Here is a 288,358-nt window from a genome sequence, read left to right as displayed (position 1 = left end):
TCTGTGGCTGTGATTAAGATGAGGGAAGACACTGCTGCCTACCTGTATCCTTCCACCTGGCCCCTTCGTTACTCATCGAACTTGACAATCATGCTCCCACCTTGGGCTTTGCATGGCCTGTGCCCTCTGCCCGGGGGGTTCTTCCCTGAGAGACCTGCATGGCCTGCTAGCTCCCTACTTAGTCACCTTCTCAGCAGGGTCCTCCCTGCCCACCCTACATAAAATAGCAGCTTTTCCTCCACACAGACCCTCAGCACTGACCTTAATCTACACGTCCATTGCATTGTAATCCGTCTGACCTACTGTAAGAGTTCCGGCACATTTGTTTGTCCTCCTGCCTCCCTTGTGTGGGGAGGGATGTTTTATTGTTCACCTCTAAGGCCCCAGCACAAGGACAGGACCTGAATCAGAGTGAAGAACACCCGCCAGAGGCCTGTGGCAGGACTAAGGCCCCTGGGCTCCAACTATTGTGAGGGTGACTTAAGGGTAGGAACAAACAATGGAAGGTGAATCAAAACAAAGGGACTCGTTCATGTTTCTACTGCGGCGGTTAGGCGGTGTTCCAGATAGCACTCTACACGGGGCTCCCACAAATTCAGGGAAGTGGGCGTTATCGTATCTGAAGGAAAGATGACAATATTAAGTGACGGAACAGACAGATGGTGACAGGGCAGGACTGGGTCTCGGGCCGGCGTGACTCCGAGGTCAAAGGAATCTTAGATAAGAAGGAGGCAGAACTTGAGCCATTAAGCATGTTTTTGTATCATTGTTCTTTCCCTCGAACTCAAAAGAATAAAGAAAAAAAGTTAAGGGTGTTTAAAAACCAATACAGATAAATAGAAACTAAAGGGAAACAGGGGGAAGAGGGAGAAGAGATTGATTAACACATTTAATATGTTTTAGGACACAGAGTGATGTTAGACTTGGTATATCTGTAAAAGTTGATTTCTAAGAGCCTATAGAGAAGGAAGCCAATAAAAGAAAAAAAGTCAGTTCGCACCTCAGAAACCAAGGAAGTCTCAGGTATTAGAGGCGTCAGCTACCACAGAGTGAGAGTTAAGCAGAAAAGCAAATGAATTAGTGGAAAGTCTACAGGAGAACCCACACACCGCCCCCCACCCGCCCTGAGCAGCACGTCCTTCCCCATTACTGCCCTCCCCACCAGCCCAGCAGGAAAACCAGTTATTTCGTGGAGACACCAAACTCGACAGGGGCTTCACACAGAGACAAAACAGCGAGGGGATAAAGGCCATACCGAAAGGGGGCAGTGAAAGGGAGCCCCCCAGGCCCTTGCCGCACCTGGCCGCCAGAGATGGCAGCCGCTGAGGGCCGTCCCCCGAAAAGTCCTGCGGAGTCAGACAAAAAGCCAGAAAAGCCACCAGTCAACATGACTCACCCACATCCAGACGGCTTCACATCGGGTGTTTCCTAGCTCAGTCTCACTATTTATAAATAGACAATTCAGGCCACCAAACGAGTAAGCAGATCTTGTAACATCAGATACCAAAACAAATCAACATGAAAACAAAACTAAATGAAAACAGATAGAATGCGAGACACGGAAGAAATATTTTTTAAATTTATAATAATGAACATACCTGGAAAGATGAACTATTTCACCCATAAAACATGAAAAATATCATCTATAAAAGAAACTCAAAAACACTCTTAGAAATTCATAACCTTAGAAATAAAATATATACTGAAAGGGGTAGAAAAAAACGTCAAGAAAGTAGCACTAGATGTACGGGGGAAAAGCAAAAAATGGAAAATAGAGAAAATTATAAAACAATGGGAACCTTAAAACACAGACTCAACATCTAAATTAGATACCCAAGTTGTAATGCCTAAATAATAGAACAGAGGATATAGAGAAGAAGAAATTATCAAATAAACTATAAAATACAATTTCCTGATTGAAAGGGCATGGCAAGGGCCAATCCAATGAAGGAGAAAAGACACCCCCACTCATTACTATGAAGATCCAGAAAGCCAAGGATGAGGATCCTATAAGTTTCTGGAAAGGTAGGGAAAAGACTGCAATCAAAAAATAGAAATTAAATGGAACCTAGAGGAAAATGGAGCAATGGACCTAAAATTCTAAATGAAAATGATTTTCAATCCAGAATTATATAGCCAGATAACTCATAAACTAAGAGTCAAATCATTAAAAAAAGATGTTTTCCCCCAAAATACATATATATACCTCCCAGATCTTTATCTTCTATGATAGGAAGACAACAAATAATATCTAAAATGGATAAATGAGGAAACGGCAGGCATATACATTTTATTTAGAAACAGAAATACATTCCAGGGGGAATAAAGCACTATTGATTTAGAAATAGTTCACTCTTTGGGGTGAAACTCAGGGGTAAGAAAGGTGGGGTAGGGGACAGCTGTTCATCACTAAATCTCCAGTACTATACTTGTCATCTTTGTACTCACATTACATCAACAAACATTGTTAATTTAAAAAGAGAATGACCGACAGACAAATTTGTTGTGTTATCACCCAACATGTGTTTTACAATAATTTCACCAAATTTCTGATAAAACCAAGTTTTTTAGTATTGGACCATCCAGAAACAGTTGACATATATAGACCTGACTTCTCTGCCAGAGTTCCGAGCATTTGTGCTACAGAAATTCCTCCCTACTGAGAACTAAAGCAGGGGCTTTCCTGCCACTCTAAATGTCACCCCCAGATCCTGATAGAGATGGGCCTTGCCTCATCTTTATTTTGACCCATGGCGACCCATGCTCTGCCTGGCACAGCATGACAATAGCAGAAATATCAACTCTGTTTTTAAATCATCCTGTGTGAAAGTCCCCTCGTAACCACTGAGGGCTCACAGAGATATCCTCTACCCAGTAAAATAGATGAGCTCTCTGTAACCCCTGACAAGTTGGAGTACAGACTACACTTAGTTCTGCACCCAACACAGGTGCAATCTCGGAATACGTGCCTACTCCTTTCTCATAGAAAAAGCACATCAGTTCACAAGTTGTAAGAACCCAATGTGAACTATCCTTCTGAATGAACAGTTTCCCTTTATTTGGGTCACCGTAGTTCTGGGGCCACGTTAGGAGGTGGGATCAGGGAGGAGAAGGTTTGGTTACTAGAGTCTCTTTGGCATCTAATTATAGCTCTGTTGGAGGTCTGTTCTTGTGTCATCCATTTATTGTCACCCCAATTGCCAGCAGAGGAAGAGGTGACAGTGTCTCAGAGCTTGCTAGAACAGAATTTCTCTTCCCTTGCTCTTAAGAATCCTCAGAAAGCTTACAGCTCCCATGAATAGTAAAAATAGGCACTGTTTTGTCAGATGCTCTAACAAGAGATGAGCAATGTTCCTCGCCTCCAACGCGTTTGAGAAGAAGGGCAGGAAATCCTGCAGCTCCCATTGCCGGCTGTCAGAACCAAAGCGGGAATATGGCGCACAACTTGTCTGCCATTGTTGAAGACGGAAAAGAGGCTATGGAGACGGGGGAAGAAACCCTCTCCTCAGAATAAAGTTGAGACGTTTCAACATGCTTTTTACTATGAATTGCTTGCTCTTCCTAGGAGGTTGTAATCAAATCAAAACTATTATTTTATAAAATAATTTAAAATTAAGCGAGAAGGTTAGGAAGAAGATGTCACTGCTCAAACTCCTACGAAGACTAAAACACTTCGCCATCATCATTGCTTTTATTCCGTACAAAGACAGTGTCGCCATCACTAATTTAGAGATAAGGCAACAGGATCGTGAGGTCAAATGAATCGATGTAGGCGGCACCGTCTGAGGGTGACCAGGGCGTGGAGCAGACTCGCCCGTGATGCATTCGGAATGTAACTTTATTTTAGTCTCCTGCTGTCCCCTGAAAATGTATTCAGTTGGATGAAAAGTCAGGCAGGCTTAAGACTTTGTTGGTCACTCTGAAGAAATTAAAGTCTTATATAGAGCCAGTTCACAGCCACAATATGGTAAATCACATCTATTCACTTCCTCAAGCGGGCAGCACAGAAAGAGTACCACAGTCTTATCCTTCCCTCCCACCTTCTCCCTGACCTGTCTTCCCAGACGGGGTTGCCTAGGTTTCCTCTCGATCAAGAAAAGAAGGAAGGGGCGGGTTATGGGGCAGGGAGAAGGGCACAGAGACTTCTTACATGCTGGTCCAGTCCTACGCTGATTGCCCGCTAAGGTCCTGACACATGAGAAAGCTAACTCCATCTCCGGTGGGCACCTTCATGGACCATCTAACCACCGAGCCCCAGCAGATGCACAGTTTTCCTCTGGTGTCCTTGGCCCTCCACCCTGGGTTTCTCTGTTTCACTCCATAGGTATGCTCTCTCGACTGGTGTCCCGTTACCTTCCGAGAAGGTCCTCTTAGGAAAAATGTAAAATGACCCCAGTTCAGTGCTTTTGCACATGGCCCACAGGAAAGAGACATGCAGGACCCAAGATGGTCCCTATTCCACCAAGGCAGCCCTCAGAAAACTTTGCCAACCGCATTCTCTGGAGCTAGAGATTTCTCGAGCAAGAAATATTCTCAGACCACTGTGTCCAGCGTCAGAAGACCTTCATGCTACTTGAGTCGTCTTGTTAAAGCCCCAAATGACCCCATAATGGCTTGTGGAGGAGGGATGAGACTCACAGAATTCCAAGAACTCTCTCAAAATGTATCCTTCTCACCAATCTTCTCTTCCCATTCTTTATGATACTTTTTTATGTCCTTCTTACAACTGACAAATTTGGGGATTTGTGAAACTGGTTCCCATATAGTTCCTATAAAATATTCCTTTCCATCTAAAAACTCCCTTTGGAATTTTTTTAATCTAGGATCTCTTGATGCCTCACTTAACGGTTACAATGAATTTCTTGCGACATGGACAAAAGACTGAAACCAGAATTCAAACCCAGGCCTGGGGACTCCAAACTTGTCCTCTTTTCTACAGGACTATAGTTATTCCAGGCACACTTCTGCCATTGATGGGACCACAGCACTCCTTGTAACTAGTACAAATTTGGCAGCACAGCCTCTACAGAGATGGGCAAATGTTCGAGGTATTTTAGATACAAAGGCCAAAATAAGGTTGACATTTTAAGAAACAGGAGCTGCTGGTAGACATAGGAGGTTGATCATCTACAAGGAACCCTCTCGTGATCATTAAGTCATCAAGACGACCAACATTCTTGACAGTAAATATATTAAACACAGCCTCCTCTAATAAAATGATCATCAGTTGGTTCACCTACAGAAGCTTGGCAATTCTGGTTGTGTCATTTCATGAATGATCAGAATTGGAATATCTATTAGAGACCATCTATCCAGACCTTCATCTCACAGAGGCAACACTAAGGCCCAGAGAAGCGGAGGATAAGTCCAGCTAGCCAATGACAGGACCAGAACTAGCATTCAGGACTGAGAATACTTATTCCATGCCTTCGTCCCTTTCACTTGACATTTGGCATGGTTTCACAGACATTTGAAAACAATAAATAAATTCACCTACAGTAGATATATTACTGGAAATTACATTTGCAGTGTTGAGGCTCGATGTCATCCTAAAATATCACCTATATTTCCATTGAGCTTTGCATTATTAATAATACTACACTCTTTTCTTAAAGTCGGGGTACCAAAAATGACCAGAGGTACCACTTGTTAGATTTTATTCGTATGTCATCTCTTCATTTTTATGCAACAGCATCCCAAATTACGCATTTTTCTGTAAAGATAATTTCCCTAGGTTACTGAAAAAATGAGGCTGAATGATCCAAAGTATCATTTATGCTCAGCGTGGCACACCAATATTGCACCATGCTTAGTTACAGAAGAGTGCTTTATTGCAAATTTTATTTTTTAAGCCTCATTTACACATTTCTTTCCAGTTTTTGAAATATTTGCCTAGTTAACAATGACATTTTCTGATGAGACAAATTATTTTGAGAGCTAGACTAGAACACACAGGTGGGTCAATATTTGTGTGTTTTAAACGACGGGAAGCAAGGAGGGCAGTGATCTCTCCATCAGGTCCTGAGGTTCCACAGGTGCTCAGAGAAAACATGACCTCCTCTTCAGAGGGGCATCCTTGGAGGAGAGCCAATTCTCAGTTAGGAGGAAAAAGACAAAGGAAACATTCAAGAAAAAGGCTGTGCAAGAGATCACAGTAAAAGAGTTTGGGAATGTGAGGAGGGGTGAAATAGGACTGGATTAAGGGGTATGCAGAGTAGTTAGGGAAAGGATTTTTGCAGTGAAAGACGGTGTAGAAGGCGTGAACTTATAATAATGACTGGATGCTTAGGGATATGAGGCATGATGGCTAAAACATAAGAACGTTTTTCTCCCTAGTAATTTTTGTACATTCCATATAATTCTGGGCAAATTAACAGAAGCAGGATAACCTCCCCCACTTTCCCCTATACCCTTCCACTTACTGGGACACTTAATTTCCTTTTCCTGGCCCACATTAACCTAGAATAACTGAAGGTAGTCTTCGATGAGAGAAAGAAATGAGACGGACATTCTTTAGCACATTCATCCCCTAGTTTTGTGCTAAGAGGTGGTAAATATTTGTAAAGGAAGAATCAGTTTTGTATATAATCTTCCTAAGGTTGAACAAGGTGGGGCTAATTTTTTCATTTCCTCTCCCTGCGCACAGAAACTCAGAAGGCCACACTTCTACCTCACTCTACACTTAAATCCAGATGGAGATGGATAGCCAGAGCCAGAGAATGAGAGAGAGAGAGAAAGAGAGAGAGAGAAAGAGAGAGAGGGAGAGGGAGAGGGAGAGGGAGAGGGAGAGGGAGAGAGAGAGAGAGAGAGAGAGAGAGAGAGAGAGAGAACGAACCAATGAACAAGGGAAAGGAGTTTTGTACAATGCCAAGAGGGCCATGGGAAAAGGACAGGAGAAATGGGAGAGAAAGACGAGCAAGTAATAGAGGAGGGATACCCAGACACCCATCCCAAGTCAACGTGTCGTGAACCAAAGGATTCAAGGAATAAAGTGAAGGACTCTTTTGATCATCAACTGGACTTTGTGTGATGCTATATTATGTAATAGTAAGGTTTGATTTCTACTAGCAGATTGCTTATCCATGCAATAAATATTTACGGGTGTTTATTCAATAATAGTTCTTATTACTTATTATTTACTAATGCCTGTTAATGTTAATTGCCTGAAATACAAAGATAAATGGGACGAGGTCCAGAGCTGACTTTAAAATGCTCTCAGGTTGGTGGGGGAGGTAAAACAAGGAAAGATAACGCCTTGAGAATAAGGGTTGGAAAAAAAAAAAAGCCCAAGGAAAGAGTTATTAGCAAACCTGAGTGACATCAGAGCCAACTAACCTCAAATGCTGGTGCTTTACCAATTTCAAGGTCAGTTTTCCAAAAGGAGAAATGAAGTAATGTGTTTGTTAGGCAGAGTTAGGAAGACTGGAGAAGAAATCAAGTCCAGAAGGCAGAAGTCTGATTTATCTAGAAACGTGGTGAGCACATGGGTGGAAGGAGGAGATGTTAGGATAGGTCCAGAAGGTATGTAGAGACCAGATCACAGATTGCTGAAGCTTCAGATACCTGAAGTTTCTTGGAAATTCAGAAAAATGTACATCTGGGGAATGAAGCCGATAGCACCATGAGTTTCCATCTTAGAGAAAAGTAACTTGGCAAGAAAATGAGATGAACTGGAGAGGACAGATAGAAGGAAAAAAAAAATTAGGAGGCCTTTGCAATAGCTAATTAAAAGAAATGAGACGGAAATATGAAAATCCAGCTGTGATAGAAACAATCAAAACACTCAAAAAAGACGTAAGGTGATGCGAGCCAGGATTTACAGTCATTTCCTAAGAATTAAGTGTCAGGCTTTCCACGGGGACCATCACCCTTTATTTCCCATCATTTCTATGGATGCATTAATTTAACTTACATCATTTTAAATTATAGCGTTCGTATCAGGAATTAACTGCTTGGAGCATGAGAACAATCTTAATCAATTATCTGTCTCATGAAAACTGGAGAGCCTCACACACACCTTGGCCTCTCCACCAACAAGAGTACAAGAGCTTACAACCCCGGGCTCTCACTGAAATAATTACACACTTAAGGATTTACTTCAGGGAAAAGAGACGTGAAACTAAGTTTACAATGACTGTTAAATATTTAAGTATATTTAATTAGCTACTGATTATTTTAATAAAAAGTAAGTTTACACTTTAACAAGGTGAAACAATTTAAAATTGGCAAACAGAAAAGTTTAGAATAAATCCAAATATATATCAATAATTACAGGAAATCACGATTTTTAAACTCACCCATTAAATCAGAGTTTCTTAGGAAACACCATGGAGCATTTCAAATGACAAAAGTAGATCTCAATGTGTTTACATGGATAGATCTCAATAATATCATGTAGTATGAAAATCACAAGTTGCAGACAAAATGGTAACATTTATGTAAAGGTTAAAACCACATAAAATAATAGTATACATAGTCCATGAAAAAATGTAGATAGTGAAAAATTAAAAAATCATAGCTAGGAAGGATATATACAGCTTTAAAGAAAGTGATTCTTTCTGCGGAGAGAGGATTGTAAAATGATACAGGACAGTCTAACTGTATTTGCAAGGTTTTATTTTTTTTTTAAATAAATCAGAAACAAAAAGCAAGTACTACAGTAAGAATTCAACTATTTTAAGGTTATTTCAGAATTAAACAAAACAAGCCAGAGCAAACCTGACCCATATTAATTAACCTACATTAACCTCATCACCCTGCTATTTATCTCACTAAATTATGTGAATTACGAATTTTAGAAGTTTTTAACTTTCATGACACAAAAGGCCGTCAATTATGAACACATGATTAAGTACAACTAAAGCCATCCATCAACTTTTGAACATAAAGTTCAATTAACTCATGACCTGGTCAAATAAGGCAACACATGACAAAGAGCCTCTTAGAGAACAGTCTCTTCCACAGGGATGAAACTGAGAATAGAGTTAAATGGTTGAGAGTTTCCATAGAAGTACAGCCGAATCTTTTCCTTCATTCCCAGGGAGCAGGAAAACCCTGTAATTAGTAGCTGTGTCTCTCCTCAGTATGTTTTAAGCCCAGCTTTATTTCAAAAAGGAAAAGATGGGTGGGGGGTGCAGGGGAAGACTGCCACAAGGCCCTGGCTTTCATCATCAGGAGTTTGGGGGGGAACATGTCTTGGGACAAGTCTCTGTGCATTGGTCCACCTACGACGTTACAGACTCCTGCATCACCCACCAGATTGTTGCCTGGCCTGGGCAGCAGACCCCTGTCATCGGCAGGTACTACGTGCAGCCCCAGTGGGTGTTTGACTCTGTGAACACCTGGCTCCTCCCCCCTGTGGCAGACTACTCCCCCGGGGCGCAGCTGTCCCCACACCTCTCACCCTTTGTGTGGGAGAAGGAAGGCGATTACGTCCCTCCTGAGAAGATGGAGCTGCTGGCCCTGCAGCGGGGACAGCATCCAGGGGATTCGAATGAATCTGAAGAGGAGTAGGAGGAGGAGGGAGAAGAAGATAATAATGGTGATGATGAAGGGGAAAATTAAGAAGAGGAAGAAGATGATGTGGAGGCTGGTTTGGAAAAGGAGGAAGAAGCCAGGCTGACGGCCCTGGAGGGGCAGAGGATGGAGGAGAGGAAACCCGGGGTGATGGCAGGCACCGTGAGGAGGAGGACGGAGAAACAGAGGGAAAAAGAGCAGGGAGGGAGAAGTAAAGAGAGGAGAGAGGAAGGGAAGGAGGGAAGAAAAAAGAGAAGGGAAAAGATGGAAATCGAGATGGAGGAGGAAAAAAGAGAAGAGGGAAGGGAAAGGCTAAGGTTAGTAAGGGCAGGACGTGTGACGGGAGGGGAGCTAAGGGACGAGAGGAAAGGGAAGAGAAGCAAAGGGAAGGAAGTGAGACGTGGACTCTGGGGTGGCGTTCTCCCTGCCAGAGAAAGGATGCTACAAAGGCACTAGATCTTTGATCCAAAGAGGTTCGCAGTGGTTAATAAAGCTAGGATTCTCTACTAATATAAGAGTTAAAGATGGGTTGGTAATACCTGGAGGAAACAAAAATTTAAACGAGCTCCACAGGAAGCATTTAATTTGGTCAAAAAGGGTTGAACAAAATTAAAGTAGGACAAGAGAGTAGCTTAAAATGATGCTTTATAGAAAATGTATATGCCCTGATGACTTTTTCATACATTAATAAATTTTGAAGGTATCGTAGGGAAGTTCTGCGATGCTTCATGTCACTTTCAGGACATTATTTTCTGCTCTAACCATTTTTTATTCCTTTCCCATGACATTGCATCAGAAAGAGCTTAATTTTTAAAAAAATTATAATTAGCCACATGAAAAGATGGACAAATAGTATAAACAAACACTTCAGAAAAAGAAACACAAACTAGTGATGAATAACAATTTTCCTCCAATTTGCACAATCGAAAAAATTATACAAACTTTGCTAAATACAACAGACATAACTGACAAAAAATTGTATCTTTTATATTAAACTTTCTAACTACTTTTAGTTTGTAATTTAGCATTACTTTCTCATTAAAAAACAGTGATTCACATTACAAACTTTTCAGATTAACAAGGAGAAAATAAAGAACACCCATAATTCTAACCATTCAGAGACTTCCATTACTTACACTCTGAAGTATCTTAGCATCTCAATAATTATTTCTAAAAAAAAAACAAAACAAAACAAAACAAAACAAAACAAAACAAAACAAAAACAGATCACCGGGGGCCCTAACCACTTATATTCAGTGAATGCAACAGTTTGACTCATTAACAAATTACAAACTGTTTTCCGACTTCCTCTTCAAACTATAATCCCATGTTGTTCCTGGAAGTACCAGCTGGTTCTGATTCCTGTCCAGGGAGCCTGGTTTCCCCATATGTAGAGCTGGCACTGATTTAAGTAGCCCCCCTCTGGGCAGTGCCAGCTCATGAATCAGCTCTAGGTTGTTGCTACTGAGCTTTAGCTCTAGGAAATGTTCAACTTCCACTTAATTAGTTATTCACTGGAGTTTTTAGTAGCAAAGACTCTTTGGAGAGGAAAAGGAAACCTCAAGATTTGTTTTTGTACTAGAGATGAACAGAAGGCATTCTACCATGGATCCAAGAACCAAAAAAAAAAGTGAAAAATGCAGATGTGAGAAACTGACCATGGAGTCAAGAATAGCAGCAAAGTAAAAGTTAATATGGATCAACTGGAAATTACCCAATAATAGCCAAACTGTGCTTCAAATACAGTTTTCTGAAGGAATACTCTAATAATCCCCCAAAGACCCTAAATACCCAAAGGGGAAAAGAAAACTAGGAAAACTTAATGAATAGCAAAAAGAAATACTAAAGTTTGCCTCTGAAACACGTGTGCATTTGTAGGACTAGAGGAAGAAATTGACCTAAATAAGGGCTTCCAACATTTAAGAATCTAGATAAGCTTTAGAACTCATCATGTCAACATAAAAATAATAATTTTTTACTGAAATTCATTTATTCACTCATTATAACTTGTATTTTATCAAGTACATAACTATCTCATGAGATAGTTCTGAGAGAACTTATCCTCCAATCAAGATTGTGGTTTCCATCAGGATGGCAGAGAGGGTAAATGCTGTGCTTGCCTCCTCCCATGAGTACATTAAAATTAAAACGAAATTATACAGCAATCAACCTGGAGAACCATCTGAAGACTAACCGAACAGAACTCCTATAACTAAGGATATAGAGCAGCCACATCGAGACTGGTAGGAGGGATGGAAATGCAAAGCAACTGGCCCTGCACCCACCTGGTGGTTGAGCATCAGGAGGCATATCTCAGCTGCAGAGTTCCCTGGGAGAAATGAGGGGCCCCAGCCCCACACTAGGGCTCCCTAGCTCAGGGTTCCAGTACCTGAAAGAGAAGTCCCCACAAAATAGGGCTGTGAAAATCAGCAGGGGATTCCTACCTGAGAGAAGCCTGCTAGAAACCCAAACATCCCCTTAAAGGCCCGCGCACAGATTCGCTCTCTCGGAGGCTCTCACCCTGGGCTCCAGTGGAGGGAGAGCAGCTCAGGAGGCATCAGAGACATACAGGGGAAGACTGAGTTGTACGGCTTTGGGGCAAGGACTGGAGGAACAGTCACCTTTATCCCTGTGTTGAGCTCTCCTTCTGTGCAGCCTACAGATCAGCACCATCTTGCTTGTATTGAGCCCTCCCCCAACACGGCCAAATCTGAATGTGCATTGGCTACATGAGCTCTACTAGCTCCACCCCAATGAATCTCTGAGACCTCACCCCACCTAAATCTTGCATTGCCTGAGGCATATTTGTGGCTAAGCAATCAACCCCACTCCTGCTCTCAGCAGGAAGCTCCTTCAGCAACAATCAACAAGCCTGGGCTCACATGCCTCCAGAGACACTTTTGGTGGCAAGCAACCAGCCCTGGCCCAAGCTGCAATATTTCTTAAACAAATCCCGGGGGTCAGAGGCAGGCCTGAGGCAGTCCACGACTGGCCTCAGTGTGATCTGAGACTTTTGCCAGTGGCCACAGGCTCAGCACTGGTGCCAGATCTGAAGCTGTACTAACCTGCTGAACACCATTCGCCCCACCCTGGTGGCTTCCTGGAATCCTGCCTCACTCAACAACTATACCACTGGAGGCTCTTTAAGCTACTGAGCCTTACAGGCAGCCAGCAGTCTCAGGTCTCAGGGTGGCCTGGGTCTTTTGCTGAGTTATCCCAGGCCCATTACCGGTGACAGACAGTCTCAGTTTGCAGTGTGGCCTCTCACACATGCCTCCAGGTCCAGCGCAAGCAGCGACCAATTACAGATCACTCTGTAGCTCCTACCAGGTAGCCCCAGGACCATCACAAGCAGTAGCTGACCTTGGCCTTCACAGGAGCCCCAACGTACCCAGAGGGTGATGTCAGACCACGGCAGAGTACCACCCAATGAGCCCCGTAAGCAGTGCATACAAAGGGCGGCATCAACAGGCATAGGATTCTGCTGTGGTGAATCCCACTCCATGGGGTCAGCTCACACACAGCAGCTCATGCACTGTGGGGGTGGCCAATTTTCACAGCCAGTCAGCCTGAGAGTCGATCCCACTCATTACTCTGCCAACAGCAATGAAGGCATTACTACAACGGGAGGGCACACACAACCCACACAAGGAACACTCCACAAACACCCAGCACAGGTAATCAGGGAAACTGTGCCACTGGGCCACACAGGGCACCTACTACATAAGGCCACCCAGCCAAGACTGTGAGACATCACAGATTTACCTAATATATAGAAATGAACACGGAGAGGCAGCCAAAATGAGAAAACAAAACAATGTCCCAAATGAAAGGACAAAAGAAAACTCTAGGAAAAGAACTAATTGAAATGGAGGTAAGTAACCTAACAGATACAGAGTTCAAAACAGCGATTATAAGGATGTTCAATGAACTTAGGGGAAGAATAGATGATCTCAGTGAGAACTTCAACAAAGAGATAGTAAGCATAAAAAAGGACATAGAAACCATGAAAAAGAACCAGTCAGAAATTAAGAATACAATATCTGAAATGAAGAATCCACTAGAAGGAATCAATAGTAGGTTAGATAAAGCAGATGATGGAATCAGTGATTTGGAAGACAAGGTAACAAAAAACACCCAATCAAAACAGGAAAAAGAAAAATCGCCCCCTAAAAAAAAAAAACAAACAAACAAAAACAAGGATAATAGGGGTACCAGAAGAAGAGAAGAGAGAACAATTGAGAACTTATTTAAAGAAATAATGACATACAAGTCCAAGAAGTACAAAAAGTCCCAAACAAGATGAACCCAAAGAGATCCACACCAAGATATGTCATAATTAAAATGCCAAAGCTGAGCGACAAAGAGAGAATCCTAAAAGCAGCAAGAGAAAGGCAGCTAGTTACTTAGAAAGGAGCTCCCATAAGACTGTCAAGCTGATTTCTCATCAGAAATTTGTAGGCCAGAAGGGATTGGCATGAAATAGTCAAAGTGATGAAAAGTAAGAACCTACATCCAAGACCACTCGGCAAGGCGATCATTTAGAATAAAAGATGAGACAAAGAGCTTCCCAGGTTACAGCTCTCCTTGCTGGGAACCCACTCCTCCTTTGGGGCATACTGGGCCTTATCTCTTCTCCCAAATTCCATAGGGCTGCAACCTTCCCTAGTATGGCCCGTCTGTCTCCTTTTAAAATGTACTTTCAATAAAGCTTAACTTTTCAAACAAACAAAAAAAAAGAGCTTCCCAGACAGGAAAAAAAATAAAGGAATTCATCTCCACCCAACCAGTTTTACAAGATAGCAAAGAAGAACTTTAAGAAGAAGGGGGTGGAAGGGGGGGTGGGAGAACATAAATATGAGTAATAATATGATAATAACTATGTACCTATCGATAATCATTGAAATGTAAATAGATTAAATGTTCCAATCAAAAGACACAGGGCAGCCGAATGGATAAGAAAACAAGACCCATACATATGCTGTCTACGAGAGACCCACTTCAGATCTGAAGGCACACACAGACTAAAAGTAAAGGGATAGAAAAAGATATTTCATGCGAATGGAAATTTTTTAAAAAGCTGGAGTAACAATACTTACATCAGACAAAACAGACTTTAAAACAAGGGCTGCAATAAGAGACAGAGAAGGACCTTATATAATGATAAAGGGATCAATCCAACATGAGGATATAACCCTAGCAAACATTTATACACCCACCATAGGAGAGCCTAAATACATAAAGCAAATATTAACTGACATAAGGGAGAGATCGATAGTAATACAGTTATAGCGGGGGGCTTTAAAACCTCGCTGACACCAATGAACAGATTTTCCAGGCAGAAAATCAATAAGGGAGCAGCAGCCTTAAATGACGCACTCGACCAGATTGATTGAATTGGTATGCTCAGAGCATTTTACCCCAAAGCAGCAGAATATACATTCTTCTCAAGTGCACATAGGACATTATTTATGGTGGACCATAAAACGAGTCTCAATAAATTTAGAAGATTGAAATTATATTAAGCATTGTCTCCGACCACAATGGTATGAAACTAGAAATCAATTATAAGAAAAAAACTGAAAAACACACAAACACATGAAGGCTCAATAGCATGCTGCTAAACAATGAATGACTTAACAATGAGATCAAGGAAGAAATTAAAAGATACCTTGAAACAAATGAGAATGAAAATACAAGACCCAAAATTTATGGGACACAGTGAAAGCAGCCCTAAGAGGGAAATTCGTAGCAATACAAGCCTACCTTGAGGAACAAGAAAAATCTCAAGTAAACGATCTAACCTTATACTTAAACTAGAAAGAGAACAGTGAAGCCCAAAGTGAGAAGGAAGAAAATAGTGAAGATCAAGGCAGAAACAAGATGTGAAGAGATGCTCAATGTAACTAATCAGAGAAATGTAAATTAAAACCATGGTGCGATATGACTTCACACCTGTCAGAATGACCACCGCCAATAAAGCAAAAAACAAGTGTTGGCAAGGATGTGGAGAAAAGGGACACACGGACTAAAAGTAAAGGGATAGGAAAAGATATTTCATGCAAATGGAAATTTTAAACCCTCATGCACTGTTGGTGGGATTGCAAATTGGTACAGCTGCTATTGGAAAACAGTTTGGAAAGTCCTCAAAAAATTAAAAATAGAATTACCTTATGACCCAGAAATTCCACTTCTAGAATTTTTCTTTCTGGAATATTTATTTTAAAAAAACCAAAACACTAATTCCAAAAGTTCTATGCAACCCTATGCTCACTGTAGTGATATTTATAATAGCCAAGATATAGAAGCAACATAAATGCCCATCGATAAATGATTAAAGAAGTGGTACATATATACAATGGAATATTACTCAGCCATAACAAAATGAAATCCTACCATTTGCAATGACATGGATAAAACTAGAGGGTATTATGCTAAGTGAAATAAGTTAGGCAGAGAAAGAGAAATACCATATGATCTCAATTACACATGGAATCTAAAGAACAAAATAAATGAACGAACAAAAGAAAAGGACTCATAGATACAGAGAACAAACTAGTGATTGCCATAGGGGAGAGGGGTTGGAGGGTGGGGTCAAAAAGGTGAAGAAATTAAGAAACACAAATTGGTATTGCAAAGCAGTCACATGGTTGTAAAGTAGAGCACAGGGAATGTAGTCAATTATATGATAATAACTATGTATGGTGTCAGGTGGGTACTAGACTAATCGGAGGGATCACTTCGTAAATTATATAAATATCTAATCACTATGCTGTGCACCTAAAACTAATATAGAATAACATTGAATGTCAACTCTGATTGAAAAACAAAAAATTTTTAAAAGACAGAGGCTTAGTCTTTCCCAGTATGACTTTAGTCAAGAGAGTGAAAAGCACTGGAGAATCCTTCTAGATCTAAAGTAGGGCAATGCATGATTCCGCAATACTGCTTCTGCATATACACCCAAAAGAAACAAAAACAGGATCTCAAATAGATATCTGCACCCCCGTGCTCACTGCAGCATTATTCACAATATCAAAGCTACAACAACAGTCTAAATGTCTGTCGACGGACAAATGGATGAAGATGGCATGATTCATATATACAAAGGAATATTATTCTGCCATGAGAAAGAAGGAATCCTGCCATTTGAAAAAAAAAAAACGTGAATGGACTTTAGGGCATTATATTAAGTAAAATAAGAAAGACAGAGGGAAAAAATACTATATATCACTTATATGTGGAATCTTAAAAAAGCAAACTCGTGGAAACACAGAGTAGAATCGTGGTTACCTAGGCCTGGGGGGTGGGGGAAATGAGATGGGAGATGTTGGTCAAAAGGCGCAAACTTCCCGTTATAAGGTGAATAAATTCTGGGGGCTTAATGCACAGTACGGTGATTATAGTTCATGATGTGTTATATATTAAAAGTTGCTAAGAGAGTAGATCTTCAGTGCTCTCTCTGCAAAAAAAGAAATGGTAATAATGCGATATGATGAAGTTGGTAGATAATGCTATGGTGGTCATCATTTCCCAATATATAAGTGTATCGAATCAACACATTGTATACTTTAAACTTATACAATGTAATACGTCAATTATATCTCAATAAATCTGAAGGGAAATAAGTTAATAAATACATTAAGGCAATGCCATGTCCATTCATGACAGCTACAGTGTACGAGCCTGATAAAATAATGGCACAAGTCATCTTTATATCTTCCACATTTTCTCTGCCACATAAAATATAACCCCTGCAAGGCAGATAACAAACCCTCATTTCCCCCACAATACTTAGCAAAGCACAGGCCAAAAATTAGTCTAATGTTAGAGGAAAATCCAATAAAACCAAACTACTTACTCTTTCACCCAGACTGAGTACAGCACAATTTTCAGCTATTCACTGCAAAAGTAACTGAAATCTGCATGATAAAACCATGAACTAACCTAAATTGAAACATCCTAATGAATGTTAAATTATAGAAGCCATTCTATTTTTATTTTTATTTTAAGACAGAGCTTGCAAAGCTCTTACAGAACTGAATAGACTTTTATTTATTTGCTTTTTCACACTGCTGGGTGAAAGGAATTTCTAGTGGGAGTTTTCATTGATTTCTGTCAAGCTGGACAACAATTTGTAGAGTTAGTTTATCTTTTCGGGAAGAAAGGTAAGAAAGCTACTGTATCAAACCTTCTCCTTTGTCAGCAAGATATTGAGAAAGTATTACTCTGCATTGACTTTTAAAAATGATAAGATGAACATCTCAGAATTCAAGCCATATGGCTTAGGCCACTAGTAATACAGCTTGTACAAATCAGAAGAATAAAAAAAAACGCTCACTTATTGACTATTTCTGAGTAGTTCGGGATGCCATAAGAAGTCTTTCAACCAGCTCCGGGCAACTACATTTCACAAATGGTCATCTGGGATTCCAGATGGGACATTCCCAAAGGCAATTGCTGAAAGACAGTAACAGGGTAGGAACTGGCAAGGAGCGGCCACCTGAGGGACATAAGCCACCCAGCAAATAGAGGACACCCAGCCCTGTTTCAGACTCTGGTCTAGATACCACTTCTTTCAGTCAAAGAATAGGAGAAGCACAATTTGAAGAGGAAAATTTGAAGAAAATAAACTATTAGAAGATGCTTACAAAGCTTTGGGGATTGAATGAATCAAGTTAAGAAGGAGATATGCCCCTTGGCATGATAAAAAAAAAAAAAATCTCAAACATAGGTTTAGGGAGTCCAGGACTAGCCTCAGCTTCATAGTGCCAATCCCCTGGCTCAGGCTTAGTCAGGCCTGGGCTCAGGGCCCAAAGCCCAAGCGTGGAGAACTGAGCTGGGTGAGCGGTCCTAGCCAGAGCCTTTGTGACTTGTTTCCGAAGGTGCTGACTGAACCAGCTGACTCCGTGTGCCGTGTGAAGAATTATACACAGTCTGGCTGTTCCTAATATGTCCGGTAAGAACAAAGCATCCTCTTGGCTCTGTTTCCCAACCAAAGCCAAATAGAAAATCTGAAATGCAGTCTGGGCCAGGACATACATTTCTCTGAAAATAATGCTTCAAGCTCAGCAAAGTCACAGAGTCAGAAGTTCTCAAAATAATGTTCCTCCCTACGTGACTTATCACTAGAAAACTGTGGATCGCTCATTTTTTCAGTTTTCTATATTTATTATAGCAGAAGCCAGTGGCAAGATACCTACATTCTCTTAAAACATCTTGGAAAAAAGGAAAACAGAGTAGAAAGTCCCATCAGAAGAGTCACGGAGGGTGTTTCATGGAGTCACCCCCACCGAACGGCAACCCGGACTTCTCTTCTGCAAGTAATACCCAGAGTTTAAACAAACGACAACAACAAAAAGGATTGTGAGGACATTTTAGCTTTCGATGCTTTTTCCAGGTCAAAATATCTGTGCTGATGGTGAATACAGGTAATAGATTGTATTGTATACTTGCAAGTTGCTGAGAGAGTAGATCTTAGCAGTTCTCATCACAAGGAAAAAAAATGTAAGTATGTGTGGCGATGGATGTAATTAGGCATTGTGGTGATCATTTCACAATACACACGTATATCCAATCATTACGTTGCACACGTGAAACTGATATGTTTTCTGTCAACTATAGCTTAATAAAACGGCCTCTGTGATGACTTAGTCATGGCGACTTGTTCGTGACTGATACAACTTCTGTGCAGAAACAATCTGATCCCCTTCTCTCTCTTTGAACTTAGAAACTTAGAGAATTTTGAGTCAGCACCTCGATTAAATACTAATTTTATATATTTCCTCATGTTCCACGTGTATTTCTTGCCTGCTGGACCCTCCTTGGGGCCGACCAGTCCTTTGCCGTTAGCTACCACCAACAGCCTCGCCCACCAGTCTTAGGTGAGTGTGTGTGGCTCCTGCCTCTGCTACTAGAATTTAAATGACATGGCCTAGGTTAAGCCATTGGGGATTATAGCTTGTACAAAACAAGGAAATGAATAGAACGCCACCCCCACAAATTTTGACATCCTTACTGGCCACAGGCAGAGCTGAATGATGTAGCCTTAAAGTATAAGGGGGTAACTCTCCGAGGAGTGTAGTTTGAGCAGCAGTCAACAGGCGTCAGGAGGGAGTCAAACAGGAAACACCCCACCACAGATGTCTCTGTCCGTTGAAGCTTTTTTGTCCTCACGGTGCTGAGCAGATAGACGCGTCTGTGAGTCCCCATTGTGTCTTTTTACAGCTCTGTGCTGCGGCAGCTGGTCTGGTAACGCAGCCTTGCACATCTGTGTTTACCTTTGACCTCGCTCTCATTGCCTGAGGGTTGTGTCCTCCAAGTAATACGTTAGGACTTTAAATCTCTGCCTCAGATTCCATTTTCTAAGAAACCAAGGCTATGACTGAATCTACGAAATCTCACCTGAACTCGATTTCGCCCAAATTCCGAACTTAAAATATAATTGAGTATGTTCAAATTAAATGTGACAGGTCTTTGTGAAATAACGAGATACATGTAAACTCATAAATTTTAAAATAATAAAATATCCTTGGACATTTTTAGAATTAAATATCCTCTTTCGAGCACTAACAAATATTAGCAAAATGTTACTAAAAAAAAAAACAGAGATGGCTAAAATCAAAGGTCTATGAAACTCTAGAATATACAACCAAAAACTTGTCAAAGATTATTACTTATCTTCTTTGTCCATCTTATAAAAATAAATCTAGTATAGGCGACAAGTAAAATTCCCATCACGATGAACTTCATGGTCCAGACAAATTGATTTCTGTGGCTCAGAACACGCACGTTTCCCAAGTGGCTGGAACTCACATCCTCAGGCATCTGGAGATAAAATAGCTATCTCCGAACTCTCTAAAACGAATTAGCAAATAGAAACGACTACTCTAAACACATTTAAGAAAACAAAAGATAGCCGGAATTCTCCAAACACATGTAACTCTTCATACAAATTACATAATTCTCTTTTGGAGGGTGATCAGGATATTTGAGAATCGGCTGTGCAGTGAACTGAGCCCTGGAGATTCAGAGATACAGTTCCTGTTCCCAAGGAACTCACAGTCTAGTAGAAGAGACAAATGCTAACTCCCTGCCAATGGTGTCAGGGGAGCCGTGTAGTTCGTGTTACGGAAGCGCAGATGAAAGTTGCTAATGTGACCCGGAGGAGGTCAAATACACTAGTAGATGTTTCAGTTAACACGCTACTGTTAACTGAGATATGAGTTGGTTGAGGAGAGAAAATCAACTGGTTTGGGACATGCTGAATTAGAAGCAAAACATCCACGGGGAGATGGTCTGCAGACAACTGGAAAAGTCATGCCGGAAGCGCGGGAGATGCTTCCACACCATAAAAGGAGACCTGAGTGCCAGGACAGTGCAGCGTACAGGTGAGCGCGCAGCATGAGGGGGCTCAGGGAGCACGTGCTGGGAAGAGGAGGGTGGACCGACGAGAGACAAGAAGCTCGAGCTCGGGATTGCTGGGAACACCGGTACTTAGAATGTAAAGGGAATTAGAGAAAGAAAACAAGAAAGAACAGTCAAAAGTTAGAAGGGGAAAAAAATGTGTATTGTGAATGAAACATGGAAAGTTTCAAAAAGGAAGAATGGGCTCGGCGGCGTTCAATGCTACTAAGTAGACAAGGGAAGTAACTGAGAGAGTTGGCCCTGGACTGAGCAGTGGGCGGGTTGTGTCGCGAGGACTTTCTCAGAGAGGGGATGGACCAGGAGCAAACCGGAGTGGGCCGAGGACAGGAAGTCAGACAAGGAAGGAGAAATGGAGATGAGGCACTTGCGTGGAACAAGCATGGACACGGCATCGCCCCACTGCGTCGGAAGAAGTAACTGCATCAGACGCAGCTGCTGCTGTGTGTAGTAGCTCGTCCCAGCTCTTTCTGGGGCCGGCATCATCTACACGTATCTGGTCCCGTCTGCAGCGGGACGCTTTTTGGCGCCACTTGTGGGTTCCAGTGCAAGCATCTTGAGGGCCCCATTCTGGTTTCTGTGGTTAGCTGGGGCTCCCACACGTAGCTCTCATTTCACAGGGGAGAAGCAGGGAGAGGGCATTGGAGACCACCACACCAGACCCGCCTCCTGCCCCCAGCTGCCCAAGGGAGTAGTCTGCTCTTCCCTGGTTTGGCCTCGAATCTCCTACAGGGGTCCCATCCGGAAGTTAAAAACCATGGCTGCCGCACACTTCCCCTCCCATGGTCCTCACCCCATTCACCTTGCTGCAGGATGACGAGAGGGTCACTGACAAGAGTGACAGCTGGAAGAGGGAGAGGGGGGCACGGATCTTTGTTAGGCAGGACAAAGAAGGAGTAATAACTTCTAGATAGATTTTTATTCTTTGGTTTCAAATCAGCTACTTTTCACTTTTATTATTCTCTTAGTCTCTCATTTACCAGATCATGGTATATAATCAGGTACCTTGATATGGAGAGTAACTATCATTTGGATAGAGAAGAGAGACTTCAAACGTTAACATGAGGTTATTCTTGTACAGAGACTGTGCCAGTCACGTGACTTCTGCTTTCGAATCTGTTCTCCCCTCATCCTCTGAGGAGTTTCCTTTCCAAGGCTCTCTCGTCACCTGGATCCCACAGGGGTTCAACCGGTGGGAGGCATTGGCAAGAGACCGGCAGGCGGCGGGAGAGAAGAAGGTGTTGGGGACGAGCCCAGGCCCTGCTCCCTCTCTTGCTGTGCTGCACGCAGCACACACAGCAGTCGCTGTCTCTCCCCTGCCACCCCAGATGCCACCACGTCCCTGAAGGTGACCCTGGGTTCTAATAACACTCCCGCCTCGCATCGTCTGTCCAGCCACGTGGGTAAGCACAGTTGTCCACGGTTACTAATCTTTTATTGTATCAACCACCCCAGCTGGCTTCTCAGATCTTCCATTACCCAAGGACGAATTCCGTGAATTCAGCTCCCTCTGTCGAAAAGTCTACAGTGGTCGCTGTCTTCCGACGGACCAGACCATGACAGAGAGACAGTCATAACCAGATCTTGAAAGCATAGTTATAGGAGGATGAGGGCGTCAGACAGGGAGAGATTTATCCACATCGACCTTCAGCATCACACCCCCTACCAGACCCTTGACAGGAAGTGATAGTTAATGTCCTTCCTAATCAGAAAATTAAAATATATTTAAAAGCAGGAAAACATGGACTCAAGGAAAAGCGATGTCCTGAAAAGCAGAAATGCTGTGATCAGAGCTGTCAGACCGTGAGGGCTGATGGTCCAAGAGGGAAATCAATTGAAAATTATTGGCAGTACGAGCTATTAGAAAAGGCGGGATGGTCCAAACGAGATGCTTAAACAAATGTGCTGGACGAAATCTGAACTGGGTGATCAGTCTGCTTAGTAAAGTTCAAATGTCTGAGAGTGCAGAGTGAGGGGAGGCTCCAGGGGAAGCGGGGAGAAAGGGCAAGTCCTGCTCTGGAAAAAGAGCAGGGAGAGATGTTTCTAATCCAAGAGAAACACCCATTGTACTAAATAGTTTAAGTCTCTATGGACACGATCGGATGAATAAAACCTACGCGTCTCCAGCTCCTCTCAGGAGCTAGGACGGTAGGGCCGTGTTTTCCATAGCAGGCTCGGCCGGGTGGATCCGTCTGAAACACGTGGAGCCTGACGGACAGAATAAGCTAGAAACGAAAATGCTGGACCATCACAAAACCATGCAGCATCTAGAAGCAGACTGTCTAAGGGGCGAGGTTTTCCAATCTGGTTTTTGAAAGAGTTCCCCACTCAAAATGAGACAGCCACAGGGAGACCTCGCAGGGAGGACAGACTCTGGCGGAGGTGACCAATCTCGCGGTCCGTGCCCAGGAATGGCATGACACTTCTTTAGGCAAAGTAGGGGAGTTCAACTGATAGCTGGGATCCCAAAGCTTAGAAGAAACATTTCCCACGAAACATTTTTGGATGCTTTGGACAGTAACAATGGGAAGGGGTTGCAGACAGACCCCGGCAGGCCTCCTATCTGAGGATCCAGTCTCATCTGAGGCCAGAAGGAGACTTTTATTTCTACGCATGTTTTCTTGTCCAGTATGTAAATGGACCTCTCCCACCCCCTTTTCTTTTTCCTCATTTGTGGTTTGGAGTAATTTTACCCAGCTTTACTCACTAGTGCAGTTTCTTTTTTATTCACATTGCAAAGGTTCTGGGACATTAAACCAAAGCAAACCAAACAAAAAAACAAAAAAGATTCTTTTAAAAATATTGTTTTATAGAGCTATTTGCTTTTCTTATTTTTCACACAGCGTGATGATTGCTACTTTGAGCTTCTTTTTTTCCTTTTTGTTTAGAGATAACTAGATAAGCAATTTTTAGGACATAGTCATAGACACCCATTACTAAGTACCTATCACATTTGGGGAAGATTTAAGAACATTTGTAACACCACTGAAGACATTTTCAATAACTGGCACATTTTGAAATGGAAATTGCTCATCATCTTAAATTTTAAAAGCAATTTTGTTTGGAAATATTTGCGCAATCTATAAAGACACATCAAATCATACAGCTAAGGGGACTAACAGCCTTTAAAACTTTAGCATTAGACTATAGAATTTTCATTTTTTTCTTCCTTCCTTCTTTAGTTTCAATATATACATTTGACAAAATAGTGAACAAAACATTTTTTTTCTGTCCTCATGGAGCTGTTGTCCAATGAAACAATCAGATATGAAGCAAGTAATGAGACAAGAAAGTAAAACTTAAAGGTAAATATAAATATGATAAATATGAGAGCACTTGTCAAGTAATTTCTTAGTCAGGGGGTCAATTTAGGGGTTTCGGTGTCATTCAGACATCCAAGGAGAAAGGTTAGGTAGGTGGTTGGTTAGATGGTTAACATCAAAAGATTGGTTGTGGTTAATAGATTGATCACGGGCTAAACCCACCCTGATTAACAGTGGTTTCCTTTCTACTGTCATTTGAGATGGCCTGGAAGAAATTTATTTTACCAGTAATGATTCCTAAGCTTGTGGCAAAATGGTCGTATGTATGTGTGTGGTCTTCACTGACCTGGGCTTCCAGCTAACTGACGGGGCGAGACGGTTATGCTTGGAAGGGGTAAGTAGAAAGCCCTACGTAGTTCAAAGTCAAAATGAGCACTGAGGTAGGGGCTGGCGTAAGAGTCTGAGGGAGAAGAACAGGTGCTCCTTGCACATGGGTGGGCAAGGAGAAGGAGGAAGCGGGGAGAAAAAGCCTTCTGGTAGGAAAGAGCACCGCCAAAGCGAATGTCGGCAGGAAAAGAAGAAAGACGCACGCACAGGGGCACTTGCAACAGAGAAGTGGCCAAGTTACCAGGCTAGAGAGACACTGGAGATATTTACTGGAGCCCGGAAGAGAGGGTGGGTCTGCACAGGTACGCAGACAGACCCTCGCTTACGATCTTTTGACTTCACGGTGATGCGAAAGTGATATGCATTCAGTAGAAGCCATAATTCAGATGTTGAATTTTGATCTCTACCCATGCTAGACGTATGCAGTACAATGGTCTCATGATGCTAAGCAGGGGCAACAAGATAATTTGGCCCAACTTTTGGCTAATGTAAGTGTTCTGAGAATATTTTCACATTGCAGAGGGGGCGAGGTCTCTTTTATAAGGGCACTAATCCTATTCATGAGGGCTCTACCCTCATAATCACCAACTGAAACCTCAGCCTCCTAACACCATCACACTGGGGTTAGGATTTCAACATACACATTTTGAGGGGACACAAACATTTGGTCCCAAACACTCAGTGTTATATACCTGAATTGAAATGTTTTCAAAAGATGCATGTGGGTATTTGAGGACCAACATCAACTAGTAGCCACCACATAAAGAATAAAATTAAATGCCCTTTATTTAATGTGTATTAAATACCCTTGTCATTGAAGGAATAATCCATTGTTTGGGAAAGCCTTTTGGTGTCATAAATAGAAAATAAAAATGTTTTTTCTTTTTTGCTAGCCTATTTAAATATTAGCTCCTTTGTAATTTTGTGCCCCTTGAGGGTATAACAATCCAAATTATTCCAGACATAAACAAGGGAGAAAGCCTTCTGAAAAAAAAGTGATTCTTGAAAATGACTTAAACTTCAGCACAGTTCTTTAATTTTTAGTGTTCTTTGTTGCACTAATCAGCCCCTTTCTCTGTTTCGCAATGAAACGCTAACTTTCCGAGCAGGAATAGAAGCAAGCACTTTGAAAACACAGCTCTGTCTCTTCGGGTGTGGGCTCCTGAGGGCGGATGTTGCGGCCTAGTGCCTGCTCCGGTGGGGCGCGGGGCTCCAGCCGACTCAGACACCTCCCCTCACTCAACCCTGGCCGCTGTGATGAGACCATCTTCCTGTTACAGGTGAGCACACAGATAGGATTGCCTGCCCACAGTCACCTGGGACAAAGCTAAAGTTCAGGCGCAGGGCCTTTGGCACTAGCATCTGTGCCTCTGGCTACCATGATATACTGTCCTTTATAAACATGCCAAGCCTGGCATTTTTATTTAAGTGAGGGATCCCAGGATGAAACGAAATATATGAGACTATTACGGATGACATATTACTGCAAGATTGTCACTGAAAAGGCACCTGACTTGAGATTTCAAATAAACGGGAGGGGGGAAAAGAAAGACTTTGCATATTTCATAGTACTATAAGATATCATTATTGACATTATGTCTCAGCACCAGTAAAGCAAATCTTGATAGTATTTGATACCTTATAGCTTTGGTGTTCCGGTTAAATCACACGTGAAAACTATAACTTATTTTGTGAGTATGGTTCAATTGGCTCAGGCTATAAAATTTTTACTTAAACAAACTTCATATTTTAGTTTAGATACAAGTCACATTTAAGGTATTACCTGTCACTCTCTGAGAAATTTTGAAATCGTTTTATTTATAACTCATTTGAAAACGATGGTGCTACAATGATCAGAACTAGTTGTTCAACCTTGAATCTAGCTTTATTCTATCAGTAGAGAGACACAGCAACTCAGATTTACACTTTCGTTATTATTCCTTTTAATTTCAGTACTTTAGAAGGCATTTCTCCTTGTTTTTCATCATTTACTTATAAATGTGGCAGAGATGAACCACTACCACACAAAATACCGTGGGATAACATTCATAAAAATGAAAATGTACAATACATATTTCAATAGTTACAAGGATATTATGAAAATCAGGACAAAATGTTAATAATATTTTATATCAGTATCAAGCATCATAATTTTCATTATAATTGTTTTCAAACTTGTAAATGTTTGCAATTTGTGAAACAGCCTTTTGTGGATTTCAGAACCTTTTTATTTTATTTAATTGCACCTGTGTCATATTTTAGAGCAATATTTTATTTTCTTGCTTAAATCTGCTTAACATCATCAAAGTAACTTGAACTCTGTTGATTAGTTTGACACGCAAGAACTCTGACATTGGCCAATCAAAAGGGCAAACAAAGCACAGTGACAACTGAAAAGACTCATAATGGTGCATAATCCTAGTCCTGTCCAGGGAGGCTCTTGCCTAAGTGATGTTCTTCTACCTGCAGTTGACACTCAGGTGACCAGAAACATCTGAGAAGCTGAATAGCCTGGACTCGAGCACACACTGATTATTTGAAGGGATATAGTGGGTTATAATTGTTTCAAGAGCTAAAAAGTTCTCTAATATTTATTGTGCTTAAGGATAAAGTAATAATTATAAAAAAAATTGACTAAGTGACATCTATGCTTCAGGCACTGCACTAAGGGCTTTCTGCACAATATAGTTAAAAAGAAAGAGAACGTATTCAGTTAAACAGGCAAAGGATGTATGTGGATGGAGTCAGGAAATGAGATGGGTCCTTAGGAATCCGGGTTCAATTTGGCAGCATTTGATATCTTATTCAAACTAAGATTACTCTTCTTATTTGATTTTTCGGGGGAGGCTAATGACAAGCACTAGGAAAAGTAAAAGTGAAAACTAAATTAAGAGTGCTCCATGCCTAATACCCTCCCAGAGCAAAATTCCTGGTGAAGCCGGACCAGAAGTCAAACAAAGCCTCGATTTTTCCCAGTTGTTGCCTGGATTGCTGAGGAGGCCACAAGGTGAAGCACAGGTGTGAGAAGAGGAGAGAGAAAAAATATTTACGGCCTCCAAGGGAACCTCTGCTCACTTGCTAATATCACAGAATAGTGGCCGGAGCAACAGTGGGGAACCATGCCCACATCAAACACCATCGGATAATGTTCGTAAAAATAGTAAAAACAAAAAACAAAAAAATTATAAAGTCTTGACATGTTGCTCTCAATATGCGGAAGATAGAACAGCCAGAAAACATTTCACAAGAGGTTCTTAGTCAAAGGAGCGTGATGGTTCATTCTACGCATCACCTTGGCTCGGCCGCGGCGCCTCGGTGTTCAGTCGAGCACTGGTCTGGATGTCGCTGTGGAGGGAACTCCTTGCAGTGATTTACATTCACGATCAGTCGACTGTAAGTAAGGCAGGCAGCCTCGTCCAATCGATCAAAGCCCTTAAGTGCAAAAACTGAGGAAGAGGGATTCCCAAGAAGAAGGAATTCTGACTCAGAACTATAACAGAAATCCTGCTTGAGTTCCCAACCTCCTAGCCTGCCCTGCAGATTTTGGACTAAAGAATGCAACATAACTCCTATCTGAATTTCAGACTTGCCAATTCTGCAATCATGTAAGCCAATCCCTTAAATAAATATCTATGAATGAATGAATGAATGCATGAATAATTAAAATCTCTCTCTCTCAAGAAAAGAAAGAGAGAGAGAGAGAAAGCTGAACTCTGAATTATATGGAATGATTAAATTGTTAAGGTAAAGATGGGGCATTTGAGAAATATTATTCAAATGCTTCGAATATATAACAATATATTTCATAACCTATCGAAGAAATATTTGTTTTCATCTGGCTAAAAAATACTTACTTAAAATGACAGTATTTGTGATTGTAAAGAAATTCACAATAATTCCCACTTGCAGAACTTTTTCTAGCTCACAATGCATTATCAGTAATTTAAAAACAAAAGCACATGAAAATTCAAAAGATAATAAAAATATAAAAAAGTGAAATAATACAAACAAAAGTCTCCTACGCTATTCCCATATCAAAGGAGTAATTTAAGTTTCTACTTACAGAGACCTTTAAGGATGAGATATGCACCAAATAGATATATTTAACTTCCTCACTGAATGTGTCCCCCAGAATTCATACGTGAGGCCCTCATCCCCAGGTGGTAGTGTTTGGAGGTAGGGTCTTTGGGAGGTGATTGGATTGGGATGAGATCAGGAGATGGGGCGGGATAAGACTGGTACCCTTTTAAAGACAAAGAGACCAGAGCTCTCTCAGCCTTGTGAGAAGAGGCACTGCCTACGAGCCAGGAAGAAGGCCCTTGCCAGAGCTTGACCACGCCAGAGCCTGACCACGCCAGAACACTGACCTCACACGCCCAGCCTCTCAAAATGTGAGAAATAAACATTTGCCGTTTAAAACCTCCAGTTCATGGCATTTTGTTATGGCAGCCCAGGCTAAGACATTCACCCTCCTCCTGATTTTTCCCTCAAACAAGCCAACCAAAAAAAAAAAAAAAATACTTAGGAAAATTGTGCACCACTGTGGGGAACTCAAGAGGCCCTTTAGCTGCATGCTGCAAATGTCAAGGAATCGTAACTTTTGAATAATGTGATTAAAAATGAGATTTTGAGGAAGGGGGAGTGTCTGCCTCTGGCACCACCTGCCGCGTTAGAAGAGACACACAGAAGACAGACGCGCCGGATTGTTATTACAGAGAAAAATAACCTGGTCAAAAGATAATTTTCAAAAAGAAAGAGAAGACGACAAAATGACGACTCTCGCGCGGATATAAAAATAAACACGTGCTAGAGGTTTTATTTAACTCCTCAATGAGGAAACTGGTGAGGCGGCCTACCGGCTCAAGGGGTTAATGTTAGGAAAGGACGGAGTTCTTAATGAGAAGGATCGGTGGCAGGTGCTTCTCTCTAGTTACCTCGGCCTGGATTGCTAGGCATTTTTACGCCTGCAACAAATCTCTTTAAATTGGAAGAGAGAGATACGGATGCACGGAACGGGGCTCACAAGGGTCAAGACTCCTTGGTTATTTGTAGCTATTCTTCATTATATGTGGATAGTGGGACTATTGCTATTTTTATTTTCAAATTTTTGTTTTATTTGCTTCCTAATTATTTTTACGATGAAGCTATAGTAGTTTAAATTGTGAATCAATATTTTTTTAGCTGAGTTTTTTTTAAAGGCCATCACACAATTTATATGTGGAAAGCCTTAGACGAGACATTTCATTGATGCTCATAAAAGAATTGTACGGCTTATAATTTGAATCATTATTGTACCCCGTTTGTGTTAAGGGTATACAAGTCTCACTCATTCTACCTCGGGAAAACAGTGGGTGAATTCATTATGCATTCTCACTGACTTCTTGTAGTTATAGAATCAATTAGTCACCACCACCACCACCATCGTCGTCACAGCTAATTGTGTTTTATATGCTAGACTCCATTCTAGGAAAGGTAGTACACGTATCTCATCCATCCTCCGAACAGTCCCGTGTGCTGGCATCGACCCCGTTTCACAGATGAGAAGAACACTGGAGAGCAGTTAAGAACCTTGCTCTTCTAGATCCCATGACTAGACAGCACTGGCCCAGGATTCGATCTCAGACGACAGACACCAGAACCCAAACTCCCAACTTCCTACGTCTCTGTTTTGCTGTTGCCTGGATTACGTGAACGGAAAGGAGAGATGTGATGAGAAGAACCAGTGTGGAGGCCACGCCCTTCGACCCTGGTGGACAGGGCAGCATCCCTGCCCTGGCCACACACCAGCATTCACACTGCTGAGCCGCGTGTCTCCCCTGGCATGAGCACCTGGGAGTGTGCGCCCCAAACCTGGCCCTGGGAGCGTTCCGTTGGATCATATTTACATCCGGCCCCACAGCTCGGGGGTTAAGGAATGCTTTGAGTCCTTGAACATAACCTTTATACATGACAGAGGCGGAAGTGAAATGACAAGCCCGACTCTACTTTCAGTTGAGGAGGGAGGTGGAGTCCACGCCCCAAGAACACACAGGCTTTTAGGGCACATCCTGCCTTCACGGGCCAGGTACCATCCTCCTCCTTCTAGCTCCGCTGGCCTCGGATGCCCCTTCGGTCATGTCTACGGCCTGTCCCACCGTGCCCACCTCGGCTTTCTGCCACACCCACCTTACCGTTTCCCAGCCCTGGGCAAAGCTCACCAGCTGTTCTCTTCCCATCTCCACTTCTGAACTGCTAGCAATTATCAGAAGAGAAATAAAGCCCCGGCAGTCGGCCTGGCCATAAATTATCATTATCTACCTCATTTTAGGTTTTCAGTAACATTCAGAGCGATTTTCATTTAGTTCTGCATTCTTTTCCTTTCCGGCCATAGCTGATATTGCCAAACGTACCACCCTCCCTCTCTCTTTCCATCTTTCCTCCTTTTCTCGCACTCTGCAGACTGCCCACATTCTATTAAAGCTTTTATTTTCCTGTTTCCAAAGGAAATTTATTTTATAAAACTCTTCCAGATCCTGTAAGGTGGTTTTTCAGCAACAAGGCGGTACAACCTCTCAGTGCAGGGGAAGTTTTCTCTCTGTCTTCGGGAGACAGTAACCCAGAGTCATTCTCTGTGGGCACTAAACGAACATTAATTAATGATGAATGGAGGATGCTTGGCCATCTGTTCAGCACTGGTTGAAACTAGAGTGTTGTTACTTAATTGGATTGTTTTTAGTCTTGTAGTTTCAGTTGGGTGAACACTAGTGGCTGGAACTGTGAGATGCCATCGCAAACCAAAAAAAAAATAAAAAAAATAAAAAAATTATTAAACGAGAAGCACATCCAAACAGCAACGAAAGAAGGTCTTTTCTAACATTTAGTTTTCTTAAAATTATAAGACATTCTCTCGTCAGTAAAATAATTCAAGTCCTGGATAACAAATGAAAGCCGGGAGCACTAGGATCTAATGGAAGAAAGACAAGGAATGTATTTTTTTATATATATATATAAAAGGAAAACATAACAAATGGTATGTACATCTATGGCAAATAGTACGACATTGCCTTGTTTGTCTTTAAACCCCCAGCACTTCCCAGCACATATCGGAGTTATCACGCTGTGCTTCCCTCAAGAGGTACATACCCAGGGACACGAGGGGTTGTATTACTCAGGTATGCAAGACATACCTTGTGTGTGGTTTAATTTCGGTGTAGTCTTTTGAACTCATGGATTGCATGTTAGAACAATTGACTGATAGCGTGAAATGCTTTATGTGCCCCAGTGAAGGACCTTATTAAAGGTGCCGTTTTCCCTAACCTGCCTGCTTCAACACGACAAAACCATTTCAGAGGTTTAATGACATCGAGTTTAAAGACAGTCGACACCATGCTCCTGAGAAGCATGCTTAGGTCAGCAGAGTGTATTGAGAAGCCAACTGCCGGCATTGAGAGCTCAGTTCCACCACATCCCAGATACGGGACCTTAACCTCTGGAAGTCTGCTTGCCCTCAAAAGAAAAACAACATAAAACCTACACCACAAGGTTGTTTTGAGTATTACATTAAATAATGCACATAAATTGTCTTATACAGCACCTGTCAACGCCCTATATTTTCTAAAGTATGTATTGTACAGAAATTGCCAAGCACCCTGCGAACAGCCGAACTGCTGCCTCACACCCAGGCCCCTTCTAAAGGGTCCGCTGCACGGGGATCCATTGATTAACCCAAAGTCAACTTATGTTAGGGACTTTATCCCTTTAATTTTATGACATACTATAGTCGCAGGAATTATATCCCATCAACTGCACCATATTCTACAGCATAAAAGCAGATCATAGGTCTCACTCGTACTCAAGGAAGGAGGTTACACAGGTATGCAATCATAGGGGCCACCCTAGGGCACGTCGCCCAGACAGCGTAAGAGAGAAAGAGCAAGTTTGCTTTCAGACACATCGTATTTGGTATGTCCAGTTGACACCCTGTGGAAATACCAAAGCAGCACGTGACATGAGTAGACGGCATGATGGTCCAGGCAGAAACCAGCACGTGGGCCTGCCTGGGTGCGTCACCCACATGGCAGCTTCCTTGCCTTCCATCTTGACAGTTCTGAAATGCGATCAGGTCAAGGCTTCACAACCGATCGAACTGGCTCTACTCACTCATAAGAGACTGAAGTACTAACAAAACCGCATTCGTCCCCCGTAGTAAATGCCACTGTAAAGCAGGCTGGATACTTAAATGAATACGGTAAGTACTTTCCCTGGTCTCAGGTGGACGCCGCTAACCTTTGATCTAACGACTTCGACTTTTCTATAAGTCCATGACTGACCACATCCCCTACCAATGGACACATTCTTTCCTTAACTCAGAAACGCTCACTCCCACTACTGCCACGTAATTCTGCAACGTGTCCTAACAGGGACTACTCCCTCTTTTGTGTATCGTTTGGATGCTGCTCTGAAATGTTATGTATTTATTTCATAACTCTCCAAGAACAATTTTATCACCATTTTCTTGAGGTTCACCTAATTGTAGCCACATGCTGCCCATATCTAATAAGGTATACATAATTTCTGATTTTACAGATTAAAATTGAAGCCCAAAGAAGTTAATGACTTCCTTAAGTCCCATATCTAGAAAGAATCAGAGAAAATTATCTTCAAGTCTAAAGAATTCTAAAGTTCACATTCTTTCTTAATATCTACATTTTAAAAACTGTTCCGTGGAGGCTAGGGGGTGGGGAATAGAGTAAGCTTTAAACACTGAAAAACTCTTCCTACCTGTGCAGAGCATTAGGACTTAGCTGAAGGGCCCTAGAGAACAACTGTCTATCATTCTTCCGGCACAGTTTCAATAAGGGGAATAAGCAGGTTAAAACATCTCCCAAACACCCATTTCCTCCTGAAATCGCCATTGTTCCCTCCAACATCTAAGTTCAAATGACTCTTCAGTAAACCCCTCAGGCAAAAGTAAGAGCACTCTGAGGTGTTCAAAACATCCCCCTTTCCGAGTGCCTTCACCACCACTCTGCAGGAGCATGACGAAGGTGAATGTTATGCCTCAGTCAGCCTCATCTCTTCAGCACCTAGGACAGTTCACTGGAGCCCAAAGGATATTCAGGAAGTAATTGTTGAATGAATGAATGAATGAACAAATGAATAAGCATATGAACAAATGAACATTTTATGACCTATCTCTCTCGCTGTTATCACAATAATATAATGTCAAGGACAGAACTCTCGGATTTGCTTAAATCAAACAGGAAACAGGTTAAAATGTTCATTCTAATGTACATCCTGAAACATGTATAACTTTAAATAATAAAGATAAATATTTCTTATTTGTGCTGTGTATGCCCACTCTGTGCCAAACACTGTATGTTGCCCTTTACCCTACTTCTTGAATTTTAATCCTGACAAAAGTATGAAGAAATGTGCATTTCTATCCCCTTTTCCATATGCAGTAACTGATACTTAGACTATCCTGCAAAAATCACACCTTTAGAAAGTTACTCAGCCAGAATTCCAGCTCAGCCTGTCCGATTCTCAATATCATGCTCTTCACCACCAGTTATTATATACCCTTAAAAATGTCACTAAATAAATCAAGGTCTGTGTTATTTCAACGCGAAAGGAAAAAAAATAAAACATCCAAAAGTTTATTATTTTGCTTTAGTTTCTATGACCACTTGTTTAGTGCTTCAGGGTTTTTATACCTGGAAGAGCTTTCTATTAGGGGACTTTTAGGGTGGCTCTGGAGAATCTCTTTTATCACTGCGGAGTCTCAGTTTGGCGCTGGTTCCAGTGGGTCTGATGAAGCTGTTTTATCTGAGATGTCTTTGCGTTTGATGTGCCTGTGTGTTTTACACTGTGTCCAATCATTCTGGTAGCAGCATATGGTTAGTTTTCTTAATTGGGCTTTTTGTTATGCTGTGTCTGCAAAGCTTCTTTTAATTTATATTCAAATGTTTGTCATCCTCTGGCAGTCTGTTATGTGATGTCTGTGTTTGTTTTGTGACCCATGACTATGCCATGTTTTTTCGAGCTGTGTTCTGGCATATTATTTGAAGATGCCCACCATGTGTTGGCTTTGTGCTACGACATAATTTCTGTTCTGTTTTCTTAACTAGCCAGCAGAGTTAGCCTTGGGAGAGGGTAGGAGAAGGGGAGGGTCATGGTTTCAGCCCATTCTAGTCAACTACACTGTTAGGAATGATATAGATGAGATGAAAGTTGGCTCGTTTATCAAAGATAGGATGTTAGATGATTCGTGTAGCATCAAACATTCATAAAAGCCTGTTCTTTGCCAGGCACTGTGTATGGGCCAAGACTAGGAGATCTGTAAAAGATGAAGTAGAGAAGCCTGCAATAGGCTGATGTGCATTGTGACCATCCAAAAAGAAAGAGAACGTGCAGTGTCCAAGCTTGTTAAATACGGGACCCTCATCAACATATGGGGTTTACCTGAAGGAACTTACCTAGTCCAATGATCTCATCTTAAGGGACTAGTTGCCATAGAAAAATCTTTGGGAAGTTCTGATCTGGGTAGAGGTTGTAGATAGTCACAACCAGCAATGAGAGGGAAGTTAAAGTGAAGGTTATTGTCCTTGTTTCTAAGTGTTTAAGATTGGACTCTTGGCAATTTAAGTAAAATTTTAATTATGCAACTATGTCATACCATAAACATGTGGAGAAAGAGAGACAGAGAAAGAGAGAGACAGAGAGACAGAGACAGACAGAAAGACAGAGAGAGAGAGAGAGAGAGAGAGAGAGAGAGAGAGAGAGAATGAGCGTGTGAGCATGAGCAAGCGAGCTAAAGAGAAGAACTCATCCACAAAGCAATCCTTGGTGTTGCCATCTGAGACCAGATTCTGACATTTTTGGTATCTCATCCTTTCTGCAATGACATTTCTCAGAGGAGAAGCCCAAGATCCTCCAAATCCCCCTAATGTAAGAAATATAAAATGTATATGGAACTTCATTGTTGCTCATGTGAAATCATAAAGACAGAGAATACTGTCTCCAATTTTGCTTCTGGCAGAGAATGTAAAATATGTTTCGATTTGCTCATTTGTCCTATCATTTGTGTTTTATAACATGCTTCTTTAATTGTGGGAGAGTTGGGGAGAAAGACAGTGGGTAAAGAGAAAACCTAAAGGAATGTAATGACAGTAGCCAGAAAGTAATAATGTCTGGCAGACATCACCATATAGAAACATTTCCTCTCAGCCAAACTCTTATGTTTGGCTTTTTTCGAGTTGGTATGGGAATATTCAACCAGTTTTAATATACACACAATTTTTACACATTCTTTCTACACTATTCTAGATAGTAGGGGGAGAAATGGAGAACCTGAAACAACAGTCCCGTTCTGTCCTCACGGGTAACCACGTAATTGCAATGCTTAGTCTGAGCCGAGTAGTGGAGGAGCTGTGTAACATGGGGAAGAGCCACGTAAGCAGGCTAAGGAAAAGGAAGGGGAATTCTTCCAGAGGAGGCAGGGGCTGCACTGGGAACTGAGGGGTGAATAAAAACGAGCAAGACGGTGGTGTGTGGGAGAAAGAGTCGTGGAAAACCTGCAGGCAAGGGAAGAGCAAGGCTGGGAAGGAGAAATCAGTTCACTACGACTGCAGTGCAGAGTGAAAAGGAGCAGGAGGATGAGAGGCGAAATGGAGAGTGAGCCCAGAGTCGATGACCAATGACTTCGCAAGTCGGGTTAAAGGCCTTGCAATTTCTCCTGAGGATCACAGGGGGCCATCGAAGTGCTCTAAACAGAGCAGGAACAGGATCCATTTGCCCTTTAGAAAGGTAATTCCAACTGCAAACTGGAGAAAAATCGGTTTGGTTGGGGACAATCCTGGTGGTCAGAAGACCATTTAGGATACTTTGTTAAAAAAAAAAAAAAAGGCAAGAAATGGTGGTGATGTGAGAAATTCGGGAGGTAAAATCCGTGATTGATTTCATGGGTGAGAGGAAGAAAAGACTAACTTAAGCATGATTCACAATGTCTTAGATGTACGTCGCATTCTGGAGACAGGGAAGCAAATGAAGGGTGAAGATAGTTCACTTAACTTCAAATACGTGGATTCGCACAACTGCATGGAAACGACCAACGGGCAGTTGGATGTGGATCTGGGCCTCAGCTGTGAGTCATCCATGCTGGGGATGCACTTGAGCGGTGTCATCATAGAGCGAGGTGACGCCTTGGGAGCGTGTACTGAGGGAGAAGACTTTCTAGGGCAATGTGCCAAGGGACGAGCAGGAGACAGAGAAACCTCCAGGGAGACTGAGAAGTCACGGGAAGAACCAGAGAAGGAAGAGGAAAGGCGTGTCCAAGCGTGCCTTGTGAGGCTACGAATGAGAAAGGTCAGGCCTGAGAGACAGCCTTCGAATGCGGCACTGCTACCACTGCTTCAGCAGACTGGGGGCGCCGAAGACTGAGCAACGGCGAGGAAGCGAGGAGGGGGACGCGATGGGGCGGTACGGGGACACCAGGGCATGGAGAGAGGTTTTCTCTCGGTACCGTCTTCATTTAAAGCAAGGAAAGACTTAGATGTTTAAATATGGATGAGAAGAAAACAGTAGATAAAAAAAAAATTTTTTTTTTGAAATAGTAGATCAAGGCCTCTAATGAGAAAAGAGAGATAGGCTACTAAGCTCAATATTCCTTTTTCTATTTGTGCCCCCAAAAATAGATAGATAGATAGATAACAGATATACACCTATTCTATCACCTTTCCGTGGACCTTGTAAGCCTTCTTTGTAATAATTGTCTATACCGAGCCCCACGCAGATGGGAAGTATACCTATCTATCTATCTCACTCATCACTGTATCCACCATGCCCACAGATGCACGGTAAACATGTATTTAGATACAGCTGGTGGTTTTTAGTATTTCTATAATGCAGGTTTTAGGAAAGAGGAGTTGGCATAAGAACTGAAGGTCATACCATGTTATTTCAAGGCAGAAATGTATCCTAAACTTAGCAGTAGCTCAACAATATCTTTTTCTAACTCAAGCATGAAGACTCTATCCAGAGATAGCATGGTTTAGTGCACATTCGGTCTGTGGCCTTTGGACCCAGCAGGGTTTGAGACCCATACTCTGTCAATGACGAGGAGGAGGAGACCTCACACAAATTGCTCTGCGTCCCTTAACCTCAGTTTCCTGATCAGTTTCCAGATCCAGAAACAGCCCCAGAAGACAGTGGAACTACTCAAGAGTTGTCAGGAAGCGAATATTCAGAAACAAGGACTGTGTATCTTAGCATCCAAAGGTTTTCAGAATTAAGTTTAAAAAAAAAAAAAATCTGACAGAGCCCTGCCAAACAGATATTTTAAGGAACTTGTCTTGTTCATAACTAAGAATGATTTTCTAATTAGTACTAAAATTGTACATAAAACTGTTTAAAACATTTGTTCTCTTATGTTCCTCTCCAGTAAACCAAGGGTCTCAGTCCAGCTGAATATCACATAGCTAGCAAGTAACAAAGCTAGGATTCAAATCCATATCTACATAAAAACTAGATCTCAAATCCCTCTTACAAATCATTAGGGAAAGATAGACAACCCATAAAAAGATGGGCAAGAGACTGAAAAAGTGTGTCACACATATACAAAAAATACCCAATAAGTAATGAATATATACAATGGGCTTGATATATTGATTATCAAGAAAATGCAAAGCAAGTTCACAGAGATACCACCACACCTTGAAAGAACAGCTAAAACTTAGAAGTTGTTGGAATAGCCAGGCATCTTATCTTTAGAACACAGTACTCCCTTTCGAGTTAATGTTGGATCAGTTTACCTGTGGTCTTTTCTTGGAACACACAGAATGGGCTTGAATCAAAGAGCTTGAATTTAGTCTATTACAGGTCTCATAGTCTGGTTTGGTATGGTTTGGTTTAATTTATCTGTTTTTGCAAGTTGTAGCACAACCCCTTTTGATAGTTAATTTTTCTGTTTCAGTTCTCAATTCCCGCTTAAAAGTCTAGCTGTCAGAAGGGCAAATATTACCTTTATCGCTATGTATGTACATACTACCTATTAATATATTTATTTATATATATATATATTCTTTGAGTCCACATTAATATTTATATATACATATATGTTCGTTCGATATATACTTTTATATATTCATTCAGTTCTATACTTACATGTGCACTTTCTTAGTCTGCATTACATTTACATCATAATCTCTAAAAATAAAAAGAAATGAAGTTTCCAGCTCCCACTCAGCTCTGTTCCCCCTGATAAGTGGGCCACCTCCCCACTGCACTGCTGTCTCTTTCTAGCCCGGTGACTTGTTGGACCCCCAAGTCCCCGCTCCAGAATACGGCCGCCCTCTGAGTCTACCCATCTCCCCTGAGAACCCAGCTCCCTTTCTCTCTCCTAGACCCACCCTCACGCTTGGAATCCTTCTGGTTATGCTGGGACTTCCCCCAACCCCTCCCATGGTCTCCTTCAAGGTAGGAGTGGGGAAGAAACACACACTTCACCGTAGGTTAGCTTTCTACATATTGGGTCTATTTTCCTCTCGCATCCTATGTATCTCAAAATGATGTGTACATGGGGCTGTGCTGTTTATTTCAGAAAGTTTCCAGGTAAAATTTTACCACCTGGGCCTCTTCGACAGTGAAAGATAGAGATGTACAAGACCACACGTCCCTTAAAATCTTCGAATGACGTCATGATGTCTCCTTTTCGTGCTACCATTTTATTGTGGTCTCTGAACCATGAGGCTGTGTTGGTTTTCTGTATGATATTTCAAAATGGACTTTTTATTACATGAGATAAAAAAAGGGGGGGTGGGTAGAGAGCAGCTTTTTGTGAATCAGGATGGGTTTTTTTTTTTCTGTCTTCCCTTCTTTCTTTTTAAATTATAGATACAGTGAAGTAAAATCTTGCTCTGTAGAAAGAAAACTTCTTATAATGCACCTAGAAGTGGTTATGAAGCTAATATGAGAAGCCTCCATGGTTATTTTTAAGGTTAATTTGCTGACATCTACTGGATAGGATTTTTGCACAAATACACCACACAAGGCAATAAAGATTCTCTATTCTAATTGTGACGTATGAATTTTTTTTTTAAGGAATACAGTAGATGGGATTAACTAATTAATTTTTAATTTCCTTGTATATTCCAAATTAATTTTACTATTATTTTTTCTATTTTTTGTGGCCAGGGAATATATAAACATAAAACATTTCAGATTTTTCAGCTTGGAAAGAAAAGGCACCATTTTTATTTCATATGGCAATGGACTGAGAAACTCTATTTATACTTAATACATTGTATCTAAATTTTCATATTCCTGCTGGTAGATTCCCCAGCTTAAGAAAACAGATGAGATGAAAACATAAATTCATCAACTGGTTTCCAATGAGAAATCAATATGCTCTATTCAGTCATCAAATACGGGCCCTACTAATCCCAACCAACCATTTACGAGCACCAGGAATTCCAAAATAAACAAGAGGTGGATTTAATAGTTAACCAGAGGTATTCAAACTATAACTCTTAGAGCTATAATTCTAAAACCCTTAATACATTTATAGCTATAATGGAGCTTAAAATATATTTAGGTTAAACATTGAAATTTTAAATTGTACAGAAAAGGGGGGAACTCTCCAAGGATTACTATGACAAAAAATGCCAGCATTGCCCTAGAACCCAGAACCTGAGTCCCAGGCTGGCACTCCAGACAGTTTCTACTGTGTCGTTGGCCCTTAAATGTTGGTGTAGTATTTATTTCTTAAGAGCAGCTATTAGTTACGTCGAGTTTCTGTAGTTAGTATTTGTAGCTTCCGTGGGTCAAGAGTCCAAGCATGGCTTAGCTGGGGTGTCTGTCTCAGGGTCTCCCAAGGCTGAACCCAAGATGTTGGCTGGGGCTGTGGTCTCATCAGCAGCTCAGCTGGGAAGGGACCTGCCTCGAAGCTCTCTCTGTTATAGGATTCATTTTCTGGTGACTGCAGGACCAAGGACCTCGTCTTCTTGCAGTTTATAGGGCAGAGACTGTCCCCAACTCCTAATTATGATTCCCTGACACCCGGGCTTCCCCAACGTGGCTGCCCCTTCTTCAAAGCCAAAGAAAGAGACAGGGCTACACTTTCGGTAACATCCCCACAGCATCATGGACATGTAATCACAAAGACCCTGTCACTTCTGCTACAGTCTATTGGTTAGAATCAAGTCACAAGTCCTGCCCAGACTCAAGAGAATGCCAGGAGGCAAGGAGCCCGAGAGCCACGACTGAGTCTGTCTCCCACAAAAGAGATCTAAAAATACCAACCTCGCATTCATATCCAAGCAGCATTTAAAAATATAGAAGTTCCCATGCGTGTAATTTTGCCTTGAAAATGTTAACATGTGTATGTTTAATTCAACCCCCTAACTGCTGCTGAAACAGCTTCAATGCAGGGCCCTAGAGTAAGGCCACCTCTGACCAGTCAACATCAGAAACTGCAGGAATATTGTTGTCATTCAAATGAGGTCGTAAATGCTCTTCAGGGAGAGAGGACAGTTGTGGCAGAAGAAAGCTTGTCTCAAAACAGCTACAAACTAGATTAATGGAAATAAACCCATTTGTGTGAACCCTACAGATACATAACTCTGTTAAGTTTTCAAGTGAATTCTCCATTGGGTGTATAGCCAAGATATTTATTGCTGACCACACGTCACATTTTTCAACACCTGCTTCAATCGTCTTGATTACGTTTTAAAACAGCCAACATTTGAATAGCTGCTACCAGGAGCCAGGCAGCAACACTTTTGTCAACTTATTCGTCTCCCATTAATTCCTGGAATTCATGGACTTGGATTTGAGCGGCACCATAGATAGTGCTAAGAACAGATGTAAGGGACGTTTTATTAAGATGGATCAGCGATACTAGGTTATTTCCTACATCGAGAGAGTTTGGCTACGGCGACATGTGAGGGTAATTTTGCGGCTTTAAAGATGAGTTACAACTAATTAAGCATAGACTCAGCAATGTTAGCATGCTGCCAGATTGATAATGGATATTTAATAAGTCCCATTTAATCTTCAAAATAACCTTGCAAGTCACAGTATTACTCTTACTTTATATATGCTGAAACCAATGCTTAGAAGTGCAGCACCCAGGCCAAGGTCAAGCAGGTGAGTGAGAACGTTCTGATTCCAGATCCAGTGCTGGTTACATCCTAGAATCGCTACCTAGTATTCTTATTTCAAACTCATTTAATTTATTATGTCTTAAAATGCCTAAAAGAAGAATCTGTGTTCCTAACTGGTAATATTTGCTGGAGATGGCCTAAAATCTTATGCATGTGTCTACTTTAAGTTGATTCGAAGAGTGTTAGTGTGTGCTTCACAATTGAAAAAAAAAAAAAAAGTATTTAAAAAAAAAAACAAAATCAGTGTCTAAAACACAAAACATCTTGGTCATTCAAATGCTGCCATGGCAGTGGACTGCAGAAAGGGACAATCCGAAGCTGAGCTCTTAGCTACTGGGGTACACAGATCCCTTGAGGACTGTGAAAGCCAACCCAGGGCCACTGCCCCCCCCCCCGCCCCCCAGAACGTGGAGCTTTCGTGACACAAAGTGCATTGTTACAAACTGTGGAGCAATCACTTCTCTGTTTAATCTGTGTGTATACATGGCAGTTTGGACTTCAAAAAAAAAAAAAGAGGTCTATTAAAATCAGTTGAGAAACAGTGAATTGCGCAATAAACACTTTTAAAAAATTGTCCATTTAAAAAAAAAAAAAAAAGCTTTGTAAGATATCTCTACTTCATACCAAAAACAAATGCTTATCACCTTGAATATAATTGTAAAACCATTTTTTTAAAAAAACATTATACACTTGTATGAGGAAAGGGCTTTCTTAGTTAATCACCTAGATAAACATACACACGTGCGCGCGCGCGCGCACACACACACACACACAGGGCAACTGTAGAGATAGCTTATTGTCCTTTCTTGCCGGCATCCATTTCCTTTTTTCAGTAAGGTCATGCTCCCGATGCTTTCAGGAACCAATTTCCTGATGTGCACCCCTTATGACTCACCATCCCCACTCTCTATTTCTGCATCAAAGCCAAGCCCTGTTTTGTCACAGCCACACCCTTCAGGCCATGTGACATGCATGGGCATTGATGAGCCAAGCCAGCACACAGGCTCTGCCAGAGGTCTCAGGAAAAAAGACTCTCTCTTCAGGGTCTACGGAACTAAGGATCCAGTAAGGATGAATGGAATGAGTTTGTTGAAGGAGTGAAGAAGGGGGAGGGGAACATCGGGGGAAAATAAGGAAGGAAATGAAAGATGAGGAAGAAAAAGGAAAAGAAGACAATGATCAAGAACCCTCCCTGTACAACATATCTTTGAAATAAATTATTTTAGCCTTAGGATGGTATTTCAGCCCAAAAAATTACTTTCAATTATGAAATGGAAGGGAGTGACCAATTTTCAAGGGTTGAATTTCTTTAAATCACTATATTAAATCTTGCTGTTTGGGGAAGTCCCTTAGAATTAAGGCAGAAAAAAATGGTCTACTGATGGGAGTGAAAAATACTTTCATTAAGAAAGGAGGCTGTGAGTGTCTGTCTGCCTTTTCGATTCTGTTGTATCTTATTCAGAAGTCTAGATAAGAACACTTTTTATTTCTCTTCATTATTCTCTATTGAAATTGATGACGTTTAAAGGAAATTTAAGGATAATGAGAAAGATGTGATTTATCATTATTCAGAAAGTTTTAATGATCAGAGAAACCAAGAGTTTATGGAAGCATAAAATACTTAATGTCACATTCTGTATTTACCAAAATGGATGCACAATTATGTCAACTAATTTATACTTAATCGATTGCTGAAATAATTTATTTATGAACGTTAACTTGAATAACATTGCAATTAGTGAGAGCGCCGGGATGGGGGAGCATAAATAGCGTAAATAAATAATGAAGCAAAAGAAATAAATGAAAAGGGACTAGAGCTCACGCTTAGAAGCAGCTTAGGGCTGTGCGTTCCTCCCTTGCATGGACGATAAGAACATAACCTGGTGGGCAAATGGCACTGAGATGTGGACCAAGCTGATCTGGGTTTCAGGAAATGACTTCATTTCACCCCAACCAACTACTGTCTTCCAACGTGCTCTGTCCACAATCTTGCCCCCACCATTTGCTAATATCTGTGGAAGATTCCATTGTTCTCTGGCCATTTTTAGTTTTAAGAACAGTTTTATTCAGACATTCTCCATTCTTCATACATCCAAGTGGAGGAACGCCTGTTGGAAAAAGTTCTCACCTATCTCTTCCGCCTCCCTCACTACTGCTTGAATAGCAGTTGTCTAATACTGCCTGTGACTAGATGGGGAAGTTAACTCTGGGATAAAGTTTCTAGCTGGTTTAAAAATTAAAAAAAAAAAAAAGACTAAAAAAGTGTGTATTAGTTTGCTACGGCTTCCATAACAAAGTGCCACAAACTGGGAGGCTTAAATGGCAGAGGCAGCGGGCTCACAGTTCGAGAAGCTAGAAGTCTGAGGTCAATGTTTTGACAGGGCTGGTTCCTCCTGAGGCTCAGGAGGGAGAAATACGCCCCACGCTTCTCTCTAGAGCCTGCTGCTTCGCTGAATCTTTGCCATTCCTGACTTCTGCAGCACTTCAATCTCTGCCTTCATCTTCACACGGCGCTCTCTCCTCCGTCTACGTTCAAACGTCCTCTCTTCATCGGGACACCAGTCATATTAGATTACGGCCCACCCTACTCTGGCATGACCTCATCTTAGTGAATTACTTCTGCAACAACCCTATTTCCAAATAAGATCACACTCCATGGTATGGAAGGTTTAGGTCTTTACGTGATTCAGCCCATAAGATAATGCAAAAGGAGATTTGAGTTGACGGAAAAGAATCAGCAAACTTGGAAACAGATCAATATATAGGTCATGAAATCTGAAAAAAAAAGAATTAGGAAAAATAAACAGAGCCTCAGAGCAATGTGGGCACCATTAAACACATCAATAAATGCATATTAAAGTAAAAGGAGGAGAGAAGATATTCAAAATAATAATAATAATGCCTGAAGTTGATTGGGATTGGAGGGTTGGGTGTAGGGAGCAAGAAAAGAGAAGAGAACCAGTAAAATAGGCGGGGTATAAACATAGCTAGAAATGTCTTATAGCGGGAACGTATGTTCAGTTTTCATTTCTATTACGCGCTGCGCTTTGTTATTCCGCCGCACAGCCCAACCCGTCAGCATCATTCTGCTGCACACGATAAACATATATGATTCGTTTAGGGGAAACTAAGGGAAAGAACCACAGAGATGGAGAAGAAAGCGCTGAACACAAACAGTCAAACGGAAGGAAGATGAAGAAATAAAAGCCAGAGTCGACTGAGCCGTAATGCCCAGGAATCGGCTGATAAACGACAAGAGAAGTTGGGTTTCACGCTGCAGTTCAGATGGTGTTTGAACCAGTTTTAACTCAATCTTCGGAGCTGAGGGAAAACCAGCCAGATTTTTATTGCGCATATACTTATATTACAAATATACTTATAAGTTCAAAAATGGAAAATATGATTACTGTCCAAATGATACTAAATGACGCTAAAAACTTTATGGAAAAATAACTTGGTCTTAGTTGCTTTTTCTTAAGTTACTACTATGGGTTCAAAATATGTCTGAACAGAGCACATGGATTTTACTGCTTCTTTCTTTCCTCACATAAATGTGAGGAAAAGTCCCAGAGTTATCCCAGAGTTTAAGGTTGATCTAATTCACAGCATTTTTTGCATACTTAGAGGACTAGGAACAAGTTGAACATACAACCATGATTTCTACTGTAAGATCATTTTCCCACCGTTCAGCACGAATCTCAGCAGTGGGAAAGGCTTCCAAACGCAGCAGGTGCACTTCGCAATCCAGCAAAACCTCAGACATACCCCCGCAGCAACCTGACGCTGTCACCCTGTCGGATCTTTTGAAAATTGTGTACTCATTTTTTGAAGGTGAATTTTTGTGGAAAAGATAAACACTCTTTGATAAAGTTACTGTAAATCTTAGATCTGAGGAAATCTGCAACCAGTAATCAAATACATGCAAATGAAGAAAAGAGGGAAGTGACCTAAAAGAGAAGTCTTTGTTTGGAGAGAATCTCATGGGTTTTGGGTTTGTTTTTGTTTTTGTTTTTGTTTTTTCATTGAGGCGTAAGTGACATACAGGACGACATCAGGGTTTTTCTACTTTTAGCGTCATGTCCCACTGCAGCTGCCCTCTTTCCCTAACGCGGTAAGAACGGCCTTTTCTCTCAAATTAGAAATACTCGCTATAACCTCGTTCTTTCCTTGGAATACAAAATCGTGTTCTGCGGCATTAACGAGCAGCCTCTGGCTGAGACCGAGCAGAAAGAAAGCACAGTTGAGACACGAGCAGCATAGTCCCCTGACCCTGAGCGACCCCGAAGGTCAAGGGACACCTGGCGGAAGTGTGTGTCTCCCAGCTGAGCTGCAGGGTGAGCTGGTGAAGACTAGTGAAGATTAATGCAGGGACAGTGACCAGAGCCCTGGGCACCTCGAGGGATGGCCACACGCTGCAGCCAGGCGCGCTACACCACTTACGGCTGCGTGGCCTTGATGCTGGCCAAACGAACATTGTTAAGCCTCAGTTTTTCTTATATGTAAAAAGAAGACAGTATGTAAAAAGATCACAGCATTGATCTGGGCCTAAGTGAGACACTATGGGTAAAACACTTATAAACTAAGTTGGCAAATATTGTTTTTTCCCCTACTGTTATCCCCAACTTATAAAATAGGCTTAAAACCAAATCTTTACAAAGAAGATTTATAAATATCTCCTTTAAACAGAGTAGTTTTGTTGTTAATAAACGTAACGTGGAGAATTCATGACCGTAATTAGGATGGAAGGAGGTCTGAGCTGCAATTTCTGAAGCTCGGTAGAATGAAGGGGACAATCGTGTCACCGAGATGCACCACACCTAAGATCGCTTCCTAATAGATTGTTCGTTTAAATCAGTAAACTTAAAGTTATAAAGAGACAGACAGTACCACTGAGTCTTGCGACCTCTTTCGCAGACCGTAAACAGGTCCCCACTCTTCCACTGTGCCGTCTGCCTGTCAGTTTTTCATCTACGCAAATGAACAGGAGGCAGATGGCAGGGGTTAAAATCATCTTCTGGTTCTAACTGGCACTTTTTTTTATCTTCTGCAAAATAAAAGTCATTTCATTAACCAATATTCGAGCAATTGACCAATTGATAGCTTTTAACGAGTCTACATAATTTATCTAGGATGATATTATACAGAAATGCCGTTTTAGGAAGTCCCGTAGGAAGTCTCAGGGCTGAGAGTGAGTAACTGGCTAGCCTGGAACACACTACAAACTCATGGGACGTACAGGGCTGCTGGAACGTAGCTTTCCTTGTGTTACCAAGGAATCGACGTCCGTCGTTTGCTATATGAAGAGGACATCGTAGATGGTTATGGGTGCCTGTCGGGGAAGAACACCCAAACCTGCAGAGAATGTTTATAAAAATGGATGTGAGCCAAACGGAGGTTATACCTGGAAGCAAGGTCTCAACAGACAGAGATAAATACTTGGGAGAATAACAGCTCAAAGCTTCTTTCTGTGCATTTGCGACTCAGGAGGGAACGTGAGGAAGGTGACATGAAGGTGACAGGAAGCAACTCAGGGCTGGATGACAGGACAGTTTAAGACCACGCCTGCTCTTTCAGGGGCAGTCACGTGGAGATCAGGTTGCAGGGTGGTTAAGATCCTATGCTCTGTTGAGGACTCTGGAAGGGTGACCGGGTACCAGAAGGAGGGTTCTGAAAGGACATTTCGAAGGTGTATTAACCCGGATGCACAGAAACAACAGACGGGGCCTGCTTAAGGCAAGGACAGGCCTTTTAGTAAAGAAGTAGCATGCCTGGAGCATTAGCACTGACCACGACCCGCCCGGTTAGGGATTTATGCTCAGGTCACCCTGTGAGGTTACTTTGCATAGAAACCCTTTTATTATTCACACACCTTCTGTAATAAAATATAATGAAAGCTAGCACTTCCTGAATGATGGATGATAGGATCCACTCTCGCTAATTAACTGGCTTTGAGAAAGTTACCTAAACCCTCTAAGCCTTGTGTTCTTCATCAGTAAAATACTAGGTGCTGACAATAACAGCTGCGTTATAGGATATTTATGAGGGTTAATTAAGTGTGGGCTGAGTAGAACTTCACCGAACTTTAATATTCAGGCAAGTCAGTAGGAATCTTGGTAAAATGTAGATTCTGACTGAGGAAGTATATATTTCATTGCTGCTGGTCCTCAGACCATCCTTTCAGTAGCAAGGCTTGAAAGAAGTTATCTCAGGCCAGGCACACCATAAATATTCAGTAAGTACTAGCTTTATTATAATGATTATTATTCATTAAAAACCCCAAATCAAAGAACTCCACATGCCGGCATTCCTTTCAGCTGTGCAATACCTCCTTAATTTTCTACTAACCCACAAGACCAGTGTTTTTCAAGAAAAGTTTGCATACAGAAAAATTGAAATAATATTGGGGTAGGAGGCTGAATAATAGCCACCCAAAGACATCAGGTCCTCTATCCAGACCAGAGGAAAAGATACGGGAACCTGTAAGTGTTATTTTATAAGGATAAAGGGTCTTTGTGAATGTGAGATAAGGAGATCCTGAATTATCCGGGTATCATTATAAGAGAAAGACCGAGGGAGATGAAACGGATGCACAGAGGAGAAGGCGATGTGAAAAGGGCAGGGACTGGACCTAGGGGACCGGAAGCCGAGGAATTCCAGCGGCGGCCAGGAGCTGGAAAAGGGAGGCTTGTCCCCTAGAGCTTCCAGAGAGACTGCGGCTCTGCGGGCACCTTGACTTTGGACTTCTGGCCTCCAGAATTGTGAAAGAATATGTTCCTATTGTTTTAAGTCACCTAGTTTGTGCTAATTGGTTATAGCACTCACAGGAAATGAATATCGTTGGTTTAAGAAAAATATCTATGTGTATGCAAACAAAGTTGCTAATAGCTCGAAAGCTAAGCACGTTACAGAGTAAATTATTTTCTTCTTGCTTAAATAAAGGTTCTAACCTTCAGGAAAAACAGAGAGACTGATGACATTTAACAAGGTGATTTTACTTTAGGAAATTAGAAAAATCTTACATTCCGCTTCCATGTAAAATGTAGAAAGTGTCGAAGAAAGTCGTCCCCATTCTAACAGTGAGAAAAAGCCAGATAAACTATAAAGTTTTAACTTTTTTTTTTAATGCCTACAGCACCTGGTCTTCCTAGGCGGTCTCCCAGCCAAGTACGAACCAGGTCCGACCCTGCTTAGTTTCCGAGATCAGACAGAATCGGGTGTGTTCAGGGTGGTGTGGCCGTAGACTAAAGTATTAACTTTTGCTAGAGACCTGGAATTGAAACCTTCGTTATGCTTCACTGGCCTAGATTATACTTTCAGGTTTCAAGAAACGCTCCCAGAATTTTCACTGCAGCGTTTTTGTAAGGTTTTGCAGGGGTTGACCCAGAGGATGCCTGATGCCCCCCGGAGCCCTGCACGATCTGGAAGAGGCCAGGAGTCGGCTGTGCTCAGCCTTTCACCTGGGAGAGTACTGAGTGTTACCAGAAAGCACCCAGCTGTCTTCCCTGAAGAACCAGAAAAGAGAAATGCGTTATTTGGTCATCACAGGTTGCTTTTCCTATGTAACCATACGTTAAAAAGAGTTTTAAAAAAAGTCTGACAGCCCAGAATTTCATACCCAACAAGATATTTGGGTGAGATAAAAATGTTTCTGGACAACGAAAGCTGGGAAATGTCAGCAGAAATGTTCTTCAAGAAGTGTTCAAAGAAGTTCATCATCAAAAAAGTTTATCATCACCATAAAAGCAGTACGATAGCAGATTTAAACTTAGATCTGCACAAAGAAATGAAGAGTGATGAGGACAGAAAAGGTAAGGTAAAAAAAAAAGGCATTTCTCTTATTTTTAATAACTGTAAAAAAATATAGACTAAGACAAAGTGAGTCGCAATGTGTTATGGGGCTTATAACTTATGTAAAAGTAAAATGTATAATAATGAAAGAGGGGATGAGAGGGAGGGATTGTAAGGCTCTAGTGCATGAAATTATATAATTTGAAAGAAGATTGTGATAAGCAAAAGGTTTTATTGTGAACCCTTGTAAAAGAACAGTTGCACTGAACACTTATCAAAAACAGCATGGAATATTTAATTAAAGCTATTGCAATAAAGGAGAGAGACTGAATTCAACTCTACTGAAGGAAAAGGCAGGAGGATTTTTAAATGCTGGGTTGACCTAATGGAAAAGTCCTGGAGGACATTACAGAGGAGATTTGTCAGTGTTATTAAGCCATCTGTGTCTGCTAATTGTCACTTATCAAAAGTAGGCTCCCACCCTCCCCCAGAGACCAGGAGGAGAGAGGGGCCTATCTTTCTTGATGATTTCGTTTCAAAAAGATGACTCCTTAGGCCTTGAGAAAGAGTGACATCCTAAAGACACAGAGAAAAAATTATAAGTACAAGTTTATTAAAATATATGTGCTAAGAAAAGGCAAGTCATGGGCTTTTATTAAGGAAGGAACCTGTCTAAAGTTGAGTCAAGGCATCTTGGTTACCCTAGAACGTAAATCAAAATGAAGGGGAAATGAATGAGTTATAACTAACAAGCCAATATTGGAGATAAAATAAAATAAGATCATAAACAATACTCAATCCAAAAGCAGACAGAAAAAGAGAAAAAAGGAACATAGATGGAACAAATAGAAAACTAGTAAGATGGTAGATTTCAATGAAAACGTATTCATAACTGCATGAAATATACATGGTCAGAACATCCCAATTAAAAGACAGAGGTTATCTGCTCATATCAAAAAGCAAGAGTGAATTACATAAGAAACTTTCTATAAATATAAAGGCATCATTAGGTTAAAAAAGATAAAAAATAAGAAGGATGAAAATATAGTAAAAAGAAATCTGGAGTGGCTGCATTAATATCAAAAAAGAAACAGAATGAATGTCACCGAAGATAAAGGGAAATACTGCATACTAACAAAGAGGTCAACCCACCATGAAGACATAACGATCTCAAATGTGTCTATATCTAAAAACAGAGCTTCGAAATCCGTGAGGAGACACTGAATAGTGTCTTGTCATCTGGGAGCTTGCTAGACATGCAGAGCCTCGGGCCCTACTGATTATAACCTGCACTGGTAACGAGACCCCCACAGCCTAAGAACACTGGCACAGTGCATTATGCTACATTTCTCCTAAAGAACAAGCACTCAGGTGGGATGGCTTCACAGCAGTTCTTCCCAACAAAAATAATTGATAAAAATAATAACAAAGAAAGTAACGGTGAGGTGACAGATAGGTTAAGTAACTTGATTGTGGTGAGTATTTAACAACGTATATGTATATCGCATCATCAAGTTTTATACCTAAATATTATACAATGTTTGATTGTCTACTATACCTCGACAGGGCTGGAAAAAAGTCAATTAAAATACGTACAGTCCACCATAAACTCCCCAATGTAAATTTAAATAAGATAAAATGATTCAATAAACCTATAATCAACTCAGTCCAAAATTAAAATTATGTTAGCTTTTAAAAAATCTTTCATTTCATGGGTTCATAGATCAATAGAATAATTCAGCAACAATATTTCCTAATAAAGATTTGAAAGTTGGAGACGACGCAAAAGAGACTGTTAATATGACAAATATTCCAGTATCATTTTTAAAAAGGACTTTTTACCACCTCAACTCCCTTTAGTTACATAACTGCCCTAAACTGTTTGAACCACAAACACGTTTCCCAATTATTTTATCGACGAGTGTTTTTAATAGCACCGCTTGTTTGTACGTCAGAGCAGAGGTTCTCCGCTCTTGCTGATTTCCTAGGAGGCCCTGGCCCTGCCCCCAGATATTTTTATTTCATTTAGACGACGGGGAGACCTCTGCATCAATATTTTTTGAAAGCTCCCCAGATGAGAACCATTATTTAAACAAATAAAGATTTTGCTCAAACAAACAAACGTCGCTTTGATTGCATCCCAATATCGGTTGTTTATTTTACACCTCCCTCTTGTTGTCTCGTGTGCATGGTCACTGGTTTGTGAATAAAATGCTCTTCCTTGCTAGTCCGACCTAGCACAAAGGAAAAGCGCTGTCATTTGACAATTTACGGTGTGAGTACTAGCATCAGACTTCAGCATTAAACGGCATAAAAGGACACATACTTAGTGTATTTATGAAACACCACGCAGAGAGAAACTGTAGAGGTTGGAAAGCTTCGCTTTGGAATTGACTGAAAACGCACATCAAAACTATAAAGACGAGAGGAACCCCAAGGAGTCGATTCTCTTAAATCGATAACAGGAGGGGATGGAGTTGGAGGGAAAGCTGGGCTTAATGTCTTCTGAGAAGGAGTCGGAAAACTGCACTGCTGACTGCCAGGGTCGCCTCCTAAAGAAGTGTCCTCCCACCAGGTGGTGGCAGCCATGTCCCTCCCCCTTCCCCGAACTGACCCGTTACAGGGACAACAGGGATGAGGAGAGGACCTCACCTTTGCTGAGCACTCCTTTGTCCCGGGAACTGTCCTATTGTTTGTCTCTATTGTTCTTGCTATACAAGAAAGCTGCTGTTTACCCTCTTTACAGATGAGGAGACAATGCCTCAGAAACGCTCACCAAGTTTCCCAAATTGACCCGGCTAGCAAATGATAGACGCAGGGTTTGAACCAGTCTGTGGACTTCAAATGTCCCTCTCTCTCTGGTTGCCCTCCATCTCCCAGGCATCTCCGTAGTCAAGAAAAGGTGCCCAGGCAGGCAGCTGGGGGTAAGGAGTGTCCCCGAGAGGGGGGAGGAGGCTCTCCAGAGCTAGAGGCACTCACACTCCTATTTCTACAGTGTGCCAGACAACAGCAGCCACTGCCAGGTGATTGAGTCTGGCAAGTAGCCGGTTAAGGTAGGAAAACTAGAACCTTCATCAGAGCAGAGCTGGGAGCTAGGGCTTGACCTGGGCTTGCAGGTGGGGGTGGGAGTCAGCCTCCTAATTTAGAACTCTGACTTCTTCCTGTGGACATTTTGTTACAGAGCAGGCTCCGTACCTATGATTAGTGTCCCAGATACTTGGAAAAATGCTCATGGCTAATAGAGCCCTTAGGGAGCTGGTTGGAGCCTTAAAAAAAAAAAAAATACATGATCAGCTGAGCCAGGAGATTCAGGTTTATGACTATTGTCCTGAGGTATCATTGGGTTTTGGCCTTCACGGACTTTTCATTTTGGAACATAATAGTATTCATTTCTATTGAAACGGGCCAGGATGGGTTTGAACCTGCGGTTTCTATCCTGGTCTCATATATGAGATGCAGAATTTCTTTAACACGGAGTAAAATTTGGAAGACAACCTGTGATATTCATGGGTCAACCACAGCCCACACTATAAAGATGCTTCACTGAAAATTCTGGCTGTGTTTCCTGAAGGGCAAAAGAATAGTCTAGGCCAGTGAAAGCATAATAAACAAAGGTCTCTAAGTCCAGGTTTCTGTCTACATGCAAGCATTGCTCCATGAGGGTGTCTTCTGAAACCATTAGCAGTTCAGTCTGTTGAGAGCCACAGATATGACTGAAGATGGTGACAAGACAGAGAAAAGGGTCTTGATGCAGACACACTCTGAAGGTTTTATGACCCGGAAGAGGTTTCCCGGTCTGCGTGATCCTGTGAACCACCTTGGGATTCATGTTAGTGGCTGCAGATCCTGTAATGCCATGCTCACCATAAAGCGCCCTCCTGTAGCAGGGGCTACGTGCTGCGGATTCTGTGTCAGCAAAAGCATGAGGACCTCATTGCAGCAATACACAGACCCACACCGTAGACAACTGCGTGGTCTGCCTGGTGTCATATTTCTCCCAGATGTATTATAAATTATGAAGAGGCTGGCATGAAATTACATTGCTAAGGTTTATTTAATTCCCACATGATTTCTCATTCCCTTTCACATTCACCTAAAAAACCACTCTTGCTATATGAAAAAGGGATTTAAATTTTCCTAAAATAATCTAGTTATTTTTATTCATAGACAAGACAGATTTTAGAACATTATGTGTTTGTTCTATGTATTGTACATAATACATATTTGTATTAGCAATAGTTTACCTACATCTAAATGCAAACATGTTGGTATCGGCGGGGATCAAAATAACTGATGAACTGCGCAATGATTCTACGCCTGTAACATCAACTTATAAAAATAGTCTCACTAATAACACATTCAGTTCACGTTTATCAGTAAATCCCCCATCCTGACATGGCAACAATAGGGGTTAAATAATCTTTATCTGATTTTTTCCCACTAAACACTATCGGTAGGACTTTCAGCATGGAGAACACGGATTAGGAAAACAAACAACAAACAAATAAAAATACACCAAAATAGGTTAAAGCAACCTAGACATAGCCATTTGCTATAGTCTCCAGTTAATGCTCAAAATTCCGATTTCTAATACAATCAAAATACCTGGAAAAGAATTTTTGTTTTCCAAGAATATGATGAAGCTTACGATGATGATCTTTTTAAAGTCCCTCATTTGTACCACTTATAAACCTTTGTGATCAGCAGTATAATGTATCCGGGGATATAAGATGTAAACAACAGCAGTTTATTACATTCCTGAGACACTAAACAACATTTTCGCCATTTGCTAGAACAGCAAAAAGTTTCATTGGTACATGCAAATGAGGACTTTCCCAATAATAAAACACTGAAATGTTTAATAAACTCTTTTTCTACAGGTCTCCTGGGATTTGCTTTAAGTATTTGCATAAATAAATTATAAGTGGACAGATCACAGAGGACTGTGCTGAGCCAGGTGATGCTCCACAGAGTGACTTTTAAACTGCGCCCAGCAATAAAGAGGCATGTTCGCTGCCGGCTAGAGCACACGTTTCGTTTCATGATGCTTCACGCGTCTCCCCATTCCATGACTTTCCAGACAGTCTCTTCGGTGCCCTTCGTCACAGTTAATCATTCTCCCTTCTCAAGTGCTCATGAACACTCTATGTGGCCTCATTAAAATCGACTCCTGCACAAACTATGAGAGAAAATTTAATTGGCTGTCCAGGCTGGCCCATTGGTGATTGCATTCAATATGAATGCTATGCATATCCGCCTAAGTGAAGAAATAATTGAAGAAAGGTATCCACGGTACTCATACGACACTGCTAGTATCATCTGTCTTGGCTCTACCCACATGACGCACAGCACGGAGCGAGAGCGTATGGCTCAATGAAAAATGGCATTTGGCATGCAAATTAAAGGGAGGGCAAGGCTCCCGGTCTTGGCTCTGCACCCGCCCACCATAAACTCGAACTTGGAAACAATTAAGCTTGCCTATAAATCCAGAGCCTTGGGAAACTAATGGAATCCTAAATCAAGAAGGCACCCAGTAGGCGCAGGAAGAATGCTCATTAGCCAGAACGCACAGTGGTTTTGCGAATGCTCCTCAGAGGGAGGAGCAGATCGGACTCTGACAAAACCACACAGCAAATCCTTTAAGGCGCTGAAGTTGTAATATTAGATCACGACGCTGTCGGCATTTTGTAATGAGAACTTTGAAATCCAGGGGATCAAGAAGCTATGTTTTAAAGGCTCGCTTAAAGAGTTTTGAGGGAATTATTCATTCATCGTCCTGATCTGCCAGCCTAGTTTCTCACGCAGTCATGCACCGCATAACAACACTAGGTCAAGGACGCGCCGCATGCACTCCGGCGATTCCGCAGGTCATAATGCAGCTGAACGTCTCCTGTCGCCTAGTGATGCCGTAGTCGTACTTCCTCATATGTCGGTGGGGATGCTGGCACAGACAAACCTACTGTGTGCCGCTCGCACAAAAGCATAACACTTACAGACAGCACCTGATACTTGATAATGATAATAAACGGCTATGTTACTGGCCTGTGTGTTTACTCTACTTTCTATGGTTGTTTTAGAGTGTACTTTTTCCACTTAATAAGAAAAAGTTGGCTATAAAACTGTGCGCTGTGTTGCTCGGGTGGCCTCACACATCTCACATTCACCTCATCTCTGGATGGCATCGTTTTCTCCCGTGCTTGATTTAACGTCCTGTTGTTTTCCGCAGTGATGCTGTACAGGACTCTAGCCTACGTGCGCAGTGGGCTACACCATCCAGGTCTGCATTAGTGCACTCTACGATGTTCCCATGGTGACAAAAGCACCTAATGACAATTTCACAGGTTTCCCCCGCCCTTAAGCAGTGCATGACCGTAATCAAGTTCTAAACGTCTGGGAAAAAAGAAACCTGATGCTCCTTCTTATTCGCCCTCCCACCCCACTCAGGATACTTCCTGCTACCCTGAAATTTCCTGCCTTCTCACCTCTTTATTTTCATTTCTTTTCATGCAAATGGAAGGAGAGAGTAAGACATGACCTGTAATTACTGCCTCCCTGGCTGCTCAGCTCCGCAGTTGTCCAGGCTGAAGGACAGAGCCAGAAAAGCCCCTCAGGTTGCAGACGGGGCGAGCAATGCATTCTGCTCTTGCATTGGTAAGACTCGTAGTATTTAAAGCGCAGCACAGAATGCTGCTCACCATTATGTCTGTGGCCTCAGTTTCTTAGCTAAATCTCATACCTGATTCTAAAGCTGACCTTGAGTTCTGTCCTATCCTTCATAGGAGGTGTCCGTGGACACAATATGCCTATGTTGGATCCAGCAGGTGTCACTCAATATACCAGAATGCATAAACTTCGAAACTTCTAAAACTAAACACTAGAAACATTACCGGCCCAAACTACTGCATTTCTTCATGTTTTCATAACCTACTGATTTTTTATTGGTTTTCCAATGTATTCATACAATATGTTGCACCATACCGTGAGTATAAGTACACCATTTGTTTACCCTTGACAGTCCTTGTTTTGATGAGACGACAGAGACTACTAATCAACAGTTATCAGTTGCACAACATAATTTTTAAAATCACTAATACTTCCGAGAGAATAGAGTTTACAATTCAAAAACAATTATGCACCTCGTCAGGGCCTGACATGGAGGGGAAAAGGCGCTACAGAATTGGGTAGAGGGGGATACTATGTCTTTAAGAGAAAACTGATGTACATATGTTGCAATATTTTTATCATTTTTTTGTGTTGCCAAAATTTTATAAATCACACTATCGGTGTGTATTAACATGTCTATTTTTTATAATGAATACAACTTTATCATTAATACATCGTTGATGCCGCATATTTTATCTATACTGGAGAAATCCTGCAAGCTATTTAACTATAAAATTTGTAATTTGCTCATGGCACCTCTTAATGTTAAATTCTTTATGAAAATACTTTTTCAATTGCGAATAGCGTTTAACACAAAGCCGTACTTCTTTCTCCAATGACTTACAAACACATGACTTCCATTGGCCACTATTCTGTAGCTGGCAACAGTCATAACGAGGTTTGAAACTGCATTAAGAAAGCAGCCCTAGTCAGCCCTTCCCTCCTCCCTTTAGGGAGCATGAAATGAGTCCTCAGAACTTATGGGTCTGAGATGTTATCCCTTTCTCATTCACACATAAATTTAGGTGTCACCCCCATATTGCTGCCTCTCCTATGGCCTAAATTAAGTCTCTCCAATGAAAAAGTCTCCACGGTAGGTGCTGCCCCAGAAACACCTGGGCTACAGCTCTGCTCTGCCCCCTGAGGTGGACATGGCCTCACAGATGCTAAATTGGTTCAGTGTTGGCCAACATTTTCTTAAGGGAGGCTCACAGAATACGGAGATAAGTGGCTGTGGAACAGTGATGTTGATCCCAAGAACAAAAGGAAAGTTCTTAATGTGGCAAAATTTCACCTGTGTCTCTATTTTGGAAGGACCCTACTTGCACAGAGAGGCTAATCAGTCCGTGAGCTGCATGGGGGGGAGCCAGAGGACCAGCAGAAGCCAAGCAAGGATGCACAGCAACTCCTCCAGCCCAAGGGCAGTCCAAGCTGCTGTTACCTTGTGTCCTTAGTTAAAAATAAATGAGGGACAAACGACAAGACAAACAGAGACTCATGAACACAGAAGATAGCTTAGTGGTTACCAAAGGCAGTGGGAGAGAGGAGAGGTAGAAGGTAAAGGGGGTCAAATACATGATGATGGAAGGAAATTTAACTTTGGGTGGGTAACAAACAATGTAATATACATATGACTTATTATTGAATTCTACCCTTGAAATCTATATGATTTTATTAACTAATGTCACCCCAATAAATTTAATAAAAATAAGTAAGTAAGCAAGCAAGTAAATAAATAAATAAATGGGGGAGAGTGGGAAAATGGTGCCCGACCCCCCCAGACGACGTCACCAAAGCATCTTTCAATCGGCTTCTGGGTATGTATGAAATTAGATGCCTGCCCCTCACATCGACATTTTAAGATAAGCGAATAAGCCTACTTTCTTAGAAAATCTGAGCACTCTTCCATCAGCTGCCTCTGCACTGGGCCCTGGGGCAGGACTCAAATCACACAGAGTTTCCAGTCAAGACGGCAGAGTAGGTCAACACTGTGCTCACCTCCTCCCAAAACCACAGGAAAATTACAACGGAACTACACAACCACCATTGCTTGGAATCGCGGAAATTCCAGCTGAACAGAAGTCCACTAAGGACATACACAAGCCACATGGAGACCGCTAAGAGGGCTGGAGACGCAGACAGGCTGGTAGCACAGCCATGTGGTGGTTAAAAATCAGGAGGGACCTCTGGGCAGTGGAGGTGCCCTCTGAGTAGCCAGCGGTCCCAGCTCCACACCAGGCTCCCCGGCCCAGGGTTCCGGTACCAGGGAGCGAAGTCCCCACAACTCCTGACTGTGAAAACCAGCAGAGATTACGGCTGAGTGAGACGAGGGGCGGCTGGAGTCCATATTAAGGGCCCGCGCGGACTTACCACCGCCGGACTCGCTCGCTCTGAGTTTCCGCGCTGGGGCAGCTGCTTGAAAAACGCCAGGGACACACGAGGAGGAACTGAACCGTCTGGCTTCGGGGCGAGGGCTGGGAGGGCGACTTTCTCCCAGACAGAACTGCTGGCGGAGTCAGCGTTCCTCTGTGGAGCCCTCCCCCGACGCAGTGTGCGGACGTAGGCGGGCGCCATATTGGAGTCTCCATCGCTCTGGCTGACACACTCGCCCCGCCCACGTGATTCCCGGAGGCTCCGCCCACCCAACTTGCGGCCACCCCTGCCGCTTCCAGTGGGTTTGCCATACAAAGCAGCCACAAACTCATAGATGCAGAGAACTTTTTAATATTTGCCAAATGGGAGGGGGATTGAGGTGATGAGTGAAGGTGGGGAAGAAATTAGGAAGTACAAATTAGTAGTTACAAAATAGTCATGGGGATATAAAGTATAGCGTAAGAGAATATAGTCAATGATATTATAACAACTTTGTACGGTGTCAGATGGACACTAGATTTATCAGGGCGACCACTTCTTAAGTTACGTAAGTGTCTAATCACCATGTTGTACACCCGAAACTAAAATATCGTATGTCAACTGTCATTGAAAAATAAAAAATTATTTTAAAAAGTCAAAATATAAGAACTCTGCAGTCTGTCCTCTCAAAATAATTACTTACTTACTTAATTAGTTAATTAATTAATTAATAAGCGGGGATGCTATGGTGTGGCTTCCGCCTGCTGGTCTGCAACACACCCAAAATGCTCCGATGTCCCATTCCTCTCATTCATGGCATCCAGTATTTTCCTTCGTGGCACTTAACGCACGATCTTTATATATTTTTCTATGTACCTCGCACATGTGATGTTATACAAACATAATTGAGATTATATAAAATTACCTATCTGAATAACCGGTCATTTTCTACACCTCCTCCTCTTATGTACATTCCATGAATCAGGGGCTGTGACAGTTTTTTTTTCCCACCGTCCTTCCACCAGTGCATCAGAGTGTCTGACACACAGAAGGTGCAAATTAAATAAATTTTTAACAAGGCACTATTTAGATGAAAAAGATTGTTCTACCACTCTGCAATGGTACCAAGATCTTCGTTGTTGCTTTCTCTACATCCAAAACCATCAGCAACTGTCTCCATCCTCTGGAAGGGTCAACCAATGGTCCTCACCTGCCCTCTGATTCAGTGGAACTCACAGCGGCCTTCCATGGGTGGAAGCTGGGGCTGGGAGGTGGAGGTGAAGCTGAAAGGGGCCTCACTGCTTCACAGACATTCCTTGTTGAACAGTTACTAAAAATTTCTAGCTGTTCTCATGGTGTCCTTTCCTACTTTGGGTCTCCAAAACTCATCCCCATCTATCAATAGGGATATATCCCAAAATTATATGACTTATCCATTTCCAAGTTGTTTGATACAAAATCGAGTTTGAAAGCTTAATCTAGGATACTCGATGGTACTTACCACCTTTCTAATAAATACCAGTCACAATTCAGACATTCGTTAGCAACTTTTTATTGATTAGCATCATTTCTGCATTTTTATTACATGTTCTTCAAAAGAAAATGATTGTCCTACCACAATCCACACAAATCAACTGACATTAATTCAAACCAAAAGCAGTAGCTTAAATAAGAACAGCATCATGCAAGATGGGCAGGAGCCACACGAACCACCCAGGCCTAACTCGAATCACAATTAGCATAAAATGAGACTTGTTACAGAGCAAAGCCTAGTGAGAGGGACCCACACCTGCCTCCTTGTAACTCTCTCTCCCTCCCTAGGAAACCTTTTGTCACCAGGAACAAGTTATGCCGACCTAAAGTTAACCAAACATTTGTAACACAATTCTCATTTAATACTGACCCAATTTTCCAGTCAACAGGTTATAGATGAAACAGGTGATACTTTATAGCTAGAATCTAATAAAAAATATATCAAAATTCCTCAGATAGTATTTTCTTAATTAATGACAGCCCCTGTGAAGTCCCCATGCACCATCTCAGACTTTCATCTTTCCCCTAAATTTTCTTCCAATTGTTACATTTTAAGTCAACTGAAACCTTTACCATGCTGTCACACCTTTTTTGATTCTTCCATCTTATCATCTAATCTTTGTGCACATGCAAATACATTTTATAGTTAGAATCAGTACTCGGTATGTGGTTAACTATATCTTCCAGTTAAGAGTATGTGCTTACTGTTTCCATGTTATAAAACCCTCGATAGTGCCTAGTATTCCCTGATTTCCTAAGTCTCATATTTAGCCTTAGTAATGAACATTGTAGACTTTTCCTTTATCTTTCTGTTACTAAATACATTTATATATTTTTCCAGCTTTTCACATGGTTTCCTTGATATAGATTTGCAGGCTAGAAAATAAAGATCGATGTATGTGAACCTTTTTATGGCTCTAATTTAATTATTGTACAAAAAGGATGGGTGGATTTACATTGCTGTAGGAATCCCGAGTGTATCACATTTACGAGGACCTCACCACAACTTACTTTTAGCTTTAATATTTTTTCCTATAATGGATATCAATTAGTATCTCATTAATAATTATCAGTGGAGTTGAACATTATTCTGTATGTTTATTCCGCAGGATGACATGAATTGTCTATTCGTCCATTCACATTCTTATCCCATTCTTCTATTTCCTTCCGTTTTTTAAAAGGTCTTTTTAATTGGCTGCTTAAGCCATGAACAGAAATCTCTTAACCTGACCTAAATGCAAAAAGGCAATAAAAGCAAAATCAGCACAAACTTGCCATGTTGCCTTAGAGAACTGGGCTGTCACCGGAAGCACATCAACAGAAGAAAAATCCCTTGAAGGGAAATGCCTGCTTAACTTCGTCAGTCGTTAGAGTTGGGAAAAAAAGAAAAAAGAAAATGTATCACTGTGAATTAGAAGACCACGCTTAATTAGGGAGTTATAAATTTTGTACTTTTAAATCACCAAGTAACTTTGCAACAGACACAGTGACTGGTCGTTAAAGATGAAACGGGTAAAGTGTAATCAGGCATCTAACTAAGGAGCAGGGGAAAGCCATGCGCTCATTAAACATGACCGACCTGCTTTACACACAGCTCGGTGCTCACAGAAGAATAAAGGTTATGACCATTTGGCTCCTGCATCTTCCTAAATATCTGGTGGGGGACGCACCCTGTGTTACTTGACGTCGCAGAGAAGGGCAACCCCACGGAGCACCCAGTGTTCGGGTGCCTGGGCCGTCCTGAGGTCCATGGTGGCGATGTAATTTAGGTCCGTTCGGACTGGCTTCTTGTAAATGGGGCAGGAGTAAAACCGAGGATCTCTTAGAGCTAAAAAAAAAAAAAAAAAATTACAGACACACACACACATAAAGAAAAACAAATTGGTGAATTTCTAACTGAAGCAGCCCCAACAGCTCAAGGCCAAGTGTGTGCATTCTGAAAGTCATACCAAAGAGGGGCGGGTTTGGTAAAATGAGGGAAATTCTTCCTGAGGTCAGCCAATGTCTAGATATGAAGCAGACGCTGCTGGAGGTTTCCAGTGGCTATGACAGGACCCCCAGACGTCCTCTGGCTTACCCTGCTGGCCTCTTGTCACATGTCTTTGCCCACATGACATGCCCATGAACCTCTCATTGCTTCCTCCCTCCCTCTCTACCTGTCAATTCGACATCCTCCCTCCACCCTTTCTCCTTTGCTTCCCCGCCGAATCCTGTGCTCTCACACCCTCTCTGTTCTTCCCTTATGATTTGCCTTTGGCACAGGCATCTGTCCCTTTTAACCAGACATCCAGCACCAGTGCGCACTGTTATTTCACTATTATGATTGTTTCAAAATCCTCTCTTCAACCTTCTGTGCCGCAGTCCAAACCACATTTGAAATCACGGGACAGAGGATGTTCCCCGCCCCACTGTGAGTTCCCCACATGTGCAGAGGGATACGAATGGCTGGGAAGCAGACAGTCTTGGCAGAGCTCAGTCTACCTTTTTGGAGCGGATGAAAAGACGGGATATCCAAAGCACACAGGCCATGAAAGACAACCTGTGGGCGCCCACTCTTCAAGGATGCCCATCTCTAATGCGCTCATCTCTAACCAAAGGCTCATTTTCTCTCCAGCCTTGGAAACTCCATGATCAGGGGGTCTTAAACTTATACCATTTGGGGGAGGGGGCTCTTTAAGAAAAACGACACAAATTTACAAATAGAAAAGTAGGCTTTGGAAGGAGCCTCTGCACTGAGCAGCCTTGGCATTCAAGCGTCATTAGCTTCTGGTTAAAATCACTCTGCTGGGAGTAGTTTCTCTGCACATCTTACAATGTCCATCTCAGGAAGCAGCATATTACTTCCCCTCTCTTCCTGATTACAAATTTTTTTTTGGAACAAAAGTTGTCTGCACCCATCCTTGTCCTCCTCTAAAAGGCCAATATTATATACGATCCTCACATAACTATTGAGAGGAAAAACATTTAACTAAGAGGATCACTTTGCTTTGGTGAATTAGTGTTACAAACACGGACATTGAATCATGAAACGGTAACTTGCTAAATGCAATGTTAATATATCAAAGTTAAGATATCAAATAATAGAATTTATTTCCCCAAACTAACTTGCTCAACAATTTAGCTTTTTCTAACACATTACAAAAGCAAAGCACTATCAGAAGTTTAAGTCTCATTTCCTCATTTTTTCAACCCAAGAAAACCTTCAACCTGCTGTGTTTTTATGCCACCGCTATAATTAATTTTATTGGAAAAGTTAAACATTTGAATGGGACAGTATTATAAGTAAGTTTTAATATAAAATAAATATTCTAAAACAGAGATTCTTAACCAGGGGTGATTTTACCCCCAGTGAGGCATTTGCCAACGTCTGGAGACACTTTTGTTTATCACAACTGGGGAGGTGTTACTGGCGTCTTGTGAATAAAGGCAAGGGATTCTGCGAACATCCTATAAGGCTCACGAAAGCCCCTCATGACAGAAAGTTATCTGCACCAAAAATAAGAATGTTACTGGGAAATCACATTCTAAATCACATTCTAAAACAAAGTCACAGATATTTTACAGTACTTTAAAACTATGTGTTTGCTTAATCTCATGAAATTAATCATTAGAACTGATCTAAATTAATGTAGCACCTAATTTTTAAGTCTAGAAATTATTTTAAATTACCAGGGGAATATCATTATTAATAATAATCAGGCAAATATAAGAACATATGTGAATGACAGTAAATTCATAAAATGCAGTCAATACTAGCTCTACCGCCTGATATATTTAAACCCTTTAAATCCTAGGATCTGTAAACACAGAATTAATATATAACTGATGGTTCTTCTGGATGAAAGTTTGTCTACTCATCATTTTATAAATCTTGAAATGAGCCATTGGAGTCTGACATTTGAACAAATGATAATTATAATAATTACACCTTAGTATGCATTTGATGACTTGGATTTTAATCCCAAAAGAAATATAAATTAGGAATAAAAACAGTATTCTTTTCGATAAGCAGGTACAAATTCTCTGAAATACTGACCCAATTTTATTTATTTTTAATTGCCTCAGAGCCAAAGCTAGGCGTGCCAAGACACAGCACGCACTAAACTTCTGCAGAAGGATTAGAAGCCACTGAAAACATAATTTCATAGTGAAAGTGCTGACAGACGCTAAACAACCACATGAACAGATGATTCTGAGCCATTATGCCTGGTTAGACAAATAACTTTGAAGAAAAAAGTAAACAGGCTACGTAGGTGGAACAAATCAGCTCAATATGTTTAAAGCCTTAGGGCTCCAGACGGAGATGCAGAGAGGAGCTGTCGTCTCAACTGGTGATAACAAAGCACCTTGAGGGAATTTCATTTCTAACTAGGTGACTCTCTAGTTTACATTTTCCATCCGAGTGTTAATAGTATATCATTACACCATATACTCCTTCTGATATCCAAAATAACCAAGTTACATACATGTCCCCTAATAAACTTTAAATCTTTCCTTATTTTAACCTCTCCTATGCTAATAACATTTAAGTTATTAAATAGTGCGCTCTTATATATGCTATTACTTTTAATCCTTCAACAAGCATGCGAGATAACGTATAGTAATGATAATGAAATTATTTATTGTATGCTAACTGTGTGCTGGACATTGTCAGTTTAATTCCCTTAACAACCTTCTGAGATGGGTACCATTATTAAATCCACTTGACGGATCAGAAAACTGGAACCTGAGGAGGTGGGTTACTCATCCTGGATTGCAAAGCCATAGGGGATAAGAATCGCGCCTAGCCACAACGGCTCCAGCGTCTGCACTTCTCAGTCTCAGAAACTGCAGGAAGATGTGAAGTTGAACCAAAGATAACTAGATACCTGAATTCAGCTCGTGGCACATGTGAGTCTCCTTCAAAGCCATGTGACTAATTACTAGGGCGATAAAGCCAAGGAAGCAACCCAGATATCCAGAAGCCTGGCCCACTGCCGTTTACCTGAGAACATGTGACCCCCAGAGGGCAGGGGAGGTGACCACCTTTAGCCTGTGGCATGGGAGGAGGGGAGCTACAGGGAGTCACAGTGCTCTTCCGCGCAGGGAACAGGCTTCGGTTGCTGAATCACCTCTCAAAATTCAGGCCTGAGTGTCCAATGTGCAACTAAATCTGAAGGCTGATACACGGGTGCTCAGAGACAGAGAGAGGCTTACTCGATTTGGCCAAAGTGAGAGGACAGGAGAGCACGATTTCTCAAATCCATCCTCCTCGAAAAGCAAAAGCAGGGGCCGTTTATGAGGCTAGGGAATAAGGGAAGGGGTGTTTCAGGGAACCCAGGGGCAAGTCTGTGTTTCTCCAGGCAACATTTTGTGCAATCGGACTTTGGGGCACCAGCAGCAGGTCGTGACTTTCTCAAAGACACGTATTCCTTCTATGAAACACACTCCTAAGTTCTCCCTGTGACCCAGAAGTTATCCTCTCCTGCTTGACAAAGAAACAGGACAGCGGCAACTTAAAATTATAACATGAGGACAAGGAGTGCTGGGTTGAAGAACCACGATTCTGCGAACTAGCTCATAACAGTGTGTCAGTGACATTACCTTTAAAGCAAAGAGCAGAAACGAGACCTCTTGGGACCAGCACCATGGTTTAAAGCTATCGTTTTGTGCTTACCTCGCTATATTTTTCTATTATCTCAAATGAAGTACGCTTTCAAACATTTCTCCTGGAACTCGCTTTACAGGCAGGTCCTCAGAACCCGACTCATATATTTCCTTATCTTTGACTATCAGCTATGTGACAACGGAAGCAATGGAAACATTTAGTTAAAGCCTCTATGATCTGATACCTAAACGTGTTTACTATCCACTGCCGGTCTCACTTTCACTGCGTCTACTTCTCCAATGTACCTGAGAAAAATAAACTCATGGCTTCAAAATGCAGGGGCTAGCCTCACTTTCAATTGAGCCGTGATATTCAAGCTTCATCTGAGACACCACAGAGACTCCTTCAATACATGGTCTTAAATGGGACACTAACCACAGGAATTTCCAGATGTTTGAATTCACCCCACAGCACACAAATGTGATTCTGATACCAGCTTTCACGGCCAGGAATCCTAAGGCAAATTATATAATGTCTTTAAACCTTAATTTCCCCCATCTGCAAATAGCATCATATAACTTATGGAGTTGTTGTAAAGATTTAAAAAGTTAATATATGTGAACATTTGCCATGGTATAATGTCTGCAATGCAGGAAGTGCCTGAGGTATGTTAGATAGATTTCTCCTCTCCTTTCTCTCTCTGTCTCTCTCTGTCTCTGTCTCTCTCTGTCTCTCTGTCTCTCTGTCTCTCTCTCTCTCTCTCTCTCTCAGAAAACATCCTCAACTGCAGAGACCCTGAGATCCTTCTCACTCTACTTCATGACCACGGGTGCGTGTAAGTCTTGCTTAGTTCTGCCACGATGTCCCAGCCACCATTTTCCTATCACATCGGCTACAGCACTGCAATTCATTTTGGAGCATCACTCTGTCTACACAGTAAATCTCCAAGGAGGCATCTTTCCTACGTCTGCCTCTTTGCAACTTCCTTTGAGAAAAGAGGATCTGAATTGGTGTGGATGGCTTCGCCCTCTTGGTGAATTAAGTGTTTACTCTTGGGGTGACTTTCCCATGATGTCCTAACAAGAAATATAAATAAAACAAACATTTGGGGATACACTCAACATTTAGAGTTCAATAAAATACCGAGACATCTTTTTGAAAATGAATAAACCAGTATGTAAAATTCGATGAGTTATGTAAACTGAAAATTGCCCTTCGTATTGACCTAAAAACAATTCATTATAAGAATTTTAATTTTAAAACACCGCACTTCTGGAGTGTTCTTTGGCCATTAACAATACTACAGCTCTTTATCTCAATGGGAGCCCCAGTCACTTACCAAAATTGAATGGAAATTAAGATTTATAGTTTAACAATAAAATGTTAACTTGTCACTAAACAAACACGTCTCCTATGACAAAACTCTTTGGCAGACAAATTTCCACCAACTTCTTCTTTGAAACCAAAAGAAGAAGAAAGAAGAAGGAAGAAGAAGGAAGAAAAGAAGAAGGAAGAAAAGAAGAAGGAAGAAGGAAGAAAAGAAGAAGGAAGAAGGAAGAAGGAAGAAGGAAGAAGGAGAAGGAGGAGGAGGAGGAGGAAGAGGAAGAGGAAGAGGAAGAGGAAGAGGAAGAGGAAGAAGAAGAAGAAGAAGAAGAAGAAGAAGAAGAAGAAGAAGAAGAAGAAGAAGAAGAAGAAGAAGAAGAAGAAAGAACCAAAGTTTCTCTTCTTTTAGTACTTTGAAACTGGACACTTCACTTTCACTTTTTTTTATTTCCTCCCTCACCTGCTTCTAATGCACGTCACCACTGACCAATGCCCAGCAGGTGAGTACAATTCTTCTATTATAATCTGCTCTTAAGTAATAAAGAATTGCCTGTACTATAAAATTATTACTTTGTTACCACCATCCTGAGATGCTCAACGTCACACAGCAATGAATTCTTATAGTTTAGTCACAAGAAATAAAAAAGTAACACCTAACACCACGTGAGAAAGATTTTTCTCACATTTTCTAAAGGTAAGATTTTTACAACAAGTTGACTAGCCGCGATGATAATGATAAAGCAAAATTTCTAAAATGTGATTTTCGGCTAAAAGAACGTCTGGTTATCCTTTCTACAAAACAGTCACTGTCCCAGGACTTCGCACCTCGCTCCGAACCAGTCAACACGAAGCCACAGGCAGACACATGTGTCCTTCGAGGTTCGGCTAAGATAGACCGAGCGACACCACGTGCCCAGAACGGTGCTAAGTGCCTCACGTTTCATTTCTGATGCTCGGCTCTCTCCACCGGCTCCTCTTCCTTCGGACACCTTCTTTCTGTTCCTCAAACACAGCACACCTCTTGCCAACTCGCGCCTTCGTGCCCTTGCCTTGGCTCCTGGACATTACCAGAGCTGCCTCCTGCCACTTGGATCTCCAAGTTCATTCAACGTTCTCTCCTCAGTGAGGCCCTCCCTGAACCCCGAAATCATTTCGCTCCCTAGCGCACCATGTGTATGTTTTCTTTTTAGAAACAAAAACTCTCTGAAATCGGTGTGTTCATTTACAGTCAATTCTTATTACTCATGGGACATACGTGTATAAAGTCACCATGAACCCTGAATCAGGGACTACGGAACCCTCACTCCCAGAGGAAATACGGAGTTAGGTTCCTGCAAGGCTCTGGTCACGTTCCCATCAACCCATCAATACACAATCTTGTTTTATGTGTGTTTCTAATTAAAGACACCTTTTTAATATACATCATTGACCCATGAACATTGAATTCAAGGTCGGTGGTACTATGACTCATGCTTGAATGAAGGAAGCTTACCAAACATGCGTGATTTCTCCATAAGACACACTCCTGCACTTAGGAACACGAGACGGCACTTCAGCACCATGGTTGGGCCATTTTTGTGCAAAAAAGCACAAAAATGTGAAAAACGTAGCACTGAATAGACCATGAGGGCCACTAGTTTACAGCATGAGAGCTGAAACAGGAAGGCAGAGGGCCACCTTAGTCACCCTCAGCTGGGAACGTGAGTGTCAGGCACCTGAAATTTTTCACTGCCTTGTGCATGTCTGCAAATGACCATAAAAGTGCCACAAACATTGATTTGAGGGTCACGAATACATTTTAGAGTAGGTAAACTCACAAACACAGAACCCATGAGTAGCAAGGACCGACCGTATTTGCTTCCTTCTTGGCCGCCCTCCCCCCCTCTGAGACTGAGTTCCATGACAACAGGGATTCCGCCCGGTCTTTCTTCACTGTTGCACCCCCAGCACCAAAGCAGCGTGTAGCAGATGGTCGGCACCAGGTAAGTATTCATGGAATGACCGAGTGAGCTAACGCTATTTCCCTCTGCCAAGAAATGTCTGTCTCCAAACCCCCATCACACTCTCTCTCGTCCGTGAGTACATCTCTGCCGCCTCCCGGCACAGTCGTGTTCTCCTTCCAGGCTCCCTGTGCACCCTCAGTGTCTCTCTACCCCGACGTGTGTCACATGCCATTTTGTCGACTCACCAATTTCCCTTACTAGACTGTGAGTCCCTTGTGGGCCAGACCTTGTTCATAATCACCTTCGTGTCCCTCGCAATCAACCGTCATGGCTGGTATGTGTTAGGCATTCAGCCTATGTTTGCTTGAAAAATAAATGCCCATAGTTTATAAACTCTCTTCCCTTGCCTCATATTTCCAAATGGGAGATTCCCCTAAGGGATGGGGATACTAAAAGCTGTTTTTTGAAGAGCGATTATTTTATCCCTTGTTTAAAGAAAAATCTTTTGTGTGTTTTTCATGAAATCAGTACTTCCTTGGGATCCATTATCATGGCTATCTCTAGAGTTCATGGCTTATAGTAATCATTTCACTAAGTGTGTGTGTGTGTGTGTGTGTGTGTGTGTGTATCATCATGCTGTACACCTTAAACACGGTTTGTATTTTAAAATAAGCTTAAATAAAATAAAATGAACAGGAGAAGTCCCACATGTGCTGAAAGGGGGTTATGAAGATGTTAGCTGAGTGAAATAAAACAACAAAAGCTTCCAGAAAACATCAAGCCAGTGATGGAAAACAGTTTATGTATTTTTAGACTAGCCAAATAGAGCTTTGATGATTTTGTCAAAGTAGAATAACGTGTATGCTTCAAAGAAATATCATTACGTGCATAGGCTGAAATATGAATCCAGCAGTTTATCATTAGCAGCTGGATTAAATCGAATGTCCCTGAATTCAATCTGGATTTCACAACCTGGCTTAAATCTCCCAACTAGTGGAGACACCACCTCCAGGGAGCCCTGGGCAATCCTGCCTAGAAAGCCTTCTTTCCTCCACTTGCCCCACCTCATCATATCCACCCTTCCAAGCTCATCCAGGCCGCAGTGCCCTGACCACCTCCTCCCACTTCACCCGTCCTTTCCCACCTCTTACTAACTATTCCAAACTCTTGTTTCTTAACTCATAAGCTAACCTTCATGAGTGTCCATACATATTTTACCTTCTTTATTTTATAGGCAAGAATCATCTAGAACCATTGCCTCCCAAATAGCCTCAAGAAAGAGCGTAGTGGTCAATAAATACTACTTAAATATGGTGTGAATGTGAATCTAGCTGATAAAATAGTCAAATCCTTATCACGTGATAACGGAAATAATGAGATCCTGTGTTCATGACATCAGTCAATCCAATAATACCAACCATCTTTAAATATGCAAGGAAACTTACTGTTGTTTTCTGCGTAAATCCTTATGACAGGCATCAACTCAAAGAGCACTTTGGGTTTGGACTCAGTGAGTTTCATGTTCCTCTTGTCCCAGCCAGCACCTTCCAGATACAGGCCGTACACGTAGACACCCTCTGCGGGAGGGGCAGAAATGTCGTCCTTCATCCACTTGGTGACTTCGTTGCGAAGCACCATGTTGTCCAGAGCCCAGCCTTTGTTGGCCCGAGTTATCTCCTACTCAGGGCAAGAACAAAAGCCAAGGATGAAATCAGAAATTGGAGGTTTCGTCTTAACATAAACAGCATAACAGTGATGAAAAATTACCCCCAAGTCAAAGGAAGTAGAACAGTATTTAAAGTATTTAAAGTCAAAAAGATTGAAGATTCTCTCAGAACAAATATTCGTGTCTCAAATTAACCACTTGCACTTTCAAAAAAAAAATATATATATATGTGTGTGTGTGTGTATATATATATATATACACACACATACATATATATAAAATCAAATACAAAAATAACAAATAAATATTTTGAAATTCAAGCTAGCAGCCTGAGAAACAAGTTGCTGGGTTTATGTTTAGGACAATGTAACAGCTAGTGCCCCAAAGGGATAATCATTCTCTGTCTTATTGTATTCTTAAACTACAACAAAAGAAGCAAACCTGATAGAGGAAAATTATAATACAAGAGGTTCGAGTCAGAGCTATTACCTGTCGCATTGCAGTTAAAAATCCTTGGGGGTTAAAAAAGCCTGTCATCCAGAAGCAATGGGGTCGGTCATTGAAAACCCAAGAGGTGAACTGGCAGTTTCTCTCTATAAGTTCAGTAAACCAGAAACCCAACGTGCTTGAAACCCACGATGCCTGAAATGCATACATTAAAACAATGAATGCAGGTTTAATTCTATTATGTAACTGGCTACGTTCACAGAAAAAAAAAAATGATAAAATATCAATTCCAGTTTTACAACTTAAAAGTCCCAAAGACATGAATTCCTTTGGCATTCTGAAATTCAGGTTTCCAAATGGTTCTTCCTCCTTAAGATATTATGATAGAATTAGTAACCATCACATGAATACCAGATCGATTCAGAGCTCAGATGCTATCCAAGATGTCTTGTCAATAGAATCACCTTCCACATATGAATACATGCATTACCAATTCTGCTATAAACCAATTAAAACAATTAACTGAATTACATTGAACAGGTTTCAACTATTTTTTCTTAGGTTACTTTTCCAATAGATATACTATAAAACAGGATTTCTATTTACATAAATGTGTTCGTGGTCTAATCAACACTTTAAAATATATTCTTTGGATAATAAGCTGTAAAAGCCTTTTTCCATTTATCATTTTTAATGAGGCAAACAACAGTTATCTTCTGAAGTTTTTGTCCCTTACCAAGCACTTTGAGTTCCTCTGATGAAGAAGCACAAATGGAAATATGGGTCCCTTTACCACCAAGTTAATTGCATTCATCGCCTGTAACATTCTGCCTGAATTCTCATGTGGAGCTTCTATTATTACAATTGGTGTGGGTATGTCATTAATGTTATCAGCAGCCGCACTGGCAGGTATCTCCAAATTATATTTTATAACGTCTTCCTATAATTGCAATATTTTATGTATGAATAAGTGTAATGATCAACCTGGGTAGATATAACTCTTGAATTTCAACTTTCTTAAGAATTAATTTGCCTATTTTTCAAAAGACCTTAGAGTATATTGAGTGAAATAGAAACTTGTATAAAAAGACTATAATTTAAAAATTATTTAACTCATTTTACCCTATCTTTATAGATGTATTAACTAAAAGGGATATGTTAATAGTGCATTTGATCTGAGGGCACAGGTGACCACTGACAGAGGCCTCCTGGGAAGAATCCCTCTTCCAGATCCTCCCAGGTGCCGACCATGCTGGGGGAGCTGGTTTAGCAGGGGAACAAACCTGCATCGGCCAGTGACCAGGTAGGTCCTTTCCCTGTTATGGGCAGTGAAGAAAGGCAACGCAGAGAGAAAACTCTCTGGCTTGGCAATGAGCTTATCGAAGGTGAGAAGGAGGCGGCGTCTGGACAAAGCTGATTCTGTGTTTCTAAACTGTGTGACTAGATGGATGGATGGTGGCGTCATCAAATAAGATGGAAAGAAAGCAAAAGGGGCACTCCCCAGGCACTTCATACTACCTGCAGGACCCACGCCTTGGGATCTGAGGAAGCCCTGGAGCAGGTATCAGAGACTTGGCACTGAGTCTCTTCCGTGAGACCATCAGCTCTAACCTTGTGAGGTCTCACCTTCCCATTTATCTGAGGAATCTCCAAAAGGCCAAGCCTCCAGGAACCCCATGACCCAAACTCATCTCCAGATGCTGCCCTCTCTGTACACCCTCCAATCTGACCCAAACCCCAGCCCTTCTGTCCTCCCAAGTCTTCCCACTGCACCCTCAGCATCCTCAGAACCAGGATCGGCAAACTCCCCTAGATCCTTCGCCTCTTCCCTGAACACCCGCCACCTCCTCTGTAATTGCTTCCCTGACTGTCACCCAGAAAAGACCGCTTCCCTCGTAACCTTCTCAGAATGTAGGCTGCTGTTTACTACACAGCCCGCAGGACCATGAGAAGTGCAGAGACCCTCATTGCCTCCAACAGGTTATAAGTTATCACTTCCCGTGATTCCCTTCCTTTGAGTATCACACCGTTCGGTCGTATCATCCTCAACCCTTCTTGTTTCTACCGCCTACGGGTCGCTCCCTCTTATGTATCGGTTTGGCTCCTGGATTACTCTTCCACTCTGTCCTCATGAGGATGAGGATGAGGATGATGAGGATGGTGATGGAGACAGGACTGGTGGTGGTGATGGTGGTGGTGGTGGGGGTGACGGGGGTGGTGATGACGGCAGCGGTGGCATTAGAGGCGTGGGGTTTTGGTGCTAGTGACAGCGAGCACCTACCACGCCGAGCGGATGCCAGGCTCTGTTCTAAGCGCTTCACATTCATCGACTCCTTTGATCCTCACAGGAACTGTAACCATAGGACATATAATAATAACTCCCACTTCAGAGATGAGAAGACTTAGGTACAGCGAGACAGGTAGCTTATCTGAGCCTGCACGGCTTGGATGTGGCAGAGACGTGATCCGAACCCAGGTATTCTGCCTCCAGAATCCAGTTCCGAACCCACAGACTGTGTTTACTTACTTTCATTACTCGTGTTTGGTGACACCGGGATCCATGGGAACGACTCGTGTAACACCCCACCTTCTTATTTCACGACCTCTGACCTCTAACCAGCCTCGTGTCCTTCTGCGTCACTCCCGTGCCCCACTTTAAGCCTCGGCAAACACCGTCTTCTTGCACGTCACCCCCACAACTGTATTGCCTTCCGAGGAGCGCGCGCTCCAGTCACATAACACTCTAAGCTCCTCCGCCCTCGCCCCCCTCACTTCGAGGAGTGGGGGGAGGTGGGGCGCGACAGAGACAGCTCGCGCTCATCACACGTCCCCTGCAGTTCCCAGTCACCTGTGCACTTAAGTCAGACCCGTGGCTCTGTTCTGATCCGGGAGGATTAGACCCAGAGGACCTTGCTCATCCCCCCCTCCTCCCGTGCTGACTTCGCTCCCGGTGGAGCACAGTGACAGTGATGGTGGCAAGGCCGCCATCGAGTGGGTCCCACTGTGACTGTGTGGGGCCGAAGACCCACCCAACCTGTCGGGGAGAAAGAGAAACAACAGCAAGCTCCTAAAATGCGTGTCGAGGCTCGGCACGGGGGCAGCAGATGCGCAGGGCAGTCCTATCGGCAGTGGGAAAGATGGGGGAACGTGCTCAGAAGCCTGGCCCCATTCCCTCTGCAGGGGACCCTCCCTCCTCTGCTCTGCGTGCTCTGGCTTCGCAGAAAGTCTTTGCAGGGGAGCCCTGAAGACACCCTGCGTTTGGGCTTCCTGCCTCCGGAACTGTGAGACACTAAGTCTCCGTTGTTTAAACCACTCAGTTATGCAGCCCCAGAAAACTAACACGTCCTTCGTGGCACTTGTCTAGTGAAGCCCAACATGGCACGGCCTCAATCACCCAGATTTCCCGGCCTCTCCCAGTCCGCTGAGCGCAGCTGGAGGAAACTGCACTCGGGCACCGACCGGGTTCACCTGGCGCTCATATTTGCAGGCTGCAGGTGGGCGAATCGTTTCTCTACCCACGTCTACCCAGTTCCCTCCTCCCGCTGAACTTTCAGGGAGGGAAGAGCAGAAAGGGGAGCAGGCATGAAAACCCTGAGACATTCGGAGGGAGCAGTGAGATCGAGGATTTGAGGAGCTCCTGCTGTGGGCGCAGAGTCACCCCGGGTGATGGCAGTGTCCAGGCGGAACGGAAGCCATGGCAGATCCAGATTTCTCAGGGACAGGAGTGCCGCAACACCCCCTGCCCTTTTCCACGCATTTCCGCCACCATAATTAATCTTAACAATTCTACTGACATCTCCCCACAAAATGCACTTGCATACAACACACACACACACACACACACACTCTCTCTCTCTCTCTCTCTCTCTCTCTCTCTCTCTCTGTCTCTCTCTGTCTTTCTCTCTCTCTCTCTCTCTTAAATATGGAACAAAGAAATGGATGTCATTTCTTTCCCCTCCCTCAAATACACACGTTTTCCTTCTTTAAAAGATACTCCAGTAGTGCTTTTACTTTTCCATGGAGAAAACTATTTCTTAGAACCACATCTGGCATTTAGCACAATTAACAACAGGTAATCAGCAAGCACGCTTGCTATCTTGAGATACATATATTCGCATATTTACGGACCAAAAAAAAAAAAGGAAAATGCTTCTCTTTGGTGTGACTTCTGATGTGAGTGTATTTCAGAACATTCTATTCTGTGAAACTAGCATCATGGGCTTTGAAGAGCAAGAGCTTGGGTTTAAATTCTGATTCTTGGACTGCTTAGTTGTGTAATTTGGGGAAAGATTTAACCTCTCTCAACCTCAAGTTCCTCATCTGTAAAATGAGGGCAATAAAATGCGAGATTTAAATGAAATAACGCATCTAAATTGCCCAGCAGAGCGCCTAATATGTGGAAGATGCGATATAATTTCCTTCCCTACCTACAGTCTAAAACTACGGGACTATAAGGGGATTAGTCCCTAAGCAAAAGGACACTTTTAAGTAAATTATCCTTAGATGCCTTCCACTTGCCAATGACGGTTATTCGCAACGATAAAGTGATTAGGCAGAGTCAGAGCAGATTTAAACGTACTTTTTTCCACTGAGCAGGAATTCTGGCATCAAACATGCAATTCAGTGCATCGCGGAGATTTTCGCTCATGACGATGGAGCCATCGATAGCGAGCTTTAGCTCGGTCAGGGTGCTTCGGGCCAGGGTGAGCACTCGCTGCATCCTCTCGATCTCCTGCCTGAGGAAAATGTGCATTGGCTGGAACGGCCCCATCTTCTGCAGCCTCTCTCTTACCTGCCATGCAAACATCCAGCGCATGTTAAAAATTAGACGTGTTCATGTAACTGGGGCTTCCAAAAGGTCCCAGATTTTACAACTCCATAAATGTTTCCATCAAAGTATCCACATGTTAAAAATTAGACGTGTTCATGTAACTGGGGCTTCCAAAAGGTCCCAGATTTTGAACTCCATAAATGTTTTCAATCAAAGTATCCACCCACCCAGCCATTTCCATCTCCCAAGTATTTATTAAGAATCTTCTATGGATCGGCTGTTGTGCTGGGCTGAGTCGCTTTGTCCTAAGGCAGCACTGACAAACTCAGCAAAGGGAGGGAGAAGCTTCCAAACACCATCACTTACCATATTTATTTGTTTATGTAATTGCTGTGTTTTTAGATATTTTAATGCTTCATAAATATTTCAACCACCGCTAGACATGAATGACCTTTTTCCTGATACAACTGTAATGAAAGGCGTTTATGAAAGCTGATTGCAATATTGATTTTTCTCTAAGCAAGCGATCAGAGTTTCTTCCCAGGGATATTATTCCCTTGGCGAAAGGTCCTCGAGTTCAATCTACAGTACCGGCAGCCAAGACGGTTTGTTTCGTGGAAAATAAAAGGATGCCAAAGAAACAAAATGTTGTAGGTTGCCTTTTGAAACTAGGTGGAAAAGGGGCAATATACAAAAAACAAACAAACAAACAAACAAACATGGTGGCCCTGTGACAAAAATATCACATGGTTAGTCCAGGTCTTCTCTTATGAGGACATGGAAAGTAAACCAGTTACTTTTGCTTTTCTTAAAGGTTTAAAAGCGTTTTTAGAGTAAGTCTTTTCACGCTATTTGCTAAAATGTCTAAAAAATTAACTTTCATACTCCTAAGTTTGCTTAGAAGTTACTTGCTTATTAAAAAGACAAATCAATTTTTAAAACTCGTGAGATGAAGAAGCTGCAAAGAGTTAATGATGTAGACATACACTCCATGAAATTAAGAAGGCCCAGAGTTCAAGGTCTGCATTATATTACATAACATTTTTTAAAAAACAATCAGCTTTTCTAAGAATACCTTACTTTCTCCTCTGAACAAATAGCAACGTGAGGACCTCAAGAGAAAGTTCTGCAAAAGGAATCCCAACCCATCCATAATTTAATTACGACTATTAACATTCTCATCGTTTCCTTATTATCTACATTTGGAAATGATCATATTTATAGATGCAAAATACTTTTCTGGTTTTCCAAGAAGAGCAATTTTTTAAATAATTTTTTTTTTTAATTTCAGAAAATTATTTTCCCCTCCTTTCTCATTCCTCAGCAGATGCATCCACAGGTGACATTTTGTCAGGATTTCAACTAACTTCAAAAGGGCTGTAGTCTGGGGGTAGCTTTTCCAGCATATCATCAGCCATCCGGGCTACCACGGCCTCCCGGGTCTCGTCCCCTCCGCCAGAGGTGTCCTTGGGTTGGATGCCCAGGATGGTGTCGAGCACGTCCTTGGCCAGCTTGCTCTGGTAGGTGATGTCGGCATTGGGGTGCAGCCCGAAGACCTCAGGGCTGTCGTAGTTGGGTAAGCCCTAAACAGCAAATACCCCAGGTAAACAAAGACTGCTGACATAAGTACCAATTCAATTATACTGTCTTAAGTAATAACAAGTGCTGGAGAGGATGCAGAGAAAAGGGAGCCCGCACACACTGCTGGTGGGACTGAAAAATGGTACGGCCACTATGGAAAACAGTATGGAGTTCCTCAAAAAACTAAGAATCGATCTGCCATATAATCCAGCAATCCCACTTCTGAGTATTTACCCCCAAAGCCCTGAAAAATCATATCCAAAAAGACATTTGCACACCGATGTTCATAGTAGCATTATTCACGGTGGCCAGGACATGGAAGCAACCGAAGTGCCCTACAATAAATGATTGGCTAAAGAAGCTGTGGTACATATATACAAAGGTATATTACTGAGCCATAAGATGAAATGAAATACTGCCATTTGTGACAACATTGGATGGACCTCGAGATAATCATGCTAAGCAAAATAAGCCAGACAGAAAAAAGTTGAAAACCACATGATATCACTTACATGTGGGATAGAAACCTAAAGGCAACAAAGGAATGGGAAAAACAAACAGAGACTCGTGGACATGGACTATAGGCTAGTGGTTATTAGTGAGGTGCAGGAGAAGCGGGGAGGTAGACAAGGTAAAGGGGGTCAGATGTAGGGTTTAGGGGGAGGGTGAAGTAGGTAAACGGGATCAAATATATAGTAGCTGAAGGAAACTGAACTCTGGGAGGTAATCACACAATAGAATACATAGATGTCAAATTATAATGTACATCTTAAAATTATATAATTGTATCAACCAATGTTACCCCAATAAACATACATACATACATACATAAATTATACTGTCTGAGGAAAGAAACGTGTTTTCATTGGAGTAAGTATTTACATGATGCCTTATCTGGGTCATACTAAAATCGTAATCATTTCTACAGAAAAGAAATCTAAAGTTGCCTTGAAAAAAATTAACATTGAAAAACAGAATAGGCTCTAAGTTCTTAAATGCCTGTACCTTAAGCAAAGGTAATCAAAGGAATGCTGTCTTGTTTTATAACATGTAAGATAGAAAGGGAGATTTTTATGAGTAGTTTGTTTTCTGAAGGTCTAATTTAATTCAAACCAGCTGTTTAAACAAATGTTCTATAGCTAATGGTTACTGTGTTTTTAAGATAACAGAAAGTGACAGTTTTAGCAATTAGGGCCCAAAAAAGGAAACTGTACTCTCCCGAGGAAAGACTAGGAGAAGAGAAACACTGAGAGAGCAACTGAGTTACAAGAAAGACAGAGAGCAATAAGTGGAGAGCGAGAGACAGGAGCGGAAAGAGCCGGAGAAAATCTCCCTCGACTCTTTGAAAAGCAGAAAGTTTACCTGCAATTCCATATATATTTCTATGTGTAAACAGCACCCTAGGCTTTATATATTTTTCTTATATTTTCCCTCCCTTCTACTCTCTTATTTTATTCCTTTTTACGCAATGTCTTCTTATGAGCAACCGCGAATTCATTGCAAAATGAGGTACATGTAAGTAAATATCTGCACGGGCATATCTAAATGTCAACCTTCATAGACATTTTCTTATTCAGTGCTAATGATTAGAGACACATTTGTATGATTAAGGAACATATTTGTTGATTTAAATTAATAAAAGCATAGAGGTGGTAATATATGATAAACTCATCACATTTATTTATCATGGACCCTCTAAATATACTAATAGATTTCGTCCTTTGGGGCTGTTGTGCTTTGGTTTGTTCCTAGATAGACGCAAAAGAGGTTGCTAAATAGTGATCTAAAGAATTGAAGGTACAGAGACAGAAAATGTAGTTATCCTGAAACGCAAGTCAAAATTGTCCTCAAATTTCCTGCCAAAATCTATTTTATTCTTTTTTTTAGAGCCATGTTTCTCAATCAGGGTGACTCTGTACCTCCAGGGGACATTGGGCCATCTCTGGAGATGTTACTGGTTGTCACACCTGGGAAGGGGGTGCTGCTGACGTCTAGTGGGCAGAGGCCAGGGTTGCTGCTCAGCACTCCACACAGGACCGCTCCCCCGCATTCTCCACCCACTCCCCAGCTATGAGGAGGTATCCGGCCCTGACTGAGGAGGCTGTTATACAGAACGGGTTCCGGAACATACTCATACGCTGTCCATTAGGCCAGAATGAAGGACAGATGTTATGGGACGATGTACATAGACTGAAAAATAGAAGAGACTGAGTCTAGAGGCTGCCTCTGCCCAATTGTCACAGGAAGCTGAAGTCTCACAGGCAGAGAGCTGCAGGGGGTCTGTGTAGTCCTCAAGTTCTAAATTTGCCCTATCTATCACCTCTCCAAGATTATTCCTCACTGAAGCATTAAAAGACAAGGGAGGAGGGAATTCACGCAACACACACGCTCAGAACAAATATAAACATTTTAATCATTAGGCAAATATAAACATATGAAGAAAAGCCTCTACGGTGGACAGTTCAATACACATGACCGTTAAAAATTATATTAAAGGAAGTATATATAGTGTAAATAAATAACAAAATGCTCAAATACTGTGGGTATTTGCTTTATGTGTAAAATTCTGATGTTGACAAACCTGGATATAATGAAGATAGTTATCCACTGTGCTGCATTTTGGAATATTGTATCCTTGGTAAAAGCAGAAATCTGGTCCAAACATATTTTCGCTGAACCAAACCTTAGCAAATGTGTTCAACAATCTCTTATCATAGTCATCAGTGACTCGGCCTCCATACTGAATCTCGCCTATCATGTAGCGGATGGTGGTCCAGGAGACGCCCTGCGAAATTTATAGAATAATTTTGTAGAAAGAATTGAACTTGTCTTCACCCCTACCAAGTAACACTCATGTATTCATTGTCACCAATGTCATTCATTCATTCACTCATTCATTCATTTATCTAACTATCCATCAGTAATGTGAGTAGTGCAGAAAGAAAATTAAATAGGCGGTATGAGCCATCATTCTAAACTCATAGTCATAACTCGAAATAGACTCGCTTGATGCATTCATATTTTCATACTTTAATTTCAACATTAAAAATGGGTTTTTTGAGAATATTGAGGCAATTTGTTAAAAAATGCACACTTCAAAAATAATCTAGACTCTCATTTTCATTTTTAAAAATTTAAAAACAAGGTTTTCCCCACTCATTCCTCCCTCCGACAGACTCTGTTAGGTTGTCTTATATGAATCGTCAACATGTTTCTGTGAAATAAAAAGATAATCAAAATCTGTTTGCTTTTTACGTGAAATCAAGAGCCAAGTATGACCCAAGTGGCTATGACTTCAACGTAATGACTCTGTAAGCACGGAAAAGCATCGCTCTTAGAGAATTTACCCCAAAGCCTGAGGACCCAAGCCCACAGTCACCAGCTGTGTGTGTGTGCACAGTACCTTCTTAATATCCATGTCATCTAAGTGGTTTTGGAGGAATTGCACCGTGGCATTAAAGTCCGCCTGGTTGAATTCGTAGGGGATGTTCCACCCCAGGGCACCGAACTTCCGCCTCTCCTGGACCGTGGAGTGCAGGAAGGCCACCGCGTACAGCATAGGCTTCCACTGCGCCACGCCGCTCACGTCCAGCAGGTCTTGGCTCACACCTTGTGGCGGTCGGTCGGGTGAAAAACAGTATCATCTCTCAAAACATCTTTATTGTCTGTTACTTTTATGTCACTATTTTTGTAAAATCCTAATGTTAAACGTCTCTTACTTTGAATTATTTTTATCGCATTCATGTGATCACTATCATTTACTTTTGGGCATCCAGAGGACATTGCTCCCTGAAAAATCTGCAAAACAGATTTCAGGGGAGGAGGGGCTTGCTTACCTGGATCAGGTTCCTGCCAATCTAATGAGATAACGTTGGAATAAATAGAAGTGGAAGAATAATGATGGTAAAATAAATACTGGTATTCTTACTGCCACTACTACATCTACTGCTACTATTGAATAATAACAATAATAAAATTCGTAATATTGTTGTTATTATTATTTGGGTCATATACATAAAGTGCACTAATCACTTTAAATTGATCTGGGTCAAATCTAAGGATAAGGGAAATTCTGAGCTCTGGTGTCCTATCACTGCCAATTTAATTAATATTAAATTGTTAATAGTGTATATGTAAGTCCATTGCAGCCTGAGTAGATTCTCAAAATAATGATTGTCATATATGTATATATGTGTATAACATAATGTTATATTAATATTGTATATAATTGTATACTTTTCCATTTGGTAATCTTTTTTCACTGTCCTCACCCTTCCACATCTAGTTTATCCTATTATCTTGTAAACTGGCAGAAATTTAGCCTTGTTAGCAGCTCCAAAAAAATCTCTTTGTAGATTTTGTAGATTGATATGCAATAATTATTCTATTCATTATTATTATTAAATACATTTTATTCCAATCATCCTGGATAGATTTTATTGTCCCCATTTTACATGTAAAAAAACTGATGCTCTGGTCGTCTGAGTGACCAGCACTCAAGAGGACAAAGCACCTGTTCAGGAAGGGCCAGAATCAGGGTTTCTAACTCCAGGGTCCATGCTTTCTTCAGACAGGAAGCTGTGATGCAGAGGAAGCAAAGGCCAGGAGAGTAATCTCATTTCCGGTTGTGACTGGAGGGGCGTTTTGGTCTGGTTTTGTTGCTTTTGTTTGATTTCCAACTGAGCTACCGTTCAGACATTCTGACCTATGGCTGCATGACATGGAGGCAGGCCGTAATTTTAACTCAGCCTCTCCTCTTGGAAGAGGCTCCCATCCTACTTTAGGTATGGGGCATGACAACCACAAATGAGAAAATATCATCATTAAGTGTTAACATAAAAGGGTAGGTGTCTAACAGAGAACAGCACAGGCTAGAGTAGAGCAATATTGGGCAAATGGGTAAAATAAAAGGCGGGAAATTCTGAGCTCTGGTGTCCTGTCACTGCCAGAGCACGTCCCAAAGGCGCATGACCAAGAGAGCCAGCCATCCCCTCCCCACCCCATGCTGAATAACAGCACTATCTGCTCTAATTATATCTTAGCCGATTCGGTTTTTATACTTTCTTTAAGAAAACAATTTAAGGACAAGCGCTCCACGTGCTTGAAGGAATTCCTTGACTCACCGCCATATGTTCTTTTCAGCCCTGCCCGGAGGCCCTGCGGAGGCTCGTTGGTGAACTTAATGGACATCTGCAGGAGCGTGATGGGGAACCGCTTGTGAACCTCGGTGGTCATCCACAGGCGGAAGGTGTCATGCACAGTCTCGGCTTCGACGATGATGTCCATCAGCTCATCCATGAAATCCAGCCCCAGATGGCAGTTCTGCAGAAGCGCCCATCCTCCCTGCGTCGACAACGGTAAATGGAAATGAGGCTATTCGTGTTGCTTCTAGAGATTTTAGTATGTTCTTTAAAAATTAAGCAGTTAAAATGTAAAAGAAAAGCGCACTGACCACTTTAAATTGATCTGGGTCAAATCTAAGGATGCAATAATGATGAACTGAGATAGCTATATTTTTCTTTATTCCGCATATCTGCCCGACACAGAGCATGCCAACTGTCCAATAATACCTGGTAGGAGTCATGAAACCAACCACGTGATACATGAAGAGAGATAGAAGCACCTCCAAGCACAAAGATGGTTGATTGAAAACCTCCATTGAGCTCAGATCTCTCTCAAAATTTCATGAAAACTTCAGTGAAGGGACTTTTTAAAGGCATGAACTCTTAAGGCCAGAGACCGTGTGGGCAACGACACTATCAAGGACTCAAGAGAGCTGAATCTTCAACCGGCGTTCAGGGAAGGCTGAGGTCTAACCTGACTTATACCACATGACTTCCAAAATACTCAAGAACAGGTGCCAGGAGCGACACAAAACTGGAAGTCCGGACCTGTGTCATGGTCCTGCCTCCCCTAGAGGAAGGTGGAGAGCTGATTATCTGCAGGAGGCTGGGCAGACGGCGTTGGGACTGGAACCAGCACATGACGAGTACAGGGACCTCGCTGAAAACAGGTGAGTCTACCCACTGATTGTAAGACTTATCCCCTCCTGTCTCCCACTGAGTTCCCAGAATACCGGTAGCTGGACATGTACCTTCCAGAAGGTGGAAGAAATTTCTCTGGGGGATCTGACGATTCTAAGAAAAAGAGACTTAGAAAATAAGCCATATCTTTTTCGTAAATTATTATGTGAACATAAGAATATTCCTCGAATAAAGCAACAAAGGCAAAATTTTAGCTCACATAATAATAATTTACTCAATATGTATCTAATCTATAGAATATTTTTGCTAAAATCATCTACAGTGTCCATATCATAATCCTCGGCCATTTTATTGACTCTGTAACTCTGATGCTTTTAGATTTAACTAGTGCAGCCTAGTTAAATCTCTTCCTAAGAAACAAACCAAGCACCAGATTCAATATCTTGGTCGAGTTATGTATAAAACTGACCATTTGGGAATTTCACATATTCCCTGAAATTTTCTTTAGAAGTATATGGCATGTCTTTTGAAAAATTTAATTGACGCTATCCTTCCCCTTCAAAACAAAAGGAAATTAAATACAAAACATAACCACAAGAAGACTGCAGTCTCTCCCTTTCATCGAGCACATAGGTGAAGCCTGATCTAAGCCTCTTAGCTGAGAACTTTCAGTGTTCGCCCACGGACTCTCACGGCCATGTTCACTTCTTTGCATAGCCACATTTTGAATTAAAGGTTTTGAGTTCTTCTTACTAATCATTTATTTTGCTATTCTCGGGCAGTTGCTTCTGTCATATTGCCTCATGCTAGGAATAATGACATCTTTATTTTACTTGAAATTAAACTAGTAAACAGAACACATGAATAAACTAAAGATTAAAAGTATTCCATTTAAATTATCATTTGGTTGCCTGAAACTATAATGATCAGTTTCACAATTAAATATCTTAAATTCACGAAGCGTCCTGTTATTGTTAGTGTTTTTGGTCTAGGTACAATCATTTGCAGGGGGAGGAACAGAAGTAGAGAGGAGGGAGGCAGTCAAGAGGAGGGAGGGGCCTGGATGGAGACCCATCAAGCGCTCGTGTCAGACCGGATGTGGGATTCTTAAATACAGATATTTTTTTCACCTCTGGACACACTTTGATCATACTTCTCCTGCCTTCCCTCTCCTAACTGCAAACTAAGTGCATCAAACACAGCCCCTCCCATTCGCCAGGCTGGGGGCAGGGCACAGCTAGGAGACGGAAGAGCCTGGAGGTAGATACGGAGGTTCTAGAACCCGGTGGGCTCAGCTCTAGACCAGGGGAAGGAGACCAGGATGCAGCACAGTGGTGAGTGTCTAGATTCAGTAGCCAGAACCTAACACTCAGTTGTTTCATGGTGGGCGCGGGGTAGGGGGCAGGGGGTGAGAAAGCCAGCTCTGTCTCAGCAGGCAGAGTCCCTGGCGGGCAAAAGAAGTCTTGAGACAATGGCAGAGAGCTCAGACTCAGAGAAGTAGTAGTAGGGTTTGGTCTGAGAAAAGGCCGGAAATGCATCTAAACCCAAACTGCGTGTTCTCCAGGAGGAAAGAGAAGCCAAGTGGTTCAGCCCCCTCTCCTTGCTTGACCAAAGTGTGGAGAAAGAGGGGAAGCGGGGTTGGGGGGACTCTCCAGGCACAACCGAACGCCCCAGGGAGGGCTGGGCCAGAGTAAACACATAAGGGCCTTGTCCTGGAGCCAAGCACCAGAGGTGAAATGCAGGACCCCCTGCCTCCTGTTAACTTAAGTCCCTGAAATTGCCCACTGGACTTGACTACCCATTAGCAGGGCTGTCACGTGGCTGCCAGCACTTGGCGGCCCCCACGGCCGGGCCTGAGCACGACATGCTCACGATGCTACGGAATTTGCAATCCGCAGAGGGCTCTAGAAGCCTCAGCCTGGAAGGCGACAGGCCAGGTTTCCTCAAACCTCTGGCACCGCCACAAGGTAAGGGCAGATTCCTGGCTTCCGGGATCTGGGCCAGGCCTGGGGGACTCCGGGGCACAGGTTACGCCTTCTGGAACTCAAGGAAGGTCCGGCGTCACCGTGGATTCGGAAGCACGGATGACTCCAAGAGCACAGCTGGAGGGGCTGGGGTGGATGGCGCAGGGGGCAGGACCACGGGCCATACTGAGCGTTTGGAATCTGTAGTGGGGGGTAGCATTACGCAAATTGAGGACACATAGGATGTTCTGCGTGGGTGGGTTTTCCATAAGTCAAGGCTCAGCAGAAAAGGTTTTAAATTGTATCTGTTTTCCCATGAAAATTATCTCATAGGTATACTTGTCCCACTCGGTAAACAGCAGGCAGTACGTAAATTGAAGCTCTTTTCAATCCACGAGTCCCCTGCCACACTGCATCCTAGAACCTGGAAAATGAACCACAAAACACGAAAGCCAACACTGGTTCTCACGTTCGCCATCGTCTGCTGCAAGAGCTTGCGAGCGTGGGCCTCCTGGCCCTGGCCCAGGGACACGAAGCGGGTTTCCGTTTTCAGTCGCTTCCCCAAGGCGATGATGGAGTCCGTGGGGTCGGAGCCCATCGACAGGAGACAGACGAGGGGCGTCCGCGGGTCGGATTCCTCCCACATCTTCTCCAAGTCCAAGATGACCCCTTCGGCATAGCTCTCTCCCATGGAGTCCACGATGTACTTGCGGGCCTGCCACAAAAAAAAAAACGCGCGTGAGTCACCAAAGCTAGCTCTGACTCCCTCCTGCAGGCGGTGTGGTTTCCAGAATGCATTTCTGGAGATGGTCATAATGACGTCCACTGTAACCCTGGCCAGCTAAACAGGGCAGAGACTTTCAGAATTACAGATCTACGCTTTTTTCATTTGGTTATCTTTTTATTTTTTTACTGCTGTGGTCTCTCCACCTGTACTTTATCCCCACATTACCTAGTAAAATGGCAGGAATTTGAGCCTTGTTAGAAACTCAAAAAAATGTTTTATAGATTCTTCAGATTGATATGTAATAATTACTATATTGTTATTATTATTAAATACATTACTTTGATTAAAATGTATTCCGATCATCCAGGCTAGATTTTATGGTCTCTATTTTACTTATGAGAAAACAGAAACTCTAACAGTGTGTCATCCTTGCCACCAGGCAACTGAATGTCCCCTGATGGGAGCTGCCATGCTCAGAGGAATGCTGAGAACCAGCCTGGTGCTGCTCATGGGCAATGGCGGTTGAATGTACCTACCTGGTAGACCTTCTAGCACACTCCCCCAAAAGGCACCTGGTTGAAAATCACACAAGGAATCTAATACGAGAATAAGAACTTGAGAGAGAGAACGCTTTTCCAGAAGGGCCCGCTAGACCCGGTTTAAGACTTGTGTTTATCATAAGGGCCATGGTAATCCATTAAGGGAAGGGCATGACCACACTTCTATTTCTTCTAGAATATAGAGGATGGACGAGAGTGGACAAGAACAACTACAGGAGATCAGTCAGGGAGCCATGGATGTTGTCAGTCTACGGATGACGGTGATAAAGTTAAAAAAGAGTGTGGAAGACTTAAATTTCGGCAGTGAACCAAATAACATATTATATGAAATAATAATAATAATAATAATAGAAAGAAAAAAGAGATAAGGAAGGAAGGAAGGAAGGAAGGAAGGAAGGAAGGAAGGAAGGAAGGAAGGAAGGAAAGAAAAAGGAAAAGAAAGAAAAAGAGAGGGAAAAAGAAACTACTGAAACTCTTACACCGCCCTAATAAAGCAACTGTTTGCCAATTCATTGGGGCAGAATAAAAGTAATGAAGTTGAGAAGAAAAAGTGAGGGAAGGGTGACCTCACTGTCCTGAGTTGCAAAACTCATTTTTCTTATCTCAATAAATCACAAGTGTAGTCGTTTGCACTATTCCGCAGTACCTAAGTGGACTTGGAGATGGTTACTGCATGTGTTTTTAACACTCCCTCTGGAGAGTGAAAGCGAACATTTCCCACATTCCATTACAAACCCGGCCTGTGGTTACTCCTTAGAAGCCCTTAAAGATTCAACCGAGGCTGAATATGAGACTCGGGATTTTAATTGTCAAGGCAAGACGCAGCAAGTCTTTTTGGCGACATTTCCTTGATGGTAGCAGGCAGGCCGATTAAAGGTCTTCAAAAGGATGGATCTTTTGGAGGCAGGATTCGCATTTAAACCCGATATACAATTCAGAGAATTTTAGGCCAGCCTTTTGTCTTGCGCCGAGGGTCTGTGACCCGTTCTGAGAAATGACGACAGGTTGCAGAACGCAGAACGCTGTGTTTCCCTTCTAGTCCGCCCACCGCCCCAGCTCCTCACATTCACCCCACTTTAGGGAACATGGCTTCACTGCTTGCAAAATGGATCAGCCATTTCATTTCTGAGTTAATATAAAAATGATACAGAAAAATAACACATGACCTTTATGTTATACCTGTCTGCCAATGTTAAAAATATGGTTTTCTCATTCACTCTTTTCGTACCTTTTAGACCAAAAAATATTATTAAATCACTTAGCCCAAAACTATACCTTTTTTTTTTTTTCTTGCATTTTATTGCTAGAAAACTGCATAGAAGCCTACAAGAAATTGCTCGCTGAGATTAACATTTTAAATATTTCTTTACATTTAAAAGGACACTCTCCTTAAAATTTTCTTTTTCTTTAACAGGTATTTTTCACCTGGGCAATGGTTCTGTCAGGACACCATGATCTGATAAGGAGAAGACGTCTAAAGCAGTCAAGAGACTTGTCATAGGCGTTTGGAAGTGGTTCCTCCTCAGGATTTTCTTTGTCAAACCATATTTTCCACATTTTCTCATTTCTTGATATCTGAAAATACAAGGAGATAAGAAATACGTCACGCCATAGAAAAACCTTTCAGTACACAGTTTTCATCAAACCTTCTGACCATTCCACACATGCATGAATATCCTTTGATTATTTTTTTAAATTTTATGTTCTGGTGCTCAAAGGTTAAAGAATTTCCAGTCAAATGTGATTTGCTCGAAAATTAGTCTGTATTAACACCAGCCTACATCTTGCTTCTGAATACGGAGAATCCGGGGTTGTTTAATTTCTTCTATGTCTTCGTGGTAAGAAATTGGTAAAGGATAAAGAAGTCAGCGGAAATTCATTTTCATTATTTTAAGGAAATATGATTTGCTTCAGGAAATCTCCTCCTGATGAGGAACCACGTGTCTTGGGACAACAACAACAAAAGAGGCATTTAATACATGGTCTTTTTTCACTATCGAATGAAATTTTTTGGTCAATACTCTATTAATCTATAGGAATTTGAAATATATCACTTAATATCATTGTTAAATAATCAGACAGTTGCTTCCTTTAGGCAAATGATAAGGAGGCAAAAAACATAGTCTGTTACCCTTTGAGGCTTAAAAATCCGAGAGAGAGGAGCATCACGAGGGTGAGTATCTCAAAACAGAACAAACAAGTAACATCTGCAGATAAATATGATCATACATTCTCTAGTATATTCCCTTTGATTAAAGCCCCAAGTATATTTCTTAGCGGTCTCATCAAAGGAAAAAGCATTCCAGGTTTATATTTAGAAACTATCATGTAAGAATAAAAAATAATAACCTCATTCAATCATGAAAGGGTATATAATGTGGAGAAATTTCAGGCATAAGATATAATTTCCAGACAATAACAACTTCAATAATAGATAATGATCCAGGAAAGGTCACTAGGAGTCATCCTCCGGAGGCGTAAGCTTGGGGGACATTGAAATCTTCCAGATGAAAGTTATTTAACCCCAGAGAATGGTTTTTACCCTAACTACATGATAATCATCAGTTGTAAGCCAAAACATGAAAATGTAGCAGAACTTAAGCTTTTGGTCAACTTAAAACGGGAAAGTCAAGAACCAACTTTAGAATATTACCTAGCTTAAAAGAAAAAAGCCATCGACTTGTAGCTAAATAAATTCATCTTGCTGTCAATGTCACTTTTTTCTCGTCATCTGATTTTCAAAAACCTGTTTCCTGGCTTGTCCCAATTCAACTCTCTACACTCAGCTCCCGCGGTCCCAATACAAACAACTGGCTATGATGAAAGGACAATGATGTCTAAAGATAAGATGCCAAGTGTCCACATTAGATTTACACCCGGATGCCTGGCTAAATCAGTACAACGGAAGAAGCAGGAGAAGAGGAGAGAGGACAAGAGGGAAGAAGGGATATTCAGCATTGAGAGGCAGGTTGTCTGGATTTCTTTTCTTTTAATCTCTAGAAAGAAGGCCAAACCTCTTACATGTACCTAATTCCATCTAATTGAATCTATCGGTTTTTCCCCTTGTGGATCTCTGGCTGGTGATACTGCATACGGCGCAGGGCAGTATTAGTTAAACTTCCTGGGCAAATAGCTTCCTCCTGCAAGACCAATCTGCAGTGGGCGGAGCGTGCTTTATCAGAGTGGGAGTGAGCTGTGAGAAAGAGTGAGCACGGGTCACACCATTTCGAATGACAGTGTTAAGGAATCTCTCACTTCCACAAATATTGTAGTTGGTGGTAAATCAGGAAGGTGCTCACTGCAACATTACCTTAAGTTTATTCAAAGCATAGTTTACCTGATCAAGGACATCTGAAAACTGTCTAAGTTTGCTGAGTTCCACCAGGTTCAGCCAGGTCATGTCCAGAATCCATTTAGATGGTTTGGGAGGACAAGCTTTAAGGTCCAATGAAGCACCACCTTTAAAATTAAACATAGAAAGGTATTAGATTTTCCTTCTTTACTACAAAACAACCTATAAAAACTAATTAACCTTGCTTAAGTTATTTTAATTTCAATTGTTTTACTACCTCGATATTTTTTAAGCTCAGAAATATAAATCATAGTGATGAACGAGCTTTAAAATTTAATAAAGGAAAACTATGTCACCAAAACACATTTAAGAATCAGCAATATAGGTTTAGAGCCAGGCAGATGCTGGATTCTGTTCTAGCTCCACCTGGCCAATGTCGGAGGAAAGCCAGCTCACCTGTCTGTCTGGGCATTGTTTTCGAATATGCAAAATGAGAATAATGAACCCTGGGTACCATGATGAGTACAGAAAGCCTGAAAATATATGTGTAAAGCACACAAAACAGGATCGAGGACGAAGCAGAGGGTCACTAAATGAGTAGCTATTATCAATATTAAGAACTCAACAATGACTCAGTCTCATTTTAAGGACAGAATTTCTCTAGACATTTCAGTAGCTCTGTGTGTGTTTCAAGAGTTCTATAAATCAGGCTACTATTTACACCCATTTCGAGCACACCCCAAGGACCCTGTGCTGTATCATTTGTGTTTGCTCAATCTAACCACAACAAACACTTCCGCTGGGAACTGACTCCCATCTTTCTGCTGATGACTGACCTAACCTGACATAACTCACAGAACTCTCACAGCACCATAAAACAAGTGACACCTTAAAAAATGTTATTGTGACCCACCTCTAAAAAACAAATGTGTGAACAACCATATTTTAAGTCAAAGAAAGAGCAAGCCTTCTTTGGCATAAAATATGCTGTTTAATAAATAATAGCAATTAAAGTATTTTAGGGAAAATATGCTCTAAGCATAATTCCTAAAAGAATATAATTAATGTATTTGGCTACCTTTAAATTCCTTTTTTAAATAGAGTAGGTCATAAACAAATAATTATATTTAAGATATTTATTGAGGCAAACTCTACCTTTTCTAGGTACCGTGTACCCCACTAAATTGCTATTTTTGCCAAATCCATCTTAGTGTATTTCCAACAAGGTAAGGGTGGCCTTGAAGCCATCTCAACAAAAATATTTGCTCAGAAAATCAAATTAAATGGCTTTAATGCCAGGGAGCAATTAAAGACCTAAGGACAACAGCACCGTGTTGAAAAATGTCATATCGATTCATGTGAAAGCTGCCCATTTTCCAACAAATTGAAAAACAAACAAACAAACAAACAAAAAACAACAACAACAAAAACAAAGGTTATAGAGAAACTAATTCACAAAAAGGAAAAGGTTCTCCTTGAAGCCAAAGCATTACTCATTGTTTAGTAGGCTACCTGTGTCATGAATATCTCGCCTGGCTCAAAGTGTGCAACAGGCCACAAAGAATGATTATAATGGGCAGGGGGACAGATTCCTGGACAATGTGGCACCAGATTCAATGGATTCCTGATGATACGTTAATAGCTAACATAGGAATAATTCAAAATAACTTCTCAAGATGATAGAGAATTACGCCGTTCCCTTCATTCTTCAAACCCTTGCTTTGGGAAAAAGCACTTTTGATTTTTTTATCATAATATTTTGCAAAAATGACACATGCTTATAATTTAAGATTTACACATGTTACACCACACAGTCATAAAGCGGCATAGCTAAGGCAGACTTAGGAAGCCATCTACGTGGCTCCTTTCCCATCTTAGAGATGAGTAAACGAAAATACCAGAATCAAAACACTGTTGCTATGTAAATAACATTGTCATTTGAACAAGTGATTTTAAAGTTCTCACAGAGGGAGGTCACGTCCTTGGGCAGCTCTCATGGGCGTAACTACCAACAGGCAACCTTCTGGAACTGGTTCATAAAGCAGTATTACAGTTTGCCATTGCATGCCAAAGGCCCACAGGAAGCTGTCCGACCTCTGCAAGCCTCAGACTACTTAAAATAAACTAAAATACTGAAGGTAATGGAACAATGCCTATCATTTGCTGAGCATATTCTATGTGCCTGGGTTTACATAAATTGTGTCTTAATAATCCTATTAAGTCAATGTGACAATCCCTGCATTATGGCTGAGGACTCGGAAGCTTGAAAAGGTTAAATAAGCTGCTCAAGACCACTTATCAAAAAAGTGGCAATCCCAAGACATGGAAACAACAGAAGTGCCCTTCGACAGGTGCCTGGGGAAGGAAGATGCGGTACAGATGGATATACATCGGAATATTACTCGGTCATAGGAAAAGATGAAATACTGCCATTTGCAACAACATGGTTGGATCTTGAGATTATGTTAAGTGAAATAAGTCAGACAGAAAAAAAAATGAGAACCATATGAATTCACTGAAACTGCAAACAACAAATGAAGAAGACAAAAATACAGACACAAACAACAGTTCAGCGGTTACCAGAGGGAAGAGGGAGGAGGGGGAGGTAGCAAAGGATAAACGGGGTCAAACACGGTGACGGAAGGAGATTTGACTTTGGGTGGTGAACACGCAGTGCAATCTACAGATGATGTAGTGTTAAATCGTACATTTGAAACCTACACAATTTTATTAACCAAGGTCACCCCAATAAATTTAATAAAAAACATAAAATTTTTTTAAAAGTGGCAAGCCACTATTTTCTCATGGAGCCTTCTTAACACTGAATCCCATGTTGGGCATCACCATGCCAAAGTGTGACCGCGTTACAGTATTCCAACCCGACCAGGCTGCTGTGTTCGATGTCATTTCTCTGGGGAAACGTGCCTCATGCCTGAGCTGAGGCCACCAGAACAGCCTCCCCCCAGGACAGCTCGGCCAGCTAGAAGATCAGAGGGCGAGGTCAGAAACCAGCATGAGCGAAGGGCTCTTGTAGAGGCCGCTCCCACCCTACACCTCCGACATGAGGGGTGTCCCCCCAGATGGCTCATCTTCCATGTGTTTGGCTTTAGGACACTTGGAAAATAAAGAAACCTAAGGTGCAAGGGTGCCTGAGACAATAGAGAAAGAGAGGGAGAGGGAGAGAAGGAAGGAGGGAGAGACAGACAGAGGAGAGAACAGTACACAAATCATACTTTTCTAAGTTCAAGTCTAATAAGTCTCCTTTGCTACGAGATGGATATGCATATGCGTATGTAGATGAACATGAATATGCATTTGTATGCATACGACTATGGGCCTACACACCCCGGGCGGGGCATAGCATTTGCATATCCACACACGCTCCCTACTGGCCCCGTCAGGGTCCACACATCTACTCTCCAAGTTAAGTTATGAGCCCCCACCCCCAAGACAAAATTGTGTCTCATATTTAAAATCTTTGCTTAGAAAGGTATAATAATACCATGTGGATCCCCACCATCAATCATTTCCACAGTTACTGCAAATACTTCCTGCCCAGCCATTCGAGAACGTGATAGCGCACCTCTGTTCGCGAGCCTTCCCCAGGCTGCCTGCTTCCACCAGCGCAGGGGCCCTGACTGTGCGCAAAGCCTCACGATGTCCACACGACGAGCCGCAGTCGCCCACCCACTCGGCCACGGCCGCCCTGCTTGTTCTGCTTTCCCTCCATCACACTGCTCGCCTCCACCAGAGGCCTCGATGCCGGCTCCTGTTCCTTCAACACGATAAATGTCCCCAGGGCCAGCGCCCCTGCTCCTTCAGGACTTTGCTCAATGTCCAGCTCTCAGAGATGGGTCTCTACTCCATCAGAGACCCACCAAATATCCCATAAGGAATTTTAAACTCTCCCACCCCGCACACCTTGAAACTCCCATCTCTCCTATCCCGCTGTGTTTTTTTTTCTATAGTGCTTACGAGCTTCTCACATACTACGTAATTTACTTATTATTTTTATCTGTATCCCCCCCACACACACACACGAAAGCAAGATTCTTTTTCTTTTTTCGTTGTTCACTGACATGTTCCAAGTGCCCATTCTGTGCCCCAGCACACAGTAGCTTCTCAATAAATATTCTTACAATCAATGAACAAATAAAATATCTCCTGGAAATGCCATCTTCAGCGAAATGCAGGGAAACTGTTGCAGCCGGCAGAAAGCGCTGCACGGGACCCTCACGACAGCCCCTACACCTGCACTGGTGTCCAGGGCTTCCTCCGGCCATGCTGACCTTTAATGAGGGTGAGAAATTCCTCGTGCTTGATCCGGTTCCTCTGGAGGTCGATCTTTAGGGTCAGCAGCAAGGTGAACAGGAATTTGTGCTCTTCATACAGACCCCGGGAGGCATACTTATAGACCTCGTAGGTCATGCACTCGATGATATTAGCAATCCTCTTGCTTGTAATCGGGCTCTTGACAGACCTGGAACAAAGAACATTTAAATGAGGCTTATCGCACTGCCTTTTTCAATTTCCCATAAAAACGTGTTGAATGGAGAATAAGTAACTTTGGAGGGCCGACTTTTTTTTTTTTTTAAAACATCAAGGATAAGCCTCCTAAATCTAAAATAACAAGCATTCGCTCGACATGAAATGACAGAGCATAGTCCTCCACGTTGTCTAAATCAATTTTCCTGCAGGGCATCATCACTCATGACAATGTCCTGGGAATTTCCTTGTTTAACAGAAACACGTGAAACCACAGGACTCGATCAGTGGATGAACAGTTGGTGGAGCTTTCCCTGAGCCTGATATGACACGTGAGAATGATCTGTTAACACACCAGTAATTATGCTAATCCTAGAGTTAAAAAATAAGAAGAGTAAGACTCAGTAGCAAAGGGGAAAGAAGTTATCAACGTAAAGTCATCATTCTGGCCCACAATACGGAATTCGGCTTGGCTTCCTGAGCCCCGACGCACCTGGCCAAGGAAAGGTCGAACAAGCCGAGGAACTGGCGGAGTGAAGTCTGATACATCTCATTGACCAAGCGCATCTCAGTGATGAGGAAGTAAAGGATGCTGCCCCGCGTGGCGACTGGAAGACAAAGAAGAAGGCTGCAGGTCCCAGGGTGGAAAAGAAAGGGCCCAGGCCCCGATCAGCCCCAACGCTCAATGAAAACAAGCTTCCCTTTTACATCTTATCAAAGACCAGCAACGGGAGTCTAGAGCGATGCTCATTCTGTGTACTTAAATCTTATTTAAAGGCTTTGTGTACGTAGTCTGCTATTTGCATTCATCGAATGGCACTTTCCATTTTAGAATTTCTAGATCCCTCATGAATACATTTTACTATTTTTTGTGTGTGTGTAGAAAAAAACAACGAAAGAGATATCAAAGGTTTTAACACCCAGTATGTTGTGTGGGTACCAGCAAGGGCCTCATTCATTTCTAAGTGTCATGAAGAAGCCATTCCCGACCCTGGCCTCGAGTTGGCAAAACAAGGCCATCTCAAAGAGGATGCACCTGACTCTCCCCCAGTCGACGATATTGTTTCAATCATTTTTCCAGGAGGCATGATAACTTCCTCAAGGAGACTGAATGCTTTTAGCAGGTTCCTCTGGTAACCAAGGAACAACACCGATTTCCAAACTGGTGGATAAGACAAGAGTTCCCACGAGGCCAGAGAACTACCTTCCTGATACAAAGACCGTGAACAAAACACTGTCTTCCTGTTCCCAAAGGTAACTAGTGAACAGCTCACAAACGCCACACTAATGCCTCAGATTTCACTAAGTTATTGTCACACATTCTTTATTCTCCCTCTTTACTTTCTAGTTTAAAAATAAGTTAAGAGGAACCTTAAAAGTTAGGCCAACTCACACAAATTATAAGCGTCTAGTAAGTTTACATGATTACGAAATTCTTTCACCTCAATTTTACTGAACGGAAATGCCACGAGACATTAAACGGCCGCCCCACTTTGCATGACGATTTGCATGACATCCTTCGTTCGATTGCTCCAATTCTCATTTGTCTCTGACTGCGGTTTCCTGTGACGTTTGTCCTGCATTACCAAACTCACCAGGTCTGTATTCCTCCCGGGCGGAGTTGATTTGAATTTCCGTCTCTGCCGAAATTTCCAGCTTCTGTGTCACCTCCTCAGCTGTCCTCTTCGTGTTACTCAGCACGACGATGAGGCTCTCGTCGTCCACCAGGGAACCCTGGGTACTCGTCAGACGGTAAAGCAAACTATCTTCGAGCTCCTTCATCCGCCTTTTATTTGCAGTCACATCTTCCAGAAGACGGGTTCTTTCTTTCTCCAATTCCTGTTAATTTGCATAAATATATTTTCTTCCTTAATTAACAACTATCGTTTGGGCATTCCTTAAAAAAGTCAGCCTACAGGGCTGCCCTCAAGCTCCTGTACCGTAGTTTCTAGTTGACTGCAGACAGTATGGACATCAAAATAAGAGGAGAAATAACGGAGGAAAGATTTGGTAGCAAATGATGTGACGTTACCTAAAATATTACCAACATCCCTTTTACTATCTATTTCTTTCCTAAAGTCAAATCATTTTAAGTGACTTTTGTAATTACATTTAAGCTTGTTTTGAAGGCAACATATCTTTGAAAATATATTGAAATATATTTGAAGACAAATATATATGCCTCAGATTAAATATATTTATATCTGTTTAGTTTATTGTTTAAAAGAGCCTTGTTGTTGTTGTTGTTTAAATGTGACAATTTTCAACTTGCTAGTTGAAATAGTAACCAATTCTGTGAAAAGCAAATGTCCAAAAAGTTAGGCAAGCAACCTGTGTTACCACCGCTGATAGGTGCAAATGGAAAAATCTTCATGGCCTGAAAAGGCGCTGTTCTCTTCAAGAAAAGAGAAGATCTGTGTCCTTCCTGAAGGACCTTTATAGGTAGCTGGGGAGGGAATGGCTTTGGAAGATCACTGTCCTGATTGGCTATTTCTTCCTCCTGGTAGTTTGGAGAGGGAGAGACAATAGAAGAGAAAGAAAGAAAAGTTGGGGCTGGCGAGGGTTAGGGAGGGAGGAAATGGCCAAGGCCATGAACCAGCCAGAGGAAGCACGAAGCCCAGAGGCTGGGAAACAGCAGAGAAGATGTGCCTCTGGCCCCAAGTCAAACTGTATGTGAAAGTCGAATCGTCATATGAGAGACTCTAACTGTGAAGCTAACAAAAGAATCGAAAAACGGCAAGGACAATGAGTAAATAGTATTTAAAAACCCATTGTGTCTTGGTTACAGAACCATTGTGAAAATCCTCGCTCGGTAACTGAAAAGCCTTGAAGTTAAAATGCAGGCAGCCTCAAAATTGTACGAAGGCGCAAAGACCAGTCGCCTCAACTTTCTGTTCAAGTCGGTCAAACAGAGCTGGGTGAACAGTTACGGTGAGTAGGACCCTACCAGGCTCCCAGCTCGTGGTCTGAGCACAGTGCTTCAGATCTGGGAACATTCGAGAAAAGGAAAATTCCCTCTTTAAGCAAAACGGAAGCTCAGAACTTGCATCAGTTCTGAATTCCTTGCGATTCAGCAACTCAAGCAAAACCTGCTTTTATTCTCTTTGCCTCCATCTGTTACGTGGTTCTATTTGGAAGCTTCCTGAGTAAGTTATTTTAATTCATTTATTTACGAGATCAGAATCTCAAATTTATATTCGAAACTAATAAAAGAATTACAAAGGAAAAAAAGAATCTCAAATTTGAGCTAATGTAGAAATTAGTTCAAGCAAGTGACAAATAAAAGCTACTATAAAATTCCTTTCCATAAGCAATTTTATATAATCAAAGCACCGACACTATGGTTATGCCAGGAGATACGGTGATAAAATGAAAGGGAAATTCTTCATTTTTTATTGCTATATTCCTACATGTACAATTTATGGATTAAGTGATCAGAAATTAAGTGGCTCAACAAAGATGAAAATGAAAACTAAAATTCTACGTAAACGGCATGTGTAACCAAAATTCTAAAATCAATAAAAGGAAGTAGATGACGTTCCCGAGTTCTCATTTCTAAATATCATGCAGACTCTCATTCCCAAAGAGTCTTTCTCTTCTTTACCTCGCACTGTTAATTAAAACAAAAAGATTAAACAACAGAACTCAGAAGCAGATTTATTTTCTTCTCCACCACCAGTGAGCTGGTGATAACAATGTCTGTTTAGTGTCTGTATTAAATGATTTCCCGTGACAGCCCCACCAAGTTCAGGTCCTTCTGCCTACAAAGGAAATAAATCATCTACCTGTCTGCTCATCCAGAATCCTGGGCAATGATGACCTCTGAGGCCTTGATTGTGTGACCAGTAGAAGTTGTTAGTTGATAGTGGTAGTTATCTCCTAATAGTACATCGTTCCCTTTGAGTTTCTGACTTATTCACTAGGATCAAGGTCAGAGTGAGCCTCAAGTTCAGAGTGAAGCTAAGAGGTTTTTTTTAAAGGAAAGTTGCCGAAGGGCTACTGGTTTGCTGCATGTTTAAAATGGTCTCAATACATCACCTCTGGTGACAACGACAGGCTGTCTAAATCTACCCACAGGTACATCAATCAGGTCAACCACCGAATATGGCCTTGATGTGAACTTGAACAACTCAGGCATTTAAAATGACTGCCTTGAAGCATACAGAAACGTGGTGAGTCGGTTCAAACGCCTGCCTTCCTTGCATTCACAGGCTCCGAGGTTCTGAAGCACATAAGCCTGCAGGTTCGGCAGGCTGAACAGCTGAGCATCACGAGACCAGATCCCGCATGAAAAGGCTCCTCACCGCCTGGTGCCCAGGATACTGGGACGGCTGGTAAATTTATGGAATCGAAGAACAGTGGTCTTTCCCTCGCATCCTAAGTTATTGTCCCAAGCCATTCTTATTGTCACAAGAAGAATCTACACACCCATGAGGGCACAACTCACCTGACTGAAGAGGCTTGCCATTTGTTTCAATCCTTCATTTAAGGGACTTCCTTCGATACCTTCCAACACCAGCTCCCTCTCTGTGGGATCTTCCTGGCTTCCAATAGCTCCCCCCACCCACCCACCCATCCGGCTCTATAACATTCTACATTGATAGTTTACGTTTATAATCACCCAAAAGTGATCATAGTCAGAGAGACTGAATTGTCACTGAAAGTCGAAGGAACAATTCAGAGGTTAAAAAACGTTTTCTATCTGTGTCCATAGGGCACAGACAAACTCTCTTCTCGGCTGAGTCACTGGATTACAGGAAGTGCCCCGAAAGCACCGGAGACTCCCTGAGACCCACTCGCCACGACCCAGCCTGGGGAACGTCAGCGAAGTGAGCAGATTCAGGATTCAGTGGGAAGAACAGATGCTGCACAAAACAAAACGAAACAACAAAATAAACAAAATGAAACAAAACAAACGCATGCTGCTTGCAGAAAGTACACGAGTTGAAATTTATCAAAGTCCAGTCCAGCAGCTCCCTTCTTGCATGAGAAAAGAAAACACAGGTTACACATTGTATCACAATGTGGTAAGGGTCATCTGGGTAAGACGACCCTCTATTATGACAAGAACTTGAGGGTCACGTGCTCTGGTGATGCTTCTTTATAAGAATTATTTCCTGCGAACCTGGAACAGATTCTGATCATGGGACAACAGTAACAGAGTACATTTTTCAAGACATTCGACTTCCCAGAAGTAAGAAAAAAGGCCCGGCCCATTCAAAGTCTTTTCAGAGCTGAAGCGCTCCTCGGTCCATCTTAAACCTCTGCTGGAACAATTACGGCTCGGCGCTGGTGTTGCTTTGTTCTGTCGCGACCAAAACCTGTCAGGCTATTTTATGTTTTTCCAAGGAGACTCTCTTCATCTCAGCCGAAGAGATAGAAAACCAAGGCAAGGATATTATTTAAACTGCCACCACAGCCCCTTATCTCAATGAGGCCAGCGTCACAGGTGTAAGCAGAGCCTAAGATACGAAGACCAGATCCTGCCACAGAGACAACATTACATGCTGGGGATCAAGACCCCCAGTCCACACCGATGTAATGACATGGCCACGTGAAACTTCCTCAGCCACGTCTACTGAGACCCCAAAAATAAACAAGTAGGGGTTCCGAAGGTGTGATCACTTCGGTAGATAATCTGTGGTAGGCACTCCGGCCTCCATTCCTGCCACGCTGAGGTCACCAGCCCTGTGAATTTATTACCGAGTCGGGTTAAATGCTCTCAAAGCAACTTCCAACCGTGCAACCCCATCACGTATGTACTGTAAGTTAAAAAAGAGAGAGAGAAGATTCATAGAACAAGGAAGAGGAGGGAGAGGGGGAGACAGGCACATGGAAGGGCTCAGAAGAGCCAGTGTGACACAACGTGCAGGAAACGCGGAAACGAGGGGAAGGACGCACTCCAAGGGTTTTGCCAATCGTCTTAACCTAAATAAATCTTTAGGTCAGGGTAGAGGGGGCCACAGAGTAAACCAAACTCCTCATTGCTACTGAATTAGAGGAAAATCAACAGCGACTTTCCGGGTTCGTCCAGCTTCACCAAAGCAGGCTTATTCATTTCTCCGTCTAAGACTCACGGGTTCCCCAGAGAAGATGCTCACTCAGAACAAGGAAGTTTCTAAATTATTGGCCATTTTTCATTGCGCTTGAAGTTATCCCATAAAATAAAAGTAGAGAAAATGGAGCTGGAGTTATGTCTGTAGAGCATAATCAAGCCAGAAGCCTCCAGAAGGTGCTCAGAGAGAACCCAGGGTCACAAACATGTTCTCACAAAGTATACAGACCTCTCTCAGATAACAAATAAGAACTGGAAATGTGGTGTATTATCTATGTACATTTAAATTTTACATTCCAAAAGCATAATGATGAATCAAATGAAAAGAAAAAAATATACATGGACTAGAAATCTAAACGTCTACAGGTGAATAGAACTCACAACTCTTCAGAAAAATAAAGTAATATAAAACCAGAATAATGAAGCTGAAAATGAGACTGATATTCAGTCCCACAGGTGCATCATTGGTCCATATGAAATCGGCTGGTGATATATGTGATTTGTGAGATGCAGATGAAGCGTATGGGGTAGGTAACTGGTTACTGGTTATCTAAGATACTTGGCAATTAATAATGGGAAAAAAAAACACAAGAATGAAAAAGGGGACATTCAATCCTAGTATGGCTTTAATTATATCGTTTCACCAACAAAAAAAGTCACACCACCACGTAGAAAGAAGGAGGCTGAGCCTTGCTCACCTGCTTCTCTGTGAGAATGACTCTCCCCAGCAGCTGATCTTCCAGGCCCTTCGTGGTGACAGCAAAATCGACCACGGAGGTCCGAGCGCTGACCTCGGGCGTGTAGGCCGGGTTGGGCAGCTTGGTGGTGATGTACAGTCGGAAGCCGCCCATCACATCTACTTCCCTGTCACCCACTTTCACCTTTTTTTTTTTTTAATAAAGAGAAAGTTAAAAGTCATAAAACAGAGCTTCATTCCACTGTGTCTTTTTTGCACCGGACCGAGTATCGCTTTAAACCATTACACGCCTGAAGATAATTCATACTAAAAAGGCATAAATAGTCATCAGGCAGTCACAGGGCTACGAGCCACTAGGGAGAAAGGGAGAGAAGGGAATTCAATATGTGCCTTACAATAAATGTCGAATTCATCGCCAAAACTTTTGTGAACATACTGCAGAAGTGAGATGGGGTCCTCACATAAAATGTGGTTTAGAAGTCAAGGCTAATGACCTCGGGCATGCACCAAAGGGGCGTGAAAAGTTTTATTACTCACATAATGAGGTTTTCTGGGGAGGGTAGGCTAGATTCCCAAGCAGGTCCGAAAAAATTACTCGAGAGAATCAGGATGGGCAGCTGTTTTAGGGTTTTGTCATGGTTAGGGAATAGGGCTGGAGGGATTCAACACACAGGTACAGATAGGGGGTGACATCATGTGAATTTCTCACAAGTGCCGAAGGAGAAGGTACCCAGATTTTCTTAACAGCTGGCCCAGATTTGGGATGGAGGGGGCGAGGGGCATGCTGGGGCCTGGAAACCAAACATCCAGTCCAACGTCAAGATGGAGTCAGATTCATTCATTACACATGTGAAGGAGACATTCCTAAAAGGACCACTTTTGAGTACCTGAATCTCAACTCCAGAAGTGTACAAGAGAAAAGCAAATGCCTCTTGCCACGGACTTGAATTTGAGTTGCTGCCTATTGAGGGAATGTCATCTATGTCACCTTTTCCTGGCCTCATTGTAACTGTTCTGTACATCAACAACAGATTTAACTTGCCTTGAAGGTAGACCCGGTCTTAATGAAGTTTCTCTCCAAGACATTATCCAGAACTGGATCTAATTCCTCCCCAACATCTTCAATCAGCAAGGGCCTTCCGAGAGAAAGACTGTCCTCCAGGTGGTTTCTGAAATACTTGTGATTTAGAGATGTGACCTAGAAACCAGACCAAAACGTTTGCTCTCGACAGATGCTCTCATGATGCAACGCACAGATAACTGAGAGAAAGTGGTGCCTGAGCATGTCAGCACAGGAGACAGAGATGTTAGAGACCCTGACTTAGAAGCACATTTGGTAAAATGGTGCAGAAAGCTTATACACTGTTTCCATTCTTTTCCTTAGCAAACCATCATTCCCTTTTTACTGGAAAGCATTTTTACCGCCACCACTGGACTGGTTACAAAGTGTCCAAATAAAGTGCTGACATTTAATGTGACACAGCTGCCCCCTGCTCGGTTCATCGAGAGCCTGAGACCCAAACGGAAGTCAGTTTGAAACCTTTGAAAGATGGCCTCAGGGGAGCTCCATGCAACCACCAATAATGCGATTTTCAGAAATGACTTCTAAATATTACTATCTAAATATTAATATGTAAAATTATCTCTAAATATCAAAACTTTCTTTATTCTCAGATACGTGTTAATCTGAGGCAATAACACTTGATTAATGGCATAAATATACCTGAGCAGCAATTACCTGGAGCTCGTTTTGGCTTTCTTTATTTTTAATCCAGATCTTGCCTTGAGTCTGAGGATCGATTAACAAAGGATAGCGAGATGCCTTTGTGACGATAATTCCATTCTGGATGGACAAGTCATCATTTGGCAGGCCTTGGAGGTTCCATTCACTAATGGTAGGAGCATCGATCAACATCTCATTGAGATTTAGACTATCTCCAAATGGAATTTCCCTGGCTTTCATTTCCTTCTGCCAGTCATGTAACAGCAGATTGCGAAATTCTTGGTTAAACGGTCCAGAATAAGACAGAAAAGCCGTGGCCAACAACACATCCCCTAAAATGGAAAATGAAACACCACCGAAACGCTTTATGATCAATCTTGTAATTGCGCAGAATATTAAGAACAAAAATAATAACCGTTTTTCTAAACAAAATTCCAGAAATCGAATTGTAACCACATGCTGCTGTGCCTTAGCGAATAAGCAATAGTTTAGTTCATTGCTAAAGAGGATCCAAATGGTCCTCCAAGGGCTGGCTGCTGAAAGTCAAGCTCCGGACCATTCTGACTCTTGATGAATAGGAGAGCATGACTTCTGAGTTTAAGATATTAAACGCGAGAAGACAAAGCCTCCATTCAGAGTAACCTTGATCAAGATCACCAGTTACTCATAGAAGAATCTGAAGGTGATCTGATAGTTTATCCTTGTTACCTTTTTCTACAAAGGGGCTCGAATGTATGGTGATGGAAGGAGATCTGACTTTGGGTGCTGAATACACAATGCAGTATATAGATGATATATTACAAAACTTTATACTTGAAACCTATGTCATTTTATTAACCAATGTCACTGTGTTAAATTTAAAAGTGGCCTGATAATAAGAGGATTAAATGTCATTAACACATCAAATAAGGTGGTTGCATAGACACCAGACAAATAACATTCATCCTTCTGAAATAGCTGGAGACACACACACACACACACACACACACACACACACACACACACACACAGAAAAAGAGAGGGAGGGGAATTAAAGTTATCAAGTGTTGGTTTGTGCTTCGATTAAAGCTAAAATTTGCTAACTCCCTATCACAGTCAACACGTAAACTCATTAGTAAAGGAATTCACTCACCTACGAGTCTTTTAGTTTGCGCAGCAAACTCTTTGCTTTGCTCCGTCCACCTCGCTTTCTCTCCTGCCAAGCCCCCGATCAGCGCGGAGGCCGTGTGCATCTTACGCCGGCATCGCTCTGCATCTTCAAGCAAGGTCTGAAAAAGGTCGCGACCGGGAGAAAACTTCTGTTCAGATAAACACAGCCTCTCGCTCGAAAATACAACTTGTACATTATATATGACCTGCCTTTCTGAGACATGTGATCAATTTCTGTGTGCCGCTGTCAGCCAGGGCCTAGTTCCATGGGGCTTGGATGGGGCCCTGGGCCAACTGGTCAGACCCTCCCCAGATGTTAACAACTAAGAGGCCATGGAAATTTGCAACATGTATGCTTCCCTTATTAAAAAAAAAAAAATAGAAATAAAATCTAAGCACATATGGTAATATCATCTAGCACGAAAAGAACAATGGAATACACATCTCTATATAAAAATTGGGAAAATTCCCATGTTAAAGTTCTACCATCAACATCGCTTCGCCTAACACCATACCTCCTTTCACGTTAGGCAAAATTCTACCTTCAGATTGTGCCGTTCGGAAGCTTGTTCATGAATTCTAGACACACCTGGCTCCACCCGCCCCTCACGACTGCTGCTGTGTCAACAAAAGTCCTTTAACCAACACTTCCACATACTACTGCCACTCAGGCTTAGTTGTTTAAAAAAAAAAAAAAAAGATTCTATTTCTTTATTTTAAGAAACAACTGCTAATCCTACTTGTCAAAAATTTATTCTAGTGAAATAATAATGGATATGGATAAAGATTTAGCTCTGTGACTAGTCACTGACAATTCAGGTATAATATTTACACACATTTATACATCTACTTTTAGCATAGATATGCTAAATGTCTAACAATATAGGATTATTTAAATAAATAATGGTATATCATAAGTAAGAATACTCTGAAGGCATTAAAAATTATCTTATAAAAATGTTCATAATCAAGAAAAAAATCATAATAGATCATTGTTAAAATTTCAATTTATAAAGCAGTATGTATTGAATTTTCTGTTATGGTTTTAAATGGATTTAAAAATGTATGTAAATTGAGGCACATGATCAGCTATGAAATGATAAAGAAAAAAAAAAAACATCTCCAGGGTTACCTATATGTGTTTTCTATAAGAACCATGAATTGCTTTTGTCGTAATAACGAAATACAGTGCATTTCACAAGCAAGTTATTTATTACAGTTCCTCCTGGTCTACTCCGTGTTCCTTCCCACAGAGTTAATGCAGAAAACCTAAAAAGCGCAGCTGAGAACTTCACCCCCACAGCTACAATACCCACATTTGTTTGCTTCTCTCCAAGAAGAAAGATGCCAGCAACATCATTTATTTCTGGAACCTTTTGACACAGCATTTCATGTAAAAGATAATTTTAAGGTTGAGTTGTCTTCCCACAATTCCCCATGCCTACTCCCAAGTGGCCAAATAAGAAAATGCCCCGGCCCCCCTCCCTCTCCTGGCTTTGTTTTCTGGCAGAACGGGATGGGGGAGGGAGAGAGGCTGCAGGATGGGGGAGGGAGAGGGTGGGATGGGGGAGGAAGAGAAGCAAACGTCTGAGAGTGCAGCGGGGAGGGGTGGGTTTCCCCTCCCAGCCTGGCCGAGGGCTGCAGAACTTTCCAGGTCCCATAAGCAGTTCCCCCGGCCCTCTCTCTCACAGTGCCCCCTGCGTGCAACTAGCTGGCCAGAGAGAAGCAAGACACACACTCCTACAGGGACCACGCGGGGTCATGAGGTTCTGGCTGTGACCATAAACTGCAGACTCAGGGCCCTTGCCCTGTTTTCTGGGAGTCCATACACCCCCAGAACTTTCATGGAGCCCAACGGAGGGACAAAGAACAATGAAATAACTAAAGATCAAGTTCACTCCAGCATAGTAATGGCAGACAAGCTTACGGCCAGAATTAGGTTTTTAACTTAAAAAAAAAAAAAAAAAAACTTGACATTGTTGAAACTTAAGTTTTAAGTTGGAGCCATACCTTTGGGGTAGCAGTTCTTGTGTGGTCCTATATGACTATTTACCTAACAAATAGCAGAAGCTCAAAAACAAAAAAAGCTTATTGAATGAATGAAGGCAAAAATGTTAAAAGTAAAACATAATAAACATAAGGCTGTCAAGTATTTTACTGTATTCAGTACTGCTCCTGGATATGCATGTCCAAGAGGTAAAAATTAACATGCCTTCCTCATGGTTTCTAAAGTACTTTTTCAAATTGCAATGTTAATTTTCTCTTTGCAAGTGAATTCTATAGGGCATAAGTAACAAACCCAAATAAGTACTATGTAATTAACTCCTTAAAACGTCTAAAATGCTCCTATTTTGCTTTCAGGGGACTTAAGACAAAATATGATACATTCTGCACATAGTGAAACTGAAATGTTCACCTAAATTATTATCGGGGAATAGACTGAGACAGCAGGAATCTCAATCCAGCCAAGAGAAGGCTGAAGAGGGTCAGGGGTAAATTCCATACAATCATCCAGGAAAGAACAGAGTGAATCTAGCTCTTATTTACCAAATATAGGATTCGCCAGAGGCAAAAACAGATTTTGTGGGGCCGGAAGCTTACGTAACCTAGAGACAACTTTAAGAAAATCATTACAGTCTTCTCACAGATACAAAATGCCAAATGGAACGTAGAACTGAAACAAGAGGAGAAAAAATCAGTCCCAAGTCCTGGTGACTTAGTAACCCAGATGCCTTTCCTCTGGGAGCTCTAGGGGTTCCCTCTGAATGCTTCCACATCGAGGCTTGCCAATCATTCTGCACAGAGCACTCTAGGCAACACTCCCAGCATTCACAGGGGCCTGTGCAAGTGAGGGCCTCTGCCTTGAGGACCAGAAGGAAGGAGGCCCCAACGGAGCCAGAATTAGTATAAATAAAATAAAGAGCTTATGGCCCAATGTATACAAAATGCATGAACCTAGATTCTGAAAGTTGCTAAAGCTACAAAATATGTATAGGTTGAGAAAGCTGCGGATGGTCATCATCATCGGATACAGCCCTGTGGTTGGTCACACCGGTCCCGCAGAGAGGTCAGGGTAGACATCAGAAGACCAAGGTCTAGTCCAGCCCTCTGACTCAGACCTATGACTGGGAGCCATTCTCTTGTCCTCAATGGGTTCAGTACCTTTCTCTAAAAGGAGAAAAAAATAAAAACATCTATCCTGACTACCCCAAAAGGTTGTTTCAAAGATTAAATAACTGAAAGGACATGACTTGAAAATTTTTTTTAAAAAAGGCACACGAGACGCTGATAATAAGGAAATTCAGAACGTTCGTGTTCCAGAACTGACTCCTGTCTTAGCTAAAAAATCCTGAGGTCTCGCCAAAGGTCCTTGGTGTCTGTTTGAAACAAACCCTAGGGCTTAGTGAGGAATCCTGTGCTGTGCATGTGTTATTTATAAATTAAATAAAACCCTGTCGAAAACCAGACCCTTGGAGTGAGAAAGCAGAAAGGGAACGAAGGGTGTAGCACAGCCGTGCGTGTAGGTATGCGACGGCCCCTCCCAAGCCAGACGACAATTACCTGCTTTTCAGTCATGGCCTGTTCGTACTCAGCCTGAACCTTATCAAGTTCTGCTTCCTTGTCGTCCAGCTCCGCCTGGGCCTTCTGCAGGTCCTGCATGGCCAAGACGTGGCGATTCTCCTGCACCACCAAGTTGGCCTGCACAGGACACACATGAGAGGACAAGGTGGGCAAACCAAACGGTCAGCATTTCAGAGTCCGAGAGAACCGGGCAATGTCTCATGGTTGTACCTTTTCTTCGTTCCATCCGTGAGGTCTTTTCGAATTGCATTGAGTCAAGACCAAATCTTCATGTGAATGTGACATAAATGTTTATGCGCAGAAAATCAGAATCATTAGAAGTCAGCAACTTTTTCCCATAAAGTGCCAGATAGTAAATATTTTAGGCAAAATCAAGACTGTTGTTTAGGTATTTATTTAAAAACATATAAAAACTCTTCTTATTTCATGGGCTGTACAAATATGGGTAGTGGGTTAGATCTGGCCTGTGGGCCACAGTTTGCTAATCTCTGGATCCAAACATTGTAATATTAAATATTACAGTGTTGACATTAAATATTAATATTACAATATTAAATATCACAATATTATAATAGGTAAATTACAGAACATTATAATATTGAGAGTTGTAGAGAGAAAAAAAAATACCTTTATATTTAAAACCATCAGCCTAGAAGGACTGATCGCTGTTGATGAAAATGTTAAAATGAGGCAAAGAATAACTATTTGCTTAATATCATAATGTTTTTGTGGGTAGTGGTTGTCTCGATGTCACTCCTGTAACTTTCATATATTGCTGGCTTTCCAGAAAAGAACTGCTACCTTGAGCCGTGACCAATTAAAAGTATTTGTTTTAAGGAAGCTAACAAATTAGACTCCATACACATAATCAAAAGCAACATCAGCAGAAGATGAGGTATAGAAAATAGTCCATGCTCTTAGAGTGTTTTTAGATTGTTTTGATAATTTTTTTGATTGTTTTGAAAATTTAGATTTTTTTTTTTAAATTTTAGATTTTTTTTACAGGTATTTAGATTGTTTTGAAAATTTTTTTGAAATCGAATGTCTCCTTATTAAATCTTTAAAATGTTAAAATTGACATTAATGGAGAGATCCACTACTAAACCCACATTCTTTCTCAGGAATTTGAGAAGAAATTGTTATCTTAAAAATATTTGTCTAATTATTTTTCTCTCTGAAAACTTCAGGCTCTGAAATTTTGGCAGAATTATTCTTCAAGCAAAAGTTAAGAGTTCCATAACTGATTCGGACTAATGACAGGCAAAAGTATGGCTTTAAAATTATCCTTTAAAAAAACCAACTCTTGGAATATTTTTTCCTCAACTCTCTTCTAAATTGCACCTGTGTCCATGGCTTAAAATGGAAGAAAGGTAAGGTCCCTGTGTCAGCTCACCAAAGTCACCCACTAATGTCAAACTACCACAGCCCTAAAGATTTTGAATATTTCAAAAACTTTGCCCCAAAATTTTTTTAAATGAAGCTTTCGAAAGTCACTAACCAGAAGGTATAGAATCATTCAAATCCACCTGCTCACTTTAGGAGCTGTAGTGTTCTTTTCAGGTTACTTAAACTCTATGAGCCTCAGTTTCTCCACTGAGATGTTCAAAACTACCTCCTAGGGTATGTGTGTGTGTTTGTGTGTGTGTCTGTGTGTGTGTGTGTGTGTGTGTGTGAGAGAGAGAGAGAGAGAGAGAGAGAGAGAGAGAGAGAGAGAGAGAGAGAGAGAGAGAGAGATTAAATAACATATGTAAAAACCCAAGTCTGGAATTGGAACCTGGCATATAAAAAGAGTTCAGTAAATAGTAGATATTGTTATTGTTACTATCAGTGTTCAATCTTTAAAGTTTTACTGTTGTAATATTCTGTTTATACAGACTGGTATTTACTGGTTTTCATAGATTTTTCAAGGCGAGATCTCATTATAACAAACTTGACTAGAACCTAAATGGCTATAGGTGTAATTAATGTTTAAGTTTATTCACTACCAGAAGACACTTGGAGCACCAACTGTGGGATGAAAGGAAAGTGGCCCTATGTGTCTTCGTTACTAATTAGCATTGAAGAGGTTCCAACTGGAGTTTAACAAGTGTCCTTAATCTCGCCCCACTTAGGAAGCAGGAGCTGGCGCGTGAAGCCCCTCCAGGAGTGGGCGACGTTAGAGGCCTCGGTCTGGATATCCTGATGTATGAAGCAGAGGTGCCAGATGATAACTTGCACTCTGTCTTCTACTTCTCCCTGCATGGTGATTATATGGGATCCACGCACCTTTGTGTATCTTTCTGATTGCCATTAGGAGCGGCCTGACAAAATGAATGCATGCCGATGCCGGACGCTCCTAAGAAGGTAGGCGGGCGCGCCCGGAACAGACTTCTCAGGAGCAAGTAAAAGCTCCCCCTTTCTGAGGGCGTTCTCTTCGCTTCCTGTGGTAAGGTCTAGATCATCCTGGGTTTGGGTGCTGCTGAAATGTCCTGAACATAGGCAAGACATCTGTGTTCTTATGTAAGCTGTCTTCAGAATGTCCACTATTTCATAGACTTTAGCTCACTTATTTAAAATAACTACAACGAAATAAAAACTATCCATCACGAATTCAACCGTGATTCCTTTAAAGACAGTATGTATCCTTACCCACTAGAAAATTTGTGAAGGAAGCCCTGTACATTTGATATGATGGTTACAGTTCAGTTACGATCAGAATGTTCATTTTTGAGCTCTACTGGGGTCTTCAATGGTCCCAGGTTCTAAAGTCAGCATGACATCAATTATTTGCTCTAAAAGTCTTTTCTTCTAAGGTTGCCCGAGGACCTCAGGGCCTCCGTCACTGAGTAAATGGTCCTGGTCTGGTAATAATTAGAAACTAAAAGGGGACTTGCAACTCTATCCTTATCTTCTTTCTATTCTTGATTATTTTTATCATGATTACTAAACTCCTCGGGTGATTTATAAGTCTAAGTGAATTTTAGTTGGTAGTTGAGAGAGATCAGACTCATACAAAAGCAAAATAACCAACCACGCCATAAGGTATGAGTTTTGAGACATTGGTATCGCAGTTTCAAACATACGCTTGCCTCTCCCTCTGCTGAAGACTGAGTGCCATTGAATGGTGGGGGAGTGGGTGCCAATGAAGCTTAGAAATGCAATTACTCGAAAGGAAAGAAGCATATTCTAAAATCACATTAAACAACAAAGGGATGATATTCAGTTTCTTTCCTGAGGGACAAAGAGGAGAGAAAAGACTATGTCATGCCTTGTGACCAACACCAGCCACTGTCATCTGTGTGCCAGCCCTTCCCTGGCATGAGATCTGGGACATTATCAGGGGGTTCTGCGCTATAGTTTTCTGTGTTTCTTTTTTTCAAGTTGACATCGTGTAGGGAAAATATCCAACAGCCCACACTGGACTTAATATCCTTGTAGCGAGTCCACGCTACAGGCTCACACCATTCTGAGGGAGCAGGATTACAGAGAAGAAAGAGACGTCTCAGGTTTCGTCTTCCTAGCAATTGCTGGCCCTGGGGAATTTGAGTACAATAACACCGAAGGCTGTGTTGTGTAAAAGGACAAGACCAGTTGACCTGGAGACCTCCGGCAGGTACGTGCATCAGGCAGCTCTACCTGGGAGGCTTACCTTCAGAGGCAACACCTCTCTGTTTATAGAGAAGAAGGAAGCCATGGCTTTGGTCCAGGAACAAAGACCGGCTACGTTCCCGCACACGCGCTTAGCAGTTTCGATGTTGTAGTCTGCCATCTCAAAGTAAGGATTCAAAAGTTCTATCACTTCTTCATTGATCGTGTCTTTCGGGAATTGCTATGGGAAAAGAGTAAAAGTAAGTCAAAATACTTCTTTCCGTGAAGTCACTCTCTCATTGTGCTCACAATGCCATTGAAACTGCTGAACAACCAAAATGGGTGAATGACTTGATATTTTGTCACTATTTCAGTATATCGGGCAAAAGTACTGAAGGTGAAAGCAGCGTGAGTAACGACAACAAAGAAGTCAGAGTACAGTTTATCTTCTGGGGACAAGAGATGCAGACCTTAAATAAATTTACTGGGATCCAAGGAAAAAGGCAATTTGTTCAGCAATAAACACTCACATGGTTATTAGAATTTCCAAAGCGATAAAATGTTTATGTCATTAATCCTAAATAGGTGAATTATAAACCCATACAATCAACAATGAAGAACAAATACACACAGGTATAGTCGGCCTAAGGACATATATATTTAACATTTAGCAGAAACTAAAACTTGAATACATTCAGACAGAGGTTCTATTAAACTTTTCTGAAATGTGAAGATAATAACTTGAACATTAGGCCTTGAGGGTGATGAATTAATTTTTAATCACAGAACCATTAAGAATATGAGAAAATTGTTTTCTTCTGGAGTGATACAATTTTTTTTAAATAGTAACAGAAAGAAATTTTTTTTAAATGTCTATCTTACATCAAAAGAAAATACTGGCCAAACGATAAAATTCGATCTTTTTAAAGTAGTGTTTGAGCATGTAAAAAAGGATGATTAAATGTTTTCCAAAAAGAAAACGAATGTATCACCTAAATAATTCAGTGAAGTCTTCACAGAAGACATAATGTAGGGTAGAACACAATCTCATTCAGACCTGTTTTCATGCAAATTTCTTTAAGGAGACTTGGGAAAAAGTGAAGCCAAAAGAAAAGTCAGAATATTTGGGAGCAATAGAAGAGCAATTAGCAAGGGAGCTTCTAAGATATACATCTGCTCTGCCACCAGATATATAATGCAGGACCCAGAGTCACTCGCCAGGATTCTACTTGACGTCCAATTCATTGTCACATTTTTCTGACTTTTTGAGTCTCCTCTGTCACCACTGCCATCCTAACTCACCCCAAGTTAATCACCACCTCTTCTCCACTCGGATGGCATGTTATTCCTTCACAGTGGCACTCACCTCATAGAGTCTCATATTTTAATTTTCTGGGACAAATTTGTGTGGACACCGGTTGCATAAGCCACTTATTGCTATAGCTTCTGTAATAGGCTCTAGCTACAGCACCCACTGGGCGGTGCTGAACTGAAAACCGAATGAAAGGTAGCACTAAAGTGATCGCTTGGGAAACAGATGCGGGTCGGGCATTACCAATTAGTTGTCTCAAGATCTAAATATGAAAGATAATGCAATAAAGATTCTAGAAGAAAACACAGGAGCATTTCATTCTGCCTCCGTGGTGAGCAAAGATTTCCTAATCAGAGCACAGGAAGCATTCCCAAGGAAAATACTGAAAAACTGGACTACATTAAACTTAAGAACACCTGCTTATCAAAAGATTTCATTAATGGGATGAATAGCTAAGGTAGAAATTGGGAGAAGATGTCTGCAAAACACAAATGATAAATTACTCATATTTTATATATAAAGAAATTCTATAAAGTACTACAAAATTAAAATGGACAAGAGACCTAAACAGGCATTTAACAAGAAGTCCCAAGAGGTTCATTAGTCATCAGGGAAATGCAAATTAAAACCACAGTAATAAGATACTACTGCAAACCCATCAGAACAGCTGAACGTAGAAAATGGTGAAGATGTGGAGCAACTTACACACCATTGATGGGTGTGTAAACTGATGCAGATATTTGTGAAACTCTTTAGCACTACCTACTACAGCTTGATTAAATGTATAAATTAAGACTCAGAAATTCCGCTCTTGAATATACAGCCAACAGAAATGTAAATATGCTGACCAAATGACCCGCAGACCGATTTCCATGAGAGCTCTATTTATAATAACCAAAAACTAGTAGCAATTCAGTAATTCATCAACAGTACAATGGACAACAAATTGAAGCATATTAGTGTTCACGATGGTGCTGATTTATACAAGCTCATGAGAAATGATTGCTAGAATTTCAGAAATTCTGCGAATTGGTTGTTAGAGACAGCCATTGTTAATATTAAATTATATAACTTACAATTAAATTTTATTTGAAACAAAAAATATATATAGTCAAATAATATATAGCATGATTCTTTTACTACATTTTACGACCTATGTTTTTTGAGGTCATTTACATCTATTTACTGCACCTATATGGTAGAAATACTATATAATAGTGTGCTATTATGCATCTCTTCCCAAATCTACATTCAGCATCATTTTTATAGCTGGAAATTGGCCACTATGGGATATTTACACTATGGAAATTGACAAACACTATAAATCAGAGTTTTTCAGTTCTTTTTTTCTCCCCAGAAAACCAATTGTTAAACATTTACTATACACTACTGCAGATTCATATACTGGAAAGCTAAATTGCAATGAAAAAGAATGAAATACTATTCTGTGCAATAATAAGAATGAATCTCACAGATGTGTTAAGGAAGTCAAAACAAAAGTGTTCATATAATATAATTTCCTATATGTAAATTATATTATTCTGACCTTTACACTGATAGGCAAAACTATTAGTATAAAGGTCAGAATAATAATCATCTTAGGAGAAGCTATTGACTGGGTTGGCACACGAGAGATTTCTGAGGTCTGCAAATAAAAACCTTGATTTCAGTGTTCATTAATAGGTATATACATATGTAAATATTTATCAAGTTGTATACTTTAAATATATGCACTTTATTATATGTAAATTCTATCTCATAATAAAATAAAAATGATGTAAATTAACACTCAAAAATTACTATTGAGACTTGAAATATATATATTTCTATTCACATGTATATAATATATGCTCCTATGTACTGTCTCCTTAAAAAGAATTTTTAAACTTTGATTGAAATACGTCATTGAGGCTAGTGACCACTACATGAGTTATATAGATCTCTAACCACTATGCTGTACAACTGAAACTAATATATTATTGTATGCCAACTATAATTGAAAAAAAACTCATTGAATTGTACAATGTAAATATGAGCAACTAATTGTCTATTGTATTATATGTCAATAAAGCTAGGGTGGGGGGGGGAAACTCCTAAAATTTGTCAGGAAAAGCTATAATGCTTATAATGTCTTACATCTGAAACAGAAAAAGTCTACTCTGAAAATATAGTACAAAACACATAGGCAGAATATTATTCAGCCTTGAAACAGAATGAAATCCTAACACTGTGACCACATGGATGGACCCGGAAGACAATACGCTATGTGAAATGAGCAGAAAGACAAACAGAGTGTGGTCTCGCTCCTACGTAGACTCTACAGCAGTCAGACTCACGGACGCAGAGAGCGGAATGGTGGTGTCCAGAGGCTGCAGGGAAGTAAGGGGCAAGATGCTAGCCAAGTGGTACGAGGCATGAGTTATCCGCGACGAGTAAGTTCTGGGCACCTCACATACAGCAATGGGAATGGAGCTGACGATACCAAATTGAATACTTGAAATTTACTGAGAGGGTAGATCTTAAGTGTCCTCATCACAAAAAAAAAAAAAGAATAAAAGAAAACGGTAACTATGTAAGGAGATGGATATGTCCATTAGCTTGATTGCGGATATTATTTCACAATGCACACAAATACCAAAACACCAAGTTGTATACCTTAAATATACATAACTTCTATTTGTCCATTATACCCTAATAAAGACGAAGGAAATTAGTAAGCAAAAATGTGAATGTTGAGTAAATTCTTTTTAGAAACTTATTCCATTAAAGGACTCAGATACACCAATGCAGTCTGGTCCCCTCTTAGCCCATCACTCCTGAGCCACGCACCTGTAAGTTCTGTAGGAAGTTCCCTGCAGTCATCAGCTTTAAGGATTCCTGCCAGGAAGGAACTGGACAGCTCTTCTCCAAGTCAGTTTTCACTGCGTTGACTTTCCTCTGAAAGAACAGCAGCACGCAGTCCATGATCCGCATGATGAGGTGAGGCGGCCGGCCCAGCGTGCGGACGGTCGCAATGTCTGAAGGCTTGATGGTCTGTGGGAGGAAGGGAGGTTGTCATCCAATCTCAGATGAGAAAGCGCACATGGAACTGTCATCTCTAAAATGCTACTGTTTCGACAGAAGAAAACAAGCATGTTTAAGTTAGATACAGTCACGGGGGCCAGATGCATATTTAATCCCAAAGAAAGGTTTAAATGTTTACAATTCAAACTGACGATGAAGATAGAAATGTTGGTGAGTCGATGAGGAGCTGTGACTTCTCTAAAACCATACAGACCACATATAGTGTCAGGAAAAAAAAAAAAAAAAAAAGAGTGTGTAACCTGAAAGAAAAAGACTAGTCAGCACTTAGGCAGAGACCAGGAAAACTCCAGCATTAGCAGTGCTTTGTGACTCATTAGTTATGTAGGGCAGGAATCTGCCTCTCTCGCGCGCGCGACCTGTCCAAGTGGACTGACACTAGCGGGCAGCCCAGGGGCTGACAGACTGAATAATTAGAGGTTTCTTAGCTGGGAACTGACCTTTAAATGACAGAATCTGAGCAATAAGAATTTTACTAAGCTCTTAGAGAAATTCTGTTCCATTTCTAGTTACAGAGATTCTTCATAGCGTAAATTATTCAATAGTCACATAGAGCTGCCATGACTATTTATGGAATAAGTATTGGGAAAATATTAAATATAAGAATCTGATGCAGTCACATTTCTAGGATAAATAGTGTATATTCATTCCTTCCGGATCTTGAAAACTTTCCATTTTATTTGCATTCACGCCCCTCCTTGCCCAAGGAGCGTCTCATCACAGCTAATAATCTTTTCTCCAAAGACTGAGAAAAAGAAGAAAACCACTGGACTTGATAATTAGGAATATAACTATATGCTGTGAAAAGGCTTGTTTCAATAGAACAGTGTTTGTGAAAGCTAGACAGCTGAAAGTGAAGAAGAATTTGTATTTCAAAAAAAAAATAGAAATACCAGATAGACCTTAATTTGAGATGTATGGCTATAAAGGAAAGAACAGCAGCCAATGAGGAAAGTAGAGCCAAATTAAAGTCATGTAAGATATAAGAGCTGAACACGCTCATTTTACTTTAGTTTTAGAAAGGGGCGTTTTCAGACAAGACTGGGCTCAGTTATGTTAGGTGCCCGGGTAAAAGGAGTTGGGGGGGAGGGGTATATCTGAAGTTTAATCTATTTCATCTAAGTATTGAAATCCTCATTTTTTGACAGGCAAAGCAATATAACTTACATAGTTTCCAATACATCATTGCAATATAATAAATAGTTACTTGACATCTGGAGGCATTTTATATATTTGCATCAAGTCAGATGAGCATTGAGATGGAGACACAGTCTTTGCTGTTACCTTATTTGGTGTATCGCCTTGTGTAACCTGATATGAAAACGTTAGAATCTGGAGGTACTCGAAACTTTCTTAGTATCCCCTGGTGGTGCCATATCTCAAAATTTCAAAAGGCCTCAAAGAGACACAATAAGATGGAGGCAGAACCAATGAAAGGAATTATTCAAAAACCGCTCACACACGCCCCAGCCCCTTACCCTGTTCCCACACGTCTCTACACTGATGACTACATAATACGGAATATTTCTGTGGCAGAGAGCACTGAATTAGAAAAATACTGGAAATATATAATACTAAAAGAGATTGTAGGCCTTTCAAGTCTTGGGAAAATGTGGGTCTTTAAGCAAGACCTGAGATGCCATATGCTCTTTTCCTATGATGCTACTGGGTATCACAAGTTCAAAAAAAAAAAAAAAAGGTTAGAAGGTTCTCTGCACTACCATTGTCTTCTCTCTGCTGATCAGGCACTCTCAGTGAAGCCAGTATGCCTAAATTGGGGCGCAGGGTAAGGATCAGAGCTTGAAGAGATATCTGCACCCGCATGTTCGCTGCAGCATTACTCACAATAGCCGAGATACGGAAGCACCCTGAACGTCCACCGATGAACGAATGGATTTCGAAAATGTTATCTACACATCACACACACATTTAAGCCTTAAAAAAAAAAAAGAAAAAGAAAGAAATCCTGCCATCTATGACAACATGGATAGACCTGGAGGACATTATGCTAAGTGAAATAAGCCGAACACAGAAAGACAAATACCGTATGATCGCATTTATACATGGAATCTAAAATAGCCACTCACAGAAGCAGTGAGGAGCATGGTGACGGCCAGCGACCAGGGGTGGCAGAGGGGAGAGGAGGTGACGGGCAAAGCGGACAGAGTTTCAGTCAGGCAAGATAAGTAAGTTCTGGGGACCTACGACACGGCACAGAGCCTGTGGCAACGACACTGTATTATATACTTAAAATCGGCAAGAGGGTAGGTCTCACGTTAAGTGCTCTTACCACAAAGTAGCTACTAAATACTACTAAAGGAAGTGGAGGGGGAGACTTTGGGAGGTGATAGATATTTCTATGGCCTTGATGGTGGTGATGGTTTCACAGGTGTATACTTACCCCCGAAGTAAGGGAGCGGCAAAACAATAACAATTACGTTATCAAGTAATGATGCATGCTCGACTGAGGTTATGTAACTCGAATTAGCGGTACCCAGATGAGCAGGGCTCTGTTTGTCCAGCTGCTCCTCAGGCCAGATAGCAGATGAGCATAGCTACAGTCAAAGCGACCTTACACTTAGCCCCCAAACACCTTAAACTGAGACTTCAGAACTGGACCGGCCCTTTCAGCTGTGGTCTAGTTCACAAAACTCACCATATTTTCTCAGAATCCAGCCTCCTTTCTAATTTTGCCATTTCTGTTATTTATTGCCACATAATCGCATTGAACATTTGTGTCGGAAGCCTGGCCAAACTCTGACATGAACGAGATACCTCAGATCAGGAATTCACAGATAAACTCAGAGAACAGTGCATCCCACAGACCCACTCCAATGTCCCCAAGGGACGTGAGGAAACATGAGTTTAAGAATTTTATGTGACTTCCCCGATGTCACACAGCTGATTGGTTAACAGAGCGGAAATGAGAACCCAGGACTCCTGGCCGCCATTACGTGACACTGTCCATCAATCGTGAGTGAGGAAATGAGATGGGAAGCAGCCCATGCAAAATCTATGAGAGCAGATAACGTGTCCACGCAGAGCCGTTCCTTGAAGTTGTTCCCGTGGAGAGAGCTCTGGTCCGAAGCAGTAGAGCATTTCCCGCTGTCATCCATCTTTTCTCAGTCCTCCTCCCACCCCGACACCTGGCATCTGTCATGTCATGCAGATTTACCTGCAGGGCTGCCTCTGCCTCCTCCAGAGCTGGTCTGGCTGCTTCCAGTTTCTCTTCTGCAATGGCTTTATCTTTAGAGATGCCGTCGACGATGGCCTGCGCTTTGTCCTTCACCTTCTGTACCTCGGCCTTGACCTTCTCGGCAGCCTGTGCCTTCATCGTCACTTCCTTTAAGACCTAATTCAACATTAAAAAAAAAAAAAAAAGTAATAATACCTCATCAAAACTTCCTGAAGACCCAGCTGAAAAGGCCCATTTTGCTTTGACTTCTTGATTTCCATCCACTTACACCAACTGTCATACAGAAAATTAAGACTATCGTATTCTGATGGAAATCAGTAATTGACACTCTCTTGGTCATAACGCGGTGACTATGCAAATGTCATTGACACTTATGAGCTGGGGATTCTGTAAATGTCCACCCACCGTGTCAGCTTTGTCATTTGCCACCTGTAGCTCCTTTTCTTTCGCTTCCAATTCTTTGCTCAGGGCTGCAACGGACTCCGAAGCTTCTTTCAGCTTTTTCAATCCCGTGTTCATTCTGAGATTGAAAATCCAAGGGAGCAGAGTCAACATCTGTGGCGCTTGGCCACATTTTCCAAGTGCTGTCCACTAATATGAACAGCAGCGACCATATTTGAAGAATAAATGTATGAACAAGCAGCAAATACAACAGGGCTTTAAAAAAAAAAAAATGGATGTAGGTCCAGGCTTGATTCCAGACTGGAGGCATTTGGACGGCTTCTGAGACAGCGTGTGGGAAGAGAGAAGCTGCCAAAAATATTCTGTGCGACTTGGGGAACAACGGTGGGCCCAGAGCCTGTATCATGTGAGAAACGTGCCTAATGAAGTACAGCTAAATGACAAGAGACTCGAAATGCTTGAAGCCCCTTTGTGGAGGAAACAAAACCAATAACTTCTGGTTTTCAAAAGAGATTAATGATGTTCAAAGAAGAAAGACTTGGGAATCAAGAAAAGAAACAAATGTGAAGCCATCAGAATGCCAGCATGAAGGGACTCGCTGCCTGCCTGAACCTGAAATAATGTGTCTTAAAGACTAAAATTCTCAGAGTCACTTAGTCTGAACACCCACCCAGGTGTCTCTTCTGTAACAGCCGTGGCTGATTCCGGCCATATTCGGGGAGAAGATGGAAGTGTGCAGAAAAGGCCAAGGAAGAGAGCGAAATCTGGAGCAACTGCAGCAGAGCAGGGTATTCACGAAGCAGTGAACACAGGCGTCAGATTATTTCATGCTTATGAGGGTTTCTCAAGCTCAGCACTACTGGGGTTTGGGGCTGGGGAGTTCCCTGCAGTGCGGGGCTGTCCCATGTCCTGTGGGATGTTCAGCAACATCCCTGACCTCTACTCACTTGATGCCCGTAGCACCCTTCACCACCCCTGACTCTGCCACCCGAGTTGTAATAAACAAACGCATTCACTAGGTGGGAATCTACCCCCAGTTGAGAGTCATTGCTTTAAAAATAGCTTTACATTTGACCTTCGCACTTACCTGTTGGCCAGAGTTTGCACTTCCGTGTGCTTCTCTCCGTAGATGAACTTATAGCCCTGAATGAAGGAGAGGTAGGACTTGGGGGTCACGTGGGTAGAACGTCGGAATCTCTGGAAATAATCGACGCACTTCTCAGCCACCCCATCCTGGAAGGAGCCCATGCACTGGACCACCTCCTTCTTGGTTCCCACGCTACAGTCAATATCATAGGAAGAAAGGAAGTGCTCAGACACTAGGAAAGACAAAGACGACAGTGTGTGAAATGCGAGCGTGAACCACCACCGTAAAAGTTAACGGGCTATTTTTAAAAGACTCAGGCATTTCTTGGGACTGCAGACCATCTTTATAGTCCCAGCCAGGTAGATATATGTCTGCGTTTTTGGTTCCAGACCTAGGACATCAACAATTTTATTTTCCCTTTTATGTGCTAAACTATAACAGACTTGGAGCCTATCATCATTCTTTGTTTTCTAGTACTTGCGCAAAGAAGTCTCTTCCACACAGCTGCAGGTTCTGATCAGCAGCCAGCCTGTTTTACGGTTTTACATAAGGACAAAAGTGGAGCAAATAACTCGAAAATCAGCGTCCACCTGGTACTCCTATTTAGCGATCCCGTTTATATTTTTTACTCAGAATCTGTCACACACTTAATTCTCCCAGCCTCTGACTGCATTTGGCATATGGAATGTTCGTCACTAAATATTTTTATGCCTGGGCCATCTTGTTCTTAAATGTAATAGCTGGTCATTTGCAGTCAGTTCTAATTTAGTGTCCTTTAAAAATGTTGGGGGAAAAAAAAATCTCCTGTTGGAGACCTGTATCGTCCCAACAGCGCCAAACAGGAGACCAGTTCCGAGACAGCATTTCCTAGGGCAAGAACAGGCCACCAAGTCACAGATAATCGATCACCACTTACATGCCGGGTGTCTGCTATCCATCCATCACTGTGATGGTGCCATGGAACGAAAAGATAGTACGACACTTGCGCTCAACCCCAAGGAATTTAAAAGAGGTTTGCATGATGCGGTTAAAAATTACCACAACCATTTTTATGAATCCTAGACAAAATGATCTATGAATTTACTGAAAAAGTACTTAAAAATATTGAATAATGCACATAAGAGTTGCGAATAGAAATATGGCCAATAAAAAGGGAGAAAAAGAGAAGAAATCGAGTGAACAAGTCTATCGGGGTGATAGTGGGCAAAGAAATAAAGAGTGGTATATTTTCACCATCCATAACTGATCACTAAATTAAGTTCTCAATATGGTAATTGTGGGGTCGTATTAATTCTTATGTAAATAATAGAGACCATTTATCAGCTTGGCTACAAATAGAGTATACCATATGCACTAAAAGGCAATAAAGTATGCCACTCAGAAGTCATACTTCCTCATGTGAGTCACGCGGCCTGAACAGAAACAGTTTAAACTCTCGGCAGTTTAAGTCTGGGTGCTGGACACATAGGAACGACTATGTGCTATGACTAATTTCCTGTAGGTATTAACCACAACAGCTGCCATGTTCACAAATGTGCCAGACACGACACTAACCACTTCACCTGGCGTTATGGGATATCTTCAGGGACATCCCCACTTTCTGAAAACTTCCTGGTACACACCATGTAATAATCATTTTCTCGCTTGTGTGAATAGAGTATAAATAACGGTGACTTTTTTCTTTACCTAGCAAGTTGTCTTTTTGTCTCTCCAAAAAGCCAAAAAGCATAAAAATGGATGAATTCAATATATATTTTCCCACAGACCCATAATCTCTGATTCACAAAAGGTTAGACAAAGGATCAAGTCTCTTTCTCTTAGGGTGACCCAAGCCTACCGAGACTCAGACTCTAAGAAGCCATGGAAAAACCCTTCCATCATCTTCAACATGCAATCGCCAAGGCAGCAATGGCAGCTTTGGGGCCTACCGGCAGCCTGATGTCTGAGGTTGGGGCGGGTTATATCCTGGTATTGTATGTTCGTGTCACTTGATGGTGAATAAGGTAAGATGGGACAGAAGGGAGGACATGAGCTCAGTCTCTGATTGTTGGTGTCCTGCGATTTCCACTTCATTTGGATTAAAAGAACTGAACTTATGAAGTGAGGAAGGCATGTTAGTAGCCTATCCAGGAGTCACCCTAAGTTTGTTAGAAAAGAATCCCAGTTTTGCTCTGGGTAACAATCTGGTTAACCAAAACTCTTTGATTCCCCTGATTCTCTTGGAACTAAGAGAAACCCAGTTCTGGAAAATGAGATGTAGATAAAAGCTCCTGAGGGAGAATCCCATCCTGAAGTAAAAGGCAACGCTTCATGAGGCACCAACAGAAAGGATGCCTAAGATGCAGTAGCCATCTCTGCCTGTAAGAATAAGAGCCATAGCCCCTAAAAATGATGGCAAAATGACGTGAGATCCCCAATGGTGTTGTCCTGGACAGAGAATCTCTGCGTTCTCTTGGCAGCACAAAAAAGAAAAGAGAAAAAAAAAAAACCCTTACTTGTTTAAGCCACTACTTCTCCAGTTTTCTTTTTCTTTTACAAACACATTCTTCATGGAGACATTCAGAGGGCAAGCATATCGAAGCTTGGCAGATACTAAATCACAAGACCTTATCAGTTAATCCTTACAATACCCCTCCGTGATGGACAGTATCGTGTACATTTTGTAGATAAGGATAACAACTCGGAGAAGTGTGTTTATAGGTGGCAGTTTAGGAATTCTAACCCAAGGATGACGGACTCCAAAGTCCAGGCCACTCGGATTTAGAAACTCAAATAGAAACAAACATTTTAGGGTCTTTAGAGGACTAAGAAAACATTTTTTAATCGAAGCCCAAAGTTCAAAAATATTTATTGACTAATGAGCTTCATAAAAAATGTGGCACTTTTTCTGGGGAACCATGGGCACTACGGCGGTTGGTGCTACTTTCTGAGGGGTGACTGTGTGCAGGGACCTCACTTCTCTAATGCTGCGCTGTTAGTTGTGGGCAGTTGCGAAAGCAGAACTCATAAGACCAAAATCTTGTACAGCATAAATCAACTAATAATTTCCGAAGTGAGCCATTTGATTTACATAATTAAAATGGCCTTCTTTGAAAAAAATATATGTCCATATATCTGCTATTCATCTTGCTTGAGACTTTATTTTTAGGTGAGAATGGCCTATTTTCACAACAGGGTGCTAGTTTAAAATGGAATCTAGAAGAACATTGATAATTATCTCTACCATGGAGAAATATAAATAAAGTTAATTGATTTAGTAGTGACTTTGGAATCACGGTTTCGTTAAGAAATACAAGACCACCAGAGGTGAAGATAACACAGATATTCAGAAATAATTCAAAATAACTTCATATAAAGCTAGAAACAAAAATTGGCCTAAATGGAGATTATTAAATGGTGGGAAAGACAGGAGTTTACGACATAAAACAGAGCATATTTTTCTTTAAATGCTTCATCAAGAGACTCAGTCAATTTAAATTCATATATATATATAAACTCAGTTCTTTCACAAGCACTATAATTATTAAGACACTATAAAATATAATATTAAGCTTCTGAGCATCTTTAAATTAGAAAAATACTCTATACAATAACAAAAACTACCCAAAAAAGAAATTAAGAATATAATCTCATTTAAGAGAGCATCAGAGAAGAATAAAATACTGAGGAATAAACCTAAGCAAGGACGCGAAAGACTTGTACCCTGAAAATTATAAAACACTAATGAAAGAAATTAAAGTAGAAATAAATATATGGAAAGACATCAAGTGTCTATGAGTCTGAAGAATTCATTTTTTAAATGTCCATGCTACCCGAAGCAATCTCCAGATTCGATACAATCCCTATCAAGATTTCAAGGCATTTTTTTATAGAAATAGAAAAACAGTCCTAAAATTCATATGGAACCACAAAAAAAAAAAAAAAAAAAAAAAAACCCAAAGAGCCAAAGCAATTTTTGAGCAAGAACAAAACTGGAAGCCTCGCACTTCCCAATTTTAAAATGTTACAAAGCCACAGTTATCAAAACAAGAATGGCACTGGCATTAAAAGCAGACATATGGGCAAAGGGAACAGAAGAGCTAGAAACAGACCCGGGCATATATGGTGACTAGATCTTCAGCAAAGGAGCCAAGAATACACAATGGGGAAAGGGTAGTCTCTTTAAAGAATGGTGCTGGGTGCTGGGAAAACTGAACATCCACAAGCAAAAGAATGAAACTGGGCCTTTATTTTACACCATATATAAAACCAACTCAAAACAGATTAAAGACTTAAAGATAAAGCCAGAAACCACAAAACTCCTAGAAGAAAACAGCGGGTAAGCTCCATGCTGTTGGTCTTGGCAATGATGTTTGTGGACGTGACACCACGAGTATAGGCAACAGAAGCAAAAATAGACGAGTAGGGCCACGTCAAACTAAAACTCTGCTGCCCCGCGAAAGGAACGACACAGGAACGGTAACATACGAAACGGAAGAAAAGAGTTGCAAAGCATTGAATCTGATAAAGAGTTAATATCCAAAAGAAATAATTCCTTCAACTCGATAGCAACAAAAACAACAAAAAGGAACCTGATTAAAATGGGCAAAGGAGCCGTACAGAGAATTTTCCAAAGAAGACAAACAAATGGCCAACAGGTATGTGAAAATCCCTAATTATGAGGGAAATCCAAGTCCGAATTACAATGAGATACCAGTTTGAACTTGTTAGGATGACTATTATCAAAAAAAAAATAACAACAACAACAACATGTATTGGTGAGGATATGAAGAAAAGGGAACCATGCACACTATTAGTGGGAATGTAAATTGGTACAGCCACTATGGAAAACAGTATGGAGGTTCCCTTCAAAATTAAAAATAGAACTACCATCTGATCCAACAACCCCACTTCGAGTACACAGCCAAAGGAAATAATATCAGTATCTCAAAGGTATATCTGTATCCCCATGGTCACTGCAACCTTCTTGACAGTAGCCAAGAAATGGAAACAACATAAATGTCCATTGATGAATGCACAGAAAAAGAAAATATGATGGATTATTATTCAGCCTATTTTTTTTAGAAAAAAGGAAATCCTGACACAACAATATGGATGAACCTAGAGGACATTACACTAAATGAAACAACCTAACACAGGACAAATACTGCGTGATACCACTGAGAAGAGGATTCTGAACTAGTCAGATTCACGGAAGCAGAGAGAAATGTGTTTGCCAGGAGCTGGCAGGAGTGAGGAATGGGGTGGTATTAGCCAAAAAGTATGAAGTTTCCATTATACAAAATGAATAAATCCTACAGCTCTACTGCCCAGCATGGTGCCAACAGTTAATAATGTTGTTTGTTCACTTAAAATGCTGAGAGAGTAGATCTTATGTTGTGCTCTTACCAAACTAATGATGATGATGATGATGACGATGATGATTGAAGAGGGTGGGAGGAAACTTTTGAAGGTGATGAATATGACTATGGCCTAGATTATGGTAATGGTTTCATGGGTGTACGCTCATCAAGTTGTAGACATCAAACATGTACAGCTTTTTGTATATCATCCACACCTCAATAAAATGTTTTAAAAAGTAAAAATAAAATGCATCTTCAAAAATAAAAATATGAATCAATTAGAAAAATACACAATAATTTAATGCTTTTATGGGAAACATTTAGTATAATCTAAATGAAATATGCTAAGATGAACACATGATATATTTCCTTATTGATGTAGCTAGAGAATTCAGAATCAACATCCTGAAGGCAATTTATATAATGGTTGTCCTAGAAACTTTACAGCAAATTTTCTAAAAAGAATAAAAAACACTTTAATCCCTAAGTGTATTAGTACTTCCAATGCTCACCCACAGTATTCTTTCAAAACCATGCAAGGCAGGTTCGGTTAGGTGCAGATGTTGGTTTTCCGAGCAAGATTTTATATGTATTAGAAAAAAAGAGCTCACGTTTTATAATTATTTCAGCCACTACTGAGACCAGCACAGTAAATACATACTAGACTAGGGCTGGTGCCATAACCACAAGAGCTTATTGATTATCAAAATGTTTAACCTATTTCCCGTTTAGGAAAAAAAAAAAAAAGTGCAGCTCACTGCCAGCGTCAATTTAATTTTATGTGCACACGCTCTTAAAGGCTGAAGCAAATCTGACCGGCCTTCAATGTGAAAACAAAATATACGAACCGGTTTTAGAGTCATTTGTAAACAGCACTTCTCTCTAACCCTAATGTAACAGAAACGTATACGTAAATCGGGCTCATCAGACGAATCTTCGGCTCGCAACTATCTGAGAATGACGCGAACATCACGTGTAGGAATGCTGCGTTTTCTAGGATTTGACATGTTCGGCGATTGAGCATTACTATGTTTTGTAAAGGGGAATAACATTACTAAAATCAGAATGCTATGCATAGAATGTTGTCATTTGTTTCCAAAGAGAATCGATATACTAGAGCGATTGAAACTAATAAAAGCAAGATATGTCATGGAAAACTTTGGGGGTGACTCGCGAGTTATCTTGGGGTAAACACTGCAACCAAAAGTGCCACTGGTGAGTATACTCGGGGCGAACAGGAAATGGGTTAAAGACTTAAGTACCCAAGTTCACCTTATAAAGTGTGAGTGCTGTAAATACAGGAGATCCAAGAAAGGGGGGAAATTTTTAATTTCCTAAGTGAACAAAGGAGGAAGGAAGGATGTGGAGTCTTGATCACGCTTTGGAACTTAGATAAAGAGGGTAAGAAACGATATTCTTGATAAGGGGGATAAGGTATGGAAGGGTACGGATGATGAAAGCATGTTCGGAAGACAAAATAGGTGTATCAAAAAAAAAAAGAGAAGATTTATGTTGGATTAGAGAAGATTCCAAGTAAGTCAAGGCCACCGTAGGGAAAAATGATGGATTCTAACAGACAAGTTTATTCATTCAACACTGTACACGTCCAACACTGGTAGCTGCCAAAACTGTGAACAAAAGATATGCAATCCTTGACTTCATGGACTTTTTTTGTCTAGTAGGACACACAAACATTAATCGAATAAATCACACAACTAAATACCAAGCTGTGGTCGATCCCAGTAAGGAAAAGCACAGAGTACTGTGAGACGGATGACAGGGGGACTGGCTTAGCTGAGGGTCAAAGCGAGGTTGCCCGCAGGAGACAACATGTAGCCGAGTCAGTATTATCCAGACAAACAGAGCAACAGGCTGTGGAAGGCCCTGCTAGGGGAGGAAACGGGCGTGTCCAAGGATCCTGGAGAACAGAGCAGGAAGAAAAGTGACCTCAGGTGAGACTGGGGAGGTCTGCAGAGCCAGCTCTTCCCAGTGTGAAAGCCACACTAGAGACTGTGGCCTTTTTTCTAACAGCAATGGAAGGACGTGGGAGGTTTTAAATAGAAAGCAAGGTGATCGTGTTTGCGTGTTTATCATTATTCTGTCAGCAATGAGAGATGGGTGGGAGACATCATTAGAAAGCTGTTTGGGTGAGCGCCAATGATTGCTTGGCTCTGGATGTCAATGAAAGAGAAAGAGCTGGAGAGACCAACGTTTAGGAGATAAAGTTGGCATGACCAGGTGATAAGAGCAGACTTGAGAGTTAAAGCTAGGAGAGGCGCTAAAAGCAAAGAGCTCTCTGATCGCAGGGTCTGAGGGATAGTGGTGGGACTTCCTAGAGGAGAACTAATCTAGTCCAGTCTTAGACATATTGAGTGAAGGATCCTGGGAAACACTCAGGAGAATGTGGCAAGCAGGCAGTGAAATGCACAGATTTCAAGCCAGAGGACGGACTAGACCAGAAATAAAAATTGATGAGGCATATTCTACAGGAAGCTGTGCATGAGCCTGCCCGCAAAAAGTATCCGGAGTGAAGAAACGAGGCTGCCTTGCCCTCCACCAAGCCCGGCTCGAAAAGCGCCATGAAGCTCAATAAATATGTTCTGAATAAATGAACAAACAGATGTGTGCACGAAGGTCAGGAACTCGCTAGGAACGGAGGACACAGAAGTGAAAGCTCCCCTGTCCTCCGCGTAATCTTGGTTGGGGCTGATGTGATGAGATTTAAAAGGGCGGTGCATATTTGTGAGAAATTAACAAAGGAAGAAATTAACAAAGGGAGACCTTTGTCCTGTGAGAGAAGGCGCGATTGAAATGGGAACCTGGCAGGAAAGGCTCCGTACTCAAATTAAATCACCTTAATTACGATATATTACACTGGTTGTCATCTCCGATTGTTATTTTTATTGTTAATAATATCTCGCATAGTATTTTGCAAAGTACTTGCATACTAATTACCACATTTCATAGTAAACTTTAACATAGTTCTTAAGTACTGTCATTTTGTGCTCTGCATTGATATCCTACTTCGAGGAATTTTAAAGTTTTACTTTTAGTTGTATTTACACTTTAATAGGACTTGACATTTTAATCACTGGCCTTTTCTCAAACCTTAGAAGACAAAAGAGAAAACTATACATTTGTACGTCATATGTCTTTAAATAATCTGTGTTTAATTGAAAACATTATTGTCAATAGGAGTATGCTAAGGTCAAAACTTCCCCAGCGAATAAGAGTTTGTTTAATATATAGAGAAATCTAGGTTCTAGCCCCGATCATTGATGCTTCTGTCTGCTTGTACCTCTGACAAGTCCCCCCAGCTTCGCCACCCCCAGTTCCTCCATCCATCCGTAAAAGGCAGGGGACAGGTTGATTGGCAGTTCTGTCACCGGGTACCACGGAAGTGAAGAGCCGGTGTGGGAGGCAGGAACGGGGTGAGGGGTGAAGGGTGGGGCTCCACGATCCTTTCTCCCCTCCACTTTTCACTGTTTTCTCTATTATGGCTACCTGTAAGGTTTTACTGGGAAATAAAACTCTTCCAAATTATTATTAAAATACACCAGATAAAAAGTTTGAAATCCACCATCCTTGAATCGGGGTTCCCTGAGGTTCTGATACGATAGGTCAGAGGTGGCACCTAAGCATCTCTATCACTTAAAATACACACAGGTGATTTCTCACCAAAAACTGGAAGAAAAAAAAAACCCATAAACCAAATGCATGATCTTTAACATCTCCATTACTCCTTTTACGTTCAATTTCATTTAGAGTAAGAGAAGCATTGATGGGAGCAGAAGCAGCAAGGACCCTAGTCAGAACCCTCGGGTTGACATTCTTTTTCAAGGACAGACACCATCAGAGGATTGCTGGAAAAGGATTTCCAATTTGATTTCCAGCACTGCAGCCACAAGGAGGAAATGTCCAAGACATATTTCCTCGGCTTAAAATACTATTAGGCTGACTAACTCGCTTAAAAAAAAAAAAAAAAAAAAAAAAGAACACAAATGCTATCAAAATAAAAAGCTCCGTGGCTTCCTGTGACATTCCAGAACATGCCTGGGAATCCAACTGTAACAAAGTCTCGGCAGCGACACTGTACATTAATCCAAGGGGTACAGACCAAAGATCTTACTCCCTGATAACCATGCTCTGGGAAAAATCAGCTACCAAATAAGAACAATTACCACCTTTCAAAAATCTTCAAACCGTGGACAATTCAGTACAGACACAGTAAACAGCACAGAACGCAAACGAAGACACACTGTACACCTGAAACTCCGACAAAAATTTCCAGGGCACTAACCAGCAACTAAGGCGTCCTTCGGCCATCGGCTGAACCAGTCAATAGTGCATCCTGAAACCAGGGCGGGGAACTTCAAAGCCCGATTTCGAAATTTCTCCCCCACCGGCGAAAAGCAGAGCACAGTGTGCAGGTTCTGTCGGACTCGACTCATGAAGTAGTCGTACAGGTTCTCATTGGTTGGGGGGCGCCTGGGGTGTTCTTTTTTCATGACTGAGATGAGGTCACTAGTAATTTCATCAATTTCATCACGAGCAAATAGGTTGGAAACCTGAAAAAGAAGTGCAGGCATTCGAATTCAAGTACAGGCATATGGCAACAGATGGAAACAGATAGCTCCATATTGACGTTGTCTTTCCTCCATCTGCGTCTTAAAGCACCTTTGGAAAACTAACCAAAAGTCTTCAAGATGAGATGCACCGCGTTCTAAAATACACACAAAAATAGTATTTAAAAAAAATGTAAAACAAAAAAAATAAAATACGCAAACGATTCTATCACTAACTGCGAAATAACAGCCTCCTCCTTCTTCCTCATTTTTCACGTGGAGCTTTCATTGACATTTTAAATGCATAGCTCCACATTTTGACTGGGAATTTTATTCTTCGAAAACCTGATAGAAAAAGCCATTCTTCAGACTGATCACCTAATCCTCGATAACAGCACTGATTCAAATCTCTAATGCAAGGAAATACAGACAGCTCTAGAGTTAGGACTCCGAAGAGGCAAAACACATGAAGAATAAATGAGCTCCTACCTCACCCGACGATAAAACGTTGTTCATATATTCCAAAAATGACTCATCCTTAATCTCATTGTCCGTGAAAATAAAAGTGATCCCTTGGCCTTGCTGACCGGCTGTTCTATACAAAATTTTCAGGTCCTCCATCAGATTTGTTGCATTGTAAGATCTAAAGAGATATTGTCATTGTGCCATTAGCTAAACTATTTTATGGGAAGGAAGGATCCTTAAAACAATGCTTTATGCCACTTGGTGAATCAAAAATAAAATGCTGATATTGTTCTATCAGATAAGTATTTCATCGTGTGTGAATGCTACTGGTTCGATATATTTACTTGCAAAGATGAAATTGATTTTTTAAATTTTCTTTCCGTTTCTAATAGCTATGCCTTTGGGAGTAATAGAGGTGCACATCTCAGTAAACTCTTGAGTACCTTGCTGTTTACTGAAGTCAAGAACTTTTTTCATTGAGGTATAATCGACATTACAACATTACATTAGTTTCAGGTGTACAACATGATTTGATATTTGCATGCAATGCAAAGTGACCACCACAAGACTAGTCAACATCAAGTCAAGGAACATTGTATTTACTTGCAAAGGTGAAATTGATTTTCAAAACTCCACATTTTATGAAACATTACGATTAATTTTTTTATATACACACACAATAAAAATCCAGAATGAAAAGAAAACCTTAAACAAAAATATTGTTTACCACAACTAAATGTCATCTGAGTGTGTTTATGTTCCATTTGGAAAATATCTGTTGAAAATGATAATAGAAAAATCTAATTGGAAGATTTACTAAGCATCATCAGCAATGGTATTTTAGAAGATAGCTCATAAATTAAACTAAATCATTTTAAGCCATTATATGGGGTGAGGGAGACGTCTTATATGAAATGGTACCTTCCCCATCCCCCAACACAATTATTTTCATTAGACTTTTGGATCCCACATGAAAGGGTTTGCTAAGCAATCAGCACACCGTAGTAGACTAGCTATAAACATTATGAAGTATCCCAGTCTAAACCTTCTTTCACTGTCAAAAGCAATACTTTGGTGGAAAGCAGTTTGCAATCATGAAATGCGAGAGAAGTCCCAGTATAAAGTAGCCCATTACCACCAAAGGTGAAAATAAAGATATTCCCATCCTGGACACTCAAACTTACTAAACTATTATTTGAATTTTGTGTCATTAAATAAACTCAGAGTTCAGAGCATAAGAACAAATGGCCTCCTAATTTTTAAAAAGCTACTAAATATTTAACTTCTATGCTCTGTGCTTTTTCAACATCAACAACCTAAACCCTAGAACCAGAAGTACCGCTATCACACATCAATATTTTAAGAAAACTTCTAGAGAATTGGATCTGAGAGATCAGAAAAGAATTTCAAAGGGGGGAGGGGAAATGTCTCATTCCAGTTTCTCATGATGTGGGAAAACCTGCAGCCCAGCCCTTGGATCAAGGGGGTCAAATAATACGGCCTGAGTCACATGCACAACAAAGAGCTGTGTGCTCCCCAAACGTGAGGCTCTTACTTCCTGAGTCTGTGCAAAGGCTCGGCAGTAGGATGTTTTTTGTGAAGGCTAAGAGAAGACAAGAAGGCTTTGACCTCCCTTTTCATCAGTAATGGAGCATCCCCCTGTATGACATGTAGAGGAAATAATTTATCAGAGAGAGAGAGAGAGAGGAGTCATAAGATATTTTTACTGAGGCTATGTGATGCAGTGAAAGTCAAGCCAGACCAGAACCAGTGATACTGTGGTCAACTGCAAGGTCGATTTGGGATTTCAGATGAGTGACGGCCTCTCTGAGGCTCAGCTAGAAGACAGGCTCTGCTAACTCACAAAGTCCTTTTAAAGATTAAATTAGTTTGTGCTTGTAAAAGTGCTTTGAGAACTATAAGGTGTTATGCAAATGTTAGGGGGAAAAGTCTCAGAGCCCAGTCTTTTTCCTGTCCAGGTTATCTTTTATCTAACTTTGCTTTTATTTGTAAACTAGAAAAATTATACACAAGGTAGTTAGAATTATTTCTCTCATCTTAATATTTGAAAATAACAGCAACTTTTTAGATTTATTCTCCAAGCAGAACTCTATAATTCAGACCAAATAAAAACTTGAATATCTGGCTCTCCAAAACCAATGTTTAATAATTTTCAACCTTTATCCTAGCAGGTATCTATGAATCTCCATCAATGAGACATGGCAGCTGAAGGTTTTTCCATACAGTGCCAAGCCACAGCTCTTGATCAATGCCCAATAGGAAAGACTTCCTGCTCCCGCACCTAGCAATTAACCTCTAATAATTTCCAATCCAACTAAACTTCCCAAACTGGCCTCCTAATTCTCATCTTATTTCGAAATCCCGAAATTCTGCGAAGCATCTCTGAATCGCCACTGCTAATCTCCTCATGTCGACTTTTCTCTTTGTTAATTCTCCCTGCGTGACACATGTCTATCTGAGGACAACCCTTCTGGGGTCCCCCGTCTTAATGCAGCGCTGTTGATCTAGTTTCCCAAGCCAGAACCAGGATGGACCAAGTCCAAAAGCTCAACTTCCTAACGATCCCTTGAACGTGAACCTGTCCTATCTCCTGCATTCTCACCACTACCACTCATGACACCATCTTCTCTTGCCTAGATCCCTGAGACAGCCTTATAAATATTCTGATCTGGATCCTTCCATCCGTTTTCTGTACGTACGAATCCAACACGCCTTCCATAGCAGTGCCTCGCTGATGGTTTCGTACCGCTCTGAGACGAAGTCCAAATTCCTACAACACCTTCAAAAGCCTCTATTTCTCTTCCTTTCCCACTTCTACCTTGCACCGTACGCCCGGCCATATTTAACTTCTTCCAGTGCCTCAGACGGGATTTTGCACGTGCCGATTCTTCTGCCTGGAACATTCTTTACCGTTCCTCCTCTCTGAGATCATTTTTACTCGTCTACAGATCTCAGTTGAAACATCTCTTCCTGCAGGAAGCCTTTTATAATCATCCGCTAGACGAGGTTAGAAGTGTCTCCCCCATGTTTCAACAGAATCCGGTCTGCATTTACTTCCTTACAGCGCCTACGTATCATACGTAATTGAACGACTTGCTCAGTTGTCTGTCCACTTTGTGGTGACACGGGACAGGTTTACCTTGCTTTCCACCTATTCCCCAGCACCGAGCCGGTGCCCGGCACATTAGTTGGTGTGTTCAATAAAAAACTTTAAATGTATGAATGAGCAAATCCATATAAACTTTTCGTGTTTTTCTAGTTTATTAACATCCTTGAAATCTGAATTAACATTTTTGTAGGATAAATTTCTTCTGAAATGCACCAAAGGAATATCATGATAACATAAAAGCAGGGAGACAGCTATTCACTGCAATGAGAAGCCGAAATGTTTCAAAAGCAGATTATTAATGTGAAAATTTTCATGATCGGTGACAGATGTTGAAAGGAGGAGATGATAAGTCAACATTCAAGAGGAAAAACTGTCGTGATTTTTCAGGTATAAGAAAAAGGCATTTTAACTTCAGGTGGCTTCTGAGAACTTTTTATCAAAATCCATTTCAGGTTAATTAAAGCGAAATCTCGTTACCTTGTCAGAGCGATCTGGAAGGAAGCACAGCCAGCAATGAACGAAGCCAGCCTCGTCAGGCTCTGCTTGCCCGATCCGCCCACCCCGACCAGGAGGACGTTCCCCCGGGGAGTACGAATGACGCGCGAGATCTAGAACGTGAAACAGAAACAGCACATGTCGTTCGACAGGTAAATGTTCCGTTTTTTTTCTTATTTATTCTGCGTGAGCATTTTGGAAGATGTGGGGTCCTCAGGCCCCGGATGGAGAGACATCCGGCTGCGGGGATGAGGGCCGTCCTGAAACCGAGTGGTGTCCGGGGAGCCTCGGGCAGGGTGGGGAATGAGCGGGGCTTTTAGGAAACTAGGAGGCGCCAGTACGGAAAAGTCAGCAGACGGCCCAGGCTGTGGCTTGCTGTGGGTGTTCGAGACGAGAAAGAAAGGGGGCTCGAAGGCAGTAGAATAGGAAAGAGAACAGAAATTTCAAAATAACATGCGTCCTCGTGAACCCCCAGTTGATTACAGTATCCTCCACGTTTGAAAAGTGAGTTTAAAATTGAAGAGGAGAAAATTCCACAACCACAGCATAGATATAAGATTTCTTTTTGAAGAAAATAAGCATAAACACCCTCCTATAATTCGCCCAAGGCAGTTGCACCTAAGGTAATCACCAAGAGGTGATTGTGGGTGGGCCGGAAGTCCCCCCGAGGCCAGTCAGCAGCCGCCTTGCGACAGATGCCCATGTTCCTTTGGCTTTCACTGGTATTGAACAAGCTACTTACAGGCCTCCAACCCCACCTAGAGGGGAGTCCCTGCAGAATTCTCTCTGATGCATTCTTCAGCTCCTGTGATAACGATCTTTCTTTGCCTCCTAATGGCAAGTTTGGCCTGGGGGATTGCTGTAATGGCCACTTCTCTCTGGTTTAATGACAGAGAGTGGGACCAGGGCTGAAAAGGGGACACCTCCCTGAGGCTGCAGAAGCTTCCTGGGGTCACCCAGCTCCGCCAAGGGTTTGTTAATCACCCTTCTCAGGATTCCCTCCACGGTGGAGCCCGCGCCCTAGTCCTGCTGGGACCACTCTTGGAGCTTGAATGATTTCCCCCACTTTAGTGTGAGACCCAGGAAATGGAAACCTTTTTCCTATCTCTGTTGAGGACCTGAGAATTGTCAGGTAGGGAGGTAATAAGGCCCTTTTCACGAGCCTCCCACTCATTCTTTCCAGGTGATTCTCTCCAAAGTTGTTGTAGACAGGGAAAAAAATAATACCGGAAAGAATTCTTAGTATTTCGCCAATATCGATGCATATATTCTAGCCCTGGTATTACTTCAGGAGGCACAGATAATGCAAGTAACAAGCAACTTCAAGCCATGCCAGGATTTTCTGTGTCTCCTTGGTTATCATTTTTCAAAACATATGGCTTTCGTCATAATCGTTTCCTTTGGTCGATGCTGGTAACTGTATTAAGGATTTAAATAATTGTTATTAATTAGGTATTGGGACCCTTCATCCCAACATCTTCTCCTGCAGCTGGGTCTGGGTCTTATTACATTTTTTAATTCCCAGTTTCTAGCTCATGGTAAACCTTTCAAAATGTATTTGACAACAGATGAACAAACAAAAAGATTGCTTTAAAAGCAGACTCGAAAAACTCACAATCTAGTTAAAAACGGAAATTATGAGAGAAAGAAACCACAATCAAGTGAGACCTTCGAATGGGGCTATTTTGTCCTTTTATATATGAACTGAGAGACAGGTACTCACTTTTTAATGGCTTTAGCAAATATTCTTAAAATTAACCATGCCCGCCTTGCCCTGCAGGCGCTTACGCTCTCGCAAGAGAGACCTATAAATGGGAAGGCGGGGTCGCAGCCGGTGATCGCGGGGACAGGCAGGAACGATGACAACAAAGGGGCGGAACGCCAAGGAAACAACACCGCCTGGCGGAGGCAAGTCTTAGGTGTGGACTTGGATCTTCAAAAATGACTAGAAGGTCATCATACAGAGAAGGTGGCATGCCAGCCAGGAGTTGGGCTGAATTTGAAGAAGCGGAAATGCGATGCACCAAGTCTCAGAGTTTGCAAATGCCCACAGCTATTTCCAGCTGGATTGCTGGGTACGGCAATCTTGGGAGATGAGATAGCAAAGGACTGTTTAGGGCCATATTGGGGGCTTGGTTCCATCCCAGGCATCTAGAGTGTGCCAGGCTCAGTGGTCCTCCAGCCCGTAAACGCTGAGGCGAATGGATTGCGTGCTCGCCCGCACGGAGCTTACAAATGCACACCGACCAGTGTGCACAGCTCGGCACTGCTGGGGATGCCACCCGGTGACGTGCCCTGGAATCAGTGTGTGTTTCCTCATAAGCAGTTGACTTTTCTGGACTATACGTAAAGCAGAGCATGACCCCTGGCAGGCTAGACCGCTAGGCAGGGCCCAGACCGTGAAAACCTTACACGCCATAGCCTGGACTTCAACCAAAGGGGAAAAAGAGGTGTTGTAGAAAGACAGTCTCTGTTTTAAAAGCCATTCTTACTTTAATTAAGAAAGGAGCTAAGAGATACACTCGGTCTCATATTGCACCCTGTTTTGCTGCGATTTTCATGTTTAATCCTGTCTCCTGGCGTCCATCATGTCCTATGACCAGGTCACATGTCTCTGGGCTCACACCCACGGGACATAGAGATTAGATGTGCTGTGGGAGTGTGTGGGAGAAAGTGGGAGTGTAGGAGAGGGCATCAGCCCAGAAGATCATGAGGAAGGTACAGCATCTTAGCTCAAAAAGTCCACTAATGATTCTTTGCAAAGTCCACAGCAGATACGTTAAGAGGCTGACAGTGAGAAAAAACACAGCCAAGGACCCTGTGCTATGTCAGCCAGGCCTCGAACACCATGCCCACAGTGGAGAAATGCTCATCGCTCGTCATCTGTGATGTGAAACATGGGAAAAAGTTCTTGAGAACTTCCTTAGCACAAGACTAACATAAATAACCTCATCTTCAATTTGAGCTGTTACAAAATCCCAGGCCAGTTAGAGTTCGTCTCTAATAGACACTGCGTCATGAAGTTGCCTGTGGTGTTATTTATTTACAAAATATGTTGTTCTTTTTTTCTTTTTCCTTTTAATCATTAAATATGACAGGATGTCGATTCTTGAAACACATAACTCTTACTCAACTATAAATTAGAAGCTAATTTCAAAATGCTATTTATATTTGGTTTTGAAAGAACATTTGTGCTCATCATTCAGTAGGGAAGTCTCAGGTTCTTGAGAATTTAGAGTTTTCAAGCCAAATGCCTCATGCCAAGGGTACCCAAGCCCGGAACAAACCCTATCTTCCTCTCCCCCCAGACTTACTCCTACGTTGCAGAAATGCCTTCTTCTCCCTCTTCTATTTTTAGAGAGAGAGTTGATCAGATGACCTCTAAAACCCTCTCCAATTCTAAAATTCAGTAATTATTATAAGTGACAATTTGTAATTATGAGATCATGCCTCAAGGTTAAACCTAAGTAATGAAAGACAGCCTCAAATAGGCTTCTTTCTAGCTAAAGGGGTCCATTCTGAAGATATAATTGACATCGACAAAGTGAGAATATCAACAATGAGTTTTAAATTGTATTATCTTTTAACATACATAAATTAGGTCACATAAGTTATCAAGTAAATAATATATTTTACTTTCAACGTTTGAGCATCAACTGCCTTATGAACGATGGCTACTACGATGACTCATGTGACAAACAAGGAAGGAAACCGTACTTTCCTCCTGTGTTTCATTCTAACGGCACTTTCATCCAGCGCAAAGTCAACCGTTTATATGTAATTTTTAAGTTAGTCTTTCTAATTGCGGTAAAATACATGTGACATAAAACTTACTATCTTAACCCTTTTAAAGTGCACAGTTGGATGACATGAAGCACCGTCACACGGTGATGCAGCAATCACCACCATCCGTCTCTGAAACGCTTTTCGTCTCGCCAAGATGAAATCGCACCGTTCAACGCTCCCCATGGCCCCCTACTCCAGCCCCTGGGGACCACCACTCCATTCCGTCTCTATGAATTTGACGACCCTAAGTACCTCTATAAGTGGAATCGTACAGTAGTTATCTTTTTTGTGACTGGCTTGGCATAATATCTTCAAAATTTTTGCACTGTTTTTTTTATAGTTATCTTTCGCACGATGCAAGACATAAGCAGACTTTTTGCCTGTGCGTTGAACTCCAATGTCAACTACATTCATTCTGTGTAGTGAAAACATTGAGCTGAGAGCTGTATAGCAACACCGAATAAAATTATCACATCACACTTTTGAAGTACACCTGCTCTGATTTTAAGCCTATATGTGCGATATGTTGCAAAGGGTTTAGAAATTAAATTGGACTGTAGCATTGAGTTTATTTTTAAAGTTAATATTCTCCTAGGAGATGAAAATGAAAGAAGAAAGGAAAACTCTCATGTGAAGCCAAGGGTCTCTCATTTCAGGGAGGCACGACTGGGCGGGGCCACCGACCTTGACCAAGTGGACCATCGCATCCTCGAAGAATACCAAATCCATGCCGGCACCACGAACGCTCTCGTTATAGAGCTGCAGGAACATATTCAAACGCTCCCTTAGGTGATCAAAAGATTCAATTGGCTCATACACTTTAGGCATCTCGGCATCAGCCTCCTCAGACGGTTCACCTGGGGTTGGGGCAGAAGACTAGAGTAAGTTTCTTCAAGTCGCTGGACTTTACTACTTCCTTTGATGCAAATGAATATATTCATAGCTCTACTACTTAAACCCGAATAATACTTATTTTCATCCAAATGTCATATTATATATTTTAGAAAAGAAAAGAAAGCAAATAATAGTAAAAGCATTAGAATTTTTGTGATCATATGCAGTCTTCTTTCTTTCCTATCTAGAAAGGGCCAATTTCGAATAATGTTATAAACACTGAATTTAATTTGAATCCATAAGTGAATATTGGCATTTCTAAATTCTCTCAGAAATATTCACCCAATGGTCAAAATGAAGATCAAAAAAAACAAACAAACAAAAAAACCCAAAAAACAAAAAACAGGATTCAGTGTCAAAATCAGCAACAGAGGTCAAGAATTAAATTATTTTTTTTTAATAAGAATAAAAAGGGCATTGCATTTGCTCAGGAAATTTTTATGGTTTGAGAATTTCAGTTTAGTGGTGAGGATAGAAGTGAATTCGGGCGAATGGAAGTGGAGGCTTGAGAGAAAATAGAGAAATGATTTCCTAAAAACAAAAATTAATATGCTCAATTATTTGACTGGGAAAGTATTAAAATCAATATAACTTTTTTAAAAATTTGAGACACATAATATAGCAGCTTAACATTCTTCCAATTTTGACTATAAAGCAAAACACCAAAGAAAGCTATACTGGCACATAAGTTCAGTATCGATTAATAGTAACAGGAAAAAAAAAGGGACACATTCATTGAATAGTCTAAAAGAACTTAGGAATTCACTGGGTACTAGAAGACTAAGTGGATCTTCCAAATCTAATAGCACATAATTATTGTCAATTTACCCTGTCCTAATATAATATAGTATATTAATCTTTTCATGACAATGTGAGGAAATTGATTTAATATAATCATTAAGTTTGGCATATTCATAAAGCTCTCATTGCTTAAATTTCAATAGTCATGTCACTATTTCATAAATGATCAACTCAAGCTTTGAGAAACGAAGTTCTTTGAAGTCACAAAAGATTAGGTGTTTGCCTCCAGACACTCGCTCCCCAACCAAAAAAAAAAATGCATTTGTGCTTTGCTCCTTGAAAATTATAATTATTTATCTTTCTGAATTAGAAGAAATAAAATATATACATTCTAATTTCTTACAAACGCTCTTACCTTTACGTCATTTTTGTATTTGCGTGACCTGATTTCAAATAAAACGTGTCAGCTTCTTTTTGTGGAAGGATCATTCCAATAGTATCACTCAGAAACTTGATAGATCACACATATCTTTCCTTATTAAACCAAACAAGGCGCACCCTGGTCATTTTCAATCATTTAGAAGATATTAATAGCATGTGTTTAAGCATGCCTTTTTAAATATGGAAATTTGCTTAAAATGCATTCCTAGCTAACGTGTGAGAAATCCTTTCCTCAGATCTACCTGTGTGACAGGCACAAGTCCTGTGCACTTTCTTCTGCCATATCCTGCCTCCCAACTTTATCTTAATATCCAAGACTTACATGCATAAAACTAGTTACTCTTTGACCTCCATGAGTATGCATTTATTCACTCGTCCTGTACTTGCTGAGCACCTAGTATGTCCCAGGCTTGTTTCCATAAAGTTTACTAGACAGAAATTCATCCCTTAACTGACCCTTCGATCTGTAGCTAGCCCTTTGGGGAATTTCCGATTCTGCTTCAATAGTTTACCTGTAGCTTCAGGGGCATCCCTCAGGAAATCCACAAAATAGGTGTCGATTCCACAATCCACCAAGAGTTTTTTCTCTTCACCGAACTCCTCCTCCACCAGACTTACTAAAGCCTTATCAAACCAGGTCACGTCATCGGGCGCCGTGAAACGATCGGCTATCACGCGTTTACACTCATGCTTCCACAGCCTTAACAGCTCCTACAGAAGCATAATTCAAATGTGTTCTTGCCACTAAGCCAGAGTTGGGAATTCAAGTTTCAAGTTCATGGTATTGTGGAGTATACCAGCCTTCCTGATTTAAGATGCCACATTTTAAAAGTGTAAGGTTAAAATATACTTAATCTCTTTTCAAATTGGTCTCACTCAAGCATATAAAAAGAAAGAAGTGTCTATTCGTTTTCAGTCTTTAAATTAAAATCGAAGTCTCTAGACGAAATACTAAAATCATTCTGATTAACCAATGAATTAATATTCTTTGTAAAAGTCTTATGTTTATGACAAATTAGTCTGTTTTGATAAGAAATCTATATTCATATGGCCAGAGCCTAAACAACTCTCACAGATATAACTGAGATACTACAAAAGTATAGGTACTTAACAAAATGTTAAGAAAATTTGTGGCAAATATCTGGATTATCTGAACTAAACAATCACCTAGTCTCAATAATCCAGGACCCACAGTTAACCAGAAGTTGAGGAAATTAATTGCTCAATATACCTGAACAAGACTAACAAATGTTTGTCTAAGTCATTACTTGATATAAAAGAATGGTGGAAATTTCTTAAGTTGGTACCATTTTGCAAATTAGAAGGATTTTAAGCCATTATATTACTAGTGATGAAATGCTATTTGGTTGCCAGAATATAAGAGGCGTGTAGTAAAATATATTCAGTGATTCCATTAAAGGTTCATGATAAAACCAATTGCTAAAACTATGCTAATTTAAAATAAGCACCAAAAAATGGCTACTCTAAAAGTACTATTAGAGAAGTGCGTTCCATAACGCCATTAATTTGTCAATAATATTACAGGAAAAAATCAAGTTAAAATGTTCACTGCTACTATAATGACTCTCACTTCTCTGGAACAAGGAGAGTGAACTTTCCCCAAAATTCCTTGTCTTGGAGTCATCCTGTGCAATTACCTACTCTGCATCTGGGACAAAGTTGTATTGCAGTTGTTTTAATGATCAACATTTGATGTGCCTAGTGACAGTTTAGTTGGTATCTCAACAGTCCCTGTGTATTTATGTGAAGTCCCCTAAAACCTATTTGCTTAACTACCTTCTTGTTTCTATAAAAGGTAGAAAGAGAGGCCGAGGATGCCTTAGCCTGAGAATGCAGGCCATGCTGTGGTTCCCAGTTTGAAGAGAATTCTATAACACTAGGAGCTGTTATATTCAAGTGTATGTACAAATGCATGTACTAAATGTATTTTAGTGCATCGAGTTATAGGGAAAGGAAAGATCACGAATGAATAACAATTTTGAATATTCATAAAGGTCATTACTTTTTTAAGTTAAAATGTCAAGTTTAAAATATAAAGACTATGATATAATAAATCAATATTGACCCTTTCCATTATTTTGTATTTAAAAAATGATGATAAAATTGTTCCTTTTATTCTATTAATAAAAAATAGCTGCATATATCATTTCCTTGAACATAAACCTAATGTAATTAGAATTTTTAAAATAAAATTTTCTGACATTTTTCCTTATTTATATTAGTTTAACAACAGCAAAGAAATGACTATTAATGCTAGAACATCTCAAAATATTTTCAAATTCCACTAAAAATTACATCACTAAGAATATTTAGGGCGTATGGTAAATGATGATGTTATTTGCTCTTCTTTCCTATGTATTACTTACATCTGGATTCTTGATGACCTCTGAAGTTGCGTTCAGCATTCCCTGCCAGATCCTGGAAAGATCCCGAAGATTGAACACGTAATGGAACTTCGCAGGGGTAGGAAGCATTCTAATCTTAGTCATCTGCCAGAGCTGTCGTGTCAAGGGAACCAATTTCATCACCGAATCTCTCACTTCTCCTGAGAAATCCCTTTGGGGACAGTAATAGCCTGTCCCGATCACACCTGAAAGGGGGAACAGGTGTAACGTTTTAACTGACAGTTCAAACCAACTAAGTTAAAATGAAAAACACTGTAATGCTGAGTTTGCACAAATATAATGATGCGTTTTAATAGATAACCACATATTAAGGGAGTTTGTATTGATTAGTGTTCTCTTTTCTTTTTTTCAACCTAAAACGTAAATAACGGGTTCAAGTAAGTTAGCACTCAAATACTAAAAAGTTGATTAAGAAATACTACTAAAATTTTATCTGAACTAATTCAATATTATTAAATGGGTAAGCGGTAAATATATAAAGTCGCCTTATAAAAAGATAAGAAAAGGGAGACTTCATGAATGCTCCAAGATTTCTCCATTCTGTTGTGGCCTTTCCACATATTATAGAATACTTTAATTTACCTCATATGTAAAACTTTCATGGCGAAAAAAAAAAGGCAATTAAAAGTGGTAATAGTCATTCTTTCTGGTCCATTTTACTTTCCCAAGTTTAGATAACTCATGTGTCATTTGGTTTCCAAACCTTTACCCACTGCTGTGACTGAAGACAGACATTGCCATACTCCAACCAGCCTAGGGTGTTAAGATGACATTTTAGTCTGCCAGGAATTAATTAGGGTATTCCTAATGAGCTTTTTCCCAGAAGCAGGTTCAGAACTGCTAAATTAATACCTAATGCAAATATATATATATAACTTTACATTCTTTTTCCGTAAAGAGTAATTTCAAAATCACTTATAAATCATTTTCATTACCCAGTTAAATAATTATGGTTATCTACTGGGCTAGTGTTTCCTCAATGAGATTATTCTTGAAACACTACCTATTTAATCAAACAATAATTTATTACTCTGAAGATCAAACTACGATTAATCTCAATGTGAAATTAGTTCTGTGCAAAATTATTTCTTTGACCAGAATCATTATATGGGCTCGTTGAAATATCAGCTACATAACATTTTAGCATGATATTGTATCACTCCAGACCTCAGAAATGTGTATACATGAGGAGAGAGCTCACCATCTCCATGCTCACTGAATGTTTACTCTCCTAGCTTAAGAAGCTGGCAACAGTTAAAGGAAAAAACAAAACAAAACAAAACATAGCTAGAAAGATCTGTCTAGGCACCCAATTCAGTGTGTGTGTGTGTGTGTGTGTGTACCTACATATACATAAAAAAATCCTCATATACACAAAACACACTACTTGGGAGTGATGAGGACAAGAGACCAAGGAGCCACGCAGCCATCCTTCTGTGCTGCCCTCTGGGTGGATATTGTCTTGCTGGACCACAGGCAGGTGTTCTTCCCTCCCCGGGACCTGTCCACACTCATCTTACCAAAGATCTTGTCCATGGAAGCGTCAGAGGGCAACGTGCAGTTAAATATCGAGAACTGCCTCTTGAGCCTCTGGGGTATGTCGTTGCGCCCGCCCCCGGGATGGATCATGGCTGCCAAAATCTGCAGGTCCACGATGCTGGTGAACTCCCCAGGTTTCTCCAGGTTATAAAAGCCCTTCTGTTCCATCAGCTGTCGTACGATCTCGTTAGTAACCTAAGAAAGACAACTTTCAGAGTTAAAACATCTCTCTTCTACATCCCAGAAACTAACTCCCTGAGTGCTTCCCAATAATGGGCTTCACTGGGATTCAGGAATTGTATGCTGGAAAAGCAGAAAAATATTTCCTCATCAAAGACTAAGTCGATGTTGAGTTAAAGAAAGTGCGCCATTGGATCGTATACCTGGTCTCCCCATTCATTGATTACCGGCATATTCACATCATCAATAAAAACGGTCATCTTCTTTCCTGCAGGAGGGCCGTACGTTGTACCCATGCGTTTGTCCACATAGCTCTCTATTGTCCTCTGTTAAACAAGAAGGTCAGTGGAAATATCCGTGAGAATATCCCCTCAGACATGGCCAGTTATTTTTAAAATCTGAAAACATCTGAAGTGGCAGGAATTACTCGGAATAACTCCAAAATTCCCCTTAATTCTAGAACGCGAGACGTAAAGTACCTAAATTTTCTTGGTAACATTGACAACCTTCGAGACTCTGACTTAATTTAGGAGTAATTAAACTTCTAATCAATGTAAATTTTGAACGGGATGAGACACGTCAGTCCATTTCTACACATTTACTTTTATCTTACGGTGCCTATGCTGATGACGCTCGAACCCCCAACTGCCATTATTCAGAAGATCCAGCCCTACTAAAAGTTTCCTTACAATCAGGAACAATGTTAAGCTGGGCTACTATCCTCGGAGCTTCTCGGGCCCGGGCTGAGCTGCACGGCCTGCCATTGTCTGAAGACTTCTCCCCCTGCTCAGGGGGCTGCCAACCGGGCCTGACACGACCCAGACCCACACACTGGTGCAGCAGCAGTCACAGCGAACTGCTTCTCATCCCCGGAGACAAAAAGGAGAACGATGCCCACCCCTGTCACCTCTCTCATTTCTACATCCTGAGCCGAGGCGGCACAGGAAGAGACTACCACGTGCTCTATAAAAACACCTTCCTGGAAATACAATAAAGAACATTGAAACTGATGAAACCAATACGATGTTGTATGTCAATTATGCCTCAATTAAAAAAAAAAAAAACATGATGGAAGGAGTGTTGGAAGGGTTAAGGGGACACGGGAGGAGGACCCCAGATTTCTGACTGTGTTGTCATTTTCATGGTACTACAGCGTAGCTGGAAATCATTCAGTTGTTCAAAAGGTAGGCACGAGTAACCAGAGCTGGTACCACCAGGCAAACGGAGAGAGCTTCACAGTTCTCACGCTCTAGGAGCTCAGTCTCAAGGCTCCTTTCGTTCCCACCACCGTAGGAATCTCCTGGTCCTCGACTTTTAAGTCATGCTCAAGATGATGCACGGACACAGGAGAAAGTGGAGGTATACTGACAAAAAGCATTCTCCTCCTAGCCCAAAAAAGGTCTTTGATTTCATGATTAAAAGCAAACCAGTTAAAAACGACTTTAATAACCCAAGACACAACCACAAAATAAGGCCAACGTATAAGGAAAAATCTATACATCTGACCTTGGAGATCTTCACAATTCGGTGATTTCCAGCTGTAAGTTTCCACCATCATTTTAATGAATAATAGCAAGAGATATGAAAATTTTTCATAATTTTTAAATAGAAAGATGTATAAATATATCACAAGTCCTTCAATTTCAAAACAAATCCCCACGATGACAGTACAATGGCAAAAAGAATTTCATATTCCCCTGACATAAAAGCAAACTGAAGTACTAGGCTAAATTTAGCTCTGCTTTCCAATGAATTTCAATGCGTAAAGCAATTAATAATCCCCTGACACCTCCCTACGGCAATAGAGCCCTCAGACATTCGCCTGTCTATTAGTGGGAACTCGCAGGCACATTAAGATTCCATGTCTTAGGGGGCCTCCCAAGAGCTAAGAGCCAAACGTGCAAAAGGTGAGATAGTACGGAGTAAAGCCACCATACCTGCACTTTCTTCCCCTTCATTATGACCCAAAAATCTTCAAAATAGCACGAAATTATTAGCAAGCTTATCTATGTCATAAAAGAGCTAAGTTGACAAAAACAAAAACAATGAAAGGAGAGAAATTAAGTAGCCTGTGAACCTGGGGCTTAGACTTCTTTCTGCTTTTAGAACAGCTGCCTATGAAACAGTTACCTAATGAATTCTGAAGCGTGGTGAGACCTCCCGAAGGCCTGAAACACAGCAGATGCACGTCCTGCTCCATCACATCTCCTCGGGAATGTCTGGAAAAACCATATACTGGGACTGGGACCTCCAACTGGACTTCAAACTTGGATGACCCGCAGCATCACAAAACCGACACATCCAAACACCTACGCCTCTAACCTCGAAACCTGCATCCTCACCCAGGTGCTCATTCCAGGTACTGGCGCCACCTAACTGCCCAGCCAAACACTTCCACATCCAACAGTGACAGAGTCTATTATAATTTCAATATTGTCTTCTAATGGAACTCCTTCTCTCTGAACAATGACATGCCCTGGGTCAGTTACTGGTCTTTCTCATGGGAATTGATGTCATACCCTTTCAAGTTGCCTTCCTTGCCTCTTCTGACCAGTCCTGAAAACTTCTTTATAAGTCATATATGCTGTCTACAGACACAATTTTATCTAGAATTTTCTGCCTCCACAAAGAATCACTCTACGGAATTATAGGTCATCTGTGTAGTATTCTGCCACCCACATTCTCCCTGGTCTTTTTGATCTGTTCCCACCTCATCCGCTGTTTTGGTGGCATAAACCTTGGCCCGATTAATAAAAACAGATACGTTAGTTTATTTGATTATTGTCTGTCTCTCCCACTAGAGTGTAAAAAGGGCCGGCACCTTGTAACTTGCTCATCGTCGCATCCTCAGTGTCTAGAAAGCTATCTGGTACAATGTACTCATCAGTCAACATTCGATACACAGATAAAGACAAGAAACCTGGGAGTCATCTTTAACATTTTCTCTCTCTTCTATCCCTTTGCTCCAAAAATATCCACTCGACCAACGAGTCCTGTCTCACCACAACCTGAACGCACCTCTGTGCTGTCTCCATGCTCACTCATATCATCCTGGTCCAGCCCAGCCTCCCTCCTGAGGAATTACCATAACCATCACCTCTCAGGTCCCTCTGGGTGCAGCCACCTCTCCTCCACCTTGTTCTCCCCTCTGCCGCCAGAATGAACTTCCTAAGGGGCAATGCAATCCTGCCCCACACTCCAATGGTTCCCCATCAGTGATTTACATTGAAATCCACGATGTTCCCTGCTCACCAATCCAGTCCCATTTCTAAACACTCCACGGTCTCTTTGTTCCGGCCCCTCAAGCTCTTCATTCATTCATACTCAGTTAATGACAAAACACATACCATAAACTGATACTCATGTCACGGGCTGGTTTGCAGCGTTCATTATGACACCCTTATTTACATATTCCCGGAGTAGCCATTTCTGAACCAAAAAAATCTCTCAGGGTTAGGGTTAGCCAAACAATTTCTGAAATATTGATTAGATGAATGATCTTCTATAAATGCCACTTCTCTCAGCCCAACTACTGATTAAAAAAAAAAAAACTGAAATCTCTAGCAAGAGCTTGGACTAAGGCCAGTTTATACTGCTCTGTGGGAATAAACAAAAAACTTTTCTTTGAAATGAGAGAACAGTAGTCAGCATGACTTCATCTAAAGCAATTTGCAGAGCCTAAAAAAGATTCTGATCTTGGTGTCTATCTTACACACAGATGGAAGACCAGGGTTAATTCCAGTCGTGATGGTGGCATTTTAAGGACTAAAGACGAGATGGCTAGGAACCCGGAAAGACTTAGGGATGGAGGTGATGAAAGCTGCCCTTCCCCATTCCACGTGAGGAGCCCTCGGACTGGGGCAATTCCGTTTTCTGAATTACTTTCTTAATACACAATTCAGTCTCTACCATTAATAAAAATATTAAATTCCCCCAGGTAATGGTCAACTCTTTCATGATATTGATCTCCGTAATCCCCTAAACCAACCAATCCCCTCCTCCTCTGGCTCCGCAATGCTCAGATGACACTGTAAGGAGCACTTATCCCATCAGCTACGCCTGGCCGTGCACACGTCTCTTTCCCCAGCCAGACAGAGGGAGAAACGATTCATTGGAAGGGCTATTGGTGGGGCCATGTACAGTGGAAGAGGTTGCGCACTGCCCAACACTTGGGTTTACAATTCACTCGATTATCTCTGTGAATGGGACACAGTGCAAATCTGCATAACCTATCTACATGGCCTCATACAATAGCTCTGACTGGGTTTATAGTCAGAAAAAAAAAAAAGTTAAACTGTTACTTCTCCCACTTATTACTCTGTGATTTGATACAAGTCACTTAGTATTTCTAAATCAAGCTCAGAAGTAGGAGTGTACATAATGCTACCTAAATTATACATACACATATATATAAACACAAGAGTATTATCAGTAAATGACATGATATACATGAAAGCATTGAGTGAGCTTAGTGCATTATAAAAAAGGTAAGATCATTTTCCTATTACTCTAGGTATTTCTATATATCATCACTTAAATCAACTAAATTGAAATATAAAATATACTTAATTTTAGGCTTCTGTATATCTGCCATTTAGCTAAAAGATAAAAATTAAGAGTTAGTGTTCTTTATCTAGAAATCTCTTGCCTAAGTAAGATTTTCCCATTTTATCATAATTCACTAAAACCAAATGAAAACAGTCTTACATTAGTAAAGTTTAAAATCCAATAGTACATTTAAAAAGTACTATTATGGTCTATGGCCATGCCATTCTGAACAAGCCCGATCCCATCTGATCGTGGAAGCTAATTAAGCAGGGTTGGGCCTGGTTAGTACTTAGATGGGAGACCACCTGGGAAGACCAAGTGCTGTAGGCATAAGAAATTAAAAAAAAAAATAAGGGATTATAAGCTGACAAGGTCCTTGCAATCTGTGAGACCATCCAAGGGTTGCCTTGCCTAAATAAATAAATGAATAAATAGTGCTATTATGACAAGTAATAATATATTAGAAATAGTAAAATGACACCTGAAACATGAAAATACAGTAACATATAACTAGAAGCTAAAAATCAAACAAATGGCCTACTAGGTGATAAATCAGTCATTTGGATGTGGATACAGAAAAGCTACTGGAAGGAGGTATATGGGTGAATTAAAAAGCACCTTGGCAGACACAGGGACCTGGTTCCTTCACGCAGGTTCTACCACCAACTAACGTGTGAACTCAAAGAAGAATTTTCGCTTCCCTCCACCTGAGTGCATTAAGAGTAACAGAAAGACCTGATATGCTGAGAGAACTTTAGCATGAAAAAATACTTTCCCGTATTATCTCGTGTGACTCTCCTCGGAAACGAGTCTCGTGCTGCACTCTGAGGAGTCAAAAGAATTTTCTGCAAAGTAGGGACCCTGGAGGAAGCACAGACGAGGCTCAGGGGCCCGGCTCCAATCCCACCGAAGCAAATCCCGCGTGCCCTGTTTTATAGCTTAGCCTTCTGCATGAGATTTCATTTGGAAACGTGGTTCTGAGTCTAGGGGGGAAAATGTGGCATTTCCTTCCAGGCGCTATGATGCTCATTTTTGAAAAAAATAAAATGCAACAGCCATTTATAAGACACTTGTATTCAAAACCTTTTGTGATTATTTTTGGAAAAGATAAATTCAAGATTCAGACATTCTCTTTAAAAACTTTCACTTTCTTCCTATCTTTCTGTTCTATGTAAATTTTTAAAGATATGTGTGGATTACTTTCAAAAGCAGACAAGTACATTAAAACAATATTTGTCTGGGGGAAAAAAAAAATGAGACATGTCTTTTAAAAGACCAACTGAATTCCCCGGGCCACAGAACAGGGTGACCATATAATTTTTGCCCAAAGCGCACACTCTTAATAGTGACGAGGACGCCATTAATTATTCATCTCAGATAACGGAAGTAAGTCCCAGAAAAAGAGGGACATGCAGTCAGTTCTCCTACCGATAAGAGATAGGAAAGTGACACCCTAGTAAACACAAAGGAAACCCCAAAGAAAACCGCCTGCCAAGTAACGGACATGTGCCCTTGGCAGGTGAGCCTGCCAGCACAGTCATGCAGGGGACAAGGACAGCGTCTGGCCCTCAGCTAGAATCTCAGTTTGGTTTGGGCCCAGATAAGTGGGAGACACACAGAGACAAATGCTCCTCTCCGTCAGCCCTTGTTTAGCATGAAAGGCTGAAAATTATAGTGAGAAAGTTAATTACAGCAGTTTGGCTAATTGAAAGCTTTTCGAAACTAATGAGTCTAGCTTCATAGAAAGCTCTGATGCTCAGCAGTCAAAACAGGTTCTAAACGGAGTACATGATCCTACGGTCTTCTGAACAGAGCACGAAACGGTGACTAGTTACGCCACCTTCACATTGAAGGACAGGAAGGAACTGGGCTGAATGTTGTGGATCAGTAAGGGGACCCTAAAAATGTAGATATTTATGTTTTAAAAACCTGTTTTATTATTCTTCTAATTATTATACTTCCATATGATACCACTGCTAGAAATTTAGTATATAGTTTATGAATTTATATATCAACAAATGAGTTGCTTTCTAGATAATGTATGCCTTTTTCCAGGAAATTAATGAATATCTCATGTTAAAGAGACAGAGACCACAGATCTTTACCACCTTAAGGGAGTAAATATCATCAACAGTTACTAACAAAAGTACAGTGACACGGTCTTGTTACATACTACAGAACTCGGCTGGCCTTTGTCCCTAGTTCCTAGGAGGGAGCCTTTAACCCCATGGAATTTCTGAGGAATAGGAATTCTGTATTATTCATGGTGGGTCCCTCATACTACTCATGCCAGAAAAACCATGTGAGAGTTGAGGCTTTGAATTATGCATTATCAGATGACCTCCTCAGAGGAAAGAAGGCTTAGAGATTGAGTTCAATCACATGGCCAGTGATTCAATCAGTCATGCCCATATAATGAAACCCCAATGAAAACTCTGGACGTCGTGGTTCAGGTAGCTTCCTGGTTGGTGACGTACACCGTGTGCCTGGAGGGCGAAGCATTCTGAGGACACAGAGCTCACATGTGGGACCCTCTCAAACCTTGCCCTATTCATCTTTTTCTTTTTTTTTTTTTGTCTGATCCTGATTCATATCTTTTATATAAAAACTGTAACCACAAGCATAGCACTTTCCTGAATTCTGTGAGTTATCAAAACTGAGAGGGTCATGGGAACCCCTGTGGCTGTTTTCTGAAGTGAGGGATGTCTTGTCGGTGCTGAAGCCATTCACCTGTAACGTCTTGAGTAATTCCAGGTAGCTACCACCAGAATTGCGTTGCTGCCCTGAAGACCTAAGTCGGTCTCAAGAAATGTGAAAGCCTAGATAATACCCAACATAATGAAAAAAATCACACTTTGGTTTAATGTTTTAAAACCTGCATCCACAGGTTGTAATTACAATCTTTCGAGAGAACATTCTCCTAAAGCGAAACTAAAAAAAGGTCTTTAAATATAAAATGACATCAAGGAATATGTGAAACGTTAGCATCTTGTCAGCCAAGGATGATTTGATGGGCTGGTCCCCAAACCAAAAAGCACCACTGCTGAGCCACTGCAGTGTGGGGGTTAACTTTCCACCCAAGACCCACACCCCTCACTGCGCTGTGCAAATGGTATTCATTCGGCAGAATGCCAGCCAGTATGGCAAATGCCATCTCCAACGGAGGAGCGAAATATAGCTGACGGTCTGATTTAGAAATGTAACCAAAGGTCTTAGTTTACTGGCACTCTGCAGCCACCAGTTACATTAAATGATAAAAAGCCACGACATCGCTATGCGCCTCACAATTTTCATTGTTCTTTGATATTTTCATTCCAACAACTAAAGAACAACAAAGTTAATCGAAAGCAGAGTTCTTTGGATCTGTGTTCTCCTAAACATTCCCCTTCCATTTTCAATATATGAAACGTATCTTTTTTATCAACGTGTTAGTTGTTCTAATACAGATATGGAAGACGGTTTAAAAACAATGGAAGCTTGACATTTCGCTTCCTTCCCCAGTTTCGACAGGGTCTTAAACAACTTAGGAACAGAAGACAGGGCGCCAGCCACTGCAAACCCAGGGCGTTCTCGGCAGCTTCGCCGACAAAAACAGCGCAGACTTGAGGGATTTTTTTTTTTTTTATGTTACTCCTCAGTGATAGAATCGGATAAAATCTCAAATATGTTAAGATTCTAAGAGTTTCTTCCCTGTTGCAATTAATAACGGGAGCCACCATGGAATGTTAAGCAGGGGAACCACACGTAAAAGTGACAATGTGGGAACCAGACTTTGGAAGGGGAATGAGGAATAGACTGGAAGGGAGTTAGGCCAGCTTGGGGATTCCTCCACACTTACACCCTTGTATGGATTCTGTAGAGGTAGACAGAGAGAAGGAAGAAAAAGGAAGAGATGTGAAAAGCATGCAGCCCTTAATTCGAAAGATGACTCCTGTGTGTGTGGCTTCAAGGCTAGAATAACAGCGACACCCACGGGAGAGCAGGCGGCAGGGTGGGGAAGTAGGGGGAGGTGGGGGAAAGAAGGGTACCTTCCAGTTTCGGGTTTCGCATGTTCACACGCTCGTCCACACGGATATTTTAAACAGGACTGAGGTCTTGAACACCTGACCTATGCTTTTTCATTTCTCCATAATCAGAGATGGTTACGTATCACAGTCTACCTAGGGAGAGGCTCCGTCGCAGTGAGTAACAGAGACGATGGAGGACATTGGACGGGGGCGTTGACATGGCGGAGAGCATGTGGGCGCGGCTCAGTGGGCGCGGCAGAACGGTGATGAGACCGAGCCTCCCGCTGATCACAAACCTGGGGGGCTTCGCCAGCACACCAAAGCGCCCGTACCTGAAACATCAGCGGGGTGGTCGCAGAAGAAAAGTTTAGACTCTTGATCATGTGACTCTCAGGATCGTATTTTGACATAAATCCTTTGATTATGACCGTTTTGGCCGTTCCTTGTTCACCAATTAACATCACAGCCTAAAATAGAAATTGAGAAAGAAATCCAACAAATACATGAAATGATTGCCCTGGACTGAATTGTGCCCCCCTAAATTCGTATGTTGAAGCCCTCAACCCCAGGACTTCGGAATGCGACTGTTCGAAGTTAGGGTCTTTAAAGAGATGATTAAGTTCAAATGAGGCCATTAAGGCGGGTTGTAGTTCAAGTTCCTTATAAGAAGTGGAAATCTGCACACACAAAGAAACGGCACGCAGCTAACGGCCCTGGGAAGACACCGTGAGAAACGGACGACCATCTGTGAGCCACGGAGAGAGGCTTCAGAAAAACGCCAGACCCGCTGACTGACACCTTAATCTTGGACCTCGAGCCTCCAGAATGGGGGGAAAAAAAAAGTCTCTTGTTTAAGCCACCCAGCCTGTGATATTTTATTACGTCATCCCTAGCCAACTAATACGATAATCGAAAGAGAAGCATTTCTCTCTGGAAAAAAGAAGTCGAAATTCACTCTCTCTCAACTAATACATGAGAAATAATTAATTATCACTTAGATCTACTAAACTCTAATATTGTTATTGGCGAATAATAAAAGAAGTACACTAATTTGGGTGATATTTTCATTTATGTTAAACGGCAACATAAAATGTTCTAAAACCAATGCAAGCTGCCTCGTGTTTTCAGCTGACATCGTAAAACATACCATGTCCAATAAAAGGTAACGAGCTGTACCTTGCCCTGTTTTGCGATGGTTTTAATTAGGAAATCCGTCCTCACGTTGTCGACATTTGGCACCAGGATGGAGCCATATTCTGGGACGGTGTTAGATGGGTACTCATACTCCTCGGTACGTGTGCTCCAATGCATCCAGTGACCTGGGGTCAGCAGAGAACGTTTACCTCCTCATATTACTATTAAAAACTTCTTTTAGTTTATTTTTATTATGGTGACATCGATTAACAAAATCCACTACGTTTCAGGTGTACAATTCAACGGTAAGGCGTATATGTGCTGCGTTGTGTGTTCACCAGCCAGTTAGTTAGATTTCTTTCTGTCACCACATGTTTGACTTATTTTATCCACCTACCTCCCTTTTTGCCCCTCCCCCCTTCATCAGGTAACCACTAGTCTATTGTCTACGTCCATAAGCCTCTGTTTGTTTGTCCCGTTCATTTGTTGCTTTTAGGTTTATATCCCACATACAAGTGATATCATGTGGTTTTCAACTTTGTCTGTCTGGCTTATTTCGCTTAGCGTGATTATCTCAAGGTCCATCCAGGTTGTCGCAAATGGCAGTTTTTCATCTCTTCTTATGGCTGAGCAGTATTCCATTGTATATACGTAACACAGCTTCTTTAGCCAGTCATCTATCGTAGGATGCTTCGGTTGCTTCCATGTCCTGGCCACCATGAATAATGCTGCTATGAACATCGGTGTGCAAATATCTTTTTGGATATGGGTTTTCAAGTCTTTGGGGTAAATACCCAGTAGAGGGATTGCTGGATCACATGGTAGATCAAGTCTTAGTTTTCTGAGGAACCTCCGCACTGTTTTCCACAGTGGCTGTACCAATTTGCAGTCCTACCAGCAGTGTATGAGGGCTCCTTTTTCTCTACTGCCTCTCCAACATTTGTTATTACTTGTCCTGTTGATAACAGCCATTCTAACAGGTATGAAATGGTATCTCATTGTGGTTTTGATTTGCATTTCCCTAATAGTTAGCGATGTTGAATTTAACTAACTGTAAGGAGTGGACGCCCATGACTTCTCATGAGGACACCTTCGAAAACCCCTCCATTAAAATCAGAGCTCTAAGCACTATGTATTAGCTGAGTCAAAAATTTCCCTAGGAACTATTCCAGAGTAGTACTATTAGGAAATACTAAGAAGTATCTTGGAATTTTCTTTCTAAATATGTAGGTTTTCAATAACATGAAGTGCATATAAAAATACAGAACAGTGACAGTAGTATGTATCTCAAATCATTTTAAAATGTCAATCTCACAAGCTTTTCATTACATACTTCCTTAATTGTAAGATCAAAAACAAAAGATCCTAGGATGCCATATATAAAAACTGTGTGTATATATATATATATATGTACTTCATATATGTGTATATATGTACTTTATATATGTATGCACATAAAAATACGTCAAGTATATATACAGAATAGATGTATATAGATGTACGCATACTCAGTAAAAATATACTTCACATATTGTAATTTTTATATAAATTGCTGATCGTATCAAATGAATAGCTAAAGTGGATCTGACTTGGGGATTTTTTTTAAATTTGTTTTTAATTTATTAAAAGTTCAGTATACAATATATTTAACAAGGGAAAATGTGCATATATACACACACACACACATACACACATACACACACGCACAAACACACACACATGCACACATGCACACAAGCACAAACACATACACACATACACACACGCACATACATGCACACACACATGCACACATGCACACATGCACACACAGTATGGGCGTGTGAATACTAGCCATTTGTAAATAACGGTTCCCGCGCGTGACTGCTGAACGGAAGAGAGCGCGCTCACCATCCGACGCGACATAATAGTCGAACATGGTGTCCTCGGTTCCTGCAGGTGGGGGCAGGTCCAAGGCCAGCGCCGTCTGAGACCGCAGCCAGAGCTCCAGGCGGCGCCGGCCGGCCAGCTCCAGCAGCGCCCCAACGCTCCACATCAGGGCGAAGACGTACAGCCTGGCCAGGTGCCCCGCCGTGACCTCCACGCCCTGCTCCTGAGCACGCGAGAAAGAAAGTTCTTGAGGTTCCTTAAATCTTCAACCGAAACTTTGCTTGGAGGTTTGAATGACGATAGCCAAGACATAAAAGGGACAATAGTTTTCCTCCAACACAACAACCAGAGAAGGAAGAATGAAACGGGACCAAACGTGGAACTGAGCTCTGGGAATAGCAATCAAGCTGGGCTGCGAAATGAATGCAGAATGCTTACTGGATGACTGTGAGCCTGCAACTAACTTACAAGCCCATGGCTTGCTTCATGGGAAAAAAAAGAAATGGAAAAAAAAAAAAAAAAGGCAGGGCCCCTGTCCGAAACATCCCTCTTACCCCATCGCTGCAACAATCGATTTCAAATGTTGCACCCTCTACACGGTGTGGCTTCATGAATAAGAAAGCAACTCTCTAGAAAACTGAGCGATTTACCTTGGGAGGGATCAGACCTTGCAGCATGTCAATGCTCTGCCTGATTACAAAGGCCTCGAGCATCTCCATCTTGTATTCCAAGTTCTGAACGCTGAAGCGGTACAGGTCTGGGAAAGACTTGGTGTACAGCTGACGAAGAGTTTCAGCTTCCTGAGGCGAGCGTTTTTTAAGAAAACCCTGTCGGTTTACAGATTAATACGCTAATTAAATTTGTTAGCACACCATGAAAATGGCCATTTTTGGACAAGTATTTAAAATAGCAATTAACAATAAAAATAATATCTAATGATTATACTGCACTTATGATGAGCCAGGCCTTGTTAGAAATTCTTTCATGTATTAACACATGTAATGCTCAAAACATCTCAACGAGGTAGAAGTTATCATCTTCCTTTTCTTCGGGAAACTGAAGCCCAAGAAATGTAAGCATCGTGCCCAGGACCCACAGCTGGCAGGCAAGGCCAGAATTCAAACCCAAGTCTGGCTCCAACACCCAGGTATTTATCTCCATTACACTACACATATGCTCAAGTCTTGAGTCTCAACCGGGAAGAAGTCTTCAGCTCTTGATTAAAATATGCTCACAGAAAATGAGGAGGCAAATATATGGAAATAATTTAGAAAAACAGAATAAACTGTGAACAAAGGAAATCCACACCCAGATCTCACAAAATTGGAGACCAATACTTGTTTTTTCCCTTTTACTTCTTCTAATTTAATTAATAACCAATGGAGAAAAGTATCAAAGAATACTCAGGAAAATGGAGAATTCGGTCATTGGTGGAACCCAATATTAGGAAAGTCCATGTGATTTATGACAAAATACCACTTAACACAAAACGATATTTTCTTAAGGTGAGGAAAGTTCTCTCGGCATCATGAGATCGGCTCATTCTTAGAGACTCTGAACAGAAGCAATGAAATGTTGATTCTAAATTACTCATCAGTGCATGAGTTCACCGTGGTTCCACATCAACAACAACAAAAAAAACACACAAAACATAGCACTTCCCCATCTATGGAACTAAAAAAAGCATCATACACAGGGCCGAGGAATCGGCCGGCTCCCTAAAGCTGACGGATTCCCTGGGACGTCTTCTCCGTTGCTCTGTCCTCTGTTGTTAACTGTCTCACAGCTGCCTTGCTCTGCTCTCAAGATGTCTGACCTGACTCTTTGTAAGTCTTGCCTCTTCCTAACCACTTGCAAGAAGATACTGCATTATTCAAAAGCACGTAAAGACATTAGGCAGGTGTGGCGTAAATGTGAAGGCCTTATTCAGCCTCGATACGGACAGAATATAATGAAAACTTATTGCATAAATAGCAAACTCTAAATATTCATTCGCTAGTAGCTTAAAAGTGTTTTTTAAAAGCCTTTGTAAATTGGAAGTATTTGGGAAAATGGCATGAATACATTTTCACTTGGAATTTGTTATATCTGTGGTTACTGAGCCTAAATCTATTACGGTGGTTTAAACAAAGAAACATACAAACAAACAAACTCCTGAATCTCCCCTCCCCAGAGATTCTAATATGGTAGGACTGGAGTGTGACCCGATCGCCTGTGTTTTAAGAACCGTCGCTGGTGATTAGTTTTGCAAAACCAGGGTTGAAAACCCTGTATTCTCCTTAATGCATGAATAATTTAATTGCGAAATCTTTAGAAGCATTTTTAGCGGCATATCCGACTATATGTCAGCATCATTTTGCATTATAATCCCCGTCTTCATTTCTTCATACATTAGTAAATCTAAACCCTTTCAAGACTCAGAGTGGTACAAATTCTGAAAACACATTATTATAAGTTAGGATATACCCAAGAGAAGCATAAAAAATTAATGGCAATATAACATAAATATCTACTTTATATAAACAATGAATTCATAAGTTTTCTATCAAAATCATCTCCAAAAAAAAAAAACTATGTAAATGAAAATAATAGATTTGGCTAACAGTGTCAAAAAAGATTTTACAGATGGCTTATCTAACTAATAAGCATTCTCCTTACTTAGTAAAATAAGTATACACGGCATTTAATTATAATCTAATTATAAGCAATAAACTCTAGAATATATTGGTGGGGATACAAAGCAATATACCATATCATGAACTGAGGAGATATTATCAGAAATATTATTTCCAAATACAAATTTAAAACTAATATTCTGACTATTAAGTCTAATAAAAATCCATTATATGCAATTTTAATAAATTGTCCTCAAGTTAATATTCTAAAATGGTTGCTCCCCAACTTTATGCGAATGAGTACCCTTTAAAAATATCATAAAGCCCCAAAGTGACAAAATTAAATTTTACTTATTCAGTCACAGTTTGGCAGGATTATTGATTCACCTGGGCCTTGCAATTACTCCACAACCCAAGGGTTAGAAATCACAGCTCCAACCTGATTAGAAGAGCACAGAATAAACCTAAGGGGCCATCAGGGTGTGAACGGCCCAGAGCATTCGAGGCTCTTCCATAAACATTAGCATTAAAATGCAATTACAACCGCAGGTCTGCAAAAAAATCAGCACACGCTCTGGAAGAATGCTACAGGACCTGTTTCGCTCTTCAATTATACGAAAGAGAGGCTCCAGTCATACCTCCAGAATAGGACTCCAGTCGAGGACAGAAGAACTCATGAACACCATTCCATTCCTTGAGACGGTGGCCGGTGAAGCATTGTCGATGTTATGAGGCTCGAACACGATCTTACAGTTTGGAGCCATGGGGATCCGATCGCCGTTGGCAAGCGTGAGGGTTTTGTTATCGTCCAAAACGGAATTCAGATTTTCAATCCAGATGGCGTCTACTGGACCATCAAGAACTATCCAGATATGCTCCCCTGCAATAGCCCACCAGAGGCCAGGGAAGAAGATGCACATATGTAGCGCTTCACGTGTGTCTTTAAACAACAACCAAACAGCAGCAGAGTACAAATAAACAGAATGATTTGTCAGTTCACTATGAACTTCATTTTTGACGCACACAATGTTCTTCCTGAAGAACCCCACTTCCTCCTGTGATTTTATAGGAGAATTAGTGTTTGTTTGTTTTTTTTTATAGGCTGTATTTTACTAAGAATAACATTATTTAAATAATGAAAATAGTTATGGCAAAAATCACTTTACTGAATACTATCGCTTTTCCTTAACAGCCTTTTCCATTTTATTTTAAGGTATCACAGGAACAGAGAAATATTTTCTCCAAAGGAGGATAATTCCCTTTGTAACCAAAAAATAAGAGGGGCAAAGAGAGTGTTAAATACACTAATCAACAGTTTCAGTATTTCAACATTTACAAATATCACACTGAGTCATGACTTCTCAGTCTTGGCTAAGATATCATTTGGAGAATACAGTTGCTCTACTAATTCTAAATAGCCATCGAGGATTTTATCTAGAAGGACCTGTCGAAGATAAAACCAGCAATTCATCTTCTACCTTTCTTAGCCCTCAGCGTTTTCCTCCAAAGAGTAGAAAATATTCCATCTGTCCAGTCATTGGTGGCCACGTCGAGCCGCCCGAACATCTGTGGGGCCGTGATCGCTTTGGGATTCATCCTCATTTCCCGGTGTGGCTTTCCACAATCTATACCAAACACATCCAGATTTTAAAAACTCAGGTGCAGAGCAAGCCATCACCAGGCCGCAATGCACTGGTGCGCAGTGTGTTGTTCAGCAGGTACTCAAAACGGGAAAATGCAAAATGACATTGAAAATACATGTCTCACTGCATTCCCAAGTTATCATAATCAGCCTTGTTATATTTTACTGACTGAAGCACATTAGTTTTTATTGTCTGACAAAGAAAACTGCATGTTACATAAAGGAAGTAGAAGAATACCATGTTGGAGCTGATGAAGGAATTCATGCAATCTGGACGTCTTTCAAATTTCACAGGTCAAAAAACCTTCTGAGTTTCTGGTGTCCCAGACGAAATCTTATATCTAAATTATCACCCAGAAGATGCTTCAATCTCTCGCTTATACGCTTCGATTTTCTGAGACGTGTTCTTGCTCATTGGGGAAAAACGAGCTACACTGGCATTGCAGGAATCAAAAACTGTATTTTGGGGCCAAGCTCAAGACGAGAACTTGAATCCTTCAAACACTAACGACTCTTAAAGGGGCTGGATTCTCTACGTGAGGGGCTGCGGTTAATAAGTGGACAAGAGAAGAATAAGGCCTAAGATATAAAACCATCGAAACAGGCGCTGAAATATCACACACTGTGTGAAAGGCTGACACAGGCCCATGTGCGTGCGCATTAGAAAAGGCGGCACATTAAAACCCAGTTAGAAAATTACACCGGAGTTAGCTTTATCCAAAACCACAAAAATAACAACAATAATTATTTATAATATTTCACGATGCTGCAGTTCAACTTAGTCACAAGTCAGCTTTTTCCAGGATATGGTACCCAGAAGACTGGCAATACTCTTTTAATTGAATCACCCTTTACGAAAGGCCACAAACTCTTCAAGTGTATGGCAGTACTGTAGGTAAAAACTGGACTTGATCTGTTGCCCACATAAGAAAATCATTTCACATTTTTTGGTCATAGGTAGAATTGTGTCATTTTCATTCGGAATGCCATAACATTTTTATAAAAGCGCTCTAAGGCAAAAAAAAAATGCTTAACTTTCAAAACGTTGGTGAAACTACTTCCTCTTCATTCTCCTCCGAGGCATTTCGTGACTCTCTTGATGACCCCACCTTCATGGACTCTGCCCTAGAGGAGGCACCCTTTTCTTACTGTCACCTTCTTCCGGATGCCGGACCACTCCACCCATCCCCTAGTCTAGTCTCTCCGTGGCCACCAGAGGGTCTTCTACACACAGGGCTGGTCATGCCACCACTCCACTACCCTGCTCGATGCCTTCTCATCGCTCACAGAATAAACCTAGGCATCCGGCATGACGTACAAAGCTGCTCATGCCAAGGGCACTGTACTAGCCTGAATCCCCCAAAAGCAAAGCTCAGGACGAGGATGTGGATACCGGGAGTTTAGCGTCAGGGGAAAGAGACAGCAAGACAGGAAAGGAGAGAAGCCAACGAAGGGTGCGCCGCTGAGCTGGTCACAGAGGTGGTGTCCCTCTAAAAGACAGGAGGGCGACGTCTGTCATTAACTCTTATCCCCCACTAGGTGAGGACGTGGCTGCCTCGGCAGCATTAACTCCCACCCGACCCGCGCTCCCAGGCTGAGCCCGGTCCTTAGCTTCAAGAAAAGTCATAAAGCTGAAAAACTGGGAGACAGCACGGGGGCTCGGGGTTTGCATGGGAAGCATGGGAAGGCCAAAGAGGTGTGGCGCTGGGCGCGATCCATCCGCTCCACCTCCTCATCTCTCCCACCCCCCCCCCCCACACGAACGACATGCTCTTCATGTCGCAGCGCTGCCCCAGGGGGCCCGGGTTCTCTCCAGGCCCTCCTGCCTGCCTCCTCCGTTCTGCTAAGAATGCCTTTTATCCACCTGCTACTCAACCTTCAAACCTCAGATGAAGTAGCACCCGCTCTGTATGCCTTTCCAGAATTTCCTCAGGAAAAATTCTGCTATTCTTCATCTCAGAGTAATTGTCCAAACCTTCCTCATAGTAATTTCACGTTGACTCATAATCATCTGTGCCCATCTCTGTCATTCCGTTACACTGTAAGCTTCTCGAAGGCATCCCATTTTTTTTCAAACCTTCTTTCCAATTTCTATTATAGAACCTAGCAGAACCTCCAAGTATAGAACATCAACGTTGATGAAAAAATACATGATGAATAAGGGAACAAATAACACACATGGATACATGGGTCTCACATCTCTTTGGTAGAAGTTCAACCCAATTACCTTCTCAATCTTTTGGACAATTAAAGTTTTCAACAGGAAACAATGTGTTGTTTAAGATAACAAATGTTTGGCCTACATACCAAACCCAAAAACAGGTTAATAAACAGCAAATAGTCTAATGAGTAATTTATCTTTGCAAAGAACTTCTCTAACACCAGTGATGTCATTGAATTGCATAATTTAGACATATTATACATAATGTATCTGTATTATTTAATATTTAGTACTCATCTTGTTTAATTCATCGTGCCAGGTGCATTTGTGGTTTATTGTTTACAGAAGGCAACTTCGTAATGACAAAAGTAGGAAGCCTAATTCTGTGGAGATAGGTTCTAGCTGAGAGCACAGACCCAATAGGTAGAACTTTGATGTACAGAATTCACTTCATCCCATAGCTAAGGAAACTGAGACTAAATCCAGCATGTGCAGGATTTTAGGGCAAGCGCATGCACTCTCCAGCATTGTGCACTCAGTATCAGGGCATTAGGGTTCCATGGGCTGACTGGACATCCACCCAGGCACCCTCCACTGCAGGACCACCCCATGATGCACTTGACAGCCAAAGTTCTGTGAAATTTTGGAACTCAACTCTGCCACAGCTAAGGGCTGCCGGTACTTTTGGGAAGAGAGTCATTAATGATTAATCGGAACTGTAGAATACAAGAATAATCATGGACATGGCAATGTGCATTATCCCAGAGGACCTCAGGCTAGGGACTTAGATGTAAGCTTAGGGATATTTGGAAAGCAAATGCATTTGTTTAACTATGCCAGAAAAATATCTGATTCCAGGTGGAAAATGAGTTTATGATTAGGATCATTTTCAATACATAGACTTTCAGAGTAGGGATTGGAATTATTTCATACTTTTTGGGAGGTAATATGTTGTATTAAGTCATACTGAGGGCAATATGGTGTGTTGGGAAAGAAGGTTTCCCATCATTTTCCATTCTCTGACCTTAACGCCAAGTCCCACCCATCACCTGCCATCTTTGGGACTACGAACACTTCTGAATTCGAGCCTTGACTTTTTTGTACAAGAATAGCTATATCTAAAAACTATTATAAAAAATAAATGCCATAACACATGCAAAACATATATCATGGTATATGAAGTCATTTTAACAAGTGTTTTTCTTACAGCATTATTCACAAAAGTCAACATATGGAAACAACGTAAATATCTGTCAACAGATGACTGGATAAAGAAGATGTGATATAGATAGATGACAAACAGACAGATAGACAGACAGACAGGGTGGAATATCATTCAGCCATGAGGAAGCAGAACATCCTGCCATTTGAGACAACATGGAAGCATATTCAGGGCATTATTCTAAGTGGAATAAGTCAGACAAAGACAAATACTATATGATATCACTTAGACAGCAGGTCCTCGATGATGTTGTTTCATTCAATGTCATTTTGTTACAATACTGATGAAAAAAAAAACAATTCCTAGCTGGGGCGCTGTCTGTGTGGGGTTGGCACATTCTCCCCACAAGTGCGTGGGTTTCCTCCAGGGATTCCGGTTTCCTCCTACATCCCAAAGATGTGCACACCAGGTTAACTGGCGTACCGAAATTGTCCCAGTCCTAGTGAATGCAGGAGTGGCCCTGTGATGAATGGCATCCTGTCCGCGCTGGGTCCCACCCTGAGCTCCAAGCTGCCGGGAGAGGCTCAGGCCATCCACGGCCCCGGACTTGAGGGAGAGGGTTAGAAAAGAATTCTCTTTCTTGTTTTTATTAATCTTTCTTAAATGTGTGCATAGCTCACATTTACTTCAATGTTTAACATAGAAGTGTTCGCAGTCTTTATTTAGAAGTTTGGCGATGTTTCTGTGATCAGAAAAATGCAGTAGAAACTTAACTCTAATTTACGTCAATTAGCCTTTGGGAAAATTGGTTTTATTATGTCATTTCACTTAAAGTCGCAGTTTCCAAGAAGCTATCGGCGAGGTTAAGCGAGGACTTACTGTATATGGAACCTACAACAGCTGAGCTCATAGAAACACAGAGTGGGAACTACCCGGGGTGGGGGGCGGGGGGAGGGGAAATGCACCGGTCAGAGGTACAAACTTCCAGTTGTAAGATGAGCGAGTCTGGGGATCTAATGGACAGCATGGTGATCACAGCAAATAATACTGTATCACACATTCAAATGCTGCTAAGAGAGTAGATCCTAAATGTTCTCGCCACAAAAAAGAAATGGTCACTCTGTGACAGGATGGAGGTGGTAGCAAATGCCGTGCTGGCGATCAGTTTACCATGGACAAGTGCACTAAATCGATACGTGGTACACCTTAAACTTACACAGTGTTATGTGTCAATTATAACTCAATAAGGCTGGAAAAACAAAGGTTTTCTTCTCTGGTCCATTCATGTAATGTGTTGTCTCTAAAATGTACCTAATAATCAGTAAAGCAGCCTCTCCTCCCGTAAAAACATATATTAATGTATCCACGTTCTTGCCGGCTTGGGGCATGTGAAAGTGTCACAATTAGGTAAAAGTGTCACTTGGGCCACGCCCCTACCTGCCATGGCTTTCATCAGGATCTGGATGCAGGTGGTTTTCCCGGCCCCGCTGGGCCCCAGGGCCATCATCCCATGCCGCACACGCTGCGTTTCAAACAGCTGGATGACTTTCAGTTTCCAAGGAAGATGGTCGATTAAACCAGCTTCTTCGACCTGAAAACACACACACAAAAAAAAGCCCCGCGTTGGGCCATATCGTCGTGCTCAAGGTAAGCACAGGCGTGGAGCCGGGGTTGGCGGGGGGCGGGGGGGGTGTCCAGAAATTGGGAGTCACCCTTTAACTGGTAAAGAGTTCCGGTCTGGGAGGATGAGGAAAGTTCTGAAAATGGGTGGTTGGTGGCAGCTGCACAGTAATGTGGCTGTGCTTAATGCCACTGAACTGTCTACTTAAAGTGGCTAAAATGATAAATTTCATATTATGTATTTTACTACAATAAAAATATGTTGCATAAAAGACTATAGATACATAGACAAAAAGCAGGTTGAATATCATCAAATGTTATGCCAAGCTAATGAGAAACCTCTGCATCTGTCTTTGGGAAATGAACACATTTATATTAACATTTTATTGTACATACATCTTAGGAGCAACTTAAGAATAAAAACTTAAATATCAAAACATATTTGAAATGTTTAATTTAAAAGATGACATTTAATAACAGAAAATATCTAGCATACCAGGTTGACTGAAATTCCAAATAAATTTCAAGCTATCTTTATAAATCCACTAGGTAGTTTTTACCTATTAAATATCTATATGAAGTTACTCTGTGTCAAACCATTCAAAATTTAATTTTCATAAAAACACTATGAGATTGGTACTACTGATATCTTCATTTATAGATTAGGAAACAGAGGCACAGGAAGACCAAGCAACTTTCTCAAGATTATTGCTTATAAAGTTGCAGAGTGAGGATTTGAACCCAAAAAGTTCAGCTCCATAGTCCATGCTCTTAGCCACCATGCTATGCTTAAATGCACTGAGTGAAGCTTCATTTCTACTTACATTATTTTCAGATAATGATCACATATTACTTTATGCAATGTATATGAGTTACTAATGTAAGTCACCTTATAAATTAATTTCGCTTTTTAGGTAATGCTACAATTAATTTAGCCATACGATGAAGAAACCACTTGCAAAACAAATTATCACTCTTACCTGATAAGGAAGGAGATTAACTCTTATATACTGACTTTTTAAAAAGCAAAATATCCATTTAATACTGTCGTATTTGATTTTATTATAAAATCTTCGAGGAACTGAAATACATTTTATAAATATGGGCTAAGCACCATTTCTGTATGACATTTTTCCCAACCTCTTCTTCACAGGAAAGGAAATTAAGGCACAAGATCTAGGCAATTCATTTCCATTCCTAGGAAGACTATAAAGTGTTAAAGCCGCACCAAGTATCATGGGAAATTCAGACACCTAATGGTACACATAGCCTGGTAACCCTCAGAGCCCAAGAAAGAAAATCGCAAGAAAGAAAATCGCAAGTGATCCTGGGGAGGAAGGGTGACAGCTGAGTTGCCCCATGAAATCAGTGCAAGTGACACTCGGCAGCAGGAGCCTGGGGATCAGGGCAACGTGGCAAACAGCCAGGGTGGCAGACAGAGCGCCACCCAGCGTGAGCGAGGCCAGCAGCTGAGCCCCACCAGCCCCTGCTGGCCCGTCGCATTTCCTTTGGGAATTTAGTGTGGAACAGTTTCAACCAACGACGGGGCCCCTAGCACATGGGCAACTGGACGTGGTTGTGGGCTGTCAGGGGACCCCCAGCAGGAGGTGCTCGACCACTGGTGTGCAATGGCCTCCCTTAAAACTGCAGTCACGGCCTCTGGTGCTGTCCTCGGAACCCACAGATTTGGGCCCCAACGGCCCCACTTGATTCCAGTGACATGCAGATGAAACAGACAGAGTGCTCGATGCCCGCGAAATGCATTACCTGTCTACTGATTGCCGACTCCAGCTCGGGGTAACCTGCCTTGTCCAGCAGAATATTTGGGAAGAGATCTTCAATCAAACTCAAAAATAAAGGTTCGTCCTCATCGATCTTAAAAAGAAAGGGAAATCAGACCAACTATTTTGGCACGAACAACATCCAGGTAAACTGAAAATGCCCAACAGAGCCTGGGTTCATGTCATTACAACCATTAGTAAATAAGATATCACTTTCTTTGAAGTTAAGGACAGTTTCCATAGTGTCTCTCATAAGTTAAAAATTATTTTTTTTAAAAAAAAGATTTTTTAATCTTTCTTTTAAAAGATTAAAAGGGAGGAAGAAGAGGGGAAAAGGAAGAAATGAAAATATTGCCTACTTGACAACCCTTCCACAAAATAACCAGTTTTGAGAGTTGTTACATAGTCTATAATTTCTCATTTAAATTAAAATACATTTTTTAAATGATGGGGGCAAATTTATAAATTAGAACTGAATACACGCTTTTATTTCAAAATAAAATCTGTCACACTATACATAGATCCACTGATACTAGACAATTGATTATCAATCTCTCCTATGAAATGAAAAAAGCATGAAATGATTACACACTTATAAAATTTACATATGATTTCACGCCAGGCTCTACAGACTCTAAAGAAGATGAGATTTAGCTCTAAAACACAAAGCTGATTCAAGGTATCTGAAAACGTTAACGTGTGGATTTTTAAAAATCCATTTCAATTCGATTGAGATAGGCATGTGCAAGACTAGATCTGAGTCGCCACAAAAAAGGACTTCTGAAAAAGTACAGTTTCAAATCGTGCTCTCCGGTGCTTCTTCTGATACGTAAGCATTTTAAGATGAGCATTGCAAAGCAATATTTCTATGCCTCGTTTGTGTTTAGTTAGTCGAACTGACGTGTAAGCGGGCGGAACGCTTCCACCTGGGACCCTCACCAGCTTGGAAAGATTCATGTCTCGCAGGACACGCATGACGATCGTGGACTCTGTGTCCGCGGGGCTGGCTCTTTTTGCTGCTCCCAGCGTTCGCAGAACGGACAGGATGTTACGAAGACCGAAGTCGTAATGCACCTGGGAATCGGACGTGCACTGGGCTCATTTTCAACATTCACTTAAGCACGGAAACTACACAAATTTGGCAGACCTATTCGCAGTAACAAATAAATGCTGATTTTCCTTTAGAAAATGTGTACGAACAGGGGACCGATAAATTTTTTATCAGTATACCCAAAAGAGTCCTCTCCTGTATCATCAATTTAACCCCTTCAAACAGAACTAAGAGATATAATTTGACAGAGAGAAAGAAATAAACTTCCTCTTAGAGTATACACAGCCCCCTGAGCTTCTTCTTAATCATCCATTAAAAAAGTTCTTCTATCTCTAAAGCTAAAATTCCGAACCAGAATGAACAGGGACCTCATTTATAACTATCATATATATATGTACTAATTGGTAAATGATGGGATATTGAGGAGGAGGAAAAATAGCTACATCCCAGTATTATCTAGAGGGAGAAAAATAAGAACAAATCAGAAGCCAAGCCCCCAACTTCATTATTCCCTTAATACACATTTACAAAAACTCAGTCATGCCAAATTTCAGCACGCGCAAAGTGAATAATTAAAAACCAATTATCCTACCACTATGGAAAACAATACGGCAGCTCCTCGAAAAATCAAAGATGGAATTATCATACGATCCAGTAATCTCACTTTTGGGTATGTGTCCAAAAACATTGAAAGCAGGGTCTCAAAGCAATATATGTACTCTCATGTTCCTAGCAACACTATTCATATAGCCAGAGGTAGAAATAACCCAAATGCCCATCGAGGGAGGAACAGCTAAACAAATTGTGAGATATATATATATATATATATGGTATGTGTGTGTGTGTGTTAGTCAGCCATAAAAAAAATAAGCAAATCTTGTCACACTCTACATGGATGAAACTTGAAGACATTACACTAAGTAAAATGAGCCCCTCACAAAAAGTACTATATGAACCCACTCATGTGAGGTATCTAAAGTAGACAAAGGCACATAAACAGAAAGTAGAATGGTGGTTACCGAGGCTGAGGGGGAGGGGAAGCCAGGAGTTGTTTAATGGGTACAGAGTGTCAGTTTTGCAAGATCGTAAAGTTCTGGAGATCTGTCTCACAGCACTGTGAAGAAACTTAACACTACTGAACTGAACTGTACACTAAAATGGTTCAGATGGTAAAATTAATGTTATATGTTTTCCAAAAAAAAAAAAAAACAATTATCTGCTAAGGTAATTGAGAGCAGTGAACTTCATTTAATATTAATCATTTGGAGGATAGACCACATAAAAATACCGAGATTGAGTTCCTACCTTCAGCGAGTTTAAATTCTGATAGAGGCAATTAAATTTAAAAAAATGAGCAAACTTGCATTAAAAGTAATAACGACTGAAAGTGCTGGTGGATGGAATTAATCAAGGAAAACTTAGAATTGGACTCGGTTAAATTCATGAGCATGAAGTGAGAGTCACACAACGTTCACCAGGAGACCAGCGTGGGGCCAACTGTTTTGTACACATTGACTCACTTCATTGTTCACAAGGACCTTGTGAGGAAGGGCTGTAGGCATGCAGAAAGTGGAATTGAAATCCTGAGAGGAAGAGGGCAGGAGTCAGGGATGCTGGAGTTTTTCAATGTATGAAAAACAGCAGGGAAAACATTTTTTTGATAGAGGTAAAGATAAGAATGAGTAAGTAAAGTCTACGACAAACAAGAAAAAAAAACAAGAATGGTGGTGGCAAAAAGCAAACGGTTAGGACCAGTCTAACCAAAACGCTCCAGGTTGGGAAGTTCAGTGTGCGACTGCACATTCGCAGGAAAAGAACTCGTGAGTGAGGATGCGCTTTTAGTTGAACTTGTGGGCAATAAAAAATAATCCTGACCCAAAGACATCTGGAATGGAGGTCTGAGTGAAGAGAGGGTCAAAGCGTTACACACGTTAGGAAACGTTATTTATGCTATATTTTTAAATTTATTGCAAAGTATTATTATTGAGCATATGCTTTTAAGAATTTTTATTTATATGTCTTAGAAATGTGTGGCATAATCCTTGCCTCCTGGAGTTTGTACCTTTGCATGATCTAGACCCCTTAAGTGTGGGCAGGATGGGTTAGATTTGCTTTTAACCAATAAAATACGGCAAAGGAGACAGGCTGTACATGATTACGTGTACATGATTATGCGGTCACATTAGATAAGATTCGTGATGGTTGATTTTACGTATCAATTTGACTGGGCCATGAAATGCCCAGATACCTGATTAAACATTATTCTGGAACTGTCTGTGAGGGCAGTTCTGGAAGAGATTGGTGTTTGAATTGATGGACTGAGTAAAACAAGTGGCCTACCCCAGCGTCACAGGCACCACCCAGCTCGTTGAGGACCCAAGGAAGGTGGGATTTGCCCTCTCTCCACCTGACTGCTGAGGTGGGGTTCCAATGTGCTCCTGCCCTCGGTGCCCTGGTCTTCCAGCCTTCAGACTTGGACTATAATCTACACCATCAACTCTTTGAATGACACCTACCTCCAACATTCCTGGGTCTCCGGCTTACAGATGGAAGATCATGGGACCCTCAGTCTCCAAAACTGCATGAGCCAAAACCTTATAATAAATCTCTTTTATATACACATATATATCCTACTGGTCCTGCTACTCTGGAGAATCCTAGTGAATACAAGATGGTAGCACCCATCTCACAGGAGCCTCTTTCCCTTGCTGACTTCGAGGAAGCAAGTGGTCACGCTGCGGAAGCTCATGCCGCAAAGAACTGCACACAGCCTGTGGGAACTGCAGGTAGCCTCCTCTAGCCGACAGCCAGCAAGAAGCTGCATCCTCACTCTCATGACCTCAAGAAACAGAACTCTGCCAACAACCTGGGTGAACCAGGGAGCAGATCTTTCCCCAGTCAAGCATCAGATGAAACCACAGCCCCAGCCCATGCCTGACTGCAGCCTGGTCAGACTGTCAGCAGGGGACACATCGAAGTTCTGCCAGGACTCCTAACCCACAGAAACTGTGCGATGATAAATGCGTATCGTTTTAAGCCAGTAATTTTGCGGTGACATTGTTACGCAGCAATAGATAATTAATATAGAAACAATAAATGGTTACTTCTGTGCCTCTCAATTCTGAACCCACTTGATGTCAGAAGCTGCTACTCTAAACAGTGCAGGAAATTAGCAAGGAAGTTATAACAGAGAAGACAATTAGCAAAGCTTGGCTAAATACTTGAATGAGCTTAGAAGTGAGGAGGGTAAATGATTGAGAGGTTCCTGAAAACCATGAGGACACAACACTTATCGTGATGAATGTACAAGTGGGATAAAGAGAAAAAATTAATATCCATAATACTTTGGCTCTTAAATGAGTTCAGATAGTATTCACTTCATTTCCATACCATAAATATTAATTCCTTTAAAGGTACTTCTTAATAAACTATGCATATAAAATTATTTTTGTAATGATACAACTTTCTACCTTGTACCAATAAGGTATTTTAGCAACGAGGTATTTTATCAACAGCCCCAGTCTATGATTTTTCAAAATGAGGAAATTTCACTGAATAGAAAAATGAAACATGCATAAGTACACGGAGACCTTCAGAAAGTCACACCTGTTTAGAAAGCTGCTCTTCGCATAGCTTGTAGAGCGTGAAAAACTTCCTGGCCAAGACGACGTTGTCAATGAAGCCACAACTGGCCAGCTTCACCCTTATGATGATCTGACGGTCGGGCACCATCATGGCCACGGAGCGGAAGTTGACCTTCAAGTTTTCGGGGAGTTCCTGCCGCCCGGCATAGCCAGGGTTCTACACAGAAAACCAACCCGAGGACAAAAGATACGATCATGCGGCAGTGAGCACACATCAGCACAATAGTAAACGATTCATTGTGCACACACCACAAATGTGGAATGGCAACCGGAGAATTCATTTACCTATCTCCCTCTGCTTTTTACTGGAGAGTGTAAGTCATGAGCTATTAAAATCAACTCTGTTTAACACCAAAGACTTTCAAACAGAAGTGAAAATTAGAATCCCAATTTCCATTCATAGACAGGAGATGACGTATAACCGAGAAGGTGTATCAAAATTGTGATAAGAAGGTTGAAATTCAGGAGATCTCCCTTACCATGGTTAGAAAAAGTCCAAATTCAGGATTCATAATCACGTGATCTCCATCGGTAAAAATAAAAGATTTTTTACGCTCTTTTTTACATGTCAAAATAATGGAAATTTGCTGGGCTGCAACTGAGAGAACTGGTAGATCGATACGGTTAAATTCATCAAAACAACCCCAGGATCCAGACTGCGCCAGCCCTTAGAAAGGAAATTAAATAGAAAATCCAATTAGTGTGTAATTCTGGAAAGCCAAGGAAAAGGACATTATGCAGCTGCCGAGACAAGCCAGAGATAAGTCTATTCAAAAATAAAGTTGAACAAGTAGATATTCATAGACCGCCCCCCAAAACAGCTCACAATGTGGCACTTTATCTGTAAATAAGCAACCGGTAGCGATAAAGGAACATTACGAAAGGCAAATGATATGGACGTTTCATCCACAGGACGCTGGTAAGATTCAGGTTTTCCAAAAAGTTCTAGGAAGTTGAACAATGACCCTAAAATGTAGCCAAATGTCGAAAAATAAATCTTAACAAGGTAGCCCACCTTAACTGAAAGAGCTCATCAAATAAAAGTCACACATGCAACCCGCACCTTTGAAGATCCGTCCCAGCCCTCGGAAATCCATCTGGTCCGAACAGTTGAAAACCACAACGTACTTCCCAAGGCATCGGCCCATGTCTTTGGTGGTTTCTGTTTTGCCCGTCCCTGCAGGTCCAGCGGGGGCCCCGCCCATGCTCATTCCCAGAGCCTGAGCCAACGTGATGTAACACCTGAGGGTCAGAGACAGCGAGTGAACGGAAACCCACGCCGGATTAAAAACCCGGAGATCCAGGTCATCGTCTCTACGTAACATCGCCAAAACCACGCCCTAAAATATGCTTATCCTTACGGATGTTAACACGTGTTAAGAAAAAAGGAAGGGATGGGGTTTATGGCCGAAGAAGTTTGAAAACTCTGTAAAAGGTTAAACGGCCTTTCTTAGGATAATGCATATTGGGAAATCTTCAAGTACAAAAAGTAGCAATCAATCAGCAATTCCAAAACGAATTTTGCAACTTTTTCACAGAAATCTACCACATCTACAGAACGGTACTCTAGCAAACAGACTGGGAACCATTAAAGTGGATTAATCCCTGTTTGAATCAAAGAGTTGGTAATCCGATGTGCTTGGGGACCTCTGGTCCCATGAGAGTTAAGTCACACATTGCTACATAGTCATGTCTTAAATCTGTTTCTGGGAGCAGCAACAAGGGAATACATCTCCAGGACGTGCCTTCCAGAGGCAGACACAGTCCTGTCGCAGCATCTTCATGACATGTTTACACCATGCACGCGCTCTCCCCAGAGCATCCTCCATGTATGTGGGCCTCGCTGCCTCCCTCCTCTGCTCCTCTTTCCACTCTCTTTGTTGCGTTCAAAAATGTCACCGTTCGTGAGTGGATTTGAACTTTTACATAATTGAGTGGCCTTTTGCAGCTCTATTAGACTTCTCTGCCATAGCTCTCTGCTGCGAGGAGCTGGGTCTAGTTCGCACTTACACCCTCAACTACTCGCCTAACCCCTAGTACCTGGGACCCTGGGACTGTCTGTTGAATAAGTGGCACGTGCCGGTCCAGCGCTACACTCTTACCTGGTTCCACCCATCCTGACAGCTGCTGGAACCAGAGATAAAGAACGTGACCACTGGCACCAAATGAACGATGACCCTCTCCATGACCCAGAGCTCACTGGCACGCAAGTTAGCCGAGTTTGTGAGCATCAGTATTAAGTATTTATTTCGCTCTATATACATGTCACACATAAGCCAGAAGAGCTGTCGGTTCCGATTCTTAAACAGCACCAATGCTAAAATGCTGGACAGCTTCTTAGGGCAACAGTGGTGCATGCGTCACAAAGGTATTTTTCTTTATCAAGAACTGGTTTAGTTAGAGACCCTCTGGCTACAGGATACGCTTAAGGAGACATGAAAAGAAGAGTTGGTAAAGAAGGTGCTTTCGATGATTAAGAAAAACAACAGTCGCAGCCACACAGGAATGATGACTAACATTTGCTTGGCGCCGGGCCCCTTGCGGGTACCTACGTGTTACCTCTAGCCCGCACGATGACTCCAGAAGGGACTCTGAGAGGGCAGAGTTCAGCGAGGACGACACAGCCGTCCAGGGCAGCGGCCAGGGGTCAGCACTCAGCGAGGACTCACGAGGTCGTGAGAACGCTTCCGAGAAACAGGCGTGTTGTTGGACCTGCTACATGTCTTACTGGGCAGATGAGAAGTCAGCCTCTGACTTCTGCTGCCCTCTGTCTGCAGGACGGAATGGTTCCAGTCTTTCCCCTTGTGCTCACAAGTGGAAGAAAGGACTGGTCGTGAAAACCACTGTGTGCTTTCAGAGAAAGGCGCCATGCGTCTTGAGCGTATTAGGATGGCTGTTTTGTGATCTGAACTCTATGCAACACCATTAATGTGATGCTGAGCTTCTCAGGGACAATGGGCACCCATGCTGCTGAATGTTCGCAGGGCAGTCAGTGAAAGAGGCGAGATGTCAATGCCTGTGGCCTTTCTTATTTTTTTTTTTTTAAGTATAATTTCAGTGAGGAATTCTTTTGTAAAAAAAAAAAAAAAAAGTAGCAATTCATGCAATGGAATCTCAATGACCGGCATAAAATGGTGACGTACTTCTCCCATAATCATGGTAATTAAAGAAAAAGAAAACTAAGTGAACATTTAGCGTGAGACAGGCCAAAACAAACTTTAGCATCACCTCTACTTATATAATTATAAATACCTACTTTGCTTTTAAAGTTCTCGAGTTTTTTGATACAGTTATACGAGATAATGAATATAGTGAAAAAATCAAGCTGCAGAAAAGTTTATATAGTGTGATACTTATATGCGAAAATTAAAAAGAATTTTGACATATAAGCATTTGAAATTTCTAGGACAAAAAAATAGACTGTTAATCGTTTTTAAAAATAAAGAAAATTTTCCTCTCATGCTTTCAACGTCATGTCCTTTTGCACTATTTAGACTTTTCGCCACAAAGATGTAACTCTGAAAATGAACACTTCTTTCATTCATTCGGGAAATACTTATTTAGCACGTATTATGCGAAAGAATTATCATAGGAGCAATGAATAAACCACAGGCAGTCGTGCCTCCAGGAGCTGGCACCCTGAGGAAAAGAAACGGGTTATGTTAAAGGAGGAAGCAGGAGTAAGCTGGTTAGGAGAGCTGCAGAGTGTGGGTGCAGCTGCGTCAAACGTGGCAGGTCCAAAGACCCCTCTGAGCAGAGGCCCGAGGAGGCGAGGAAGCGAGCCATGACAGCATTGAAGAGAAAAGGTTTGGGGGCAAAGGAACGGCAAATGCAAAGGCCCTGAGGCAGGAGGGGGTGTGCTGAGACTGTGCAAGGAACAACCGAGCGTCTGGCGCTCAATGAGGGGCAGACAGGGACGCAGCAGAAACGAGATCATGCCGGGCCTAGGAGGCCGGTGTGAGGACCCTGGCTTTCACTCTGGGTGAGATGGCAAGCCAGTGGGGAGATGGTGGCCAAGGCGTGACAGGATATGACTTACGTTCCAGTGTCTGAATTGAGAATAGACAGGACGGAGGGGGTGACAATGGCAGAAGCAGGCTGACCGGTGCGAAGACTGTTACAAGGATCCAGGCTAGCGGTTCTGGTGGCTTGGACGAACACGGCAACAGCGAGGGAGCGAAAAGTGGTCACGTCCTGGGTGAATTCTGAAAGGGGTACTGACCACACTTGACGGTAAATTGGATAATGAGATAAGAGAAAAAGAAAAGGCCTCGAGGATGCTCCAAGGGTCCTGACTTAAGCGACTGAAGGATGGAACTGTCGTCTGCTGAGATGGAGAAGATGACGAGTGGGTGGGTTCGTGGAGGGCAATCAAAAATGTTAAGTATGAATTTCCCGTAAGCATCCAAGCAAACATGACACGTAGGGAAGTAGGATATTCGTGTCTCAAGTTCGGGGGAGCAGTCCCGCCTGGATGCAGAGTCTGGGGGGGGTCAACGTCAAATGTTGACTTTAACGCACATCCATTTTGTCCAAAATAAGTACTCACCACACCGCTGAACAGAGTGTGTATAATCACCTGATGCCACAAGGTTCACATCAGCCATGAAAGGACCCTTGTAGACAGCCTAGGTCACCTTACAGATGAGGAAACTGAGTCCCCATGGCAGCTCTCAATGGCACGGTTGGTAAAGAACAGGCGCAGGACAGAGCTGAGAACCCCGGATGTGCAGCCAATGGCCTCCCACTGCCTGTCATCCGCACAGACACTCAACTGTTTTCCTGCTGAAAAGCAATCTAAATAGTGTCTGTAATGACAGCAGGTGCCATAGTCCCCAAAGCAGCCCCCAAGGCCCACCGTGATTTGCACGTATGGACACATGGCACTTCATGACCTTTCCTGCCCATCCGATGTCCACAGAGGTCATTTAAACTTTGCCTCTATAAAGACTGAAGGCAAAGGAAGCAAAGTCTGTTTCCGAAGATCACGAACTTAAATCCCATGTGACGACACACATGTAAAGCTACGAATACTGAATTACAAAGACTTTGGTATAAAAGAGCTTAGAAACCCTAAAGAGACATCAAGCAGAAATCTCTGAGCCGTTCCAGAGAATCAAAACGCCGGGGGTGGGAGGAGAGGAGGGGTCGCGGAACCACAGGACCCTTCCATCACCTGTCTGTGAGTGGGGTTATGACGAGCCTGTCGGTGCAGCCCAAAAATTCATTCTGGTATATGAAAGCCACATCCGTGATGCGAATCCTCATCTCGTCAGAATCTCCGTTAAAATAGAATCTGCACTGTCTCAGCCACTCGAAGTCGGTAGGGCTCTTGATGTGCATGTGACACTGAAATGCGACAGGTACATGTTCAGACGGGGATAAGAGCCATTTATCAAACATGCGCATTGAGCATCACACTCACGTAGACCACAAGGCGACGTGAGTGGAACTCGGGGACGGCCCCGCTACTTCAGGGGTGCCAATTGCACCGCCATCCGACCCATTCATCCGTTGGTCAGCAAACAAAGCTACTTTAGAAGACGTGGGTACAGGAAAATGCAAGAGAATCCTCTAATTATACTCCCCAATTTCAGCAGCATGATGAGATACCCATTTCTTAAATTTCACCCTTAAATGCCCAATATCACAGTCCTAACCATGAAATACAGTCTATGAAAAGCAGGTTTTGGAGTTCTAAGACAGAACTGAACAATTTCACGAGGAAAAAGGCATCTCTCGTGATTATGACAAAGTACACCATTGGGTTTTTTAATCCATAAATTATGTTTCCTACGATTCGCAGTGGGCCAAATTTTCTAACACCTAATGGCAGGTTATTGCTCAGCGATCCTTTTGTCTGAATTTTTTTAACCAAATTTTAAGCCACATTAATCATTTTTCTTTGACAAGGAAGAAATCTAAAATTGCCCTGGGCCTTGTATTTCTCTGAGAGGCAAAGAATGTGCTTAACTCTTAAAAGAGGAGATTAGCACACAAGGGCGTGAATGTGCTACCTTTATTTCCATTACATCAGAACCAATCTTTCATAATCATTTTTACATAATGGGGTGAGACATGATCCAGAAAATTATTATGAAAATAAGAGCTTCCTGCCTCTTACCCAACGTCCTATGTTATAGTAGAGGACAAATTTCATTTCCTTTCATATTTTCTATGTTCTATAGCTACTAAACTCTTTTTCTCCCGTTTTCTTTTTTAAAGGCAAAAATCTGCATGACACCTGAATGTCACAAACTATATTAGAAAAGACCATTTGCACTCAATGGCATAAGATGCAGCAAAACTTGTTAAAGATGCGATTTATCAAAAGGCTTAAAGGAAGCAATAAGAGGTTCTACTAGCGATATTACTTATTAATTCGGTAGCAGGAAACTGTTAATCTTCGACTAATAACTAAAAGGAGCACAAGACAAGCTAAAGCTTTTCAGGATGCTACATGACATTTTAGCATTAAAAGTAATCACATAAAAAAATTTTAAAATAAAGTCTAATTGCTTCAATAACATCTTAGCAGAGATTGTCGAAATAAGACTGAATTTTTAGCTAAGGACTGAAAAGAGAATCTGACAAATGAGCTCTCATCATGAAGATGACACTTTGCCTGAATTTAACCTTTTCTTTGAATTCATTCAAACTAATTCCAGCGGGTAAATATAGACAGCGGCTAGTGTCTGTTTTTCTTTATAGGCCACAGCATTTATAAAGCATTTACCAGGTCATCAAAGATATCCCTTTGGTGCACATGAATAGTGATCAAAGTCTCATATTTGACTCGTTCGATGGAACTCAGATCCTTGGTTGTGATGTCTATCAATGTGTTTAGCAGCTCCAGGAACGACTGATTGGTTTTCTGCATGATTTTTTTGTCATACTTGGCATTCCTAAGGGCTTCTTCTGCATCCCGGGTCCATATCATTTGAATTCCTAATAATCCAACCTTATGGAAATGAAAAAGACTTCATGAGTGTGTATGGCGTGAGAATACACTTAGGAGAAAATTACAATGTAGTGAACAGTGATTATTATACAAATGTGCCATCCTTGATTACATCAGCTCGATATGCTGAATCGGAACCTATGAAAACTCTTCATATATTCAACTGGCAATTAGAGATGTACGGCCTCATGATATAGCTACAATATTTTTCTTATAATTTTAAGTCATTTATTATTTAAGTCATATTTCTCCCCAAATTTTAGATTACTGTCAGAGAAAAAATATGTCTTAGACCTGCTGTCCCCAAACTAATATAGCATTTGCACAGAGTAGATACTTACAAGATCTTTCCTGATCACGATAACTAAGAAAAGATTGTTTTCTATAGTTTAATGCTGAAATCGATTTCTCATTTTTCTAGTAAAGCATAGACTTAGTACATTTTTATGATTTATGTAAAGATTTATGTAAAGAAATTTAGTAGGAAAAAACTTTTTAAAAAATACATTGAATAGGTCTACAACACATATATATGCATATATATACACATATCTACATAAAACTAAGTAATCTGTAACTGAAATCTTTATGCTTATCTGTATTTAACAAACCCTTTTGAAAATCTTAATATCAGCCTAGAGTTAAATGTAGCCAGTTGTATAGTTAGTTTATAACAGACAATGCACAAGCTCTAAAATGAGTATTCTGTAAAACAAACAAACAAACAAACAAAAACTAATAAATACTTTCCAATTTCAATACACTAACCTGAGCAGGGAAGGAAGAAAGAAATTCAATCAGTTGGAAACCAGTCTCTTGAATAGTTTCAGCTGCCTGGCGAATCACATGATGTAATGAGGACTGAGATTCCTCCAAGAGAGAATTAAGCCAAACTTCCACATTGCCCTCTGCCATCACGGGTTTATCCAACTCAACTGTCTCACCCTCTCGAGAGGAAATCGACAGAATACGATCATAGATCTATGTTAGAAGCCAAAAAAAAAAAAAAGCTATATTCACATAAATTCCTCCACTGTCCTCTTGTTAAAGTTATCCTTCCCACAGAAGTTAAGCTACAGATTATAAAAGTCAAGACATGATACAAAGATCAATTTCAAAACGGTAAAAAAGGAGTTACCCATGAAACCTAAAAGGGAATATACTAAATCAATTCCAGACAGTCTATCCTTGAGAGGGGAAAACTTGTTTTCTAAAAGAAATATTTGATATAAATGTGGTGGTCAAAAAAATCTCTAAACTTTCCCCAAATGAAAGAGAACCCTCTGAGAGCCTGTCATCCACGCCGCAGGCAGACATTGGCATGACCTGGCCGACTGGATCGATGCAAACACCTTACGAGGTCAAACCAGTGCTGCTCTAAGCGCTGTGCTCTTCGCAGGCTCTTGGTCACACATAACGTTTTCTAATTCACACCCAGCTCTGATCTGGCCACTTCGCTTCCATTTCCATGCAGAATGGCATAATGAAAATAGCATGGTAGTCGAGGTTCTAAAATACAGGTTCGAACAGTGCTTTGCCCACTCACTGACCACACAGTGTGGGAGGACACAGTCCTGAGACTAAATTTCTTGCCTAAAATTAGTCATTAAAAATCACACCTGCCCTACTTCCCTACCCACCTCACAGGCTGTTCAATTAAACAAAAACGCAAACGATACGGTAAACGCAAATGTGTGTTGTTTTTGTTCCTTAGTAAGTGAAATTTTGTTCCCTTAGTCTCAGACTTAGAAGGAATCTTAAATCTCAAATTTAGAACTATTAATAAAGGCAATGAGTCACACATTTCAGGACCTCTCATTTACACGGACCTTTTCCAAGGCTCTACACATAAATTCATGTTTACTTTTTCATAAGATTTTTATAGGACCCAAAAAACCAGGATCTGCCACTGGTTGTAGCCACCTTATGGCAGGAATAATAATAAAAATCAATGCTATTTTAAGAAGTAATCGCTATGAACGAAGGCTAAAAATGAGGACATTTCAATTATCTTCAGTGTACAATGAGAGAGAAGTTTCACTCCAGGACCAAGAAGTCCCAGCACCATCGCAGGATTTGAGTGAAATGTCAGCGAGAACTCCCTGGGGGAGTCAGGCCCCCCTTTCACGCTGATTTTAAGCCATCTCCATGCCTCCTCACTGCCTTCCCCCTCTCCGCCCACCTCCTTCGTCAAGGCTTTGTTGCGGCCGCTCGCCCTTTCCCGTCCTGACTTCGCAAGCCCTTCCGACACTGGTTTCCGTGCCCCCTTCTAGTCCACCCACTCGGAGCCAGGGAATCTTTCTGAAATACAAATAAGATCACTGCCCTGCTTCGAAACCATCCGTATCTTCTGCCGCCACATTCACGACGAAGCAGAATTCCACAGTGTGAGACACTTGGTCTTCCGGACTCTGGTCCATGCCTCTCTGTCCCCCTTCTCCTCTTGCCCATCAATCCCTACCATGCGTTACACTGTGTCCCCCGCAACCCCGCAAAATACACGTTGAAGCCCAAAGCCCCAGAACCTGGGCGTTGTGATCAAGATGACGACCAAGATGACAGTGGGCCCTAATCCAATGACTGGAACAAGACGATTTAGACACAGAGACAGACACACAGGGTGAGCGTCACGTGAGGACGAAGGTGGAGATTGAGGTGATGCATCTGCAAGCCAAGGAGACCTGAGGATTGCTGTCAACCACCAGAAACTAGGTGAGAGAATACACTTCTGTCGTTTCACTCCAGAGCTGCCTTGGGAAGCCAATGCCCTCCCTCACGCATGCCCGCTTCGGACATCCTGGGCTGCCCACACCTCCCTTTGCCCTTCGTTCTGGCTGAACCATGCATCGCTTTGCCATATGCTTGGGTATGTCCCGTTCGCCTTCAAAAACTCAGTTCGAACACCATACTCTCCTAAGGAAGCCTTCTTTTAGACCCCTTACCCCCAGTTTAGGGCTCCCTCATGGAGCCCTAGCACAGTGCGTCAACAATGATCAACGATTTCCAAAGTTCTCTTGAATGCCGTACTGCATAGAAATGACTTCGGTGCTGACCATGCTGTGTTCTGCCTTGGAAGCCCAGGACTAGCATCAAGCCCGGCACACAGCGAGAGGCACGGACAGAAGTGACTGGCGTTTAACCGCTTACGCTGGGATCACTCTGCCACCGCGCTCACTCTGCAGACTCCACCAGGGCACGGGTCCTCTGGCTTTGCACCTTCCCAGCGTCAGGCATGACATCTGGCACATGGTAGCTGCTCGACGAACGCACATCGCATGCCACAGTGAATCAGCGAACGGTGCTCAGGGTTTGCACGAAGCACCGGGGGGAACTGGACACACTGTCAAACTGGTAGCGTCCCCTTCCCAAGGAATTTCGGGTGAAGGGATGGATCAGACAACAACTTTTGGCAACTGTGCAAATGTGGTCTCCCTCACGCTGAATGACCACTTTGGGTTCTAGTATAACTCCATGATTCTAGAAACTTCTTGGGGTGGGCTAAAAAAAAAGTTTCAATCAAGCATGATGAAAAACAGGGAACATCAATGTGCCAAAAACTTCTGAAGCCTGATTAAAACAGTCAAATCCCAGTGGCAATTCTGTTTAGGCAAGGCACTATTTCATAAACCTGGGTTCCTTTGTTTTATTAAATTTCTGAACAACTAACTTGGAATGTAAAACCATGGATGCCCCCTACAATGCTTTCCTAATCATAAACTATTTGTTTTTTAAAGCTACACTCTGGATAGTAAGAAATCACATAGTTCTGAAGGACCCAACAGTTTTTTAGTCACCGGCTGAGAGTCAGTGGCCAGGGAAGTAATCCTTCGTAAGCACCACACAGGAGAGACATTCAATAAAGACACTTGCTCCTCAGATACGGTCATGGCCGGCCAGCAGTTAGAATTAGGCAAACCTTTTCGTGGAACCTGACGGTTTTAATGTTGTCAAACACGTTCAGCAGATGGGCTTGTATAGTGTGCGTGTCCGATGCCTGCCCCAGGATCTCCAGAAGGGCAGGGTCCGAGACGAAGAAGAACCGGGGGAAGCAAAGCCGTTTTTTCTCCAAGTATCTGCGTGGGAAGGAAAAAGATAAGCATTATAAACACACAAAGCAGGACTCTCTAAGAATAATCTAAATGGGAAAGGGGGGAGCATTTTTGAGGTAACTGTATTTCCCCACATACTATTTGATGGTTTTTTTGCTTGTTTGTTTGTTTTGTTACTACTTTTGCCAAGTAGCATTCCATATTCTGATGGGGAAACTTTTTCTTTCCAGAACCGTTGCGAGAATGTCTTCACTTTTTCTAAGTGTAATGTATACATTTGACGTAATATGAAAAATCTTGTAGTACAAGGAAAAATACAAATGGGTTTTTTGTTTGTTTGTTTTTATTTGCAGTCACAGTGTTGTGTCAGATAAAGGCTACATCTCACTTGTGGAATTGTGTCTTTAAAAATCCAACGAATCCATCACTGAAGCAGAAGCAAAATCCAGCTACAAATGAGCCACATGAAAGGGCTCCATTCTCCGCCAGCAGGTACCAAAACCGACCTGCCCTGCTCTCAGCTGTACTTTCGTTTCTATATCTGCTTTATTTTATGGTAATTCCTTACGTTATGGATTTTTTGTTGTTGTTGTTCCCGTTGTTATTCTCATATCTATAACTCTGTAAGGTTTTGTTTTAGCTTTTTACATTCCTTACCTTAAATATGCTAATTTTATCATTTTAAAAATCCCGATCCTTCTTATTTGTGTAACTTTGATTTTTATTCTTAATAATTTACTCTCCAGTTCCTATCCCTGCCGCCCCTCCCCGCAGCGGACTAATCTGCCTCGGCTCAGAATCCAGGTCACGCTTCCTACGCGGTCAGACCAGGATGGAGGGAAGCAGGTGGAACGGGACGGCCAACCCTCTGTGTCAAAGTCGAGGAGCCGACTTCCGCCCGATTAGTGAAGACGTTTCCTACCAAAGCAGACCCTCATCGACATCTACAGGAGGGCGTCGTTTTTGTGTAAACATTAGAACTCAAGTGTGGACTTACATATTTTGGCTCATAACCCTTCTTGGTAACGGAATCAACAGCCAAGGAAGGCTCAATAAAAACTGAGTAATTTTAGAGTAGATTTTTCTCTGAGGAGTTGCAAAACAATGTCAAAATGTCAAGTAATACCACAGGATAGTTCAATAGTAGAAAAGAGAAAAATTGAGAAGGGGGTGTGTGTGCACATGTGTGTGCATCCCCTTGGTTCTGTTTTTCTAGGGAACCCTGATCAATAGTTTACTCAAAATTTCTCCAAACGTACTGACTATTCTAAAGAGATTAATAACTTAGAAGGGGAGATATTTAAAAGCCTGTGTATTTCAGTAAAACAAGTCCTGGAAATGCGATGAAGAGCTTGGTGACTATAGTTAATACACTGTATTGCATATCTGAAAGCTGCTAAGAGAGTAGATCTTAAAAGTTCTCATCCCCAAGGGGAAAAATATTGTAACTACATATGGTGGTGGATGTTATCTAGACTCATTGTGGTGATCATTTTGCAATATATAAAAATATCAACACAATGCTATATATATATATATATATATATATATATATATATATATATATATATGCCTTACTGCTAAATTGTACATCTGAAACTTACTAGATTCCATTAACTAATGTCACAATAAAATTTTTTTAATTTAAAAAATAATAAAAATAAAATATCACATCATTATGTTATACATCTGAAACTAATATAATGTCAATTATACCGCAATTAAAAAATAAAAATTAAATAAGAACATGTGGAGCTAACTGTTTTTACAACATCACTATTTAATGTATTTCTACTTACATGATTTTATTTTGATTAGCCAAAGAGGAAAAAAAAATTTTTGTTGATTACTCTCACAATTCACCCAGCCTCTGCAAACATAAGAGTGTGTATATATGTGCATCTGTGTATATTGACAGATGTATTAGGCTCTCATTTCTGTATAATCTTGACTGTGTAACTACACACTGTTCACATTGTTCTTGATTGACTATAATGAAATATCTTGGTTCTTCAGATATTTATACAAAAAATTTATCAGAAAAATAGGTGTATTAATTTTTAAAAGCAAGAACCATAGGAGAATGTTGTTACAAGGCCTTGTCTGAGTGATGGAAGATGTCTTAAATCCTATAATCCTAGTATCTGACAAATCTAGTAAATGCTTAGAGAGATTAGAGGCTTCAAACTATCAAGTTTTAGTCATGCAACAGCATTAGATGTGAGTTAAGTCTCAGCCAAAGGACACCAACTTGGCTAATGCCATCTGGTCTCTCTGGTCCCATCCACCTCTAGGATGCTGAGACCCTTCACAGAGCCAGTGCACTTACCCAGTAAGAGATTTCTGACATATTTCCAACTGGTCCAGCAAGTGTGGTAACAGCTGCCCCAAGGTCTCATCTCCAACACAACACTGCACCACGTTCGGCATTTCATGCGCCCGGTTCATGATCTTCACCCAGGATTTATCTATATTGGAAAAGCGCTTGGCTTCCTATGAGGACGAGGTAACAAAGCACATCGGATCCGTCTGCGGTCTCAAGAACAGAGCGTCTCATACACCTCCTGCTGGGGGCAGATCCCTAACCGGTCTGGATACCCTGGCTATACCTGCCTAGAATGCCACATGGGTTCTAGTTCAAGTCTCCCTGGGCCTTTTGCAATATACCACCCCCATTCTTAAATAAGAATCTTCAGCTCATTATGTTAACTAAAAACAGGAAATAGATATAAAAATAATAATTCAATATGAGACAATTTGGGGAGAAAAAAACACTCTCAATTGTTTTTACCAGTTATCTCTAAATAAAGTGAATTTTATGTTTTTCAAGTTTCCTATGGTGAGCATTGAATTGCTTATGTATTTAGAAAATAATCATTTAAAATAAGATATAAACTCAATTTCAGTATAACCTTAATATTGCAAACATTTTTAAATAGATTTTTTTCAGGAAAAATGGAAAATGCACAGATTAATTTGAGAGAGTAAGTAGAAATAATTTTTATTTTCTTCCTTGAAACTTTCTGTATTTCAGCAACAAGCATACATTCTCAAATGTGAAAACAAGAAACCCCACTTAACTCCTTCAATACTGTATGTCCAAGTTTCCACTAAGTCTAATTTGAGATTCTTCCCCACTTATCAAGAAGAAAAACATGACCAAAGAGGAAAGCAAACTTAAATCAAATTCAGTGTATGGATAAATTTCACTGGTAGCCAAAAAAATTAAATCGGCTGATAAATCTGTCCTCTATAATTAAACTGAAAACTAGCCGAAGAGAAAGCTACGACACTTAAGTGAAGAGAACACTCGGTATAATCATGTCTCTAAAACTCAATAACATTGTTAAGATGTTATATTTTTGCAATTTAAGGTAATTGAATAAGAATCCTTGAGATTTTGTGGGGAAAAAAAGTGTTTTTTAAAAATATCTCAAGAAACACTCCACATACACCGAGTGAGATGATTACAATTTGATGAGAAAAACATCTTCAACATCTTCAGAAGAGGCCCTTTTTGTTTGGGAGTTTTTTTCCTGTAGATTTCCACCCCTCAATTCTGCAGTGCAGTTATAATTGGGTATATTGTATAGTGTGAGTTATTTTAAACTGTCAGTCGTAGAAGAGCAAATTATCCTACTATTGTCAAGATAACTACTCCGTAATTCTACGCTCCTCCAGATTTTACCTTCAAATCATCTGAAGACATGTATCAATTATGCAGGCATTCATTCTTTGTTTTTTTTAACCCTCCACTTCCTATGAAACCTCACAGTTTTGTCTCTGATTTTCACACCCCTTCTTTCCCACAGTTGCTCTCTTTGAAAAACAGTGCAATGGCCGTAACAAAAGGTTGGGTAAGGCTGGCTCAAGAGGTGTCAAAATATCATGACATTTTAAAGGAGTTATTCATTATTTGATAGTTCTCTACGTTTAAAACCTGAGAATATCATAAAGAAAATTCTAAAACCTTGGGAAGCTGCTTGGCAATATCTCCTCCCACAAAGACGGCTTCTAAGTAAATCCACAAGTTTTGCACCATCATCCAGTTCTCGATGATGTCTGTTGAGTTGGAAAGTAACTGCACCCATTTCTGGATCTGGGCTTTGAACGGCATATTGTACCTAAAACAAGAAATATGTTCAGCATGTAGGGTTTGTTGAGGTTTCTCTTTTATTGTTGTTGTTTTCGAACTAAAGAAAATTTTTTTAATCCGAATTTTTACCTATTTCTTTACAACTGCGATTATGTCACTGCCTTTTACAATGATGCTCCTAAGTGATTCACTCATTGCCATTTGTTGAGCATTGTCAGACTTTCTCCCTTTTGATCCAGAGAATGAAGAGGTGGGAGACGTGAAAGCTACGGAACGGACCAGGCATTAGATGTGACTCCACCTAGGTGCCACAGCGGCAGAATTCTGATCATGGTTGCTCCCGACAACAGAGTGATACTCTCCAGTACGAGCTTGAGTCCATTCCATGGCACCCTGGTTTTCCTTATCATATAGAGCAATGACAGAGCCACTGGAGGAGGCCAAACACTGATTCCATTTTCAAATATGATTTTTGGAATCTCCCTTTAGCCTCCCCTCTTCGAGGTCCCTTTCCTACTTCCTATTCACTCATGTCCAACCTCCTCGTGTTTGTGGGTGTTACGTGGGTGAGAAGGCTCATGCACTTACGTGTTTACCGACTATCCACGTTTCCGCCTTTCCCACAGTTAATCTATCTTCCCTTTTTTCCTCCTGAAGCGGAAACCAATTATGGTCTCTCAAAGTCTTTTTCTCCTTCTTCTTTAGACAGAGAAGCCCATTTCTGGATACATAGCTGTCCAGTTTAAATACTGAATTTCCCAGCCTCCTTTGCAGTGGTCCCAGGACTCAGTTCCACATCAATAGTTCTCTGCCTTAGCTGCTCATTGGAAACATCTGGCAAACCTGAAAAACCACTGATGTCTGCCTCGGTCCCACCTCCAAGACTGATCCAATCAGTCTGGGGCGCGCGCCCAGTGGGTGGGGGTTTTTAAGTTCCCTAGGGGTGTCTAGTGTGTACCCAAGGCTGAGAGCCACGCTTCTAGAGGAAAAGAAAGCTTCAGCATTGGCTGTAAGGGGGAGTGCAGAGGAAGAGGGGCACACCTAGAAAAGAGTAAAGAGTGAGCCAGACAAAGCTCGGGTCCCTGGTGACATGGTCCATGGAGCCCCTACTCCAACCCCGGAGCTTCTTTTACATGAGAGAGACATAAGCTTCGGTCTTGTTTAAGTGATGTCGTATGTGGTGCTTCTGTTATTTGCAGAAAAACTTAATCTGAAATGTTTCTCCCTATTGTCATTTTTCCGCTTCTCTTTCTTCTCCCTTTCTTAATCTCTCCAGCCCAGCAATATATGGACTTGGAGCCTTCGCAAACATTAGTCATACTAGTGGATAAAATTACTCTCCATATTCTTAATTATTAAACGGATTGTTTTAATATTCCATACATTTTTCTGGGGCTTTTTCCTTATGCTCGTCACTAGAACGTAGTAGTTCCATAGCAACAGAGGTCTTGGCTTTATTCCCTCTTCTATCCATAGCACCTACAAGAGTACATGGCACATAGTAGATATTCAACAAATTTGTGTTGAATATATCGTGTTCCTCACACAATTCCGTCAGTGGACTTGATGACATTGGTGAGGAAAGTGTCCCCATCCCTAACACAAATAATGTTACTTGATTTACTCATGGGACTTTTCTAACTCCATAGGGTGTGTTATATTCCATCTGTCCCTCACTCTGATTGGGTATAAACAGTAACCAAATTCATGAAAACTCATCAAATCCTAAGTTGTTCACACTCAAGGTTGCCAATGGTCTAAATCTCTAAACCTAATTTTATATTCTGCATCATTCATTTCAAACACTTAGGTGTGCCCAGCAAATGGAAAGAAGAATTTTTATCGAAACAGTATTAAATAGTTATTACTTCCTACATTGAAATTACAGATACACATATATGCCGAGAACAGAGTGGCATTTCAGAGATAACACAATCCATATCTCGATGGTATCCAGATCTTACACAACTACCATGTATTGGAGAAGATCTTGGTGAGCAAAAATTATTTCGGAAAGATCAAAGAAAAGTAGTGAACCAAGGAAGTGTAAGTTCTGGCTTGTATGGCCAAAGCGCACATGACAGCTCGCTGTCACTGTCAAGGCGAAATGTGAGAATGGCATCTGTCTGCATGGCTTCACTTTTCTTTATGAGTTAAATTCATTCTCTCTTATCTGCCACCTCATTAAAGTATGTACACAGCTAAGAGTTTCTAGTCTGTAAACTTACTGGCAAAAAGGTTTTCCAAGTGGAATGATCATTCTAAAAATCAGAATGACTCCCCTGCACCCCACCCCTGGACTCTGGAGCCTGTTGAGCTATCTGCTGTGTGCTGAGGCTTGTCAGCAGCAAAGCTGAAATGTTCCACAAGAGCCAGGTGGCTGATTACATGCTGCATTATTTCGTCCAACTGATGGTCTCAGACGCATTCCACAAGCAGAGGATAATGAAATAAAAACAGTATTATACACGCTCTGCCAAAGGCTAAAATTAAAACAAGCATTGTCAATATTGAGTAAATCGTATGAGATAGTGTTGCATTTTTTTTTTTTTAAATCAACTTCCCCTGCAACATTTGCTATTACGGTTCTCAAAGCCCCAGAAAGAGATGAGGTTTTCCTGCCTGTTGCTCATCAGGGAGCCCAGGGCCACCAAGCTGTCCTCCATGCTGGCAATGACTTCCGAGGTGCTGTCTCCTCGCAAGAGGAGCTCCCCGCGGGTTTTAAAGCTGCCGAACGTGAACGTTCTGCTGTCCCACTCGTTAATCACCTGCTTCAGTTTCTGCTCAATGTCTCTCTCTTTCACGGCGCTAATACAGATGTCCTATTAAAACGGAAAGATCTCGTTTTATCACCTGAAAGTCCCACATCCCGCCTGAACAGTCTAGGTTCTTCACTCTTTGATTCACATGTATCTATAAACATTCATATCTCCAGCTCTAAGTAGCGATATAATAAGTGGTGTCTGTGTACGTAGACGGAGATTGGGGAATAGAGATGGAGACAGAGATAGCATAAATAACGGAGCCTTCATTTGTAAAAACTTCCCGCCAAATTATTTCAGAAAGATAGCAGAAAAAAATATGCGACAATGAAATAGTATTCGACCTTACGAAAAAAGGAACTCCTGCCATTTATAACAACATGGATAGACCTTTAGGACATTTGGTTAAGAAAAATAAGACAGAGAAAGACAAATACTGTATGACATCCTGTATATGTGGAATCTAAAAAACCGAACTCGGAAAAACAGTGGTTACCAGGAGCTGGGGTGTGAGGGAATGGGAGATCACGATTAAGTGTACAAACTTGTAACTCGTAGATAAATAAGTCCTGGAGATCGAACGCACAATACAGAGATTATAGACAACGGAACTGTATTATAAACATTAACCTTACTAAGAGGCTAGATCTCAACTGTTCTCACCCCAGGAAGAAATAATAATTACATGACGAAACAGAGGTGCTCTAAGGCTGCAATGTAATTGGAATACGAATGTATTAAATCAGCATGTTGTACACCTTTAATTTATCAAATCTTATATGTCAAGTATATCGACATTTTAAATTTCAGATAAAAAAAATATGCGAGAACCATACAGATTTTGAAACTTTAATCAAAGACTCAAAGTTTAATGTGGCTCTGATTTTAACTGTAAAGTGAAATCGGTCCAGTGCGAGGGGAAGGAATTAGCAGAAACTTGATTTCTTCCCGACTCTCTGATCGCTTTCCCATCTCCTCTGCAGTGTTATCTTCTCCTGGACCATGAGTCAAGGCCAGTCCTTAACCTCTTCTCACATTACAGCCCCTCTCTGGGTGAGCTCGTCTGTGCCCACATACTCACTAACCCTTTGTCCCTCCAGGAAAGACGTATCCATTTGCCTACCGGATGTCTCTGTTTGGATATATCAAGGGAACCCAAATACAACTAGTGAAATAGCAAACTCGAATGCCCCAAATCAAGCTCACAATTGCTGTACCTTGTCACGCAGCCTGATTCCCTTCCAAGATTCCCTAGCTCGGTGATAAGCACCATCATCCATCTAGAGCTCTCAACGAATCTAGGCTTGCTCCTCAGCCTCACCCCTTGTTTCTCCTCCACATTCCCTCCATCACCAAATTCTACCCAGTTTTATCTCCTAAAGATCTCTTCAATCTTTTCTCTCCTCTCTGGCTTCGCCGCCTGCTCCCTCATCCGACACACCACTTTCTGAGCCCCTCACCCCAACACACACGCACGGTCCTTTCACCCAGCAAGTCATGAGCATGCACCCCCTCTACCTTTTACGCCCTTTCCCCCATCTCCCAGATAGATCAGTCCCCTTTCTGTAGAATCTCTGTAGACCAACACACTTTTCTTTCAATGGTGTCTACCACAGCTTATAACAATAACTTTATTTGTATAGATACTTAATTAAATAAATTATTTGATGAGCTATGAATGCAGAAATGCAACCTCATTTGTCACATAAACATTTGTTGAAGGAATTAATAGTTGAATGCCAGGAAGAGATTTTTAATGGTCCTGGCATGGTTTACTGATCCAACATTCCACAATGTAGAAATACCATCAAATAAATCCCGCGAGACCTTCCCATCTCCCACCACGGCATCCTGTCTATCATCTGTACCTCTATTTCCTCTTTGTATTTCAGAAGAGGTGCCTCCATGATGTTTCTCAACTTGAAGGTCTCATTGCCCACATCCAGACTATGCCCAGTGAGGGCGGCTATCCTTTCCCAGTGCCTGCCCATCATGGCCTTGCTGGCCATGTGCTCCAGCAACGGGCAACACTCGCTGAAATCATCGATGGTCCTCTTCAGGTCCAGAAAAGCCTGCCAGTCCTTCGAGGCCCGGGGCAGCTTCCGACACCTGCGACAAGAAGCCGACATGGAAGCTCATTCGCATAGGAGGCCAGGAGTCTCCAGTCCAAGACTGTCTGCCAGCATTTCTACCAAAAATGGTCGATTCGAATATCTATCACATTTTTAAATCTCAAAAGTCAGAGGATGTCTGTAATATAATGTACTTTTACATTACATACAATTACCCCTCCCAATCAGGAAAGAAATTGTTTCAATCCTTCACAATAATTAACTAGATAAAATGCATTATTTCAAAGAATAGAGGTAAATCCCAGTTCAATTCAATTCTACAAACACATCTCGAGACCTACTAGGTACAAAGCACAGCAGAATGTACCAGGCTGTTAACCAAAAAAAAAAAAAAACAACAACCAATGATCATCCATTTTCTTCGGATTCAGTACTTTATTTAAAGGATGTAGAAAATATGGGGCTCTTGCTTTTATCCCAGGAAATCATCTAACATAAATTTCAGTCATTTGATAAGTATCAATATAAATAGAGATCAGCTCCCTCCAAGATGCAGAAAAGCTTCTGACAAGATTCATCCAGGTTTAAAGGCTGTGCTTGTCTCCCCGTGTGCACACACTGGGGTAATTAATACATAGCACTTGACCAGAGGGCGATGTCTAATGGACAAGAGCACATGCAGCGCGATGTGTGTTCAAAATATCTAGAGTGAGAAGAAAACTTGACAGCAATCAGAGAAGAACGCACCTGAGGTTCCATAGCTCTGGGCTTATTAAGTGTTTAATTTCTCACCTGCTCTGGAACTCTAAAAGTTCACTGCTGATTTTTTCAACATTCACTTCTGACCACAGGATGTCGTGATAGCCATTTACGGTTTCTATGACACTGTTGTACAGAGTGTATATTTTCTGGAGAAGATTTAGTTGCTTCTTTATTTCGAGAAGCTGAGGATACTGGGTAACCGGCAGACCAAAAAGCTCCTCTCCCCCGGTATAGGTGATGTACTTCCGGTAGATATTATCAAATTGATTCTAATAAAAATGCAAGTGAAAACTCACTAGACACATTTACACGTTAATAAACATGCAAATAAAAAAAGATGCAAACTTACACATATATATGATCTGTGAGCACATGCAAATAGAAATACTAAATGAGTATAATTAACTGCATAGCAACCAACTCCAATTTTAACTCTACTAAATCATATTTTTTAAATGTAAGTACACACTATATTCCATGGTAAAACTTTCTATGTCCAGGGAGGAGGGCAGTATGTGTTTAAAATGCATTAAGGTTTGAGTTGTTTAGAAGGTCATAGAAACTTAAAAGATTACCTGAAACATGATAAGCCTATCGCTGGCTTCCTGGGGTTTCAAGTCGCTAGCCATTGGGCCATTCTGAAACAAAAAGTGAAAACAAATATAAAACAGAATGGAGTGTTTGCATGTAAATTTCGCGAGCTCAAAATATTTGAATACGGAAGTTAGCTTTCATGCATAGTACATGTATAATAGAAGACCGTTTACAAAAATAGGACTCGGGGAAGTGACTCATTTGGAAAGATTTTCTAGTCGATCTATAAGTTAATGCCACAACGTCCATATGTCGAGAAATTTTGAAAATTAAAAATATGTAGCATTCATTTCTTAGGTGGCAAGGCGCAGAGTCAATACGTACTCTCTAAGGAGCACATATAATCTCTGGCTTCGAACTAAAATGCTAAGGCCACACAACTCACAGATTTCACCGTTCTAACATCCATTTGTAAAGTGACCTGTAACCTTGACGTTCCAGTCGGGTTCTCCTACATTAGAACGCCTTAAACGTGCGGGTTTCTGTGCTTTCTTCATCCTTGGAGGTAGTGCAGGGGTCCAACCAACCACCTAACGGTATTAACCTACTGTGTGGTTTGGTGTGCTGCTTGTTAATAGATACAGATTCCACCCTACCGTGTGCTCTAAGCATTTCCCTTCTTACATGTGATAATTGGCTAGAAGTAGCTCTCGTTACATGATATAGCCCAAGCAGAAGATCTGCACTGAAAACTCAAAAATCTTTGATTAAATATGAACTCCATCTGTCCTGCCAATGTTTGCGTCTTCAGCACCAAGGACAGTACCTGGCACTGCTGGGTGCTGATGAATGAATGCTGTGGGAAAGACGAACGGTGTACCTACACAGAAACAGTGTTTGTCTACGCAAACTCCGAAAGCTATCAAACCACTTCAGTAAAAGACCAAAGATACAATATGAACAGTCCTTTTAAATTTCCCATTTCCTGTCGAAATTATTCTGGATGAACTGTAAGGGGAAAAGATCGTGGATGGGAGATGCACCCATAAGATGAAGCTCCCGTTCCCGAGGAATTTCATCATATTTGACACACGATCTTTAAAGAGCTCCGTTTTGCATCCGCACCCTCAGATTCCCAGTCACCGTGTACGGACGTGAAAGCGGGGCAGGGAAGAAGGCTGACAGGGAAAAGTGGAATCGTTTGAAATACAGTGTTGGGGGAGAGCTGTGTGGATGCCCTGGACCTCCAGGAAGTGGGTCCTAAAGCAAATTAAGCCCGAGACATCGTGGGGGCGAAAATGACCAAACGGCAGCTGTCCTGCTTCGGGCTCAGAGCGAGAGGGCAGGGTCTCTGGAAAAGACAAGAATGCTGGGAAAACAAGACGGCAGGAAAAGAGGAGGACCAGATGTGAGATGGATGGACTCCGTGAGAGAAGCCGCGGGCGTGAGTCTGCAGGAGCCGAGCAGGGCTGGTGGGGACAGGACTCGGTGGACATCACTCATTCCTAGAGTGGCCGGGAGTTGGAGCCGACTCGACGGCACATCACACACAGACACACACACACACACGCACGCACGCACACGCACGCACACACACACACACACGCACACACACGCACACGCACGCACGCACACACACACACACACACGGACACGTTTTCTGCATACTTTATTCATTCCTCACCAACAATACCCACGGAGAAAGCTAGAGCCGTACCAAATCATAGTCCAAGTAGAACTGGTGACAGTCTCGGACAAAGACCTCCACGGTACTAATAAGCTCTTTCCTGAAACTAGGCTGCAGGGAGACTAACTCATTCTGAACTTCACTGGCACGAACCAGAAGCTTCTCCCAAGCATAACGCAGAGTGTCAACTTTGTCCATCTCTTCCTTCGCTATCAGAAGCCCGTATTTGTTAAGCAGGGCATAGGACTCCTACGCAAAAGAAAAAAAATTGTGATTTCTGTCAGTTAGATGCATAAATCTACACAGTCACTCATCGAAGCATTAGAAAAGATCGCCACGATAGGGAAACTGGCCAGAAAGTTCTAGTTACTCTCCTTGCAAACTGTAAAAGTTGAAGTAAGCAACTGAACATCTAAGCTTCTTTTCCTCATTTGTAAAACAGGAAGATCCTCTGGCTGCTTCACAGGTTACCTGTGACTATTAAAACAAATATCATTTTAAACGCATTTTGAAAACTAAAAATCATCATACAAACAAAAGGTATTTTTACTTAGGCCCCTAAATTGTATTTGAAGATTACAAAATTATACCGAGTAAATGAAAAACATAAAACAATTTAAATGCTAGTTTGAGAATAACAAAATAAATCAGGGTTTTAACTCAATCCCATTTCACCTTTTTAGCAAGAGCTTCCAAAATTAAGACACAGAGGGTGGTCTGGACTCAGAGACTGGGCCACATCAGTGCCCCTAGGATGCGAAATCCTGCACTCCTGTCTTGGCTAGATTTATGAGGTGGAGGTTGGTTTCCATGAGAAAGGATTTTCCGTAAATATCCCTGGTCCCTTCTGCTACCATTACTCCTCCCCATAGAGGTAGATGGAGATTTGATTGTTACTATGGGGGAAAAAACTGTTGCTCTGGACAAGTATAGCCCGTGTCTCTCCATCTTTCTTCTTGCTCCTTTGATTGGCAGCCCCAGCCAAGAAGAAGTAGAGCAGGGTTACAGGGAGACCTGCAGCTTTCCAATGCTGCCTCTGATGGATGAGCAAGTCTTATTCTGGGGTTTAGTAGTCACATGAGCACAGTGGGTGTGTGTAGGGTGGGGGATGGGGTAGGGCGTCTAATGGGAATATGGGCGTTATATACTAAATCATGTCTTCCAAATAATCAAGATTGTATTTCTATCTTAACTACTTGACTACAGTTTTGTCATAACTCTCAGGTCAGGAAAAATGGAGTCAGTAGTTTCAGGGGCTCCTCTTCACTCGCCAGGGACTCCCCTGGCTCTACACAAAGCGGGGGCTTTTTCCTGGTGTTTCAATTCCCAGGAATCGCATGGTGGACCATGTGGTTTCCCTGACCCAGCACAGCAGAAATGCAAATGTGCAGTCAGTCATCTGCAACATTTTCACGGTAATTTGAGATTTTCCAAAGGTCAAAGAGGAATCCAGGAAATCTGAGACTCGAGTGTGATCCTGAGCATAAGAGTTTAAGCCTAGACATTCAAGTTATGGTGTGAGAAAAAGATAATGTCTTTATGTCTGGAATTGTTTCAATGCTACAATTTTACTGGTCTCATTTAAAATGATAAATAGTGACCCATTCCTGATAAAACATTTTCATTTAGAAAACATAATACGAAAGCAATGTGCAACATTCATCAAATTGGATCATTTCTTTGCCCCTCATTTTCCTTGTGTGGAAAGTGGGATCAAGTGAGTTAAGACAGAGCTCATACATGAATGCGCACTGTTAGCGACCCATCCGGATCCTGTTTACCAGCTGGTATTTGCATCCCCGACTGCTGGCTAGAGGGATCAAGCCGCCTTCTTCCCTGCAAAACTGTCCTCAGCTTAATAGTAGCTTTTTTACAGGGAGAGTATGCTCAATGACCAACAGATTTGGCGGTACAAAGGGCAGTCCCTATTACCATAAGGTGGGACCAACTGTGTCGTACTACTCATACTCCAGAGGTCCCAGTGGGATCGGCCTGTAGTCAGTCTACAGCTGAGACGACATCATCGCTTAGGTCCTCGCAACCCGACCGCATCCTTTCCTGTTTCCCTCACTCCCCTTCTGTCATGAACGCTCATCAATAAATCACTTGTACAGAAATCCTTACCTCGGGCTCTGCTTTTAGGGACCGTAGATGACATGGAAGGGACCAGAACTGGCCCACAGAAGGCACCTTATGAGGGTTAGACATCACGTTGTTCTTAGGTTTGGCATCCAGTAACCCTACTCCAGACGTGGTCTACGTCTCAGCTAATATGACCCAACATGCGGAGCTACTTCTATAATGAACAAATTATTTTCAGTTACCTCGATAGGTCCTACTTGAAAGTCGACGGGAATTTGCTGCTCCCTGATTTCCTTTAGTGTTGTCATAGCAATCCGAATATCATCTAGGTCTTTAATTGGACGATTCAGTTTCTTATTGAATTCTTCGACAAGGGTAAAAATGCTTTCCATCTCACTCCTGTATTTTTTGTTACAGTGACGGCCGATGACAACCATCCAGGCCTTGGTCTCAGCAGTCAAGGTAAACTTCAAGTCAGCTGTAAAACCCAAATGGCCACGGTACAGTTTGAAAAACTCAAACCACTATGAGACAACACAGTGCAGATGTTCAACAGTAAACACTTTGCTTTCTGTAGCCTTCTAACACGTGAAAAAAATCAAACTAGAAAAAAAATTAGTTTTTCCCTAATCGTTATAATTTATTTCAGAAAGCTTGTTTTCTAACAATTGAAAACACATTACAAAATGCTAAAAAAAAAAAAAAAAAAAAAAAAAGTACATATCAAAACCAGTGGAGCTAAGCCTCAAGTTTGTTACCAGTATTTATTAAAGGGTAAATTTTAAACCCAAATATAACAGATCCCCTTTCTCTGAAATAGCATTTATTTTCAAGGTTTAGTAGCAAAGTGTTTAAAATGGTCCACAATAATTATGAAGAAGGGAATTCAAAACAAATCTACATATTGGTGTTAAAGCTTGAGGCCCATAGGAGTAGAGTCAATCTTTAAGACAGCTAGAACTCTCTGGAACACTAATGTAAGTAAAGAGACAGAACGATACTGCTGAATGTTTATGGCTGTCTGAAAGAAAACCAACCAACCTGTGTAGAGGGCGATGGGACCCACACAGATATATTCAGGCTCGGCATTGATTTTTTGCTCTAGGTTTTGGAAATAGAGAATCTGGGATTCAAATTCAGAAAGCGAGGGGTTTTTCATGATAAACATCATAGCGGTTTCTTCTTTCTCCTTTTGCCAAATGTGATTGTAGCCTTTGAAGCAATCCATGGATGCAATAATGTCCTGGGATACAAAGAACAGACGTGTGTTGAGGAGGAAGGGTCAGAGGTGGCATCACGCTCTCAGGAGACAGTTGACAATGCCTGGCAGTTTCCACGGATTCATTGAAACGTTTAATTAGTGAACGGTGTGATCCACTGGAAATGCCACAGAACTAGGACTATGTACAATAGTGTGAATAGTAACCCAGGACTAGTAATAGTGAAATGAGGACACCCCTAGCTAAAGGAAGTAGGGGACAGTTTCTAGAAACTGGGAAAACACAGAGCCCATGAAGACTCTTGCGGACAAGGTCCTCTTGATTGGAACTAAACCTTAGGTCTAAAACCACAGCTCAAAATCGTGCCACAGGGAGTGCAGCGGGGAAGAAAGTTCTCTGAGGTCACTCTTTCGCCCCATCCCTCAGTTCTCTTCCAAGACTCTAATTGGGAGAATCTACTAGAAGCCTCAGTGGACATCTATTGACTTGTTCCCTAAGTCAGAGAGTGGAGACGAGACCCGGAGGGGCTCAAACCCCACTGAAAGACTGCCCGGGTTGCAAGAAATGTGTAAATTCATCAGATAAGTACTGACATCTGTATGACATTAAATCTTCCCATCCTGGAGCATGGTGTTCCCAAATCTTTCGATTTTCTTTTTAATTCCTTGTTAAGTTTTAGAATAATCTACATAGAGACCCCCTATACTTCTTAGTATGTATATATATATACATACATACTAGACATATATATATACACACATATATATACATATACATACACACACACACACACACACATATACGCCTAGGTATCTTTCACTATTTTTATAACTGGCACATACATCTTAAAAACTGATTTTTAATAAGCAGTCCTGTCTGCTGCCAACTGTGCTTCCGTAAGATGAACTGACTCACTAACAGATGATAACCAGGGAATGAAGTCAGTGTAATGGAGAGGTCACGTGACATGAAACGTTATATTTCCCAGCGCTCTGTTTTGTTGTAGCTAAAGCAGTGAGCCACGGAGGGGCAGGGTTCCAGACACGCCCTCTCTACCTCTTCTTTCTCTGGGCCACTTTAGTGTCTGCTTTGTTTTGAGAATGTTCTTTGCAGTTCGACCTGCTGTTTGTATATTTTACCCTTGTTCCTGTAACTCAGCGACTTCAACTGTTTCTTACACCACCTTCTACCAAGTTTCTTTCACCTTTTGATGAAAAGTTCTATGCTTATTAGAGTGTTATTAAAGAGGTTAATATTTCATGATGATTGTTATTGTTTTTATTGCTACTCTGGTTACAAAATTTCTTGGGTTTTGTGTGTCTGCCTCATTCCTGTTTTCCTCATAATCCTTATTAAATGTGCAACTTTGCAAAACTGGATTTTCAGGAACACATTTACTGCATTACAGCAGAAATGCCTATAATTATCTTCCGACTGACTACTAACTTAATTTTCACCAGGCTATATTATTTTTCAGATTAGTCTCTTGGATTTACTTGGTAAATAATCATATCATCTACAAACAAAGATTTGTCTCCTCATTTATAATGTTTATATGTCTTGAGATTCAACTTATTCTATTAGCTTATAATTTCAAAGTTATATCTGCATGCAAAAAATTTTGTAAACTGAGACTGAATTAAAAAGAAATTACTTTTTAAAAAATAGGGCATTACAAACAGCAACCTAAGTGGTCTAATTATAGTAAATAAATCACACCAACCTGCACCAAACCAACAAGTAGTTTCACTCTGACTCCCGATATGCAGCTAAAACGTCCCTCTGAGTCTCACGTTTAATGGGCGCTGAGATTCCCCACCCATTAAAATGCAGAAAGCTAAGCCTGCCACTGCTCGTCCCAACCACAATGTGCCCCCTAAGTGTTGACGTAAATACCCAGAATGCACTGCAACAGCAGATAAGACATACACACAAAGTTTTGAGCATTTGGAGAATAAATTACAGATGATCAAAGACTCTTGGATATAGGTAGAAACTGCAGAACCCTGAGATATTTCAACATAATATTAAGATATATTCAAACTAAATAAATTTTAGACTCTCACTTATTTTATCTCAAAGTGTCAGTCTTTATTAAACTGGTACTTTCTGGAGTGGAGGTAACCTAGAGCTTAAAGGGAAAATTACATGAACTACATATGTAGAACTGTCCTCCTTTGGACATTTCTTCCCCTAAGTTTATTTTCACTGTTTGGTCCAGCGAGCTCATCTTTTCAAACCAAGCAATGTTATAAGTTGATGACCAGCTAATGAAAGAGCTGTGTGTATGTCAGGTTTACATTAGAATCCAATCGGCTATGGCAAGAGGAGAGGGGCTGGATCCTAGGATTCTCTGTGGTTGAGAAAAAGCCATGCAGAGGCTCCATAGCTGCAGAGGGCTGGCCACGTCTAGCTTTATGACCATGCATGCATATTTTCTTCCAGAAACAATCTGGCCGTCCTATCAATGAGGAAGATGCCCTTCAAGTTATTCTAAGTGCCAACCCTTTCTATTATCTGAAGAAAGAACTGTACATTTCCTTCATAACATAAAAACAAATACAACAAAAATGACACAGAGATAAGTATTTTGTTGCCAGCAGTATGTTACTATTACTATGTCTTACCCTTAGCTCTTCATAATAGAGGCTGCTTATATTCAGAGAAAGAAATGGATCTTATCGTTGATTTATTTTTCTGTACTTTCCATGATTGCTGAGACATTGGAAAAAACATCTGAATGCTCATCATCATTATAGAATACTTAGCTTTATCATTTAGTATAGAGCTTGATAAACAAAGCACTAGATAAATATTTGTTAAATTAAATTATGTGAACGCTGCCCTTAGAATAAAATTAAATACAGGAACTTCAATATATTAAGAAAGGAAAATTGAAAATGCATAAATGCAAAAGCTTCCAGTCCCCTCAGGGACACATTAAAATTAAACTTAATCTTTCCTCGCATGGTTACGGCAACGGTAGCCTTTCAAAATGTTTTCAAACAAATAAAATAATTCTATCAAAACTAAGTAATAGAAAAGATGTATTTACTGAGTGACGACTATTCCCTCCACACTGAGAGACATTTTTAAAGAGGCAGCAGACCTTAGCGGCAATATGGCCGTGAATATGGATTTATTTAAGTAGAAATTAACTTCGGACTTTTGAATCTTTTGGGCCACGAGAACAGATTTGCCTGAATACAAAAGGAAAAGCTGAGAAAAGAGCAGGTGGGAAATAAAAAAAAGTGAACCTGACTTTATATCTATGCCCAGTACAAATTCGTATTTATAATACTAATATTTTCTTTATTTTCAGTATTACCTGATTTCCACATGGCAATATACATAAATTTTCATCTGATATGTTTTAAGATTCCCCCGACTACGCAAATATGAAAAGCTGACTGTAAATCTCATTCTCTTTCAAATAGACCGGTATCACTGACTCTCTGTGCAGTGAATTATACCACCGACCTGACCGGTGGTTTGAGACACATCAAACTTTTAAACGCTCAGATTTATTTGTGCTAAATAAATAAAGAGGTTGAAGGCATTAAACAGAACTTAATATAAAACATAGGAATAATAGTTCTCTTTTATCTTGCAATCGAGAATGAAAAATCTTTAGTTGAACAAATATTTGCTGAGAACGCGCAAGATGCCATAAGCCAGTCACTGAGGGCACGGTGGGTAAGACCCAGGCTACATGCAGGATGAACTTGAGATGTCAGTTGCACACAGGCACCGGCTGTAAAGGGAAGGGCGCAGGCTACACATCCCCATGACATACCTTTTTGGTGGAGCTGATGATTGTGCTAAGCACGGAGACTAATTTTACAATTTCTTTGTTGTCAGAAACATTCTTATAATAGTTCCTGGTTTGCACGGGAATGGGTAAATTTACAGATGCTATCTCAACGGTGTCTAAAAGCAGAAAAAGAGAACATTTTATATCCGCAGCATTGGAAATGCGCTTGAAAAAGAGGAGAGGATCTCTGTAATGGTAAAGTAAGGACCTTTGAAAATCTTCTTTCTAAAAGTAATAGAAAACAGTGGGGAAAAAACTGTCAATATCAATTCTTTGGAACTCTGGAAATAAACCAAAGCTTTCAACAATCCAAGGAACATTTGTTTATTCTAGAAAAAAAATGTTAAATCTCAGTAAAAAACAGTGAGTTTTGGAGTGTGTTAACTTGCTCTACTCCCATTGCCCCCTCCCTGGCTGTGCCCAGCAGCCTTGCGACCTCCACAGCTATGAAAACCGCAGCCTAGCAGTCACCGAGGGCCCGGACTAGGTTTGGAACTCCTCAAGAAGCCCCATATAACTGTCACTATTTGACCTGTCTGGACACTCCCTGGAAAGGCTCCATTTGAAGAGTTTATCTTTATTCGACCTGACTGAGAACTCACTGAAAAAACCCCTATCCACACGGCATATGTCAAAAAAATGAAAAGCAACAAGCATTTAACTTCAATGTTGCCTGAGGCAATGATATTATTTGAGGCAAACAAGAGTTTGGCAAAAAAAAAAAAAAATTACAGATCTGGGGAATGAGACGTCCACAGAAGGCACTGTACAGCTCTGACATCTTGCTGGGGCTCTGGAAGGCCACACATATGTACAGAGCTGTGCACGTGTCCAGGAATGACTGGAGATGCCCCAGTCTTTTACCTCTGGCTAAACCGAGCCTTTGCACAATCGGTAAAGAACGGCTAAGCAGTGTTGAAAGCTTCCTGGGCTTTCGGGACGCTGCAACACACACACAGTGTCCCCAGGCCAAGGGTGAAAGATTTACTGGTTCAAAGAATCAAAGGAAATCTCTGTGCAATCAGTGGTTGACCACTACACTAGTCGAGCAAAGATTACAGTAGCATCCACCACAAGAAAGACTAATTTTATAGAATTAGTCCAGGAAAGTCATTAAAGAAACAAACAGTAACACCACCACCACCTGGGGAGAAGAGAATCAGAGTCTCGGAGTTGCCACATTATATTCTTGAAAATGTCAAGTTTTCAACAATTGTGAGACATGCAAAGAAACGGGAAAGTAGTGCCTTCATAAAGGGAAAAGAGCACCCAGTAGAAGCCATACATCGAAAAGCCCTACCAGTGGACACACTAGATAAAAATTTAAAATCAGCTATGATAAATATGTTCAAAGAACTATAGAAAACCGTAACTAAATAATTAAAGGAAAGTATCCGGATCACGTCACAGAAAAGAAGATCAGTAATCAGATAGAAATTTAAGAGAGAAGCAAATACAATCTCTGGATGAAAAGAACAGCAAATAAAATGAAAATCACGAAGGGGCTCAACAACAGATCAGAGATGGCAGAAGAAAGGATCGGGGAACTTGAGGGTAAGATTCTTAAGATAAAAAGCTATGTTATTTTTTGAGACAGTTCTTCTTTCTGTAAACATGTCTTTAAGGCTACAAATTTCCCTTTCAGCACTGTTTTCGTGGCATTCCATACATTTTGGCATATTGTGGTTTCCTTTGCATTTATCCCTAAAATGTTTCCTAATTTCCTTTGTGATTTCCTCCTTGTGTTTTAATTTTTACATATTTATGAATTTCCCAAATCTCCTTCTGTTACTGATTTCTAATTTAAGTCCACTGTGGTCAGAGGACACACTTTGCACCACTCCAATCCATTCAAATTTAATTTTAATACTCTCCAGACTGACTGACATTCAGCACAATTCCTAGAAAAATCATAACTGCCTTTTTTGTAGAAATTAACAAGCTGATTCTAAAATTCATATGGAAATACAAAGGACCCAGAGTAGTCCAAAACAATCTTGAAAAAGAAGAAAAATGTTGGAAGACTCCCACTTACTGTCTTCAGAACTTACTACAAAGCTATAATAATCAGGACAGTGTGGCACCAGAATGATAGGTCAATGGAATAAAACCAAGAATCCAGAAATAAACACTGACATTTACATTTACAGCTAAAAGATTTTCGACAAGGATGCCAAGAAAAGTCAACCAGTAAAAAATAGTTTTTCAACAAGTGATGCTGGGACAACTGAATATACACATGCAAAAGAATGAATTGAAAGCCCTATTTCACTCAAAATGGATCCTAGACCTAAACATAAGCGTGAAAACTATACAACATTTAAACAAAACAGAAAAAAAATTCCATGACTTTAATCAAAGTAATGGTTTCTTAGATATAAAATCAAAAGCATAAAACAAAAAAGTTAGCTAAATTGGGTGTAAAATTAAAACTTTTAGACTCTAAAAGCTACCATTAAGAAAGTGAACATATTTTAATATATTTATAAAAAACAATCCACAGAATATGAGAAAATATTTGCAGGTTATATATCTGATAAGAGATTTGTATTCGGAATACACAAATTACTTTTATAACTCAACAATAAAAGACAAACAACCATTTTTTAAAAACAGGCACAAAGAATTAGAATAGACATTTCTCCAAACAAGATATACAAATCGCCAAAAAACACATAAAAAAAATGCATATCATTCATCATTAAAGAAATGCAAATCAAAATCACAATGAGATACTACTTCACACCCATGAGAATAGCTATAATCAAAAGGCAGACAATAAGAATCGTTAATGAGGATGCAGGAAAAAAGAGGAGCCCTCGCCTATTGCTGGCCAGACAGTAAAATATTACAAATGCTTTGAAAAAGTTTGGCACTTCCTCACAATATTAAAACATAAAGTCTTCATACAACTCAGCATTTCCACTCTTGGGTATATAGCAAAGAGACATAAAAACATATTAGCTCAGTAAACACTGGTTTACAATGACAAGTTAAAAAGAACTGAAAGAACATTTACCTGGAGGTTCATTATCTCCCATTTCAGCATCAGAATCACTGTCTTCATTATTCTGCAAAGCAGCCACTTTCCTTTCGTGAACCTTTTTCTACAATATAAAAGGATATTTTTCAGCTCAGTCCCCTCTGTAAAAGCAGCAGCCCCCCGTGAAATAATTTCTTCATCCTGCACTCACCTTGGACAACAGCTCGCCGCTCCACTGTCGAACCCCCTTGGTGACGCTGACGACGCACTCCACGGCTTTGTTCAGCATCTGCTGTGTGTCCTCGAGGGCAGGGACCATGGTGATGTTGGGGATGGCCAGAATAATGTCTGCCCGGAAAAGGGGCCGATTCTTCGGCTTCATCTGAGATGCGCTGTTGCTGTCTGGGGAAGACGCATTCATTTTCATTTAAAACAGGATTTATTTCATTATTAACCAGGAAAGTTAAAGCACCTAGAACAACATATAATAGGCACGTAATCAGACAAACATCTGTTGAATGAAGAAATGAATGAAGGAAAACTACTGGAGGATCTAGTTGTGCTCCATGTAACAGAGAAGCTCAGTGGGACCCAAACTGTTTTCTGTCCATTACAATATGTCCATACACCTTCCGTGACGAGTACCCACTGTGTGCAACCGAATTTAATTACGTAAACTCTTACCTAAAATATTGAAATGGTACTCTCCGAATAACAGGATGCCAAGGAATTAGTAAAATGTAGAATAAATAAGCAGGGAATTAAGAAAAGCCACCAAAACATGCCAAAGTCAAAACAAATAATGAGTTTGGAATTTCAAATAAAACATATGTCTTTCCTACTACAGTGTATATAATCCAAACACAGAACAATTAAAAAGTGAAGAAGAAATAAAGTGTAACTCACCATTTATATCCCAGAAGCTTTTCAAGTAAGATATAGGTACAGAAATAGGTATAGAAATGTGAATGTGTGTGACTTTATAAATATAGTTGAAAATATCCATGCTACACAAAGTTGAGAAAGAAATGTGATTTAATATTCAGCATATCGATCAATATTTGATAAGTTCTAATAATATCCCTATGTCAAAGAAAAGGACTATCCTGTATTCTGAAATGAAATAAAACTTAATGAACCATGCCACCAATCCAAAAATTCTTTCAGTTAAATATTAGAGACACTTGCCCTTCAATGCCAATATTCAAAATAAATAAAAGTTTTTATTATCCTATTATTTTTTCCATTTTAATTACTGTTATTTTTTTACTATTTTTAATTTAAAATTTAATTTCAAAACGTGTCTAGATTTGATGGATTTTTGTGGTCCATCTGGGAAATGCAACACCTGTTTCTGAATTGTGCTAAGGAAGAGATGATTGTATTGAAAATGAGGAAACCAGCTGGAAAGTACTAAATTGACACAAAATTAGTAAAAATTTTCCGCTTTGAAGAGCATGGCATTAATAAGATCTCTCTCACTTTCTAAAACTGGCTAATCACCTAATAACTTAACAATGAAATTTTCTTTCCATAAATCTCCATTTTAAAGCATGTGTTTTTTCTTTCGCTAATGCATCTTACATGTTTTCACTGTGTTACCAAAAGATTAAAATTGATACCGACTATTATGTTTTCTTATTATCGAAAGCTAAGCAACCTTCAGCAAATTACTTACCCTCCCTGGGCTCTGGTTTTCCCAGTTTTAAAGAGTAATGAGAGTATCTACTTCATAGAAACATTGGGGGAATCGAAGTTCAGTGTATAAACTTACAAAGAAGCACTCGATAGATGGTGGGTGTTTTAATTATTTAAACCTAACAGGAACGCGCATGCACGCGTGCACACACACACACACACACACACACACACCACCCTCCACCTCAGCAAGTATGCCAGACCTCTGTGGGAATATTACCCCGGAAGGTAATGGAGCTGGAGGCGTGAATGCGCTTGCGGACGGCCTCCAGTGTGTTCCTTGTGACCTTCAGAAGAGCGTCCATGTTCTGGTGATTGAAATGAGACAGCAACTCGTGGGCCTCCTCCTCTAACGCCTCGGTCTCTTTCTTCTTTCTCATGATTGTCGTCAAAGGCAGGAGGCCTGTCCCGGTGTTAAGGGAAGATGTCAAGGTGTCAGAACGGCCTTCTGTTTTTGCTGTTATAAGATGAGAGAGATTAAGACAGAGATGAGAGGGAGAGAGGGAAAGAGAGACAGACAGACAGACAGACCGAGACCATATAATGCAATTAAAGAGAAGAAAATTAAGTTAAATTATATGCACGTTTGACAACACTTAAATGTCACATGTCTAAGAAAGTGAGGTCCTCAAAGGATAGGAGGAAGAAAGTGGACTGATGGCGACTTCTCCTCCTCAGCATGAGGAAGCAGGGGAGAGGCCAGAGCTATCGCTAAAAACAAGGCCTGGCCTGGTGCTCTCCCTTCCATCAATGGCCAAAAATCCTTGGGGGAACAGCCTCCCTTCCCTGCCTCTCTCACAAAACCTTTGTTCTGGTGTGGATGTACTCCAACAGGAATTCTGACCCATGATGCATCCTGCTCTGGTGGCGAAACCACACACACTCATACCTAAATGGAAAGACAGCTAACAAGGGCCAATGCAAAGCGTGTTTGTAGAGTTTAACAAAAATTAATGGAATTAATGACAATAGGCTCAAAATCATAATTTCAGATCTACAAATGTCTTTATTAAATTGGGACAGTGTTTATAGAAGTGTGAAATTAATTACTAGGTAGAAAATTAAATTTTAGTGGTTAGTAATGTCCTAGAAAAACAGAAGCCTTCCATTAAGCCATCTATTACCTGAACCTTTGTTTTTTGAATCAGCACTATTCACATCGGCAACTTTTTCACTTTCTTCTTTAGATGGAACTTCCACATCCAGCAACATATTTATTAGCTCATGGACTGCTTCCTCCACCAATGAGCTTTTAAAGTGTAGTGTCTGAGCACCATTTACACAAAGGTCCTGTCAAAAAAAAAAAAAATGCACAGCATCACATTTGTTTTTCTAGTTCTTGAAAGTACATCAGTAACGGTAGTTATGCTGCAGGTTCAGCCTCCGGATAAGATTCTGGCCTCCAGGGATGCCTGGCCATGCCCCGCACACTAACCCAGGCCAAGCATCCTGAAAAAAAAATGCATTAAAGACAAGGGAAGCAACTGGAGAAGCACGGATGGACCGAAATTACACTTACTTCTCCAGCAATGGAAGAAATAACTCCAAAAGCCATCAGCGGCCTCTCTGAAGCCTCTCATGGAGTTTCCTTCATTTCACGCAAATCTGCTCCAGACAGTCTTCCTCCCCTCCTCACCTTCGCCGACAAGCCACAGTCAACCAGAATTCATTTTAGATATTCCCCTTCCCTTCATCTAGGTTACGCATTTCTCAAGAACGGGATTTAACAAAAATAAACTAATATGATTGGGACACTGTGATGAATTCTTTAGGAAGATAAATAGATTACAGATGATGATGATAGATAGACAGACAGACAGACAGATATATAGGTAGATGAATGATAGATAGACAGACACACACAAACACAGACACACAGATAGACACACAGACAAACAGGTGCACAGATGGACAGACACACAGACGTAGATGATGTAGACAGGGATTTACCAACTACTTGGAAAATCGGCCCAGGAAGCAACAGATTTGACAGCAGGTCAGCGCCTCCAGCTCCGAGTCCCACCATTATTCATCTTGAGACTCTGTTACGGGCCTGTGGACCATCCGCTCCAAACATCTGCTTCACGGTTTATTTACCTTCTCATCACCCATGACCTTCGCCTCCACTTCGCTGCTGCACGGCACATGGCATTTTGATGCCATTAACATAGGAACATTCTGATGTGTCTTGAAACTTACTATTAAACTTCTTTGGCATCAAATAAAGTATAAAATAACAACTTCGCTCCCAACTCTGAACTTCACCCAACTACCAATCTCCATCCCTAGTCCAGAGACAGTTAAGAGACAGACTAACAAAACAAAGTGGTGGGACTCAGATTGGGTAAGGGATGGTATCAAGTTAGCACCATCTGGTGGCAAGTATAGACTCTGGCACAAACTACCTGGGTTCAAATCCTAGCTCTGCATGATTCTGGGGAATTCTTCTGGGCCTTGATTCTCCAATTTGTAAAATGATGATTATGGTAAAAGCCACTTTAGGTTGTTGGGAGAATTCAGGAAGACAATGTATGTAAAATAGTAAGAACGGTGCCTAGCACAAGTAAGCACTCAAGAAATGCTTATTATTATTGGTCAGCAAATCACATGTAACCACAAGACTTGTGTTTGCCAAGCTCATTTATCTCATTCCATATAAACTAGTTCCTTGTTATCTGAGAGATCGCTAATATTTTTTAAGCCTGCATCTTAAATCCTCTACACTCCCCCTCATAATGACATGATTCTTATTTCAACCATTCCTTTACCAATATCCTTTATTCTAGCCCCTCCCCTGGCTTTCCACTGTCCGACCCAGGAGAAGCCCAACCCAAATGAGCCAGGTGATCTACCCTCTCCCCTTACACACACAGGTCATGGCAATCTCAGCACTGGAAATTCCTGGTCCCTAAACCCAGTTAGGCCCCTAATGCCACCTCGGAATCATTCAACACAGCTCCGGTCATGTTCCCCTACCAGGCCCCATAACAGCTGTGTCCTCACATCTTTAGAGCATCCTTCCCCATCATACTCAGCTAATGACCTTCCCATCTACAGCACACAGCAAATGAAGGCCATGATCTGGGGACTCACCCAACTCCCTAGCCCCATGCCTTCATCCAGAAGACAAACTAGCCTCTATCATTAACCCTTATTCCTCCTTTTTTCAGTGAATATGATGTTTCTCTTTCTTTTGGAGAATAATCACAGCCTGAGTCCTAAATCACAGACTCACTGCTTCCCCAGAGACCAGGCTTACCAACCATTCCCTTTCTCCTTCTTACTTGATTTTCACCCCCAGCATATGCACACACTCGATGAACTTCAATTCGACATCTTCCTCCAGCTACCGCAACAGAAGGCTTCTGCCTCAGGGCCCTTGCGCTGGCTGTCCCCACGCTTGGAATGCTCTCCCCCAGAGAGAGTACATGGTTTGTGCATTCACCTCCTGCGTAATCACAGAAGTCGTCCCTGACCACTGACAGAAAACCACGGGTGCCCCTTTTCTCCATCACCCTCTCGACTTTTCTCCATTGGACTTATCACTCACTGCCTGACACGTTGTCTATCTGCTTTTTTGTTTACTTTTCTGTGTCCTCAATTTGTAAGTGGGCTCCATGATGGAAGGGATTTCATATGCTTTGTTCGCTGCTGTATCTCCAGCAGTGGTTTACATAGGAGTACTCCAAAAACTATTCAAAGAGCAAATGAATTACAAAAATTAAACGAATTCAAAGGAAATCATTTATTTATATTGGTAGTTATTTATTTTGGTAATCAAAAATGCAAATTAGGCTCTAGGATTTCGCATCTTAAACTAAAATGTATAATTATATTATTAATTTTTATAATTTACTATAATACATTGTTATATTTTATTTATAATAAATATATCATGACGTAATTTATTATAAGAAAATTTCATCATACTTATGATAAAAGTGTTTGTTGGAAGGTAGTAAAATTGGTACTATCCTACTGCTGGTGGCATTGTAAGTTGATATCATCCTTTGGAAAAGCAATTTGGCTACAAATGTTAAGAGCCATTCAGTGAAGCCACATCCTTCGATGCAATAATCATCCAAGAGGAGAAAATCATTTTAAAGGGTAAAAAGGCATGGATGGCATATATAAATACATTCATCGCGGCTCTTGGCAAAATGGCAAAACTTTGGAAGCCATCTATGTGCCCAGTAACAAGGAACTAGCAAGTAAATTAAGGTCCATCAGCAGGGACCACGGTTATTAGGAGGCAACACCCCAGATGCCGTTGCCTAGACGACGGGAGCGGCTCGCAGTTCTAGACTGCTTGTGCACACCGTGAGTGTGGTTTGTGCTGAACACCTGTTTTCTTTCCAGGATTCTGCATTTGGGTCCACACGAGGCAGAGGTGCCTATGTAATCAGACCCCCCACAAAAAATCTTGGGACTTGAGTCTCAGATGGGCTTCCCTGGGCAGAAACCTTGCAAACATGTTGCCGCATTTTTGTTGCTGGGGGCAGAGTGAGCTCTGTGTGACCCTTGTGAGGGAGAGAAGCCATAAGGGAGCCAGCACACGCATTCCGAGCCCCACCTGTCTCCTCCCTCACGGCCAGAATGTACCCTATGTCAAGGTGGTAAGTCTTAGTCTTGAGTACCACTAGGTTCTGAGTTCCATGAGTCCTTCTGGCGGGGATGGTCTTGGGGACTCCTGACATGCCATATTAAAATCATCACTGATGAGTTCTTACAATCAGGATGCCATTGGGAACATTATCCATAATACTAAAGTTACATTCCGCAAGGGAGTACTTCCTGGACCACTGCTCCCAGGATCTTAATCCTGGTGCAGGGAAGAAAGTGTCCCCTTTGCAAGTAAGTTTAAGCAAAAATAGGTTAAATAATGGGCCCCAGAACTGTGTGCCATGGAACACCAGTTTGGGAAAAGTTGCTCCATGAAAAAGTTTAAAGAAAAAATTCTGTCCAGAAGCAGTTTAAAACAATTGCTTTATTAATTAACCCTAGCTTACGAGAGGCTTTTCAGCAAAATAACTCTATTCTGCAAAAAAAAAAATATATGAAAAGACAAGAATTGTTTTCCACAGTAATTTCCCTCCTATTGATCTGAAAGGAAATGATCTCTTCCTCATGTCTAAGTGACCCTCAAATCCATTCCTCTTCATTTTTAAACTATTGTTTGAAGGCTCCACATTTAAATCACATCTATAAAGACCAATCGCAGGTGGAGAAAAAAATGTAATTTATGCTTCGAGGAGTACCTTTTATAGGAAAATGAATTAGAAACAATAAACGTTGACGGAAAACATTAATATTCTAATGACCTTTGTCGTTTGGAGAAACTCTTCGCAGGTGAGTGGGTCCTCCTGGGGAAGGTGACAGAGAGGCGTGCTGCTCATTTCTTCTAGGATGGCATCGATGCGGAACTCGATCAAATCACTGACCCTGTCGAGCAGCAACTCCAGGTCCCCTTTGGGAAAAAAATAAAATGCGAGTAAAAGAGATTAAGCACTTTGCTTTCAAAAAATAAAATCAGCACTGGAAAAAGGGCAGTAGCAAAATCAGGATGAAGTCGCTCTGTGTTGGAGTTCCACACCTGGTTTTCTCCTTCGTTCTTCCTTTAACCCGACTCACACCTGAACCCTGGGCCCAGGGGGCTTTCTGTAAATCTGCACCCATTCAACCTCCATTCCTTAACTTAAATTACAAAAAGAAAACAAAATCAGAGAACGAAGAAGAGTTTCTTTAAAAACTAGCTCCTTGTCTCCAGCAAACTCCAATAAAACAAACTGTTAATACCCTAATCCCAATATTCTCTAGGGAGATCATCATGACTGTCTATTTTGGCAGCCTGTTCCAATTTGGTTGTGATAACTCTAATTATGAAGTCTTTATACATTTTATAAAGGCCTCCTAGAATTTTAGCCAATTTCCTCTTGTGTTCGTTCCTGGGGAGATGTATTTTAGAAAGGACATTTGTTTAAAGGCAAATAAACTGGATTCTATACGGTGCGCATCTATTAACAGTAGAAGCCATTTTGCATCTCTGGGTTATAGTTTTCCAACTTGAAATTGAAGGTCTTATTTAAGATTACTTTTACAATCTCCTCCAATCCTATAATTCAGGGATTGTCTGATCATTCATTTTATATTATTCAAACTGTAATGAGCCTAAGCACTTCTCAATCATATCCAAAGACCCCTTTACCATTTGTCTTGGAATCTAGTCCCCAGCTTACGAAGCAAAACAAAGGGGGTGGGAGGGCTCGACCACTAATTCCCACCCCCTCCCCACCAACCCAGTGCCTCTCAAATACTCCTGAGTACACAGCATCTAGGAAAATGGATGGCTGGACCCTTCTGGGCTCTAAGTCATTTGGAAGGCACAGTGAAAACCTACTAATGAGACACGATCTTGACAATTCGGGCCATAAATAGATTAGATACTGCTTCGGCAGTCACATATGAGAGAGGGAGGGAGAATAAATATAAAAGGAGCCACCATGAGAGGTATCTAGAAGGGATGCCCAGGAAAGGGTGACCTTTGAGATGATGGGATCCAAGAGTTAGAAAGGCATTAGGGAGGTAAAGAATCGAAAAGAGACTAACTGCATCCAACTATTACAATTATGGTCCATACGTGTATGGGTGTCTGGTATGCACCTGAGAGAAATACAAAAGTATAAGAAACAGCCAGACTTTCACACCCCTCACAGTCAGTTTGGGAAGAGAGATGGAACCGAACCAAATCATTTGAAGAAACCAATGTACAGTCTCTGGCCCCAACTGTAAAACAACAGGAGGCCACAGGGGGACGTGGTCTCATGGGATAGAACAGTCTAAGTAAGCTTCTGGAGGTGAGCCTTACTCTGGGCTATGAAATATGGGGAGAATTGGGCCACAAAGAGAAGTAAAGGACACCGGGTGGTGAGGAGAACCCCTCACCAACTGTGTCCCACCGCCCATCACGGAAGGTCAACAAGGTGTTAATGTGTTCTCCTAGAAGGCAGACAAGGAATTCTGGGAAACACCACCTACAAGAGCTCGCTTTGGAGACCCACTGAACAACAGCATATTAAAGTTTCTGAAAAGTCCTCTAGGAAAGGAACCTGCCCAACTAGTTCATCATAATTTCCCAGACTTATCTCTTTGCCACATACCTGTACTCATTCTGGAAAACCGTATTTTAAGGAATAAACCACATTACATATATTCTAAAGAGTACTATATTCCTCATTAAGAAAAAAATGTTTGCAGAAACTTTTCCCATATATTCTGTTGTTCAGCACTTTACTGTCCATATCTCCACATACTTCAAACTGGGCTCTCAAAACACACTCACCTGTTAGTATAAAAGGCTGAATGACTGTAAAGATCCTTTTAATCCTAATGTCCAACAATAAATATCATTTTAAAATGTAGTGTATATCTCTGGGGTTAAAATTAAATAGTGAACAGATATACTTTCCAGGAAATTAATGAATTTATGTATTTTGGTAATATTCTTTAGGAAACAGTTTAAGAAAAGTACTCCTCATTTCATTATTTATATCACAATCTCTAAGAAATTATACAATAGATGCTAAGACCTCAGCCTTCCAAACTGAAAAATAATAGCCATCTAGACAGACTTACCGATCTTTGCAAAAGCGTGATCCAAGTACGTCTCAATGTTAAGTGACGTCCAGGTGAGCGCAGCCAGGCCAGGCTGCAGAGCTGTCTCCACTGTAGCCAGGTGAGGCCCCATCAGCGGCTCGACGACAGGAGGCATTTTTGACTTCACTCTCTGATACTCAGCCAGCATCATCTGCAGTGAAATGAGGGTTTAGTAATCAATTAATATCTCACTTTGAATATTTACTAACATCTCGTTTTTTATGATAAAAGGATAGTTTTTATTTAGGGTCCAGCTATAGGGCTCCAATAACAGCCTGGCGGTTAGAGTGGCCAAAACAAAACAAAGATAAGACAGAAATAAAAAAGTCTCTCTGTAAATACAAATTCCTAATCTGATGAAATTAAACTGAGGAGGCGAGAAAAGGGATTTAAGAGTTTCTCGCTCCAAAAAGGAAGAAAAACTCTGAGGTCAGGTGACTTTTCCAAACCAAGTGAAGTCATGCAACCAGTGCCTTAGCCTATGCTAAGCTCATTCATTCAACTTGTACACTAGGAGCACATGATTCCAACGACTCTGGCCACTTCCTGTAGACCATACTTACCACCCAAAGTGTCTGAGTCACCAGAGGTTTGCCTCAGCGGAACTGTAGGCCAAGTCCTGATGCAAGACCCAAAACAGACAAGGGGTCGAACCAGCAGTGATGTCAAGTGCCATGGCTTCAAGTGTCACCCGCATGCCAAAGACAACCGAACTTACATCTCCAGCCCAGATCTTACTCCCGAAGTCCAGATTTATATATGACAAGAGTCTACTCGATACCTCCACTTGAAAATATAGCAGACATTTTAAACTTAACATGTCCAAAACTAAAAGTTTGTTCTTCCCCAAAACCTCCTCTGCTCACAGCATCTTCAATCTCAACTGATGGCGACTCCATCCGTCCAGCTCTCAGGCCAAAACTCAGAGTCATCCTGGATGCCTCTCTCTCATATCTGCACGCAATCCATCAGGATACCTTGTTTGCTCCATGTTCAAAAGAGATCCTGTTTCTGACTTGCTTACCATACCCACTGCCACCACCGTCATTGAGCCTCTCCTAAATTATTGGAATTATCTACCATTGCCTCCCCTCTTCCTCTTACACTCACTATAGTTTACACTCAATGAAGCAGAAAGAGTAATTCTTTCTAAATGTATCAAGTCACCCTTCTGCTCACCTGGCCACATGGTTTCCCGTCTCATTCAGGGCCAGAAGTTCTTAGGCTGGTCTGCGAAAATCTACCCAGTCCAGACTCCATTACTTCTCCAATTCCATCTCTAATCACTCCTTCCCTCTCTTACCTGCTCCTGCCCTAATATCTTTTTTGCTGGTCCTTAGCTTTGAGGCCTTTTTAACTCCTGCAAATAATTACTTGAACGCTACCTTCTCAATTAGGCCAATACTGACTACCTACTTAAGACTGTAAATCATCACCAATAAGCACCTACTCACTCTGTCCTCTTTGCCCTATTTTTTCCATACTACCTATCGCTTTCTAATAGACTCTTTAATAATGTATTTATTTATAATGTTTATTACTTATTTTCTGTCTTGCCCAACTAGAATATAAGTTCTATAAGGACAAGACTTTTGTCTGCTTTGTTCAGTGTCAAAACAGTACCTGGCACACAGGAGATGATCAATTACAGATATCTAACTAATTATTTGTTATCGGAAGGAGTATCTGCAATCAGAAACTCCTGGATTCTGGCCCTCCATATAAATTTACCTGTTGTATAATGTTAAACTATGTTAGTATTTTGCTCATATGTTACCATTTTAAAATAAAAGTAATAGTACTTCCAGCCTACCTTTTATAGTTATGTTAATATGGATAATAATTAATTATAAGAAAGTTACTTTAATGTACCTCTTAAATACAATTGTTTTTAAGCTCATATTTTTAATGTGCACAGTGGTATTACTTTTTCATTAAATCGATGTTCTCAAAGTATCTTCCCTGAAATACAATAGCCCCAGAGATTACATAAGAAAAATTGTCTCTGGATGGATGAGTTTAGAAAACACCGTATATCAGAATAGTCAATTAAAATTAATGATACTGAGAAATGTGAAAGAAGCAAACAAAAAGCCCAATAGACTTTGTAAATTTCATTAAACCCGACATTTCCTAAATGGTCCACATAATTCTTTCTTCCTATAATTCTTTCTTCCACGATTTCTTTATATCCTTTCAATTTCTATGAAAGCCACTTTCGAAAAGCCTAAATTTGATGGTTCTATTAGCAGCTACTTATACATTTCCTGAAGTTTTTCCCCATTGCTTACTTTTTACTGCCCATCACTTTTCTATTTGGGAAGCAATTCTTACAATCAGCCTTCTGCATCTCACCTTCATCCTTTAACCCCATGAAGATTATTCATCCGTTTTATAAATGAGAAACTGAGGCTTCAGAAGATAAAGGAATTTTCCCAAAGATAATGGTTTGAATCCAGATAAAATGGCTTCAGAATCTATACCTGTAACTATTAGTACATGCTGGCTTATCTCTTTCTAGTTTGAACTGCCTTCCAAAGAAGAGATGAAGAAAAGAAGTTCTCAGTCACTTTGGCATATCTGTAGGAAGCTGAAAGTTCTGTTAAATATTCAGCACGATAATTCTGTAACACCTGAGAAGTTCCCCTAAATCTGCTGATAGATCCACTCTTACCAGCTACATGACATGATGGGTAGGAACGTTTCATTCTTTCAACCTCCAAGATATAACAAATGTCACCAGATAACAATTTACTTGCTCTAATTGTCATTTACACTTGTGGTTGTTTTTAAAACATCCTTTGACTCTCCTTTCTTCTTGGGGTGGGGTCTATGTCCCCTTTCCTTGAATCTAGGTGGACTTATAGAGTTCAACAAAGTACAAAAGAAGTGATGCTATGAGATACCGAAGTTGTCTTAGAGGCAATATGGCTTCCTCCTTGTTTACTGTAACACCTACTCATGGAATCCTGAGTTGCCATGTGAGAAATTCTACTACCCAGAGGCCTCCACACTTGGAGGCCACAAATAGATGCTCCAGTCTTTGGTCTCAGCTGAGCAAAGTTTCCAGCCATCCCCACCAAAGAACCAGACAGGAGAATGAGGCCATCTTAGATCTTCCAGCTGGAAACTCTGCCAGCTAAACTAAATAACCTTAGTTAAGGCCACACAGAACAGAAGAATCACCTAGCCAAGTCTTACTTAAATGTTTTACCCACAAAACCATAAGATACAACAAAATGGTTATTTTACATCCACTACAATGTGGGATTGTTTGTTACATGCAACAGATAACTGAAACTATTCTGCAGACAAAATTATATTTCATAATTTTATATCCTTATATTTTTTCTAAGTAAAAATATTATTTTTTGTAAATATTTAGATTGACTAAGTGATTTTCCTAGCATGCAAGAAAAGTCTAAAAGGGAACCCCGACATGCTGACTCGTATTTGATGAGCCCACATCTGAGGAAGGTCTGTCCTCTGCCAGTAGTGACTTTTTAACACCACATGGAGGAGTAAACGGCAGACTGCAGTGTGAGCTCTGGTCCTCTCTGCACTTACTACCTCTGAGACCTTGGCTAAGTTATTTAACTTTTCCGAGCCATGGTTTTGTCATCTATAAAATACTGTAATAGTATTCTGCCCCAATTACCTAACCTGGTTGTGGAAAAGATCTAATGGAATAATAAACATGAAAATGGTTTAAAATGTAAAGCTATGTAAATGCACAGCCTTATTGGCCTTTTCTTTTCACGGGAACCACTATAATTGTAACAGTGGTTTCTGTGTTGTCAAATTTCATAGCTACATCTCTGTCCTCATCTGGGAAGCATTTGTCACTGCTGACCAGGCTCTCCCTCAAGATGCTTTTCAACCCTTGGCTTCCTTGATACTTGGTTTCCTCCCACCTCAAAAGCCAATCCTTAATTTTATTTGCATAGTGCTCTTCCATCAAACCTACTAATATCGGAGCTACCGAGGGCTAGGTCTAGGCCCTCTACTTTTCTTAATCTGCCTTCTTTTCCTTGGAGATATCTTCCAGAAGAACAACTTTAAATAGCAACTACACCAAAAGTATGCCTTTGAGTTCGACTTCTTCACTTAACTCCAGACTTACACACCTGCATAGATAACACCTCCACTTCGATCTCTAAAAATAATCTTATACTAAAGATGGGAACTTGATTCCCTCCTGCTCCCCAAAATGAACTAGTTCTAGTCTTTGCCATCTCCATAAATGGAACTTCCATTCAGGGCCACTGCATGTTATTGAGAAAGTTGTACAGAATCCAACACGGACAGTAATATATAACAACCCTCCTGTGAGGAATTCCATTGAGTTGCTCACACCAAAACCAAAGGAATCATCCTTGAGTTCTCTTGCAACCTGCCTGCTGACATAATTCTTCAATTCACTGACCTACTACTTGGTTGACATTCTAGTTCAAGCACCATCATCGCCATCATGAACCAACACAACGGCCTGCAAAACTGGCTTCACTTGACAGTCTTGTTCCCATAAAAACCTATTCTTTACCCGGCAGGAACCATAATTTTCATTGTAAAAGACATCATGCCTTTTCCTTCTGGTCGAATTCCTCCAACAGCTTCCCAATGCACTCAAACTTATATCCTTGGTTTACGAGATCTGTCATGACCTGGCCTTGTCAACTTGATGGCCTCATTCCATGGTGCTTTTTCCTCTGTTACTCCACTCCAATCCTCCCAGGAATTTTCTAGTCCTTGACAGTAACACATCATCATTTTTTTAATGCAAACTGTGGGTATCCAGGAAAAAACTAAAAGTACTATACCTTCATGTTACTGAAGTTCTTCTTGTATACATCCCGTTTCTGGAAAAGGGCAGCTGCAAATGGTGACACTTCCAGACCCAACTGTGCCATGCACTCTGTTTCTCTAAATAAGGTTAATATCTGAGGGTCAAAGTTTACAAACAATTCCCCTGTTCCTGGAGCCTTTACCAATAAAGAGGCCTCCAGTCCAATGTGGATTTCTTCAATCTACAAGAAAAGATTAACATCATTACTATAAGAAAGTTCAGTGCATACACTGGCTACCTAGCTTGGCCATTTCTAGGAATGAGTTGAGCTTCTCCAATTATAGATGATGGGGTCACTCACTCTTCTCCTAAGTTCACTTTCAGGAAAGGGCTTTCAAGTTCTTGGTGGTGACATTGTTCAGATGATTTAACAAAACACTTGGGTTGTGATTCTCTCACACCCACCAGGTAAGTGGATACACAAATAGTGATGGCTTCTCAAAAGCCATGTAGCTCCCTGATACCTTCACATCTATTCAGTTATTGTTCCTAATAAAAGTTTCACAAAACTTACTAAACTCAGTCTTCGGTTATCAAAAAAGCAACGATTAGCACTATGGAGATATCTCTGTATTGGCTCAGACACCAAAATCTGAACCAGGAAAATGAGACGCAATTTTAGAAGGCTTGTGTGGCTGAATTTTAACCTGCAAATTACCAAAAAAATAAATAAACAAAAAAAGTCTTCCTGCCAATCTACAAAGATTGGTAAAGTATGAAACATAGTTTGATTAACCTAGTATAGCCAAAGAAAATATAAGGCACCGTTTAACAGACATATTATTGTTTACTGACACAATAAGGAACTAAATGGAGGAAGAAAAGAAAAATCCTAATCAACCAGGTAAAAGAACCAATAAAGAGCATCTTCTCCCATAGGCATTCGTAAATTAAATAAAAATGAGTTTCTGTTACCTGGCTTATGATTTTTTTCCTGGACTTATTACTCTCTTTGACCTGATTATCTACATTCGACCAAACCTGTCTTATAAAATACCCTCGAAAACCAACTTTCTGAGTGAATAAAACACTTCGATGCTCGTGGAAGGGTTCCCACTGATTTGACGGTGGAGATCTTTAAAGAATATAAACGTAGAGACTCACCTGCTGGAGCCACGCCCTGTGGTAAAGAACCTCAAACTCCAGGAGGACCTGGGCCACCTTGTTGTAACTTCGGATCACAGGTCTGGCTTCCGCCGTCCGCAGCACGGTCGGGTGCTGCTGGAAAAGTTGCATCGGTTGCTGAATTCTGTGGAAGAGCTGACGGGCCCACAGGATCTTCCCAGCGATGGGGGGCTGGTCACGGGCCAACGGGGGGTCGCCTTTCTGCTTCGTATACAGCTTTGAGATCATATCAATGTCAGTCCCATAGTGTTCAAGGATACGCCGATATTTGTCATCAATACCAAGATTGGGTATATTCAGTCTGTTTTTTTTTTGAGAAGTGAAAGGTTTGAGTTAATGGGAAGATATCTAGCAATTTCTTTTATTGAGAGTTATGTTAAAATATATGCTCATGGACGAGAATGAGATATTTGGCATATTTAGTAAACTAAAATGGTATCAACCCATCAATCACATTTCAATAAAGTAGGAGATTTTTTAAATAGCATTAATTCCTATAATCTAGGCAAAACTATTAACTTGGTAAGAATTTTTTCAAATTACTTAAGTATTAAGTAATATTATGATAGGTGCTTCAAAACTAAGAAAGTCTTAATCCTCCAAAGAACGTTAAGTCTGACCACATTATCCAGTGTCAAGGGAGGATTTTATTTCTATTAGAATATGAAATAATAATAATAATAACAACAACAACAGGTAAACTCTATTCATATTACCCCAATTTTAGAAAACGAATCTTAGAAAAATTGTTCCAAATTTTTACCTTTCAAATTTCTTTAACATACTTAGAGCTTGATTTGTATTTTGAATCTTTTCAAATGTGACATCCATGAACTTCTGCAACTCATTCTAAAACAGAATAAAGTCTGATGATGAATCAGCATTGGGAAAAGTCCTACTTAGCAACAAGATAAACGAACTTCCCATTCTCTACAAATACATATAACACAGGACAAACTATACCAGGAAAGTTAATACTCACCTGAACTTGAAAGAAAGATAAATGCCCAGAAGGCAAAACAAAACAAAACAAAACAAAACAAAGACATGGCAACCAGAGCAGCCACGGGAGTTGGGACCGCGGCAGGCTCCAGGTGTACTGGTCGGGCGGCCTGGGGTAGGCACTGGGGCGTCATCACAGCTGTGGGGCCCTCACACTCTCAAAAGACCACTGCGGAAAGCCAGGGCCCTTGCAGTGCGCCCACGCCCACAGGGGAATTAACCAATTCTGTCCGCAAGTTAGGGGGAGCAGCAGAGGGAACTGCCATCTGCCCAGAGCCAGGAATGGATGGATAAAGAGAGGCTCCCCCCAGCAGGGTGCCCACACCTTCTCTGTGAAGAGCCGGATGGTATTTTCGGCTTTGAGAGACTTAGGTCTCTTTTACAGCTACTCACCTAACACTGTGCACAGGCGGCCGCAGACAATCCACTAAACCACCAGATCCTGCCCGCAGGATCCTACTGACCCCTGTTCTAGAGCTACTGAAATGCAGAGGCTGGGCCACACCTACAGGAGGAGTCTGAGTTTTCAGACACAGGAGATGACAGGGGCCTAACCCAAGAAATGAACACAACAGCTAGTCCGGGATGGCAAAACACTAGGGCCCCAGCAGAAGGGATGCCGAGCTGCCCACCCCACAGAAACTGCCGTACCCCAGGGCCAGAGACCCGCACAGGAAAAGTAAATAGGCAACTGCCAAGAATATAAGATTTTAAAGAGTGACCCCAATATCAAAGTTTTAAGAAACACGTATTTCGTAAAGCTCCCGAATCTATTTTCCTAAATGATTTTCATTGTGGACTGTCCTGAGGACCTCACACATCTTATACCATTGTACGGTTGTGTCCAAAAAAATTGCACCAAAAAACGAGGCACATGATTTACCTTTTGTTCATTCTAGGTTTAAGTGCAGAATTGCCATTAAAATCTAAATTGAGTTAAATAAAAGACAGAAAAAGGATTTCATTATTTTCCATTTTGTGCTTCAAAGTAAAGTTCCAATCAATCTTCCCCTGCCCCTCTCAATTTACCGGCCAGAAGTGTGGGCCTCTATAATTCCAAAGGGATCATTCATTTATGTGCTAATGAAATTGGGAAGCCAGTTGCATGCGCGGTGAGAATTAGTGCCTAGATAAGCTCGATTTGACAGAAGCCATTTGGCAAGACGACCAGTCGGAAATATCCAGGATAATATCCGAGGCGCCACTGGAAACACCACCTGGAGAGATGCCGCTGTCCCCGGGGCTGGCCTGTGACGTTCGACAAAGCCCCGAACGTGACGGATGGCTGAGCCCGTTAGAACCTGTCCTTTCCTCTGACACTTCTCACTCCTTCTACTGCAATTGTCAATAACAGTACGGTTAGCCTACCCAAATAAATACTCAAATATTTTTCACTACGAAAAAATATCTAAGAATAAACTACGCAGAACTAGACATCTGCAATTCCTCCACCTCCTGCAACTGCAGACACTAGCAAATCTTTGCTGAGCCCTGACACTCATACCTCATTTTCCCTGGTTTTTCTACCCTATGGCTTCACCAAGGCCTGCACTGAGCTCTCTATAAACATCTAAGACCTCTTCAATCCGAGCCTTAGACCGGTTCTGACAGTCTCCTCAATCCGGCCATGGAATCCTTGCCCTAGTCCTCTTATTGGTTATGGGCGCTCTCTCAGCTCCTATTCAGTTTTCTGTTCAACCTGTTGGAACCAGCATGAACTCTAAACCTGGGCAGGACTCCAGGCTCTGACCCCCTCGACAGTGGAGTTCGGGACATGATCCAAATCACCCATGCAGCCCACCTCGCTCTCCAGTGCTTCGTCCTGAAAATGCCAGTTACTGAGCCTTTCCCGTCATCTCCAAGATTCATCCCCCGCCCCAAGCTCACTCCACCCAGAGTCAGGAAAAAGGTCAGTATTTTCACCTCAATTTTACAGAGACAAGGGCTGAATTCATGAGTTATTTAAAGGAGAGAGTATTAAAAAGTTAGTTAGGAGAAAAATGATGGAGAAAGGGACAAAGAAGTCAAAGGAAACCAGTCATCCAACCGAAGATGGGCCATTCTTGACATGGAAGATAAGAAAAATAATAGCATTGAATTTAAGGGGAAAAAAAGATTAAGGAGAATGAAAACTAATATCTATAACTAATACTCAAAAACCAGGTTGTAGAACAATTATCAAGTTATATTCTAAGTATTGTTCAAAGCGGGCACAGCTCAAAAAGCTCTCCCAATCCCACCTGTTTCCCTCCATTTACTTGGAAAAATTAACACTATTCTGGCATCAAGCACCGCCTCCCCTCTGAGCCTGGTCCCAGGCAAGCAGAAGTATGGACAAGGCCCTCATCCAGCCTTATGGGTTACAGCAATTCTCGGATTCTATGTAATGTTTTGCAGGCCTGTCCTCCCTCTGAGTTTCTTTAGCACTTCTTTGGACTATGTCTTGACTTTAATCTTTGCATCCTCACTACCTGGTACAATATTAGAATGTTCTTCTTCTAACATATATGCACTTATATTTCAATCACAGCACATGTCTGCCTCTGACTGCAAGCTTTGAGGACAAATGTATTTGATTTATTTCCATATTCATAAGCCGCAGCCTAATACATAATTGATGTACAGTAAATGCTTGTTTAATTATAATAAATCGAGCTCTTATTAATTCATTACTCACACATTAATTCAGCAAACATTCTTTGCTCTCCAATTATAGAAGGTGCCGCCCACTAGGCCCAGGCGACACAAAGAAGAAAGAAAACAATTCTGCCTTCAAGGTGTTCACCATCTACCTGTCTTCCACCTATGAGCTACTGAGGTACCACGTAACTGAAACTGCAGGGAAACAGGTGAAAACTTGGCAAGTGAACGCTGAGCATGGAGCACAGAATCAAGATCTACACCGTCCATCGTTTTCCAACAAGACGAGATCCATAGTCCTTACGTCTGAATCGCTCCCAAAGGTAGTCCTCGCCTAAATCATTAGAGGCATTATATCTTCCCGCCAACTGAAATATTTCTCATAGCATAAGGGTTAAAAACGTGAATCCTCGAACCAGAACGCCTGGGTCTAACCCCAAGTCTAGAGCTTGTTATTTCTGTGACTTTGGACGAGTGACTTAACCTCGCTGCCTCAGTGTCCTCCTCTGCAAAGTGAGAGTACCGAGATTGTCCGCATTAGAACAGTACCTGACACGTAGAACTGGCTAGTTTTATTACGATTCCTTCTACCACCAAAGCCGCCCCTCCAAAAATGCCTCAGAGTTCTTTTTCCCTTATATGTACCAATTTATTTTGAAACAAAAATTCTGGAAAAGAAGTAACACAAGGCCATTTTCCTTGGATAATCAGAAAGGTGCCCATTTTGCATCTCACCGGGATGAAAAGAAGTCTGCCTATTAATTATGGCAGATAACTACTGGGTTGATAATAAACATTGCCAACTAGCCCAGAGGATCCCAGCCCACCTGCTCTCAGCACATGACCCCACAGGTGACAGGCCCGGTGCTAGGCATCTCATGAGAACTGGCCGATCCAACCTCTTCCTTAGGAATTCGGAGCTGGGGCCAGGCCTGTGACATGTTCTCAGAAGCTGCTCTGTGGACCGGAAGTCGAGATGGCTGGCGTGCAGTGAGCAGAGGTGGCAGTGGGGGTGCGGGAGAAGGAAGAAAGTGGTCCGGATGCTGAGTCAGTCCTGGGACCGCTGTTTCTGGGGCCAGCTGCAGCCCTGCCTTGAGGATCCGTCAGATGTTGCTGACCATTTGCTTAAACTACCTCTGGTCATAATCATTGCTATGAGGTAACAAGCAAATGGAAACGACTTTCTATATCTAATAATATCACGTTTCAACAGAACATGAAAGTTAATTTTCTAAGAACCAAGACAGAAGACAAGCAGAGGTCTGTGATTACAGATCACTATCCAAAGCTACATTTACGACCCTTTAATTATGAAAAAGAGCCTTCAATTATTCATCTGAAATCACAAAGTGCAGGCCGAGGTTGCTATCGGTCACCTCCGTGATGAAGATGCCCTTCCTTCTGAATGGAAAATGATTAGCGGCATTACAGAGAATGGAAAAAATAAACATGTGACTGTCAACAGAAATGTTGTTATACAACCTACATGAAGGTCATTAGTCTGCTTGCAAAACTCTTCATAATCCTGCTCGAAATCCATTTTCCGCTGGTCTAAGAAATTATATTCCTTTTCCTTTATGGTGGCAACAATAGCCTGAAATGTTATGAAAGAAATAATACAATATTTCAATATTCTTGCATTACTTAATTAAATATAACCTTTAAATGTAGAACCTGAAAAATCATTACCATAAAAGCAACTAAAAAGAGGCCCATTTCTTTAGTTATGTAGCTTAATGCTTATTACAGCAGTATAATGTTGCCTATTGCATTACAAGAAATCACTTGGAAAGCGTTCTCATGAGGTTTTATATGTTTTTAAATGAAAATATAAAATATAGACCACATCTGAAAAGTAGGAGTGTTTTCTCTAAAAATGTCTTATCAATCACATTTGAAATAATAAAAACGAAGCCCAGAGTAGAAGTTAACAAAATATTTTTCATTGAAAAGTTTGACTTCTCAGAAAATAAATAAGACTTAATAGAACACAAACTTAGGAAGAAAATAGTTATGTTATAATATCTACAGGTGAAATACCATCTTCTAAGCCTCAAGTGTCTTACATAAAATGTCAAACCACCATCCACCACCCAAAGACTCACTAGAATTAATTGCTTCCTCCTGCCCTGCGAAGCTGCAGTCCATGAGTACAAGAGTACAACTTAGGCAATTTATCTCCTTGAAAACTGTATATTACCCACGGTTTTGTTTGCTCTGAATAATGAGCTATAATGCTATGTGATTATTCTTAACCAGGTACTAAGCCATTCTCAAACTCGGGAGCCCACACTGTTGACAGAGGCATATAATTTTTATGAAGAATGTCGGGCCTCTGTCTGCAATCTCCTCTTCAAAGTCATTTCCATTTAAACATCGATTCAGATCTCTCAATAGACAAACATGTATCAACTGCTTAACTTCTTGAATCAAGTTTACTGGTTAAAACAACCTACTCTTTCATGCTGCATAACTACAAAATTAGTTCTCTTTAGAAATTGTGTGTGTGTGTGTGTGTGTATAAATGCTACTCATCATGTCATAAGCAATGTTTAAAAAAGTATGAAAAAGCTATATTTCCATATTTAAATATGGTAATTTAAAAGATTCGAAACCCTTAGAAAATTCTGTTCTATGACTAGATTTTTTTCTTGTTTTTTCCTTTTATTAAATTTATTGGGGTGACATTGGTTAATAAAATTATGTAAGTTTCAAGTGTACAATTCGATAATATGTTATATGCATATTACATTGTGTGTTCACCAGCCAAAGTTAAATTTCCTGTTGTCACCATACATTTGTCCCCCTTTACCCTTACCTACTTCCCCTATATCTCGCTCCTTTCTGGTAACCACTCAACTGTTGTCTGTGGCCATGATTTAATGGTCACTGAAGAGTACTGATTTAACTAAACTGATTAACTGTGACCTTTAAGCCAACTAATGCTACTGAGTCTACATTACTTACCTGGCAGATGTTTACTGCACACCTACTACATGCCAGTAAACTCTGAAGACACAGGAATGAACAGAACAAACAAATGTCCGCACCCTGGGGGAACTTAAATCCTTGGTCAGGGAAAGAGAGTCAGAAGCTATGTGAGTCACAAATAAACAAGCAGGATAATTTCAGACAGGGATAAAGTGAGTAATGTGACAAAGAGTGACTGAGGTGAAACAGAAGCAAGGAAAACTTAAATGAGGGCCATTTAAATCAAGATCTGGAGGGCAAGAGAGAAATGACTGTGTGATAATCCAGGGTGGAACTTTCCAGAAAAAAAAAGCACTGCAAGCCTAAGGCGGACTGAACTGCGTCTGGAGAACATGGAATGAGAAGAGGCAGGCATGACAGGGCCTTGAGGGCCAGGCGAGGAGGCCGAGATTCATTGCCGTAGACACTATTTTGAGTTTCTAACACCTATACAACATACGAATATCTCACCTGATGCTTTCATGTATCATCTGCATTTTACCTCACTATCTTCCAGTAGTATGTCCATTTTCAATGGTATTTCACTTGCGTTTCAAAGCAATTTCTCTTCTCAATATTTGTATAAGATTAAAATATCTTTTTATCGGGTTTAAATGTTTTTATCTTCCTTTAGATGTACAGTTCAACTCCTCATTCAGAATAAATTTTGAAATATGTTCCAAAGTTACTTTTTCATTAAGATAGAAAATCAATTCCAGATTGAAAAATAAATGGATATAGTCCTTCTTCCTCCTGTAAAACTGTCGCCTTCCAGGTGTAGATTTTCCACCTTGCAGATTACAAAGATTCACCTAAAATGTTTCTGCTATATAAAAAAGGTCTTTCCTTTTTCTCTCCCAAATCTGGTGTACTCAGGAAATGAAAAAGGTTTCTTATACCGGCCTAAACTATTAGAGCACAAAAACCAATGTGTGGCAATAAATTATATGATCCTTTTCAAATTAAAAAAAAAAATCAATTTTAGTATCACTGTCCCTAAACAAGGAAAAATTTGGCTAATTTTGTATTAAGAAGTTAAAATACATTTTCTTTGTAAATTGTTTTTTAAAATCTTCAAAACATTACTAGATCATTGTGCCCATTTTAAGACCTAAAATCAGTCACATATGGACCCTTAAAAGATAAAGCAGCTAAAACCAAAATAACTAGGAGCTAACATAAAATTCAGTTCCTTTTACTTTTAACACGTATCCAAATAAAATGCTCAAATCCAGAGACAAACTGATGCCACTCAGAACTCAGCGTCAACTCGCGCCTGACGCATAGCATTTGCTTCATTGCCTGATGCATAGTATTTGCTTATTAGATACGTCTTACATGAATAAAGCGATGTTATAGTTAAACATTTTCCTGTGCTACTCATGAAAATGCTTTTCCTAATGATGATTAATTTCACACTATTAGGAAGTCATTCTCACAACTACACACCTGAAAGGAACATATTAGCACCAATACATAATCCTCAAGAAAACTTAATTTCTCTATGGTTTAAGGGCCACGAGCTTATATTTTACATTACGAACTATCTGAATCATCCCAAACATAATTATTTCCATAAAATGTCAACATTTTAGTTATGGATAAGAGTAATGGATTTAGTTTTAAAGTAAAATACCTGGTATTTAGTGACCATGTCGTCCAGCCCTTCGATTTTAGACTCTTGCAGAACTGAATATGTCTTAAAAGTCGTGAAGATGTCTATTATCTTGGCGAGCCGTCGATGGAAAGTTTCGAATTTTCCAAAAATATACATCTCGCTAAATTCAAACTGTTTTTCGTTTGGATCTTGTTTAAGCTTTTGTTTCATCTTGTGGAAGCAGTTCTGGTATTCCTTAAAATGAAACGCCGAAACAGAAGAAAGGGAAAACACCGGAAAAATCGATCGTATCCTTCTACAGCGAGGGAGGCGGCGATGTCAGGGCGGAATCGCAAACCCTTTCACTTTGCCGCCTCGGAATTTCCTCATCCGTCAGCCTGGAGCATCGCCTTTCGCCCTCCTCCGATCTAGCAAACTCCTGATTGCTCGTAATGCACCTCAGAGAGGCAGGCTTGGCACCTCGGTCCCATCTCGCTGGGAACAGCCTCACTCCGTGTCCACTTCCCCATTCGCCCGTAAGAAGCTTAAGGGAAACTACCTCGCCTTAGTCCTCTTTGTACCTTCGGTACTTAGTATGGCATCGGGGGAGCAGGTCCCCAGAGAGGATGGAATAAGTGGATGCATTTTCTAGGAAGGCTTATTAACACTCAATTTTCTTAACCGTAAATAAGTGCTGTTCTTTTCGGCAACCAACTATATAATTGGTAAATAATTGAAGATGCAGCGGCAAAAACAACACGGAAATAATGAAACGTGTTCCGAATACGTTATTGGGTTGACCATTACCTGTTTGAGTTTAATTGCAGATAATATTTTTTCCACAACAACATCCTGAGGCTGGCTCCACACGGACGCGGTCCCATTGTTGGTGATATGAGCTTTACATGCAGATATCATCTGATTGGTCACCTGGAGTTTTCCAACGAAATGATGTTACACACACTAAACCACCATCAATTATAAATTGGACTATAGGGTCTTTCACTCTTCTACCTCTCGGAGTATACAATCTGTGAACTTTAGCTTTGGCTTTATTTGTTTCTATAGCATTGATGATCAAGCACTAGCCCTTTTTTTTTTTTTACTTTATTGAGATATAAACGACAAATGAAATCATATATGTTTAAGGTGTACAATATGATGATTTAATATACCTAGTAAAATGATTACCACAATCAAGTTAATTAATATCCATCACATCACATAGTTACTTTTCACGTATGTGGTGGGAGCATTTAAGATCTACTCTCTCAGTAAATGTCGAGTGTACAATACAGTATTAACAATAGTCTCCATGCTTACATTAGGTCTCCAGAACTTACTCATCTTATAACTGAAAGTTTGTACCTTTTGACTGACATCTCCCCATTCCTCCTCCCTCCCCAGCCCCTGGAGACCACCATTCTCCTCTCTGCTTCTATTTATTCGACTTTTATAGATTCCACAGATATATTGTTAAAGTCATTTGCGAAATCACAGAGTTGGAAGCAACAAAAAAAATCAACAACTCAGGTGCTTTGTTGATGCAGGATGAATGTCTTAACCAACCAAGAAATGATTCCCTTTCTAGCCTAAAAGGTGTTGGGCGCTGCCCTGATCTCCTTCGGTAGCTTGCTCTAACGTCTAACTCACAATTTTTAAGTGCCCAGTAAAAGACTAACACCCGGACCACTTCACGCCACCATGACCCGTAGCAGAAATGCCGAAAGAAGAGAGCAACAGAGAAATAATAATGTACATAATAATATAGGTGATCGCTAACATTGTATTCATCCCTCCAAACTCAAAAAATAAAATAAAATAAACTTCAGAATCTTCCAGGTGATTTTTTTTTTTTTTTTTTAGAAATTAAAATTAGATGACTTCTGTGTGTATAGACATGATGGCTGGGATTTGCAGTGCAAAGGTTGGGAGCATAAGCTAAACGAGATTGGTCACATGTTGATAGTTGCTGAATCTGCAAGACATGTACACAGGGGTTTCGGGTATATGAGTCAAAATTTCCTTAATGTAAGGTTTTTGAAATTTAGATAAATGGTGGTCTCACGATTTTTTTCAAAAAAACAAGACCTGCAAATCACATGCATGAAACCGAGAGTCATATTGCAAGTTGACTTTTGAGTCCCCTACCCAGAAAACTTCCTCCGTGACTCCACCATGCAGTTCTAAAGTGTGAGGAAGCTGGGAAAGAGCCCCGTGGAGTTCCCTCCTTTCTAAGGAACATGAGAGCAGAGGAAGAGCTTCCTGTTGCGCCCTCGAGGCTGGGCGTCCCTATTCCCAGGAAAAATCACGACTCCTACTGCATTAGTACTCAAGACAGAAGTCCTGATGAGTTGAAAATTCCTGGATTTTAATACGACACTTAAAACTTCTGCCTTGGTAATGAAAAAGTCATTTACTTCTTAGAGGCCATTCATTCGTAACAGGAAACGCAACAGAGCTCACCGCGAATGCTTAGGAGTCAGGGCATAAGGTTTAAATGTCATTATATTTTTTGGTAGAATCACTGCAATTGCTTTATGGGTTACCAGAACACTGCAAGTGGCTTTTAGTACCATGATTGCAGTCCTAATAATACCAAGAAAACAACTGTGGCATTGAAAAAATTTGGTATAGTGGCATTTAAAATATGAAACAGAAGATAGTTAAATATAGTTTTTCTTAATTAAAATTTACCCAATGAGAATAAATAATGTGCCAAAATATATAGGGATTGAAATTCCAAAAAGAATCTTTTTTTATTTTTACTATATAAATTACACAATATCATAATAATTACTTTGAGAAAGAATACTTTATGATTTGCTAGAATCAGCTTCTCACATAAATTTAATTCTATCTCTATTGAGAGATTAATCTCTTTTTGCAATTGTAGCGTAAATAGACATTGGATTGTGCTAATGTGGTCATTTTTAATTACCAAAGAATTGACCATTGGTAAAGAAATATGTGACCGTGGACTTTATGCTGTGCACTTACCTTTACAAACAGCGACGTGATCTTCTCAGAGGTGTTATAGTAATGAGAGATACTATAGATCATTTTAATTGCATTTATAAGTGTAGGAATAGCATCAATCATGGATATCTTGAACAAAACACAAAAGTTTTCAGAGAATCAAATGTTAAATTCAGCAAAATTCTAATAGTTCAATCATTCAATTTTCATTAAAATAAAGTATAGCTACAATTTTTACTTAAATTTTTAAACTATTATGTAACACTTTCCATAAATATATTTAAGGGTAATTTTATTGTTTAGTCATATACAGTTAAGCAAATTTTATTTCAATGCAAGAGACATGAACTTTCTGCTAATAACAAGTTATATTAACAATCAATTTTGTAATCTATAAAAGCAAGTACTTTCTAAAGTTAAAAGATCAAAAAATACCATCTAGTGATGCTTCCCACAGTTCATTGAGTATAGCCCATGTCGACTGCAATATTTAATGGAATATGCAAGTTTTTTAAAATATAACATCACACATACATCAATAGAAAGACAGACATGTGTATATACATAAAATTTTCTCGAGAACAAAAAGAGATTTCCCAACAGACTGTAATATCTACAAACTAAAACTCCACACTCAATTAAACTGGCACAAAAGGGCCATAAACAGGCTAAGGGAGTAGAAATCTTTAACTTACCGGGTCACCGCTGTACAAGGGGTCACAGCATTTTTCAAGTGTGTACAAATATTTGACATTGTCCTTCGCTTCATTAGATGCATCAGTGATTCGAATATCCATCTCCCGCCAAGTCTAAGCACAGTACAGAGAAGCAATTTTAATGTAATTATTAGCAGAGGAACTTCCAACATAATAGCTTTTAGAGTCACCACAAGTCCTTCAGGTCAGACTTTCAGTTCACCCTGCACGTCTTGCATAAAACTGAATCCAGAGGGATAAAGAACAGTGCCACACTGAAGAGCAATTTTAAGTTTTTGACTAAGTTTAAAGGTATCTCCTCCAGGCCTTCTCTTATAAAATCTATGCAATAACGAAGAAAGAGCTTCAAGAGGTAGCATCTCCCTTTGAGCTCACGCCTTCTCTCTTCCACCAGCTCCTGGATCCACTTTGCGTCTCGCTCCCATATTTTCCATCTTCGCTCTAGTCTAACCTGAAATTCTTTTTCCCTATATAACTATACTTCTGTTCATCCATTAATGTAGCAATTATCTATTAACTGTCACCATATGCCAGGACTGTGCAGTGAGCTAGAAACTTCATAATGGCAAGACGTCTAAACATGGGAGAAGTGAAAAAAAAAAAAAATTATTTAGCACAAGCCAACACGTTCAATTGACTTCATGGAATTCCTACTGACAATATTTCTGAACGACACTGCAATGAAATGATCGTGTTTCTTTGAGCGATGATAAGAGGAAAATCTAAAGCACAGGTATTGAAACAAATTATCATTATTTAAACTGTTTTCATAGATTGAAACATCCGTGCAAATCACTCATAAATAGTCTTTACGGCCCCAAGGCTAGGTGTGCTGGGCACACCTGTCCCCAATGATCACTGACTCTCGGTATCCACATTCTTCTGTCACCTCTGCACCTGATCCTGGGCTGAATCTAACGATTCACTTCTAATAAACAGAATGTGACAAAAGTGATGGGAATTCACTTTGGGGATAAATTGATCAAAAGACCGTGGCTTCATAACGTACACAACCACGTCGCCTGCAATACCTTCTAATAATACACAGACATACAGGTACATCGGCCAGCAAATATCTTTAATTCAAAGGCTATTTCCACACTATCACCAATTACGAAGGAGCAACATTATCCGGTCTTATATTTTTTTCATGAAGGTACAATGACATTTTTTTTCTGTTCCCAGTTACTCTATGACCTGAAATAGTCCATGACATGAAATTCCCATACATTTCATAAAGCAAAAGGAAACGGCTGAGAACCTTCAGAAGTTTCGACTTGGCAGCAGCAAGCACGGCCAACACAGCCTTCACGTCCGGGCTTTTCAGCTGATCCAGAAGGTAGTTGAACGTGGACAGCCTCTTCTTCCAGTGCTCCAGCTCGGCTCGGGGCCCGAGGTCATCCGCCTCCTTCCGCAGCTGGTTGTTCTCGGCGAGGACCTGCGAACGCACAGGACAGAGCAGCACCGTGTATGGCTGGAGAGATGAGCATCATACGTAGGCGAAAAATAAGAAAAGAAGGAAATGATGCTCTCCGAATCACACTACGGTTTCATTCATCTGTCTGCTCTGAATGACGGCCTCTTACTAACTTAGCATGTACCCATTTTTGAAACTTCCACAACCATTTAGTTGACTTGTTCTAACTGAAAACTGCTCATTTAAGGAACCTTAATGAACTTTGGCAGGACGTGACCTCTGAAGGGCTCCGTGGGCATTCACCTACTGCAAGACGGCGAAGCAGTGTGACCCCTATTACATGGCTTCATTTTATTTGTGCTCATTTTTTGATGTAATGTCAACCTTTTCCTAAGACTTTTCTGAAAATGTTATTTTTTTTTAGGTGAGGCAGCCCTTGGTTGACCTCACAGATTGCAAGAACCTTGTCAGCTTACGATCCCGTTTTGGGGTTTTTTTTTTTTTTTTATGCCTACAGCACCTGGTCTTCCTAGGTGGTCTCCCATCCAAGTACTAACCAGACCCGACTCTACTTAGCTTCCGAGATCACATAGGATTGGGCTTGCTCAAGGTGGCATGGCCGTAGACCTGAAAATATTATTTTCAGGTTCAGTCTCGAGCTCCCTTTCGGAGGACACACTAAATTAGAAAACTCTATTTCTAAAGACATTCTCAAAGTAAATTATACGTTGAGAAAAAAAATAGCAAAGGGCTGTCCTCTAGTTATGTGAGTATAAAGAATCATTAACTTTCATCTCTTAGCATTCTTACTATCTCTTCGTAATGACTATAAATTAAAACCATGTGAACTTCTCACCTTTTCAGGTAAGTGGTAAAATACTTAGGCAAATGGGAATGGCATATGATACACTTTCTTCCATTGGTTAGTCGAATAACATGGCATCTGGAACTGATGTTTGGTTTCTGGAAATTACCTGTTCTGTCTGTTTGATCCATACTTTCATACAACCTTCTATTTTTTCCAGAGTCTCGGGGTTATTAGCTAGGGTCAGGTAGTCTACTGGCTCCTTCAGGGTTGTCAATTCAAATATGTCACACTTTTGAAGGTTCACCTAATTAAAATGAAAATTAAATAATAAGGTGATGATTTTTAAGTACACACACATGCACACACACACACGCATGCACTTCTGGTTGACCCCTCAGCTGAGAAGGATCTTAAGGGAACCTTCTGGTCTACACCACCCTGCCCTCTGAAGAAAGATCACAAAAGCACAGTAAGATATAAAATGCCCGATCCTGCCACACACTGAGCACACCACTCAAGAAGATGGGGTGCGAGGTCAGCTTGTGGGTCAAGAAGAGCAAAACACTGAACTAGACAAAAAGAGTTATAACATCGCAGAATCTGGGAATTAATAGGGAACTTGGAAATTAAAAAGTCAACTCATAAAACCAAAGAAAGCAGGGATACTTCTAAGAAGTTGATGGGGGGAGGGGTAATTTCTCATCTATCATTCTTTAAAAAAAAAAAAAAAACTAACCAGAGGGAAATGCTCTCATGTCCTTACCCAATAACGTCTTTAGAGTTAGCAAGTTCAATGGCAAACATGCGAATCTGCTTTTTATTTGGGGAGGAAGAGGGCAGGGAAGGAGGTATGTTGGATTTCGACTTGACAACAAAACTTCATGTATTTTTAAACACACAACATAAAATGTAAATATTAATAATAAATCAAATCAAATCAAAATATTGATTTAATGAGGCCGTTTTCCTTACGGTAAATGTGCACCGCCAGGCACCACGAATCTAAATTCAAGTCTCAGGCTCAAGCCCACTTTACCAACAACAGAGCTAACGTGATTCTCTCAGTCGGTTCAGAGCCAGCGTGGAAGGCTGTGGGTTTGTTCACCCGCCAACACCAACATGGCCAAGGAGCCACGAAGTCCAGGCCCTACGGGTTTCTTGGTAAACCAAGGGAAAACCGGAAAGCATGCTAGATGCGGAGGGCAGAAGGTGCAGGCTGCGGAGCGGAGGGCACCGGATACTGGGCGGCTCGCCCTGCTCCCCTCAAACCAGCCTGTGGGGTGAGGCCGAGCTGCTGCCCCCGGTGCCGCTGTCCCTAGAAAGGGACATTGTGGCACCTGGAGAGCCCCTGGAGGTTCCCTGTTTCTGTCACGTGGCATCCTAATAACACCCTGCCAGCTCTGACCTCTAGTAGCCCCGAGTCCTGGCCCCCCAAGTCCAACCCTGGTCAGAGGCTCTTCATCTATCCCGCCCAAATGAGGCTCAGAGCACCGCCCTGTCCTGCCTGCACCTGACCTTGGCACTTGGAATTTTTCTCACTGCTCCCACCGGGGCAGCGCACACCTCCACTCCCCTGTGCCCTGGCTCATGCCGCCCCAGAACGGAAGGCCCTCCCAGCACACCTGTACCCCGACTCCTCCCCCTCTGCACAGTCCACCTGCCACACCTAGACGACTCCTCGGCTTTACGGGGAGGTCTCTGGGCTTCAAAACATGGCACGACCTACGTCCTGTGTGGAAATCCAACCCAGCTTTTGTAATACCTCTGCTATAAAATGAAGTGAAATCACATGAAAACATGGCCTTTTGAGGTAGAATAATCATGTAATTTGGTTCCACTTGTATTTGACTATGGCCGGAATCACAGTTAATTGTTAGTATAACTCCGATGTTGGCCGAAAGCGTCCTGCCCCGGTCCGCACGGAACGTATTCACCTCCCCCTTGCCGCATCCTTCAGGGAGCCCGCCTCCCTCCATCCCCGCCCCCCGGTATCCCAGTAGGTCCCAGTAGGTCTCAGTGTTCCCTGGAGGGGGTGAGTGTTCCACTGCCACTGCCATCGCCTAGCCCGTCCCTCTTTCCCCAGACACGCCGGGTCCGGGCCGCCTTCCGCCCCAGGAATCACTAACACGGGCTCACCGCAGAGCGCGCGAACGTGCTGGAAGCTAACGCTCACGTCCGCCAAACTGATTCTGGAAGGCCCTTCTGGTCGCTGGCCGGCCACAGGACCTGGCCCTCTCTCTCCAGCTATGTCAGTTCGTCTGTCTTCCTTCCTCTCCAGGTGTTCTCCGCCCCTACCCACCACCCGCCACAGACACACAGACACATGTGCACGCGCGCGCACACACACGCACACGCACACACACACCACACTCTGGAGCCAGATTCCTCTCCTTCTGGGATGCAGAGTAACAGCATACCCTTCTCTCTGCAGTCACACACACCTCACATGACTAAGTCTTCCATCACAGCCAACATTTCTGTGGAACTCCTAATGCATTAATACCCCCAAATTAAGGAGATTTAAATCCAGTCACCGCCGCATCTTGAGGGGGCAACAAAAAATGCCCATGAAATAGTTTTTCAAGATCTGCAAGGCAGTGGAATGAACACCATCTAAGAGAAATAAATACTCGACGCTTCTGTGTTGACTTGTTTACCACCTGTCATTTCTTAAGGACCCACTTATCCGCTCTTACCTTCTCCTTCAAACTCTCCTGTGCGCCTGACAGGACGCTCACAAAGGCTTCCAGAGAGCTCAGGAACTCCTGCCGGAGGCCGGCTGCGTCCTGCAGCCCCTCCAGCTCGCCCCAGCCGTGGCTCGTGGCCCTGAGGGCGGGAATGAAGAGGTCCGACAGCAAACACTTCACGCTGTTGAGCAGGCCCCCGTCCGTGGCGTCCAGCATGTTAAAGCTCACCTCCTGGAAAACAATCGGGAGATCCTTTACTGCAGAAACGACCTCCCATCGCAACGTGGCTACCCAGTCATTTCTGAATGCTGTTCGTTAACCAACGGTCCTGTGGAAAGACCGACCAAAGGAGAAAAGCAGAGGCTATCCACTCAGAGTTGGCCACCGTCACTTGCGTTTCAGCAGAGACTCGACGCGGGCGGAGGAGCGGGAAAGCTTTCTGGTGGAGAAAAGGGAAGGTTAGGGGTGGGGGAAAGAGGGCTTCGGCAGTGCCCTAACTGGCAGCTGTCGGCTCGGGAAAACTGGAGGTGGGCTAACCAGGAGCAAGGCATCCTGTGCGACTGGTGGAGGGTGCACACTTGGCCCCAGGGAAGTCCATTGAAAGGATGGACAAAAATGAAGAAGGCTGGCAGTCATGAGTCAAGTCCCTGTTGGGCAATGGGGAGAGCTGTTACTGTTCGGAGCTTCCTGTCTGGCTTCCTGCAGGGCTGCGCAGCAGGCTGGCTACCTGGGTTGTTTATTGTAGTCTAGCCATCGTCTGTTTCTATCTGTGGTCTCGCCATCGTCTGTTTGTATATCAGTCTCTCATACCAGTAAACTGTTATTTGGACATAAGCTTTATGCTATTCTAAATTGCAATAAAATAAAAGCATGAAATCCAGAGAATCGAAGATGTTTACCCGTTTATTTGTTCCAAGCAAATAACGTACACATTGAGGGCAGAGGAGACATGTACAGATGAACTTTATTTTGCATGCAAAACAAAATAAAGTTATGTATTCACTTTCATAAGTCTTATTTTAAATGCATGAAATTTGCCACTGGGTAAACTATGTGTGGGGAATTCTTTTTCAAAGGGAAGACCTCATCGTGACACATACACATGCACATACACATACACACATGCACACTCACATAAATGCACAAATACACATATGATGTTATATCAGTTTTTGTTAATAAATTGGAGATTAAGTCCTCTTACCCAATGGATTTAAAGAAAATGCCCTCTTAATTGCTTGCTTTAAATGCTCTCAAGAATATTTCTTTGAAAGGAGTTTTAGATACTTATTTAATGAACACAACGGTTGTCTCCACAGGGATTACTGTCTCCTGTAAAACTTCCGTGATTCTCGACAGTCGGGGTAAAACACGGCTCTCCTCCTTACCTGGTGGATGTTCTCAGGGGTGATGGCTCTGATAGGGTCGGTCCTGATGAAGGACACACACACTCCAGTGAGAGCGACATCCTTCCCCTCAGTCACGAACACCTTCGGTTTCTTCGCTTTTCCAGAAGAACCAGGTTGTCCTACAAAAGCAAAAGAATTTTAGTTCTGCAGAAGCTATCTGCAGTCCACGTGGTCATCTCTTGGCACAAAGTTTCCTTGTTGAGGTATTGTCACGTGCCCAGAAGGTCCACCACTTGGATAATCTTGAGCCTGAGCCCTCAAAGGATCTAAAAGAATCTGTTTGATTCTCAATTACAGGCTCATTTCTAAATTGTTGCTCCAGGGGGGGAAAAAAAAAAAAAAACGGAAATGGAAGGAGCAGAAATAAGAAAGTTTGGTCCAGAGCAGATTCGTGCTGAAGCTACAAAGATTGTCTCCATGGCGCTGAGCCTTCTCGGGGCCGTGAGAAGAGGCGAGGGAGGAGACAGCATCTCCCAGCATGTTCTGTGCCAGGCCCTCCACCTGGTACCTTGTCTACGTCACCAAAAGTCTCTACAACGCTGAAGACAGCTGTGTCCTATGCCAAGCCACTCAGCCAAAAGGCGGCAGAGGCAAGATTAAAAACCAGCTGGAACTACACAACTCCAGACACGGCCCCCTCCCCGCTACCCCGTCTCTGTCGCGGTCTGGCTGGCCCCTCAGCTCCTTGCTAGAGTCGGGATCATGTGGAAGCAGGAGAGCATCGTGATGAACGGTGTAGGGGCTACAGTCAGACTCCTGGGGCTTTGACCTCAGGCTGCACATCCCAGCCACGGGGCCTTGGGCAAGTTACTTGATCTTTCTGTGCCTCAGTTTTATCATCTGAAAAGTGGGAATAATAATATTAAACCCAGCATCTGGAATTGTTGTGAAGATTGAATAAGTTAATATCTCTAAAGTGCTTACAAAGGCACAGAAAAACACTAGCTCACTGCACATTATTATTATTATTTGAAAATTCGTTTTCGGTGGTACAAGCACGTGGCTCATAAGCGGACCATTTAAGTACACGGAGTATGCTCTGAGCTGTTCCAGTGCGCCCCATATGTCCAAGAAAGTTTTATATCTCCAAATGAATTGGCAGATCATGCAAGGTGATGAGGACGGTGCTAGGGAGGGACTTGGGGAGGAGAGCGGACTGGAAGTCGAATCCTAAGACCCTGGGATTCCAACCTCTGCACGAAATCCTCTCCTGGGCTCTTCCCCATTGCGATGCTGGGCTGCAGACTTGGACCAGGGGCTGACAGTGAACCCCGCCAAGAAAGGAAACCAGAAGCTCTCTCGCTCGCTCGCTCACTCCAAATTGTGTCCCACTTCTAACTCAGAGCACCTGGGTCTCATGAGTAAGAAGTTAAACTAGAAGTTTCGACCAAAGCATCAAGGTATGATACATACCAGAAAACAGAGACTTATAATGCAAAAAAAAAAAAAAAAAAAAAAAATCCTTCAGAAATTTCAAAGTAGGTGTCCTAGAACTGAATAAACATCTCGCACACATCAGAATCCAGAAGGCTCAGGAGAGTGCAGCCTGCGGAAGGATTCTGTGTGGACGGCCGGGCCGTGGGAGGGGCAGTGGTACGAAATGCTTCCGCTTACACCGCAGGTCAAGACGGGGGGTGACCAATGTCCCAGTTTGCCCAGGACTGAGGGTTCCCTATGACATGGGACTTTCAGTGCTAGAACTGGGCAAACCTCAGGCAAACCAGGACCAACGGTCGCTGTAATGAAAAAACACGTTCTTCATCCCAACTACCTAAAAAGCCTGATTTGCGTGTCCTGGAGGTTAGGGACAAATTGGGCTGAGATATGACACCTCCCCTAGAAACCTAAACGCAGCAATGCAAAGGGAGACGCTGGGCAACACTGGAACTGACAACATGTCCCCTGACAGCAGGACGAGAAGTGGACACGTTTCTAGTGAACCAGGTGGGACCTCACCGAAGAGAGAGAGAGCCTGGGGCCACCTTCAATCTCAAGGGTGCTGGAGGGATGACAGAACAGAGCACGTCGGGGTGGGCTACCGGGGTGGGGCACGTTACCGGAGAACAGACGCAGAGAGAGATGCAGGATGACTCATCGCCATGGGAGCGCGCCCAGTGGCCACCTCTGGAGAACCCACCGTGATGCCCGCAAGAACAAGGGCCCAGAGAACGCACGGTCGGCCAGCTCGTGACACCGCCAGTCAACGAGAAACCTTCCCGCCGCCTCTTCCCTCTTGTCTCTGCCCTACTTCAAGCCTGATCAATCAGAAACTGGTTTGTACAATGCAGATGAGGGGCGGAAGGGTAAGTTGAGGAAGCAGGGACTACACACTCCTCCCCCACCACAAACATCGACCTTCGGAGCCCCCTGCCAGGGGTGGGCCGTGGGGCAAACGAAGCAGAGTTAACTTTAGATCAAACTAGTTTTGATCAGCTGAATATTTTTAGTTTCCGAATTGAGACTGTGTTTGTCATTTGAAGCGACCATGGGAATTTTTCTTACCTAAGAATAGCCAGACAATTTATGGGATTCTCTGAATTTTAATCCCACTGAAAATGTTTAAAGGGCGATGGGAACAAAAATAAACTTGCATTTATGTTCCATCCTATAAATCCTTCTTGTTCGATGTAAGATTTATACAGCACAACGGCCAGTTTTACCCAGTGCAGAGTTGATGGATAAACTCAACGTTCTATGAGTTTCACAACCGGGGACAGAATTTGAAAATTCTGTATTATTTTGACTTTTCACTCAAAATATAACGAAGTTCCTGGCCGCAAAATATCACATAGATAATGTTGGGAAAATGCCAGTCATTTCACATATGCATGTGTAATTTCCTCAGTTTTTAAACAAAAAAGCATAATCATACTCTATACCAACAGTAGAAACTATTTTCCCTTCAAAAAAAAAAATAATAAAAGGGTGCATACGCTATTTTAATATAGTCACAATATATTTGTTTATGTTCCTAGTTTGGCTTTAAAATTATATCTATCTGCAGAAGAGTAGACTGGGATTCGCCAGTGGAATCCACTCAGAGATTTGCAAATTTTTCTTAAGTGAAAACGACTAAACTTACCACTCAATATTACTCATCTGAATCGTCGTCAGCGAAAGATAAACAGAGTGTGATATTTAACGGGGAGACTCATGCTATGCTTATGGGCAACATTCCCTACGTTAACAAGAAACAGTGCCTATAGAGAGAAGAAGCAGATGCCCATAAGAAGTTCTGGAATATAATTGCAGAAAATGAACTAGGATATGAAGAAAGTTTAACTAGTTTATTATTCCTTAACTAATGGCACAGCCTGAAAAGGAAAACAAAATATCCCAAATAAAATTAGAACGACCAAGCTAAATACCTGCCCCTTTTCCTTGAGGTGAAAAACCGACCCTGGGCCTCACCCAGCACACCTCACGGGCGCCCACCTGTCCCCCATCCTAAGGTGACAAACAGTGGGAGAGGCCCGGTGGGTTCGCACAGTGACCTCCCGCTTCCCATCATCCTCAAATAAATCTAACAACACATTTCTGGGTGTGTCGCATCAAAGGTGAATACCTGTTTCTGCTACCTCCACATCCTGGTAATAAAATATCAGATGACGCAGACCTCCAACAGCAAAAAGCTGATCGATTCTATCAATCTGGGGAGGAAAAAAAAAAAAGGCACAGTAACGACTTTGTCCTGAATTAGAAAACGTATGTAGACCAGCATTTACTGTCATCTTCCTTACTCAGGGCTGCATCTAAGACACAGCACGTAGGAGGCGCCCCATTTGTTTCGACGTAAAAACCGTGGAAGAATAAATGCCTCACGTGGCAAAGATTCAGTTCAAAGAAATGTTTCAATTAATTTTTCTAAAATTTGCTATACATGCACATGCAGAAAGAGATCGTCCCTCCATTTTTGCTAATTTCCTAAAGCACTGAGCTGTTAAAGGCAGATATAAACATAGATGAGTGTTTTACCTTCATTCAATTGCATATCGGAAAGAAAAAACAAACAAACAAACAAATACAGTACGATTGCACTTATATGAGGTATCTAAAATTGTCCAATTCGCACAGAGAAAGTAGAATGCTGGTTGCCAGGGCTGGGGGTGGGAGGTGACGGGAAGTTGTTTAATGGCATCAAATTTCGGTTTTGCAAGATGAAAAGAGTTCTGATGATTCTTTACACAACAGTGTGAATGTTCTTCACACCGCCGAACTGTGCCCTTAAAAACAGTTAACACAGTAAATTTCATGTTATGTGTATGTTACCACGATTTAAAACAAAAAAGTTTTAAAGGGTAAAATTAAAGCCTGAAAAATTTAAGTGTGAAAATAACCCCCTTTCAATTTTGACCATATCGTAGATAAAGCCATTAAATAAAAAAAAAAAATAGAATTTTTAAAGCAAGCTGCCCTGTTTTCTTTGCTACATTTTCTTTCTTGAGGATGCCAAGGGATTGAGTAGGATGCATTCCGTGAGATTAACTTCCCAGCCAGGAATGTGGTGGAGATATTTCCATCACGGCCAGTACAGAAACCCCCACCCCTCTATCCTTGTGTGTAAGCCTGAGCCAGGAGACTTTCTTTAAACCTCCGGGTTTGACATTCCTGGGTTCTGATCACGACACGGCAGTTTGACTTGGGCTTCCAACAGTTCATTCATCCCCCAGACACAGACGTCTGAACCAGAAAGCAGGGCAGGCAAGCACTGGCCTCATGAACAGTCTCCCTGAATCTGCATCGGTTATGTGACCCTGCCTCCTTCTGTGCCCCCATTTTTGGCAAATAACATTACTTACCACTTGGTATTATGAAGATTAAATGGGGTAATAGCTGAACCCCACTTAGAACAGAGACTAGCACTTGGTGAACAGTCAATAGTTAGCTGTGATGAAGAGAATGAAGAAGAGAAGAAGGAATTTCCTCAACTCCTGACTGAGTCACCCTGTGGTTGAACTATTTTAGAGTTATCCACCCTTAACCGTCCCACGGACTCCCGTTAAGCCCGGCAGAGCGATGCAGCAGCGGGAAACAAAGCCAGTGGAATGCAGGAGCCTGCTCACGCTGGCTCACAACAGCCAAATGATGACAACCACTCAACCTGGCCTTGAGTGATATGTTTGGTAGTTTGGAATCAGCACTGGTGGGGGTATTTACAGAACAGAAATCAGCAAATGCCCTGACTGGTGCCTCCCTCCACCCTCTTACCCAAAGCTTTGGCTGTCAAACATTTACGAGCCTCCACTGAAAAGCATTATCAACAGTGTGATACCCCTGTCCACAAAAGCCACCCCCATACCCTCTTTAAAACCTAATAATAAGAAACTTCAGAAATGACCAAAGGGCCCCTGACCTGCCTTTCTCACCGCCCAGAAAATCATAGCCACCCATATGTGATCTTCCCCATCCACGGTCAAATCACACCCCAGGTTTGGGAGGGAAATCATAGCAGAAAATGGAAGTCAAGGTCAGAAACAAAAGAAACCAGACTTGGTTGTCGAACCCAGGAAACGATGCTGCAATTCAATCACCCAGCTCAGAACGAGATAGGTTCCAAAAGAGGTCCGTCAGCAGTTGAGAGAGTCTGTTCCCCAAACTCAGGTTCCGAAACGGCGCCTGAGGCCGGCTTCGCTGCAGCCGCCATCAGAGCCACGGAACCTACGTGACAATCGCAAGTACACCAGTCCGTGGAAAGAGCTGGAGAACCCAAGGCTCGCCCTGCCACGCCCTGTACTGAAGCGGAACGGCGTCCTCTCCGTGTTCAGACAGGGGCCGTCCTCGAAGGCCCAGCATGGGATCCGGCCTCCGGCACCCCCTGTGCCCTGTGTGATCGAGCCGGCAAGAACTCGAACGCATCGCACCTGACTCCCTTCGAGAACGGCGTCCTCCACTTCGGGTTTGCTCAGGTCCACGCAGGAAGCTACAATCCCAAATAAGTAGTCATGTCTACCGTCCAAACGCGCCCGCCTGGCTTCCTTCTCTTCCTTCAGTCTTTGCTACGAGAAGGAATACAAAGGTTATGTGGCAACTGCCGCTCTCCGATGGAATCATTTTGCAATAATTTCACATTATTGTTGTTTTTGCCCATTCTTAAGTATTCAGATAACAGGCAGCTTAATGGTACCAGATTTCATATGCTACCTTCTATTTTTAGAAATAATGTTAATTCTATTATGAAAACAACATGCTCATTGTTTTGAAATTGCATAACACAGATAAGCCAAAAGAAATAAAAATTATCTGCCATCCAGAAATTATTGCTGTTAACGTTTTGTTCTGAATGTTTACAGACTTATTTCTATGCATACATAAGCATTCGACATACACAAAAAAAAGATATCCCGGGTTTTGTAAACATTCTCTAAGCCATTAAAGAAATATTCTTCTACGCTATCAACTATTGTTATTATCTGTCTACAGATTCATATCTGGTCTTGAAATTTATTTCTGAATATCACTGATTACTTTTAAACTGATTGCTAATTACAATAAGGCATGTTCAATATAACCAATGTTAGCAGTTTAAAGCATATCTTTCCACATGTGCTATGCTCATACAAACATACGCAAACGTCTACACACCTCTATATTATACTATCAGTTTTTTCACGCATTTTCCCTTAATGAGACATCACAGACTTCTTTCTAGTTTAATACAATTATTCCGACCTGTGTGACAGCTGCAAAACATTCAATAATATGGATGGATCATAATTTAGTCAACCATTTTGCTATGGGTGGACATTCAGCTTCCAACTCATTTCTTGAATGAAATACATTACCTTTAATGCCAACCAGTAGCTTCCACCACTAGAGAGAGAAGAGGTGGCTGCTCTGGATCCCTTCGTGTAGGCAAACACTGACGAACCCCAAGGATGTCCCAGCACTACAGAGGCAAACGCTACTCAGTGACTTCAAAAAAGCTCACAGCGTGGTTGGCAGGATGTGAGCAAAAAAAATGTAAACGTGACAGGATGGTGTTATGGTTGTTGCAGGGGCATCAGATTTATGCATGGGCATTTATGAGTCTTCAGAGGAGGGGCAGAAAGGAGGAGCCCTGAGTCTAGCCTGGGGCCGAAGAGGGGTACAGGTCATAGTACAGGAACACTTTCCAGAAGAGGAGGCTTGCGCCTAGAGCTGAAGGAGAACTGGCCGCAGTCCCCGGGACAGAGGCATCTCTGCAAAGGCCAAGGGGCAGAGGAAAGCACAGGACCTGCTGGAAATGACAAGGCAGCCAGGAGGGCCGAACTGAACGGGACTGGAAAGACGTGATGAGAAATGAGAGAGAAGTCAGGTCATACAATATCTCGTGGGCCACAGTAGAAAGTTGAAACGTTCTCTGAGGTCCACGAAGGACCACTGATGTGTTTCAAGTCAGGAGAGATGTTGAGCTGTCTACACGGCATCGAAAAATCAGTCATTCTCACAGCAGTGTGGAAGGGGACTGGAGCGACGCAGCCTGGGAGGCAGGGAGGCCAAGCAGGTGTTTGACGACGGCCCTCCCAGAGCCTGAGACAGGCAGAAGTCTGGGAAGGAGGATGCAGAGTGCGAGGAGGTACGCACTGCACGCACGGACACAGACAGAGGGTCTCGGTCCAGCGTGACTACCGTCTCGGGCCGGATCGTTCTCGCGAGGGGCGGTCCTGTGCACTGCGGGGCGTTTAGCAGCATCCTCGTCCCATGCCTCCTAGATGCCAGCAGCTCCCCACCACCAAACTGTGAGGAGGAAAATGTCTCCAGACGTGGCCAGACGCCCCCTGCAGAACAGAACCACCCTCGCTGAGAACCACTGAAATGACACAAAATAGATACACAGAAACGGACGGAGACCGCCTGCATCGTAACCGACACCTGCTGGGGCCGCCCGGTGCAGAACCTGCCCACCGATGCTCCTGGCCCCTTCGCCCAGCAAACGGGATGTGCGCAGTGTCATCTTACAGATGGTTGTGACAGGAATGAACGGGTCACTTTCAACGGAAGGCAGACGTGATTTTCTAAGAAGAAATAAGGAGTGAAAAGACAAGAAGGCGAAGAATCCTGGGGAGCGCCAATATGCCAGGAGCAAGGAGGGAAAAGAGGAACGAATGGAGAAGGCTGGGAATGACTAGGAAGAGGGAGGAAAAAAGAAGCCAGGGGGCAGCACCATGGACAGTGGCCAGCCGAGTTCGTGCTACAGCAGACTGGTTGGGTCCATCGGGATATCCTTAACAGTCGTGTTTACGTGATGGCCACAGCGTCCCACAGCCCTTTTGTAATGTGACCACGCCACTAACCTGTCAAGAGATGGAGTCTATTCTCCAACTGTTGAATTTGGCTTGCCTTGTGGCTAGTTTTCACCAAAAGAATGTGGGGAGAAGTGAGACTGTGAAACCTCCCAGGCTTAGTCTGCGGGGGACCTTCCGGTTCCGCCTTTGCACTTGAGAATGCTCCCCGGGAACCCAGGCACCATGCTGAGAAGTCCAAGCCACAGGGAGAACCACGGAGGCCAGCAGCTCCAGTCGACCTCTTAGCTGACTCACCAGCAGCAAGGCTCAGGCTAGCTTGGACGTTCCAACCCAGTTGAGCCGTCAGATGACGGCGACCCAACCCAAGCCATGTGGAACGGGAGAACAGCCCAGCTGAGCCCAGTGACCCACAGAATCAAGAGACGTCACAGGGAGCTGTTGCCGCTGTGAGCCGTGCAGTTCTGATGTGGCTTGCGATGCAGCAGCAGGCAGCTCAGTGATCCTTGTTAGAATCAATTTATTGGCTGGACAGAAAGCAAATGGGCTGTAGAGCTGGGAAAAGAATGATCGTGAAAAGAGAAGCATTAAGCTGCTGGATGCAAACTGCTCCTTCTAGAAACTCAACTGCAAAGTGAAGGGGCGCGGTACCAGCAGACTGCGGGGAATTTAGAGTCAATGAAGAACTATTGAAGAAACAAAAAAATTTTAGAAAAATGTAAATAGTAAAAAGTTGGGGATCTCGGAGTGATTGAAAGGCCATCATCACTAGGCCTGTGCAGCTTACACTCATTTTTTAGAGTCTGAAAGAACTACTTTAAGAGAAACTGGGTGTGAGGGTGGGGGCGTTCAAGTTAAAAAAAGAAAAAAAGGGGGAAAAAAACTAAATATACCTAGATTCTTGCCATTTCTCCAAAAAGGAATTAACGCAAGTCCTGACACAAAGCATACCGTCCATAACCATCAAAGAGAAGTAAGTGTAAGCCTCCTTTTAAAGGCAGCTACATCCGGGAAGATGTCCTGTTGTTTTCGCTGTTGTCTGTGCTCTTGGCAGGTAGGAATAAGATGCTTTCTTCCAAGTGATCTCTCCGAGTTGGCACTGACCATCAACAACTTAAGGACATGGTGGGCAGCCAGGGAAGCCGGGAACTGAGCAGCAAAACAGATGGCAAACACTGGGTAGCCGAAAGTAAAAACTCAAAAGAAGTGGAGAGCCGGAGAGTCAGGAAAGGGAGCAGCTCTGGGCTTCCCACGCACACAGAAGCTTAACCGCGATTCCGCCATGGCAACACAGCACTCCACGGGGTTCCAAAGGAAACACACATACACTCCGTATCTGTATCTATGTATTTTCCGCCTCTCTCCCTCTCCCGTCTCTCCCTGTCTGCCTCTCTCTCTCTCCCTTTCCCTCCCTCTCCCTCTCTTTCTCTGTCTCTCTCTCTCTCTACACACACACACACACACACACACACACACACACACACACACACGAATAAAGGAGAGGCTGATCCCTAAAACAGAACACTATTCTATTTTTACTTAAATATCATGGAGAGAAAAAAAAAATGTCCAAGGCAGTTTTACATACACAAAGCAACTTATCGATGTGTTTTCAAAGCAAATGTCTCTGGAGCTGTAGTATAACGCACGTTAAGCATTGACTATGCTCTCACATACACTGACTGTTCAGCCTCTGAATGACAAGTAATACGGAGGGAATGTCCGTGCCGGGTACATGAGTGACCACAATGTTGATCAGTCTCGACTTCCATTGCCTTGATCCCAATACCTGGTACTGCAGGGGACTTTTCTTTCTTTTTTTTTTTTTTTTACTACCACAAAAAGTCAATAACATCAAACAAATATTTAGGGTCAGATGGGCGCATTGTGAGTCCACAAACTTAACCCTGCAGCATTCCGGCTGCCAGGAAACCACGGCAGCGAGCAGTCAGATGACCAGCTGTCTAGAGGCAGCTCGGCCTGCTGGCCTTCGAAACACCTAGGACGCTTGGCGAGTGAGGGCAGGGGGATTCAGAAGGTGAGGCAAACTATGGAATTTTTTTTTTTTGCGTCACGTTCAAATCGTTTTGCAGCGCATGAGCGAGCATGTCGGATGGGGGTGGGAAGGATGACCAGAAGCCCGCCCCAAGTCCAAGGAAATCCGGAACGTGTTATTGAAACATCTGTTCAGTTTGGTGGCAAGGTATGTCACTACCGCCTCAGAGTGAAAGAGTGCGATGTGCTACCCCATGAGAAACAGATGCCACTTCAAGGCAGGGCAGGTGCGCGGAGACTCAGGAGCCCCATGTCAGAGCGGGGTCACAGGTTCCAGTCCCAGCTCTGCCGCGAACTGCAAGGCCTTGCATCTGGCGCTGAACCTCTACAGGCTTCCGTCTCCGCGACTCCGAGATCAAAGTGCTGGACTGCGTGACAGCTAAGGTCCATTCCTCGTCTAACGTCCGGGCTGCTTCTCATGGCTTCGAAAGTTAACACGGACCAGAGACTTGAGGAAGAGCCAACGTCATATGCTTTCATAATAAAACTCTGTGACTTTTGCTCATGACAGGCCCATCCAACCAATTTATGTTTGCCTTTCACTCTGTAGAACCGGAGCCCAAGTCTGCATGGCTGTGTCCATGAGCTTTGCATGAACTACACACATTTCGTTTTGGCCCCAGGTTAATAACCCTCAACTGTACGAGAGACTTCGCCCTCACCTGTAAGACGGAGAGGAAGCTCCAAACTTTAAAAGTACTTGTGACTATTAAATTGGAGATAGTACTGAGATAATACTAGGTCAACCAGTACTTGAATTAAAATGTCATGGCAAAGGCTTTGACCCTGGACATCGAACTTCAGATAAAACAAAATGTCTTGATAATGACTTTTTAATTGTGCAAATGTTTTACGCTCCCTCCACCCTTGGAGAGCCGGGCCCTGTTGGCAGGTTCGCCTCAGACCGAGGCCCACCCCACGGATGCCACTGGCAGTCAGAAGTGGGCGGAGAGTGGAGACTTCGGACACTTCGCTCCATTGGCCCTGGTGGCCCTGCTGGCTTTGATCTGCTCGTCTTCGTCTCCTTCCTGTGCTTTGGTTTAATCACCACGAAAGCCCTGTGAGGCCGTCGTTATCATCGCCACACGAGGAAGTCGAGACCGAGGACCGTTGGTCCCCGTGGCAGAGCTGGCTGGGAACCCGCCAGGCCAACACGCAGGTGTCCCTGGCAGCTGAGAACATTGCGTCCTTTAAAACTAATACCCTAGAAGCGCTGTTTCTTTAAATCCACTCGAGGGATATCTGGAGCTCACTGTGTGGAGACCCCGTTTACGCCGCATGGGTCCTGGAAGGAGCCGCAGGTGGAGAGCGCGGTTAACACAGACCATCTTCGGAGTTACACTGGGGGCATTTCAGTGCCAGGACGGCTCTGTGCCCGGCCAGCTCTCCCCAGGGCACCCCCGTGTCCCCGTGCATGGCACCCCGCCCTCAGCTCCGGAAAGCGCACGGAAGGCAAGTTCCTGCTGGGGCAGCAGGGGGGTCGGCTCCACGCGCCCCCCACCCTGCGGCTTCTGCCGAGCAGCTGTGTTTTTATCTGTGTCGCCCTGGACACACCGGGCCCTCCCTCACGCGATGCCTCTGCTCGGTGAAGCATGCGCAACGAGGAACGAGCTCTGCAGGCAAAAAAATAAAAAATGTATAGTTCTTTGTTTCATAAGACGTTTTCCTAGGTGGCATGATTAGCCTCGTTGCAGGTCTGAACTGAAAAAGGGAAAGAGATCTGTTTTAACAAGGATCTGTTGCCTATTTTTAATATGTTTCTATCGGTTTGATTTGGGTGTTCTGTTTATGTGTATGTATGCGTGTAGCATGTAACAAACTGAGGAGAGTGTAAGACAGGTTAAAATCCCCTTTGGAGGCGATGTAAATAATGTGGAGTCTAGGAATTACAGTGGAAACTTCTGATCTTAAATCACCAAGGTAAAACCTCAGAGACCGCTTTCGCTTTGGCTCTCAGTATCAATCTCAAATCCACAGATAATTAATCACCTGATGAACACAGTGTTAACAAGGCCAAGAACGTGCGTTTGCTCACCTTAGGCCAGTTAGCTTCACTGTGTTCCTTTTTCCTCAACTACAGAAGAATTAGGGAAAATCCATGAGCAGAAGGGAAAATTACTCAAAGTGGATGCCCAACTGAAATGCCTGGTTATTGGTAGTTATGTATTTCTTTCCTCTTTTTTTTAGGGAGGATACCCTAAGGGGCTGGATTAGCTCACCTATCTACCATATACATAATCTGATCCTTCTTTTCACCTGAGCAGTAAAGTAAGATAAACATCAACTGGATCTCACCACTCCTACAGGAGCAGCAGCCCCACGGAAAGTGATGTCTACTTTTTTAACTTTTACAATATCCCCAGTGCCTGGAACAGTGCCTACCATGTAATAATAGAGCCTCGGCTAATATCTAATCCATGGATAAATTACCCAAATTAACCATTTTACAAGTCACTCTTAATAATGTATTTCAACTCAATGTGAGTCCATGATTGCAGGCTCAGGATTCAGTCAATAAGCATCTAGACCTTTGAAGCTGCTGTGAGTCCAGGGTAAACCACCTGCACGAAATTCTACCATTGGTATGGAGGCACTCTCTCTCTCCCTCTCTCCCTCTCTCCCTCTCTCCCTCTCTCTCTCAATTCACAGCAAACACAGCTGACCTCACTCAGCCCACATGCCATTTAAAAGTGTTGAGTTACAGAAACTAAAGGAAGCAGTTCTCCTACTTGTTTCCATTTTGAACCACTTCTACAAAGTTAACCCAATTTCCTCGTCTTCAAAAAAGGAAAGCCTCCCTCCGCCTTCCAGCATTTTCCTTTCAACCCCCAGGGCCTGCCCGCTGGCTGGGAGAGGCTTCCCCGGACCCTCCACACCTGGGCTTTAATTGGCTGGGAGAACCACAGCTTCCATCTCCTGGAGCCTAACGCCTAACCTACTTGCCTTTTCTTTCCTCCCTCCCCTTTCATTTCCTGTCCCCAGGCAGAGGGCCACCCTCCAGAGGGACTGCACCTCCTTCGTGCACCAAGGGCGCCATGGTTTCTGGAAGGGAAGGCACTCCCGCTGGCTAATCCACGCACGGCAGGAGCTGCAGTGAAGCCTTCCCTTACGTGACAGAGCCGCACTCCACCCCACCCCCCAGACCCCCAGAGCAAAGAGACAGCCCCCAAACGGAGACGAGGCCCCCCGCGTACTGCCAGGCTCCCAGAGACCAAGCTCTGCAATCTCCTCCGTTTTCTCTGCCGTTTTCAGGCCCCTAACGCTCCCTCCCCATTCACTGACTCCTTTATCTGTCATTCTTTCCAAACGAGTAAAGACCCTTTCTCTGCCTTTTTGCCACATGTGGCTTTTCCACCCGAGCCGACCCCAAACTCCCCGGAGCGGTGCCCCCATCGCCACGACCCCCTCTCCCCCCGAGACTGCACCATCTGGATTCTAACCTAGAGTTGCTTTCTGCACATCAAATTTCCGGACCTGACCGAGACTCAGTGGACTTTCACATGGCCATATGTTCAATCGTCACCCCAACCCCGCGGTGGCCTTACTCCAGAAGCAGGAACATCCGTCTCGCAGAATTCCAAGAGCCCCCTCCGGCAGCAGGGGCCATATAATTCAAGCGCCTTTCACCCATATGCTAAAAAGTATATATGTCGCCATTCACATTATATATGACACAAGGGTGAAATTCCCCATCTTCCCTCATTCATCATAATAAACCTGAGCGCTTAAAGCTGGCTGCTCACCGGAATCCCCTGGGTGCTTTAAAACACGGGTGCCGGGGCTCCCCCCTCCGCGGAGGCCCCAGCACTGCCATTTCCCAGAAGCTCCCCGGGGGGCGCCACCAGCCCAGGCCGAGAACGCCGCTCAGAGGAAACCAGAGTGTGGCCTGTCCTCAATGGACCAGCCCCACCGGGAGTGCTCACACGAGGCAGGCACTTAACAGAGGAAGGCCAAGGGCATAAATTTGGGGTCTCTCCACCTCCAGACCTCTGGTTGTTTTTTTTCCTCGTTACTACGGTTGTGCAAAACGTGACAGGAAGAACAACTCTCAGCTCCAGACTCCACGGGGCCTGGAAGTGCCCTTCCCCGCAGCGTCACGGAGCAGAGTGGCACCCAACGGCCATCCGACGGATGTTAGTGGAATGGATGAATTTTGTGCTCAGAGTCACATTCTCCCAGAGTCTGGCAAAGGCGTGGTTACCATGTGGACATCTTGAACACTAACGCGTTCGGGCTCAAGGGCACCCATGTCTACTCCCCTGGCAAACAGTACACGGCGACTCCCACTCCCCAGCTAAATCCCAGGGCCATTCACCTCCCGACGCTCCCAGGACACTGTTTTGACCTTGCGTGTGTGAAATGCATTCACGGGGCCAAACACGTCTGGGCCTGACGAACAGAAGATAAACCGGTTTGTCTGTGTGGCCAGAGAACAGCAGGGCCGACAGCCTTTCCACAAAGACACCTGAGAGCGAAGGTTCTTTTCTGTCTTGGCCCTGGGCACCATGGGAACCATGGCCACCCCCACCCCTCCACCCCCCGCAGGGTTCATCAGCAGGGGAGGGAGCTGTGCCCCTCAGGGCAGCGGCCCTCTCTCCCCCTCCACCGTCTCTACCCCCACGACGACATCAGTGTTTAGCGAAACCTAGCAATCCGAAGTCCAACAGACAACAGGCTTCTGCAGCATAAACACACAGTGCGAAACGTGCACACACACATCCGGGCAGCAGGGGGCCAGCCGGCCTCCATTTTAAAACCAGCTTGCGATGAGATCTGTTTACATCAAGACGACTGTCATAAACCTTTCAAGTTTTTTTCCCTAAGAGTAGACCAAGTCAACGAGCAAAAATTATAGATTTCAGTTTAATTTTAGGGAGGGAAGGAAAAACAGAATCCGTAAGCCTGGAATTCATGTCCATTGTGCACTTATAAGTTGGTACTACACATTCTTCATCTAGGAGAAAAGCAGAAAGAAGGCAGACATCATTTCTGGACCATGTTTTTGCAAATAAGTCAGTGAATATATACAGAATTATTTCAAGTTTCTTCACTGAAAAACATTTGTGTGTGTTATACAACAAAAGGGTATAAGGCTTGGCTTTTCTAAACCGACAGAGCTTGTGGTACATTTGGTTTTTTTCCTGCATGTATATGCTGGATACAGTCAATTATTATAATAATCTAGTTATAATTTAGCATTGTCACAGTAATAGTTCCAGACCAAGGTTAAATATATATTTATAGTTTTTAAGTGAAGTAGCTTTGGAATCTTTGCCATTGATTATCTGAGGTCACCAAATTATAATTTAATACTTTATCATATCGGTGCACCAAATAGAAAATGCAGACACTATTTGCATAATATTCGGCAACACCAAAGTAATTCTGTTAATATCATACTTCAGGGCAATGAACAGGACCAGCATACTAAACATATAAATGAAACCTCCAAAAAACTTAACTTTTCCCCAAAAGGTAGCTTGTGCCAAGGAAGAAACTAATCCATTAACTATACTCAAGATGTTATCATCAATTTTAATGTTTTATACTCGGTAGTAAAGAACAGGAAAATTTCTCAGACATGTGAAAAGTTTCATCAATTCAATTTACTGCAGAAGCATAAATTAAAATGTATTAGCACCAGGCTCTTTGTTAAGGGGGGGGCTATTTAAAAGTGGAGAGAACATCATCCGTATCCTCCGGGAACTCCCCAACTCGTGAGGGAAAGAGACACGGAGACAAACACCATTTCACTACGTGATGTGACAAGGGCTGAGGACGCCCAAGGAAGGGGGCCCCCGCCTCCTCGGAGAGTCAGAGAGGCTTCTCAGAGGACGAGAAAAATAAACGATCCCATCAAAACCCGAGGAGAGGACATGCAGAGACAGCTCTCCAAAGAAAACGCAAAGATGGCCAACGGACATACAAAAAAGATGCCCAACGTCACTCATCATCAGGTAAATGCAAATCAAAACCACAGTGAGATACCGCCTCACACCTGTCAGAATGGCTATTACGAAAAAAATCCACAAATAACACTTGCTGGCGAGGACGTGGAGAAAAGGGAACCTTTATGCACTGTTGGTGGGACTGCCAATTGGCGCAGCCACTTTGGAAAACAATATGGAGATGCCTCAAAAAACGAAAAATAAATCTACCATACGACCCAGCAATTCCACTTCTGGATCTTTATCTGAAGAAAAACAAAGCCACTAATTTGAAAAGATGTATGCACCCCTAGGTTCACTGCGGCATTATTTATAATAGCCGAGATATGAGAGCAATCTAGGAGCCAGTGACAGAAGAATGGATAAAGAAAATGTGGTGTACATATACGATGGAGTATTACTCGCCCATACAAAATAATAAAATCCTGCCACTTGTGACAACATGGATGCAGAGGGCATTAAGCAAAGTGACATAAGACAGAGGAAAAAAAAAAAAGACAAGTACTGCATGATCGTCACTTACATGTGGAGTTTTATTAAAAAATCGAAGCGAAACAAAAACAGACTCACAGAAACGAAGAGCAAACTGACGATTGCCAGGGGGGTGACAAGGTGAGGGGGGACGAGAGTCGCTCATAGTGTGGCAACTTTGCACAACGACACGAGGTTGGTTACTAGGCTTCGTGTGGCGAGCACATCGTGAGACACACATATGTCAAATCGCTACGCGGTACGCCCGACACTACTTCTATCACAAACCAACTACACTTTATTTTTTAAAAAGGGTGAGTAGCGCTTGCGGGCAAACAAGTCTGGGGGCTCGGCCGGCAGACGCCGGCTGTGGGAAGGACGCGTCGGAGTCGTGGCGCTCGGGGAAGCAGAGGGTGGCTTGGTGGCGCGGTGCTTCGGGAACGCGGAGGCGGCAGCCCTGCTGTTCTGCGGCGAGCAGGTTGCCAGACTAGCCAGAGTCACCTGGACTGTCGGGAATGCGTAAAGAGCCGCCAGTGAGCGGGGCCCCAAGGAAGCAGGGAAAACATCATTCTCTTCTCTTCCAGCGTTACTTGGCAGTGGAAGAGGTTCGGAATCCCTCTCTCTCTCTCTGCATTTGCATAATAAAAAGCTGCTGAGCTGGCCCAGTGCTAGGGAGGGCTTCCTCCTTCAATGTGACTCCACAGGCACATCCCTGTCTGTGACCTCGTTTCCAGGCCTATAGAATGTGGGCGACAGGGTATCCACAGACCCCGGAAAACTCGCAGCCTAGACTCTGCCTTAATGATCTCTCATCACCAACAAAAGCTTACAAGTCTCAAAGGATGCAAAGTGACCAAAGTGTCCTGAATGTGTTTTTTCCCCTCAGGCGAGCATCATATCAAAAGATGCAGCAAGTATTTCTATAAGCAGCTATAGCATGGGTGGCAATGTGCAGAAAAGCCTAAAAATCCAACCCCTTCTTTTTTTCAAATTCGAAATAGCAACATGTAGCCTCATGCACCATCCAAAACTTGACAAGTATGTTTCTCACAAATTAATCAGAATATAACTCCGAACTTTTGTAAGCGATAATTCAAGACATGTGCATGTACAGACGACGGCCACTTACTGTTAACACTCGGGTGACACTCTGCTTCCACAGCTGTCTCCTGCCGGTCCTAAACATCACCACGATCTGCTCGGCTTCTGGACCCTTCCAGAATGATCTTCTAACTCCTGGGAGACCCACTTGGCATCCAACAGGCTTTCAAATGAAAAGTCCTCTAGAGGACCTAAAGTTCACATTTACATTTCTGATTTGCATGTGTCATTCACCAGATACACAGAACACAAATTAAAAGTGCCCCTAGGCTATTCAAGTGTTCCTTCTAGAGTCTCTTCCCTGAGCTTCTCCTGCGCTCCAAAGCCTCGCGTCGTTAGGGGAATACTGTTTATATGCTGTACAGTTTAAACATGCCTCTTAATCACGTTTGTCACCCAATGAAAGCATTCGAACCGTTCGGTTGCAACACAACTTTTGATGTTCGTTTAATTCTATACACTGCCCAACAATAAGTAGGGAGTCAACAGAGATATTTGACTAATTTCTTTGAACAGTGAGAAACTTTAAACCATATCAAAATGGAAAGCAGAGAAACCACAGCTCTGAATAAATTGCTTGAGAAATTCAGTCTTACTTTGTCTAAACAACTTTCTGTGCATGATTAACTGCCAGCATTGTGACTAATTGTGACTAATTGTCAGATAGGCTAATTGTGACCCAAAGGAGCCATTTTTTCCCCATAAAGAACAAGAAGCCTATTTCATATGCAAAAAGCAAATGAGGTCCATAAATTACTTATGCTCGCACAGTTAGCTGCACACACAAATAAACCAAGGTAATTTATTCTATGTGACTAAACACCTTGATCATCCTCGCTGAGAAGCTGTGACGGGAAGTCACAGCCAAGGTGATCTGAGATCTAGTTATTATGTACGATTTCTCTCATCAGGATGGATGAAAGGCAGGACGCCTGAAGTTGGGCTGTTTAATCCAGCATTTAGTCCTTAGAATTCAAGGTTCAGGAAACCCTATCCAATCAAGTCATCCAAGGATAATCGAGAAACAGGGAACGCATCCTGCCCATAGCCTGCTAGTCAACCTCACAAGAGACTGACTTGAGAGCCAGGATGCTACTTTGGTATTGACATCTACTGCTAATTTGGATGCTAATTTGGTATCTAAACTCAGGAGAGTCATCTGATCAACAGCCAAGCACTAGGACGTGGCCTCCACATGCAGGGTTAACAAAGAGACAACAATTAGACCTGAAGACAGTAAGTCTGCACCGAAGGCCATCAGTAGGTTCTGCGACTTCAAGCGAAATGACATACGCCAAGACCGGTTTTACCACAGGCTCACTGACACAGACAAGAGTCAGGTTCCTGCGGCATGTCGTCAAGGTTACAACACAATGTCATTCAAGGATCTGCTGTGTTATTTGGTAAGCAAAGAAGTTAGAGTCTGTTTATGGGACATTTTTTTAAATCAGCCTTTGGGTATTGATAAGCGGCTATTTTCTGTTCTAATTATAAATCTAAACTAGAAGTCACTCTCCTCTGTACGGTGTCGACAGGTCCTCAGCAAATCACAGGATTTTCTCATCGTCCTTGCTCGACGTCCCAGTACCAGTCCCAAGAATCTCTGTCAACATCTGACTTCAGGACGGAGGTGCCAACTCATGACGTCCCTGCTCATCCTTCATTAGCATTTAAATTGGGTGCTTCCCTGATGGTCTCGTAGGTACCACCCTCATCTCATCAGCAGCCTGTTGATGTTATGTCTTGGGGACAGTTAGTTACTTTCTGGGAAGATTTCCACAGGCGGCTGATGGCACTCGTATTGTGTTTGGCGGGCATAACCATGGCTACCTCGAGACTTCCCAGTACACTGCAAAGTCTTCCAACCTCTGCGGCTGAATGTCAACCCTCTTTGGGCAATGCAGAGGCAGCAGGCATCTTAAGGGATCCCCCTGTGGGTCTCAGACCTGAAGGAGGCTCCCCGAGAATTGTGGCTAAGCAGAACCCACAAGGCTCAAGCCTGAACCCGTGTCTGACCGCCTGCCCCCCGAGTGCCTGTCTGAAATAAAACTGATTTCCAGCCGTTGAAGAGCCATCACACGCGGCTCAGCAGGAGCCTCAGGAGGGGTTTCCGAGCGGTGGTTTCTGCCAGGTGCCTGCTTCAGCTGACGAGACCCCTCCTCCAGGAACACACTCTGGGAAGTCTCCAGCCCAACCTGCTGGACACCCCTGCCCCCCTTTCAGGCTGGGCACCGTGGCCATGGGTTAACCTTAAATCAGACGGGACAGGAAAACGAGAGTGGGCAACGGGCGCCCCATAGGTAGGAGTCTTCATCCAAAAGTCCGAGTACCTTCAGGCCAAGTTTAAAGTTCCGCTTTCATTCATTCATTCGACGGATGTTCGCCTGTGCCTTTTACGTACCAGGCACTGTACTATGTACTAGGCGTAGAGCAGCTAATTAAAACTCACACTTAATCGAACATTTAAAAATCAATTATAAGATACCTAATTATTTTATGTAGCACCCAAAAAGTTAAATGCCGCCAATTAGGTTTAAATACAACATCAACTTTAAGATGCATTCACAGATACTAAATTACGAAAAATGTACATCTCAGAATCTAAGAAAAACCATTGTTCCCACCTTCGCTGGAGGGAGGTATTAAATAACATATAAATAACTACATAATTATAAATAAAATATAATTACAAATTGTGGAAAGTGCCATAAAAAAGAAAATAAGGTGTAGATCGGCGTTGAATTTTTTTCCATTTTATGCTTCCATTCTGAAGTGTGACGTTTCCTGAACTCAGCTCTGAGGAATAGAGAGTCATCTACTTTGGACTTTGCAGCCCTATGTACAACCTACGCCATGCCGTGCCACAGAAAAGTGCAAGCGTTAGGGTCAGACAGACCTGGGTATAAACCCCAGCTCTGTCCTCCTCTAGCGGTGTGAGGTCGGAGCTTCAGTTTCCTAAGTTAGAAATAAACCTGCCTGCCTCACAGACCCGTGATGACTTAAATATATGTAGAACTCCTGGATCCTCACAGGCACTTAATAAATGACAGATACATCTGCATTTTTTTAGTTGCAAGAAAGTTATGACTACAGTTAGTGACAATATCCATGTAGGGGACAAATTCCCAAGGAATTTAACCTAGCCCACAAATTCCAGTCTAGAGCTGTTCGGACCCGTTGCTCTAGATTTCTGAGTATGTCCCAAGAGGAAGAGTAGATTCCAGGTCTCATCAGTTACCATCCTCAGGTCTTCCACAGATTTCCGTCTCCAAGATGTCTTTCTGAAGCCCAGCCTAATCAAGCCCAGCGATCGATCATCAGTTTAATGGCCTTGAACACAGGGAGAAAGGGGCAGCATATAAAGCCGGCAAAGGAGATGAGCGGGATGAGGAAATACCACATTTCATTCATTCCCAGTTGTGCGCTTTTTTGGCTGTTTACCATCGCGAGATTGGGTGCACCTGATAGTGCAGGTGCTCTTCTTATAACCGCTGTTGGTTAGCAGTAACCAGGACATAATTGTCACTGCCAGTTTGTGCGGACTCGGTCGTCACTGCAGGTGGCATGACAGAGCCTCTGCAGCACCCTGATGTGTCAACACACCACCGAAGATCCATGTGAAGAAGGAATGTGCGTCCTGGTTGTTTTCTGAAAATCTGCCACTGACACCTTCTGGGAAGACCAGGAAAACGCCAACTCCACAACTTACAGAATGGGTGACAGTGGACAGAGAGAAAATTCCAGAAGAATCAGACCCCAAACGTGAAGAAGCTTTAGAAATGTCTTAATCTACTCATTGCACTTAATATCTGTATGGATGCGCAATTTCTATCTATGTTTAAGTAGGTCTAAAATAGTGTCTCGATTAAAATCGAATTTGAAGGAAACAATACATCCTGGCTTAATTGACAGCTGTTTTTCTATCTTAGTGGTGACTGAAACGGTGGTGCGTCATTTTATCTGATGATGGCTTAAATCAGGTGAAATACAGTTTTAAGATCTCTAACAGTCTAAGAAAAGTTCTCGGAGAAGGTAGAATTTAAGGTGAGCCTTGAATAAGGGTAAGATTCAACTGGGAAAAGGCAGGGCATAACATATGAGGAAGATATCATGAGCAAAAGCGTGGAGGCTGGAATTCAAAAGAGAGCCTGTCTTGAGCTACGGTTGTGAAGAAACGTGATAAGTAATCTCTGAAACGTATGAGGAGGCTGAACTCCGGTGTCTGCCTAAGGTAGCTGGCCCTTGAGGGCACCAGGAAGTCATAGGAGAATAAACCGACAAAAGTCTTGTTCAGGAAAACTATGCTGCTCATTGTATGCAGGAAAGGCCAGCGTGGAAAAGACAGACGTCAGCATTCCGGGCATGAGAAAACAAAGGATTTGATGGAGGAGTGGACGCAGGGTCACCCGGGCCAACCAAAAACGAACAAACAAGCTAAATAAAAAGAGGCAGTTCCTCTTTTCCCATCCACCAGCTTGCTACCCCGGAGCTGCTACTACACAGAAATCCTGGTTGAGGAAAAAGCGGGAAGGGGCAGATAGATGCGACCTGACAACTGGGAACGGAAGAGAGGACGGCTCTTTCGTCAGGCGTGGTTGGCGTGAAGGATCGTCATCACTCGAACAGGAACGGGGTAATCTAGCCAAAGCGCGTCTGGGGAACGAGGCGACTAGAGAAATACAAATAAAGCTCTCGTTCTTCACTTTTCCTATCAGTCTTTTCATCTTGAAAACATGGAGGTCACCCTATGCCCAACCGAAAACATCCGTTACCTTTTTCTTTATTCTATCGTAATTTAAAATTTTCATAATATACTCATAATAAAAAGAAAAGAAACGATAATATATTGATTCAATGATCATTTGAGCTGCCTCCCCTCAAAAAAAAAAAAAATAGTTTTAAAACTTTCCAGTGAAGTATGGTTTGTTGGTTTTGCCATCATGTCCATGAGTTAAAATTGTGAAGCAGAAGCTAAAAAAAAATGATGCATTAGTTTTCTGGAAGCCTCATTCGTCAAAATTCAAAAGAGAGGAAAGAGGAGAGGCAGGAGAAATCCCAAAGGAAGATACAAAAGATGATGTGTTTAGAGCAAATCATACACTAAACTGGAGAAAGAGGTGGGCTCCGTGCCAAACGCACATGGTCCAGACATGATTTCAAGTGGAAAGTGTTAAGAGCTGGGCACGTGAGCACTGGGAGAAGGGTCTTCCAAGAGAGAGTCCCAGGAAGCTCACTCTGACATCTCTTCTCATCCTCCTCCTGGTGACACGTCCACATTGTCCTGGTTTGGGGAAGCCACACCTCTGATCCTGGCTCGCCTGGACTGGTCGGTTGTGTGACTTTGATAAACCGCCAGCCACACGGGCTCCCTTTTCCCCATGAACTACGTGACGCTGGTGGCCAGACGGCCTTGCAGGTGCATTCCAGCCCTAGACCAAATGCACATCCTAAGTGAGTGACCTTTGCCATGTAGATCCCAAGCACACGACATCCTGAAAGTGATCACAACGCTCGGTTAACATGAATTCTCCATGTGCATCTTTAAAGAGGCGTACAAAACATTGGAAAAATTATGTCACTGGAATCATCTAAGATGAGGCTGATTACTTAACACTGCAGTGCTATGACACTTTTGATAATATTGTTCTCCCCATAGGATTTTTTTTCCATTCTCAATACCTGTATCTTAAACAAATGACGTCCCCTGGGCCACGATAATTATCCTTTGTGTTTAAAGTTGTCTTATTTTATAAGATGCTTCTCCCAAACCCAAACACAAAGCTCAGGGGCTCTGAACAAAGATAAGAAAATCGGATTTTAGGGGCAAACCACAAAGTTCATGACAGTAAGTCCTCCTAGCATCCTGCTTTGGGGGGCTGGCTGTTGAGTATAGTTATAATGTTTCATGTCGAACCCTCACAGGTTACGGTGCCTAGCTTAGTTATCCGAGTCACTCCTTATATAGAACGAAAATCTCAGCAAATACCACACACGACTGAGAAAAATAACACTTCTTTCATCAGAATTATGTTTGTAGTTATCATCCGAAGGACACTCAACTGCTTGAGAATGACCCTATGTCTTCATCACTTCTTTCAGAAATTCAAGGTCCCAATGGATATGTGACCAGTATTCATCACAGACTGAAGAGAACCTTATGAATGTGCTAATTTTTGCTTTGCGAAAGCAGCAGACCTGACCGATCTTTCCCCTTGTTACGTCTTAGTTGCTACTGCTCCACTTCGTACCCGGGAATTTTAAGGCATGATCTCTCCCAAATACAAAGCAACAAAAACGCCAACTCTCATCCCTCATTTTTGCCTCCGATTTAGTTAATCAGTGACCAACTGAGGAGTAAAATATGTTTCATTGCGTCAGTCACCGCCTGCGCCAAGACCTGGTCCCTGGTGCTGAAGACAGCCAGGAGCAGCGAGCCACTCCGAGCGAGCCCGCAGCTCGCTGCCGACTCCCGACAGTCACCTCCAGGCCGTCACATCCAGGACCAGGACCCTTGTTTCATCGGGCAGGCATTTTGAGGGCTATTATCACAGTTCTGCTTGTTTGTGTTAAACTAGGAAAGAAAAAAGTAGAGAGCTAGGTTCACCAGTAAACATAAACATTCTCACTTAACCTCTTTGCTTTTACTTCCTCTTTGCTTTGCTCTTGTGCTAAAATATCATGAAATAGTAAACTCAAAATCCTCTTCCTTTCCTATGGAAATATTTAAAGACAAAAATGAACCAAACACCATTCGGTATAATGTTAAGAATTATTAGTCAATTCACTCAAGAGGCATCTTCTAAAACCAACAGAGACTATCTCTAGCCGGGGTCTCTAACATCACTCCATCAGAAGAAGCACCTTAATCAGCCACCATGATAGAGAAACGCCCTAACTTATGAGATCTTAATTGTGAAAATCCCCATTTATCGTTATTTTTATCATATATACAAACCCATGAAAATAACCAACACATATTCATAAACACTGAAGGTTAGCTTAGCGCTCACACCCATGTTAAGGGGTCTGGCAGTAAAAGGAAATGCACTGATCTGTGACACAGAAAATTTTTTGATTACAAGAATGTGATCAGATACAGAAAATCTATTTATCTGAAGCAGTAATTCCTGGAAAGAATGTCTTCTCTCTTTGAAAAGCTTAAGGGTAGACTTGGGGAGACATCGATGAAGTTGTTTCCAGCCGGAACCAAGAATGATTTGATCACCTCAGAAAGAGAACGGTTAGCAGAAGGTCAGAGTTCAAGGGGAGGCTCTGATGCTTTGCTTTTGGTGACCTCTAACCCCCACCAACACCACTGCAAACTCTTAGAGGTCAGGGGTGGATCTGTGTCGCATCTGTATTTCTGGGCCTTTGTACTGTTCATTAAATGAATGAAGCAATCCCATCTATAACCTCATCCAGGAGCTAATTAGGTCTTTAAACCTCAAACTCACAAATGAGTTGCTCTGCTACTAACAAAGCAAAATTTATATTGCCAAGGAAGACAAAAATAATGTACCTATTGGTGCTTTCGATGTTTCACCTTTCTTAAAGACCATAATGTAACCTATCATAATGTCATTACCACCTACAGATTTCACCAGGCAATTCTCAAACACTGCTATTTCCTTCAACAGCAAAAATGGGAAATGATCCTTTCAGAGAGCAAACATAAACTCCATTACCACATAAACAATAAATCTGTTTTAATCCTGACAAAACTACATTATATAATGCTACGCAGACCAAACGTTCCTTCAAAGCTTCTTTAAGGATGACTTTCAATGCTTACTTTTTACCAAAACCAGCATCACAACTTTCCTGATAGAGACAAAAAGACACCCAACTAACACTAACGTATACACATGTTCCCTATCGTAAGTACATTTAACAATTGCATTATAAGGCGATACCTAGTTTCCTCTTCCTAACAAATGGCCGGCTTCCTGATTTTTCATCTATTACTAACTGTGACCCTGAAAACAGTTAACATTGAGCCTTGTGTTCAAAGGTAACCCTCAGGTAGATTCAAACATCCAAATGAGATGTTATAATTAATTAATTACGCATGTCAACTTTTGCTGACTGAAGTAAATTCTAAGTGGGGAACGTAAATGTGCTTAGATATGAGAACGTGAAAGCCAGGATAGGGCAAGGATATTGAAAATGTAGCATTTGCCTGGAGATTTAGTATTTGACATGAAAGTTAATCTGAACAATTATCTTCTTTGGACTGTTTTAACTTGTAGATATTATATCGTTGAAAATGTGGGAAGTTTCCTGTTTAATAGGAACCAAAGCAAACAAAGACCTTAAGGATAAAATCTGATGATATAATTCCTTTCCTCGGCAGTAAGAAAAGTAATTCCGTATTTTAGTTGAGATTTAAGAAGTTCTTAAGATTTGAAGAAAATGTTTTAGTATAGCTCATTAATCTCACCAAAACAACCATTATGCCTGTTGAGCTTCTCTGACACACCCAACACAGTATCGTTCAAGTATAAGGTATAAAGAGTTTATAACCTAGCAAAGGAGATAAAACTGCAAATTGTCAACAATAAAGTAAAGTATTAAGTTGTAAGCATCTATCGAGGCTGCTACAGCTCATGAGTCAATGCACGTAAAATGCACCCTCAGTAGGCAATAAGGTTTGAAAGAAAAGAACTTTCCATAAAACTCAGTTTTAAAATTAGTCTAAATCACTTAAATAAAGTAAGGGCAGTAGCACGCCTACACATTAAAGGGAAAATTAAACAGCTAAAAAAAAGTCTGCACTATTTTCCTTTCATAATAGTAGAAAATAAAGGAAAGGTATATTCTGTGGTAGATGTTCTAAAATTGAGCTAGAGCAGGTCAGGGAAAAATAGTTTCCCTCTGCTTTGCCACATTCCTCCTCCTCCTTCTCTAACGTTTGAATCTGCTCCAACAGAAGGTTCTAGAAGGACAGTGTCTCCTTGCTCCCCAGAAAACCACCCCGCACTTGGATCGCAGCCGCTTCCTGAGGGAGAGCCACCCCGCTTCTACTCCAGTTCCTCTCGCTCTCTCTCTCTCCCAACCTCCCCTTCAGCCTCGGCCTCCCTCCTTTCTCGTCCCAAAGCCTGAAGGGAAATCGTCTCTCATCCAAACCTCACGCATTCTCTTCCGGGTCATCACCTGCTTTCTTGCCATTCTGAGCATCGTTCTGAAACAAGCTCAGGATTGCGCAGCAACACCGAGGCCAAGGCGGGCCACAGGAGCACTGCTTGGCGAGCAAGGGTTTCCCTGCCAAACACTGGGAGGAAAAAAACGCATGCTTTTGACATAATAATAACAAGACATAACAATAACAAAAAAAAAAAAAAAAAAAAACAGAAAAATGAAAACGAAGGGGTTAATTCACTGAGTGAGGTAGAGCTGTAGCAGAAAGTCTACTGCTTTTCTAATCCGGAAAAGACCCAGAGCAGAAAACAGCCATCTCCTCAAAGAAAATGTCAGGCAATTACAAGTAAAAGAACTACAGTTGAAGGCAATTTTTCTCCAAACTGTTATCCCCATTGGAGAATTACATTTCTCTCTCTTATTTTTTCCTTCAAGAAAATTAATTAAATGCAAAACATTTTTAAGTCACAAAAACCTGTCCCGCAGAAAGTTTCCCAGTGGTGAGCTGTCGATTTAGAGTTTATTTTTCCTAATTAGTTCTACTCAACCCTAACAGAGATTAAATCTCATTAAAATCAGTTCGAAATTCTCACTTAAATATTAAAGTTTTATTCTAAAATGTAGAAGAAAGCAATGCCTAAAGAACAGGAAAAAGAAAAAAGAAAAAAGCCACCTGCTGCCCACTCCTACAAACCACCTCTCTGAGAAAGGACACCGGCCATTGTGCTCATTCTTGCCAATGACGGGGGGGCGGGCATCACGCCGACCCCTAAATGTACCTTCAGATCTGTCTGGAACACGCCTCCTCCTTCTGTGCCAAAGTCCCATCCACGTGCCAAGAACCTGCTCACATACCCCTTCCTCCACAGACCCCTTCCTGAATCTTCGCTGAAATCGTACTGCTCATCCTTTGAGTCTAATAGTTTTTATCCTGAATGAATAATTACATTTTTAGAAATATAATTTGTGCTAGAAGTCTTTTCAACGAGGGTTTTGAATATCGTGATGAGCACAGCATCTCACATAATAAGCGCTCATTAAATACATATCTCAAGTGATACATTGTTTAAAGCACCTGAATTGCACATGGTAATTAACCCAAAACGAACACCTCTGTTAAGTGACAGCTCTGTTTTCCAGCCCTCCTGAAGGTGTCCTTTTTCATGCCATCGTCGTCCTCATTTTTGCAGGGCGTCGTTTTTAATTTGATGCCATTGGTCGTGATCGTGGAGTTTGGGGCTTGTGGAGGAGTCATGGAGAAGTGTGAAAGGCGAATTCTAGCTCCCTGGATAAGTGTCCTGTTGCCTAGTCTGTGCCCCAGCTAAACAGAGGACGTATACCTGCTTTTTCAGTATTTCCAATCCCTCTGCTCGCCCAGACCGAAGTATGAGGTTTACAATGTGACCGACTCCCAGATTTTTCCTCGCACTGAAGTACCCACGCAGGTGCTCTCTATTATCATTTTACTGAGTGATTATCGAATAGGGCAGAATTGCGAACCATAATTTCATGAACTGAATTATTCATAAGAGTGAATTTCAATACCCTGAGCATCAACTTACCATTGCGCTGAGTCCGTCGGCTAAGGCCGACAAACATTTTCCTGATGGGGAATTGTTGTTGCAATATTATTTGTGGTGTGCAAATGTCAAATTGTTAAAGCTCCATTATTAACAATGGATCTATACACACCCGACGAGAGCTCTGTGCCTGCAACCCACAGGCTTAGATTTCAAAGGCTCTTTTTCCCTTTGCTCTGTGAAAAGAAACCCTCAGAATTCCAGGTACAAGGTTTATAGCATTTCAATCTCATGCCCTATAACATCTGACGTTTGGAGGTTAATAAAATGAGATTAATCCAGAGATACTACATGTTGGTTCTTTTCTTTTTTCCTTTCAAGCAAATACGCTTAATGATGCAGTCTGCGCGGGATGGACCCGGATTCTGCAGACAGGTGACCACGAGTGGAGGTTTGCTGCCACCATGCGGCTGGAAGTGTAACTACCCGTACCCACCGCCAGAAATACAAGCAAACTTAAGGAAACGCAAAACAAACCCGTCTCCTGAGTACATCAAGCCTTATCAATAATTTATATTTACTGTCTCAAATTTACAAAGAAGATAGAATAATGAAAAAATTATTGAGTGCCTTAGTGGAAGACAAGCCGAAGTCTCCCTTTTTATAATTCTAAACCATAAGAAACTTGCTATGTTCAAAAACTCTGTCTAGAAACTTTGCCTACTACTGTATCATATGAACCAAACTAAATAATGAAATAATTATAAAATACATCTCACTGCATGAAAGATGGCACGTTGAACACGTGAAAATTTTTAGATCTCTAAAGAAGTAAAACCTCCAAATATATATATATATATATATATATATATATAGTGCCACAATTTTGAATTCATTTTGAAATATTTTGAATAATCTTTAAGATCCTTAACCTCACTTAATTCTAATACTAATGGTTTTTTAATATAGTTTTTATTATAAAAATACACATTTACTATGGAAAACATAAAGATAAATATCACCATAATCTGAACACTATGAATATATATTCTTCATCTGATTTTTATGAGAAATGTTCTGGCTCCCATTTTCTTAAAATATATATATATATATTTGTACATATGTATGCATATACCTTTATTTTTAGTTTACAATCTATCGTGAAAGTTTCCTCAAATTGCTGAATATTCTTCAAAACCTAGCTTAATAGTTGCATATCACATTAACTAGATGGGCTTTATTTAGCCAATATTTTTACTTAACTGTAAGATTGGTTCCAAATTTCCACTATTATAAACAACACTATAATGAATACTTCTGTGTACAAATCCTTGTATAGATCTTTTTATTTCAAAATAAATTATTTTTTAGAGTTTGTACCTTGTGGTTCCCATGAGAAATTTATTTCATTTTTCATGTCTGCCTACAGATGAGAAATGGTACATCGCCATTACTACACTGCAGGTATAATTTGCAAGGCTTTGACAATGGTGAAGCTGAACATTTTAAAAATATTTACTGGAGATTTGTAGGGTTTTTTTTTTTGGTTTTTGTTTTTTGTTTTTTGTTTTTTTTTACTTTTGTGAATTATCTGTCACATGCCTTCCTATTTTTCTCTTGGTAATTTTCTTTCTATTGATGTGTAATTGCTCTTTTTTAAAACTGAATAAAGATACAGCATAAACACAGAAAATGAATAGCTGATTTAATATAACAATCACACAAAGTAGAATTAAATACAAAAGCCTTAAAGATTTGGACCAAGACAGGAATTTTATTTTTATAAAAGGTATAATCCATTGTAAGCAGATAGTAGGTATGTGCTGAAAAACAGTATTAAAATAAAATAAGGAAAACCTGTTAGAAATACAGGCAACATTAACAGAAAAACTATAATAAAAAGATGCTCAGATAAAATGTTTCGAGAGAAATATATTAAATCGTATTCTCTCCAGACAACGTTACTCTTTCATAGGCCACAGATGGCTAACGAAATTAATCGTGTATTAGAACACAAGAAAACTTGTTTTAAACTCCTTTAAATGAACCTGGCCCATTAAATGGAGGTAAATTTCAACGAGGATGGTGAAAAGTGACTTTGCCTGGCCCCAAACCACTCCAAGTCCTATGCATCCTCGAGAGCCCCTCGCCTGCCTCAAGGGCACCCTCAGGTCCGGGACCACAGTCAAGGTGGGGCTGAGTGGGGTTCGTCATCAATGGTGCTAAACTCCAAGTCTATCTCACAGTGACCCAGCGGATACACGAAACTCATCTTGTCGCCGGCGGACATGTGACTTCATCCTGTGGTCGTTTCCATGATGCCTAGGTGTATAAGGACAATAGATACCCTTGGCAAACGCCAGAACCCTCCATTTTCCAGGTGTGGATTCTTCTGGAACACCATCTCCCTATGAAAACAGAAGGCTGCACGGCCACCCTAGATGTGACAGGCGCAGGACGCAATCCCTACCGCGAATCCTTTTAACTCTCCCGTTCCGCCCGTACCTGGCTCAAGACAGATGCTCCTACCCCGAGGCTCCTCCATCTTGGCACTACAGATATTCGGATCTGGAAAATTCTTGCACTGTGAAATGTTTAGCAGCACCCTGGCCTCCGGCCATTAGATGCCAGTAGCACACCCTCCTTAGTTGTGACAAAGTCTCCAGACATTTGCAAACGTCCTCTGGGTGATAAAATCGTTCTTGGTTGGGAAGCGCTGAACGACAAGAATGAAGTAAGCTTAGCCAGGGGGCGACTCCGGTTACAGCTGCTGCTCCAGACAGCACTTCTTGGACGAGAAAGAAGCACGAGTCCTACTGAGCCCCTGGCTTTGGGAGGCGACAAAGCCATACCTGAGCGTACCGCTCCTGACACATACACAGGAACACATAAGGCTCCCGGCTCCGAGTGGAACCCAGGGCAAGATGCGGTTCCAGCTGGTGCCAGTCCTCCGACCCTCTGACCCAGCTCGACATCTCTGGGGCAAATGGGGCGCCGCATGGAGCCCGGAGAAGACAATCACAGCAGAGGGCCTTTGCCCATTTTAGAAATGACGCTTTTCTTTTTGCCAAACGCTCCCGCTCACCACCGGGCCCATAAGAAACTCCAAGCAACCGCGGTTCCCATCATGAGCTCACCGTTTTCTGACCCTACGAGTCGTAAATCTGGACTTTTGCAATGACTGCTCACGAGGCTGGTCCTGAAGTCGCAGGAAGCCCACATCCTCGGCGCACCTGCTTCTGTCTACGGCCACCGCTCTCCCAACCCCGGCCCGTGGCCCCTTGGGAGAGAGAGGTCACTTTCGCCTCTCCTCCTGTGTGCATCGTGCGATGCTTCTTCCGGTGTGCTCCCGCCCCTACAGCCCGAAAGGTTTGGAATCTTGCAAGATCGTCTTTTCCAGCTGCTTCACAGGACAGATTAGGAAATTGATACCTGGAGACAGTTTACTCACTTCCCCCACAGGATGGCAGCAGGTAGCGACTGGTAGGACGAGAACTCGGGGAAAGACTTGGTGTAAGATTCTCTGGTAAGAAGCGATTCTGCATCCTGCTTCCGCCCTTAACACTTGTCATACCCAGAGAAAGAAAATGTATCAATCCGCTGTATGTCACGTTATTAAACTTCTAGAAAAAGAGTAAGTTTGACTCCATAATGCGAAACTTTCTCATCAGTCCAGCTAGGTGGCTGCCCTAGCCGCTTTCGGCTTACAACAACCTTTATTCAAGACCAAGTTAATCATAAGCACACTTTGTCCTAGACTTTTCTTCAAAATGGACATAAAAGAATACATTAGAATTAAAGAGCATGCTTTGTGCAAGAAATTAAGGGTAAGCTACCTGGAGTTGTTGCCTTTTTTTTTTTTTTTTAAGGTATTAGTTCAGTTACAAAGAGTCAGTATCACATGATGAAGTGACTTCATCATTGACGAAAAAAAAAAAACATTTATAAGTTTCATACCAAATGTGCTTGGGTCTGATTATATAAAACTTCAAGGTATTTTCCGAAAAGAGTGATAATATTAAAATTCAAATGTTTTTTGCCTCAATTCCTTACCCTTAAACAAGTCACTAAGATATTTTTAGGCTTCTCCACAAGGTGGGGCTAGCCTCCAGGCAATTCTGTTGCTACGGCTGGATATATTAGTGTTTTTGGAAACTTTTTATTACAGCGTCTCTCACCTTAGTAGTCTTGATGAGATGGCTCACTGTAACTCCAGGAATCATTCATTAAGGTAAAGGACAAATATTTCTAGCAAACAAATAGTGCTGCGTCAATTGGTTGCTTATGGTGATCGCTTTGGTTAAATAAATGTTGAATACCTATGGTGTACCCCCTGAAACTAATATAATATTGTGCATTAGCTATATTTTAATGAAAATCTTGTTAAACAATATTTCTAGCACGACTGGAGAAGCTGTGACGTCTCCGCCTCTGCTCGCCCGTGCAATGGTCTTTAAACCATGGCTTACATCTGTGTCCCCCAGTTCTCGCTGGCAAAGCCGGTGTGAAGGGCATGGGAAGCAAAGCCCCTTCCGCCTCTGTCCCCAGTCATGGGCACCAGCTCAGTCCCGATCCCCATGGGAGAAAATGCTGCCACGAGTCAGAGGTCTTTAGAAGATGTCTATGAGCTGGGGAGAAGCAGGAAATCTCCTCGGGTCTATTTAGACGATGGTCAGTGGGAAAACATGGGGGAAACTCAGCAGCCTTCGCTGAGCGAGGCCTGTGTGCCAAAAAAAAAAAAAGCCTCTGCATGCCTAATCTCACTGGGACCCCATGACAAGCCGACAGGGCAGCTAGACTCACCCCGTCTTATAGAGAAGAAAGACCACAGCTTTAAGAAGCATCCCACTGTGGGCGGGGACCTGTCTGACTGCAAGGCTTCTTACTTTGCTTCCATACTGTGGTCAAGCAGATATTTGGGGCCCTCCTGAAAAAGCTGGGGCCCACGTTGCCATGGAGTCCTCAACAAAGTATCAGAGTCCTGGGACCAAAAGTAGTTTTAAAAATATATATTCTAATTATTGCCTGCACGTCTCCGAGAACGTTCAAGGGGATTCGATTCATACCCCATCTCAACATGTCTCAAAAGCCCCTTGCCTCTGCCCACCCCCAGCCCCTTCTCTCACAGCCCGGAGTTGTTCCAGGATTTCTCCAACGCAGACATTTCACAGCCTTCCTCCTTCCCTCTCGTCCCTCCCTGTCCCTCTCCTCCTCCTTGCCCTCCCCTGGCTCCAGCCACCCACACACACACACACCCCTTTGTCACTTGTAGAGCTCACTGCCAGAGACTGGCAGCTCCAAATTCTCCTTCGAGGGCGGAAGGGATCACCACAGATCACCCAGCCCAGGCCACATGGGATTCAAACACATCCGGACACATCTGGACATGCAGCATGAGCTGGGGAAGTCCTCAGGGAGGGTGACTCATGAGAGTTGAAATTACCTTCGGATTCGGGGGTGGGGGAGGCCTGTTCCTTTTCCCTTATTTTGGCCCAGGGAAAAGATAGAGCCACAGAGACCACACAGGCTCTCATGGGAGGACCCAGGGAGGGAAGACGAGAAAGGTGACACTTTCAGGCCCCAAACTGTGGCTCAGGACTGAGTCTCGTGAGCATCGCTGGCGACTGGGGGAGCACTGGGGGGGGGGGTGCAGCTGGAGACGCCTGGTGCTCGGGAGGAGAGGAGCGTGTCGGGCACACTCACGCACAGACACATCGGGGCTTCAGGTGTGGGGCAGCACCTGCCCACCAGCCAGGCTCCAAGAACCGAGAGCGATGCCTGGGTACCAGACGCCAGCACCTTTCACCGCTGCCGTGACGGTGAACGTTATACGTCGAGCCGGCTAGACACTGAGGCCAGATATTTGGTCAAACACTAGTCTAGCTGTCGTGGTGAAGACGCTTCTTAAGCGAGCTGAACATTTAAATCAGTAGACTCTGGGTAAAACAGACTCCCCTCCGCGACATGGGCCAGCCTCATCCAAGCAATCAAAGGCCTTGAGAAAAAAGAGGGAGGGATCCCGAGAAAGAGGGAACTGTGCCCCCCGCTGTCTTAGGGCTGCAGCTGCAGCACCAACTCTCCCCAGCGCCGAGTCTCCCGCCGGCCGATTTCAACCTTACCAAGTTCTACAATTGTGTGAGCCAATTCCTTAAAACAGGTTTCTCTTGGTGATAGATGACGGACGGATGGATGGATGGATGGATGGATGGATGGATGGATGGATGGATGGATGGATCAATCTCCTTTTGGTTCTGTTTCTTGGGAGAACCCTGACTAATACAACTACTGTCACCTGGTTCCAACCGCCAACCACGAGGACCTCGCTAGCCAGCCTCCTGGGACCTCCAGCGTCTCCCCCTTGCACTGAGTGCAAGCTGGCATCTTCTCAAAGGCCTCCAGGACCTCGACCCCGTCTGCGCACACCTCTGAGCCCCCTTCACCTCTCAGGCTCGTGTCCGAGCTCTCGTCTTTGCTCACGCCTTCCCGCCTCCTCGACCTCGGGCTCTGACGCCCCCTGCAGTGGTCCTCGCCGGTGTGTCCACGGGACCGGTGCCCGCACCTCCTGCAAGTCCTCCCCCAAACCTCGCCTTGATCATGGGGCGCTCCAGGAAATTGCGTTTAAAATTTCAATCGCCCCTCCTCACCCCCTACGTACGATACACACCGGGAGATCCTCGCCCTTCTCTCTTTGTTTTATATAGCGTGAATCATCTTCCGACATATTAATGAAATGCCCTTGTTTAATACTGCTGTGCATTGCCTCCCCTGACTGGAACGTGAGCGTCACCACGATGGGCTCTGGTTTCATTCGCCGACGAGAGCCTGACACGCGGCAGCTGCTCGACAGATGTGTGTGGAGAGAATGAACTCTCCCCACGGCCCCCTCCCCAGCCACCTCCCCTCTCAGCAACGTGCTCCTGAGCACAGTTTCCACCCACCACCTCCCACCGGCTTCCTCGTTCTCTGCTGCACGCACCCCGCACCGCGTCTGGGAGCCCCGTCTGGCTTTTGCCCCCTCGACTGCGTGGGAAGGGCTCCCTGAAGGCACCGGGACCTCCACGCGGCTCAGTCCAGCGGACGCTCTGTCCTCGTCTTCGCCTTCAGCTCTACCCGGCAGAGCTGATCCCATTACTTGACACGCTTCCTTCACGTGACCCAGCACTCCCCCTCTCCTGACTCTGCTCCGACCCGCTGGCTTCTCCTCCTGCCACCTCCCAAGCCTCCGAAGGTCAAGCTGTCCCCAGAGCACAGACTCCCCAGCTCCGGAACGTTCCTCTCGACCCCGGCCGGCCGTCAGCAGCCACTGCTGGTTCTCCGTGCAGACGTCCGACAGGCTTCGGCCTCAGCACGTCCGGAACCAGGTCCCAGTCCCCTCCAAGCCGGCTCCTCCCACTGGTCCCCCGCATCTGGAGGGAGGGCAGCTGGATCCTTCCAGGCGCTAAGTTGGAGAGCCTGGGAGTCATCCTTGACTCGGCTTTCTCCCGCCTCCTCTCTCCGCCGATCCACCGCAAACCCTATCAGCTCTGCTACGGAACACGTCGGAATCTGACCGCTTCTTAGCTCCACGCTGCGTTACCCCAGCCAAATCGTGACCACGGCGACCACGAACCAGAATCGCGCTTCTGAGGCGGAGGTCAAGCATGCTCTTCCTGCGTGGCCCTCCACGCTTCTCCTGCCCCGTCTCCCTCCTCCTCCCCTCCCCTCTGGGCACACCTCGCCCCTCGAGGCCGGCAGCAGGGCCTCCGCATGTGACGTCCCCGCTCCCTGGAACCCCGTTTGCCTGATAGCCACGTGGTTCTTTGCAGTCCTTCGGGACCCTGCTCCAGTGCCCCCTTGTCAGTGAGGGGGTTTCTGAGCGCCCCACAGGACGGCAGGCAGCCCCACCACCCCGGCCGCTCCCCTGCTTCACTGACGTCTGCCCGCTGGGCTCCTGGGCAGCTGGGGCGCCCCATGCCGTCCCACGGGAGTGGGAGGTGGGGGGCGCGGGGCTCGGTCTGTGGTGCTCGGTCTGTGGTGCTGGCTGCTGGGAGCTCAGCACCTGGAACAGCGCCCGGTTCACGGGCGGCACTCGGCAAACACGTGGCAAGAGAAAATCCAGACTCAGACGTTGGCGGTCTAGGAAACACGCTTCTGAGGAAAACTCATGACCTCTCTGGGGCCAGGACTGTGTCTTGCTCACACTCCGTCCTGGCCCCCAGCACCGTGCCTGGCTCAGAGTCAGCCAAATAAACGTCTGTGGAAGGTATCTGTGAGTAGATGGAGCCGCGGGCTAATTACCCCCCACCCTTCATCCTTCCATGTGGCGGGACTTCGGGCAGGTTCAAAGGCGTGAGATGAGCGGCTTTCTGACTTGGAAGGAGGAGAGAAGCTGACTGTGCTGGCTCCCTCCCCCACCTGCCCCCTGGGCGGCTGCCACCCCCTGCTGGCAGGGGCAGGGACGGTCAGAGACTGCAGACGGAAAGCCATGCACTCCGACCAGCTTATCACTACTAACGGACAAATGTTCACTGTCCATCGGCCTGATGTCTTGAACTCCTCCGTCCTTCTAAGTCAAGCAGGGAAAGGGAACGACTATTCCTCAGCCCCTCCCTCTCGAATTAGCTCTGTATTTTCTTTCTTCCTCCACCTCATCCCTCCCACTTCCTCAGGCTTCTTTCTGGCCTCTGGAAAAACAACCTCCATCTCCCGATTTTCCAAGAAGGGCACATCTGGAGTCTGAAGGTGAGGAATGGCCGGGGCAGTGGTCCCCGAAATGTTAGGCCTCGGGACCCCTTTACGCTCTTGGAAACTATCAGGGACCCAAAGCCTGTGGATATGTGGGTTATAGCTATTAACATTTACTGCATTCGAAATTCGAGCCGAGACGTGTGTAAAGCACAGGAAGACACAAGCGCACATGCCTTCGGCCACCACGGCGACGCCGCCGCATGTCACGGCAGCCACCGGAGGGCAACTCTGCAAGCAGGACGTCTTAGGGTACGTGCCAACACGGTTTTGACCTCGGATCCCCGGGAAGGATGCGCGTCCCCCCTCCCCCAGGGGTCCTGGTCCAGACACGGAGAACTTCTGGGCGATGGGAACGGGCGGAGTCCCCAGCTTCCTGCAGGAAACTGAGGACATGTGGCCGAACCCTGACATTATTTCCTGCCCTCGCTGCAGGCAAAGGGAGAGGCCTCAAGAATGACATCTACAAGGAAACCAGCTGCAGCACCACAACTACCCCAAGCCTGCTTCTGGCAGCATCAGAGGAACGGCCCCAAAGATGTCCAAACCTTAATCCTCAAGAACCTGTGAACACGTCGGGGGCGCGTGGCTAAGGGGAGTGAGTTGAGATTGTTAATTGGCTAACCTTAAAATAGGAAGAGTAGCCTGGATTCTCCAGGGGGCTCGCTGTGATCCTGAGAACCCCGAAAAGCGACGACAGCGGCAGGAGAGAAAGAAACGCAACTAAGGCAGAGCCATTGGAGAGACAGGACGTCGCCAGCGCTGAAACGCGCGTGAGCCAAGAACGCAGGCGCCTCTGGATGCTTGAAGGGGCAGATTCGCGCCTGGGGCCCCCAGAAAGGCGCGCAGCCCAGCCGACGCCTCGCTTTCGGCCCCGAGACCCCTGTCGGACCCCTGCCCGATAGAATCTTTAGGCAACAAACTTGCGGTGTTTTAAGCCACGAGGGTTGTGGTCGCTTGTTACGACAGCCGTAGGATGTTAACTCACCTGTTAGAGCTGTAAAGTCTGTGCGCACTGCACTCAAGGGACGCCCCGAGGCGCCCTGAAGGAGGGAATGCCTTCCTGTGGGCAGAGCTCGGCGGAAACGGGCCAAGCCACGACCTCACGGCCCTGGCCAGCCCGCACGGGAGGCCACGAGAACCCCTCCAGGAACGACTACTTTGCCTGGAGAGAAACGAACCCTGAGTGATGGAGCTCAGAAGGCGGTCGCTTGGAAACCAGAACCGAGAAACGCCGGTCACGCCCCCGAGCAGCCACTAGGGGGCGAGCTTGAACCGCTCGCTCGGTTCTCCACCCGGGTTCACAGCCTGAAGCCAGGTTGATGAGAGTCCGCTGCTCTTACCAACTAAAAACTACTTGGGACAATCGGACAATTTAAAAACTTTCTAAATTTAAAAAGTTGAACACTAGTTTTTTTTTATAAATACAATAATAAAAGGAGGATAAATTTAAACCACAGAGAGAGTTACTTGTCCTTTAGCTCTGGGTATTTCGTTAGCCCTGCTCCTCCAGCCTCTGAATCTTAAAGAGGGAGGCTTTTTATTAGTGTTTGATGAGGCCTTTGGTTCTGTTTTGCTTTACTTTGGAAGGGCATGTGAGTTTGCTGTGTAAACGAGGTGTTTTGAGAACCAAAAATGATCTCCTAGAACTGCATTTCTCAAATGAAGCCAGGGCAGTAAGGCAGGCTGTGTATTCAAGCCAGCCGGAGAAGGGGGGGGGGGGGAGGGGAGGCCATGCCGCCTGCAGGATGGGAGAAGCTAGGGTTGCTGCCAGCCCACATAGAAACAAAACCAAAACCACCCAAAGAAACTTTACAGCTTCACAAGAGATTCACAAAATAATCTACTGTTGAGCATACAATGGGATTCTACATAGCCATTATAACTTATGTTAAAGCATTTTTTATGAATTGATACATGTTTAAAATATGCGGCAAAATGAAAATAAATTCTGTAAAAAACATTTAGTAAAAAGCAAATTGCATGAACATGTACGTGGAAGACTATTGATAGTGATTACTTCTGTGACTGAGAGACTTAGAGATTGTTTTTATGATTTTTTTGCTTATTATTTTAATTAGTAGCACTACTCTCAACTAGGCTTCTTCTAAGCACTTTATAAATATCAACTTAATCTTCGCAAACGCCTGTGAAGTCACTACTATTATAATCCCCGTTTGTATAGATTAAAACGTTGACGCACAGAGAGATCAAGTTACCTATGGGAAGTCACACAGCTAATGAGTGGGGGAGCCAGGACTCAGGCCCAGGGAGTGTGGATCGAGATTCTTTGTTCTTAACAAAACAAGAGCAAAAATAAAGAAAAAGCAGGAAGGCAGGCAGGCAGGAAGGAAGGCAGGAAGGAAGGCAGGCAGGAAGGAAGGAAGGCAGGAAGGAAGGAAGGCAGGCAGGCAGGAAGGAAGGAAGGCAGGAAGGAAGGAAGGAAGGAAGGAAGGAAGGAAGGAAGGAAGGAAGGCAGGAAGGAAAGAAAACTGTGCGCCACAGAGAACAATGCCCATTTCTTTTTAAAAAATTTTTTTAAATTGCTTAATACCTCTAAAGCGGTATTATATAAGGATATCTGCTTTTTTTTTTTTTTAAGGAAAAGTATAAACTGAAAAATAGATAACCACTGAAATGGTTAGCTCCAAATAAAACACAGCAGTGCAGAAACATGCAAGTCGAATGTCTCACACACTGTAATTTTTCCCCACATGCGTCAGGCCGGCCGTTCCCCTCTCAGAGCACAGCAGGGGTGGAGGGGCTGCGTTGCCATCTCTACCCCGCAAGCCTGGACTTTGCCTCTGTAAAGCAAGCCTCGACCTGATAAATGTCATAACTTTTTTTTAACTAAGTAAAAGAAAACCAAATTGTAAAAAAAAAAAAAAAAAGGTGGGCGGGGGGGGGGGGGTGGTGCAAAGCCCAGGCTCAAAGACTGACGAGCCTTAAATACTAGTTCAAACTCCCTAAGCTCTGTCTTCTTCCAGACCAGGGGCTGCAGACGAATGAACGAGGTTCACGTCTGCAGCGAAAACAGACTGGCCAGCTCGACCAGATGCTGCTGTGCTTAGCGCTGTGGCGGGAAGGGGGGTGGGGGTGGTTAGGGGAGAGCGAGGAAGGAAAGGGGGGAAGAGGAGGTGGAAGGGGAGGAGAAGGGAACAGGAAGAAGCCTGGAAGAATGAGAGTGAGGAGGGGGGAGGCGGAAGGCAGGAGGGAGAGGGGCGTAACGCGGGTGCTCTTCGCTTTTCTGCGCTGCGGCTCACGCGGTGAGGAAGGGCGCACGAGCATGTGTCGAAACTCATGAAGCCGAACTACCTGGTGCTTTCTTTTCCTCTGGCCCTCCGCACAGACTTCAGGTCTCCACCCCCACTTGCAAAAGCGGCGACTGTGTCTTTATCCCTCCGAAACAAGGTCAGGATTACATTTTGTAAAGAGGTTTGAGTGTCATCTGTAACAAGCATTAAGCAAAAGCCTTTATTTCACCACAATATCCTCCGGTACACAAAGCAGGGTTTAACAGACTCTTTTTAAAAAGAAATCTTAACACGAACAAAGCGGGGACCGCTTAGGAGCTGGACACCTGAGCCCGAAAGCTGCGAAGTGGTGTCACGAACTCACTAAGAGCGAGACGAAGTTCATTTGCCAGGAAACGGTTATTTTTTCTAATAGTTTAACGCAAGATCAAATTGTTTTAAAATAACATTGTTCGCGTCACTGCAAATGCCAAGGCTTGTTGAAACGAGCTCTCGGCGCCACTGGACACAGTGCAGGTGGCCAGGTGCGCACACACAGGAGACGGGCTGAGCGGTCGCTGCTACCTGAGCTGCAGGAACACGAACGGCTGAGGTGAGCGGAGCTGGGCCCCTTGGAACTGCTTAGACGTCTTCAAAATCCCACCCAGCGTTCTGCCTGAAATGACTGGTCGCCCTCACCCCTCCCCCACAAGCATATTCATCCCACCGTGTCCCTCGGACCCCGACCAAAAAACTCTGCCAAATTCCCAGACTGCCCACGAAATTGCACACAGCACATTTAAGAAATTCGGAGGACTGAGATGAAGGTGAGGATGAAGGCAAGCCCACGACATCTCTTCGGAATCTTTGTATCACTGTTTTAAAAGAGCATTTGCTTCTCATCATTGCTCTTCAGCCTTGGACCAAAACGCTTAAAAATCTTTAGCTAATTTCTCTGCACTTACTAACTTACTAGTGATGTGCTGGGCCCTGTTTTACTCCGCTGTGGTTGCCAGGGACCTAAAAACTTGACTTGTTTAACCTAGAAAAATGGGGATTGTAAAAGTCTATTTCTAAGAAACTCCGCAGCAAGAATACACCTCGCATGCAGGATTCCCGTGCAGGGGTGCAATTGTCAGAGGACCCGCTAAGTTCCTGGCACTCCGCTCTCCTCTGGTGTCATTTCCCTATTCCAAAAGGGGATCAAGAAGGCAGGAATACGTCATTAGCCATTTTCAAATCCCTATAATGAAATTTAAAATGTCGCCTCACGGGGCATATATTTGCACACGGTTATTACCAAGAATTCGAATCCTCAAGGAGAAACGTACCCAGCCTCTCCGCTCCTGAACCGGCGATCCCCACGGAGGCTTCTAGGTGCCGACCCAGTTACGAACACCTTCATTACCCCAGAAACACCAGAGTTCTTTTTTGAGAAGTGGCGATCTATTTCTGTCACTCATTAACGCCCTCAAAGCGTATAAAAGCTCATGAAGGGGCAATGGGAAATCACAAACACAGGGCGCGACTGCCGTCCTCAATGAACAGCCGGTGGGCACCCCCTTTTTCCTTTAGAGGTGCCTGTCTACACCCGCTTAGCTTTAAACTGGAGGATCTAGAATTCCATCAAAGGTAAATTAGGCCCCAAAGTCATGAAGTTAGAGAACAAATGTAATTATGATGCAGATGCTACGACCCGTTCAGAAGTAAAGTTTAATACGCTGTGTTTTTATTGCTCTAAATTTTCTCTTTGAGCAGGTGGAACATATTTTAAAGGTAAAAAGTGACTAGGAGGAATTCATTTTTTAAGTTTCTAGTTCTATACAGGCTTGGAGAAAGGATACTGAATATCCAAGTCTTTTAAGATTAACTTTCTCAGCAAAAGAAAACCGAATATTCTACCCACTCTGTTATCAACTGTAGAATGTAGATGACATAGAATTTAGTCTCATGAAGAAACTATTCGGTCAATAAACACTTTTACTCGCCTCATAGTTTCAGCATGGGGCTACACGTAAACATAGACATCCCCCCTAAGAGCATAGGGCATAAATAAAATGAATCATATCATCCATCAAAAAATGTTATATAGCATGAGCGTGATTATAAAAAGCTCCGCTGAACAGACAGTCCTGGAATCATCTTCGCTAATTTACGGTCACCCTGTGCGACGAGATAGCCATTGGTCGGTCAGCTGTGATGCGCCAGGGTCTCGAGCTGCGGATGACCCTGCAGCTCGGAGGCGGGAAGGGCTGGGGCCGCCGTGCGCAGCTCCGCACACGGCTCGGACTCTGGGACACGACGCGGTGGCTCGCGAATGCAGCGGACCCCTCAGAGGCCAGAAGGCGGAGACGACTTCCAAACGCACTGTGAGCACCCCCACGGTCAGGTGCACGCTCATCCCTCGTCCGCGGAAGGCCCAGCTCCATCTCCGGGCATCCCCCAACCCCCACCCCCGCTTCCTCCCGAGCACGCCTCCATCCGCTCTCCACCCTTCACCTACCCACCCCCGCAGGCGGGGCAGTGGACTTGCTCTTAGCCCTTCTCCTGGGTTGTTCTGGCTCTGTCCTCAAGTCTCGTCTCCTAGCTCTAGTGACTTAAGTGAAGTTTGTTTGTTTGTCCTAAAGGCAATTTCCTTCCTCAAAAGGAATTCTGCCATTGGGATTGTTAATTATCTACATTGACCTGCCTGGAAAAGTACTGCCATCGGTTCTATAGTAGGTGAAAGAGTAGCATACGTTGAAGAAATAGAGACCATTACAATCATGACTTTAAACAAAAGCAAAATAATTACACCAAGAAGAACAAAGACGAAAGAGTCGAATCCTGTTATCAAATGACTCATGACACATTGCAGATAAGGACGGACACCTACCAGGCACAATTGTGTGAAGCCCCCTATGATGCGGAAAATAAGGTTGCCCTATTCAGTGACCAGATTCATCGTCACTGCTCTAGAGGGCCCATGGGTGTGAGCCTCCACTTAGACACTCATGTGGAAAAGGAACTGTAACCTGCTTGGACAGCGGTGACCTCGACTTCACCGGGCTCTGCCGTTTCGCCCCAAGACAGCTGCTCGCCTACCTCGTCTGTCTGCCGCGTGACCACATTTGCCCATAAATGACATCCATCTACCTGAGTGGCTAGCTGTTCCCTTCCTGAGGCTCACCTGGGACAGCTGCACAGGTTCACTGCCAGCAGCTTCTGTCCATCACAGATGAGTGACAGCAGACCTGCATCAATGCAGGCAGACGACCACAGTCCGGGAGTCCCCAGGTGCGAGCCTGTCACCAGACAGGACTCGAGGGGCTTCTGGGTGCCCATGGGAGGCCCCATCCCCCGGATCTTCTCTGTAGTGTCATGCCATGATAACCACAAGCATCTTGTGCCGAGGCGCTTTCCGTTGTAACTCGTTCAGGGTTTTTCAGCAGCGTTTGCCATTCTTGTCTTCCCAATGAGGTGGTTCTCGTCTAGCCTCGATGTTCTCATCTGTAAGCAACTACCTCACTGGGCTATACCTGGAATTAATTGAGATCATTTGTGCAAACTGTGTAGCATAGTGGATTTGTTTGCCCAGGCTGCCTTAACACAATACCACAGACTGAGTGGCTTCAAGCACAGACACCGGTTTTCTCACAGTGAAGAGTCTCGAAGCCCAAGACCAAGGTGTCGGCAGGCTTGGTTTCTTCTGTGGCCTCTCTCAGCTTGCACGTGGCCTGTGTCCTCACAAGGTCACCCCTTGGTCTCTGCGTGTCCGTGCCCTAATCTCCTCTTATAAGGACACCGGTTATATTGGATTAGGGACCACATACTTGACCTCATTTGACCTTATACCATTTTAGAGGCTCTATCTCCAAACACAGCTACATTTGGAGTTGCTGGGGTTAGGATTTCAACATCCAGATTTGGGGAAATGCAATTCAGCCCACAATATGTGGTGAGCCCTTCCGCTGTGACACTTTTCAAAACCTTCCTTGATACGTATCTAAACCTGTCGGATATAGCGATGTCTTCTTTACTAAATTCTAAGCGCTGTGAGCCCACAGAAGGCCTTTTTCCTCCTCTCGGTGATGACCTTCAGGGCCCTGTCTGGTCACCAGCCACCTCTGCAGCACCATTTCCTGCCTCCTTCTGCCCCGGCCCCCTTTCCGCACCGGCCACGGGCCTCAGGCCTCCACAGAGGTGACCCCTGGCGGAGGGCTCTGCTCCCTCGGCTCCCAAAGTTCCCAGTCCACATGCAGTTCTGGGCGTTTATACGACTCTCTCCTGGGTAACGCGGCCAGAGTCAGCGCTGACCACTTCCTCTGGGCTTGGCCTTGCTTTTTCTCTTCATTATGAACAATAACAAGGACATTTCAGGACACCGATGCATCACAAACTCTTTGATTCTTGTCCCAAAATAGGCTAAACTAGGTTCAGAAGTGGACCGCACAGCATTCAGCACTCTGAGAGTAAAATCTTTTCTTCTTCCCAATGTCCAAGCGTTCCATGAAAGTTCACGGCCACTCCAATGGGGGTGGACGCAGGGGGCTTTGCCCACATCCCACGGCCAAGTCCTGCTGGCTGGACCTGACCCTGAGGCTGCTTCCAAACAGAAGGACATTCTGACTCTGCGTATCACCTCCCGGGGAAGGACACTGGCCCACAGGAATGCAGTCATAATTCTATGACCCCATCTGGGGGAGGCACATGGCAGGCCTCTAAATGGACTTATGGAAATAGCGTGACCTCTGGGCAGATGCCTCACGGGCACATGACGGGCATGACACGTTCTCTCTCCTTCCTCACCATCTCTCTCCATCTCCTGCAAGACGGGCCCACGGGTCTTACTCTAAGGCACTCAAAAGCGGCAGGCAATGGTGCCAATGTATTCGTCCTATCTGGTCCCCAGATAAGGTCATCACCGAGAGAAGAACAAGGACTTCCTGTAAGGAAAGGGGGCAAATGTCATCAGTTGTGTAGTGAGTGTTAGGGGAGCATCAGCACTGTAAAAGGTCATTTAAGAAAGGCACTCAATACATATTGTGGAAGGAAGAAAGGAAGAGAGAGAGGGAGGGAGGGAGGGAGGGAGGGAGGGAGGGAGGGAGGGAGGAAGGAGAGGAAGGAAGGAAGGAAGGAAGGAAGGAAGGAAGGAAGGAAGGAAGGAAGGAAGGAAGGAAGGAAGGAGAGAGGGAAGGAGAGAGGAAGGAAGGGGGAGGAGAGAAAGAAGAGATGAAGAAAGGAAAGGGAGAAAAAATGGAGGAAAGCAGAAAGCTCGTACTTCCCAGGGCTCTTCCACAGCACTTGAAACACAGTAGGCACTTAGATAAGTGTTTACTGAATCGAACTGAACTGCTCCAAGATCTTCTACTACCATCGTTCCTACCTGAGCTTCTAGAACTTTCTCTAAAGAGGAGAAAACACTAAACAAAAGCATTCATTCAGTGAATTCCACAACAGAGCGAACCACAAGGGGGACCTAGCAAGGGGGTGGGCCTGTCCCTGCGAGGAAGGGACAAGCTGATCCAAACAGCATCTTCAACGCTGGGCTCCCGGCAGGAGGGTAACTCAACACCGATCTGGGAAATCAAAGTGCCCCAGGTGAGCAGTGACTCTTGAGTTTAAGCTACTGGTTTTTACTCACAAACAGAGTAGGTGTGAGCGGTTGTTCCGCCCTTTTCTTGTTTGTTCAAGTAAGGTCACAATAAGCAAAGCCCTCGGCAAACAGCAGAGAGGTATAAGTAAACAGCCGCGAAACTCAGTGCCAGGAAAGAGTTTAGCATGACTAAAGGAGAAAATGTAACAGGTAAACTTCCTGCTAACATTTCCTGTGCAGTGGGAACCAATTCCTCGAAATATGCACCCTCTCAGCGGCCTTTCCGGATGCTGACACCAGCCTCAGACATGAGAAAAATGGGGTCGCAGGCCCTCCCGGGAGCACTTCAAGCTCTGCAGAGGTCAGAGCTCACAGATGCAACTTTCTGTATGCTTTGGTATCTAATTGTTTTCCTAAATGATGTGACCACAGAGACCTGTATTTGCAGCATTCATGGTAAATAGTGATGGCCGCTAACTAAAATCCTGTTCACATGAGCCCCGGGCAATGACGATGGTTAGGAAAAGGATGCTGTGCGGAAAAGAGAACGAAGCTAGACCTTCGTTTCATTCGTGTAGCTCCTCACTGATCTGGACTGCTCACTCACCACCTGCCGTTCCCAATTCACGTAAAATCGTGGCTGTCACTCAGCCGAGGGAGACAGCATGAGCTGCAAAATAGTTTGTTTACAAGGATGCGACCCGGTGTATGAAAAACAGGAAATATTTACCAAAGGATGTTCAGTTTGTCTTAGAAGAAAGTAGGGTAAATACTTAGGGAGCACGAATCTCTTTAATTTTTTCTAACTACAAATTTTACATTTATGTATAATTTGTGATACCATAATACCTATGGTTTTATTCAATCATTTATATTTAAATATATACATGTTTATCTATTTATCATGTGTATATTCATTATGGAAAATCTTTAATAAAAGAAAAAACAAAAAAAATCAAATCTCCTTTAATGCCACCAGTCAGAGATAGCAAGTTTCCAAATTTGGTGTATTATTCTGTTTTCTATACATATTTACATAAATTTTCTGTGTCCATAGAATTGGAACGATATTGCGTTAGTGGCCTACCTTTTCATGTATTAATTATGAACATTTTCCCACATTATTAAACATTCTTCAATAACTTTTTTTGACTTCTGCAAATTCAGTAGGTAAAAAGAGCTATATCAATTAAACGTCCTAGAATACCGCTGAGGTTAAACAAGAGACCTTTGATCGTTTAATTCTTTAACTTCAACTCGAACAGACCAAGGGAAAAGCAGAGGAAAAGAGCACAGCACTGAACTCTTAAAGCATAATCGATAAAACAAGAACGTGGCATTAAGCGAATAGCCATGTTTTATATCCTTATAGGGTAAAACCTGACAAAGTTTTAAATTAAGACGTACAATAGGCATTGGTTTACTGGTATCAGAAGTTGCAAAGCCACCCGTCATTTCAAGGTCACCATTTTCAAATGGGGAGAGGTCACTACTAAGAATTGTCTTAAGGAAACACAAAATAGATATGTTGGAAATTCTTACGACATAAATTATATGAAAATAAGAACGTCAATATGCCGACCATAACAAGATGTTCACTAGAATAAAACAGCAAGATAAATATCCACAGAGAGGAGGAAAATGTTGAAGTAGTACATGAGTTCTATAAAATGTTTTCATATAAATTTGCATTTATTGAATCATGACGGTGCGTATTTTATTGATTCGCATTATGAATTCCTATAGTTATACGACTATAGTGTCGCTAAGTGAAAAAAATATAACAGACAATGTCCCTCCCTGAAGGTAAATGCTAAAACAAATACCTGGATCTTTTTTTTCCGTTCCGCAATATTCATTTTTAAAGACACAGACAGACAGACTGAGAGAGAGAGAGAGAGAGAGAGAGAGAGAGAGAGAGAGAGAGAGAGAGAGAGAGAGAGAGAGAGAGAGAGAGAGAGCGCGCTAGCAACACCAAATGAAGCGAAAGCTGATTTCAACGCTCAGAGGAGCTTCCAGCTGCTTCTCACCGGCCCTGCGCCAAGGCAATGTAAAAGACTTAAAGGAAACTACCCGTGGGGCGCACCATCGCCGTCCCTCTCTCCAGGGGAACTGAACATTTGCTTTTGTCCAAACCCACGCGCTAATGAGAGCGAGAGACGGCCAACGCACCTGACACAAAAGCGCCCTGCGCCCCACCTAATATCTCTGATGCCCCTTACGGGACACGGGGTTGCTCGGGGCCACGTCGCTGAGCATCAGAGGCCCTACCGCAGCCAGAAGAAGAGGGAAAACCGAGTTGAAGAGAAAGGGGAGCGGTAGCTCCTGACCCTCGCTTTTGTATTTTGTGGGTGTCCTGGGACATGGCCGACCACCACCCCCACCTGGGGAAACAACCTGCAAAACTCAAAACCCGGCAACTTCCGCCCTACGAGCTGCTGAAAGCGCTTGCAGGCCCCAGGCGCTGAAGTTGCATCCCAGACCCGAAGTCCGCCGCGGGAACCCCGAGGGGCCCGGGCGCCCCGCGCCTCCGCGGCCGCGCATGCGCCGCGCGGCCAGGCGGGGCGTGGGCGCCGCGGGGGCCGAGCGCGCACAGTACCGGCTTGTCCATGGCGCTGCGCTGCGGCGCCCGGCGCGGACAGGCGGGGTGCCCGGCCGGCCGCCTCGCCGTCCTCCACCCGGCCGCTCCCCCGCGTCCGCTGCGGCTGCACGTCGCCGCGCTCGCGCGCCTGTTTGCGGCTCGCGCGGTTGCCTTGGCGACGAGCAGGGCTCCGCCCGCGCCCGGCGCCCGCCCCCGGCTCCCCGCGCTCCCGCGCGTCCGCGGGTCCCCGCGCCCGCAGCCACCTGCCGCGCCGCGCGCTGGGGCCGGGCTCCCGAGGCCGGATGCCTGTTCTCGCCTGTTCTCCGGCTTTCGGTGAGAGCTCAGCAGAATGGTATTTCTAGCACCAGCCAAGTCCACTTATGTCGCATTTGTTTCAACGCGGGATGTTAGACGTGTTTGGCTTGAGGAGAAAAAAATCAAAATGGAATTTCGAATGTTTCAACTGTAATTCGCGCATCTTCCCACCGTCTTGACTCAGGCTCGGGCTACTCTCACCGCTTCCCCGTCAGCCTAGGACTCAATGGAAATGTTTAACCTCGAGTTTTAACCTGGAGGCGACAAAGATAATTTCTTAAATACCGTCTACCTGTCAGAGCAATAGCTGCTTTGGCATGTGTGAAGTTCCCAGGATCTTTGCCGTATATGACTTTCCAGAGGAGAATAGACGCATTTCATATCCGCAAACACTCCTCTCTCGTGGGGACTGGGACTGTCCATCAGAAAGAAGTATCTGTGCCACGCCAGTAAGTGTATGTATGTCCTAGGAGCCTCATTCTAAAAAGAGCCAGGTAAAATTAATTTTATTATGTTTAAGCCAATAAATTCAAAATAGTACTTCAACATAGTATCCCTATAAAAATTATTCGCGAGATATTTTACATCCTTTTATATACTTACTCCTAGAAATCTTATGTGTATATGACACTAATAGCCCATTTCAGTGTGGACTAGGCACATTTTAAATGCTCGATGGCCGATGTGGCACCGGTGGCTACCACATTAGACAGTGTAGGTCTACCGGATTGAAAGTTCTAGGAAGACCAGCTCCAGATCATATCGGGAGCAGAGGAGTACATCTGCTCATAAGGGCTACCGAACACGATGAACTCTTGAACAAGTGTTCGAATTCTTACAAGGAAAAAAAAAAATCTGTAATCAGTATAAACTCTAATCGCTCTTCAGAAACCAGTGAAATCAGAAATGACTTTTTTTCTGATGTTCTATTTTTTATTAATAATAAATATTTTCAGAGCATTTTTAAGTTCACAGCCAAACGGAGTGGTGAGAAATGACATTATAACTGTCTGACTTTGCAGGCATTCGCGAAACTTTGCCCACAAAGGGCACCTTCGCCACGTGCTGCTCTGCATGCCAGCCTGCAGAGAACGCTGACCCGGCCCTCAGGCTCGCTGGGTTCCATCTGCCGCTGCCCACTCAGGGACTGCACAGTGTCACCCTCCTGTCTCTCCTATTAGCACGTTGTCAGTTAATTGTACATCCTTATAATCACCTAAAAAGAGCTTAGAACCAGGTCCTCAAGAAAAGAGTTATTATTTTAACGGAGGTGAAAACTGAGCTTGGCCAGGGCTGACAGCCCAGGGAGAAGAGGTCCGAGAAAGGGAAATTAGAGCTGGCACTTTTCTAGATGATTATTGTGCATTCACTTGTTTTATCTTAAAACATCCTGTACACTTGGCCATGACCACCTGGCCCC

General features: G+C 42.3%; 1 protein-coding gene and 3 pseudogenes across 3 annotated transcripts; 1 reads left to right on the top strand and 3 right to left on the bottom strand.

Annotated features, from left to right (window-relative positions):
• Positions 1-48,854: 48,854 nt before the first annotated feature.
• Positions 48,855-48,973, bottom strand: LOC118606959 (annotated as a pseudogene).
• An 11,097-nt stretch (positions 48,974-60,070) lies between these two features.
• DNAH5 (dynein axonemal heavy chain 5) lies at positions 60,071-286,723 on the bottom strand. Of its 3 annotated transcripts, none has more exons than XM_036225601.1 (79): positions 255,881-258,058; positions 243,917-244,051; positions 241,621-241,705; positions 238,035-238,174; positions 236,656-236,877; positions 234,126-234,263; positions 232,996-233,172; positions 231,714-231,827; positions 231,040-231,147; positions 228,847-228,969; positions 228,079-228,294; positions 224,959-225,066; positions 220,594-220,679; positions 219,810-220,131; positions 218,680-218,886; positions 213,839-214,010; positions 211,528-211,673; positions 207,331-207,496; positions 206,427-206,663; positions 204,720-204,910; positions 204,545-204,632; positions 201,508-201,641; positions 197,533-197,734; positions 196,734-196,969; positions 194,440-194,658; positions 192,764-192,826; positions 192,219-192,457; positions 191,223-191,463; positions 189,215-189,414; positions 186,467-186,620; positions 184,826-184,989; positions 182,364-182,520; positions 179,216-179,428; positions 178,223-178,447; positions 176,663-176,835; positions 172,550-172,728; positions 171,966-172,153; positions 171,449-171,643; positions 167,731-167,865; positions 166,778-166,885; positions 164,828-164,981; positions 159,904-160,050; positions 159,064-159,305; positions 156,461-156,637; positions 155,832-156,033; positions 153,984-154,126; positions 153,140-153,274; positions 144,456-144,578; positions 144,054-144,267; positions 142,495-142,718; positions 140,620-140,818; positions 138,716-138,888; positions 134,228-134,358; positions 130,645-130,798; positions 129,891-130,158; positions 120,249-120,480; positions 119,165-119,279; positions 118,739-118,915; positions 115,312-115,515; positions 111,232-111,411; positions 107,583-107,720; positions 104,005-104,140; positions 102,888-103,204; positions 102,192-102,347; positions 101,151-101,333; positions 95,993-96,236; positions 94,891-95,005; positions 94,202-94,392; positions 89,958-90,079; positions 88,046-88,195; positions 85,803-86,048; positions 82,509-82,728; positions 80,789-80,994; positions 79,967-80,170; positions 77,172-77,387; positions 75,613-75,825; positions 71,076-71,228; positions 70,366-70,597; positions 60,071-61,895 (listed from the first exon to the last, which is right to left on the bottom strand). In XM_036225601.1, exons 1-79 carry the CDS (start codon positions 255,935-255,937, stop codon positions 61,744-61,746), a joined length of 13,851 nt encoding a protein of 4,616 aa, XP_036081494.1. In that variant the 5' UTR covers positions 255,938-258,058; the 3' UTR covers positions 60,071-61,743. The 3 variants fall into 3 exon arrangements, with proteins under 3 accessions (XP_036081494.1, XP_016007628.2, XP_036081495.1); XM_016152142.2 differs by lacking the exon at positions 255,881-258,058 and adding an exon at positions 286,642-286,723 and having other exon boundaries at positions 61,744-61,895; XM_036225602.1 differs by having other exon boundaries at positions 61,744-61,895; positions 206,427-206,609.
• On the top strand, positions 149,008-149,130 carry LOC118607431 (annotated as a pseudogene).
• On the bottom strand, positions 233,660-233,778 carry LOC118607440 (annotated as a pseudogene).
• Positions 286,724-288,358: the final 1,635 nt, after the last annotated feature.

The sequence above is a fragment of the Rousettus aegyptiacus genome, unplaced genomic scaffold, assembly GCF_014176215.1.
Source record: "Rousettus aegyptiacus isolate mRouAeg1 unplaced genomic scaffold, mRouAeg1.p scaffold_m13_p_8, whole genome shotgun sequence".
Lineage (NCBI taxonomy): Eukaryota > Metazoa > Chordata > Mammalia > Chiroptera > Pteropodidae > Rousettus > Rousettus aegyptiacus.
The sequence above is the reverse complement of the archived record's forward strand: the minus strand, read 5'-3'. Positions and strand labels throughout refer to the sequence as shown.

Excerpts from the sequence above, each read along its gene's own strand:
- DNAH5 (XM_036225601.1), bottom strand. The coding sequence starts at position 255,937 with ATGTTTAGGACCGGCAGGAGACAGCTGTGGAAGCAGAGTGTCACCCGA. Across the intron at positions 191,464-192,218 it reads CTTTTAGAGTTCCAGAGCAG|GTGTCGGAAGCTGCCCCGGG; the intron begins GTGAGAAATTAA and ends TTCTTGTCGCAG. Across the intron at positions 140,819-142,494 it reads AGGTCATCAAGAATCCAGAT|GAGCTGTTAAGGCTGTGGAA; the intron begins GTAAGTAATACA and ends ATGCTTCTGTAG.